At 39.4% G+C, this 242,085-nt stretch overlaps 19 protein-coding genes and 1 long non-coding RNA gene across 34 annotated transcripts in view; 11 read left to right on the top strand and 9 right to left on the bottom strand.

The window, feature by feature from the left end:
• Positions 1–8,593, top strand: part of LOC102077556 (polymeric immunoglobulin receptor) — a 29,971-nt gene extending 21,378 nt beyond the window's left edge. The window contains exons 1-9 of one of the 3 annotated variants that reach the window (XM_013267668.3): positions 1,801–2,109; positions 2,338–3,202; positions 3,609–3,935; positions 4,479–4,799; positions 4,923–5,219; positions 6,086–6,145; positions 6,490–6,579; positions 6,671–6,747; positions 7,330–8,593. In XM_013267668.3, coding sequence (XP_013123122.2) covers positions 3,040–3,202; positions 3,609–3,935; positions 4,479–4,799; positions 4,923–5,219; positions 6,086–6,145; positions 6,490–6,579; positions 6,671–6,747; positions 7,330–7,482 — 1,488 coding nt within the window. In that variant the 5' untranslated portion in view covers positions 1,801–2,109; positions 2,338–3,039 and the 3' untranslated portion in view covers positions 7,483–8,593. Of the gene's footprint in view, positions 1–1,800; positions 3,203–3,608; positions 3,936–4,478; positions 4,800–4,922; positions 5,220–6,085; positions 6,146–6,489; positions 6,580–6,670; positions 6,748–7,329 lie in introns of those variants that run through there. The other 2 variants (XM_025907960.1, XM_025907959.1) reach the window with 2 other exon arrangements.
• Positions 8,594–17,720: 9,127 nt separating this feature from the next.
• LOC100693932 (polymeric immunoglobulin receptor) lies at positions 17,721–20,964 on the top strand. Its single transcript, XM_005465989.4, has 6 exons — positions 17,721–17,890; positions 18,098–18,424; positions 19,470–19,790; positions 19,915–20,211; positions 20,443–20,474; positions 20,611–20,964. The coding sequence occupies exons 1-6, from the start codon at positions 17,728–17,730 to the stop codon at positions 20,623–20,625; spliced, it is 1,155 nt and encodes a 384-aa protein (XP_005466046.1). The 5' UTR covers positions 17,721–17,727; the 3' UTR covers positions 20,626–20,964.
• Positions 20,965–29,374: 8,410 nt separating this feature from the next.
• On the top strand, positions 29,375–47,086 carry LOC102077250 (polymeric immunoglobulin receptor). Of its 2 annotated transcripts, XM_025907965.1 has the most exons (8): positions 39,367–39,499; positions 39,696–40,022; positions 40,444–40,764; positions 40,889–41,185; positions 44,485–44,514; positions 45,342–45,437; positions 45,542–45,618; positions 46,823–47,086. In XM_025907965.1, exons 1-8 carry the CDS (start codon positions 39,463–39,465, stop codon positions 46,892–46,894), a joined length of 1,257 nt encoding a protein of 418 aa, XP_025763750.1. In that variant the 5' UTR covers positions 39,367–39,462; the 3' UTR covers positions 46,895–47,086. The 2 variants fall into 2 exon arrangements, with proteins under 2 accessions (XP_019215586.1, XP_025763750.1); XM_019360041.2 differs by lacking the exons at positions 39,367–39,499; positions 39,696–40,022; positions 40,444–40,764; ... (3 more) ...; positions 45,542–45,618; positions 46,823–47,086 and adding exons at positions 29,375–29,509; positions 29,706–30,032; positions 30,343–30,663; ... (2 more) ...; positions 32,501–32,613; positions 33,585–34,233.
• A 2,265-nt stretch (positions 47,087–49,351) lies between these two features.
• On the top strand, positions 49,352–57,223 carry LOC109202470 (polymeric immunoglobulin receptor). Its single transcript, XM_019360031.2, has 8 exons — positions 49,352–49,440; positions 49,638–49,964; positions 50,160–50,480; positions 50,605–50,901; positions 52,033–52,062; positions 52,411–52,506; positions 52,611–52,687; positions 56,335–57,223. The coding sequence occupies exons 1-8, from the start codon at positions 49,404–49,406 to the stop codon at positions 56,458–56,460; spliced, it is 1,311 nt and encodes a 436-aa protein (XP_019215576.1). The 5' UTR covers positions 49,352–49,403; the 3' UTR covers positions 56,461–57,223.
• An 8,233-nt stretch (positions 57,224–65,456) lies between these two features.
• LOC109202479 (uncharacterized) lies at positions 65,457–71,630 on the top strand. Its single transcript, XR_002062413.2, has 6 exons — positions 65,457–65,538; positions 65,663–65,956; positions 67,694–67,771; positions 67,882–67,986; positions 68,222–68,296; positions 70,673–71,630. It is a non-coding gene; the product is annotated as an uncharacterized LOC109202479 (long non-coding RNA).
• A 236-nt stretch (positions 71,631–71,866) lies between these two features.
• Positions 71,867–75,319, top strand: tekt4 (tektin 4). Of its 2 annotated transcripts, XM_005460518.3 has the most exons (8): positions 71,867–72,527; positions 72,978–73,048; positions 73,167–73,310; positions 73,391–73,477; positions 73,579–73,714; positions 73,786–73,940; positions 74,010–74,226; positions 75,231–75,319. In XM_005460518.3, the coding sequence occupies exons 1-7, from the start codon at positions 72,006–72,008 to the stop codon at positions 74,221–74,223; spliced, it is 1,329 nt and encodes a 442-aa protein (XP_005460575.1). In that variant the 5' UTR covers positions 71,867–72,005; the 3' UTR covers positions 74,224–74,226; positions 75,231–75,319. The 2 variants fall into 2 exon arrangements, with proteins under 2 accessions (XP_005460575.1, XP_003455835.1); XM_003455787.4 differs by having other exon boundaries at positions 74,010–75,319.
• Positions 74,364–78,849, bottom strand: LOC112847193 (polymeric immunoglobulin receptor). The gene is made up of 4 exons (XM_025908320.1): positions 78,821–78,849; positions 76,604–76,930; positions 75,840–76,160; positions 74,364–75,450 (listed from the first exon to the last, which is right to left on the bottom strand). The coding sequence occupies exons 2-4, from the start codon at positions 76,773–76,775 to the stop codon at positions 75,317–75,319; spliced, it is 627 nt and encodes a 208-aa protein (XP_025764105.1). The 5' UTR covers positions 76,776–76,930; positions 78,821–78,849; the 3' UTR covers positions 74,364–75,316.
• Positions 78,850–79,607: 758 nt separating this feature from the next.
• Positions 79,608–100,362, top strand: LOC100703749 (lysyl oxidase homolog 4). Of its 2 annotated transcripts, none has more exons than XM_005460519.3 (16): positions 79,608–79,731; positions 81,070–81,296; positions 82,097–82,365; positions 82,457–83,142; positions 83,746–83,957; positions 90,045–90,083; positions 90,180–90,387; positions 92,048–92,228; positions 93,632–93,786; positions 93,872–94,039; positions 94,535–94,697; positions 94,814–95,057; positions 95,916–96,031; positions 96,394–96,530; positions 99,112–99,223; positions 99,316–100,362. In XM_005460519.3, exons 3-16 carry the CDS (start codon positions 82,098–82,100, stop codon positions 99,384–99,386), a joined length of 2,760 nt encoding a protein of 919 aa, XP_005460576.1. In that variant the 5' UTR covers positions 79,608–79,731; positions 81,070–81,296; position 82,097; the 3' UTR covers positions 99,387–100,362. The 2 variants fall into 2 exon arrangements, with proteins under 2 accessions (XP_005460576.1, XP_003455871.1); XM_003455823.5 differs by having other exon boundaries at positions 79,635–79,731; positions 81,056–81,296.
• Positions 100,363–105,601: 5,239 nt separating this feature from the next.
• On the bottom strand, positions 105,602–110,010 carry r3hcc1l (R3H domain and coiled-coil containing 1-like). The gene is made up of 7 exons (XM_003455788.5): positions 109,783–110,010; positions 108,976–109,461; positions 108,556–108,752; positions 108,111–108,181; positions 107,727–107,822; positions 106,943–107,083; positions 105,602–106,341 (listed from the first exon to the last, which is right to left on the bottom strand). The coding sequence occupies exons 2-7, from the start codon at positions 109,438–109,440 to the stop codon at positions 106,289–106,291; spliced, it is 1,023 nt and encodes a 340-aa protein (XP_003455836.1). The 5' UTR covers positions 109,441–109,461; positions 109,783–110,010; the 3' UTR covers positions 105,602–106,288.
• Positions 110,011–110,137: 127 nt separating this feature from the next.
• On the top strand, positions 110,138–117,506 carry crtac1a (cartilage acidic protein 1a). Of its 2 annotated transcripts, none has more exons than XM_025907955.1 (14): positions 110,138–110,287; positions 110,802–111,007; positions 111,099–111,295; positions 111,385–111,521; positions 111,601–111,757; positions 111,852–111,986; positions 112,978–113,114; positions 113,197–113,333; positions 113,429–113,511; positions 115,017–115,117; positions 115,254–115,422; positions 115,859–116,004; positions 116,240–116,279; positions 116,995–117,506. In XM_025907955.1, the coding sequence occupies exons 2-14, from the start codon at positions 110,811–110,813 to the stop codon at positions 117,165–117,167; spliced, it is 1,809 nt and encodes a 602-aa protein (XP_025763740.1). In that variant the 5' UTR covers positions 110,138–110,287; positions 110,802–110,810; the 3' UTR covers positions 117,168–117,506. The 2 variants fall into 2 exon arrangements, with proteins under 2 accessions (XP_025763740.1, XP_005460578.1); XM_005460521.4 differs by lacking the exon at positions 116,995–117,506 and adding an exon at positions 116,361–116,578 and having other exon boundaries at positions 110,139–110,287.
• An 852-nt stretch (positions 117,507–118,358) lies between these two features.
• On the bottom strand, positions 118,359–124,043 carry golga7ba (golgin A7 family, member Ba). Its single transcript, XM_005460522.4, has 5 exons — positions 123,803–124,043; positions 122,666–122,791; positions 119,706–119,858; positions 119,508–119,609; positions 118,359–119,381 (listed from the first exon to the last, which is right to left on the bottom strand). The coding sequence occupies exons 1-5, from the start codon at positions 123,812–123,814 to the stop codon at positions 119,298–119,300; spliced, it is 477 nt and encodes a 158-aa protein (XP_005460579.1). The 5' UTR covers positions 123,815–124,043; the 3' UTR covers positions 118,359–119,297.
• A 2,791-nt stretch (positions 124,044–126,834) lies between these two features.
• Positions 126,835–138,248, bottom strand: zfyve27 (zinc finger, FYVE domain containing 27). Of its 5 annotated transcripts, none has more exons than XM_025907956.1 (14): positions 137,875–138,248; positions 136,228–136,465; positions 136,030–136,100; positions 135,748–135,934; positions 133,458–133,553; positions 133,002–133,114; positions 132,593–132,711; positions 132,123–132,194; positions 131,430–131,450; positions 131,241–131,261; positions 129,671–129,809; positions 129,512–129,558; positions 129,307–129,388; positions 126,835–129,192 (listed from the first exon to the last, which is right to left on the bottom strand). In XM_025907956.1, exons 2-14 carry the CDS (start codon positions 136,461–136,463, stop codon positions 129,122–129,124), a joined length of 1,275 nt encoding a protein of 424 aa, XP_025763741.1. In that variant the 5' UTR covers positions 136,464–136,465; positions 137,875–138,248; the 3' UTR covers positions 126,835–129,121. The 5 variants fall into 5 exon arrangements, with proteins under 5 accessions (XP_025763741.1, XP_005460580.1, XP_005460581.1 ...); XM_005460523.4 differs by having other exon boundaries at positions 129,671–129,812; positions 137,875–138,246; XM_005460524.4 differs by lacking the exon at positions 131,241–131,261 and having other exon boundaries at positions 129,671–129,812; positions 137,875–138,245.
• A 1,722-nt stretch (positions 138,249–139,970) lies between these two features.
• LOC100704290 (zinc finger protein 184) lies at positions 139,971–146,410 on the bottom strand. Of its 2 annotated transcripts, none has more exons than XM_013264445.3 (4): positions 146,269–146,410; positions 145,168–146,110; positions 143,586–143,927; positions 139,971–140,946 (listed from the first exon to the last, which is right to left on the bottom strand). In XM_013264445.3, exons 2-4 carry the CDS (start codon positions 145,730–145,732, stop codon positions 140,354–140,356), a joined length of 1,500 nt encoding a protein of 499 aa, XP_013119899.1. In that variant the 5' UTR covers positions 145,733–146,110; positions 146,269–146,410; the 3' UTR covers positions 139,971–140,353. The 2 variants fall into 2 exon arrangements, with proteins under 2 accessions (XP_013119899.1, XP_013119900.1); XM_013264446.3 differs by having other exon boundaries at positions 139,971–140,943.
• A 1,430-nt stretch (positions 146,411–147,840) lies between these two features.
• avpi1 (arginine vasopressin induced 1) lies at positions 147,841–150,920 on the top strand. Its single transcript, XM_003455826.5, has 3 exons — positions 147,841–148,081; positions 148,914–149,360; positions 150,323–150,920. Exons 2-3 carry the CDS (start codon positions 148,999–149,001, stop codon positions 150,522–150,524), a joined length of 564 nt encoding a protein of 187 aa, XP_003455874.1. The 5' UTR covers positions 147,841–148,081; positions 148,914–148,998; the 3' UTR covers positions 150,525–150,920.
• A 2,192-nt stretch (positions 150,921–153,112) lies between these two features.
• Positions 153,113–159,689, bottom strand: pi4k2a (phosphatidylinositol 4-kinase type 2 alpha). The gene is made up of 9 exons (XM_003455827.5): positions 159,176–159,689; positions 157,136–157,336; positions 156,916–157,047; positions 156,345–156,498; positions 156,138–156,199; positions 154,962–155,061; positions 154,663–154,796; positions 154,494–154,553; positions 153,113–154,373 (listed from the first exon to the last, which is right to left on the bottom strand). Exons 1-9 carry the CDS (start codon positions 159,512–159,514, stop codon positions 154,212–154,214), a joined length of 1,344 nt encoding a protein of 447 aa, XP_003455875.1. The 5' UTR covers positions 159,515–159,689; the 3' UTR covers positions 153,113–154,211.
• Positions 159,690–162,408: 2,719 nt separating this feature from the next.
• pgam1b (phosphoglycerate mutase 1b) lies at positions 162,409–165,614 on the top strand. Its single transcript, XM_003455828.5, has 4 exons — positions 162,409–162,847; positions 163,651–163,925; positions 164,041–164,221; positions 164,940–165,614. The coding sequence occupies exons 1-4, from the start codon at positions 162,709–162,711 to the stop codon at positions 165,107–165,109; spliced, it is 765 nt and encodes a 254-aa protein (XP_003455876.1). The 5' UTR covers positions 162,409–162,708; the 3' UTR covers positions 165,110–165,614.
• Positions 165,615–166,398: 784 nt separating this feature from the next.
• On the top strand, positions 166,399–172,171 carry exosc1 (exosome component 1). Of its 3 annotated transcripts, none has more exons than XM_003455830.4 (8): positions 166,399–166,549; positions 167,765–167,880; positions 168,065–168,139; positions 168,238–168,326; positions 170,027–170,060; positions 170,178–170,228; positions 170,678–170,762; positions 171,102–172,171. In XM_003455830.4, the coding sequence occupies exons 1-8, from the start codon at positions 166,522–166,524 to the stop codon at positions 171,206–171,208; spliced, it is 585 nt and encodes a 194-aa protein (XP_003455878.1). In that variant the 5' UTR covers positions 166,399–166,521; the 3' UTR covers positions 171,209–172,171. The 3 variants fall into 3 exon arrangements, with proteins under 3 accessions (XP_003455878.1, XP_025763738.1, XP_025763739.1); XM_025907953.1 differs by lacking the exon at positions 166,399–166,549 and adding an exon at positions 166,788–166,870; XM_025907954.1 differs by lacking the exon at positions 166,399–166,549 and adding an exon at positions 166,977–167,123.
• A 1,361-nt stretch (positions 172,172–173,532) lies between these two features.
• Positions 173,533–178,680, bottom strand: knop1 (lysine-rich nucleolar protein 1). Of its 2 annotated transcripts, XM_005460527.3 has the most exons (7): positions 178,653–178,680; positions 178,194–178,268; positions 177,551–177,619; positions 176,074–177,468; positions 175,903–175,980; positions 174,511–174,579; positions 173,533–174,028 (listed from the first exon to the last, which is right to left on the bottom strand). In XM_005460527.3, the coding sequence occupies exons 4-7, from the start codon at positions 177,424–177,426 to the stop codon at positions 173,723–173,725; spliced, it is 1,806 nt and encodes a 601-aa protein (XP_005460584.1). In that variant the 5' UTR covers positions 177,427–177,468; positions 177,551–177,619; positions 178,194–178,268; positions 178,653–178,680; the 3' UTR covers positions 173,533–173,722. The 2 variants fall into 2 exon arrangements, with proteins under 2 accessions (XP_005460584.1, XP_013119895.1); XM_013264441.2 differs by lacking the exon at positions 175,903–175,980.
• Positions 178,681–180,337: 1,657 nt separating this feature from the next.
• On the bottom strand, positions 180,338–194,981 carry gprc5bb (G protein-coupled receptor, class C, group 5, member Bb). Its single transcript, XM_013264442.3, has 4 exons — positions 194,387–194,981; positions 192,559–193,669; positions 183,714–183,826; positions 180,338–183,590 (listed from the first exon to the last, which is right to left on the bottom strand). The coding sequence occupies exons 2-4, from the start codon at positions 193,667–193,669 to the stop codon at positions 183,546–183,548; spliced, it is 1,269 nt and encodes a 422-aa protein (XP_013119896.1). The 5' UTR covers positions 194,387–194,981; the 3' UTR covers positions 180,338–183,545.
• A 4,743-nt stretch (positions 194,982–199,724) lies between these two features.
• LOC109202474 (lipopolysaccharide-induced tumor necrosis factor-alpha factor homolog) lies at positions 199,725–205,304 on the bottom strand. Its single transcript, XM_019360046.2, has 5 exons — positions 205,181–205,304; positions 203,132–203,371; positions 202,939–202,965; positions 202,669–202,816; positions 199,725–200,612 (listed from the first exon to the last, which is right to left on the bottom strand). Exons 2-5 carry the CDS (start codon positions 203,364–203,366, stop codon positions 200,507–200,509), a joined length of 516 nt encoding a protein of 171 aa, XP_019215591.1. The 5' UTR covers positions 203,367–203,371; positions 205,181–205,304; the 3' UTR covers positions 199,725–200,506.
• Positions 205,305–242,085: the final 36,781 nt, after the last annotated feature.

Here is a 242,085-nt window from a genome sequence, read left to right as displayed (position 1 = left end):
TTCTCAGGATAGCAAGCTGAGAAAAATGTATTATCTGTGTTTGTTATTAATAAAAAATGTACAAAAACAGATAGCTTACTGTAGAGAACTGTGTAACATAAAAATAAAAAAGCAGCAGTTTCCTCCGTCCTTCTTTGTCATCATCAGGGGAACAGATTTTGAGGTGGTTGAGTACTACAGACACCCAAGATAATAACGATGAAGGTGTTTTTAAAAAGGGCCAGAGCTGCCTTTGCCTATATCTAATGAGAATTATCATTGTTACGGCCTTTGCATGTTATCCTGTGAAACTGACCTCGTGTGGGTGTGTCCTGCCATCTCTCCTGCCTTAGTTGCCACCCTTTTGTACAGCTGACTCTCATCAGCAATTACGAGTACTTAAGGCCAGGGAACAGTGTGCTCTAGTGCCAGAGAGCCTTGTTGGTTTTTGTAGCTAGTGAGCTGTGACTGCATGTGTGGTGATGGTGACAGCTGATGGTAACAGCTGACAGTAAATATGGCCAAAAGCACAGCAGCCAAACAAGTAAGGCGGAGAAACAACTTACCTGGCAGAAAATATAGGTTCTGAGAATAACACAAACCTGTGTAACTATACTAAGCAATAAGTATAGAAAGAGAGCAGCGGCAGCCAAAGCACGCCAGTGTCCAGTCCCTCAAGAGACCTGCTCCCTCAACTCTGATCTTCAATCTATGGATGTTGGGAAATACTGGTGTCCAGTGACCAGAACGTTTGATGATATGTAGACTGAAGTCGAGCTGAAAGTAGTAAAAGTAAATGTTTTTAAGGTTTCATGAAATCTGAGCTGACAGCAATCGCTTCAGCGTGTCATGTCAGAACATCTATAAATGTTCAGATGAGAGTGGCAGACTCCAAGAATAAAGTTGTCATTCTTGTGTGTGTGTGTGTTGGGGGGGGGGTTCTGTAGACAAAGCAAACCAATATCAGAAACCAAATTATATTGTAAACATGAAGATAGAGCTGAGCAGTACTCAAATACAGTATATAACTAAATAAACAGGCATATTGCTTCACACTGGTTATGTAAACTTAAAGTCAGATATTATGAATTAATCCAGCATACAGCTATGCAATGAAGACAACTTTACACTGTTTATCATCCAGTACACAGAGGACAGAAAGAACAACACAATAACAACAAACCTCTCTGCTAGAAGCCAGTTAGGAATTAAATCTTTCACTAGCAAACTGCCACTTACGCATAACCTCATTTTAACAGAAGCAGAAAAAACTGCTGGTAAGTCATCAAATACACTCATGGCTAAACACAAACATAACTGAGTGAAGTACAACATCGAATTTATGGTCTTATAATCGCACACTGTCAGTTGTTCGGTGGCTGTTTGTCTCTGAGCTGAAGCTGCGGACATGCACACCTACGGTGCATTCAGTGGTGCATGGAAAATCCCATACACACCCTACCATTTTGGACATTAAATAAAGACTGGGCAAAATTCAATTTTATAATGAAAGTTAGTGGAATTCAAAAAAATATTTAGTTAAAGGCAAGGACTTCAGTTTGCATGTCTTCAGACAGTGGTATAAGATTATCTGCTTTTTCTGGTGCAGAATCAAATAACTGTTTAACTCTAATTTTGAGCTGATTAATAATGGAATAACTGGTTCGCCTTCAGTCTTTATTAGAAGAATCTGTGCAGGCCCCAAGTTGAAGACGATTTTTTTTCTACATGTCGTCATTAGAGTCTATAAATTCTCCGCATTGTGAATTAGATTCAAGCTTTGCGACTGGAACAAAATCAGACGATTAATGATGCTTTTATATTAAAGCATGCTTAATGTCAACAGGATAAAACACAAAACCTCTGAGTTGTTTTTCTGCAGTGAAAGCTTTATAATGTAGTGAAGTAGATCCTGGTGTAGGATTTTACATGATGTCCACAAATGCACCACTAACATCCACACCTTCCCAGTTGACAATTAGCAGGCTTATAAGAAACAGCTGAGCTTCACTACCAGAAGGAGTCATTTGGCAGTCTTGTCCATCCAAGGTGGTTGAGAGCATTAGGCAGTTAAGCGCTGCAGATCTCTCAAGGAAAGCTACTCAGTTTAGTATTGCCCTTTAGAGAGTGGTAAGTGGGACTCTTGTGTTCATCATAACGTGGCATATAGTAGGGTGGACTTTGACAACTGTTTCCCTCTTTTGTTGCAGGTTTGCACTATACTGCTGCTGTCTTCTCTTATGCTGTTTTGCTTGTTATGCGATGCTTTTATAACGAACAGTAATTTGGGGTGTATTTGTTTTATGTAGACCTTTTACTAATTTGTTTAACGTTTTATGCTTTGTTTTATTGCTTTAGTGAAGGTACGGCCGCTTGTTGAGGGGCTTGAGGTGGAATCCCCTCCCCGATGCATGCGAGTGTACACACCGGGCATAGGTAGATTGCACCGTTTAGTGTGAGTGAGGTCTGCAGTGAAATCACACGGGTGAGTAATTGGTGGCACCCTTGGGCACTCCTCCCTGTAGGTTGCCTCCTCAAGTGGCCGGTCTCCACTATTTTGTTTAGTTATTCTTACTGTCATTGTTTTTAGGGTAGCATTGTGGTAGGGAGTCTGGTCGTTTTAATCATCGGTTGTTAATAAAGTGTTTTAATTAACTATTTTGCCGTCTCAACCCTGCTACCTTAGGTGCCTTTTTGATTTTATAATTCTATGTTTTTAGTAGTTCTTAATAAACTTTGATTTGTAAAATTCATCTGTCTCACCTCTGCCGTTAATAACGAGTCTGTGGGCTTTGGTAGCCAGTGTAACACTTACTTTGGCCAGAGAAATCTTTCCTGGGGTGTAACTCCCTCCCCCAGGTGGCGTTGTCAACATCTTAGTTACCGTCCCCGGTTATTCCTCAATGGCGCCACCACAATGAGTACAATTTCCTAAATCTCCTAACTCTTTTATTGGCAGTGCTGTTCTTAACACTTCTTGATTCTGAATACTTCTTTCACCACTAGATGGCCTATGTCACCTATTTTACAAATTACTAAAATACATTTAGAGGAAGGGCCATGGAAGAAAGTGCCATCCCCTCTGTACTTATAGTTCAGCTCTGCACGTCCCTTCTCATTGCTCTACAAGACCACAGTGTCTGCATAATATTGTCAAATCTTACATTTCAATCGGCCAAAGCAAAGATGTGGAGCCTCCAAAACCTGCTTTTCATCCTCTGCAGTAAGTATTTTAAACGAATAAATAATTAAACATACGAAGTTCAAAGGCAGATGTAGATTTGTTTTACTGTTAAGGATCAGTATGCAGGACCGGTTATGACAACTTAGATGGCTGTCCCGTTCATCTGAGATAGAGAGAGAGAGAGAGAGAGAGAGAGAGATATATATAGATATAGATATAGATATATAGATATAGATATATATCTATATAGATATATATATATATATATATATATATATATATATATATATATATATATATATATATATATATATATAATATATATATATATATATATATAATATATATATATATATATATATATATATATATATATTTTTTTTTTGTTTTTACAGCTCTAACATTGCTTCAAATAAAACATAACATTTTCACATTGTCTTTACAGTTGCTCTGAGATGTGTGACCAGTGCAGTAGGGGTGATCCATGTGACTGGATATGTGGGGGGAGAGGTTAACGTTTCCTGCTCTTACAATGAGGGTTATGAATCTTATGAAAAGTACCTGTGTAAGAATGGCTGTGGTAGTGACGATGTTCTTATTACAACATCAAACTCCGTGAAAAACAAATACAGGATCCATGATGACAAAACGGCACGAATCTTCACAACGACCATCTCCGATCTTCAATCTGTGGATGCTGGGAAATATTGGTGTGGAGTGAGCAAAAATTGGAACGATATCTACACTGAAGTCGACCTGAAATTAGTATCAGGTAAATAAAGACATGGACAAGTTGAGTTGTACATTTAAAGTGATTAAAAATTATATAAAGAAAGTTAAATGTACTGCCATTACCAGCTATTTCTGCTGTAGAATCAACATACTGTTAAACAGTAGTTTGTACTGAACTGAACCAATGAGTATTGAGTTAATCAATCTTAAGATCCTATGCTGACATCTCAGTGCTTAAGCCCGATGGATAAACATGTACAGACCAGTAACAATAAGACATAAAACACACTCAAGTAGATAAAATAATAAATGCAAACAGTAAACCCTCATATAAGCACTGCATGATGGAAAAAAAGTCACAACTTTATAAATGTATGTGAAACAAGCAATAGACATTAAATCAGTGACTAATGAGGAGATACAATAATATGCAAACAGTAAATATATTTAAACCCTCATATAAGCTTGTATGTGAAGCAAGTGAAAGACTTTAAAACAATGAGTTGAATATGAAACTCTTGTGCTTCATATATAACCATTTTTGGGCTGTAATACTTCTGGTGTTGTTTTACCATCTTGACAGACAGCTGCTGTGACACTGTGACCAAAGTTCAAAGTTATGAGGGACACTCTGAGTCTGTCAGTTGTCAGTATGAGTCTCAGTACCAGAACAGTCTGAAGTACATCTGCAGAGGAAATCGGCCCTCCACATGTCTGCAGCAGGCACTGATCACCTCTGACACCAAACAAAATGGACGATTCAGACTTGATGATGACAAAGTGTTAGGAACATTCACAGTGAACATTAACAGTTTGACTCATAATGATTCAGGGTCATACCTCTGTGGTGTCCAAAGAAACTCTGAGCTGGATGTTTTCTCTGCTGTTGAGCTTAAAGTTGAAGGTGAGAGGTCATACTTATACTTAATTACATCAGCCTGAATATATCAATGGTTTTTCCCCAATAAGCTCCAACAAGCTGAATATCTGGTGATTCTAAAATACCTTTGCTCATTCAATCTGACAGAGTGGTGCTGTGTCAAATCAACTAAAATAAATGGTACTGCAGGACATCCACTAACTTTGCAGTGTCCTTATCCTCCACAATATCGGCATAACAGCAAGTTCCTCTGTAAGGGAGACCACCGCAACAATTGCACAAAGATGGCGGTGAGTCAAAGGAGGTTCACACTGCAAGATAATGCTACTTCCAGTTCTTTCATGATAAAGATCACAGCACTGGAAGCAGATGATGCTGGGACATACTGGTGTGGGACAGACTCACAGTGGAGAGTTGGAAACTACACCAAGATTGAGCTGTCAGGTATGTTGTGAACAATTTTGTATATATAATCCAAGTAATAGATGTGTGAGCTGTGTGCTTGTTTGGGCTCAGTTCAGCTGTCTGAGGTGTGAACAAATGGGAAAAAAAACTGTCTGTATGAAGCTCACAGTAAGCACAACAAATAGCACCACAGAAATAGAACTACTGAGAACTTCACCTACTTGTTACTTATCAGATGAACGATTATCTGAAATCTGTTTTTGGGTTTGTTTTGCTGTATGTAAATCTCAGAATTTGTTAAGTTATGCAAGCTTATCTGCTAAAATAAGAATTTATAGCCACACTAGCACCATTTGACTGAAAGCTTTTGAGTTTTATATGTATCGCATATATTAACTACAAATATAAAATAGGAATCAAGCAAACCTTGAAAGTGTAACTATCACCTGAGTATTAATATTGTGAAAACTGATACCATGGAATATATAATAATATAAACTTCATTTATGTAGCACTTTTAAAAACACAGAGTTAAAAAGTGTTTCACGATTTAAAAAAAAAAAAAAAAAGTGAAGATTGAGTCAGCCAAGCTGACTGACTGGGGAAGGCTGTTTCACAGTTTGGGCGCTACAACCTCAAAAGCATGATCACCTTTGGTTTTAAAAACAGAACGAGTGACAAACATGACCAATTTAATGTCTATGAAACTCCATGAAATACAGTAACAGAAATAAGCACGGGTTTCTTGGTTGATTTATCTGTTTCCTGGTAATTCAATGGAGAAAACTTGAAAACTGGTACAAACATTTGGTCAAATGACCCAGTGTTTGACTTTTTTGACTATAATCTGTCTTGAAATATAGTTGCTGAGAGCACTAAGAGTGTTTTTTTTTTTTCTCTTACAGTCTTTCTGCAGCACACCAGCACTGTAACTCCCGGCACCACTGTGGGAACAAGAATCCCAGGTAAAACTATTACAGATACAGAAAACCCGTGTGTGTCTGTTAGTGTGTACTTCAGCTGATTGGTGTTGTGACAAGAAATACATTTCATACCATGAATTATGGTTAACATTTGGTTTTGGTTATGGCTTCATGGTTACATGAAGTGAATGTAAGTCAAGCCAATATGTTAAAACATCTGTGGGTGTGGGCTCCAGTAACCACAGTTAAGTTATACACGTAACTTATAAACTGAAAATTATGAAACCATTGCGTAAGTCCACGGGTCTGCTGTTAGATCCATGAACGATTGTTATTGAAATTATTGTGCAATTTTACTGTGTTCTGTTTTGGTTTCTATTTTTCAGATGCAGCACTCTATGTGGTTTACACAGCACCCGTTGCGCTGCTGCTAATGTGTGTTCTAGTAATTGTTTATAAGTACAGATGTCTCAAAGGTACTGTTACATTCATATACACACAGAGACCCTTAAACTCAGATATGCATGAAAAACTAGCATAACCACATCTAATGCTGTGTATTTTCAGAAGCTGATGAAACCACAAGCAAACATAAACCCAAGGCAAAGAGCTCAAAGGAAGTGATGGGTGCAACAGGAAGCAGAGTAAGTCTTAGAGAAAGAGTCTAAATAGAGTTGTGCGTCTATAACACACTCCACTATAAATAATTACAATAAAAGAAATGACTGATTTTACTCATACTCCAAACAAACTTTAACATGTAAAATTTATTTGCTGATTTAATTAAATGGGAAGGTGTAGTCTAATTGTTTTGAACAGAAGAGCTAAAAGAGAAGTGCACCCTTGACCTGTTTTCACTTCTATATCATAGTGTGACATTAACTGTACACTTTTAGCAAGTGTATCATGGTGCATTGTTACATTGTAGCATGAAAGAGTGGCTATTGACCAACAGGCTGCACTTCCAGAACACTGACTATAGAATTTGTGTGCTGTTACATTTATTACTCTTAACGATAATTCCTTAAAAAAACGTTTACTACATTTTGGTTATTATAACCCTGGATGGACATAATACTGCAGCTTGACTTCCTGGAGGAAGCATAAGGCTACTTTCGTTGAAATGCCAGTGTATAGACATTTTTTTCAAAATGTTTCCAACAACCCAGGTCTCTGCAACGTGTGTTGTTCATTGTTCTGTTTACTGTGTGTTGATTCTTTTTTAGATTTATGGAAATCAAGAAAGTGTTTTGACCTACAAAAAGCAACGCGCCTGTAGCCACCATGAAGATCCAGGTAGAAATGAAGAGGTCTATGCAAACATGCCCACAACAGAAGAAATCTACTGTAATGAAAGTTTCCATAATAGAAAAACATGAATTGAGTTCACAACTGTGGTCTGTATATTCCATTTCATTAGTATTCCTTAGTGTTCATAAAACTTTCTACTCTTTTTAAAATAAAAATGTAGAATTCTCCAAACGTAAATTATCAACATGAGTGTGAACTAAATGAAAAAGAAAAGTAAAATAAAATACAGTTTGGTGAAACATAATAATACATTTAATAGTACACTGATTTATATCCATTTTCATTTATTTTACCTAATTAAACTTAAATCACCACAACTGCTTTTCCAATTAACAGAGTTTTGTACTAAAAAAAACAAAAAGACAGACATACTTCAGAAGAGCCAGGATAATCAACTTCTTTCCAACTGGATTGTAGTGGAAAGTATATCACAGGGGTTCAAACTGTAAAATATAAAAACCACACAGCACAGTTTTACACTACACCTTGGGAGTCGGTATGTTACGTAAAGGAAAAAGCATCAGAAGGTTCTCCAAGAACAAATACTTTCTTGTCTGTAGTCATGAAAATATTAAAACGCTGAATTTGCCAGGATCTACTAAAGAAAACATGAAGTTCTTTTGTAAATTATGGCCACGTGGTAACACGGTGGTGTGGTGGTTAGCACTATTGCCTCACAGCAAGAAGGTCCTGGGTTTGACTCCGCTGACCAGGGCCTTTCTGTGTGGCGTTCGCATGTTCTCCCCGTGTTTGCTTGGGTTCTCTCCAGGTACTCCAGCTTCTTCTCACAGTCCAAAGACATGCAGTTATGGGTGTTAGGTTAGGTTAACAGATGATTCTGGGGATGGAGACAATGGTTGTCTGTCTCTCTGTGTTAACCCTACGATAGACTGGCAACCTGTCCAGGGTCTATCCTGCCTCTCGCCCTATGACAGCTGGGATAGGCTCCAGCAGGCAAACCCTGACGAGGATAAGCAGAACACAATGGATGGATGACCATTATTAGAATAACAATAGAAGATTCACTACAATTTGTTTATTTTCTCATGACGTGTAAATCACTGGTTGTCTTCTGTGTAAGAAAACCATGTTAATGATGGCATGCACATGTATGTAGCTGTGTTTGTGTTACAGTTTGTGTAACTTTTGTTAATTAAAAAACTCTGCCGCTTTCATCAATGCTTTTACAGAACTGACTACTTTATTTTTTTGTTCTGTAGAACAAGTTTTTGTGACAAACTGGTTTCACTGTATGGGCTTGGTTTGGTTTTTTTATGGCTTGCTTTACAAGAGAAAAATTGTAAATACAAAACTGTTAAAGGAAGAGGTTGCAGTCTACTTGATAATAGCTAGTTTAATTAGCTACTTTACTAAAATTACACACACACACACACACACACACACACACTGTTAGTAATGCTCATGTACCCAGCTTCTTAAAGCAATGAATTCAGTACTTGCACTTTGTAATAAATCTGATAATTTTTTAGGGCTTACTTGTAATGGTGCCACTTAAAGCTTTAAGAGTGGATTCTGAATATTTACAATCCACAAAATTAATGAGTTGGGAACATAATCAGCGGATTAATGCTGAGTGATGCATGAATAATAATCAGAAGACTAGGGTTATATAGTGCTTTTTAATACAAGAAACCAGACAACATTTTACAGAGGTTTAAAAAAAAAAAAAAAGAAAGTTAATACAGGATCAAAATGAACACACATGAATCCAATAAAACAACACAGAACACAAAAACATTATCCAAATGTCCGTCTGATTACAGTTTTAAAGTGTTTTTTAAAGCATGCCACAAAGTCAAAGTTAGCAGGAGAACGTAATAAACTAGGTTTTGGTGCTAAGGTTTGGAAAGCAGAGTCCCCCTTAGTTTTTAGATGGATATGTAGGATCACTAGAAGATCTCTGTCTGTGGACCTAAGGGTCCAGCTTGGGAGTGACTCTTCTTACCCTTCCTCTCCCCCCTCCTCATCCTCCTCTTGCTCCTCCTTGTCCTTGTCGTCCTCTTCGTCCTACTTCTTCACCTCCGCGTCCTCTTCCTCGGCCTCCTCTACTTCTCACTCTTCCTGCTCCCTCCATTGTACTCCACACACAGAGCTTACCTGTATTATAGTGCTTAAGCTGATTGCAAAGTGAACTAATTATCTAAAAAAGTTTTCACATGTGACAGTGTGCCAGACAGTTGGCAAAATAGTGTAAATAATAGCCATAAATGTGTATAGTTTTGCTAGGAGTGTGTTGATCATTTGGAAATTGAGTGTAAAGCAGTGAGTTGTGTTTACAGTTCTGCAAAAAGAGTGCTGTGCAGTGGATTGTAGCTACAGGTTTGCAAAGTGTGTGTTACAAAATGGCAAACTGAGTGCAAAGCAGTGTTTGTGCTTTTAGTTTTGCAAACTCAGTGAGTAGTTTTGCTATAAGTAATAATATCTCCAAAAGTTGAATCTGTTCATCTGGACGTAGCGTTTTGTGGGAGAAACGTTTCGTCACTCATCCAAGTGACTTCTTCAGTCTCAGCTGACTGCAGGTTTCCCCAAACCTTATAAACAATAGTTTATAAACAATAGTTTTAGAAATTGTGCTATAAGAATCACAGTTTGGGTTTAATCATTCAGAAAAAACTGTAATACATGGGATCTGCCAGGCCCAGGAGCAGTCCCCTTCGAGGCCTTCCCCAAACCGCAGCTGAATTCATGTCCAAGCCATTCACCTTTATCTACTAAAACAGGCAGGCAAAGCGTGAAATGGTCATGGTGGAACAGCATGTTCACCCAAATGTTTTAAAACTAAAGTAATGAGCCTGTTTTGAAAATGTAATGAGTAGGGATGGGTACCGGTGTCCGGTGCCATGATGGTACCGGTTCTGACATAAACGGTAGTAACCAGACCGAAAAGCAGCGCACATTTCGGTGCTTTATTTCGGTGCTTTTTTTTTCCTGAGCCAATTCTAGCCAATCATTTTACGTTTCCGAGGATAGTAGGCGGGGCCAGGTACGTACGTTCTTTTAGAGCAGAGCTACAGATTAAAAATGCCCAAGGCGAAGCGATTAAAAGTCTGGCTGTACTTCACAGCAAAAAATACAAACTCAGCAGCCTGCAACAAGTGCTTTAAGCTGATACTGTGACACTGTCAAAGGAGGTAACACCTCAAATCTGATGAAACACCTGGCGACGCATAGCCTTTTTTTTTAAAGCCGAGAAATGCGTTTAATAGCTGTTTGATAGCTTGCTACGAGACCTCACACCGTGCACATCTACTGCGGGTGTGATGCCCTGCGGTGGCCCCTAGAGACAAAGCATGTACAAACTCCAAAACACTTACAAATTCCAAATAGCACGCACAAACTCCAAAACACATGCAAAATACAAAACACATGCAAAATACAAAACACATACAAAATCCAAAACACGTACAAAATCCAAAACACATGCAAAATACAAAACACATGCAAAAAAAAAACACGTACAAAATACAAAACACATGCAAAATACAAAACACATGCAAAATACAAAACACATGCAAAATACAAAACACGTACAAAATACAAAACACATGCAAAATACAAAACACGTACAAAATACAAAACACATGCAAAATACAAAACACATGCAAAATACAAAACACATGCAAACTCCAAAGCACAACGGAAGTGCTCCAGGACGCTAGGGACAGTGTTGAGCTCGATTTGCAAAGTAAACGGCAAGTTTGGGTTGTATGGGATGGTCTAGTCTCCGTTGCGTTGCCCAGGTTGCCTAGCAACCATTATACTAACCGCTGGAAACGTGTCATACAACTTAGTTTGACAGAAATGAAGGAGAACATATTTTGTTAATTTGTTTGTTTGTTTCTACAAGAGCTTTGTGTGATTTGATAAGTATCTGAGGCTGAGACCACAGGACTGTAAAACATGACTTTTGGGCTTCATTTCTGCACTGAACAGTCATTTTAAGATTAGCTAGTAAATAACAATTAATTAATGTTTTTCATGAGACTAAAGTAGTATCACTTTGGTAATGTAAATATAATATGGCCAATATTATAGTTATTATATTAATCATTATTAGCTATTACAGCAGTGAACATGAACTCTGTGTCAAATACTGAGCTTCAGTACAAATTCTAGTTGCAGTTATTTATGTCTTTTCACCTTTTCTTTCCAAGCTCCTTAGTCTATCACCTTAAATCTTCACTCAAAGACAAGTATCTTTGACAGTGCATATATAGGTGTATCATACATAAGAGACAAATGTTGTTCCTTCAGTATGTTGGCATTACTAAATTTGGCTCATTGCTTACATATATTTCTAAAAAGAAAATGTACAAGCTGTGATAACTGTTTCTGATAAAATGAAGAGTAGACTGATATATTAAATATTCCTTTATTGGGTGATAAAATAAGACCATGTCATAACTGCTTTAAGTCACACAGAATAGATATCAGAGCCTTAAACAGGCTGACTTCTGCTAAATGGGTCAAACTGGGCAGAAAGTATACAAACACATAACATCCTTATAGAATATGATGTAACACTATAGATCAACTTACCTAAGAATATATAAAGCATATAAACAATTACAGCAATATGATGCAACAAACACAGCAGTACTACTAATCCAAAATACTCAAAGCTTCATAGAACTGAAACAAACATTTATTTTTAGCCGCATTCTGCTGCTGATACATACTTTAGGTTTCTGAATATTAAACTTGTTGCTGCCTTTCATAGTGTGTAACTTGAAGGCCCTGAGTACTTTCTCCCACACTGAAAACACTGGGATGATAACATTATTTGAACATTACCTAATAAGACTGATTCAGGACAGACAATTAGTTATGTTAAACTTTCCTAGCAGTCCTTCACAAACAGGGAACAGTCTGTCTATTCTCTCCATCTGTCAGCTGCTGCTGGCTCTTCCTCCTCCTCTTCCTCACACACTGCTGAGTTTGTCCTGGTGGATCATCAGGGGTGCAAAGCCTCACAGATGATGTGCAGCAGTGGGTCCCTCAGTCTGTCCTCACTCTGGACACTTGCAGTCGTCACACATGGAAATCAAATGTGTGATAAGCTGCAGGATTCAAACACAAGTGTAACTTATAAATACATGTTCATACTTTTATTCCACAATCAGAGAGAAAGAAACAGAGAGAGAGTGCAGGACAGACAGACAGGTGACAGTCTCAGGTGTATACACTGCTACATAACAGCACAAGAGAAGGAGGATTTAGTGTTTGTGTTATTACGAGTGCTAAACAAGAAGAGTTCCCAGATGGTACAGTGGACACATGTGTGACTCCTGTGATTAAAGCATCTTTCTTTCAGCTTAACGAGTGAACCGTCAGCTCGTTCAAACACACGTTAAAGTCCGTTTGGCTCGACACCACCGAACAGAGGCAGCAATATAACATAGCTAACATTAACAGTGCAGTGAATCCTGCTTGTGCCGTGATATTCAGGACTGCAAACCGAGCAGCATCACTGACTTTCAGCTTGTTGTGTTTGTGGATATATGACTGACTTTAATTATCCATAAAATCATCACATTCTCTGTAAGATTAAAGTCAACTATTGAACGGCGTATATTTTGAAGTAAAGGCTTTAAAACCAAGTTAGTACAAACATCGCTAATGGCACATAACTTTCCCGACATGTGGCCAACAGTAATGTTTTAATGTTGTTCATTATTAAACATTTGCACATAAATAAGTGACATAATACTCAGTACTTACTTTTGAAAGTACTCTTCGGCCGCTTCGCTTCCACGGTTTTTTTCGGCAAAATTATCCACACCACCGCCGCGTTATGAAGTCTGGGATATGTTGGGCCATGAAGGCTACACTGACCCATCCTTAAAATTCAGGGAAATGAAGGACGCATTTGAGGGCCGCATTTCGAGCAGCCTTTGAATTGGGACAGCCTTTGGCCTTAAAATGCGGCCTTTAAGGCTGTAGACCCCTTGACTGTATGTCTAAAATTAGATAAATAAAGTGAGGGAAAAAAAGGCTGCAGACCCTGAATTGGGATACAGCCCAAATCTGGTCATTGGTACGTCCTGGCTTGTGTAGTTACTAGGTAACAAAAGCTCAACACTGCCCCTAGCATCCTGGAGCACTTCCGTTGTGCTTTGGAGTTTGCATGTGTTTTGTATTTTGCATGTGTTTTGGAGTTTGCATGTGTTTTGGAGTTTGCATGTGTTTTGGATTTTGCATGTGTTTTGGATTTTGTACGTGTTTTGGAGTTTGTACGTGTTTTGTATTTTGCATGTGTTTTGTATTTTGTACGTGTTTTGGATTTTGTACGTGTTTTGTATTTTGCATGTGTTTTGGAGTTTGCATGTGTTTTGGAGTTTGCATGTGTTTTGGAGTTTGTACATGTTTTGTATTTTGCATGTGTTTTGGATTTTGTACGTGTTTTGTATTTTGCATGTGTTTTGGATTTTGTACGTGTTATGTATTTTGCATGTGTTTTGGATTTTGTACGTGTTTTGTATTTTGCATGTGTTTTGGATTTTGTACGCGTTATGTATTTTGCATGTGTTTTGGATTTTGTACGTGTTTTGTATTTTGCATGTGTTTTGGATTTTGTACGTGTTTTGTATTTTGCATGTGTTTTGGAGTTTGCATGTGTTTTGGAGTTTGTGCGTGCTTTGTCTCTAGGGGCCACCGTACCGGAGTTAGCAACATCCCCCCAAAACCCGAAGAGTAGAGTCCTGGCCCCTAGCCCTGCCAGTGTAGCAGAAATGATGACGGATGATGATGGCAGCAGCAGCCGTTCTCCCCTGCGTGAGTAGCTTCATGTTGTTCGTGTGTAATTAACGTTGAGTAGGCTAACCACGTTATTAAATTAATGCATGTAAGGTGAACTAGCAAACACCGTCGTAGTTACATGCGGCTGTCTTCTTGTTTGATGGCAGATACTCCCTTCACCCTCGCCAAAAAGGCTAAAATGACCAAAGAAAAAGTGGAAAACAGTTAAACATGAGAGGTTTTTGGACAAAGTTTGTGTTTTTTCCATTGTTTAAGCACTGCTTCCAGCCAAGAGTGAGACCATATATGCCCTATAGCTGAAGAAAAGGCTAACATTGTTATCTTTTTACAAAAAAACCAGCTGAACATGAGAGGTTTTTGGACCAATTTTGTGTTCTCCATTCTTTAAGCACCGGTTTGAGCACCATTTAAGCACCGGCACCGTTTCAAAAGTACCGGTTTGGCACCGGTATCGGATAAAACCTAAACGATACCCATCCCTAGTAATGAGTAGAAAGCAGAGGTGGGACCAAGTCATTGTTTTGCAAGTCTCAAGTAAGTCCCAAGTCTTTATCCTCAAGTCACAAGTCAAGTCTCAAGTAAAGTCAAGCAAGTCAGAGTCAAGTCGCAAGTCAAGACAGACAACTTTCAAGTCAAGTCCCAAGTCCGAAACTTTGAATTTCAAGTCCTTTCAAGTCTTTTTTTTAACCCTCTGGGGTCCCGGGTATAATTGGCCGTTCTTGACTACTTTTGATTTTACTTCTATATTTCACTTTTAAAATATGTTTTTCTTGCCTTGTTTGGTATCATTATTTACAGCACAACCTCAAATATCTGAAATTTGAGTTATTTTTTTCATTTTGGTATACTATATTAGCACAGTTGATCTAAATTCAGACAAAAAATTCAGAATCCGAGTAGAAAAAAAGTTATATTTTTTTTACATGTTTAACGAATCGTTTTCATAACTTGAAATGCAAATAGAAATTGTACATTTCTAAAAATTATGCACAAGTTTTGCAAACAACAAAGTTATATGGTACTATTTACCTAAAAATGCAGCCAAGGCCTCAGGCGTTTTTTATATAACCATTTAAATCTATTTACAGAACAATCAGGTGTGCTGCATCAAATAAGAAGGCACACAAATTATTTGTGCCAGTCCAAAAAATGTAGTTTGTGTTCAGTATAAGACAGAGGAGAACACCACAGGCCTAAACCCTGCAGGTCTGACAACTGGACGTGCAACAGTCCAGTTTTCTATGTGGAGACAGCGTTTACACTGGAATCTGCCTTTGACAGCTTTTTTAGATCAAATATGAAATTCAGCAGTCTAACCGACACACAATACAAAACAATAACTACACAACAAACTAACTATAGCCTCCAAACACGCTAAATGTCACTAATGTCTCACATATGAAAACTCTCTCTCTCTCTTTCTTTCGCTCGCCCGCTTTCCGTCGCGGGTGTCACTCCTAAAAACTTCCCCTTCTCCCTAAACAACCAAATGTCACATGTTGCCTTATCATTTTTTTGATTGGCTGACATGGTAAACTCTAACACCAATAGGGAAGGGGTGTTTTTTCTTTTTCTTTTTTCACTCGCAAGTGGAGAGCGTATGCTAGGCTGTCTGTAGAAAACGCCGTTTTTGTCTAGCATCCCTGTTGAGAATAACCTTTGCAAATAAACAACAGCTAATAATATAAGATCAAAGTATTTTATTTGATGTATTGACATAAATGACAGAAGAAAAAGGCCATGTATAGCAGGACTACTCAATTACACACTAAGGTGGGCCAGATTTTCTAACCAAAAAAAAATTTTTTCCCTGGCTCAGACATGCAAAAGTTAAACACGACCATACACTAATTGCAAATTAAACACAGTGATTTTGAATTGTGATGTGATGGTAAAATAAATATTTGTCAGTCTAAACTGGGTTAAATCTACGGGGTTAATGATGGGGAGGAGACGGAGAGAGACTGAGTACAGCTACAGAACCCACTTTCTGAAACGGACCCTGCTCACCATTCACCGACAATTCTGAGCTAACAAGTTGCATGTTATTCTTGGATGCGCTTGCAGGACCGGATTTAAAATAGCATGACAAACATATCATACCTGTTAAAGCCAAACAGTATCATCAACGTAGCCCGAAGAACATTTGCTAATAAGATGAAGTTAGCTAAGTCAGCTATTTCATCGTAGCAAAAAAAAAAGAAAAAAAAAAGCACCACCTACCGTTCTTTATGCAACTTCAAATGTCGGACAAAGTTGGAAGTTGTTCCATCTCCGTCTGTGATTCTCTTCTTGCATGTTTTGCATATTGCATTTCGTTTTTTGTTGACTACTTCGTAGTTTATGTACCCGAAAGAAATTACTCTTGGAAGCATTTTTGGCTCGAGCGTTTTTGTTCTTGTTTTTTTCAAATCTGGTTAATTTGATTGGCTGTGCTACAGCCCACGCTCACATACATACGGAGTGTGGTAAGAATGAATGAATGAATAAAGTGAATTAATTGTCCGCACTTTTTATATAATATGTATGTTAAATTTTAGATTTGGGTAAAATATCAAGTCTTTTCAAGTAAACAGGTTCAAGTCCAATTCAAGTCCCAAGTCACTGGTGTAAAAGTCCAAGTCAAGTCACAAGTCTTACAACCTTTTTTCAAGTCAAGTCTAAAGTCATAAAATTAATGACTCGAGTCTGACTCGAGTGACTCGAGTCTGACTCGAGTGACTCGAGTCCACACCTCTGGTAGAAAGTATCTATATGTGTGTGTGTAAAAACTCATCAGAAAAGTGTACTCAAGTAAAGCACAGGTACCTGAAGATTTTACTCTAATTTTTAACTTTATTTTTGCTTAAGTACAATAGCTGGTTCTGCAATTAGTATTTATTATTTTTAAAGCTGTTTTCTGTTTTCATGTTAGCCATGGCTACTGTAAATAGCTTTTTAAAAATAACTAATCATCTGTTACTTTCATTTACTTATTTAAATAGACTTCTAACACTGATGAGGACTGGGATCTGTTAAGGTCTATCACTATGTGTTGGCAGTTTGCAAGAGCAGCAGGCAGCCAATGCCAAAGGTCTCAATGAACTGAACTTTAGACTCCAGTTGAGTTGTCTGAGAGGAGAATTTGGAAGAAGCTCCTCGATCTCACAGACAATCTATCCTATCCATGCATAGAAGAATCTGTGCAGGTCCCGAGGTGCAGAGGATTTTTTCCCTACATGTTGGCATTAGACTCTATAAATTCTCCCCATTTTAAATTCATGCTTTGGAAGTGAAACAAAATCAGGAGATTAATTATGCTTTTATATTAAAGCATGCTTAATGTCAACAGGATGAAACACAAAACCTCTGAGTTTTTTTCTGCAGTGAAAGCTTGGACTTTCAAATCTGTAAGTACAATTTCCTAGATGTACTAACTCTTTTATTTGGCAGTGCTGTTCTTTACACTTCTTGATTCTGAATACTTCTTTCACCACCAGATGGCCTATGTCACCTATTTTACAAATTACTAAAATACATTTAGAGGAAGGGCCATGGAAGAAAGCGCCATCCCCTCTGTACTTATAGTTCAGCTCTGCACGTCTCTTCACATTGCTGTAAAAGACCACAGTGTCTGCTTAACATTTTCAAATCTTAAATTTCAATCAGCCAAAGCAAAGATGTGGAGCCTCCAAAACCTGCTTTTCATCCTCTGCAGTAAGTATTTTAAATGAATAAATAATTAAACATACAAAGTTCAAAGGCAGATGTAGATTAAACAGTAGATTTATGTGTTTTACTGTTAAGGAGCAGTATGCAGGACCAGTTATGACAACTTAGATAGCTGTCCCGTTCATCTGATTTTTTTTTACAGCTCTAACGTTGCTTCAAATAAAACATAACATTTTCACATTGTCTTTACAGTTGTTCTGAGATGTGTGACCAGTGCAGTAGGGGTGATCCATGTGACTGGATATGTGGGGAGAGAGGTTAACGTTTCCTGCTCTTATAATGAGGGTTATGAATCTTATGAAAAGTACCTGTGTAAGAACGACTGTGGTAGTGACGATGTTCTTATTACAACATCAAACTCCGTGAAAAACAAATACAGGGTCCATGATGACAAAACAGCACGAATCTTCACAACGACCATCACTGATCTTCAATCCACGGATGCTGGGAAATATTGGTGTGGAGTGACCAGAACTGGGAATGATATCTACACTAAAGTCGAGCTGAAATTAGTACGAGGTAAATAAAGACATGGACAAGTTGAGTTGTACATTTAAAGTGATTAAAGATCATGAAAAGAAAGTTCTGCCATTACCAGCTAATTCTGCTGTAGCATCAACATACTGTTTAACTGTAGTTTAACTCAGCAGTGATTGGTTCGGTTTAGTTGAATCTTTCTTAAGATCCCATGCATTCATCCCACTGATTTAGCCTGATAGATAAACATCTACAGACCAGTAGCAACAACACTTTAAAAACTCATGAGGAGATAAAATAATAAATCTAAATAGTAAATATATTTAAACCGTCATATAAGCACTGCATGATGGAAAAAGTCACAACTTTATAAATGTATGTGAAGCAATTGTGAGTAGAATAAAACAATGATTAGAATAGAATGTGCTTAGGTTTACTTAGATAATACGGTGTGACTGTAGATTAGAAGAACAGGAAATGATTCATAACTGTGTTTTGTTAGGATGACTTTGTCAATCCCCGTTTAGAGGACTATAGTGGAGTTTTGTCCTCAACTAGTTGGTTGAAGCTAGTAGAATTAGTGGAAAACTACTGAAGAGGGTGTGTCAGCAAAACTTTTTTGACGTATGTTCCTTGAAGGGGATTGGAGTCGTTCTTTTCCACCGTAGCGAAGGGCTAAGAGTTGAAGAGGAGCTGCTGTATGTTTTTGTCAATGTTCTGATATCGAAATAAAGCATATGAAGTGAAAAAGCAACTCCCGTGGTCATCCCTGCCTTAAAGCTGCAACATCTATAAAGGTGTGTATGAGGAGTGCTCCTCAGATCCACTTGGTGCTTGCTGTGGCTGCATGTAGGGGGATCTCCCAGTGCGCATTGGTAATAAAGCTTTGATGAAAAATACTCCAGCCTCATCTGACGCTTCTTCTCCAGCTGGGATATCAAACAGATCGATGAGGTCAAGAAGAAGTAAACCTCAACAAAAGCAAAAAATATTAAAACAATGACTTGAAATATGAAAATTTTATTCCTTATATATTGCAATTTTATGGGTGTAACATATTTTTTGGTGTTGTTTACCTTCTTGACAGACAGCTGCTGTGACACTGTGACCAAAGTTCAAAGTTATGAGGGATATTCGGAGTCTGTCAGTTGTCGGTATGAGTCTCAGTACCAGAACAGCCTGAAGTACATCTGCAGAGGAAATCAGCCCTCCACATGTCTGCAGGATGCACTAATCACCTCTGACACCAAACTAAATGGACGATTTAGACTTGATGATGACAAAGTGTTAGGAACATTCACAGTGAACATTAACAGTTTGACTCAAAATGATTCAGGATCATACCTCTGTGGTGTCCAAAGAAACTCTGAGCTGGATGTTTTCTCTGCTATTGAGCTGGAAGTTGAAGGTGAGAGTTCATAGTAATAGCTCTTTACACCAGCGCCAAGAAGACATTGTTTGCTGTCAAATAGTTTTTGTGAAATTTGAATACTTCATGATTAAATAATAACATTTCTTTTTTGATCTGACAGAGTGGTGCTGTGTCAAAGCAAAACACATAAATGGTATTGCAGGACGTCCACTAACGTTGCAGTGTCCTTATCCTCCACAACACCAAAATAACAGGAAGTTCCTCTGTAAGGGAGACCACCGCAACAAATGCACAGACATCTTGATGGATCAAAGGTTCACACTGCAAGATGATGCTGCCTCCAGCTCCTTCTTTGTGATGATCAGATACTTAGATGTACATGATACTGGGACATACTGGTGTGGGTCAGACCCACAGTGGAGAGTTGGAAACTACACCAAGATTGAGCTTTCAGTGGGTAAGATGAACATATTTGGATGCAAATGAAATTAATTGAGTTCCTTCTTTTGGTCCCCACTGTAGAAACAAAGGCTGTGGCTTGTTGTTTAGTTGTGTGCAGTGAGATCAGAAAAAAAATTAGCAATACCATATTTTACACTAAGCACAGACTATACCAGTCATCTAATTTCTTTTTACAGCTCTAACATCGCTTCAAATAAAACATAATATTTTCACATTGTCTTTACAGTGACTGTGAGATGTGTGACCTGTGATATTGGGGTGAGTAGTAACATATATGCACTTTTTTCAGACATAAAATTATAAGACCGTCTGAGCACTAAATAAATAAATGGTAGGTTAACATGTGTGTGTGCGTGTGTGTTAATTAAGACCTTGTGGTTTTCATTTTTTACAGAGGACACGCAGTTGAGTTTTTCTACGCAGACCACTATGACAAGATAATGAAGAGACTATGAACGCCACGGCTCATCCCTGCCATCCAACTCTTCCTCTGGTCATACAACATCTGGAAGGCTAAGAATGATCCCACATGCATTGTGATGTCTGTTCTTCATGACCTTAAACCATCATTAAACATAGGACTAGCCATCGACGATGTGCTCGACCACATACTGGATTATGCTGATACTGTTAAACTGAGACTGGTCCGCATGGTCATGAATTACTCATAGGGAAGCGTAAGATTTAATGTATGCTGTTCAGTATTCATTGTGAATGTGAATTAAATAAAAAGATGTGTTAACATCAACATCTTAGTCATTTGTGCCTCACACAGATCATGAAAAACACCTTGTATAAAATATATCATGATCCAGCCCATTCTGCAGGGCTGGGTGGTGTAAATAAGCTACGTATAGCAGTGGGGGAGGCATCAGGTGTAACGCCACCACTATCGCGGGTGACACGTTATTTAGAAGGAGATGACACTTACACTCTCCATAAAACTGTGAGGATACACTGTCCCAGAAATAGAGTATTGGTGAATGAGATCGACAAACAATTTCAAGCCGAGCTGGTTGATATGTCTGAATATTCGGCAGATAATGATAATGTGAGATCCCTGCTAACATGTATAGATGTATTCTGAAAGTACGCATGGGTTAGATGTCTCGCAAACAAGACAGGGGCAGCTGTAGGATATAATTACTGAGGGAAGGATCCCTATGAAACTACAAACAGATGAAGGCAAAGAGTTTTATAATACAACCTTTAAACAGCTTATGAAGTGAAGTATTTCTCAATAGCTAGCAAGGTTAAATCTAGCGTTGTGGAGAGATTTAACCGAAGCTTCGAGGGTAGAATGTGGAAGTACTTAACATCTGCCAACTCCCGGAGATATGTAGATGTCATCCCTGATCTCACACAAGCATATAACAAGTCTTATCATAGGTCTATCCAAATGGCACCAGCAGAGGTGAATAACGACAATGAGAAATTGGTCTTTAACACACTGTACAAGACGAAGCCTCAGAAGAAAACATGTTTTAAATTTAATCTTCGTGACACTGCACGAATATCACAACTGAGAGTCGTGTTTTGAAAAGGGTATGAGCAGACCTACACCAATGAGATCTTTACCGTGAAGGAACGCATAGAGAGACAGCCACCAGTGTACAGACTAGCGGACCTTGCAGGAGAGGTATTCAAAGGGACATTTTATGAGCCCGAGATACAACGTGTGATTATTGATAAAAACAGACTGTGAAAAAAAAGTGGGGTGAAATGGTTAGGATGGCCCCCCTGCTTTAATTTGTGGATTCCAGAAAAAGACATCATCGGCGTGTGATTAACCAAGATGACCCGTCTCTGCATACTTTCATTCCGCGCTGGGCAGAGACCGAGGAAGAAGGGGTGAATAAAAAGAACAACATCACCAGCTTTTATGTGACCCTCTTCTCGAATGCTTCGGGACATGTTTATCCAGGCAACAAGATATCTAATTTTAGAACAAAGCTAGCAAAACCTATTGTTTTGAATGAGCCTTATGAGGTGGGTGTTATAGAGTTTCAGTACCCTATCACGACCACATTCACACTTGTTGTGGGTATAGTTTGTTGTATACAAATGTTTACCTTTCTTTAATAGTATCTCGTCATATGGCATGTGGGCCAGTCTTAAACGAGCACCGCCGCTACTGTTCTACGTGACTGACGATAAACTCTAATTCATCATCCCCGATAGATTCATCATTACTCTGCATCATTTGAACTATTTCATCAAGAAACAGATCTGTATTGTACTCATCTTTAGCATTTAAAACAGCCTGTACATCAGAAGCCAGGGATGGCCTTCTCAAAACGACGTTCAAAACACTGCCCGGCTGAGACCCAGACACAGCCGTCTATTACATTGGCTAAGCAATCTCTTACCCTGCCCTGTACCAGTTCTGGATTATTAACACTTATGTATCTAAAATCAATATGCTCGTGCAATTCTCAGGCATTAAAATCAGGTATCTCTCTAATCCTACATTCACTGTGTTTACTAAACCCGTGCTGTACAGCAGGTTTGACTACAGCGGATATTGTCTGTGAAGGATTAACAAATAACACATTTTCAGTGTTTGAGGGCTCTCAAGGAGGAATAGTGCACATGCGCTGTAATGTGTGCAGAAGCAGGAGCAACAGGAGCAGCCTTCGTGGCATCAGATAGTGTGGCACGGTTAGCGTTCTCACAGAAACGCACACTATTCAGTCTTCTGTGCAATATATCGCATTTGGTTATTATTTCTTCAGTCCATTGATTAAATGCCTCAAAGTCAAACCATCTAACAGTGTTTGAATAATTTATTAGGAAGGTACATGGCGAGGGCTTTAAAAGTCAGACATTCAAAATTCTGGTACAGATGTTATCTAAGAGACAGCACGTTTTGTTTATTACCTCGCTAACCTTACTTAGAGCTTCGGCTATCTCTTGGAAGTGTTCATCTGTTGCTTGTTGTTGCTTGTTAAGTTTAGCTTCTATCACACGTAATTTATCGACTATTGGATCGCTAGGGCTCTGGTCAGAAAGCAGAGCACCAGCAGCATTCATGCAGGTGTCGTAAGCCTCTGATAGTTGAGAATCTGTTATACAACCTTCTTCAAAATCTATGCGTGTATCTTCACTAATTGTATTGCACGCGGGTGTGGTAGGTAAGAGATCTAAATTTAAGTCTGATACACTGTACTCAAAGACATTAATAAAATCATCAGGGACGGATTCACCCTGAGGTGTAGATGAGCAGATGTTAAAAAACGGGTTTGGCTCTCCACTAACACCCACGGCCTGTATTGTGGTTGCTTGTTCTTGGTCTTCTTCTTCTTCCTGGCTGTACAGACATGTGTTTAGACATGTGTTAAAACATTATATATATATATATATATATATATATATGTATGTTTCTGTGTATACATATAGTAGCCTGTAATTACGTGTAATTTCGTGTAAGAAGTCAGTTTTGTCGAGAAACAATAAAATAATTAGACTGTAAGTAGAATTAAGTCCAGCGTAAGTAGTTTTAAGTACTGGGTTATTTGATGGAAAATCTTTAGAAAAACAAACAATATTTTCCCATCTTACATTTTAAGTACCCTGTATTTTCAGGGGCACGGGCCATATTATGGAGTGACTTAGCCTTGCCTAACATCCAGGTGTTTTATAGCAAAGGACACTAAGAAAGGATTGCCAGCATCCAAATTCAGCCAACACTGTCGCCAATTGCCTGCATTGCAGTTAGGCATGCAATGTAGGCAGTGGCTAAAAAGACAGCTATTGCTGGACATTGTGATCTGTAGTGAGAGTAGGGGCCAGGTGGATGGAAGAAAGCCTAGAGAGGTGTAGGTATACTATGAGGATAAAAATACATGTGCGTGAAGGAGCTGGAGATATATGTGACAGTGAAGATGCAAAGTGTAGGGGTAGTGATAGTAGATCAGTTTAAGAACATGGAGTGAACCATACAAAGCAAGAAAGTCCAAAAGAGAGGTGAAGTTACAGTATAGGCAGGCTGGAATGACTGCACACATGTGTCAAGTGTGATTTGTGACAGAAGAACAGCAGCTAAAATGAATATTAAGGTTCACAACATAGTGAGGCATGCTGTGATGTAAGATTTGGAGACGTGGCACTGACAAAAAGACGAAGTGACCACAATAGAAAGTATTGGAAATGAGTAGGTCAAAGGGACAATTCAGGCTGAGGAGTCTAATGGATAGAGATAGAGAGGCAAGGCTGATATTGCTTGAATAGAAGAGCAAAAAAGGTGCAGAAGTGCAGAAGAGGGATGGTGGATATATTGGATAAAGGATGTGGAAACTGGAGCTACCAAACATTAAGTGTTTTTATTGAAAATCTGAAAACACCCTGGGAAATCTGTGAAGCAATAATAATTGTTTTAATAGTCTTTCTATGGTCACCTGAATACATTATACAAAAATCAACATTACATGTGTTAACAGATTTTGTATTTATAAGAAAATTTTATTAAAACAACACCTCTCTCAACACGTCTATGTTGTTTTACCTTAAGTAATGCACCGTGAAGCAGAATTCTAAACATTTAGTATCACAAGTAGCAGCTGAACGTCGTAAAATATATTGTAAGCATATTGCTTACTTTATTTAAATAAATGTTATGTGTTTATTTTTACGTGTGTATATGTGACAACCATTTTTATTTTATTTTAGATATATTTTTGTCCCCCTAACCATTCTTTAAAAAAAAATAATGCATAGCAGTAATTTCCTTGTTTTGTTTTCAATACAAATTTTATCAGCGTGAAAAGCATTTTTTGTTATTGGTAGACGTTATGAAATCTACCAATAAAGAATTGCAGTTTAACCCTCCATCAAGTCTTTTATGCAAATATCGACATGTGTGGTATTCACAGAAACCTCAGAATCTTAGCTAAAAGCTCGTATAAACCAACACGACGAATGTACGCTGACAGTCTGAGGAAGTTTTTGGACATTTGCAAACTAAAAGACATTTTTCAAATTGAATTCTATGGTGGTTCTGAGTGTAAGCATTGTTTTGTATGGTAATGTATTGTTTCATGTTCTTTTTTAATTCAAGTTTAATGAAAATAACTCAGCTTGTCTCCATTTTATATGCTCAGATGATGCCTATGCTCTCCAAAGTTTGATTGTACCTATCAATGTATAATTTTCAATAAGAAATGGAGAAAAGTTATTATCACTGTATTAATTGTATAGGTAATATATAAAGTCAGTTGAATAGTTAAATGTCCATTATGCAGAAAATGACTCAAGCAGTACTTATTTAGCTACGATACTTAAATTATTTAAAGTACAATTTGCGTCTCTTGTTGAGGATTCTTTTCTTCTGAGATAAAAGGGGGACGTTGTCTGAATTCAATCTTTAAGTATTTATTTGCCTCAAGCAGTTTTCCCTCAGTCAAAAAACCATAGTTTGTAAGCAGTTAGCTGCACCCAGCTTCCTAAAAGAGAATGAGCCTAATTTATCATTACACAGGATTATAGATTGAATTGTGCTTCAATCTAATTAATCAAAACTGTTGGAGAGAGGCCTTGGTTTAGACTTGGCGTTCCCTCGTTCACGGACGGGCTGGTCACAACCTCTTCTCACTCTTCTTTCCACTGGTCAGACAAGGTCACATCTGGATTAGGAACTTGCCTCTCCTATTTCTTTATAATGACTTTTACCCTGGTTATATGTCCCCATCTCTCCACTCAATCCAACCTTCACCCTGATTTCACTTCTTCACATCTGTGGTCAATCCAACCTTCACCCTGGTTTCAGTTCCCCATCTCTGTGCTGGTCTTCGCTCTGGTCTGCACAAACAACATCTAAATATACTCTGGCATGGTGGTGGTCAGATGTATGTATGCTAGCCTATGTTCTCTAATACACCTTAGTCTTGCACCTTGTTGCCTGCAAACTGCATCCAAGTATAGGGTACTTCCGTCTTAATGGCTGGTCTTACATCATAAATGTTTCACTGTTTCCTGCAAAAACCTGACTTGTTGCCCGCAAAATGCACATAAGTACAGGGTACTTGAGCCTTATTCAGGGGTCGTGTTATGAGGTGTTACCGTTTCTACTAGAGCAATGGCAAAAAACAACATGTCCTCCACATTTAGACCATCTTGGCTGCTAGATCTAGTTGCTCTAAGAAAACAGCAATGTGCCCAGGCTGGAACTGTGTGCTGTGCTTGCCCAGTTCACAATAATACTGCAGAGAGTTGACTAAGAATATCTGTAATATCATCTTCTGCAAATACTCTGGTTGGGTATTTGTGAGAAAGACCCTGCTGTCTTGGCCCTACTTTCCTGCAAAAATCCCCTAAGTAACAAAAGTGTTGTGAGAACAAGTATATTTCCACAATAGGAGTTAGAATAAATGTTTGGCTTTGGTTATAGTAATGGCTTCATGGTTACTTTAAGTAAAAGTAAATTTAAGCCAATATGTCAAAACATGTTTTGCTGTTATGTCCTTGAAAGTTTGTTATGTTCATTTTTTTGAGGAAGTGTCCACTTCTTTCTGTTTTGGTTTCTATTTTTCAGATTCAGGACTTTGTGTGGTTTACACAATACCCCCTGTGCTGCTACTGATGAGTGTTAGTTATTTATTATTTAATCATATATACTCACAGACCTTTACACTACAATGTGTAAGAAAAAATAACCACATGTATTTTTTTATGTTTTCAGCAACTGAGGTCACCGTGAACAAAGTAACCCCAAGTCAAACACCTCAGAGTAGGTGATGGGTACAGCAAGAAGTGGAGTAAGAAAACTAAAGTCCTAAGTCTTAATAGGGTCGTGTGCCTACAACACATTTAATTATGAATATATGGGATGCAAGAAAACTTGCTGTTAGTTGTGTTTAATATGCAAAGTTTGTTCAGCATGTGGCACAGCTGGATGCTCATTATATCTCCTATTTTTATTAATTATCTGCACATTTTTCTTTTTGACACTGAGGAATGAAACTCCAACTTGACTCACTGGCAGAGGTTTGCAACTGTAAGTCAATAATCCTACTTTGCCTGCAGTGATAGGGGAGGGGAGGGAAATCCAAAATGTGTCCATCAGTAATCAAGGTCTCTGCAGCATGTACTGTTCATTGGTCTCTGTTGTCTTTTTTGAGCAGTTATATGCAGTTATTCAAACCCATCCAGACCTTTCCTCTAAAACAACTTCCTTCCTTTTTACTGGATATTGTGTCACAGTGAGCTCCCTCCTGGTGTTAGTGTAACACTGAATACAGTGTTTATAGTGCAATATTTGAAATAAATGTTGACTTCAGATTGCATCACCCAATAATTGGTATTGTGTTGGTTTCTTATATGTTAATTGTAAAGCTTGTTATTAAATTTACTAACTTTATGAAATGATGACTTAAATGACGGAGGATGGAGTATACCAAAGAAAGTTTAGGTGTATTAGTAATTTTCTGGGATGAACATTGATGGACTTTCCGGATGACAAAAAAAAGATGTGAATAAAAGACAAAGGATGTTCCTCTTTTTAATAAATAAATATAGACAAACATTATAGATATCTCCATTAAATTTGAAAAATGACTTTAGTTGAAAACATATACCTTAAAATATATAAAATTACCTAGCACAGTGTTTACACTAATTCTTAACTGTCAGCATGTTACTTTAATAGAAAGTCAATGAAAAAAACGTATAATGACAAAAACGATTGCAGATTTTCCTCAGTGCTGCAACATTTGAATAGAATTGACTGTTATTTTTTTGTTCACCAAAGGGTGTGAATATGTAATCCTTTTTTGTTTTTGTGTCTGCTTGTTTGTCTGTATGTCTTGTTTTTTAACATATCATATTCAAATTTTGCATGATGATAGATACCAATAAACACTCAACTTTTTTCATACAAATTTTTGCACAATTTTTCTGGACATCAGGTGATTAAATGTCAGTAATTGAATGTTGGATGGGTGTGAGGGCAGATGTCATGTCAGAAGATGTAACATCCAGAAAGAGTGGGGGACAACGGATGACGAGTTGTTAAATGTTTTATTGAGAAGAGAAAAGTTGTTCTCCCCTTTGTCTTCTGCAAGACGAGTAGAGTGGAAAATTTTTACTTCAACACTCTAGATACTGTAGTTGCTGTGAAAAAGAGCCTCAAATCAGAAGTACTTGACTCCCTGGTATAACTCTCAAATGTGCACCTTAAAACAGATAACTCACAAGCTGGAGAGGTGGATGAAAGAGTGAAAAAGTGTGTCACCCCACAATATGATATTATCACTTCACTCATGATATATTATTCCAATTTTTAACATTTTCTGATATGCTGAGCAGCCTCCCTGTTCTGTAGGACGATGACCAGAATACAACCAGCTGGCAGCCAATTTAGTCAAGCCTCCTCAAATTGTGCACACTGACAAAGACCAATTTTCACTGCTGGAAACACGTTGGCAATCTGTCTGAATTTATAGTATTTGTTGCATTTTTTTAGAGAGTGAAAATCTTTAGTTGTGTGTCTCTGTCAGAAGATCTGTCCAATCATCTTGTAATATAAAGTGGCCATGAGTGTGCAACACTCTTAAAAACTTAAAAATCTTATCTCATATTATCTTAAACTCTGGGCAACCATTTCATCACTACAACTTGCAATCAGTTGGAGAATAGGAAAAAATTTAGTACAGTCACAAGCCAGACACATTTTTTGTTGTTTTGTTTTTTTTGTCCTTCAGGTGAAAGGAGATTCTGGGCCTATTTTTACTTTAGTGTGACAGAGCAATAGCTTGCTTTGAATTAGGAGGTAAGTTTGGCAAGACAAGTGTGTTGGATGCCTTTTTGGTTGAGTTGATATAATCAATATAAGTTTGCTCGCCAAACATTATTTCAGGAGGTGCATGAGATGAGCCCTCCTGTTTTCGTTATTCCAAGAGAATTTAAAAAAAAAAAAATATGTCAGTATTTGGTGTCCCTGTATCAATATAATATCACCGCAGAAAATATCACAATATTGTACTGTATAAAATTTTCCCCTACCCCTACTAAATATAGTTAAATACTATTACTTAACTCTTTTGATGCAAGCACTTCTTAAACCACTAGATGTCATATGTCAGCTATTTTACAAACTATTAAAATACCGTTATATGAACTGCCATCTAAGAATGTTAATGTGCTGATACTCTACCTCCACCCCTCCCCTCATATTGCTATGACATGAAATGCTCCTAGTGTCTGCACAAGCTTTTCAGTACTGAAAATATTTCCTGTTACGTTTCTATTTCGATGAGCAAAGATGTGGAGCATTCAAAGTCTGCTGTTCATCTTCTGCAGTAAGTATTTGAATAAGTAAACAGATAAAGATTAAAGCCAGCTGTATACTAAAAAATAAATGTATGTTTTAGTATTAAGGAACAGTATGTGATGACGTGTATTCTAATTTCTTTAAACAGCACTAAATTTGCTAGTAAGAAAGCTGACCTGACAAAGTAAAACGTGATCTTTTCACATTATATTTTGTCTTCTTAGTTTCTCTGAGATGTGTGACCAGTGCAGTGGGGATGATCCATGTGACTGGATATGTGGGGAGAGAGGTTAATGTCTCCTGCTCTTATGATCAGAGTTATGTATCTCATGAGAAGTACCTATGTAAGAACGACTGTGGCAACAGTGATGTTCTCATCACAACATCACAAGCAAGCAAAACCAAATACTCAATTTATGATGACACCAGTGCACGAATCTTCACAACAACTATCTTTGATCTTCAATATACGGATGCTGGAAAATACTGGTGTGGAGTGACGAGAACTGGAACAGACATCTACACTGAAGTCAAGCTGAAATTAGTACAAGGTAAAAAAAAAGAAAGAAAAAAGAAAGAAAAGAAAAAAAAGGCATTGCAAAAGTCAAATGTAGATTGCTAATAAGAAAATATCATAACAGATAAAGTTAAAGGGAAGGACCTCAGTTTCAGGTTAATAGAAGTTTGCATTTCTTTAAACAGTGGTACGTGAGTACATGACTGGAATCTGGAATTTTTGCTGCAAAATTGACATTCCGTTAAACTGCACTTTAACTTGAAAAAAAAAACCCCACTTAAGTCTTATATGTAATAGTTTTGTGGCTGTAACATATTTTTTGGTGTTGTTTACCTTCTTGACAGACAGCTGCTGTGACACTGTGACCAAAGTTCAAAGTTATGAGGGACACTCTGAGTCTGTCAGTTGTCGGTATGAGTCTCAGTACCAGAACAGCCTGAAGTACATCTGCAGAGGAAATCGGCCCTCCACATGTCTGCAGCAGGCACTGATCACCTCTGACACCAAACAAAATGCACGATTCAGACTTGATGATGACAAAGTGTCAGGAACATTCACAGTGACCATTAACAGTTTGACTCGTAATGATTCAGGATCATACCTCTGTGGTGTCCAAAGAAACTCTGAGTTGGATGTTTTCTCTGCTGTTGAGCTGGAAGTTGAAGGTAAAAAATCATAGTAATAGCTCTTTACACCAGCGCCAAGAAGGGTCTAAAAAACTTAAATATTTGATTATTCTGAAATAACATTTCTCTTTCAATCTGACAGAGTGGTGCTGTGTCAAATCAACTAAAATAAATGGTACCGCAGGACATCCACTAACTTTGCAGTGTCCTTATCCTCCACAACACTGGGATAACAGGAAGTTCCTCTGTAAGGGAGACCACCGCAACAATTGCTCAGACATGGTGGCGAGTCAAAGCAGGTTCACACTGCAAGATGATGCTGCTTCCAGCTCTTTTATCGTGAGGATCACAAAACTGGAAGCAGCTGATGGTGGGACATACTGGTGTGGGTCAGACTCACAGTGGAGATTTGGAAACTACACCAAGATTGAGCTGTCAGGTATGCTGGAGACTTTTGCTTACGATAATACAGTCTATAGATTTTAAGCAATGTCTTTGTTTTATGTCAGTTCACTTGTCTGAAGAGTGAATTTTTAGTTTCACTATAACTGTTAGCATGATGTTCATCCTAAGCACAAAAACCAGCTGCACAAAAAATAGAACTACTGAGATCCTCATTTACCACAGGTGGACCACAAAACCATTTTTCCCCTCTAAGTAGTTATACTCTAACTTACACCATACAGTCAATGTTTGTATTTGTAATAAAACTTTGACTAAACAAACCCATAAATGGCCATAAGTTGTTGTGGCAAGTACGCACCCTGTACTTTCGCGTCTTAATTGTGGATGTTACATTGTAATTGTTTCCTGCAAAAACTTTACTTTTTGCCTGTTAATTGCATGTAAGTACAGCATACTTGTGCCTTAGTGGAAGGTCTTACAGTGTAATTGTTTCACAGTTTCCTGCAAAATTCCTGACTTGCTGCCTGCAAATTGCACGTAAGTCAAGGGTACTTGCTCCGTATTTGCAGATATTCCAAATATAGACCTCTATCTTGTCAACAGATTAAGCTCCATGCTATTTGCGTTAACATAGCAACTGTAACAAAATGGCCACAGATAGAGGCACCAGGAGCAAGCAAAACAACCTTGGCTGGACGGGCAAGTGAAGACTCAAGCATACACATGCACACACACTTCTCCTGAACCAAAATCCCATAAAATAACTACTACTGAAGTATCTAGAGCAACTAAATCTAGCAGCTCAAAGAAAACAGCAATGTGCCCAGGCTGGAACTGTGTGTTGTACATATACTTGCCCAACTGATAATAATACTGCAGAGAGTTTACTAAGAATATCTGTAATATCATCTTCTGCAAATACTCTGGTTGGGTTATTGCAAGAAAGACCGTGAAAGACCATCACCAGCTACAAATGAACTGAACAAGATATTTAATTGTTCCTCAAACTTAGTCACAGGTTTGTGCTATAACTCTTTCTTCTATATATGATTGGTAAGAGTAACAAATGTCACTTTGTCTCACAGTCTGTCTGCACTGCACAAGCAATGTAAGTCTTGGTACCACAGCAGAAACTCAGAGAACACAAATCCCAGGTAAAGCTGTTACAGATACAGTATATGTGTTGTTATAAGTGTTGTTAGAACAAGTATATTTCCACAATATGAGTTAGAATAAACATTTGGCCAATATGTCAAAACAGTTGTGGGTGTCTGCATCAGTGACCAACAGTTAAGTTGAAATGCAACAAAAAACAAGCAAACAAAAACAAATATTAATAAAAACAAAACTGGTCAAAAAACTATTATTTAAGCCCGCATGTTCTGCTGTTATGTCCATGAAAGTTTGTTATGTCCATTTTTTGAGGAAGTGTGCACTTTTATTGTGTTCTGTTTTGGTTTCTGTTTTTCAGATTCAGCACTCTGTGTGGTTCACGTTGCACCCTCAGTGCTGCTACTGATGAGTGTTTTAGTTATTTGTTGTTTATAAGTTCTACAAACAACTTATAATCTTCCTGGGTTTAAGGTAAAGTCATATATAGTGTAATATGTCTGTGAAGGTTCTCAGTCATCCAGGTCATCATAGTCTAAGGAGCTTGGAAAGAAAAAGCGTCTGGACTTCTTTAGGTTACTTGAAGACGTTTCACCTCTCATCTGAGAAGCTTCTTCAGTTCTAGGGTCAAATGGTGGAGAGTCCCAGATTTAAACCCCGTGGGAGTGTCCCCCGAAAGAGGGACAAAAGGACCCACTGATGATCCTCTACCTAATCACATGAGCCAAGGTGTGAAAATGGGTGTGGGTCACTGTCAGCCAGGGTTTCGGGTGAGCTCATTGTGAAACCTGGCCCCACCCTATCATGTGATTTCCTGAGGTCAGATGGCCCACTCACACCCTGGGCCATCTGACCACCATTTGAAGCTTCTCGGATGAGAGGTGAAACGTCTTCAAGCAACCTAAAGAAGTCCAGACGCTTTTTCTTTCCAAGCTCCTTAGAATATAGTGTAAAAGAAATGTTTTATTCATCTCATTTAAAGTGTTTAAGTTCTTATGCATATGCTTAGTTGTGACACTGTAATAGACTGTTCAGTGGACGTTTCTAAAACTAGAAGAACTTATTTCAGCCTCAATAGTTGGAGAAGAAAGCTCCCTTTGCAAGTGCTGATAACGCCAAGGGGGAAAAAACAGCCTATCCATTGCTCCATTAGGTCATAGCGAGCCTCGTGATGTGTGGTTTGATCAGTATGTGACCTCCTCCCTCTTCCTTGGAATGCATAAAGGAGTGGGAGCACCACTTCTGTTTCAGAGCTCTCATGAGTGTAAAACTGTGATGTTTGATGTGTGTTAGCTCTCGTGCATGCAGTAATTAAAATAGCTTGACCACAGCTGATCTTGTTGCAGACTTTATTAACTGAAATTCCACCAAAATAGAGACAGACCTTTACACTACAATGTGTATGAAAAAACTAAATAACCACATGTATTTTTGCATGTTTTCAGCAACTGAGGTCTCCGTGAGCACAGTAACCCCAAGTCAAACACTTCAGAGGACGTGATGGATGCAAAGTCTTAAGTCTTAATAGGGTAGTTTTGACTATATATATATCATGAATATATGTGATACAAGAAAACTTGATTTGCTGTTAGTTGTGTTTAATATGCAAAGTTTGTTCAGCATGTGGCACAGCTGGATGCTCATTATATCTCCTATTTTTATTAATTATCTGCACATTTTTCTTTTTGACACTGAGGAATGAAACTCCAACTTGACTCACTGGCAGAGGTTTGCAACTGTAAGTCAATAATCCTACTTTGCCTGCAGTGATAGGGGAGGGGAGGGAAATCCAAAATGTGTCCATCAGTAATCAAGGTCTCTGCAGCATGTACTGTTCATTGTTCTGTGTTTTCTTTGTTGAGCAGTTATATGCAGTTATTCAAACCAATCCAGCCCTTTCCCCTAAAAATACCGGATAAGCTGACAGCATCCTTCAGAGGAGCCAATATCCTTCCTTTTCAATGTCACTGGATGTTGTGTCACAGGGAGCCCCCTGCTGGTGTTAGTGTAACATTGAATACAGTGTTTATGGGGCAATATCTGAAATAAGTGTATTTAAAATAAATGCAGACTTCAGATTACATCACCCAATAATTGGTGTTGTGTTGGTTTCTTACATGTTAATTATAACGCTTGTTATTATGTTTACTAACTTTATGAAATAATGACTTAAATGAGAGGATGGAGTACAGTGGTCCCTCGTTTATCGTGGGAGTTACGTTCTAAAAATAACCTGCAATAGGTGAAATCCACGAAGTAGCCAACTTATTTACTGCACTGTAAATAAACACACTGCTTTTGTTATAGATGTTTTAAGGCTGTAAAACCCCTCACCACACTTTAGACAGTTTTCTCAGACAGGCATGAACATTTTCGTACTTTTCTCTTTTGTTTAAACACTCAAAGTTCAAACCTTCATAGAAAAATAAGTCCAGTATTATAGAATGAAAAAAGATCAAACCCTGTTTTCAAGTGCAGAACATGGGAATAGAGCAGCTGCAAGAGAATTCAACATTAATGAATCAATGGTACGGAAATAGAGGAAGCAAGAAGAATGCATTGAGTAAAGTTTGACTTATCTGACTGTTTTGTTTCGCTTAATGCACCTTATAATCCGGTGTTAATCCGAAGAATACTGTAACTTCTACCTTCCTTTAGCATGTCCAGAAGTCCAACTTTTTGTGCAATGCAGGGCTCACAAAATCGCTAGCCCAACGTCCCGGGGCTAGCAATTTTTCCAGTCGGGCTACCAAAATCCATCTCAGCCCTGCCCGTCAGGCTATCATAGGAAGGAACAATATGTGTCAATGCGTTTGCATTCTTTCGCAAATGTAGCTGGGTAATTATGTCATTGACATCGATGAACCACTGTCAGTATGTGACATATTGAAATCGCGTTTGAATTTGCGCTTCTTGCTTTCACTTTGCGATCACGTGAACTGTGTTTAGAGAGCGGCAGTTGTTAAAGTGAATTGTTGAATCTTGTCATTTTTTTGCTTACCACCTCTACATTGTTTCAAACTCTGTGATCAAGGCATTCCTTTGTCCCCCTCCCCAGCCTCTCGAGGTTCTGGGGGGAGGCTGTGGTGTTTTATCACAAGCACATCCCATGTGAAGGTTTGTTTGATGTTTGGTAACCTTCCTGCCCTTTTTATGGCTTCACTGTGTTGTGTATGGTGAACCAATACAGGAATTGAAACATATATTGGGTGTGGGGGAGATTACCCCCTTTATAACCAAGGATGTTGTTAGAAACAGTTGTGATCAGGAGGTCACACAAACGCACCCCCCCCCCCCCACACACACACACACACATTCTCACATACACACACACACACACAAGTTCTTGCACATGCTTACACACACACACACACACACGTTCTTGCACATGCATACACGTGCTTACACATACACACACACATAGTGCCTTGTCTTAGTAACCAAGGGGGGGTTTACGGTGGGAGGTGCTTTTGCTGTGATGTGTATTGTAACAGTTTGTCAATAAAAAGGCAACGAACGGAATCCTGAGACACCGACTGGGGCCTCCCTTGTGCAAGTAAAATCGATCGACCGCTGTTGCCTTGTGTTTTTCCTTCACGGGAATAAGTCCCTAGATCAGCGGGGTCTGAGTTTAGACCCAACAGCAGTATTGGTGAGTCACAGATTAATTGCGCACCAATTCCTCTGGCATCGTCTTATCAATCGTTATCTTACTATTCAAACGTGACAAGTGAAATCTCCTGCAGCAAGCTTAAACATGTCATAGAGGTTGATTGCGCAGAGAATCACTGACCGTTATGTAAGTACGTATGTAAAAGCAGATGGATTTACGCAGGTATTTTAGTTCTGCAGAGCCAAATAAGACAGGTCAGGGTGAAGAGGGGACAGCCAAAGAAAAGCCTACCACAAAACGGAAAAGTTATGACAAATCAGACTATGAGGCAAAAAGAAAGCGCAGCTTTTTTGGTTTCATGGACAAAAGAATTTCTGTGGTTGGAATATGGTAAGCTAAATAACATAATGTTCTGCCGGGTGTGTCGTGAGTTTCCCTCGATTTCTGAATCGACAAGCGCCTTTGTTACTGGGACCACTAATTTTAAGAAAGACCCCATCAGAACCCATGAGAAATGCAAGAAATGCATCATTGCTCAATCTGCAGTATCTTTCCCAGAACAAACACCAATTGCAAAAAACATACTAAAAATAAACCAAGCACAACAAGAAGTCCTGAAAAAGCTGTTTAGAACAGCGTACTATGTTGCAAAGAGTGAACTACCATTGGCAAAATTTAGCAGTCTTTGCAAACTTCAAAAAGGAAATGTCCTAGATCTTGGTTCCACTCACCTCTTACCCAGTGGAAATTTCAAATTCAGGATCTGACACAGACTGATTCATGTTCTACACAGTTCTTACAAGTTAATAGAAATTTCTGTTCAATTAGAAACAAATATTTGAGTTGATCATTGTAATTTTTATACAGTTGTTATAATTTGTGTTTTAACTATTTTTTGATTGGTGTTTTGTTTCCTTTACAATATTATACTTTAATGTATAATATTGTAAAGGAAACAAAACATCAATCAAAAAATTGTCCTCTTTTTTTAATTCGGGCTACTTAAATTTATTTTGGGCTACCAAAAACTGAAGAGTGCCTGCCCAAAGGGCTACCAGGGATTTTGAAATTTTGCGAGCCCTGCAATGGTTAGCATCTTCCTCTGCCTTTTGGGTGCTACCACAGGTGCCTTTAAAGGTGCAAAACATTTCGTCGACATTGATGTGTTTGTTGGGGAGAAAACTTACAAGCATACAGTGCAGCACTTCAGAGTCACACTGCTAGTGATTGAAGATTTATGTCAATTTGACAAGCTGAATACATTCTGTACTGTACAGGAGACACGGCACGGAGGAGATTGATTGATCTACAGCCAATCAGGATGCAGAACAAAATGCAGACTGTAAAAAAAAAAAAAAAAAAAAGCATGCAAAATTGCACAAAAAATCCGCAAAACAGCGAGGCTGCGAAAGGTGAACCGTGTTATAGCGAGGGACCACTGTCTACCAAAGAAGTTTTAGGTATATTAATACAAGTAATTTTCCTGGATAAAGATTTTTGGACTTTCCAGATGACAGAAAAAATGCTGTCAAAAGACAAAAGATGTTCCTCTTCTTAATAAATAAATATAGACAGATATTATATATAAATATTTCCATGAAAATTGAAAACTACTTAATAGAAATTCAATGAAAAAAACTCATATAATTATTACAAAAACTAGAAGGCTGAAGAGAACAGTTATTTTTGTAAATTATGGCCATGGCTAAAGTAAGAAAAGAGAATTATCCACAGTATGCTTATTTCCTAAGGAGCTGTTAATCATAGATTAATAAAGGTTAATAAATGAGTGCTCTCTGTAGTGGCTTTGCTTGTCTGGTTTCAAAACACCAAGAAAGTCCCTCATGATTGAGCCTTGTATGCTGTTGTACCAATGTGTCTGGTTTATAATTAGGCTATTGCTGACTAAGACATGCACGGTAATGACATATTGCACCTGTATATAACTGAGTTTGACGTGTTTGTTAATTAATGAATGCAGATTTTCCTCGGTGCTGCAACATTTGAATAGAACTGACTATTTTTTTGTTGTTGTAGGGAGTATGTAATCGGTAAAGTTTGTATGTTTGGTTTTTTTTGTCTGTATGTCTGGTTTTCAAGGTATCTTATTAAAATATTGCGTGATGCTAGATACCAATAACCAATCGAGTTCATTTAATTTTAGCGGAAATCGAGGAAAGGTCACACCAAATGTGAAAAAGAGTAAAAACTTTTTTTGTCATGGTGTGCTGTGTGGCAGGAGACTGGCCCCAAATACAGGACTCGCAGGACACAGAGGGGTGAAGTTAAAATAGCAGCTTCATTGCTGGAAAAACTTGTTATCAGAAATAAACGTCACAAAAACAACCCAAAATCTCGAACATGGAAAGCAGAAAACTAAACTGGGCTCACGAAACTAAAAACTAAGAAACATGAACTAGGGAAACAAACCAGGAACTGCGAGCTAGAATTTCGTTGGGAACACGAAGGGAGAAAACACAGCACAGAGAGGGTGTGAAGGTTAACGACACAACAACAAGCAGGGGAAGACTGAGGACTAAAATACACAGGAAGGATCGCGAGAGAATGGGGAACGGGAAGAAACAAAGGTGGGACAAATCAGACATAATGAGACGAGAGAAGGCAAAACTAGATACACTGACATAGGACACAGACTATCAAAATAAAATAGGAAATACTACACGTACACAACAGACATGGACTCGGAGACTCGAGTCCATGTCTGGGACCAGGCCAGGCACCGAGAAAACATGGGGACAGAGACTGAACACAGAACGGACCATCAAAATAAAACAGAAAGCACATGACAGGTACACAGACACAAACTTGATACTGAACAAAGGGAACACAGAGCACAGGGACAGGAGTGACATGCCTTAAAAAGAAAGAGTGAAAAAGTGTGTCACCCCACAATATGATATTATCACAATACTGGCAAAGCTGGCAGCCAATTTAGTCAAGTCTCCTCAAATTGTGCACATTGACAAAGACTAATTTTCACTGTTGGAAACACGTTGCCAATCTGAAAGGTTGTTCCTGTCATATTTTTACTTGTGCATGACAGAGCAATAGCTTGTGTGTTGGATGAGCTGATATAATCTAAGTTTGCTCGCCAAACATTATTTCAGAAGGTGCATGAGATGAGAAATTAGTACAAGGTAAAAAGAAAAGAAAAAGAGGCTTTGTAAAAGTCAAATGTAGATTGATAATGAGAAAATATCATAACAAATAAAATTAAAGGTAAGGACTTCAGTTTAACGTTAAGAGAAGTTTACATTTCTTTAAACAATTTCTGTAACAATTTCTTGTTTGCGTTATTCCAGGAGTATTTTATATTTTTTAGAAATATATCTGTATTTGGTGTCCCTGTATCAATACAATATCACTACAGAAAACAGCACAATATTATACTGTATAAAAATTTGCCCCCACCCCTACTAAATGCAGTTAAATAATATCACTTAACAATTTTGATACAAAACTTTTAATTTATACACTGCATAACACTTCTTTCACCACTAGATGTCATATGTCACCTATTTTACAAACTATTAAAATACCGTTATATGAGCTTCCATCTAAGAATATTGATGTGCTGATAGTCTAGCTCCACCCCTCCCCTCATATTGCTATGACATGAAATGACTCTAGTGTCTGCACAAGCTTTTCAGTACTGACAATATTTCCTGTTTCTATTTCGATGAGCAAAGATGTGGAGCATTCAAAATCTGCTGTTCGTCTTCTGCAGTAAGTATTTGAATAAGTAAACAGATAAAGATTAAAGTCAGCTGTATACTAAAAAATAAATGTATGTTTTAGTATTAAGGAACAGTATGTGATGACCTGTATTCTAATTTCTTTAAACAGCACTAAATTTGCTCGTAAGAAAGCTGACCTGACAAAGTAAAACGTGATCTTTTCACATTATATTTTGTCTTCTTAGTTTCTCTGAGATGTCTGACCAGTGCAGTGGGGATGATCCATGTGACTGGATATGTGGGGAGAGAGGTTAATGTCTCCTGCTCTTATGATCAGAGTTATGTATCTCATGAGAAGTACCTATGTAAGAACGACTGTGGCAACAGTGATGTTCTCATTACAACATCACAAGCGAGCAAAACCAAATACTCAATTTATGATGACATCAGTGCACGAATCTTCACAACAACTATCTTTGATCTTCAATATACGGATGCTGGAAAATACTGGTGTGGAGTGACGAAAACTGGAACAGACATCTACACTGAAGTCAAGCTGAAATTAGTACAAGGTAAAAAATAAAAAAAATTTTTTTAAAAAGTGGCTTCGTAAAAGTCAAATATAGATTGATAGTGAGAAGATACCATAACAAATAAGGTTAAAGGTAAGGACTTCAGTTTCAGGCTAATAGAAGTTCTTTAAATATACGGATATACGGACACTGTAGTGTAGTGTAGTTTAATGGTCGGACATTGTACAGCAATAAGTCTTTCACTACATGTCGTACTGTGTCGATTATGTGTGTGACAAATAAAATTTGAATTTTGAATTTCTTTAAACAGTGGTACGTGAGTGCAGGACTATCTGGAATTTTTGCTGCAAAATTGACTCTCCATTAAACTGTACTTTTACTTGGAAAAAACACTTAAGTCTTATATGTAATAGTTTCGTGGCTGTAACATATCTTTTGATGTTGTTTACCTTCTTGACAGACAGCTGCTGTGACACTGTGACCAAAGTTCAAAGTTATGAGGGATACTCTGAGTCTGTCAGTTGTCGGTATGAGTCTCAGTACCAGAACAGCCTGAAGTACATCTGCAGAGGAAATCGGCCCTCCACATGTCTGCAGCAGGCACTGATCACCTCTGACACCAAACAAAATTCACGATTCAGACTTGATGATGACAAAGTGTTGCGAAAATTCACAGTGACCATTAACAGTTTGACTCATAATGATTCAGGGTCATACCTCTGTGGTGTCCACAGAAACTCTGAGCTGGATGTTTTCTCTGCTGTTGAGCTGGAAGTTGAAGGTAAAAAATCATAGTAATAGCTCTTTACACCAGCGCCAAGAAGACATTATTTGCTGTCAAATAGTCTCTAAGAAACTTAAATATTTGATTATTCTGAAATAATATTTCTCTTTCAATCTGACAGAGTGGTGCTGTGTCAAATCAACTAAAATAAATGGTACTGCAGGACATCCACTAACTTTGCAGTGTCCTTATCCTCCGCAACATTGGGATAACAGGAAGTTCCTCTGTAAGGGAGACCACCGCAACAATTGCTCAGACATGGTGACGAGTCAAAGCAGGTTCACACTGCAAGATGCTGCTGCTTCCAGCTCTTTCACAGTGAGGATCACAGAACTGGAAGCAGCTGATGGTGGGACATACTGGTGTGGGTCAGACTCACAGTGGAGAGTTGAAAACTACACCAAGATTGAGCTGTCAGGTATGCTGGACAGTTTTGTATAAGATAATACAATTTAAGCCACGTGTTTGTTTTATGTCAGTTCATGTTTTAGGTCAGTTCAGCTATCTGAAGAGTGCAGTAAAACTAAAACTGTCAATATGATGTTTACACTCTGCACAAAAAAATAGCAGCACAAAAATTAGAACTACTGAGAGCCTCACTTACCACAGGTGGTCTGAGACCACAAAAACATTTTTGTCCCTCTAAGCAGTCATATTCTAACTTTCATTATACAATCATTCTTCACATTTGTAATAAAAATTTAGTTGTAACAAACCCATAAATGGCTTATTTCATGTAAATTTTGTTCAAATCTGAACACTTTGCATATTTAAGTGCTTCAAAATTTTCTACTAAGTAAGTAAAATTTATTTATATAGCACTTTTCACAGATAAAAATCACAAAGTGCTTCACAATAAAACCAGAAATAGAAATAAAATTATATAAAACAATGAAAAATTTAATTAAAAGCTCGTTTGTATAAAAATGTCTTCAGCTGCTTTTTAAAGGAGTCAATGTAGTGGAGACAGCGTAAAGACATCAGAAGAGAGTTTCACAGCCTTGGTGTCAGTGCCTGAAAAGCCCGATCCCCACGTGTTTTGAACGTAGTATGTGGGACCAACAGTAACTTCTGACCTAAAGACCTAAATACTCGGGATAAAGCATGAGGTTTCAACAGGTCAGAGATATACTGGGGAGCTTCATCATGAAGAGCTCTGAAAGTTACGACTAAAATTTTAAAATGAACCCTAAAATTTACTGGCAACCAATGAGGAGAAGCCATAACTTAAGTAATATGTGACCTCTTGTTTGTGCCAGGTAAAAGTCTTGCCGCAGCATTCTGTACATTCTGAAGGTGATGCAGAGCTGAGTAATCATCCCAAGTTCTGTCTTTGACACCAGTAGTCTGAGTTTAGAAATGTTTCTTAAATGATAAAAACAGTTCTGGACCAGTTGTTTGGAGTGTTTCTCAAGACACATTGAAACTGTCAAATATAACATCTAACTGTACTAACTGTACAGTTATCGTTTAAATGGGTGGTAATCAGAATACAGTTACTTTGCTGAAATAAATAGAATACACGGCGGACATTTCCTGTTTCATATGTTAGGCTAGCCCCTCTCTATGCCTTCTCCAATTTTGGTGACTAAATGCAGTCGGGTGTAGGTTTAACTCAGTTGGATAAGCATGTAGTCATACATTGCATGGCTGAGAACGGGCGGCCTGGGTTTGAGTACGACCCACGGCTCTTTTAAAAAAAAAAAATTAAACTCAATTTCCATCTGGGATTAATACAGTTTCTCTGATTCGGATTGCTGGAAACCCAAACAAAACACCCAATAAGAGGCTCTAAATTAAGCGTCCTGTTAATGTTGGTGGTGTAAGTTACACAATGGACCCAGAGCCAGCAGTGCATGGGCAGGAATGCATTTCCAACACCACTTCATAAGAAGAATGGGATGGGCGAAACTTCAGTACCGTCGATGTACGTCGATGTGTGATTTTTATTACTATTAATGAAGGGTACTCGCCACCAAGCTAACATTGTTAGCTGAGGTTAGTTCGTAGACTGCAGACTGTTAGGAAGCTTCTCAAAGTATCTCTTTGGCAAAATCTGCTGTTTCTGTCATGGTTTGTGGGGCAAGCTGTGTTGAGGTATGAATGAAGGACCCAAAGTGCAGGCAGTGGCTGAGATGTGAGTGAGCTTTATTTAAGGAGACTGACATACAACCAAAAGCGAGGGCGGCGAGAAAGAGAACTAAGAAATAATCTAAACTGGGAACACTAAGAACTGAACAACAAACCTCAATACGAGGGTATGGAGAGCAGAGGTAACACGAAGAACAACGAGCAGGGAGAACAGCATGGAGGGACACAGAGTGGCTCAGGGAGACAACACAGACAGACCAGTAACAAGCACAAGAGGACACACACTATAAATACACATGGGGAAACAAGGAAACTGCACAAAGGAGGGAGACACAGTTGAACCTAATTGACGTGACGAGACAGGAAGGACGCAAACTAACAACACTGACACCAAATACGGGCCTTCAAAGTAAAACAGGAAACATACACTGACAGAACTCAGAGACATGAAACTGACAGAGCAGAGGGAACACACAAGCAGGGATGACTGGACACTAAACCAAGGAAGAACAGAAAGTCTCAAACAGAATACATAAGAAGAAGAAGAAGAAACACAAAACGCTGCGTCAAAAGACCCAGGACCATGACAGTTTCATAATGTCTAATAGGTTGCCACTAGGTGTGAATGTGTGAGTGAATGTGAGTGCGAATGGTTGTCTGTCCCTGTGTGTTAGCCCTGTGACAGACTGGCGACCTGTCCAGGGTGTACCCCGCCTCTCGCCCTATGACAGCTGGGATAGGCTCCAGCGCCCCCCGCGACCCTGAAAAGGATAAGCGGAAGTGAATGGATGGATGGATGGAGGTTTCATACAGTTAAGCACAATCACTACATGACAGAAACACAATCTAATCTCTCTTAAATCAGGTTCGATCCTTGGTTGCATGCCAAATATCCTTGGGCAAGATACTGAACCCCAAATTGCTCTCCGATGCATACATTGGAGAGCGAATGTGTGCTGGTATTAAAAAGAAAGCATTTAATCATAGAAAACAGTGCTGGTGTGAATGGGTGAGTGCTCCGGGAGAGTAGAAAAGGCCAACGCCTCCTTACCCAGACAATATGGAACAGACTGCACACAGCCAGTATCTCGTCTCATAGTGTTGTTTGTGCTGGTGGCAGCAAAATGTGCACTTGAACCTTAACATGTGGAGGAACATCGTGTTCATCAATGAGTGCGGATTCCGCTTTCGGGACTCGGAGCATATGGTTAAGCTATGGAGAAGATACAGAGAACACTATAGTAATTCCTGCACCCTTAGGGTGAAAGGTTTTGGCGGAGGCAGTGTGATGGTGTCTGCAGACTTCTGTCGTCATTGGAGGAGAATATAATCCACATGCTATAACTTGTTTTGACTAGCCACATATTAAAGACACTAAAGAATTTTTGTTATATAAAAGAATGTATAACATTTGTTGTGTGTAAATTATTTTCTAATTTAAAATGAAAATTGTTGAGGCAAAAAAATTTTTTTAGGAGTTTATTTTTACTTTTTCACTTTTTAATCAGTAAGTCATATCTGATGAAATGTCATCTTTTACTAGCTATTCTGTTACAAAAATAGAAAAAACAAAGTCTGTCTTGAAATGAATGTGGTAACAACACTAAGAGTCTTTTTCTCTTACAGTCTTTTTGCAGCACACCAGAAAAATCCCAGGTAAAGCTATTAAAAAATTATATACTGCATATGTGTTTCTGTTAGTGTGCACGCCAGCTGAGAAATGTTGTGAGAACAAGTACCTTTTCACATTTAAGATTAACATTTGGTTTTGTTTATGGTTATGGTTTCATGGTTACTGTACATGAAGTAAGTCTATGTCACACCGATATGTTAAAACATCTGTGGGTCTGTGTTAAGTTAAAATACACATAACTATTAACAAAAAGAGAAGTGAACATGAAAGCATAATGAAGGGCCACATTTCTGCTCTTAAGTTATCGTATTTTTCGGACCATAAGGCGCACCAGATTATAAGGCGCATTAAGCGAAACAAAACAGTCAGATAAGTCAAATTTTACTAAACTCATTTTTCGTACTTTCTCGGTAAAGCAGCAACACTGCTTTACTTCTTCTTTATTAAAGAAGAAAGAATTTAGACAGATTTTGACTCTCAGTGATAGCGCAGTGTTCGTTTGACTTTGGGACCTGAAGCGGAGTTTAGTCCCGGATTACTCCGCGAAGCTCCTAACTACGGTGTCCATAATGCTCTGACAATCCAACAAGCGGTGCGGCTTCGTAACTTACCAAAGTCGTACTAAAACATTTTTTGACAGATTTTTGAGCACTGTGTACCACATGAAATTGGTTCAAGGTCAGTAAGCACAACCAGAATTCTTACATAAGGCGCACCAGATTATAAAGCGCACTGTTGATTTTTGAGAAAAGTAAAGGATTTTAAGTGCACCTTATAGCCTGAAAAATATGGTAAGTGTTTTGGAAAGTGTTTCTTTTTATTGTCTCCTCTTTTGGTTTCTGTTTTTCAGATGCAGCACTCTATGTAGTTTACACTGTACCTCCTGTCCTGCTACTGATGTGTCTCCTAGTTACTGTTTATAAGAACAGAAGCTCAAGAGTTAATGGTATCTTTTACAGTCATGTACACATGGACATGCTTACACTCAAATATACATGCAAATATAGATGCAAAAGAAGTACAACCACTATGTATACTATGTATTTCCAGAAGCCGATGACACCATGAGCAGAAATACACCCAAGGAAAAAAAAATAGAGGAAGTGATGGGGGCTGCAGAAAGTGGAGTAAGAAAACTAAAGTGTAAAGTATTAACAGAGTTGTATGTATAAAATATAAAAATATAAAAGAATGTGGCACAATTGGAATATGTAATTATGTGTACATTTTTATTTTTGATGATGAGACAATGGTAGCAATTTGATGTCGGAATGCAGATGAAGGCCCTGCTACAGCTATGAACAGCCTCACACAGGCTGTAGTGTGGCTACAATGGTGGAATAACTCAAGGGCAGTGAGAGCACTAAGATTGCAATTGGAAATTGAGTCATTTCCTTGAACGGAGTTTCCTTTTTTTTTCTCAATTTTTTTTTTATTGCTTTACATCTTTTATATTATGCGCATATTATGTCACCATCTAACACAAATGACTAACAGAAAAAAAAATATGTTATATGCTGTAACTCAGCAGCAGAACAAACTGTTGCAATTTGTCACAGCTTAGGTGATTGTATAAATCAAGGTTTCTCAGAGCTTTCATGGGTGCTAATTAACCAAGTGATTGAGAACTATGCAGCTAATTCACACAACAAAAGAGAAGTGCTCCATTGGCCTGTTGTTAATGTGACTTTGACTGGTGATAAATAAGTGTATTACACTGGGGCACTTAACAGTGGCTCTTGAAAAACATACTATATTATGTGCCGTTAGATTCATTATCCTCAATTGTAATTCCTTCAGAATGGTTTCTGAATGCATACTGAAATGAGTCTCACTGTCAGAGATACACAGCAGAAAGCAGCTACTCTGCCTATAGTGTTAGAGTAGAAAAAAACACTTTTCCAACGTATGTCCATCATAACCCAGATCTCTGCAGCTTGTAAGGTGACTAAACTCATCTATTGGCTGGACTTAGACAACCAAAGATATAGAATTCATGTGCTGCTGATAATGTACGCATTCATGTTTTAGAATCTGTAGCTTCTTAGCAACATCTCTATTTTTAATATTGTTGTTTTATTCTCCCAGTTTTCTAAACAAATGACATTTATCACATGTAGTTGTATTTTCTTCAGTTTTCATATGTATATTATGAGTCTGGACAGGCAGACATGTACAGTGCAACCTGTCTCACTGGTGGAAGCATGAGGCTATTTTGGCTACAGAGCCAGTGTAGACAACATTTTTTTCAAAAATGTTTCCATAACAACACAGATTTCTGCAACATGTGTCATTCATTGTTCTGTTTATTGTGTGTTGATTCATCTTTAGATTTATAAAAAATCAAGAAGTTGTGATGACATACGTACAGCAAAAAGTCTGCAAAGATGGAGGTGGAGATGAAGGCGTCTATGAAATCATGACCACAATCGCAACAGAAGACATCTACTGTAATGAAAATTTCCATAAAGCCAACAGAAGATAAAAGAGTTTGTATCTGTCATCCATATCTTTTCTTTCATTAGTATTGCTTAAAGTGTTCATAAAAATATTTGCTCTTTTTCTATAAACTGTGGAAACCCCTAAATTTAAATGATCAACATAAGTGTAAAGTGAAAAAAAATCTATTTTTGGTAAAAATATGTCAGTTTTTGGTTGGTTGGTTGGTTGGTTGGTTTGTTCGTATGGTAATGCTGTTTACTTAAGATGTGCAAAAAAATGTACTTTTACAAAGCAACTGATGAGATGTGTTTTTCATTAGAACATAAGTTTTTGCCGTAATCAACAAACTCATGGCAATATATTCTTGAGATATTCAAGGAGAAAATAAAAAATTTCAAAAGAAAATACACAGAAACATCCGCAAAACTGCTGACTCGGTCGGTTATTCAAACCAACCCAGTCTTTTCTATTGAAGCATCAGTTCTTGGAGTGTGGCACTGACCCCTGCAGGTGATGTGTTAGTGTAACTCTGAATACAGTAATTATGGTGCATAGATATACTGGACAAGACTTCAGATTGTATCACTCATTAATTTGAAATGGACTGGTCTTCATGTATGTTAATTGCAAAACCTGCTTTTTAATTCACTGTTTTAGACTGTTTTTTATACTGTCAATGTTTTGTATACCTATGATATGACAGAGGATGGAGTGTGGCAGAGAGGTTATAAATATTTTAATAAGAACATGTACAACATAAATTGTTTAAACTTTGTATTTTCCAGGATAACCTTTTTTGACTTTCCAGATGTATGCTTATTTTCTTAATGACCTGTCACAGGATGTTAAGAAAAAAGAAACGGTCGCTGTCCAAACTTAGTGCCTTTGTTTCTCTTTTCAAAAAAAGTAGCTTGTGAACGTTTCTTTGGGCTTTTTATACATTACTCAAAAAATTAAAGGAATGCTTTGAAAATTCAGCAGAAAATTCATAATTATTTTATATATTTATGTATTTATTAATTTGTGTGTGTGTGGGGGGGGGGGGGGGGGGGGTAAAAAGATTAGCAATTAGTGAAAAATACTCTCTAAGTGAAGATTGCATGAATTTTTTGACACTGTGCTGTAGCCAACCTAAAAGACAGAAGCAGATTCCACCTCCCCTCACTTTTTCAGAAACTTCTGGCTTCATCCAGCCAGGTGAAACACAGGGTTGCAGATCTGGAAAAATTCCTGTTTATTCTGCACAGAAGCACAGCAGTTCATCCCTCTTACTGACAAGAGATCAGGCATTTTCCAGGTGAACTGAAGGGAGATCCCGCTAATGGAGTTTAATGAGTGTTCCAACTTGCCGCCCTCATCAGTGTCTCCTCCTGATCCCACGAGAGCGAATGCTTCTTTATAAGAGTTCTGCAAAACTCTCCTGGTGGATGAAAGAGTGAAAAATTGTGTCACCCCACGTTATGATATTATCACAATACTTCACTCATGTTATATTATTCCAATTTTTAACATTTTGTGATATCCTGAGCACCCTCCCTGTGCTATGGGAATATGACCAGAATACAACCAGCTGGCAGCCAAGTTAGTCAAGTCTCCTCAAATTGTGCACACTGACAAAGACTCATTTTCACTGCTGGAAACACGCTGGCAATCTGTCTGAATTTATAGTATTTGTTTCATTTTTTAGAGAGTGAAATGTCTCTCAAAGTGATTGCAATGAGTCCAAGTTAGTTATGTGCCACTGTCAGAAGATCTGTCCAATCACCTTGTAATAAAAAGTGGACACTGAGTGTGCAACACTCTCAAACTCTGGCCAACCATTTCGTCACCACAACTTGCAATCGATTGCAAAATAGGAAAAGAATTAGTACAGTCATAAGACAGACACGTTTTTTGGGGGGGGGGGGGTTGTCCTTCAGGTGAAAGGAGATCCAGGCCCTATTTTTACTTCAGTGTGACAGAGCAATAGCTTGCTTTGAATTAGGAGGTAAGTTTGGCAAGACAAGTGTGTTGGATGCCTTTTTGGTTGAGTTGATATAATCTGTTTGCTCACCAAACATTATTTCAGGAGGCGCATGAGATGAGCCCTCTTGTTTGCATTATTCCAAGAGAATTTTTAATTTCTTTAAAAAAAAGAAAAAATATCAGAAAATATCACAATATTGTACTGTATAAATTTTCCCCTACCCCTACTAAATATAGTTAAATGCTATTGCTTAACTCTTTTGATGCAAGACTTTTAATTTATACACTGCATAACACTTCTTTCACCACTAGATGTCATATGTCAGCTATTTTATAAATTATTAAAATACCGTTATATGAGCTTCCATCTAAGAATGTTAATGTGCTGATACTCTAGCTCCACCCCTCCCCTCATATTGCTATGACATGAAATGACCCTAGTGTCTGCACAAGCTTTTCAGTACTGACAATATTTCCTGTTACGTTTCTATTTTGATGAGCAAAGATGTGGAGCATTCAAAATCTGCTGTTCATCTTCTGCAGTAAGTAATTTAAATGAGTAAACAGATAAAGATTAAAGTCAGCTGTATACTAAAAAATAAATGTATGTTTTAGTATTAAGGAACAGTATGTGATGACGTGTATTCTAATTTCTTTAAATAGCACTAAATTTGCTCGTAAGAAAGCTGACCTGACAAAGTAAAACGTGATCTTTTCACATTATATTTTGTCTTCTTAGTTTCTCTGAGATGTGTGACCAGTGCAGTGGGGATCATCCATGTGACTGGATATGTGGGGAGAGAGGTTAATGTCTCCTGCTCTTATGAACAGAGTTATGTATCTCATGAGAAGTACCTATGTAAGAACGACTGTGGCAACAGTGATGTTCTCATTACAACATCACAAGCAAGCAAAACAAAATACTCAATTTATGATGACACCAGTGCACGAATCTTCACAACAACTATCTTTGATCTTCAATATACGGATGCTGGAAAATACTGGTGTGGAGTGACGAAAACTGGAACAGACATCTACACTGAAGTCAAGCTGAAATTAGTACAAGGTAAAAAAAAAAAAAAAAAAGACATTGCAAAAGTCAGTTGTAGATATCACAAAAATAAAGTTAAAGGTAAGGACTTCAGTTTCAGGTTAATAGAAGTTCGCATTTCTTTAAACAGTGGTACGTGAGTAGATGACTATCTGGATTTTTTTGCTGCAAAATTGACCGTCCGTTTTTTGGTGTTTACTTTCTTGACAGACAGCTGCTGTGACACTGTGACCAAAGTTCAAAGTTATGAGGGACACTCTGAGTCTGTCAGTTGTCGGTATGAGTCTCAGTACCAGAACAGCCTGAAGTACATCTGCAGAGGAAATCGGCCCTCCACATGTCTGCAGCAGGCACTAATCACCTCTGACACCAAACAAAATGGGCGATTCAGACTTGATGATGACAAAGTGTTAGGAACATTCACAGTGACCATTAGCAATTTGACTCGTAATGATTCAGGGTCATACCTCTGTGGTGTCCACAGAAACTCTGAGCTGGATGTTTTCTCTGCTATTGAGCTGAAAATTGAAGGTAAGAGTTCATAGTAATAGCTCTTTACACCAGCGCCAAGAAGACATTATTTGCTGTCAAATAGTCTCTAAGAAACTTAAATATTTGATTATTCTGAAATAATATTTCTCTTTCAATCTGACAGAGTGGTGCTGTGTCAAATCAACTAAAATAAATGGTACTGCAGGACATCCACTAATTTTGCATTGTCCTTATCCTCCACAACACTGGGATAACAGGAAGTTCCTCTGTAAGGGAGACCACCGCAACAATTGCTCAGACATGGTGACGAGTCAAAGCAGGTTCACACTGCAAGATGCTGCTGCTTCCAGCTCTTTCACAGTGAGGATCACAGAACTGGAAGCAGCTGATGGTGGGACATACTGGTGTGGGTCAGACTCACAGTGGAGATTTGGAAACTACACCAAGATTGAGCTGTCAGGTATGCTGGACACTTTTGTATAAGACAATACAATGCATAGATTTTAAGCCATGTTTTTGTTTTACATCAGTTCAGTTGTCTGAAGAGTGAATAAGTAAAACTAAAACTGTCAATATGATGTTCACACTCTGCACAAAAAATAGCAGCACAAGAAATAGAACTACCAAGAGCCTCACTTACCACAGGTGGTCTGAGACCACAAAAACATTTTTGTCCCTCTAAGTAGTCATATTCTAACTTCCACTATACAGTCAATATTTGCATTTGTAATAAAACTTAGTCATAACAAACCCATAAATGGCTTATTCCTTGTAAATTTTGTTAAAATCTGAACACTTTGCATATTTAATTAAGTGCTTAAAATTTTTGTCTTCATACTATAAAAGTTTTCAGACTAAAAAGCTACTGATGTAAATAACAGGGTTGCATTTTTCATACTTTTTAATTTGTCTTTCTTCTTCATTAATTGTAAACTCTCATAATAGCCAAATGAATATTTTTTGAGTAGAAATTGATTTTTTTTAAACTCTCTGTGCCACAAACTCAAGCCAGAATTTATTTTTAGAACATGTTTTTTAATGACAAACTCAGCATTAATATCAGTGCTGTTTGCACTGATGGCAGCAAAATGTGCACTCATTCTTGAACATGTGGAGGAACACTATGTTCAGCAATGAGTGCGGATTCTGATTTCGGGAGTTGGATCATAGGATTAAGCTATGGAGAAGATATAGAGAACATTATAGTAATTCCTGCACCCTTAGGGTAAAAGGTTTTGGTGGAGGCAGTGTGATGGTGTCTGCAGACTTCTCTGTTACTGGAAAAACAAGGCTTGTCGTCATTGGAGGAGAATATGACTAACGACATATTAAAGACACTAAAGAATTTTTGTTATATAAAAGAATGTATAACATTTGTTGTGTGTAAATTATTTTCTAATTTAAAGTGAAAATTGTTGAGGCAAAAAAAAATTTTTAGGAGTTTATTTTTACTTTTTCACTTTTTAATCAGTAAGTCATATCTGATGAAATGTCATCTTTTACTAGCTATTCTGTTAAAAAAAAATAGAAAAAACAAAGTCTGTCTTGAAATGAATGTGGTAACAACACTAAGAGTCTTTTTCTCTTACAGTCTTTTTGCAGCACACCAGAAAAATCCCAGGTAAAGCTATTAAAAAATTATATACTGCATATGTGTTTCTGTTAGTGTGCACGCCAGCTGAGAAATGTTGTGAGAACAAGTACCTTTTCACATTTAAGGTTAACATTTGGTTTTGTTTATGGTTATGGTTTCATGGTTACAGTAAATAAAGAAAGTCTATGTCAAACCGATATGTTAAAACATCTGTGGGTTTGTGTCAAGTTAAAATAGACATAACTATTAACAAAAAGAGAAGTGAACATGAAAACATCATGGAAGGCCACATTTCTCCACTTATGTGCATGAAAATAAAAGTGTTTTGGAAAGTGTTTCTTTTTATTGTCTCCTCTTTTGGTTTCTGTTTTTCAGATGCAGCACTCTATGTAGTTTACACTGTACCTCCTGTCCTGCTACTGATGTGTCTCCTAGTTACTGTTTATAAGAACAGAAGCTCAAGAGTTAATGGTATCTTTTACAGTCATGTACGCATGGACATGCTTACACTCAAATATACATGCAAAAATAGATGCAAAAGAAGTACAACCACTATGTATACTATGTATTTTCAGAAGCCGATGACACCATGATCAGAAATACACCCAAGGAAAAAAAAATAGAGGAAGTGATGGGGGCTGCAGAAAGTGAAGTAAGAAAACTAAAGTGTAAAGCATTAACAGAGTTGTATGTATAAAATATAAAAATATAAAAGAATGTGGCACAATTGGAATATAAAATTATGTGTACATTTTTATTTTTGATGATGAGACAATGGTAGCAATTTGATGTCGGAATGCAGATGAAGGCCCTGCTACAGCTATGAACAGCCTCACACAGGCTGTAGTGTGGCTACAATGGTGGAATAACTCAAGGGCAGTGAGAGCACTAAGATTGCAATTGGAAATTGAGTCATTTCCTTGAACGGAGTTTGTTTTCTTCTCTTTTCAAAAAATTGTGAATGCAACCTTTTTTTAATCACTTTACCTCTTTATATACATATTCACTAGCTGGGACCACATCTTCAGTAACAATGAGCAATGAAGGATGAGGAACTGTGACTTGGTGCTGCGGTTTGGGGAAGACCTCGAAGGGGACTGGCAGTGGCTCAGAGGGCTGGGCAGATCCCCAAAGAAGGCATCCCCTAGCAGGAGCGAAGATTGGGCATTACGGAGATCTTGGAGTTTGTTGTGAATGTATAACTGGTAGGCTTGTGATGACCATCGGCCCAAGAGCTTGATTAAGAAGTCCGGAATTCCCTTGTGGGAGGCAGAAATGGTGGTGCAGAAGCAAAAGTAATGGCCAGAGAAGAGATTAGGAGGAATCCCGGATGACAAGAGAACTTGGCAAAAGTGTGAAAGAAACCATGATCTTGTTGGGATGTGGCCAGATTGAGCCGACGCATGAAGGGCATGATGGAAGGGGAATTGCTTCAGCCTTTGTTGATTATGTCAACTACGGCAAGGTTGTCTGAGTGAATGAGGATGGATCTTATTGACCATTCATGGCCCCACGGTAAGGCTGCGATGACCACCAGGTAGATTTTGAAAACGGCTGACGAAGGCAGGAACCGCTCCTGGATTTATTGGCGGAGCTCAGGAGGCCAAGCTGAAGAGAACCACCTTCTGCCGTAATAACCCCCAAAGCCGGTAGAACGGGCGGCATCTGTGTAGAGCTAAATGTCATTCCAGTTAGCAAGCAGAAGTTGCCAGAGTCGCAGTTCGGCTTTGGAAGAGCTATCCAGCGTGATGGAGTCAAGGAGTGATGGTTTAGATACTGCAAATGAAAGCAAGTGAGAGATAAAGAAGCATCCCAAAACAGAGAGTAGTTGTCGTTTGGAACGTGGAAACGAGGAGAAAGTTTTGGGGGAGAAGAGTGATGCGATTGAGCTTTTCGATAGCCAGGGAGGCCTGGAAACGCTTAGTGTCGAGGGTTATGCAGGGGAACTCCAGGGATGTTGAAGGTCCTTCTGTTTACTCTTCCTACAGTGGAACACCGAGTTCAGAGAAGACTGATCACAGAGTGGATAACCCCTGAGCTGGCGGTGACGTGGGAGGGGAAATGACTAGGAAATCATCGAGAAGATGGACCAAAAATGGCACTTTATGATTGTTGGAGAGGAACCAACATAGAGCTTCGGAGAGTGAGCCGAAGGTTAACCAAAGGTTAGCCTGACAGTGAAATAACAAGCATCCCTCCACTTGACTCCGAACAAGCACCAGAAATCGGGGTGAATTAGCAGGACCTTAAAGGCACTTGTGATGTTGGCTTTAGAAAGCCATGCACCTCTGCCAGTTATTTTAATGAGAGAAATGGCATGGTTCACTGTGGAGTATTTAAGAGAAAAGTCATCGCTGGGAATGAGGCTATTTATACTTGGAATCTGACCGCCGTGAGGAGCAGATAAATCGATGATGATGCGCTTTTTGGGGGCTGGTGGGTTGGGAGGAGGAATTGCTGAGATCAGCTAAAACTGATCAGTGTTAGTTTGAAGAAAAGAGGCCTGGGCTAAAAAGCCTGGCCATGGGCTGCTTGAAGCTTCACTGACAGAAGTAGGAAAAACTGCTGGGTTAGAGGGATGTATGGTTGGATGCCTGGTTGTAAGAATGTTAGCTGAAGTGTTGTAGAAAGGAGGTGAGGTGAGAGGAACTGGCAACCCGGTGCCGAGGTTTGCTGCAGAGTTTAGCAGAATAGGAATGAGTGGCTGAGAACCTGGCACCCCGGTGCCAAGAGGGTTTGCTGAGGCTAGTTGCGGAGGAGGGATCGGAGACCATAGAATTGGCAACCCAAGCCGAGTGCCATGCCGAGTAGGAGGAGCAGCTGAGGAGGGAGCGTGCAAAGTGGTGGCGAGATGCGGCAGATGGAGACAAGTCTCAGAGCGATCTGGAGTGGAGCAACACCGTGAACTTTTGATGGAGATAGATCTTCCTCTAGTAGTGGTTTGGAGGTTCTAGTTTCGCGGGGATGGGGAGTGACCAGAGCTGTTGTATTGTTGAATCGAGTGGAGAGAGGAGTTCTGAGGAATGGATATGGTGGATCTGATGGCCGAGTGGCAAGAATGGCTGCTAGAATGCTCCCCAGACTGGCCGACGGTAATCAAACTCTCTGTGGTAGCTCCACTAGGAGGTTTAGATTGCAATTCCTGGACTGCCTGGGGAATATCAGATGGAGAAGGACTGAGGTCTTGGTCTGAAGGGCTGAGCGACAGGAAATCCATGATGACCAGCAAAATGGGTTTATAGGATTCAAGCTCTTAGAATGTTCGTGATGTTCTCTGACGACGTAGGGTGTTCACATGAAAATGAGAACAGCAGGTATTGGTGAAGGGGGCATATATAGCCCGAGGCCGGAAAGGGCGTGAATGAGGTGTGGTCCCGCTCCTGAAATTCAGGTGATATCTCCACTTATGGGACAATCTAACACAAATGACTAGCAGAAAAAAATATGTTATATGCTGTAACTCAGCAGCAGAACAAACTGTTGCAATTTGTCACAGCTTAGGTGATTGTATAAATCAAGGTTTCTCAGAGCTTTCATGGCTGGGTGCTAATTAACCAAGTGATTGAGAACTATGCAGCTAATTCACACAACAAAAGAGAAGTGCTCCCTTGGCCTGTTGTTAATGTGACTTTGACTGGTGATAAATAAGTGTATTACACTGGGGCACTTAACAGTGGCTCTTGAAAAACATACTATATTATGTGCCGTTAGATTCATTATCCTCAATTGTAATTCCTTCAGAATGGTTTCTATATTATGGTTACTATAAATCTGGACATGAATGCATACTGCAATGAGTCTCACTGTCAGAGATACACAGCAGAAAGCAGCTACTCTGCCTATAGTGTTAGAGTAGAAAAAAACACTTTTCCAACGTATGTCCATCATAACCCAGATCTCTGCAGCTTGTAAGGTGACTAAACTCATCTATTGGCTGGACTTAGACAACCAAAGATATAGAATTCATGTGCTGCTGATAATGTACGCATTCATGTTTTAGAATCTGTAGCTTCTTAGCAACATCTCTATTTTTAATATTGTTGTTTTGTTCTTTAAGTCTTGTAAACAAATTACATTTATCACATGTAATTGTGTTTTCTTTAGTTTTTGTATGTATATTATGAGTCTGGACAGGCACACGTGTACAGTGCAACCTGTCTCACTGGTGGAAGCATGGGACTATTTTGGCTACAGAGCCAGTGTAGACAACATTTTTTTCAAAATGTTTCCATAACAACCCAAATTTCTGCAACATGTATCATTCATTGTTCTGTTTATTGTGTGTTGATTCATCTTTAGATTTATAAAAATCAAGAAGTTGTGATGACATACGTACAGCAAAAAGTCTGCAAAGATGGAGGTGGACATGAAGGCGTCTATGAAATCATGACCGCAGTTGCAAGAGAAGACATCTACTGTAATTAAAATTTTCATAAAGCCAACAGAAGATAAAAGTGATCCATATCTTTTCTTTCATTAGTATTGCTTAAAGTTTCATAAAATATTTGCTCTTTTTATATAAACTGTGGAAACCCCTAAATGTAAAAGATCAACATGAGTGTAAAGTGATTTAAAAAAAAATCTATTTCTGGGTCACAATATGTGAGTTTTTGTTTGGTTTGTTTGTTTTTCCCCCAAATCAGTGCTTTTTACTGACTGGAGTATACGTATGGTAATGTTGTTTACTTAAGAGTTCAAAATGTACTTTTACAAAGCAACTGATCAGATGTGTTTTTCATTAGTGATGCTGTGATGTTCTAGTGTAACTCTGAATACAGTAATAATGGTGCATAGATATACTGGACAAGACTTCAGATTGCATCACTCATTATTAATTTGAAATGGACTGGTCTTCATGTATGTTAATTGCAAAACCTGCTTTTTAATTTACTGTTTTACTGTTTTTTATACTGTCAATGTTTTGTATACCTAGAATATAACAGAGGGTGGAGTGTGGCAAATAAGTTATAAATATTTTAATAAGAACATGTACAACATAAATTGTTTAAAGTTTGTATTTTCCAGGATAACCGTTTTTGACTTTCCAGATGTATGCTTATTTTCTTAATGACCTGCCACAGGATGTTAACAAAAGAAAAAACAGTCACTGTCCACACTTGGTGCCTTTGTTTCTCTTATTAAATGAACAAAACTGTGAACGCTTCAAGTTTTGGGACGTTTAAAAAATTAAACGAACGCTTTGAAAATTCATCAGATTGATTTATTTTATTTTAAAATAAATCAATTTTAAAATAAAATACGGTATGGTCTGTAGCTCCGAAAGTAGATCAGGTCATTTTGTAATCGGATGTTTGGTGTGCTTCAATCCCCGGTTGCCCCAGTCTGCATGCCAAATATTCTTAGGCAAGATACTAACCCCAAGTTGCTCTCTGGTGCACTTACCTAAAAAAAAACATAGAAAAGAAATGCTTGTATGAATGGGTGAATGAGGCAAGTTATATAAAGCTCTTTGAGCGCTCGGGTAGAGTAGTAAAGCACTATATAAGAACCAGTTCATTTATCATATCATTGGGTAATGATTATGGACTGGGTTGGCACATCATTTTATAGAAATGAAAATTATCAACCTATAGGGGCTGAATCCAAAGACACAAAGTGAAAAAAATGATGCAGCAGGCTACAAAAAAAGTATACAAAAAACATTTGTTTTCTTTGTATACTTTTATATGCTGCTTTTGCTTTCACATTTGAGCGTAAGGGTTTGTGTCTGTATTTGACTGTAAAAGATACCTTTAACCCTGCAACATCTGTACTTATAAACAATAACTAGGACACATGTCAGTAGCAGCACAGGAAGTAGAATGTAGACAACATAGAGTGCCGCATCTGAAAAAAAACAGTACAATATGTAATTACTCTGTTAAGACTCAACTCTAGTTTTCTCATATATATATATACACATATATATATATATATCAGGGGTGGGACTCAATTAAAGAAATTAATTAATTAGAGGCTTTGTAAGTAATTCATCTTGATTAATCGCATTAATTCAATCGCACAAGAAAATTTGCCCCAAAGCGCAAATGTCTTTTTTTTAAAAATTATTTAAAAGGGTTTTAGTCGGTGACCGAATCAAATAATGGACATGAATATTGTAAACTCAAGCACTTTCGATTTATGGGGGAAAAGGTTTTAAACTGTATATCAACGCAAAACAGAGAAGAAAAAAATAATATCCCTGGCCAAAATTGGGCAGACTTAAAAATAAAGTGTTATTTTAAGTAGTTTAAGTACATTTTCAAAATGGTATTATCTTTAAATAATAATAATAAAAATTTCAAAGTAAAGTGCAGTTTTTCTTCTCAAAAAAATAAGGCAGAAACAGAAAAGGTTATTTGACCAGCTTCACCTTTAAACGCTGAGTAACTTTAATCAAAATTATTTTGTACAGTACATCGAAGATTTTAGTGCAAAAAGTAAGAAACCCATTGGACTGACAATACCTCCGTGCTTTTTGGTCCAAACCTCTTCTAGCTCTCCCCTTGCAAGACACTTTAAATCCTTAAAGTGTGGGTCAAGCACAGTAGCTAACTGGAGCCATTGATGGTTGAGTGTAGCTACACATAGGTCCTTTGTGAAGGCAGTCTTAAACTTCACCATGTAATTTGAGTCATCATCAGAGACCTCCATGGTCTGAAGCAGCTGGCAGAAAGCAGGTAAAACTCACCTCCAAGAAGCTCAGTCACAAACCTGTAGTAGACCGTTCAAGAAAGTAATTATTAATCTACACAATAACTGTCAACTATAGAGATTTTTGAAGAAACAGTAACAATAAGTTAAAAAATAGTTTTATTTACCTGCATGACTCAAGGACAGTCGCCAGCTTTTGGAGTTTTGCCAGCTCTGATGGAGTTAAAAGGCCTAGCTTGCTAGCTTGATTTTATTTGTCTAAAGCAGCAAAAACAGCCTCTTGATTCTTTAGTAGATGAGAAACCATATCCAGCGTTTAATTCCACCATGTGGAAACATCCTGTATGAGTGGCTCTTTCTGTTGCCCCAGTCTTGTTTGCTCCTGGTGTAGTTCCTCCATATTAGCAGGGCTGTCTGTAATGCATTTAATTTTGCTTGCTTTTCGGTGTCATAAATTGAAAATGAATTTTACTTGAAATAGGCTTTCGGCATGGCGGTTGGAAAGTTGGATCATCTGACGCTATCTGTAGCCCATTTTCTAACCCCCTATCGTCTACCACTGGTCCAGAGCAATCCATTTTGGTCCTGAAGCCAGTCATTTCATCAAGTTTGAAATGACTTGGTACTCGAACTGTTAGCACTAACAGCTCCCACAGTTTCTGTGCTCGCTGCAACATGTTTTGCATGATGTCTGTGAAGGTTCTCAGTCATCCAGGTCATTGTAGTCTAAGGAGACGTTTCACCTCTCATCCGAGGGGGGACACTCCCACTGGGTTTAAATCTGGGACTCTCCACCATTTGACCCTAGAACTGAAGAAGCTTCTCGAATGAGAGGTGAAACGTCTTCAAGAAACTTAAAGAAGTCCAGGCGCTTTTCTTTCCAAGCTCCTTAGACTACATTGCAAGATGACGCTCCCTCCAACTCTTTCTTGGTGAGGATCACAGAGCTGAAAGCAGCTGATGCTGGGATATACTGGTGTGGCTCAGACTCACAGTGGAGAGTTGGAAATTACATCAAGATTGAGCTGTCAGGTATGTTGAAAACTTCAGTATACAATACAAAGAGTAGATTTGTGTGATGTGGTGTGATTGTTCAAGCTCTGTTGTGTGAACAAATAATAACCAAACTATCAGCACAGTGTTCACACTGTTCATACATACAAAACCTTGTTGCCTCACACTTCAGGTTAAACTGTGTTGTCAGTGTTCACCTTTAGGGGAAAAAAGGGAAAACAAAGACAGTTAAAAATGACGGTTTTCAACTTTTTTGAACTAGCAAGCTAGAGATGATGGGCACCTGCAAATTTGTAAAAAAAATAATGTCATAAAATAAAGTTGCAAAGAGCACCAAGAGTTCTTTGCTCTTACAGTCTTTTTGCAGCACACCAGCACTGTAACTCGTGTTACCACAGAGGAAACTTTGGGAACAAGCATCCCTGTCAAAGCTATTATATACACATATATGTATGTATATATAAGTGTCTGTTAGTGTGTACTTCTTCTGAGTGTTGTGACAAGTACATTTCCATAATATAAGTTATGGTGTTTTCATGCTGTACACTTGGTTTTGGCTGTGATTCTTGTAATGGCTTCACGGTTGCAGTAAATGGATGTAAGTGTAGCCAGTATGTTGTTTCCAGCAATTAAGTTAAGGTACACATAACAAATAATAACACTGTCATGTAAGCCCATAGTTCGGTTATGTTAAATCCATGGCAGTTTGTTTTGTTTTTTTTTGAAAGTGTTTGCTTTGACTGTGTTATGTTGTGGTTTCTGTTTTTCAGATGCAGCACTCTATGTTGTCTACATTCAACTCCCTGTGCTGCTACTGACATGTGTCCTAGTTATGGTTTATAAGTACAGATGTTGCAGGGTTGAAGGTATCTTTTACAGTCAAATGCAAACACAAACCCTTACACTCAAATGTGAAAGCAAAAACAGCATAAACACATCTAATGCTGTGTGTTTTCAGAAGCTGTTGCCACCATGAGTAGAATTACATCCAATGCTCAGAGGATGTGATGGGTGCTGCAGAAAGTGCAACGTCTTAACAGAGTGACGTGTCTATAACACAAACTACCATGTAGATAGACAGATAGTTGTCACAGATAGTTTTTTAATTCAAGAATTTATACACTAATTATCGCACCAGTTAAATCAAATTTGTAACAGAAAACAAATCAACAACAGGGGAAACTGTTGGTCTAAAGAGTTCTCAAAGTTATTAGACGATTGGGTGCTTATTATTCAAATGATTGAGAACTATGCAGATATTTCACACATCAAACACTTAGTGATATAAATAGCTTGGAACGTGTGGTCTGATGACTTTGAGCAGAAGAGTGAAAAGAGAAGTGCTCGCTTGGCCTTTTTTCACTTCTATATCAAAGTGGACATGTTGAAGAATCAGTGTATCATACTGTATTCTTTCATTGTGAAAATTGTCCCACAGCGTGTATTTAGAAAACCTTGAATAAAGAATTTATATACTGTTACATTTATTACCCTTAATTGTGAGGTTAATCACTAAAAGTTTTTGTTATGAATTATTATTGTTCAATGATTCTGGACAGATATAAATATATATTGCAACTAAAAAAACTTAACAACCCAGGTCTCTGCAACACATATGTTTTATTGTTCTGTTTTCTGTGTTGATTCTTCTTCAGGCTTATGGAAAGCAAACCACTGTGTTGAACTACAAACAACAAAGTTCCTGTAACATCTATGAAGGTGACAACGAAAACATGACCACAACAGAAGAAATCTACTGTGATGAAAATTTACATGAAACCAATAGAAGATGAATAGAGTTTGCAACTGTGGTCCAAGCTTTAGCTTTCAAAATCTTCTCTGTTATTATAAAATTCTGGAAAATCATAAATGCAAATTATCAACAGTGTAAGTGAGTGAGTGTAAAGTGTATAAATTATATAAAGTGTATAAATAAGCATAGAAAAATTAAGCAAGATATGTGGGCAAATAATGATTAGTTTAACAGTTTTTATTTGTCTTTGTTTTGAATTCATTCAAACACAATTGAAAGTCTCTCACTTTCAGACAGACTTTCAATTTGGATTGAAAAACAGAGTCAAAGTATAACAGCCAGGGGCCTTTTGTTTGTTTGTTTGTTTGTTTGTTTGTTTGTTTGTTTGTTTGTTAGCAGACCAATATCATGAGCTTTAATATTCTTTAATCTTCTTCAAAAGAGCCAAAATAATCAACTTCCTTCAAAGTCACACTTTCAGTGTCACAGTGAGCCCCCTGCTGGTGAGTTAGTGCCACACGAAATACAGGTCGGAGTATACCAAAGTTATAGATGTATTAGGGAGAGAATATACCACATAATTTGTTATTTAGAAAGAAAATTTAATTATTTATTGTATTATTTTCCAGAATATACAGAATGTTTTCTAAAAAGCGGATTTATCAGTCAACTTAGACCAAAATTTTTGGTCGCAGATGTGCAAAAAAACTTTCATTTAATTAGAAATCCCAGTCTTCAATTAATTCAATACAAAATACTACATAGAGTACAGTATACAGTTCACCGTATGTTCAAGATGGGCTTTACGTCTTCCAACAACTGTTCACACTGTCAAGCCAATACACCGGGCAATTACATCCACGCTCTTTGGTTCTGTCCACCAGTTCAGAAGTTTTAGCGCGAGATATGTAAAGACTTAATAAAGTGTCTGAAATGTAACATTCCAACTTCCCCTTTAGTGTGCTTGTTGGGCAACTTAAATTATGTCACTACAGAAAAGAATATAGCCCATATGGTTTTCACTGCCCTATGCATTGCCAAGAAAACAGTCCTCATGAACTGGAAAAATAAAAATAATCTCAATTCTAACCAATATAGAATCTTATCTAATAGATTATATTAGTCTTGATACAGACTCTGCCACCACATCAGATCAATCGCTCTGGGCTCCTTTGATCAGCTCCATCACCTAGTGGGGGTGGGGGGTCGTAGTTTGGTCCCACCTTCGCTGTTGTGATTGGTGTGGGGATAGGGACATGCTTGGGGCGTCAGGGGATTCCCCAGGAGCGTCTTCCATGACCTGTCACGGGCTCTGGTGGCTCTTAGATGATGGTTTCCTTGTGGCTGTGTGCAGCGGGGCTGGGGGAGGGTCTGTGCTGACGGACGTGGGTTACTGACCTGGTAGCTTGGCTGCCCCTGGGTGGGTTCGGGGTGGACATGGGGTTCTGGGGGTGCTCCGTCTCCGGGCTGGGGCCCTGGCTGGGCCTTGGGGGCTTGGGGCCTGGTTGGTGTGTCGCCGAGATTGTGGGCAGGTGGGTGCATGGGGGCTGAGCCCTGGCGCGGGGGGCCTCTGGTGCATCGAGCCAACTGGGGGAGGCTCTTCAACTGGTGGGGAGGCTGTTACATCATTGCAGAAATTCTCTGGTCTCCAGGAGTTCATCGTGCAGGTGGGGGAGAGATTAGGAGAGGTGGAGAAAGAACTCAACCTGGGTGTCTATTGTCTTGTGTAGTCTGGGAGATGAGTGAATGTTGGGGTGGGTGCAGTTTTCTCTGTGGTAGGGTGGGCTCCCCCGGACTCTGTGGAGCCGGGCGGTGCTGCTGCTGTGGGCCCACCTCCCAGCCCTGTGCTTCAACGATTCTGAAAATTAGTGTGACTCATAGCTGTTCTTTCAATCTAATATAGCCCTCCTGCTTTAAACAGGCTTCTGTAAGGGAGAACAAACCACTATGGTGATCAATTATTAAAACATTTCCAAAGCACAATTAGCAGATTAATATTGCTTCCGTATTAATACATGAGTAATAATAAAAAGAAATTACTAAACTCAAATGGGTCATTTTTCTGCACTGAAGGTGTTGTATTTTCAATTCTTTAAGTACAGTTTCCAAAATATACTTAAAGAATTATAGTGAATTTTTAATTGCGCTGTTTATGTAATACTTCTAAATACTTTCACCACTAGATGGCACATGTCAGCTATTTTACAAATTATTGAAACGCCTTTAAAGGAAGGGCCATCTAAAATGTTCCATCCCCTATGTGCTGACAGTCTAGTTCTGCCTGAAATGACCACTGTGTGTGCATAATTATATTTAGATGAGCCAAAGGAAAGATGTGGAACCTTCATAACCTGCTGTTTACCCTCTGCAGTAAGTTGTTTAAATGACTAGATGATAATGAACATACAAAGATTAAAGGCAGGTGTAGATTAAATAGTACATTTAACTGTTTTAGAATTATGGAGCACACTCTGCCACACACTCTGTCGGGTTTGTTTATTTCTTATTTTTTTTAAAAAGCACTTACATTACTCGTATGCCAGCTGACAAAACATAATGTTTTCACATTATTTTTATAGTTGCTCTGAGATGTGTGACCACCGCAGTGGGGGTGATCCATGTGACTGGATATGTGGGGAGTATGGTTAAAGTTTCCTGTTCCTATTATGGGGGTTATGAATCATATCAAAAGTACCTGTGTCAGAATGACTGTGGCAGCAATGATGATGTTCTTATTACAACATCAAATCCAGTGAAAAACAGATACAGGATCCATGATGACAAAACAGCACGAATCTTCACAACGACCATCTTTGATCTTCGTTCTATGGATGCTGGGAAATACTGGTGTGGAGTGAGCAAATTTTTGTGGGATATCTACACTGAAGTCAGGCTGAAATTGTTACCAGGTAAATAAAGGCTTGACAAAATTTAATTGTACATTGAACGCGAATACAATTCATAATGAATGAAGTTAAAGGTAACGACAACAGTTTCAGGATAATAGTTTCAATTTTTCAGTTTCAGTTTTATTTGTCATATGCAAGTTAGCACAGTCAACATTGCAATGAAATGTATTTGACGAGCAGAAGACAAGTCACTCAGCAGTATAGTACAGTAAAAAACAGTAAAAGAAAAAAAACCAAATATTTATAAAATATAGCGAAAAAAATGTTAACAGACTAAATATATATATATAAATATATGGACACACTTGTATTAGTAGATAAAAAAGTCTTAAATAAAAATGTGACCGTTGACATGTATTTTGGGGGGGTCAAATGTCAATGTATACAGAACTGTAGCTGTACTTAAGTACAATAAGGTGTACTTAAATAAGTTCACTTTTAATGGAGTATTTTTCAACACTAGTATCTGTACTTCTACTTAAGTAAAAAATGTCTTTACTTTTGCCACCTCTGAAGAAGAGTAACAACACTTAAAAACTGTAAATATACCTACACGACATATACATACAAATACATTTACAAATACATTTAAACTGTCATAGAAGCAGTAGCTGTTGGAAAAAAATGGAACTTTAGAAAACATCTTACAAAGTTTTATAATGTGATCGCACTGAAAATGATTTTGGAATTTAAAGTTTGAAAACTGTAAATTCAGGATAGAAAGGGTGATGGCTGACAGCATACCTATATGTAAAAAGAGTCTGAATTATTAAATGACATGAAAATACAAACCTGTCTTTTCTAGCTATTCTGTAGCAGTAGCACATCTTCTGATACTGTTTACCTTCTTGACAGACAGCTGCTGTGACACTGTGACCAAAATCCAAAGTTATGAGGGATATTTGGAGTCCATCAGTTGTCGGTATGAGTCTGAGTACCAGAACAACCTGAAGTACATCTGCAGAGGAAATCAGCCCTCCACATGTCTGCAGCAGGCACTAATCACCTCTGACACCAAACAAAATGGGCGATTCAGACTTGATGACAAAGTGACAGGAACATTCACAGTGACCATTAATAATTTGACTCGTAATGATTCAGGCTCATACCTCTGTGGTGTCCACAGAAACTCTGAGCTGGACATTTTCACTTCTGTTGAGCTGGAGATCCAAGGTGAGAGGTCATAGTTATACCTCATTACATCAGCCCTAAGATAGCACTGGTTTCTGTCAAACATTCTCCAAGAAAGTTGAATATTTTTTGAGTATTGAATATCTTTTGTCTTTCAATCTGACAGAGTGGTGCTGTTTCAACTCAACTAAAATAAATGGCACAGTAGGACATCCATTAACTCTGCGGTGTCCTTATCCTGCACAAAACGGGGATTACAAGAAGCATTTCTGTAAGGGCGACCATCACAACAATTGCACAAACGTAACCAGTCAAAGGAGATTCACATTGCAAGATGTTGCTCCCTCCAACTCTTTCTTGGTGAGGATCACAGAGCTGGAAGCAGCCGATGCTGGGACATACTGGTGTGGGTCAGACTCACAGTTCAGAGTTGGAAACTACACAAAGATTCAACTGTCAGGTAAGATGAACATGTGTAGATGTGAATAAAGTGAATTGAGCTGTAAATTCCTCCTTTTGGTCCCCTCTGTACAAACATGGGCTATTGCTGGCAGTTCTGTTGTCATTAGAAAATAAGAAAACCAATTATAATGGGTTTCACGCTACGAATAGAATAGGTGCACAGAATAGTGACAAAACAGTACTACACAGAGCAAGAAATGTTGGGCCCTGTTGGTTTCCTGACTAGTTATTGCTTTCTTTCTTTGATTACTTAAACTAATCAAACTAATATAGAACTGTAATCTGTGGCTATTTTGCCTTTGTTAAAATATCTATTTGCTAGATAGGCAGGAATAACAGGCATAAGATGTAAAAAATGAATAAAACAACATATTTACAGCTATACTAGCACCATTTCTATGTTCTCTTATCTGACATGTGAAAATTAGTTGCATGGCATTCACACGAAACAAACTTCTGCTAAAATAGGAGTGCTGAGAACAAAATGTGTTGCTGTCTTTGACAAAGAGATAACATCTTCTGGCCACTTGCCCAAATAATAAACCAAACCCTTTTTTTTTTCATTCAAAGCTTATCAGATATTGAACTATACTGTAGCTTTTTTATCTGCTTGTTAAATTATCTAGGTTTATGTGCTAAAAAAGGTTCACAGACTTCTTAGCACCACATCTGCATATAGCCACCCCTCCCCCAAGGCTCATGGGTGTCATGGATTGTTGTCATAAACCCTGCAACTGTTTGTTCATCACATAGGCAGAAAACATAAGCTTGAAAACCATAAGCCAGCAGCTTGGAAAGTATAGTGTATGGTTTCGCACAGTTCTGAATATTTTACAAACTGTTTTCAACAGCCGATAACTTTCTTACTTACAGCTTCTTGCTGGTGAGCCGCTCCTGGCAGCATAGGGGGGGAGACAGTCTTACACCTTGTTTTAGCTCATCTTACCAAATCATTGTCCATACCACTACTGTACACTGTATGCAAAAACTAAATAGAGAAAATTTGTTTGTTTAAACAAAACATTTTTACAAATCATAAAACTATCATTTCACCACTTGCAGCACATTAAAGCCAAGTAACTGCAATAGATAGTCTAATCCTTAGTCTAATTGAAATGTCATGGTGGGATCTGAGAGCTGTGCATAAACAAATCCCTGCAAACCTGAATGAACTGAAGCAACAACATAAAGAAGAGTGGGCCAATATTGCTCCACAACAGTGTGAGACGCTGATAGAGTCATACAGAAAACAATTACTTCCAAGTTCTTGCTGCTCATGTTTGTTCTACGAGCTATAGAATCAAGGCATATACTTAGCTTTTCACAGCATTGCTTAGAGTCTTGTTTGCAACAGAGCATGAAGTCTTTGAACTGGTGCTGGTGACCATAAGGGCTGCTTATTCTGCCCTAGTCACTAATACCTGTCCTTCAACATCAGCCTTTACATCAGCAGTTCCTCTCCTCTATTCTATTCTCTTCTTCTCTTCTATTTAACTCCAGTCAAACTGGATACCTCAGTGACTTAATATACCATGTTATAGTACAGTGTTGTACAATATGTTGGATATTTTGTTATAAGAAGTAAGTAGCTATAGATCTGAAGTAAATTGAATGAATAGTTTCAGTGTGATTCAAAACTGTGAACTGGTCAACTGACATATGAGTGCTACCAAGCACAGAGGCCTGTTGCTATCTGGACTTAAACTAAATTTGCTAAGTATTTTTCCTCTGGCAGTCTTTCTGCAGCACACCACCACTGAAAATTTTACCACTATATTGGAAATCCTAGGACCAAATTCAACAGATGTCCCCGGTAAGTCTATTAAAGGTAAACTATGTTCCCACATTATGGTAAACATTTGGTATTGGTCCTGAAATTGATGTATTTTTTTACTCTGTTCTGTTTTGGCTTCTGTTTTTCAGATGCCACAGTCTATGTGGTTTTTGCTGCACGCTCTGTGCTGCTGCTACTGCTACTGCTGTGTGTCCTGGTTATAGCTCATAAGTACAAATATTACATATTGAAAGGTATTTTTTTAATCATAACATACCCATAGCATTCACAACAGACCAATGCACTGATATTGTCATGCAAAAAAAGCATAAAACTTTCTTATGACGTATAGAAGAGGAACTTAGTGCAGCAGATGTACAAAAGCTAAAGTCCATTGTCTATCACAAATCCTATTACAAATGCCCTCCTCTATTATTTGCTTAACAGCGTTTTCTTTCTTCTTTGTCTTTCCCCTCACTAACCAACTAGTCCCAGCAGATGACCACTCATCTCTGAGCTTGGCTCATCAGTGCTGAAGCCATGCCAGCCAACACTGGGCAAGAGGTAGTATCTGGTTAGACACCATGTTTCTAATATTTTTAGGTCTGAGTACAATAACCTCGGTTTTATCTCAGTTTAGAAGCAGGAAATAAGAGGTCATTAACTAACTGATGTGTATCATACAGCTTCAAGGACAGATTAAGCTGGGTATCAAATATATTTGTGCAATAAAAGCTTCCAAACAAGGGCTACAAATGCATTCCACAGAAAACAATTTACATTATACTTGAAATTAGTGCAGGTGTCTATCTAACTAGCGAAATAAGTACACTATACGAGGCAAATTATGTAAAGATTAGTAATACAATTCAAAAAGATTTGATTAAATGGGCTCCACTTGTCATGGACCTCAGTTCAAGAATAGAGGCAATAAAAATGAATGTGCTTCCTCGACTACTGTATCTGTTCACTTCATTGCCAGTCCATATACCAGATGCACAATTTGTTAGATGGGATAAATTAGTTAGTAGATTTATTTGGAAAGGGGCACAGCCAAGAATAAGATTTAAAATACTCCAATTAAGAAAAGAAAAAGGAGGACTTGCCCTCCCGAATTTCAAGGAATATTTCTATGCAGCCCAGCTGAGATATATTGTTTACTGGTGCTCACCGGATTATATCTCAAAATGGAAGCATATTGAGATAAATTACTGCTCATCATGTCATCCACAAGCAAGATTGGAAGAAGAAACTATACAGTCTACGAACGCAAATCTCATTACTGAATTCACTATTAAACTCTGGTGGATTATAGCGAAGAAATATAGAATTATAGAAGACTGTAAATTGCTGATTTGGCCTGCATATTCTCGAAAATTCCAAAGTGGACAATGGGACAGTACATTTTTAAGATGGGTCAGTAAAGGAACTACAGCAATGTGCACATTCATAGACAGGAAAACATTCAAATCCTTCGAGAATCTACAGAGACAATTTGGACTGGATAAATCAGATTTATTTAGGTACTTTCAATTAAGACATTTTTACAGTACAGAAATTAGGAAGAAGCTCTTGAGAGAAGGAAGCCATATAATGGAAATAATAACAGGTGCATATAAAAATCCTCCATCAAGAATTTTATCGAAATTATATAATGGTCTGCAAAATTTGAATAGGAATGAAACATTATATATCAAACAAAAGTGGGAATCTGAATTACATCTTGATTTGTCAGAGGATGACTGGCGATCCATATGTCTCACACAGCATAATTCCACCAGCTCTAGACGATGGAGAGAATATGGCTGGAAAAATGTGATTAGGTTCTTTATTACTCCTTATATTAAAAGCAAGCAGCTGAAAACACCCCAACGTTGCTGGAGATTATGTGGAGACTGGGACGCCAATCATTCTCATGTGTTTTGGAAGTGTAAACATATCAAACCTTACTGGGAAAGCATTGCAGTAACAATGAAGAGAGTGCTGGGGTACGAAGTGCCGTGTGAGGCACGAGTAATGTATTTTGGAATATGGGAAAATGTAAGAAAAGAGGACCATTACTTGTTTAAAATTATGTTGTTGTCAAGCAAAAAGGTAATAACAAAAAACTGGCTGAAAAGTGACCCTTTAAAATTGGAAGAATGGACTGATGTAATCGAGGAAATATATATAATGGAGAAAATGACCTACACTCTGAGACTGAAATCTGACAAACACCGAAAACAGTGGACAAAATGGATAGCCTACAAGACTCATTCAGTTCCATAAGGCAGGGACCTTTCCTCGTTGTTTTTTTGTTGGTTTTTTTTGGTTGTTGTTTTTTTTTCTCTTCCTCTCTCTTGTCTAATTCAAATTAATTTTAGTCTTTGGTTCTTTGAGGCATAGGCGGATGGCCGGGCCCTGAGAGAATGGGGTCCTTCTATTCCCCGCTTTGGGTTCAAATATGTTATGATTGTGGATGGATACCAGTGAGAGGACCGGAATTCGGGCTTTGCTTGGCAGTCCTCATATGGGAGTAAGGGGCTGGGTGGATGGTGTTTTTGGGACGGGATTGATAAGACAGTACTTTGGGTATTCCCTGGCCCCATCTCTATATATATGTGTATAATTATTCTTTGTTTTCCTTTCCCCACAGATTAGGTATGCTTTATAACTTTGAGTTTGTTTCTTTTGTGTTCCTTTTTCATATTTTTGTTTGCGTGTACTATAAATTTGGAAAAGTACAAAATAAAAAGTTTTTTAAAAAAAAAGAAAACCCAAATTGTAAATTATCTACAAAAGTCAATAATTTAATCTGTATTTGTGCTATTTTTGGTGTCCTGGGACTGTTTCATTAGGCCAATAGCTTTTGGATGAGAACTATATCCAAATACTGCCTTCACCAGAATTTCATCCTGATATGCCTCTTATTGTATTGCTGGGTCAACGTTTTCATCAAAGCCAGATGCAGCCAGAAGCTACTGCACAACCGCAGGTCGCTCTCATGCAGAAGTCAAGGGCAACAACAGATCCAGATACATGTGCAGTCCATGGGCAGATAGATGACACCTCCAGAGGAGGCCATACGTCATATTACACACCTTGTGTATACATATATATTAGTGAATGTCTGTACTGTTATAACAGGTCAACTGTTCGATGACAATCCTAAAGATTTCAGGGCTGGGCTAAGTCTTCAAAGTTCGAAAATCCTAACGTCCCCTGTTGCACAGCCACAAATGTATGTATACAAAGCAACTCATCAGTGTTTTCTACCTGATATTGTTGGATGCTCTATCATTGTTTGGCGCCTCATTTCTGCAGTGGTGTTGGAGATCTTGTCAAAATTGCCACTGAAAGTTTTTTGTTTGTTTGTTTGTTTTGTTTTTTTAATGCAACATTGGGGTCCAGACTTAGACTCAGATTTAGATTTTAAAAAAATTTAAAATTTGCTGCATGCTATAAAATGCCATAAAACTTTCAAGTTGTTGTTTTAAAATAAAGTGCCAAAAGTCTCCCTACCAAGAAAATGAAATAAATATCTACTTTGCCCCTTTGGTTTTTTTTTCCAAAACTATATATAAGTGATAAAGTATTCCCTTCTTTGCATTTTATTGTTTCTCCAAATTAACCATCTGTTTTCACATGATGATTTCACAAATAATCATCATCTGGAGAACAGGAAGAGCTAAGGATGCTCTTCGTGGACCACAGCTCAGGCTCAACACCATAACCCCAGACATCCTCAACACCAAACTGGACTCTATACTCAGACCAACTCCTTGCACTTCCAAGCACTCTTCTTGATTGCATATATTGCATATATTTCTCCTGTTTGTTATTTATTCTTGTTGTCTTACTGTTTATACTTTATTCCTGCACTCACCCATAATTTTGTTGTACATGTACAATGACAATAAAAGGCAATTCTATTCTATTCTATTCTATTCTATTCTATTCTCTCTATTTAGCAACTAAACAATAAATTCTGTATACTATACTACAGAGATTTAAAATGGTTCTCTTCTGTTATACACTGAATTGGTCCCAGAGCTTTATTATTAATTATCGTATTATAATATACTTAGGTTTGTTGTTTGACTGATACTAGCATGTGATGATTAGCCGTGTCATCTGAGCCAACATGTGTAACTAGGCAACACCAAACAAACAAACCTACAGCTTGGTCCGGACTGTTAATGTTGGTGCTGCTACTTTTGGGACTAAATCTGCTTAAATCAGCCCAAATAAATCAAGTCTTTTTTCTTGTAGGCCATTTGAATTGCTAAAAGAAATGTGCTCGGATGTTGTAGTATCACGGCCTCACTATGACAGCAGAGCTGTAGCTCAGGGGGTCCCGGAGAAAGATCACCTTGTGGAGGTCCCGCAGCCGTCCTCAGGCTTAGCCACAGCAGGGTACCGCTCGGCTAAATACACCCCGACTGAATGGTTCTCCAACTACCAAAACTTACTTCAGCAAGCCGGTACCAACTGCCACGAAGCTACGAGCCTCCAGCGAGCGTCCAGAACTTTGTACCAAGACACCGATGCATCCACTTTTAAGACACAGGCCGAGGGAACACGTTTTCTGGGAGAAAGACTACAAGAGATCCACTACTGGAAGTCTGAGCTGCAGCGGCACATCGAGCAGCTGCTGGCCGATACGGAGTCACTGGTGGCGGTGAAGACGCGGCTGGAGAAGGCGCTGGATGCCACCGAGATTCCCTATGCCATCGCCACAGACAATCTGAACTGCAGGGCGAGAAGGCTGGGAGCCGACCTGGTCAGAGACACTGTGGAAGAAGAGTTGTTCAAGGTGATAGACTATACTTCATGATCCAAAATTATATCGCCTAAATGTGGGCTTGCAAAAATCTGAACGTATAATTATAATTATAAGTGAAATTTGTATTTGGATACATTTTCTCAAAAATATATTTAATTTGATATTTGACCAGTTACTGCTAATGGGATATTTTAGACACATTGATATTTTAGTTTGGAATAATGCTTTTCAACTTAAAGGGAAAGAATCGCACCTAAGTTAATGACAAATGTGAACTAGTCTGATCTGATCAACTTGCAGTGGCAGATTTCACTTCATCAAACTAAGAATTTCTGCTTTTTCTTGTCTTCCGTGATATTTAAACATATGTGAACTGATCTTAGCTTTTACTGTAATATTTTCAGAATAAAAACATTTAATAATGAGATCCAGCAGATGGCAGTAACACATTAACCAGTAAGATGACTCTGTATTTTGCAGGAAGTGGACTTGATCAGGAGCGTCCAGGCTCTTCTGAAGAGAACTACAGCTCAGGTTGTCAGTCAAATCAAGTAAGTTTTAAACTCTGTTTACTGGGAGTAAAACTGCATAACACGTAGAATTTCATAACATGAAATATTTATATAACTATAAACAGAAACTTTTGTTTCATGTGTATCTGTGCATCAGGTTGAACAGAGAAGCCAAGCACACTTTAGAGATGGACTGGTCTGATAAGTACCAGGCCTACCATTTTGATGACCACAGCGGAAGACACAGTAACATGAGTTCAGATACGCAGCACCATCCCAGCTCAGCTTCCATGCAAGAACAGTGAGTTTGAGCAACTGGAGATATTACATAAACCTAACAATATGAGAAACAGTCCTGATAACTTTTTTCACTTGCTGCAGGGTGTCCAGCCACCCATCATGGACGAAGTTTACACAAGACAACCTGTCCAAGGCCGTGCAGGAGGAACAGGCTACCAACAGTCTCAGGTTAGAGCACATACTAGTTCATATACTGCAGCAGAATCTGAAACTGACCCTGGTTCATTATTTATTATTTGCTTTAAACAATTTAAATCCTTGTGTGTTAGAGCGCTGGTAGAGCAGGTACTGCAGGACACGGCTGAGGATCTGAGAGTCCAGTGCTCCAGTGTTGACCGAGCCTTCAGCGAACGCTGTGTGGAGCTGAATGAGGCCAAGACGCAGCTCAATATTCAGCTCAAACAGGTGGACAAACTGACAGACAGAGTAAATGACTGGTTATTAATTGATGATTGATTGTATTATCTCATGTGTAGCTCTTGGAGCAAATTGGTGCCCAGGAGAAAAACATTGTGGCTCTGCAGCAGGCCATTCACAACAAAGAAGCTCCACTGCGAGTAGCTCAGTCCAGACTTTACCTTCGCTCCCTCAGACCCAACATGGAGCTGTGCAGGGATGAACCCCAGCTCAGGTATGCATACACAAAACAATAAACTTCTTTGTCTTTCTCACTGCTCTGATTTTTTGCTTCTGTCTGTAGTTTGGAAGGGGAGGTGAAGCAGATTGATGCCATTCTGGCATCTCTACACCAGAAGCTGAGCAAAGCCAGAGAGTCCCTGTCTCGTCTGGAGGAGTCACGCATGGTGTTGGAGAAAGACATCAACTGCAAAACCCACTCACTGTTCATCGAGAGGGAAAAGTGCATGACTCACCGTAAACGATACCCGACCACTTCAGCACTGTCAGGATACTGAAAGGTTCAACACTTCTTTGTTTGGCTCTTTTTTGTGTTGCTGTAATTAGTAATAAATAAATAAATCATGTGTACAAGAAAGCCTGAAACCTAATACTGAAAAAAAATACATTTCAGTTCGTTTTCATAGCCACAATATTCTTTATTCATTCACGTATTCTAAAAAGATTGACAATATGGGGCTCGAACAGAACTACTATGAAGTACAAGTGTTAAAAACTGCTACATCAGAGGAAAACCCATAACTACAGGCAATGTACATAACAGGTGTACAGCTGGGAGAAGACAGGCTAAACTAAAAATATAAGATTATGTCATAGTTTAATATAGATGTGTACTTCTGAGAAATGGTTATGCCTGATATAAAGATGACTTTTTACAATTAGTACTGAAGGCATTAATATGACCACATATTTGATCACAGTTTTGTATACTGTTCAGTTTGTTTTGGTTCTGTCGTTTTAGCGTTCATGAGTAAAGCACATATCTTCTATCTCAGGGATATCTTCATACACATGATCACCATCATCATTATCATAGATGTGCCAGTTGTTCCGCTGCTCAGAAGAATCCAAATTGAAACACGCCTCAACAACTTGGTTTTCATAAGTCTAAAAAACAAATAGAAGGAAAGATTACAATGATGAAGGAAACTCACTGTGAAATTCAGAGGTCACAATAAGATGGACACATGGCATAATCATTTCTTGATGATAACATATTTTTTTGGCTCACTAGCACCAGGTGCGTCTATTTCTCTGATTTTTTAGCCTAAATTGAGTAAATAGGAGTCTACAGAAATGTAATATTGAAATAATGTACACATGTTAGAGGACATGGTGGGAAGATGTGCCTGAGAATAAACGTAACATTTGCAGGACCACTGTCAAAGCAAGCTAAATCGCCAGTACGGTGCAGCAAACATTGCACACTCTAAATGCTTCTAATACTGTCTCGTGTATTTTCCTCTCACATGATCCTTAAGCTTTGCTTCTCCTGCTTCTTCAGTGTTTATCATGATTCTGTTCATGCCGATGTCAGCTGCTGGAGCAACACAGAAAACAAAAAATTAAAGTGCTTGTGTGTGGACAAATCTATATATGTGTTTGTGTGCATATGTGTGTTTTACCTCTCACTTTGGTGCATTTATAAACCTTGATCCAAGCCACTGTCGGTATCAGCATCATAACCAGAGGTGCGGGCAGAAAGTAAACCAGAACGTGAATCGCTGCAGGAAAAGAAATATTTAAGAGAATGAAATCTCCACAGAAGTATCATAATATCCACATATCATATGTTGCAGTCTGTCTAAACAGCAGAAATAGCACCAAATCTATAGACTGATCAGCATTTGGTACCTTGTGTTCCTTATTTCATTAATAGTTAGATGAGCACTCCTATTTTATAATCACAAATCATTGAAATTTTGAATGCATGAGGATTTACATCACGTTAAAGTCCCTTTAACCCAAAAGAAAAAAGAGCTATCTAGGAGAACATAAATCTTACTGTACAGCAACATTTTTTTGCTTCTTGTTTCTGAAACAATAAAATACATTATATGTAATAAATACTTTCTATATTAGTTTTCATAAGAGACTAACTATAAACTCTTACCTTTGACTTGAAGCTCAACAGCAGAGAAAACATCTAGTCCACTGTTTCTTTGGACACCGCAAAGGTATAAACCAGAATCCCTTCGGGTCAGTCTGGTAATGTTCACTGTGAATGTTCCTAACACTTTGTCATCATCAAGTCTGAATCGTCCATTTTCTTTGTTGTCAGAGGTGATCAGTGCCTGCTGCAGACATATGGAGGGCCGTGTTCCTCTGCAGATGTACTTCAGGTTGTTCTGGTACTCAGACTCATAAGGACAACTAATGGTCACTGAATCTTTTTTATAGCTTTTTATTTTGGTCACACTGTTACAGCAGCTGTCTGTAAAAAAGATAAACAACAAAAATTGTCACAAGCTAAAATACAGACTAAGTAAATGCAAAGAAAAAGAACACATTTCACATTTAATTTTATACTCTCATCCAAAAATGTGTGCTGACTCTTATCTAAGCAAAACGCTTATATCTGTACTGTATTACTTTTTATTTTTGTGTGTATCCTTTGCTTCCTTCGATGTTCCACGATGAAAGAGAAACCTCTGTTTCATCGTGACACATGGAGTGCAGAAAGGTCAAATGTTGCTCAAATGTTGCTCAAGCTGACGAGTGTCACTGCTGTAAGTGCAAAAAAAAATGTCAATGCTTTGTTTTGAAAACCTTCTCCAGTGTGCTCTAGCTACTTTCGACAAATCCATCTGTTGTTAGAGAACCCCACCCCCCAAAACTACAACATAGTAAATAATTATATAAGGTAATTTTGTTTACCTTGCTTAACATCCACTATGACTTCAGTGTAGATGTCATTTCCAAATAAGGAGATGCCACACCAGTATTTCCCTGCATCCCTTTTCTGCAAATCGAAGATGGTCACAGTGAAGATTTGAGCCTTTTTGTCATCGTAGATGGAGTATTTGTTGTTTTTCGGTTGTGTGGTCATGATAAGAACATCATTCCTGCCACAGTTTGACTTGCACAGGTACTTCTCGGAAGATTGAAATCCCTTCTCATAGGAACAAGAAACATTAACATCTGCCCCCTCATATCCAGACACATGGATCACCCCTGCTGTGCTGCTGACACAGCTCAGAGAAACTGTAGACAGAAGAAAACAGAGTTAGGTACAGACAGGGACAGCTGATATGAATGGGCTGACAGGGCTAAGCCCTCCCTATGCTTTTCAAGAAAAAAATGGAAGAAATTATATCAAATTCCTCCTCCGCAGTATCTTAGATGTTCCTAGGACTGCGCTCTTCTGGACAGAGATCTCCGATGTTATTCCTGGAGCCTAGCTTGGGGGTCACCCTACCTAGTGCTCCGACTACAACTGGGACTACTGTTACCGTCACTCTCCGCATCTTCTCAAGCTCCTCTCTGAGCCCTTGGTACTTCTCCAGCTTCTTGTGTTCCTTCTTCCTGATGTTGCTGTCATTCAGTATCACTACATCTATCACTACGGCCATCTTCCTCTGCTTGTCTACCACCATGATGTCCAGTTGGTCTGTCTGTACCTGGAAGTACCACAGGATCTTAGCTCTGCCATTCTCCACCACCCTAAAGACTGTTTCCCATTTTGATCTCGGGACTTCCAGGCCATACTGGGCACAGATGTTTCTGTATACTATGCCGGACACTTGGTTATGGCGTTCCATGTATGCCCTGCCTGCTAGCATCTTGCACCCTGCTGTTATGTGCTGGATTGTCTCAGGGGCATCTTTACACAGCCTGCACCTGGGCCTTGCCTGGTGTGATAGACAGGCCGAGTGATTATCCCAGGTTACCTGATCATTGGATCCCATTTGCCTGTGGGATCCCCAGGTACTCGTAGCTGTCCTCTAGGTCTGCAATATTGCCTTCTGGCAGTTCATTCCCCTCGGCTCTGACTACCTTCCCTCTCCTTGTCATCATCCAACGACAATTCTCCAGTCTGAACGACATTCCAATGTCCTTGCTGTATATCCCACCAGGATATGCTGTATATCCTGGTGGGATATACAGCAAGGAAATTAATGGTTCCTTCAAATCTTAAAATGGGTTTTAAGGAAGCAGGGTAATTCCCATTGTTTTTTAAATAAACACAAAAAACTTTCTAAAATTCAGCAGCAGTGTTACACATCGCCAACAACTCCATTATATTTGATGAATTATTGTAATCTGTCCCAGATTGGCTTAGACATATTTGTAAGTGGTGACCAAAAACTGGAATCAAGTATTTGCAATAACTAGCAATGAATCTTTCACATCGCTGCAGATGAATTTTGGTTCTCTCTTCCCTGCAGAAGCATGCTATAATGACTGTACTGTATATATGTTCCCTATCTCCTCCTAGACAAGTGAACCAATCTTGATGAGATGTTATGAAACTTGATTAGGACAGTGTAATGCCAACATCTATAGAGTGTATACAAATCCCAAAATTGTATACATTTGCATGCCTGACAGTTCAATTGAGCACTGAATGGAATTTATGCATAGCATAGAATGACACACCATCACAGCATCATACCATAATGATCGCGGTGTATGTGTTTGTGTGTTTGTATGTTCCCTGTTTGCTAATGTCTATAATGTGATGTGATATCTAAAAAAATTCTCAGTGCAAAATAAAATATGAGGCACTCCTCATGCTTTATCTATAATGAGAAGTGAACAACAGTCATTCAGTGCCTAATTTTTAGTAGTGCTAAGGAGATACATTCTGAGTACACCCACGGCACTGAGTGAGCAAATATTTATGAAAATAAAACATAAGGTGTGTGAATGTGGTCATTTAAAGTGAGTTTAATCCAGTATCTCTCCATTCAAAACAGAAGAATTTTTTAGATTAGTTTGCACATAGCGACAGGCAAGCCTGTAGACAATTATATCCATAAAACCAGACAAATCTATTCTTAAGTGTTACATTTTTCAGCAATAGTCTCAATGTAAAAATAAGTTGTTTACCTAAATTAAATGGACTGCTGTTAATAAATAAATGTAACTTACTGCAGTGGATGAATAACAGGTACTGAGTGCACCACATCTTCATGTACTAATGTGGTTGTAAATCTAATCATAGGTGCCAGCAAATATTAAAATCTCTCAGTTCCCCATTCAAATCCCCTTTCTGGTGCCATTTCCTGCCTTGTGAACTTTCCAGTTAAAAGTTCAACCATTAAAGAAGAGAAGTCAGTATAAAAAAGCAGAGTTCATACACATTAAAGTTTCTATAACACCTTACATTTTATTACTTTGTCATTTAAAACAAAACAAAGCACATATCAACCCATGAGCAATCTGGATTGCCTAATGACTACAGTTTGCTCCTGTGACATAAGTGTTTCACTCTGTCTTTCACTCGTAAACATGGTACTTTCTTTCATTTCTTTTAACATTGTTTACCTTGGTTTATTTTTCTCACTAATTTCGGCTATTTGTCCTATGTGAGGGAGTTCTACCTATACCATCTGTTCATGATGGCCTTACAAATATGCCTTCAAATATGCCAATACCAAAATATTTTACATGACCTAGGTATATCGTGACCCAGGATTTTGACAATAACCAAATGAACACTAAAAAAATGAAAAATGTGCATAACCAGGACAAAAAAGAATGAAAATTGCTTCACACATTAGCTTGAAAGCATAATCACATTTTCATTGCGGTCTTACTTTATTTGAACACTTATTGTTGGAACTTTTTGCCATATTCATCAGTTTCCAGCCACAGAAATAGTCCGAGTTACAGCAAAATCTTCCTATCAATCATTGCCTCCACTAGAGAGAGCTCTTGAGCTTCATTGTCTCCCCTCTCGTCACATTGCTTTACAGCGACCTGGTTTCTGCCTCAAGGACAACATCAAGGCCTGGGGCGACTTCTAAAAATAAAAATGACTCACACTTTAAAATGTTTCGGTAAGTCTTATATTTGTGATTTATGGAGAAACAGAGCCAAATGGTGGTCAGGGAGGCCATGCTAACCACAGATTAAACTGTGGCCTCCCCGCACAAACCGATGGTGAATCGGCAGGAAAAGATGTTGGGGGGGGGGGCTATGTCTGCAGTCCCTGGACAGAGGCTTCACATATAGTCTTAGATGTGGAGTTACACAAACTTTAGTTTTTATTCTTTATTTTCAGGGACCACAAACATTGATCTCATAAGACCAGATTTAGCTACTAACTAAATTCCATCAACAGTTGTTGGGCAGGAACACAATGTTAAATAAACTACATGCTAAATACAGATACAAGTAGCTGCTGTGTTTTTTCTAGTCTTCCATTTAAATTTATCAACAATTAAAAGTAATGAACTTCAGCAAGCATTCCAGATTATATAGAAATGTCTGACTTTGCTACTGAATATATAATACTGTAGATATTTATATGAAATGTGTTATAAAGACTAGCCGTTCATTGTTATTTCAACAAAAAGGGGGATTAAAACACAGCCCTTCATAAACCAGAAAAGAAGTGATCCATACTTAATAACGTTTATCATTTCTATATATGGAAAAAGTTGCTATGGATTGTTACATAGTTAATGCAAAGATTTGAAGTTGCTGCTTCTTAAGTGTTTAAGCACTAAAGCCTCTGTGCGACTATCTGCTCTTTTTTTATAAAATCACAGGGCTGCCATTTGTCTCTATTCTTAGAGATAACTTTCTTCACGTAATGAGGTGCCACGACTGAGGATGTTATGAAACTTCAAGTTCATGCAAAGAGTTCAGACATGCAGTTTCACTCGCACTGCAGAGCACATAGTATTTATTTTATGACACCGCCAACTGTGGGCAGGGCAGGGTGCCAGGCTTGTGTGTGAGAGAGAGAACATGTGATTTTATCATCGCATGGAATAAAAGACTTCACAAAGCAAACAAGTAAGAGTAAAAGTAATGAGATTGAGACTTAGAATTGTGTAAGATTTGACACACAATAAAACAAGCATCCATTGACTGGAATATATGTTTGCCTGGGGGGAAAAAAAGATTAGAGATTCTTATAAAAATTACAGGCTTTTATAATTCAAGCTCACGTGTCAAGTGAGCCAAACATGTGACCAGACCAGGGAGTTCACCCACCTGCTGCAATATATAGCATATATTCAACTTGGAGCAACTGTGACCACATTATTTTCTCTGAGATTAATAAAGTATTCTGATTCATATGTTTGCACTGGGAGACTAGGAGAGAAAAAAAGTAATTGATCTGTTTATGTTTTCATTGATTTCCATGGTCAGTTTCCCTTTTCCAGATTTCCTTTGACGGGCAGTGTGTGTTGGAAAGGAGAAACGTGACCAGAGGAAGGAAAAAGACTCCTTAAATGAATAAAATGGGAGGGATGGAGAGCCAACCTGAGGGAGTGACAGAAGAAGAAAGAGGGAGGGAAAGAGGAGAATAGAGACAGCAGGACCAAGCTCACTGCCCCAGTCCTGTCTCCTTTCTTTCCTCCTGAAGCTCAAGGCTGAGATCAACAGATAGGTAAGTTTTCTCCAGCATTTTTATTTTGTTCTCCTCTCTTTCTGTTTATTCTCATTGTGTTTTTTCCCTCAATAACTGAAAATTTCATCCCTGTAACTATTTGAAGTCATCCTCATTCAACATTTGTATGAGGGCCCATGATCCATACACAAAGCAGAATTTGTCTGACTCCTAAATCCATAAAGTGTTTCTATCATCTTCTAGACCTTCTCCTCACAGCTTGCTGCTTACCACTAGTTTGCTACTCTGTTAGAAGACAAAAATTTTAGAGGCTGTAATTATTGCTCATTAACTACAGCATCTCGCACAGATGGTGACCTGCTGCTTTATTTATGTGTGAGAGCATTTTTATGACAATGTTTATTTGCTTATGTGTCTGTTGGCCTAATACGTGCAACTAAACTTGAGGGTTTGCGGAAAGCCAGAATTTCCGTTGGCTGGATGCAGAAGCTACTTTTAGCTCTGGTTATTACTCCCTGTGCCCTGACTGGTTCAGGCTGTTTCTCAAACCTCCCGCTGTACTTTAAATGACTCTGATTATTTTAGAGGATAAAAACATCTATCAATCTTTCATTTTACTGTGGAATGTCCCATTAGGGTTGAAGAAGAAGTTTCTAATTATATGTTCTGTTAGACTATGGAATGTGACTTCCATGGCTTTGTGTGATTTTGAAGATTTTTGTGGTAACATACACATTTATTTTGGGAGCTGCAAGCATCTTGTCTGTTTTACTCTTTTGAGCTGATGTCACACAGTTTCTATCAGCCTGTTTTTCACTCTTTATTTCTCCCCCTACCAGGATGCGGTGGCTCAGCTCCTTGTCTACGCTCCTTGTCCTGCTTCTCCTCTACCCCCCTCCGTTTTATGCACAGGAGGTCCATGTACGCCTTGCAGGCTTAAACCGGCGCAGTGCAAATGAAGGACGTGTGGAGGTGCTCTACAATGGCGCATGGGGCACTGTGTGTGATGATGAGGTAGATCTTAGCCTGGCCAATGTGATATGCCGGCAGTTGGGCTTCCAGCGCAGCTTGACCTGGGCACACAGTGCCAGGTTTGGCCAAGGACAAGGTAGGTCCAGCCAAGAATGTGAAGCTTTAAAATAGAAGTCTCTTGATTGATTTCCCTTTATTTGATGACTTGCCACTCTTTCTTGTGTTAGGTGTGATCTGGTTAGACAATGTGCGCTGCAGGGGCACAGAGGCCTCTATTGCAGAATGTCGTTCCAATGGTTGGGGGGTCAACGACTGTAGCCATGCTGAGGATCTAGGAGTTGTTTGCAGCCCAGAAAGGAGACCCGGTTACCCTGCTGTGTCTGTAGAAGAGAGTCCCTCATCTTCAAGTTACCAGCCAAACCAGCAGAGACAGAGAAACCAGTCACCAAGACAGTCTCTGTCGCCCCCAGCTCCCCCTCCAGACCCAGCACACATCTCATCTGCCTCTCAAAGAGGCCATGAGATTGCTCTCCATCGCAACCCAGTCTCTTCCCGCCGTAGCAACATCTCCCCGCAAGAAAATGGTCATGAGATCCAGATCTTGCGACGAAATCGAGGTGGTTCAAGGGACAACCTCCAAGTCAGCCCGGCTGCTCCACAAGGGCACGAGCTACTTTCACGTCTGGCAAATGGTGAAGCTTACAGGCAAAGACAGGAAACGGCGAGGAGAAGTTCACAGGCAGGGAGACAACAGGAAGAGCAGAGGGTGAACAGGCAGTCTCAATATCAGCCTGAATCCCAGATCCCCTCTGGGAGGAGGAGTGACAGGAATCAGCAGCTCAGTGGGAACCATGTTGAACCAGACACTCTTTATCCAGACATAGGAGAGGAGAATGGTGCATACTATACACAGGTAAACACATACACAATACACACAACCTCTAGTGCACACCAAAGAAGCAACCCAGTCTAGTTTTAGCCAGACTTCTGCAGAAATGTCATTTGTGGAACCACAGGCCAGTGGACATGTATAATTAGAGACAAACCTAAAACCCGACCTTCCCCAGAACCAGTTCCTATGAATTACCATGGCCTGAAGTTTAGTTTAACCACCAATAGCTCTTCCTCTGAAGGAAAAACTTTAGATCAGAGAAAACTCTGCTATTTCTCCCTGCTGTTTGACTTTATTTTTTCTTCTTTTCAACTTGCCGAGTTTACACTTCTTGACCATTTTGTAATCATGATGACACATATCCCAACACGTTAAACAAACTGTGCCGACCTCTGTTAGTTTCTTTCCTGCTGCCAACAGTATTTAATGTGGATGATTAGAGACAAAGCATAGGACTCTCCTCATGTTATTCTTGTCTTGATTGTGTGCTATCTGCTTATGCTTATTTAAACAGTATGACAATGTGTCAACCTTTAAATGAATTGTTGATGCAAAGCTAAAAAGACAACGATGATTATTTATTTGGGATAAATCAGTGCCCGTTCTGTTTTTTCCTATCAACAGGGATCTGAGAGGGTTCACTTAGAGGAGGCTCGTCTGCGGCCAGTGTTGTCCAGCAGCCACGGCGGTCTGGTGAGAGAGGGAGTGCTGGAAGTGAAGCATGCTGGGAAGTGGCGTCATGTATGTAATCGTGGATGGGACCTGAGCAGCAGCCGTGTCGTCTGTGGCATGTTAGGATTCCCTGCAGCAGAAGCGTTTGAGCAAAACGCCTACCGGTAAGTATGTGATTGTGGACCAGGCAGAGTACCAGAGGTGGAGAGACATAGAAATGGATGTGTGTATGTCTGTGTGTATGTATGTCTGAGTGAAAGGGATGGAAAAGTATAATGGACTAACATCCCTCCACAGATTAGGCAGCCCCATGCCTGGATTGCTGTTCCAACCCCCCTGTAGTAGAGGTTAACCACAACCGCTGTCATTAGTATAACCACACTTGGCATGACAGGTCCATAGTGGTATTAGCCAAGCCTGGCTGTCCACCAGGGCTGTCTTCCCCACTGGCTGAGTTGGTCTCAGCACAGGCTTTTAAAATAGTCCTAGAAAGTATGTTATTAATGTCAGATCCAGACAACAAGATTACCGTCATCCTCATCTTGTGTGTCTCTCTACTTAAAACCTTCCTTTACATGGTTTCTAATCTCATACAATTAAGAATCATCCAGTGAAAACTGTGTGCAGCAGCATCTGCGAATGCCAGGTGGCATGTTTACAAGAACTAAGAGCTCACACTTACTGAATTCATTAGTAATTATGCCTTTTTCCAGCCATACACTTACCCAACAGCTTCTGTAACTAGGAGAGCAGAGGTTTTAGAGGTTTTAGAGGATTTGGAGGCTCTCCCAGCTGGTTAATATACTTTGACCCGTCCTCCTTTTTTATTTGGTTCATTCTAGACAGGGCAAATATGCAGGTTCACATTCACACTTACAGCCAATTTAGAATTACCAGTTAACCTAACATGCATATTATTTGAATGTGGGAGGAAAACAGCACACCTGGTGGGCATCCCAGGCTCAGGGAACACATGTCACCTCTCCACAATTGCACATTTAAATAAACATACAGAGAAACACAACTAAAACATGTCTCGGGTTTTTGGAATAATGATCCAGTATGTATACAATAATGACTAAGAAAAGTAAAAGATCTCACTTTTTTCAAACTGCGTGTTTTCATAACTGTTTAATTGTTCCCTAAACATAAACCCTTTGCTCTACAAATAATACCAGGCTGAACTGTTGATTTTATACCCATAAATCCAAGTGGCTCGTCTAACTTTAGCTGTAAATACCCACTAAAACACCTACAGCAACCTTCAAAGCCATTGCACACACTTGCACATGCTTAAACATTCTGCTCCCCGCGCACACAGACCTTGCATAAACTTTGTCCAAAATCCACGTGCTCACACAAATAAACATGCAAACAGAGTACACATACACACACGCGCACATACACTTGCGCACATGCAAACACAGCTCTCCATATGTCCCTCTGTCTGCCCACAGAGGTCTTTTTACGTCTTGGCTAACAGGACGACTGTACTGACCGCTGGCCTGTTCTACACCATCTGTCTCTTCTCTCCATTTCGCCAATAATTACTCCATGTGTCTTGCTCCTCTCTGCTCAGCAGCAGCACACAGGCTTATTCACCTCATCTGCCCCATTCACTGCAGCTCCAGCAGCCTAACACTGACGTTCTGTCTTCTTTCTGATTTATCTCCAGTGCTTCAGAAGTTTGTCTTCACTTTTACGTAAGTAGATGCATTTGGGTTCCAAACGTGACCAAATGTCAAAATTGGACAAAGAAACTATGAAAAACATAAACAAGTCTGGTTGTCCAACTTTTGGAATCTAATGTTAATCTGGACAACACTGAAAAAAAAACACAAACCTCAAAGTTGTCTGGAGAAAAATCTTGTGTCTGTGCCAAGAACCTGACCAGCAGCTTGTGTGAAGATTGAACCAGGCCATGAATGTTGTTTGTTTTTGTCAACATCCACCCCGCTACGTGGGAGATGAATAGAGCAGACATTTTTGTCCAACAGTAAACAGTTGGAGATGGCATCAGGTTGAGCATTAGCGTCTGTTTTAATAGATATTTTGTAGATTAATGTTTTTCAAGTGAGGTAGAAGTAGATGTGTTATGTCTCTCCTTAATGGCAGGAGTGTTTTAGCCATGTTAGCAGAGAAGATCTATGGGGATGGCAGCGCTGCTCGGTCCCTTTGGTCCAGACTAAAACATTATTTTAGTGACTATAAATTGATTCCTGTCACTTTTTATAAAGACCCAAAGGGTTTGGGGGGACTTGACTTTAATTTTAAGTCATTATTTTATGTTTTAGTGATATGTCTTAACCACCACTGAGTGGATTATCATGAAATTTGCATTGAACAAATACAAATATAATGTGAATATAATTCCTTGAGTTTCTGTGTGCACCACCAAGCTTTTCTTATTGTTTATCCAGACATGACAGCAGTCACATCGCCTCTTTCTGGTGCTACACACTACACTGGCAGTTTTCCATGACTAGTCTTTTTTGGGGATTGGTGTCCACTTGAACAGCTGTAATTATGGTCTGCGCGATCCTCTAATCTAGAATATTCCCTCAGCAGAACCTGCTGCACACCCTTTGCTGTGTCAGCACATCCCCCTCTTACCATGCGGTTGTTTTTTTGGTGTGACTGCCTTTGTCTCTGCCTGTTAAGTTGCTCAGCACATTTTTACAGATGTTTAAAGACTCCCCCACTTTGCAGTGCTTACAAAAGGCAAGTGTTAAATCCATTTGCCAGCTCCCTTGTTTTCTAACATCCACACTCTCTTTGAGGCTGACACTAACTTCTTCAGTTCTTCTAATTTACTTTCACCCCCTGCTCCTTTTTCTCCCATCCTCAGCTTCAGTTTATTAAAACACCATGTTTAATGCCTTGGAGGCAATTATGCTAAACCCCGCTTTTCATGGAAAGTACATCATTATGACCCCTTTGAGGGTTTTTTTTTTCCATGGAGGTTGACTGGACTCATTAGGGGCTGTTGTGGAGTCAGTGTGGCAACCTGCTGTCTCTTCAGTGAGCCAATTGTTCCAGTCAGGCAGCTTTGCATTCATGGAGTATAATAACATGTTATCTCAGTTTTCCTGAGAGTCAGCTCCTCTCTCCGCTGTGGCTTATGGTATTGTGTGGTCAGAGTTTCATTAAAAAAAATAGCATCAAGCTGAGGATCCGGAGGAGAATATTTTCTCCTGAGTAAAAGACTTCAGCAGCAATCAGAATTGGTATGCTGCGTTGAGGCATGTTGCTGTGGTTCACTTATCTGCCATTAAAGCCTTCACTCAGTTCTAACCTGTTTTCAATCCGACAAAGAGCATCACACATCGTGTTTTTAGCTCTCAGTCGGACAGCTGAGACCTATCGAAGAGAACATGCATTTCCTCTTCCTGTTAAGTGAAGAGATGCTCCTAAAAGTTGCCCAGCTCATGGATACTTTACTCTTACATCACTCGTTCCATGTTTCCCATCATGCAGTCGTAACTGCAGTTTTACAGAATATTAAAGATCTTTGCTTTTACAGGCTGGGAAAGTCGATATGTACGTGCATATTTCCATGTCTGCTGTGTGTGAACCAACATGCTACTGCTCACCGCAAAGCAGACACTGCCAAGCAGAGCAGGCAATTATATGGGAAGTACTCTCACCCCCGCCTCCTCCAGACCATGAACCAACACCCCCATGCAGTCTGTCTCTCCCATTTTGATTTACCGCGGAGTTATGACACATTTTATACGGTGCAAACACAGACAGATAGGCTTACACAAGCACACAGGGAGATAAAGCCAAGGAAATAAAATACAAGCTTCTATAAAGTCACAAAATACACTTTCACACTGTATATAATAATATTTTCTCACAGTGACGAGCAGGTGGTTTTCTACCTGATCAGAGAAATTACAAGCGTGGTCAATTTTTGAAAGCATTCAGCAGCTACTGTTTATGTGGGGGGGACCTCTTGGTTGTGTGACTAAGTGCATGTAAAATGTTCAGGCTTGTCACAGAAGTGGTCACTACTTCTGTCATTAAAATCTGGGGCAACGAGTTTGCTTTCTAAGATGTGGTTATTTAATTGTTATTGTTTACTGGACCATTTAATTCTAGTTAACCCAACCGAGTAGTTTAGGGGCTTAAACTTAACCAAATAGTGCCTGCAAACAAATAAACGGTAAACACAGTGTTGGATCTCAGGTCCCCTGATTAAATGTCTTGTGTCTGAGTCAAACCACAGTCCTATCCTCCATCTCCAGATATAGATTTTATTGGTCTTTATACTTCCTCGCAGGTGCTGCTGCTGTGGGAAATGTGAAAGCACTCGTATATTTTATTTCTGCAGACACTTGACAATCGACCTATTCTGCTGTTTCAGTCTGAGGATGTGTTGGTTTTTGCCATTTTTACCTCCCACTATGCTTTCACTGCTTTTATTGTACCCGTTTTCAGCTACAGTCAGCAGCTATTTGAACAAAAACAACCCCTGATAAAGCTATGTACCTGCTCAGCGCAGAAAGGAAACAGACACAATTAGCAGCCAACCAAGTGAATACTGCACATTCTTCAGTTCGACAGAAACAGAGCTCTAAGTCGAAAACAGTTTTCTTAACTGCTGAATGACGCCAAAAATGCTACATCAATTTTTTATTTCCATCCATCCATCCATTCGCTTCCGCTTATCCTTTTCAGGGTCGCCCCAGCTTTCATAGGGCAAGAGGCAGGGTACGCCCTGGACAGGTCGCCAGTCCGTCGCAGGGCTAACACACAGGAACAGACAACCATTCGCACTCACATTCACACCTAGTGGCAATTTGTATTATCCAATTAACCTATCCCCACAAGCTGCATGTCTTTGGACGGTGGGAGGAAGCCAGAGTACCCGGAGAGAACATGCAAACTCCACACAGAAAGACCCTGACCTGATGGTGGAATTGAACTCAGGACCTTCTTGCTGTGAGGCAACAGTGCTAACCACCGTGCCACCGTGCTGCCCCGTTTTTTATTTCCATTGCAGCTAAAACTCATAACGACTTAGGATTTGTGTCTCATTTCTGTTGTTTGCAGGGATTTATTACCAGAGAAGGCCAGCATTAGTGACCAAACTTGCAGAATAAATCACATTTCATAACCACTGGACTGCAGCGGAAATCAGAAAAAAAAATATGCAACAGTTTATGCTTATCCAAGCATGGAAAATGTCTTTTATTGTAAAAGAGCTTAAATATACACCGTTTTCCCTCCACAGACTGCCTTTTGTTAGACTGTAAATGACTTGTGGTGCAAATGTTCCACACAGTAGTTTTCTGGCTCTCGATTCCTATTAGTTTTCATTATAAGTGCTTCCAGCATCAAAGACATTTCTCCTCTAATATTGGGACTGTGCATGAAAGCACTCGGAAAAGCAGGATACCGAGGTTCTCCCGGAGAGGAAACATCTCCCTTTTCCAGTATGCCAAATATTTAATTGCATCACAAATCTGGTTTTAGAGTAAACTCCTCCTGGTTATACTTTGTGTTGTGAGTCATTTAATTCAGGCACATTCATGAAGGGCGTCAGTCACGCTGCACCTGTCTGTGGTCACACTGTCTAATACAAGTGGTCAGCACTAATGTGTCTGTTTCCAGATTTACGGGAGCCCATTTTGTGCATAGACAATATTTCCTCTTTGGATTCTAGTTTAAGGTAATACCCATAAAACTAGACAGAGTTTGGAAAGACTGTTGAAGTTGGCAGACCTCAATGAGGATTCCCGCTGGGATTAATGTATAGTGGACTATTCATATATTTAGTTTCTTTTCCACGTGGACTCCTCAAACCAGACATCCTCAGTAGACATATAGGCAAACACTGAAACTGAAATACCCATGAACGTAGGAATAGAAGCACTAAAAAAGACACAAGAAGGAGGGGATGGTTTTAGAGGGGAAACGAAAGAAAATGGGAACTTTGTTATCCGTTATTCTAAATCTCCTCCTCTCTGTCTTTCTGACATATGTTTAACTAGGGAACAAATGCCCTGTCAAGGATGTTGTGTCTCCTATTTATGGTTTCAGCTGGTTTACTTAACCTTTGATGAACAGAATGGTAGAAGCAGGGATTTCAAGGAAGAAACAAGAGGGTGATTGAAAAGGAGAGTGTACAAGAGAAGCACAGGGGTAGACTGTGGGAGTATGTAGGACAGCAGATTGTTTAGTCTACTCGATGTAAAGATGCACATGACTGAACATTCATGACTATAATGTTCTCTGTGTTTTAGGAAACTGTGGGACTCCAAGCTGGCTGATCCTTCCTCCAGGTAAAATCAGCATCTGCTTATTAAAGGATACAACTCGAGTACAAAGTCTTACTTATAATGTGTCATCTCGTTCTATTTCTTCTTTGAATCATTCAGGCTGAGGACACAGATCAGTAAGAAGGGTTACTGGGTGGAGAAGGTGCAGTGTCAGGGTGTGGAAACATCTTTGTCACAGTGTCAGGCCCTGCTGTCCCTGCCCAGGAGCGATGTCCCATGCAGGGGGGGCATGCACGCCGTGGTCCGTTGTGTACCTGGATCCCAGTTCGCGCGTAACGGCAGAGCGCCTGCACCGCCTGCAGTGCCGGTTAGTGTCGCGGTGGAATATGACAAATACAGATTGGAAGTGTTCAAATTAAAACCTTAAGCTGTGTCTACGGTGGAGCCAGTTTTCAGTGACTTGATGACCAGAGACCACAGAAGGCGAATGACTGTAAAAACTACGGGTGATCTACTTTTTTCAGTGTCACAAGATGCTGCAGTCTGATATATGAAATACACTGGAGATTTACCCAGGCACCCAGCACTTCAAACATTAGCTTCAAAGTAATACGTCCCAAGTGAATCACTTCCAGTGTGGACGCGGCTTAAGTCTTTTGGGGAAAATGCTCAGTGGTTTTCTTTTTAAGTGGTAAATGAGAAGCATTTTATCACATTACATACAGTATGGTCTCCATGTAGTGGTCACAAGGAAGTTCTATATAAAGGGCCTATAGTATACTCTATGGTATACTCTGTGTGTATAAATCAGCTTTTGGCCTCAGAGGCTCCTCCACTGCCCTGTCTTCCTTGGTGGCAAGGGACACTTTTGTATACAATTACTGGGTTACTATGACTAATACTGTCCTGCTTAATTTTCCCTGCCAGTTGACCATGCACATTAGCATATTGTAAGTATTTTAATCTGTACAAAAGCAGGGAAGTCACAGTCTGAAATCGAGAAATACTCTGAGCACGTACCTATATGCAAAAGTCTTCTTACAGATACAAAGGTGTGAAAAGTATTTGCCCTCTTCCTGATTCTTAGTTATTTTTTTATATATTTGTCACACTTAACACTAAACGAATTTTAATATTAGACAAACATAACCTGAGTGGATACAAAATGCAGTATTTCAATGATGAAGGGGAAAAAGCTATCCAAACCCAGCTCACCCTATGTGAATAAGGGTGAGCCGAGTTCTTTTGTGACCTCCTGGATAAGTTTTTTGAGGCTGGGCAGTCCTGGGAAGGTTAGCCACTGTTTCACGTTTTCTCCTTTTGTGGATAATGACTCTCACTATGGTTGACTGGAGTCCCAAAACATTAGAAATCACTTTGTGACCCTTGCAGACTAAAAGACTGACTGAATATGTTTCTCTGCTGTTTTTAAGTTTCTTTAGCTCCTGGCACGATGCGTTGTCAGACAGGTTATATTTAAGACAATTCATGATTCAACTGGCAGCACGCAGGCCTGGGTGTGGCCAGTGAAATTGAACTCGGCTTAAAAAAAATATGGTTAATCACAGTTAGTTTATGATTTAATAAGAGGGAGCAGTCACTTTTTCATAGAGGTCTAGGTAGATTTAAAGAGCTTTTTTTCACTTAATAAACGAAAGCATCATTTTAAAAAAGCATTTTGTTTTTACTCGGGTTATCTTTGTCTAAAATTAACATGTCTGATGATTTTTTGACCAATTCTTTTAAAACTAAGAAAACAGGAAGGGAGCAAAGTTTTTTTTTTCAAAGCACTGTATGCCTTTGAGTCCAAAAGAACATATTTTGCTTTTTTTTTTTGTTTTTTTAGTTAGTTGTTTACTCCTGTTTCCCATTTTTATGCTAACTTTCCCTTTGCTTTTCAGCAAGAAACTGAGTTTAATGAGAAATGAGAAAATGTAGCATCCAAATGTAAACATGCTTTAAGTGTAAAATTTCCAAATTGATTGATTCAGAAACACCTCACTAAAACTTGCACTTTTTTCTTCCAGCCTGTTGTGCGTCTGAAGGCCGGGCCCCGTCTCGGGGAGGGCCGCGTTGAGGTGCTGAAAGAAGGCAAGTGGGGCACCATATGTGACCATCTGTGGGACTTACCTGCAGCCAGCGTGGTCTGCAGAGAGCTGGGTTTTGGGACTGCTAAAGAGGCACTGACCCAGGCTCAGCTGGGACAGGGTAAGATAGGACACATAAATATAGCTACACACATAGTTTGCACACAGTCAAGCAGTACTTTGATGTCTTTCTGGTGCAGTGAACTTTATTCACCATGACTTGGAAGGTCACTGTGGGAGACGTTTGTGTGTTTGAACAAAACCAATAGCAGGTTTTATTTGTCTTTAGTCCTAAGTAAAAAGATAACCTCATTTATGAAATCACAGAGAGGATCAAAAAGGCCACGAGCTGCTGATATGATAACTGGTTATGTGGTGACTTTGAATCAGGGCATCCTAAGTATGATTAGTTTATTTCGGCGATTCCTTTAGACTAAACACTTCTCTATCTAAATGTCTGTTGCTACACAAGAATCGTCGACCTGAGCAGACAAATAAACCCGGAGAAAATATTTACTGCCTCGCCTCCACTTCTATCAGAGAAGCTGATTGTTGAAGAATTTTACCCATGACCACTTAGAAAAGTGTAAACAATGCTATGAAGTTCCACCGACTGAAGCACTGCACGTGTTGTTGTCAAAATAAACATATTGTATGTGAAAAGTTAGCGCAGCTTTGAAACTGGGATGTCAGGCAATCAGTGCCGAGTAAGACCAAACATTCAGATGTAATTACTATAGTAATGCTTTTGTTGTGGGCGTAAAAATATAGCCACCAAAGTGTCTGGCAGTAATGCTTTTTTTCACCCAGGAAACAACACAGGCCCTTTCTCACACTTTGTTATTGACACTTTTTCTTGCCATACCTCTGCAGTAACTCTGTAATCACATTCATTTCCTCCCATTATCTTTCTGCCCAAATAAGCACATAGCATGTCCTATAATGGTGGGAGCATTTCCTTCTCTCTACTTTACTTAATTAAGTAATTCATGGAAAGCATGTGAGTGTTACTTTAAAGGCTCCATTAAACTAGGTGCTATGGTTACATTTCAGCATGGGCCATTGTGCCTTTTAACGTCTCATGCTAGTTTATGAGTTGTGTAAACATATAAGGCATGAGTCCATGTGAGGTCCCATGGTTCTCCAGTCAGAAAAGAACAGCAACTCAAAACTAGGTTTGATGACATCATTAGCTATTTAAGACTAAATTATAGGGCTTTAATGGGCTTTACCCTGGGCCCCATACACCTACGCAAACATACATGTGTTCAAAGATTTTGCTCCATTTTGCTATTTTGACATCTATTTTTGGTTTATAAAGAGCAGCCCTGGTGTGCAACGTGCATGACGGAGTGTACAGTAATTTGGCTTTTAGAGCCACATCACAGGTCCCATTCATGTCTGGGCTTTTAATCCTTCTCCATGCGCATCTGCTGCATTTGAGCCATCAGGTTTCAGGGACTTTTATGTCTGTGTCGCTCTTTTAATTTACAATCAGTCAACTGCTACTCCGTTATGCTGTAGGTACTGGTCCCATCCACATGAACAGCGTCCAGTGCACAGGCAGGGAGAAGTCAATTACCGAGTGCCACTCCAGACCAGTGCCTCTTTACACCTGCAAACACAGCCAGGATGTGGCAGTCCGCTGCAACGTCCCAAAAACTGGCATGGAGACCACGGTGAGAAACTCACACAAACAGAGTGCTCACATATCAACATTTAGGCATACAACAGGAAACACTTTCTTGCTCCTTTCACTTTTAGGTGCGCCTGGCAGGAGGCAGAGAGCCATCGCAGGGCCGTGTGGAGGTGCTGATGGAAATAGGAGGAGTGAAACGCTGGGGCTCTGTCTGCAGTGAAAACTGGGGCCTGAATGAGGCCATGGTGGTCTGTCGTCAGCTGGGCTTGGGCTTTGCCTCAAGTGCTCATCAGGTGGAAAAAAACAGAATTCCCTTTGTTGATGTTTTCCTCTGATTCCGTCCTTTTTGTCTCTAAGCTTTTGTTATGTGTGCTCCCATTTCCCCGCTTTCTCTCCATCCTACTGTTTGTGTGCCTGTGCTGTGTTATTACTGAGGCCTGAGGTAATTACAGGCTTCTCAGACGTCCACTTCCAGCGCACTGAAAATAAAAGAGGGAAAGTAAGCCGAAGAGAGATTGGGAGAAAGTCACAGAGCAAACAAACTGAAATAGACTTTTGCATGGAAAAGGCCACTGAGAACATTTAACAGGCAGTTTCAAAATTGTGAAAAAGAGTAGAAAGTGTGATAATATGTACTGATAGATCCTATAAAAAATGGTGCTTCTCTGTTTACAGCAGAAGCTCCTATTTGCCTTCTGCTGTGCCGTTTTTCACAATTCTTGTTATAATTTTTCAAAGGACAAATGACCTCTTGGGATTTTTCTTTGAATATTTTTTCTTCTGTGCAGGAGACTTGGTACTGGCCTGGATCCGCAGATGCTGGTGAGGTGTTGCTCAGTGGGACACATTGCATTGGCACTGAGATGTCTATTCAGCAGTGCCGCAGAAATGCACACGTCTACTGTCCAAGGGGGGGAGATGGCAGGGCAGCAGGAGTCACATGTGTAGAAAGTAAGTCAAGGACTGGCAAACACGTGGACACAACGGCACTTTTAGTGATGTTTCCAGTACAGTACAGTGCCAAATTGGAAGGGAAACTTAACAATAAAACTCTTTGATTCCTGCAGCTGCTCCTGACCTTGTACTGGATGCACAGCTCGTCCAAGAGACTGCTTACATCGAGGATCGGCCTCTTCACCTTCTGACTTGTGCTAACGAGGAAAACTGCCTGTCCTCCTCTGCCGCCAGAATGAACTGGCCCTACGGACACCGCCGCCTGCTACGTTTCTCCTCCCGCATCATGAATATGGGTCGTGCTGACTTCCGACCACGAGCCCCAAGAGAAAGTTGGGTATGGCACCAGTGCCACAGGTAAGAACTGAAGCAGGCATTTAGAAACCAATGTGCCATTTAACTGAGCTTCAAGGTTTTCATTTAAAACTGTAGCTGCTTATTTTATGCCTCCAACCAGGTAGGGAGTAACTATGTGCTGCAGTCTTTGGCTGGAAAAGTAAAGCAGCATAACCTCCTCTATGGTACAGCACAGGGCATTATGAGGTGATGCGAAACTTAAGCATTTTATAGAAAACATAGCTGCTAGTAGAGGTCAAAAAATTAAATGTCAGCAGGGAAAGATAAATGGGACATTAAGATTTAGTAAGTGAAACTGGATCACTGGGTTTTGCACTATAAATAGCGAAACATGTATAAAAGTCTGTTATTTAGCACAATGAACATAATGTTTTATCCTCCAAAATACTGTTTACAATAAACATCCTTTCACTGGTCACCCAATTGTTAGAGTCAGAGCCATGACTGCACTCAGAGCAGCCTGGCTTCTTATCTTCGCGGTTGTGGTTGTGTGTCCCAAAACGAGAGGCACAGCTCGTTGTGTCTCCCAGCCACAACCCAATCACTACCTCCCCGACCAGAAAACACATGGTTTGACTTTGAGTTTTGATAGGGTTTGCTCTGGGAATGGTTCTGTAATGAGAGAACACCAAACTGATATCTGTCTTTTGCTTTTTTACAACTGTTTCCTGTGTTTGTCTGACGCCTTAAGAACAACATAACAGGATTTATAGCTGCTGAATTTCAAGTTGACGTTAGGATTCTTGTCCATAGATCGGGTAGCTGGAAAAAAAAACAGCAGCACGTTCAACAGAAGTCTGTCTTAGTTTTGTTCTCTCTCTTTTTTAAGCATTTCATTGTTTATTTGCCCTCTTTCAGACACTACCACAGCATCGAGGTGTTTACCCACTATGATCTGCTCACACTCAATGGGACAAAGGTAGCTGAAGGTCACAAAGCCAGCTTCTGTCTGGAGGACACCTACTGTCCCGATGGTAAGATAGTAATAGAGATTACTAATACATTCATTTGTTTTTTGTGTGGAAATGTGAAAACAAAAAGAGCAGAATCGTGACAGACAAGAAAGAATCAAGAATACATAAAAATGCAAAGCTGAAATCCTATAATGAGTGCTCAAAGTCAGGCTGTAAGATCAGAAGCCAAGCCTAAATAGATCTTGGTTTCAGAGAGCCCAGACAGCTTTATGCAGATCCTTTCTATTCATTTAGAGGAAACACCAAAAAAGACTTGTTTTATAAATCATGTTATTTTAACTTCAGACCTCAAATCCACAGCGACTGACAGCAAAGAAAATTTAAGTTTAAAGTCTCTCCAACTTTTTTTTTTGTCCCTCTAGGTATTCATAAGCGATATTCCTGTTATAACATGGGACAACAGGGAATCTCAGTTGGCTGCTGGGACACCTACCGCCATGACATTGACTGTCAGTGGGTGGACATTACAGACATACGACCTGGTGAATACATCTTTCAGGTCAGTTTATTTTAAAACACAAAATTATATTAAATATATTTTCGCTCCACTAATTTATTTACTCTGTGCTGAGTTAATGGTGAAACTGTTAGTCCAGTGAAAGTGCAGAACAAAAAGTAATCCACACTTAATCTTCATGCTGAAATAGCATCAGTGATCTCAGTAGCTTACACAACTTCTCAGATCAGGCATGAAAGCAAAATAGAGAGCAGAGCAAACACAGACGTTTGTGTTTCAACATCTGAAGGCACACATGAGATAAAAGCAGAGATAAAACACTATAATTTTAGCTAAGTGGCTCTTGGCTGTGTTTCCAGCCATTCAGGTGTACAGTATATATGTAGTTTCAAGGGTGTGTGTGTATTTAGAGAAAGTGAATTTAGTCTGGATTTATATAGAAAGTAGACCTGCTATTAGTCCACCCTCTTAGAAAGTACGGACTTATTGGCGGTGGAAAAGCTCTGTCAGCACTTTACATCTGTACAAGTTTTAGTGCTCTATCACGTCTCAGCTGTTTCTAGACATCCCGTGTGCCGCTGTGTGGTGACCTTCTCATCTGTCCTCTTGCTCTCTCTGTCATTTGTTCTATTTTTTTCCGGACAGCTTAGCGGCAGAAAAGCAACGATGTTTACAGTTTCTAATCATTTTCGGAGTGTTTACATGAAATCAAGATGCCAGAGTTAGACTTGCATGTGCCGACGTGGACTTTATGTAAACTACATGCAGGAGTGGTCTTTCTGTGTCCACATGAGCCTGCGCACATGTGACGAGCCACTTCTTGAGAGATAAACCCACATAAAGCACAGATGCAGTGCTGCCACGATGCAGCACTTTGTGGTCGAGCTTGTGGTGTAACAGTAGTTGAGCTGCTCATAAATTTGTGTAAGAAGTGAGAGATTAGGGAAGGGCGTAGAGCCTTGTTTGTCCTTCATGCAGCCTTCACTATGAATCACAGCGTGGCAGCCATTTTTAAGACCATACATTAAGCTGATGAGTCACGTCCACCTCAGCTTGATTACTCCTTATTGAGTTGTTATTTAAAAATCAGCGACACAACCTCATAGTCTTTTACATGACTGTGACAGCCTTTCATTGTTCTGTAAAACAGGCTAAGGGCCCTTTGTTTCACATTATTACAAGAGCATTTAACGGGATATCAGCTGCCACTAAGTTAACGTGGTGTTTTACAAAATGTGTGCTGAAATCATTGGCTGGTCCCAGTGTGCAGTTGGGACCAGTTGTAATGTATATATATATATAATACTGCACATTATATATACATAATTATGGAAATTTTGCATCTTAAATCTTTGTCTGTGAATATAATTGTAACCACAAAATTTATACAGTATGTAAAAAATGAAAGTGGGTTGCTTTATTGAATATGTGGTCACGTTATCTGTTTGATGTGTGCAGCAGAAAAATTCATTTGTGTGCTTTCCTTATATATGGCAGACAGACAGGGTGGAAAACAAAAAACCATGGCAACCAACCATGGTTACAGTCTAATGTTAGGCTGCGACTTGAATCCAAACCCAACACTATCATCTGCCTTTCTGGGTCTTTTGTCCTTTACAGAGATAGCAGTGGAAAGTGATGTCATGCATCGCTTGAACCCAAAATATATAAGATCACTGGTCATATAGAAAAGATGAAAACAATAATCCTGTGGCTTCTCCGTCAGGCCCCATGAAAACCTGTTGTTTCAAAATTGTCTGAGGAGAACTGCTACTTTCACACTCACTCCCTTACTTTATTAAAAGACACCCTTTGCACTATTCAAGTCTAGACAGAATGTTGCTTTTACTATCAATCCCATGCAAACACCCACCCGTATTTCCAGTATAAACTGAGCTAACAGCTTCCCAACTCGAGCTTCATAATTAATATGCATTAAATAATAGCAATACAAAGAAGAAGAAAAAGAAGACACATGGCCTGAGTAAACTGTGCACATGGAGTATACGGTCTTACCAATACATAAAGTAGTTGTTAAAAATGTTAACATGCATGCATGAAATTCTTTGATTTAAATTGAATTGGTGCTACTTAAATAAGTTTAGTCAATGTTTCTGCAATAATATATATTAAATGGAAATGTGGTAATCATATGTGTAGCTAAACCCATCCTAACTGTATTTAATGCAGGTTTCTAGCTTTGATGGTGGATATATAATGTTCCATGTATCGCAGTGATAACCTGGGATACTCTAAATGCTTGCAGTGGTTCAAAAACTGTCGAGACACCATGTACAATGCAGCCACAAATTGCAGTACAATCTTTGAAAAAGACATGGGGAAGGTTGTAGTTATGTACAAGCCCTCATAGTATACAGAAGTGGGTTATTTGTTGTTGTTGTTTGTGGTGGTGGTGGTGGTGGTGGTAATCAAATCTAGAGCACCTAAAGCAAGAACAGGGGTTGCTAGTGAATTATAGCGATGCCGTTTTCTCCATCTAGCAAAAGGATTACATTGTGCTTGTTTATTTTTTTTAAATAATTCTTCTGTTTCAAAAGGAAACTGTATTTGTGATGAAGATGACTGACTTTCAGTCTAATCATCTGTCCTGTTTCTTACTCAGGTGGATGTGAACCCGTCTTTAGACATGGCTGAGTCTGATTTCCAGAACAATGTGATGCGCTGCCGCTGCAAGTACGATGGAGCTCGGGTTTACATGTTCGGATGCCATGCAGGTAACGTGTCTTGTAATGAATTCTCTCTGTTTCAATACTTTCTTAATTGATTCTGTGTAAGACACTTCTCTTCTTTGTTGTGTTTTTATCAGGCGACGCTTACAGCGCTGAGGCGGAGGACTTGTTTGACCACCAGCGTCAGATCTCCAACAACTTCCTGTGAATTATGGGAGACCCAAATTTGTTAACAGAACAACTGTAGAACTCCTCACCACACCTCAACATGTATGGGGAGGGAGGGTGAATGATAATTACTTGCCAGTAAACAAAGAGGTGGGGATCAGAGAGAGGAGGGTCTGTACACGGGAATGATTTGGGAGGGATGGAGTGACTTGATTAAAAAAATGAAAAACAGTATCCTGTGACTGATTATGATCAGCAATGAGTTTTGTTGTTAGAAAGTCAAAGAGATTAAAGGAAAAAATGTTTAAACAAGAAAAAAAAGACATTAAAGTCAGATATCATAAGCATCATGACACCATAATAGACATACAATAGTTTACAATTTTCAGAACTTGATGTTTTAACACTTACCTTGATTGAAAAGTAACCAACGTTAAGAAAGTCATGACATGAAGGCATATGAGAACAACTTTGCAGTACATCACCAGACTGTAGTCCATAAATCTCTGTACCTGCTTACTGTGCTTTCCATCATCACACTACAAAATGTAGCATCTACTGTTACATCTGTGTGGTTTTTGGTTTTAAATGAGATTTATTTTTCATGGTGCTATTTTGCCTGTTTTGAATAAATATTGTAATGTATTGCAAATGTATTGTCATGTACAGTTTTATATTACCTCTCTGGAATAATGTTTCTTAAGGTCTCTAATTTATGCAGAATTTTAATGTACTTTTGAGTTGAAAGCTGTTTGTATTGTTAATTTTATTATGATAACTATCTCCACTTTGTTTGTTCTTTACCTGTTTAACATTGGGAACAACAGACGAGATCTGGTTGTACCACAGTATTGCGTCAGTACTTGGTAATGGTAGTGAAAGAATAAATGTCAGATTGAAAACTGTCATTTGAGGCATTATTATTTGACCGCAGACATTTATAATGCAGAAAGCAGAGAATAATTAGGCCGTGTTTAAGGATATAATAATAATTAAGCAGAGTTAATGTTACAGTTTCTGTAGAAGGTTTGGAGACTTGCCTAATAGGCTAAAAGAGATTCTTGAAGTTCATGCAGTGCCTTATGTGAGCCTAATGACATCAAGTTGCTTCAGCTTCTTCAGCAGATTTTAAAAAGATCTAAGATGATTAAAGTTGCTGGGTTTCCTTTTCCTGGGAGCGTGAGCTAAGCGGAGTTTTATTGTTGTTTCCACCATATTTCCACTGAGGAATACATAGAAACACTGGAAACTCTCACAGTTGCCCTCTGTCACATTACATAGGCTATGCTTTAAATAAATGACTCACTTTGGCCTTTTTTTCTTCCCATTTTATGAGCTGGTGCCATATAAAACTATATAAATAAAGTGGCAAATTAAAATCAAATACAAAGTCGGTAAAGGTGACATAAACATGATGCAAATCTGCATTACAGATTGTGACTGCATCTGGGCTGGTAGTGCATCAGCAGACTGTAGACACTCCTTCCAGTCATTCATTTTCTTCAACTTATCCGATTCAGGGTCACGGGGGGCTGGAGTACATCCCAGCCATCATAGGGGGCCAAGCAGGGCAAACCCAATGTGTTGCAGGGATAACAGAGAGACAAACAACCATTTGCACCTATGTCTAATTTAGAATTTGTCATTATGAAATAAGGTTATTAGAAAATAACTTAACGTCTTTGAACTGTGGGAGGAAGCCAGAAGACCAAGACAGAACCCACACAGGCACGGGGAGAATATACAAACTCCACACATAAGGACCCCAGCCAGCCTGTGGATTCAAACCTAGAGCCTTAACACAGCGGTCCCCAACCTTTTTTGCGGCACAGACCGGTTTATGTCTGACAATTATTAGGTGTTGTGGATAAATACAACAAAATACAACCGATTTATTCATAACACATGGGGAAAGACCCAGGAAACCGAGTTAATGATAAAAACAATTTTAAAAAAATGATAAAAAACGATAAAAACCATGAAAACCATGAGTTTCACACCCAAGCCTCAACTCTCGCGGCCCGGTACTGGTACCTGTCCGTGGCCCGGGGGGTTAGGGACCGCTTCCTTAAAACACTGAAGCAATAGTGCTAACACGACTGTGCTGCCAGCATTTGTCATTTTCAATCAATTCAGTGAGTCAACTCAGTGGAGTGGAGGCATTTAAAGGTCTGAACCCAGGTAAATTAAAACTGTGAGTTTTAGAAAATTTGAAAACAAAAAATAAATCCCTGAACATGTCATTTCAGTGTCAGTGGGTGCAATGTCTGCACCTGTTATTAAGACCTTAACATGTTTATTATTATAGAACCCATTTGTTCCATGAAACAAAGATGCTACTTTGCCTTTTTAATGTATGTGGTTCTTGACATCAAAGCAAATTACTATTCTGTTATCACTGCATTATTTTATTTAATGCCTCCTTATTTCTACTGCCTTCATACGGCTATAGCTCATGAGGTAGAGCAGGTCATCTACTAATCGAAAGGTTGGTAGTTTGAGTCCTGTCTGCTCCAGTCTGTAACCAACTATCCTTGGGTAAGATACTTAGCCCAGGTTGCTCTCTGATGCATCCACATCAGTGTAGTTGTTCGATAGAAACAATGGTAGCACTTTCTATTACAGCTTGGTAATAAAGGGGTAATAGTAGGATAACAAGGGAGAAACAAGAGGGTAATAATGTGGTAATTATTACCACAGAATCTACCCGAGATATTTCCAGGTAATTATCACACTTCTTTAAGTTAGCTTTAATAGGTTATTAATATGTTATTAAAGAGAAGTAGCCATTTGTTTTTTCATTTTGCAATGCTATTTCCTGCTTATTACACAGAAACTATCACAGGTAATTGAGTGGTAATAACTTGGAATTTATTCTTCCTTGTTACCCTACTATTACCACTTTATTACCAAGCTGTATATCCACATTGTTACCGCACTTTTGAAGCTCTTATCCTATTACAAACATTTCAGGGTAATATTACTGTAACCACTGTTTCTACCATAATATTACTTTGATATAACATGGTTATTACTTTGGTAATTGCATTGTAATAACTTAGAAATTACCACATTAGTACCCTCTTGTTTCCCCTTGTTATTCTACTATTACCCCTTTATTACCGAGCTGTGATAGAAAGTGCTACCGAAACAACACTTATTTAGAAAAAAGTTCTTGTATGAATGAAGCAAGTTGTATAAAGAACTCTGAGTGCTCAGGTAGAGTAGAAAAGCACTATGTAAGAACCTGTCCATATGGTAAGGCTTCAAACTTAGAGTAAGGGCTGGGTCAGGGAATCCAGAACCATCACTTAGTTATACTATTATAGGCTCATATTGCTGGGGAACTTTCCATAATGGCTTTATTTACCACTACTGCATGTCATTCACTTTTGTCTTTTCTGTCTTTTTGGAGATTTTTGTCCTGTTTTTTATTTGTGATCTCGCTATTTTCGCCTTTTCTTTCTTTTTTTCTACTCACCCCCCAACCTATATCAGCAAGTGGCTGGAGGGCTTTTCCTGTTTAAAGGGAGTTCTTCTTCCCCACTGTCGCCAGGTGCTCATTCAAGGATTCCCTGATTGTTTGGATGTTCTTTCTCTAATATTGTACCATACCACATAAAAGCCCCTAAGCTGCCTGTTGTTTTGAAATGGCACCTTAAAAATATTACTGAAGTAAATAGAAAACATAATGATTTTTCAGGTGTTAATGAAAACGTGTCATTGCTAAGCCAAATTTTTACAAAGGGAAGAGAGTGATGTAAGGTATGTTTGCTGACAGTGTTTGGTGCTAGGAAACCCTTCACTAACAGGGTCCTTTGCTGTGGTCGGAGATTAGATTACTTCTTAATTTGGACCATGTCTCACACTTCACTTGCTCCATGACATAACATGTAGCATTTCTGTGTAGAGTTGGCACTTGAAACCACCACTTTCTCAGTTGTGGCTTGTGTTTGTGTAGTTAATCTAATGAATGTGTGTGAGGTATCCAATTGGCTGCTCTGTGGTACATCACCCCCTCGTGAAGCCACAGTAAAACATGAGATTATGGGCAGGGTTCAGATCTCACACGATGATGGTAAAGAGTAGCTACAGGCTCTATATGTAGTCCAGCTGCAAGAACAACAGCATACACGGAGGTCTGTCATGAGAATGTGTCCACATTTGCACTTGGCATCAAGAAGAGCCATCTCTGCACTAAGATCAAGAGACACCTGTCTATAACCAACAATCAGTGCATAAAGTCTAACAATCAATAGATGGCATATCAACATAAAATAATATTTATTATTTACTCTTTTTTTTTACATTTGACATCTTAATACCCAATAGTTATAGTGCCAAAAACTGCAGTCCCGTTGATGGCCACTTGAGGCCATTTGGTTAAGTCATAAAAATGACTTTTTCGAAGCCTAAACTAAAAAATGGTTTCATTCACTGTAGCTTATTGCTCTGCAAATTTTCTAAAACTTTTTTTTTGTTTTTATTAATTTTTACTGTATTTTTTTAAATTCGAGAAATGTCCGCTTTGACTGACCTCACCGCTCACTGTAGCCGATCTCTGTATGCTATGTATAGTCTTTACATCTTTACGCTGTTTGTGTTGTCGGTTGGTCTTGGAGCAATTTTACTACAATTATATGACAAATGATACGGTCTGCTGTGAAGTAGCACCCATCTATGTTCATCTTTTATATGCAGTCTATGGTTGTCTCACTAGCAGCAGCTCAAAAATCACCAGCCCACTACAAAAGAACAGCAAGTTCCTGCAGAAGAGATTCTTAGCTAGCAAAGAGAGTGACTGAAATAACTGATTTAATGAGCAGTTTCACCGTACCAGCTGCATATACTTAGACTGGCATGGCTCAAGCTTTTATTTGAACATTTCAGTACTTTAAAAGTTAAGCCAAGCCACTTATAACTCTTCAAATGAGCATTTCCATAATTTAGTGCTTGTATGTTCATATAATGGACAAATAGCTTTTAATACATTATATTTGCACACAGTGCTGGGCTTGGCAACATACCTCAAGCACATTTTACACAAAGTGGCAGCAGTTACACAGTCTATGGTTTGAACGCTGCTAGGGGTATTAATCGACTACTTAGAAAAGGGAACCCTTAAAGTATTTCTAAAGCTACTCGGTTATCAAATTGTGGTTATTATAGAGAATGGAACCTCTTATCATATAACCACTGTTACACTAATGAGTCACCCATTAAGTAAAAGCATTTTTTTAATCCTGTTAAAAGAAAATTCTTCCTAATATGAATCCTCAAACCTGCTGTACAAAAACGTCTTTCATATTACGTGCACGGATATAAGTGTGTCAATACACTTTCAGAAGGATTGATGTGAAAAGAAACAAATATGTAATGAGACTTTTTCTCAAGCTGCAGCGCTTTAATTAGCTCACTGTGAGCCACGTGGCAGTGCCTCATTCATCCACAGCCAGTAAACAGTTACAAAACTAACTCTCTTACAGCAATACAGGGCTGATTTGGATATTTAAAAGGAGGGGAACTATAAATCACGGTCATCTGCAGGACAACTAATTTACCGAATAATAATTATAAACATTTAAGTACACAGCAATTGGCTCTATTAGTGTGTGAGCATTTCCACTGGCTGAAAGGACTAAAAAAAAACAAACAACAACAACAACAAAAAAAAAACCCTAAGTTAGCAGCAAATTTAAGTTTTGATACAAATCTCTCAAAGAACAAATTTAAAACTCCTTCTCCACACTGGCTGAAAGTGGTGTAATTATTCACTGAGGAACTGAATGAACCGCAGTGCCACATGGTCTGTGGTCTGCTGGGTAAAGCCTCAGAAGAGGCGTCTGCCTGCAGCTGTCAAAAAAGGGCTCTCGAGCCTGAGAGATGTGTCTGAGGAAGCTGACTTATGAAAGCTGACTCTTGGGAAACCCTGTTTGATGACAGTTAGAATAAACACCGTCTCTCTTTAGTGATTACCTTTGTAAAGTTAAAAAAAAATAGCTTGTCAGGAATAAAGAGACACGTTTTTCTTCGTACTGTCATTATATTTTGTCAACAAACAGAACAAGAATGGATGGAGCTAAAAACAGGAGCTGAACTGAAAATCTTGGTAGATTTGTTTAAGTGATGCACAAAAATAGTGAGGTGCTTCGCTGTTAAGGAAAATCTTTGATGACAGTTTTGCCTGTCATTGTGAAATGTCTAGACTCGTGTCTTTAAGCACACGCTCAGATTTTAACAGACGGAGTCGAGCAGTTTTTTTTTTTTTGTTTTTTTACTGGACAAACATAACAGCAGCTGCATTGAGCAAAACATTATACATAATACCGGGTATCAGTTCAAACACCGGAAACCACCTGACACGATGGCTTAAAAGTAAGTTAATACTTTCATAAAACTTAAACTGCAAACAATGCAGCCTTAATTTTTAATGACACCACCTTCAATTTAATCACTCAAACTGGATCAAATCAACAATGTTGTGACACGTAAAAATTAATGAATCAACATGACTGAACTTCAGTGACATTTAACTGAAAGCATCACGTCATTTTTATATCTTAAAACATTTAAAAACCCAAACACAAGGACGTGTACAGATAAGTATTTCAATTAACGCGTTACATGTTAACTGAATCATTAGCTTCAGTGCTTGACTACAGACTGTGCTTACAATACACAGAGTCCAGGTGAGTCGGTAAGTTCACAGATAATTGAAGGTGATCTGATCATGTAGCATTTTATGATGTCAGACACTGAATGACAAAGGAAACGGTAAAGGACTCTCAGGAAACAGTTTGAAAAAAAATATCATTTCTCGGAAATATGCCTGTACAAAGGAGTGGCCAGCTGAGAAAACCAGAGCATTACATGAAACAGAAATGATTTAAGCCTCTGCTGAATCAAGGAATTTAAAAAAAACAAAAATAGAGGTTTGTCCAGTTACTTTCCCTCCCAAGCGTCTTCCCTCTGCTTGGCTGCCAGGCGCTTTTGTTCTGAAAGATAAATCACACGACAAACAAAAGTCTTAAATTTATATCACTGTCTTTGCCACATGAAGAGCAGTAAAGAGCTGAAGCCGGCTGCATATTAATCTTCACATAGAACCATACATGGCATCTGTTCCAACACAAAGTTTAGTATTTGTTCGCTGATGGTAGTGCAGCAGTGGGCCTAAACTGAGAACAAAGGAGCTTTTTTTAGTGTGCTTTACTTCCTGTCTTCCTGGACTGACTGTCATTGGATGGCCAGTGGTTGTTTTCTGGGCCTATATACTTATTTTCCATCTGTGAAAGGAAATGGTTGCTTTACTGATTATAGACCTACTGTGACCTACACAGCAATGGATGGACTTCTTTTGGCACTACATTTGAAACTTTCTTCAGTTAAGTATGAAAACAGCTCCCACTTGTGGTGGTAACTTTGTGATACAACTATTGGGAGAGTAATTATTTGTATTTATGTCTCAGTTTAACTGAGCACCCTGTATGACCCTCATGCATAAGCTACCAAATCCATAATTAGTTTAGCAACCGCCCACCCAAGATAAGACTTCAACCCAAAAAGTAAGTGGAGACTCAAAGAAGTACAACGTACCTCTTGCTTCCTGGAGTTTCTTCCTCTCTGCCTCACGTTGCTCCTTTGTGAGGTTGCTCTTTACACCGAGGGCACCGATCACAAGCTTCCGAGCCAGTGCTGCGCTCGTCTGAGGTCTCTCTTTAGCAGGCAGGAGGTAGTCTGGGGGCAAGAGGAAGGAGGATACATATAAATGTGGGATAGTTTTGAGAGAGCTGACAGCAGCATCAGAGTTATGTGGGATTTACACCTCTGCTCCAAATCTATTCCACCGATACATCAAAAACTCTTCTGAAAACATCATAATTGGGCATGCACATTCCTAGAAATGTAACTACATGTCACCTTAATTAAGCCTATAACATCTGTAACTGGCTCATTCTACATATTTCCATTTATTTCTTCTTCTGCTGTCATTTTCTTTAGCTGACTGAAAGAGTATGGATCATCTCAAAGAGAGAAACTGCACCACCAATCAGTATTTTGGTGGAGAAATTGAAGAGTAAAGCAGGCAAACCAGGCATAAGTATAAACGCTGGCAAAAACATCAGCTATTTGTGTAGGCTACACCATAGGTGAGATTCAATTCGAAGTAGAAATTCACTTTCAGTCTGAGGAAGCGACAGACACAAACCAAACCCACAGTCAAGAATCTACATGCCAAGTATCTTGAAAAACTAAATGGTAGTGTACTGGAGAATTGGATATAAAGGTAAAGGGTTTTCTCAACAAATATGGATTTGCTTTATTATTATATAAACACAAAATGATGAAAAATTACAAACACAGATCTGTGCAATCGCACCTGAGCAGCTACGGGCTTTGGCCTTTGTGGCAGAGGAAGATTTGGAAAGTGGTCGCAACTTCATCAGTGGATTCTTGGATCTCAGAGCTTCACGAGCTTAAAAGGGAAAATGGACGAAATGTAAGAGTCAGCGAGTTTAATATCTTCTTGCAACTGAAAAATGTGAATTTCTAATCTGAAGTCAGAAAAATGATGGCCCAAGTAACAGAAACACAATCTCAAAAGCTCAGGAGCAAACAGCATTAAGATTGTTGGCCAGGATTTTCTTTACTAAAACACTTCTACTTACAACATCATAGCAAGATGATGAGTCATAGCAACGACACTTAATGCAAAGCATAATGAACTGTAATTGCCTTAAATGTGAGGCAGAGCTTTACTTACCTGCTATGGGGCTTGAGAAAAGGCCGAGGGCGTGCGTGTCATCAATCCATTTAATGTCAAATCCTCTCTTTCTGAAAAGACAGTCAGAAATCACACAAGGCAGTAAGAATATTTCACAACATGCCCTCAGTAGCATTAGCTCTAAAAGAGAGACCGTGCTCCCTAAAAATATAAAAATCATATACTTGTGCTCTTTCATTAATTAAAGGATTTATAGATTTCACAACTTTTTTTGTCTTAAAGTAAACCTATTATACTTTCCTTATTTTCTAACATATACTATTACAATGGTAGATACTCATCTAAATGCTCCATTAAAAAAAAATTTCTTCTACTTCGTCTGCATGATGTCAAGAACAGCCTGGTGGAACAGTGATCTTGGTGTGAGCACAGAAGCCCCTCTCACCTGAGAGTCTGTACAATTCTAACGCGGTTAGAGACTTACTGGTAGCACTGAAACAGCTTGAGAAGGTCTTCTGTTTTGAACTCTGTAGGGAAATCGTAGATCTCCACAATATGAGAAAGTTCATCCTCTGTGAGGTCAATGTCGTCATCATCATCATAATCGCCTCTGTCCATGTTGTAGTAATCAAACCTAGGCTCTTGGATTGACTCCTTCTTTTTTCCTTCCTTCACAGCCAGCTGTGCATGCAAGGCAGGCAGAAGAGAAGACAATGATGAGAAAAGAAAAAGATCGGAGTCAATAAAGTTGAATTATGACACTATTTTTAGCAGTTGTCTGTTTTGCATCGTATTAAATATGATTTTTTTTTGGTTAATTATCAGCAGAGAGTGTGTGAATCTGGGTGGACATTATTCTGCTTGTCTTAGGTTTTGATTATCAAAACCTCCATCAAGCTCTCACCTCTTCAAGCAGATGTGGATCCAAACAGTCTCCATCATCATTGAACAAGGTGTCCCAGCTCTCTTCTTCCCCCTTTTCTTCCTGCTGTGCAGGATCGCCTGCCTCCACTTTGGCTGAAGACTCCCCATTAACCTCAGCCTCTAAACCCTGTAATCGGTCCTCCTTCACATCTGGCTTAACGTCGTTGTTTTGTGCTTCACCTCCATCTTCTTCTCCCCCAGCGGACGATGGTTTATCCGCTCCTCCAGCTTTGTCCTTCTTGTTCTTGGCGTTCTTTCGTGCTTTGTCTGTGTAGCGAGGCCTGGTTTTTGGTTTAACTTCTCCCTGAGTCTGAGCTTTCTCTTTCGAGGCATGAAGTCGTTGTTTGGGGACGTACAGAGGCTGACTTGGCCTCTTTGATTGAGAGGGAGGTGTAGGTCTTGGTTGAGTTGGACCGCAGTCTTCTTTAAGCTGCACATCCTCCATGGTTAAATGATATTAAAGCATCTAGATCATGGAGGAACGAGAACATGAACATTGTAAGACCTTCACAGATTTTCAAAACACTCTAAATTTACTTTAAAGACTTTATTAATGAATGAAGCAGACAGGTACGGGGGAAACAGCCTGCTAAATAAACTGGATTTGAACAACTAGCTTCAGTTAGCTAACTAAACTTCCTGACGTGTAGCTTGTAACGATATTTTTAAATGAAGAGATAAATATAAAATAATTAGCGACTAATATTAAATTTATTCATGTTCATTTACTGTCACTCAGAATATTTAATCTAGAATTAAATTAAATAAATTTACTCTGTCGGCTTACCCGTTTATGATTTGTTTAACAACAGATTTTCGTCGCACAGCTGACGCAAGCAAATCCCAGCGCAAAGCATATTGGGAAATCGTGTTCTTCTACGGCGCCGCCGCTCCGAAATCCGGAATAACTACCAGGTTATTAGTTCGTTTTTCCAACGAATTTTCTTTTCCTTTGTAGATCAACGAGTTTCCCCAACAGAAATGGTTAATATACTTTCTACCGAATCCATCTTTTTCTGTGCCATCGTTTAGCATCAACTACAAACAAACCAAACCCTCGGGTGCAAGGGACACGTGCACAGAAATACAGCTCAGCCATTGGTCACCAACTTCATCGGTCAGACAGTTCTTCGCTGATTGGACAGTATTCTCCGCGTTACACAAGGTGTTTCGTAAATGTTTAATTTACGAAACTTATTTGTGTAATAGAGGCGTTGACAAGCTCGCTTCACCACCACGAACACATCATCTTTACTGCAGGAGACACATTTTCTCCTCCACACCTTGATACGGTAAGACGGTATTACGATAATGAAGGGAATGAATTCTTGCACACGCTCACAAAATGGGGAAAAGGCTTCATGTATGTTTTTATTAAAATCAGTGAATTGCATGTCATTACGCTGGAGGAAAAGCAAGTCAGAAATACAGAAAATGTATTTGCTGGAGAGCATTAATAACATATTAATAACATCTTTAGCTGCACATGACAGTTTTTGCGTCTTGTTTTTTTTTTAACTTCTTGAAATTTTATAGCTTTCTTAACAGAATTTAAGACTTTTCGTTGGTAGATTTAGACAGAAACACTCCACGTTTACAACCATATCTGGTGATTATGTTTTTGTTCTTCTTCTTTCTTTTAACGTTCTTATTTGATTCCTTTGGATCCATTCGGATAATTTTATTTTCATATATATTTTCAATTGTTAAGAAATATTGCATTATGCATTATAATTCTCAGTTTCAGATCTTTCTTGCAAGTTTTGTTCAAAACAAGATATTTTCCTGACTTCCGTGTCTCGCCAGGTTGGAATAATGTGGGGCTCGGGCCTGCTGCTCCTACTGGTGACACTCTGGCATCACTCCCATGCCCAAAATCTGAATCCTATGCTTCAGGTTGTTACACAGACCATGCTTCCCCCTGACAATCTGCACAATCCCACACAACTCAACTATGGGATGGCTGTGACTGATGTGGATGGTGATGGTGACCTGGAAGTGGTGGTGGCAGGGTAAGTGTGAGTGCTAGTGTATTACCATGTGTGAGGATTTTTATGCAGAAATTTGTGATGAAAAATAAATCAAAATCATGTTTTCTCTCAGGTACAATGGGCCCAACTTGGTGCTGAAGTATGACAGGACTCAAAAAAAGCTGCTAAACATTGCTATTGATGACAGTAACTCTCCATACTATGCTCTGAGAGACCAGGCAGGAAATGCTATTGGAGTTGCTGCCTGTGATGTGGATGGAGATGGACGAGAAGAAATCTATTTTCTTAATACAAACAATGCCTACTCTGGTAAATATGATATTGCATAAGTCATCCTGAAATTAAAGTGTCATCAAAGTAATTTGAGGTAACCAAATAATTTTTCTTTCTCTGTGAAGGACAAGCAACATACACAGACAAGCTCTTCAAGTTTCGTAATGGTCGCTTTGAAGATCTGCTCAGCGATGAGCTGAATGTACGTCGTGGTGTTGCTAATCGGATGGCAGGACGTTCAGTCGCATGTGTTGATAGAAAGGTGAGTAAACCCACCTATTTCTTCTGTCTCATTGCATTTGAGTACATTATACTTTAATCTAAGTTACGTTTCTGTGCAGGGAACAGGCCGTTACTCAGTCTACGTTGCAAACTACGCCAGTGGGAATGTTGGCCCCCACGCTCTCATAGAAATGGACGAGGCTGCCAGTGATGTGAGCAAGGGCATCATTGCACTGTCTGACGTAGCTGCTGAGGCGGGAGTCAACAGGTACACAGGTGAGGTGTCACAGTGTTTACCTGAAACATGGGATTTTTTTTTTTTGAAGTTGTCAAAAACAACTGAAAGATTCGCTGTTGGCTCGTTGGTCAGGTGGTCGCGGTGTGGTCGTTGGACCGATCCTGAGCGAGTCGAGGTCTGATGTGTTCTGTGACAATGAAAATGGACCTAACTTCCTATTCAAGAATAATGGAGATGGGACTTTTGTTGACATGGCAAGACAGGCAGGTGAGAATGAAGTGGGAAGGGAACATGAAGCCTAACTCAGTAGTACTTTCTGTAATCTGTCTTTCAACTCTTGGTTTCACATCAGACATTATTTGTCTCATCTCACTCTTCCATTATTTGGTTTCTAATTTTAGCTCTTTACCCTGTGAATGCCAGCTAGGAGGAACCTTTGTCTCACTTTTCTGAACTGAATGGCTTGTGTCATATTTCAGGCCAGCTTTTAGAACAAAATACTGAGTGTGCATCAGAAGTTAGTGGGGGTGGTCTTTGCCTATGCAGCAACCTTTGGAAAAAACCCATAAATTATTCTAATAGTCATCAAACTACATCTTTATTGATATGATGTGATATATATATGATTTATAGAGTTACCAAGAGTTAGAAATATTTTGAGGCTTTTATGTTTGACTGTTTATTTATCCATCAATCCATCCATCCTCTACTGCTTATCTGGGTTTGGGTCACAGGGGTAGCAGTCTAAGTAGAGTAGCCCAGATTTCCACCTGGACACCTATACCAGGTATGTAGAAATGTAGATTGACTGGTAAATTGACAGCTTCGCTTTTACACTCAGCTTTCCCGTTACCACAACAGGTCACAGCAGGTGCCGCCCTGTTTGACTTTAATCAGCCTATTTCCTTAGCTTACTATAACATTTGCTGGCTGTCTGGTAGGCTCATAAGGATAACACCTCATGAAGTAACACAGCCTGTCATGTGAATATTAATCAAACACAAGTGAAAATGCTAACTGGTGAGTTTAAGACATTCAAGTATGTGGAGCGTCTTACTGTTATTGAGCCAGGCTGACTTATCCCCCCAGAATCCAGTCCTTATGCTAAACTAATCTAGCAATCTCCTGGATGTAGCACTAAATTTACGAGACATATGAAGGTCCTCTGATCACTTTTACTTAATTTTTTTTATTGTAAAAAATTGTATTCCAGAAGCACTGTAATTAGTTGCTTCTAACACTGTGTCCATGCAAACAGATGTGGAGGACCAATACCAGCATGGCAGAGGAGTGGCACTGGCTGACTTCAACGGTGATGGAAAGACAGACATCGTTTATGGAAACTGGAACGGCCCACACAGACTTTTCCTGCAGCGCAGCGATTCCAGATTCCAGGTAAGAGAGAAGTGACAAAATTGGCAAAAACAAAAGTTTTTTAATAAAGTGTATCTTGAGAGAAGTACATTGTCCTTTGCAGAATATTGCTACTGGAAGATTTGCTGAAGCCTCACCTATTCGCACAGTCATCGCTGCTGACTTTGATAATGACAAGGAGTTGGAGGTGTTCTTTAACAATATTGCCTACAGAGGAAATGCTCCCAATAGGCTGTTCAGGTTAGATTCCATGTGTTTGTTAATATTTCCAATGAAATGTATTTGTAATTTAAAAAATAACCAGATTTTTGGGGGGGTTGTTTCCTTTTTTGCAGAGTGTCAAGGAGGACTAATGCAGACCCTTTGATCCAAGAACTAAATGTGGGAGACGCTGAAGAGCCAGAAGGGAGAGGAACAGGTCTGTAAACTCTTAATATCAGAGCACATTTTTATACACCTTTTTCAGTATGTTCTGTTTTTCCTATGCGTTTAACAGGCACGGTACATCTTAATGGACAGTTTAAAAGTCTAACATATATTAACTTGCCAATTCTTTTAGATGTGTAGTCGCAGGAAATACAGACACAAAACAGTGATATACAGATGTTTTTTTCTAAAATATTACAATAAATTGAGAATGATTTTTATGGCTTTCTTGAAAAGTGACTCTATTGAAGTGTTGTTCCACCTGGTAACAAAACAATAATCAATATGTGAAAATATCAGAGAACATCCTAGCCTGTTAAAATATATTGATGTTGCCTGAACTGCCTCTGTGTTTGGATGAGCCTCAGAAATATAACTGTCAGGGAGACTCCCCATTAGGGATGGGTATCGTTTAGGTTTTATCCGATACCGGTGCCAAACCGGTATTTTTGAAACGGTGCCGGTGCTTAAACGGTGCTCAAACCGGTGCTTAAAGAATGGAGAACACAAAATTGGTCCAAAAACCTCTCATGTTCAGCGGTTTTTTGTAAAAAGATAACAATGTTAGCCTTTTCTTCAGCTATAGGGCATATATGGTCTCACTCTTGGCTGGAAGCAGTGCTTAAACAATGGAAAAAACACAAACTTTGTCCAAAAACCTCTCATGTTTAACTGTTTTCCACTTTTTCTTTGGTCATTTTAGCCTTTTTGGCCAGGGTGAAGGGAGTATCTGCCATCAAACAAGAAGACAGCCGCATGTAACTACAACGGTGTTTGCTAGTTCACCTTACATGCATTAATGTAATAATGTGGTTAGCCTACTCAACGTTAATTACACACGAACAACATGAAGCTACTCACGCAGAGGAGAACGGCTGCTGCTGCCATCATCATCCGTCATCATTTCTGCTACACTGGCAGGGCTAGGGGCCAGGACTCTACTCTTCGGGTTTTTGGGGGGATGTTGCTAACTCCAGGTCCGATAACAGGCACCACACCCGCAGTAGATGTGCACGGTGTGAGGTCTCGCAGCAAGCTACCAAACACGGTGCATTTCTCGGCTTTAAAAAAAGCGCTATGCACCGCCAGGTGTTTCATCAGATTTGAGGTGTGTTACCTCCTTTGCACAGTATCACAGTATCAGCTTAAAGCACTTGTTGCAGGCTGCTGAGTTTGCATCTTTTGCTGTGAAGTACAGCCAGACTTTTGATCGCTTCGCCTTGGGTGTTTTTAATCTGTAGCTCTGCTCTAAAAGAACGTACGTACCTGGCCCCGCCTACTATCCTCGGAAACATAAAATTATTGGCTAGAATTGGCTCAGGAAAAAAAAAGCACCGAAATAAAGCACCGAAATGTGCGCTGCTTTTCGGTCTGGTTACTACCGTTTATGTCAGAACCGGTGCCATCATGGCACCGGACACCGGTACCCATCCCTACTCCCCATTGACATTGATGTGTAGGTCAGTTCAGTGAAAGCACTCTGTGTGTTCTGGACAGGTGGTACTGTGACTGACTTGGATGGGGATGGACAGCTGGACCTGCTGTTGGCACACGGGGAGAGCGCCCAGCAGCCAATCTCTGTCTTTAAGGTCACGCAGGTGGGTGTGCATGTGTGTATTTGTGGGGTGGAGTTTGTTTGTTTTTCTTTTAATTAACAGCCTAATGATATACCTACTAACTGGTGTTCTTATTATTAGTTAGCGAATAATAATCCATGAACATCCTTGTTGCTAGGGATCATCCAATAACTGGCTGCGGGTCATTCCTCGCACCCAGTTTGGTTCTTTCGCCCGAGGTGCCAAGGTGACAGTCTTCACCAGTCAGAGTGGAGGTCTCACACGCATCATTGATGGAGGCTCTGGATATCTGTGTGAGATGGAGCCAGTCGCCCACTTTGGTTTAGGTGATTTCCTTTTAAATGTTGTAGACACTGAAAAAACATCAGACACCTCACAAGTAAACACGAGAACAGATTGTTGGCCAAACAGCTTTTTTTTGTGATCGTGCACCTATCCTGTCGAACACCAGAACTCAGTATGTTTGCCTTTGTCATTGGTGTTTTTAGACATCTCAGCTAAACAATAGTATACCCTGATATTTTTTACTTTAGGTCTGGTGTTATAACTAATGGCTGGTAAAAGTTTTAAAATTTGGGATATAAGCTAATGACCTTTCTTGCTAAAAGTAAGATGAGATACTCTCACATCAGTCTGTAAAACATAGTTTGATAGTCAGGAGGCAGGTAGCATCCCAGCAGATATTTTTAAGTCCTTCCCAAAATACAAATTTGTACTTGTAAAATGTAACGTAGTATTGTGTCTTGTACCCATGACTCCCAGGAAATGATGAGGTGAAGGTGCTCGAGGTCTCCTGGCCAGACGGCACTAGTTTTACTCGAACTCTTCAGGCTGGTGAAATGAACTCGGTGTTGGAAGTCACCTATCCCAAAGAAGGGGAAACCACTGTGCTTGCCAATGACACGCAGGTACACAGCCCGAATTCCCAGCATGAATTATGAACACACCTTTTTTTTCTGTTAGTGGAGCAGTGAATTGAACCACACCAAAGCCTTAATCTCTCTCTCTCTGGTTAGTTTAATTATGAGATATTTTACTCCCACCTTTCAAAAAATAAAAGTAAATTGTTTTTAAAATGTCACAGAATCAGCCTGTTTGGTTTAAGTAAAATTCTTTTCCTCTATTTTTTTCTTTTCTTTTTAGTGTGGTAATGGCTTTACTGTCAGGAATGGGCGCTGTGCAGGTGAGCAAGTCTTAAAGATTCATAAAATAATCCAAAACCAGATATTATTTTATTTTTAATTTAATGTTTATTTTTCTACAGGTCTTTAAAGAGAATCACATGAAATGCAATAAAGGATTTTTGTGGTTTACAGTAATGTTACCGAAAAAAAAAGTCTTTTGCTTTGTTCTTTAAAAGGGAGAGCTGGTTGTTTTTCTTTACTCTGTGAGTAGATTTATTTCATCTTCCTTTTTATTTTTTAGATTTCTTTTCTCTTTTATGGCTTTAAATGAACTGAATAAACTTGTTCCTATCAATACTCCGGCTCTTTCAAGTTATTTTATAACTCAAAAGTCAGTCTTAACTGTTCTAGTACTCACATTTTAATCCTCCAGTCTCAGCATTAACTTTCCAAATGCTACCCCGAGAGTAACAAATGCAATGAAATGTTTCCTGCGTGACTTAGGAGTTGCTGAATTTGCACTAAAAACCTGCTGAAACAGAACAAGACACACGAACTGTGACTGACACAGAGTAACTGAAAGTATTTAGTGCAAACCACAAAGGTTACCTTGAGTTCCCCAATTTTCCCCACTTGTACCTGTCCTCGTCTTTACACATGGATGACCAAGTCTTCATTTTTAGTCATTCTGTTTGTTTAGTATTAATCTGATGTCTGCTTGTCTGTCTTGTCCTCCCCCACTGTTACTCTCCTCTTTTCTCTCCACCCATGCAGCATTGGCTCCATTTTATGATGGCGTTCGGTCTTCGGTCTCCATGTTTGAAGCCTCCTGGTTTAAGACAGTTTTATTACAGTGTGTTTTATTCCTGTCTGCAGTAGCAGAAATAAGTGAGAGCAGTCTTCAGGGAAAAGACAACCTCTATCCAGCACTGGTCACCTGGATCTAACACCTGCTAGAACAAATTACTGTGACATGCATGGGGCATGTCAGTCCTGAACTTTGCTTGTTTGTTTTGATGAGCTGGCTGCATGTGGAAGCTGTAGTGCCAAATAACCAGTTAGTGCATGCATGCAGGCATGAGGAATTTGTAACAAAATAAGCAATAAGCCTAAATCGTTAAGTAATTCTTTAAGGCAGGTTTTTTATTACCTCTGTTCTACTTAGGTATCAGTGACTGTGAGCAGTGTGCACAATACCACGGCCCTGAGTGGACATTATCAATTGTTAATTTCTTCACGACTTTGCAAGCTGTGAAGATAAAATGCCTTTAGAAAAAAAGGGCTGCAAAAATTATACATTTTTGGTTTGTTTGGAAATGGTGTCCGTGTCCAGTAAATTTAAGACTTAATGATGTTTAATATTGTTGTCTTTTACACTGATTTACGGATCATGTTACTGTCAAGCTAAAGAATTAAACCAAATATTTTGATAATAAACTCCAAGCATACTGACATGTCAAACAAGCTGTACACAACATTACCTTTGAGTTAAAGTTACACATCCAGCAGCTACATTATCACTGATTTGGGCTTTGTTTGTTTACTGTCTCTTTAATGCATTATTGATAACTCAGTGAGAGCTTTGACACTGAAACAAAGCACTTGGAATTTCAGACTAAAGATTTGATCAAGTACTGAAAACTGTGGAGCTCAGAGGAACTACACGGCCAGTATGTCATCCGTAGGCGTTGCTATGAGCAATCCTCTTCACCTTCCATGCTGAGAGTATTAATGCAGAAATGTTAACCAGTGCTGCTTTTGATATTTGCTAACTTCCATTTAGCAGCTGCTCTTCTGTGTTCCTGTTTGGATAATCGGTGTCCTTCCATCACATCTGAATGGGGCAGGTTCAACTAGAAAGATTTTTATACCCAATCTAAATGATGACACTCTTAAGGCAGAGAGAAAAATTGGCAACCACAGATAAAGGGAGGAAAATATGGATCCCTGGGAGGTATTTATAACGTTGCACTTGCTTGTTTACATGAAAATTTCTTTTTCTGTTGATGGCCAACAGGCAGCTCAGATTAAGTACTGAGCCTTTTCTTATATGTTTGTAATCATTTAAATGCTTAATATGAGTAACACTGATTTCATATATTTGTATAATACAGATAATACAAGAACAATGAGCTCGATGGAGCTGTGATGAAACTGTTTATTTGACGCCAGTCATTTCTACCATGTGTATTAAAACAATAAGCAGTATGAAAACTTGTTCTTCACAAAATGTCACCAAAATAAAAGAAACATTCACATTTGTGAGCCAGTTTGTTTGTTTTTTGGCAGTTATTTTTCTTTGGAAGTCTGTTCATAAAGCAAGGAAGGGTTGGTGTATTTTCATAAACACTTACAGGTATAATTTAGGAAGACATTTTTGACCCATCCCTTCTTTACTTACTGCTGCGCTTCACGCACAACGAGTCTTTGCATAATCTAAATTTAGGAAGAGTTGCTCTCGCTCAGTGAAACCAAGAGGTTAGTACTTGGATTTGTGGCTGTGACTTTAAGAAGGAAATACAAGCTTCATCAGAAATATGGAGGATCTGCTACAATATGGATGACTTATATGACATTCATCTGCTGCCAGACAGCATGATTTAGAGCCGATTTGGAAGCGGTGCTGAATTTGGAGTCCAGTCTTGTGTTTGGTCCAGTGTTTTGGGGGTGCAGCCCAGGTTGATCTGGCCTACGTGGTGTAATGACAGCAGATGAGGTATGAGGTTTGGTCTCAGCACTTTGTCCCTTTTATCTTGAAATCAGACAGGAAGGAGAGAAATGGTGGGATCACACAAAGCATTACTAGTTGCATCTTTTCTTCCTTTTCATTGAGACATTACATCTTAGCAAAAGTGCATCAGCACCTGCACATTTCTTTCGTAATAAAGCACTAAAGTGCGTGTTTCAAGTGTCTACTGTGAACAGGTTAAGGACATGATGGGAAAAAAAACTAGTGAATACTTTGTGTGAGCGTAGCTGAGGGGGTGTTTGGTGTTGGAAGAGGAGTCGTATTATATCCTAGGTTTTCCTTCACGGTTGTGAGTGATCAGGTGGACACAGGTTTAGGAAGTATCCAGTCATCGAGCAGTGCTGCCGGACACAGAGCTGCTTCCTGAGCTGGAGCCACTGGAGCCCCGATCTTCATAGATGGAGATCTCTATCTGTTAAAAGTTGTTAAGGAACAAAAATGATCTGTCGTTTAGGATAAATTACACAAATACAAAATACAGAAATGTTGTTTTGTTTTGCTTTTTTTGCAATACACCCAAAATTCAGAATAAGGATACAACACGCATTCCCCTTTCTATAGGATCTGTGATAAGGAGACCTCTGGGAGCATAAATCTTCTCATTCTGCTCCTGAATGTACTTGGCAATCTTCTTCAGCACCTGACACACAGACAGAAGAGGAAAAATGAGAAGCAATATAGAATCCAAACTACATGTTAATTTGTCCCAGACCATCAAAATGTATTAGATTTTGACCTTCTCATAACGTGTCTCCATGCAGAGGAAAATGAGATATGCTGTAGCGCAGGCCAGACACCCTTCCAAGTAGGACTGTCCTCCGATCTTTTCTGCCTCTGCATAATAGTTATTCAGCGTTTTCACGGTGTCCTCAAACAGCGTTCGCTCGATCTGGAGACAGAGAAAAGAGCAGAAATGGGGACAGTGAGTAGCAGCAGAAAATACTATGTTTAATAAAGTAACTTAATGAGCTGGAGAAGGGAAAAAATATTGCATGATTTTAATTTCCCCTTTGAAGTCACGTCCATGGAAGACGCTGTGAGTGTTATTGCCCATGCACTTGTGAGATTTCAGCACAAACCTCAAGCATCAGCTAACGTGTGAAACTGACCTTCATTTCAAGAATCATCAGTGTTGATGAGACCTGGGACTCCAGCTATGACCCAGTGACCAGCTGTGTTTATTCCTCCTCAATCACAACAATACCTATGAAGGTTTAAGACGAGACCCCACAAGCAACTCGGAAAAGAGAGTCATCAGTCATCAGTTGCCTACAACAACTTGAAATGGGTGAAGCCACTGACTGCCCTACATACCAATGTCTGTACCCAGGAAATGCCATACTCCGTATATATGGACTTCCAAAGATCCACAAAGAAGTAGATCAGATTTGCACACCGTTAGACCTCTGCCTTACCACCACATATTTTAAATACAGCAAAGGTTTCTACAAACAAAAACAAGGGCATGGCATGGGCTCCTCAGAGTCACCCAATGTAGCCAACCTTTACACGGAGCAAGTGGAAAGTAAAGCTCTTGACTCTTTCAAAGGGACAGCACCTAGTCACTGGTACAGATATGTGGATGACACCGAGCCAAAAATCAAAACCCAAGAAGTAGAAGCCTTCACTGTTCACATCGACTCAGTGGGTAGAATCATAAGGTTTACCAGGAAAGATACAAAGGATAACAGTTTGTCATTTCTGGAAGCCCACACACGCATACCAGTACCTGCTCTTTGACTCCCACCACCCTCTGGAACACAAACTTGGAGTAATCAGGACCCTACAACACAGAAACTGTTCCCTTTAAGCCAGAAGGAAAAGAAAAGGAACACACACATGTAAATAAAGCTCTTAAAACATGTGGGTTTCCCAATTGGGCAAAGATGCACAGAAAAGATGCATAGAAAAGAAGGTCAGACACCATCTAGGGAGAATCAGAAGGACAAATGAAACAATATTGTCATCCCTTATGTAGCCGGTTTATCAGAGAAACTCGGGAGAGTCTTCTCCAAGCAGGACATCCCAGTGTAGTTCAGACCCAGCAACACACATTTAGACAAAAACTGGCTCATCCCAAGGAAAAAACCTCCAAACACAAACTAAACAATGTAGTGTACGCTGTACAGTGCAGCGAGGAGTGCTCAGACCTCTCCATTGGAGAAACCAAACAGCCACTCCATAAACTCATGGCACAACATAAAAGAGCCACCTCGACAGGACAAGACTCAGCTGTACATCTGCATCTAAAGGACAAAGGTCACTCGTCTAGAAAGACGAGTGAAAGAGGCCATCTATGTCCACTCTGAACAGAGGGTGTGGCTTAGAACACCAACTGTCTGCCACCTGAAATGCAGTTTTGAAATCCCTTCCCAGATGCCTTAACGTCCACTCACACCTTGTGTCAGTTGATCTCAATAGGTCATATAATAGAGTGAGGCAAGGTCTCACAATGGTTTCACCCAAAACCTCTGGTTATAATGACCCACACCCTTTTTCACACCTTGGCTCATGTGATGAGGCACATAATCAATAGTGGGTCAGCAACCCTCTTAAGGGACAATTAACACCTCATACTTTTTACTCCACAGTGATAAAAGCTAGCGAGGTAATGACTGACCAAATCACAGAACTTTGTGCGTATATCATTCTACACAGCATAAAAATTTTAGCTAACAATCAGGAATTTTGTTTGCTTTATCTACATGTGAGCCAATAGTACTTACCTAAAGAACCAATCTGAGTCATGAAACCCTTATATTGCTACATTAAAAATCCATACAATGAAGGAAATTAAGTGTCTGATGCTGAAAGATTCACTTTTTTGTCCACCCCAAATGAATTCTACACACATATGATATGATGACATAAGGCTTTATTCTATACATGTTAAAATGATACCAAAATATAGGGAACATAATCCTCAATAAATAATATGTTTAAAAAGAAGTAGGAAGAAGCATTTAAATACGGTGAAACCAGTGAACAACAGAGACAGTGGAGTGATTTGTGATCCAGCATGTGTTTTGCTTTACTCAGTACTCAAATGAAACTTTGTTACTGTATATGCTTTTATAAAATAGATTTCCAGCTTATTTTACATCGATTATCAAGCATATCAATTTCATGATAATGCCTTTTAACAGACTTTTTCTTTTCAGACCATGATGGCTAACAAAGATCTATATGGTTGTTCCCACCCTGGTTTCAACATGTTCAGCCTGCTTCCCTCAGGGAAGCGCTACATGTGCATCAGCACAAAAACCCACATACTCAAAAACAGCTTCTTCCCTAAGGCCATAACCACCCTGAACTCACACATGCACCAATAACACAGCCCCCCCCCACCAATTTTTCCCATTTCCTCTATGAACCACCACTGTGCAATACCAAATTCTATGTGCAATATTTATTACATGTTACTTTTTAAAACTGGCTTGTATATTTGTACATTTTATATATTTTTTCTCTGTTAATACTGTCCATATGTATATAGTGCTGCAGAATTGTGCTCCCCCACCCCAGCATGTTTGCACTGAGTAGGAGATGCTCTGTATCTCATTGTACAACTGTATAGTGACAATAAAGGCATTCTATTCTATTCCATTCTATTCTATTCTGATCCGCACCTATTAAAACACAATATAAAACCTAGAATTAAAGCACATTACACTGTAACTCCTCCAGTTTCCTTACCCTGCTCTCCAACTCAGATGGGAACTTGGTCTGAAACTTGCAGGTGGTTCCTTCACTGTAGTCTCTCTGAATGAATACTTTGTTGGCCAGAGATGCACTGTGCCTCAACTCCTGCAGGTTATGAAACTGTGGGAATCAAATAACAGAGAGAGAGAGAGTAATACAGTAAGGGTTAATATAGTATCTCTTTAATGAGTCCCAAAAGAGAGCTATGTATCCCTCTATGTGCATCCCTGAGCACCTGTTCACCTGTAATGTGTACAAACAGCAGCTGATTTAGAGGAACAGGGTGATGGAGTAGATGTGATCGATCACTTGTTGGCTCAGTGTCTGCACGCTTTTCTGCCTTGTTGACTGCTGGAGCAAAGCCCAGCTTCAGACATACGATCCCTTGGTCTTTCAGGAAAGCAGGGAGACGGGACAACATTTCACTACGGCTCAACACAGATCGATGACACGAAACAAGCTAGAGCATACTTATAGAGGCCATACAAGTATTACATACGAGCTTGTTTATATTCGATATAATCACTTTCGTGCGTCACCATTATTTTTGGTTACATGAAAGCACAGATGGAGGAAAAGGGAGTCAGGCAAAGCACGGAGGAAGGTCAGGGCGGAGTGGCTTCTGTCCATGGTGCTGAACGGCTGTTCTCCGTGTGTGTGTGTGTGTGTGTGTGTGGGGGGGGGATGTGTGTGTAGTCAAATACAGTTGCTTGTCGCCGGATTAACGTGGCTTCTCAATACACAAAAACAGATCTGCTTTCACCAAAACAGCTTAACATGTCAGGGACGGAGGGGGCTGCACTGATCCTTTTTTTCTTCTTATAGCTCAGCTGACTTTCAAAGATGCCTCCCTCCCTTTTCTCTTTAAAAAAATACCAGAGCGCGTTTATAGAGTAAAAAAGACAGAAATGAAAACGACCAAACCCTCGGACGAAACTGGCGTGATAATATAGGACATAGTGGTCAGTCCAGATTCACGTGATCCGCACAGTTTAACCGTGTGCAGCCTCCATGCCCTCACCGTCCGTGTTAACTGAAGCCGCGCCTGTTTCCTTTTAAACCTCCATGTCACTGTTCGTGCCGGTAACCGGACCCGAGCTGGAAATTAAACGGACCGAGCGAGTGTCTTACCTCTGTCGCCATGTTGCACTGTGCATCCGTGGCTGTAGGGACGAGTCCCTTCACGCTCTGAAACCGCTTAGTGGGACACGGAAGGGGGGAGGGTGGGGAGAGGCTTGTAATCCAGAGGGGGCGGGGCTTAGTGTAGTAGAGAGTTGGCTTTTTCTTCAGCCTCAACTTGACTTTGAATTCTGTGGGACGTCGGGGGGATGACGACCTCCAAACCTGAAAAATGCAGCAGGAGCGGAGAATGTGGAAGCGTCAAAAACTGCAGTTCCTCTGGTGACCACTTGAGGCGGTGATCTGACATACTGCACATTTTGGTATCGATCAGATATGAACTAAATTTTGCCGATACCATTGCCGATACTGATATGTTTAACCTATAAAGGCAACTTGTAAAGGGTTTATGGGTTAGGTTTCTTTTTTTGGAGACCTGGAAAGTAAATGTGCCTGTCTTTAATGCACTTTGGGTCAGCTTGTCTTGTTTAAATGTGCTACAGGCTATAAAATAGATGTGACATTTAACACAAAAAGGTTCAGACATTTTTCATAGTGTATGTTTGAGATATATAACATATAGTTAACACAGTTCAGAGGTCTAAATACTGAACTTGGAGGATAGAATTAGAAGTATCGATCCCATTGCGCTAGTATTGATCCAATAACAATCCCCTCCCTCCTCACAGCAGTTCATAGTGAAGTGAAAGTTAACTCATTCACATGATAATTGAGTCAGGGGTGTGGCTGCATTGATTAACAGGTGTTCTGACATAGGCAGCTGGAGCTGAACAGCATCTGTTCAGCTGGAGCATCCACTACTTGGAGCACAATTGAGGTTTTGAAGCCATGAGACTGTTAACCAAGTGACATTATCTTGTCTGCCATTTTGGACATATGACAATATAGAGCCAAATGAATGATACAGCAATCACAAAAGCTTAGAGGCCATCTGGCAACCATCTCCACATCCAGAAGCATTAGAGTTAGAATTGTGGCCAGCACCATATTTTTGGAAGGTCAAAACAATGTTAAATGTTAACATAATCCAAAAAGGTGAGTTAGAAAAACTCAACAAAGCTGTAAACATGTCATTTTGATTGCTGGGTTTGGTCATTTTAAGCCTGTTTTTGCCTTTGGAGACAACCTCAAGAAGCTATTAGAGGAACTGCAGTTATTGATAAATAAGTGTTTGCTTTTAATTTTTTACAAAATCTCCATGTAAATTTCTTAATATGTGCTAAAAAGGCTTTATGAAATAAGTTTTTCCTTCCAAAACCATATCTAAAACATAGATTTCTGTGACAGTAGCTTTTTATATTCAGGACTTTGAGAAGTCGTTTAAAACAGATTGCAGTCTTTATTATTAGTAGTAGCCTATACTATATGCTATATGTTAAAGAAAGCAGCATCATTCATCCTAAATTTTCAAATAAAATTTATTACAGCTACATTTTGTGATTTAACATCTAATTTTTCTCTTATTTAAAAACTTTAGACATGAGTCTAAATGGCAATGAGTTTTTTAAAACTGTAAATATCACTTTAAGGTCTTACTTGAAGTGCCGTTATTTGCATTTTCTTTCTGATATCTGCACCCTTTACAGTAGAGCTTTCTTGTTTAACCTCTGGCATAAAGATTATGGGTTTATCAGTGGGAGTGACCCATTTCACTTTACACATCATAATTTAATCCACTGTGGTCAGACAAATATTTGTAAAACCAACTTTGAGGATCTATCACCGGCATATAACTGAAAATGTTGATACTTGAATAAATTAGTTAGAAGTTAAACACCAAATTTTAAATGAAGGAATTCAAACTTTTACTTCTAAATGGAATAAATCAATCAAATTAAGCTGTTTTGAAAAAAGGCAAAATAATTTCTGATGTTTTTTAAAGTGTAGTACAACTGTGCTATGAAATGACAATGCCTTTTAGTTGCTAATAAAATGATTCCCATGCCAAAAGGAACATATTTACCACCTGTCACTTTAATTGCAGTTGTGGTTAGATACACTCATCATGGCCGTGATTGCCATGCTCATTTTCAGCTTTTAATGATTTCAATGATTGAACTATTCTTTTTCCAGAGTGGAATGATCATATGGCATACATCTTTAACAACTTTGAAAAACAAGTCCTAATTTATTTTTGATTTTCTCTCATCTGCACAGGGTCAAAGTGATACATGTATGCAAAAATATACACATAGACCCACACTTTTATTTGGTTAAATGTCTCTTAGCAAGTTGCACCTCGAGAAGGTGCTTTTAATAGCCATCAGTATTCTTCTGGCATAATCCTGGTTCTTGGCAGAATTGGTAGAGATTATTTAAATTGGTTGATTTTCTTGCACCAACTCGGCTTTTAAGCATAGTCTACAAATTTTCAGTAGGGTTGAGGTCAGGGCTTCGATTGGGATCATTGTCCTGTTGGAACATTTGACTGTGTACAAGTTTCAACCCTCTAGCTGTTGATGTGAAATCAAGTTGAAGAATTTGGAGGTAGTCCTCCTCCTTCATTACTCTATCAATCTTGTGCAATGCATCAATTCCACTGGCAGCAAAATAGACAATGATGCTACCACAAGCACGCTTGAGAGGTGGCATGGTGGCTTAAAAGTTAGAATTTTAGAGCAGGACTTTTGGTACATTCTCAGTCCATCGTAAAAGTCGCTTCACTGTGGACAGTGGCTCTAGTATTCCAGCAGTTTCCAGTTAACAGCAATTCTAACCAATTTTCTCTCACCTGAGGGTGACTATTTTGGTCTTCTTGTAGATCTTGGAAAAGTAGTGATACATCCAATTGTTAAGTTTATTTGAACTGATGATCTTTGAATACAGCTGTTCAGAAACGGCTCCAAGAGGCCTTTCCAGTTTGTGTAAATCTACAATTCTTCTTAAGGCTTCACTGAGTGTCTTGCACTTTCCAATTACAGTATTGGTCACTCCACCATGGCGGCAAAGAGAAGCTAGCAGTTCTAGTCAATCACAATCACTCTTGAGAAATTAATAGACCTTGGCCTCGCCACAACACTGTAGAACCTTCAGCACCATTTATTGAAACATTTAACGGAGCGTATGCATATATTTGAGCCCTTTCATAAAATTTTGACCCTGTGTGGATTAGAGAAAATTCAAAATAAAATTAAACATGTATACGAAAAGGGAACAGTTCAAAGAAATTATGAAAAGTCAAAAGTTACTATGACATGCAAGCTCACAATGAGTGTATGTAAACCAACCACAGCTGTAAATCTTTACATTGTTTATTTTAATAACGGCATAATTTAATCTTTAAAATCCTGGGCAGTATATACATAATCATTCGATCAAATAATAACTCGCACTTTCAGGAGTTTTAAATTAAATATATTATATATAGAACAATTAGAACTATTTACAGTAAGCTTATATATGATTACAGTAAAAGCAAAGCAAACAGTTACAATCATCTGTGTCTGAAACATGATTAAAACAATGTTGCCACCAGGATCCACATATTGGGTTTCAGTGCCTCACATGAGTTCTTCAAGTCAAGTCCTGCTTGCAAGAGTGTGAAGTTCTGGTAACAGTTTTAGTGGGTTCTTCGGTCCACTCAAATTATTTTTATCCAGTTGGGTCGACTCGATCCAGTCAGACGAAAAACATGGACTCAAAGGACCTTTGGACGTGCTGCTGTAATACAATAAAGCTTGTTTGACACGCCCACGTAGGAAACCATGACAACTGAAATGCAGCAGCAATTAGATTATTACAAGAGTGAACTGGTCTGCTCAACTTCGAAAACGGCTCAGACCCTGCCTTCAACAAAACCACACTGTGTGAGACTTTGCTTTGCATTTTCAGTTTTTTATGCTTTTCAGCATCTGCTTCCTCTGGTAGGAAAATCAACTGAAAAAGACAAATCTAATCACAGTGAGTTTTCCAGACCAGGATTACCCGGACAGCATTTGCTCAAAATGATCTTATGTGAGCAAATAACAGTCTGGTCAACTTCAGTCACACAGGCCTAGAGACCTGTTGGGAACTATCTGTCGTGCACGTTGTGCATTTGCGAATCAGTTGGTAAGAGCCTGCTGGCAGACACTCTGATATTGACTGCTAAAGACCCATTTACTCTGATATAATGACCAGTCAGGTCCAGAAAAGCTCTGTGAGATGATTTTGGTTGATAGGAGGCTGGAGTGAAAACAATCGCAAACTACTCGCCAACAGTAGCAAAGCTGTAAAAGGTGTGACAGAAACCAGAGATGGAGAACATTCGGCCTCAAAGTGAAAGGTGACCCTTTTAAAATGTGTTTGTTCCAGTAAGGCACAACTTGTACTATGAAGGCAAATGTTCTCTTTTTCCAGCTTGCACTGTTCTTTTTCAACTTTTACTACAGCTCAGAGACTAAAATGATAAATGTCTCCAAACAAGTTGGCATCTTCCTCACAAACTACTAGTGCCCGCAGCAATCTGCCAGCAACAGAAGCGATCACAACAACTTTTTTTTGCAATGCTCTCTTTGCAACTTTAACTAACAAGAGCTAACAACCTCCAGCAACTGTTCACAAACAGTCGGGGAATGTGCATTCTCTTGCGGCCAGAGGTGGCTGACTGGACTGTGGCCCTGTGTGACTCAGGACTCAAACTTTCCTTCAGAATCTCAGACAAACCCACAAGTCATCACATCATACTGGTGACAGATGGCAAGGTGTAGTAGCATTATCTTGTACTTTTGAACAAGCTTAAGTACAATTTAAGCATTGTCCCACATCATATTCATCAGTCTGAATGGCAGATTTGATGCCTTATGTTGTTAGAGAAAGGTCCTTCAGCATTACATTGTCATTAATCTGCCAAACAGTCCTTAAGATATCAAAATTCACGAGCCATCACCGTTATTGTGAGGCAAAGATTGTAAAGCAAAACCACTGAAACCCTGTTCGCTTATTTCAACCACCAATCACTACTAGCTGAGTCGTGGTTATCACTGTGCATATATTGGTCCTTCTAGGAAAGACTGTAAATAGGTCCTTTGATTTTAGAGCCACTGTGTACTGTGCTGAGTCTCATTGAGTAATAAGATCCAGTCCTTTACTGATAGCACAAAAAAAGAAAAATCCAACAACAGGAATAGTAGAAATCCCATAAGCAACAAGAGAAGCTAACGAGGAACTGATAAAGGCAAAGGGGTGTAGGAGTTCCACATGGGATGTTTCTTGACAGAAGAGCCTTAACATGAACACAAAGGCATGTACGTCAGGGTCCAATATAGGGCTCAGGGCCAAGCAGTGAGAGAACACCTGCTGACCGTTGGGAGACATAACCAACATGCCATCTCACTGTGGTTTGATGAGAGTGGAATTACAGGCAGCACAAACAAACACGGTCTCTCTCTGTGCTTCTGGAGCTGAGGATGAAATAATAAAAGAGAGCAGCTATAACTCAAAGAACAGATGAATAAAATGAACAGAAACAGAATTGTGTGATATGATGCAAATATTTTAACGATATCGCTTCTCACCTGTTGCCCCCATAACAGATTTCAGCACCTTAAAGGAACAGCATCGAGAGCAGAAGCTGTTGCCACAGTTACTGCAGTTTCTCTGCAATAAAAACAGACAGTGGGTTAGAGCTCATCCCAATTGAAAAACAGGATAAAATTAACCATGATGACGACGTGATGCCTAAATATATCCCAAATTCTTGCCACAAGGTTTCAGTCTCACCCTTTTCTTCAGAACTGAGAAGACGGCATTGCAGCTCGAACAGTTGCCTTTGGAGACAGAAAGAAACAGCCAAGAATAGAGCTGTAAGTCTTAGAAAATCTACCGTGTCATCACCGAGCTATAAATAAGAGGGTTGAAATCAGTGGAGGATTCGCTGACCTGTGACAGTTGTGGGATAGCGTTTACGCAGTTTCTCTGTCAGTTTAGACACTTTGCTGCGTATTGGTTCATTTCGGCTTAGAAGACCATTTTCAGAGATAGTGTCATACTCAGGAGCTCCAAGAGGTCCATCATCATCCTCCTTAGGGAGACGAAGAGGAGTGAGATACATAGAAAAAAACAAATATTTTTTTTAATATAACTTATAAGCTTTTGAAATGTAAAGAAGCCAGGAAACAGATTAAACATTAACAGAGGAGAAACTAGAATTAAAAAATAAATCAGGTAGTCTGACTAATAGCTGTTTGATGAATAAGCTAAGCATGATGATCACAACAACTACAACTACTAGGATGATTATGAAAGTGGAGAATACATGCTTTCAAAGAACATGCATTCACGCACTTGCTGTACTTAATTTATCTGCCAAACATGAGGACCGCAACCTCCGTAAGAGCAAAAGCAGAAATATTAAAGAAATTAAATGTTGTTAATCTCTCTTAAATCTTAATATTCAATATAACTAGGATGTGATAAAGGTACCAATTGTCTGTGAACCAAGGGCTACCAAGTACGGTTGGTACAACCTACTCCACTACAAATGTCATCTACTACACTGAGTGACAGCAATGACACAGAACCAAATGAACAGAGTGCAAGAGGACAAACAGAATGAAGACATTAGCTGTCATGTGTTAAAAGCTTTTCTTGTTAAAGAATATAAAACTATTCTTTATTAAGAATAACACACATCCAACTTCAACAAAAAAATAAAGACTTGGAGAGAGGAGGATAACTTCTTTCTTCCCTGCAGTTAATGGAACAGTTAAAGATTTTAGCAAATAAGTGTGTCCATTTATTTGATGAAAAAATTCATGTACAGATAAATCAGGTGTAATGGACCTTGTTGACTAATATTGGCCACCAAATTTGACAACATTTATATATATATATATATATATATTTTTTAAAGGAGTTCAAATAGTTTGAAATGCCACAAGAGCTAATAGATTTTAAAGGCACTTTTGGTATTTAACTAAATCCCTCACCACAAGGGGGCAGCATTTTACCAGTCCTGAAATGTTTTTGGATCTCTGCTTGTGTTCTTTAAACGTTTTAAAAGACATTTCTTTTTAGCTCTAACCCCATTTCCCCTGTTATAAATAACAATATGCGTTTTTTAAAATAAAGGTTCATCGCTACTCAGTCTTGACTGAGTCTTGTCGTGCAGACTGCTGTTACACAAAAGAACACCCTGGCACTAGTGTTCAGCTGATTTCTCTTAAAATATTTTGGACAGAAAGTCACAGACATTTAGTCACATTCTGTTGATAGAATTAGTTCAGTCTGGGGATTTGATATAGTAAAGATTTGTTTGTTGCCTAAAGCATGATGCTGATCATGCTGAATAATAATGATAAAAATATCCTGTGCAATGGAACCATTAAAGGCAACAATTATGGGCATGTTATTTATAGCATTATTGCTGCCACACAACTCCTGCCAAGGTGAATGAATGACTGGATGGATGGATGGATTGGCAGGAGGGATGCACAGTGAAATCACTTACCACCAAAACCAATGGGGTCTCCTTGTCAGGCAACAAAAGAAGAGATGAGAAAAACGTTACCTAAAAGTACTGATATTCAGTGTGACTATCCATGGCCACACCTAAAAGTGTGCTTCAAAAAGCAAAGCAAGAACTAAAGAAAAAGTCATGATGAACTAGCCTCCTCTCAACAAAGGAGAGAACACTTACCTGTGTTGAAACTGAATTTTCCTGAGTTAGGAGGATAGCAGAGGAAAAAAAACACAGGAGGTATGTCAGCAACAAAGGCTTCCTCCTCCCAAACAGTTACTGGAAAGCTCAAAAGGTGAACTTCTTAAATTTTTTTATTATTATGCAAGAAAAAAATTTATAGAATTTGCCATCCAAATTTGTTTCCCCCAACGTCTATATATTACATGAAAAGTTAAGATAATGAATGACTCCAGCTTACTGAAGATTTCAGTAGAAATTACTTATCTCAGCAAAAGAAGAAAGGAGTGAAAGACAAAACTTCTCCCATTCTTTACACCATTTCTGTTGCTGTCAGGCTGAACCAAGTGGAACACACTTGGTCTTTTTGCTCCACCTATGAGTGTAAATCTGTGCCAAATCAGGTAAATTCACTGCTTCCAACTTGGCCAGACAATAAATGGTAGTAACCACTTTTTTGGCAATAAAACAAATTAAAATACTACAGAAATATATTTTATGATTAATTAAACTAGAAAGATTTATGAAATTGGACAATCACATTAGACATTATAGGAAGGAAGTTATAATAGCACAGACATCTGAGAATCACAACTGCACAGCACGGGATTACAGATTTAAGGGTGTGTGTTTGAGGAGTAACATACAAATGTAATCTAAAAGCACATCCTAAAATGTAAGTGTTCTGTTTACCTCAATGGCATCTTTAAATTCATCATCAGGCTCAGCTTCCTCAGCTTCTTCTACACTGCCAGGGGACAGATCCTGTTGTGACAAAACAAAACAACATCTGAGCACTTGTTTACTTAACTCCTGAAACACAGCTGATCCCAGAGTGAGCACCCAGGACAGCTGCTAAACTGTGGTATGATCAAGAGATCTGAAATCAGGATCACACGTGAATGTTACAGGGGAAGTTTTCACTCTGGAATTCCACAGATTAATCTGATTCCCAGTCTGTGACTTTGCTGGAGTAAAAATCCTAACACAGAAAGACACCAAGAGGATCAAAGGAAAATGATAGATGGACTGTTTATCCCATGCTCTCAGTGTAAGAAGCTTTCAGCTGTATTTGGTTTTAATATAAATCACAGCAAATAATCCTTCAGTATAAGTCGTATCAGACCATATAAACTTTTGTCCTCCGTGCTTCTGTCTCTCACCTCTAGACTAGTCGGTGTGGGGGTCCTCTCCAATAAATTGCCTTGTTCTTGTTCTTCACACGCCCCTTCTGAGGTCTGTGTCTTGCCCATGTGGAACAGTTTCTTCAGATCCAATAAAACTGGAACAGATTAACAGATTATTAACCATCGACTGCATTTACAAAGATGGATGTAGCAACCTAAAGCTCGTTCACTGGATTGTGGATTACCGTTTTAAAGTCTCAAATTCAGTCACCATCTTACTTTTTAACCATAATTAAACGAGAATGTAATGTATGGAGTGACCATGTACTACTACTGTATTGTATTACTGCTTTTAGAGCCAAGCTCTAGTGGCCATTTGAAGATCTCCAGTTGTTAACGTTTCACTGTTAGCTTTATTTTTCAGCCTTTTTCAAAATGAACTAACCTCTGCAGAAGTCTCTGTTCCACAGAAAGATGACACTGTTGAATCCAGCTAGCACCCAGGCCACCGGAGCAACATAGAGTAGACACACCACGATTAATATCCCTCCATAGAACCTGGAGATGGAACATTTTGAGACGTCACATTAAAACTATGTGAGCGAGTGATTAACAACAGAATTCTTTGTTAAGTTCACATTTGACATTTTAAACCGTGACTACTGACACACATCTGAATATCTTGTTACTATTGGGAACAACAGAAGAGATCAGTACAGTAGAGCTTGTTAAAACATATACATTTCATTCACATGCATGACCTGTCGCTCATGATGTTATCATGAGCGACGGCTGTTGAGCAATAATGATTCAGCTATAAGCAATGAGTGAGTGTGTGTGTGTGTGTGTGTGTGTGTGTGTGTGTGCGTGTGTATAAAAGCGAGAGACCACAGATGCAGACCTTGATGACTTGGTGTGATTATCCCAGTACAAGACTTTATAAGCAGCTTCTGCTGACTGACAGGCAGAGGACAGCATGTCATCCAGCTGCTTCAACCTGGTGAAGGCAAATGAGACCCACAAAGGGTGATCAAATATATATCAACTGATTTGCAAATACATACCATGAACAAATACTCAGAAATGCACCGATAGCTACAGTTTGTAAACTGCTTAGAAAAAAAGAGGAAGTAACTGACTTCCTCCAGCTTCTTTATCAGTGTTTGCCTGAAACTTAATCTTTAAATTGGATATTTTAAAATTGTATGAAACAATAAATATGCCAATTTAAAATCAATTTGTGGAAACTGTGACACATATGGTGTGATGAGAGACATATTCAAGTTTATAATAATTTAGAAATAATGACAGTTTCACTCCAGCTAACAATTGTTGGTTGCATTACATTTCATAAATCTAAAGTTAACAACTCTACAGCACAAACAAGCATTTCCTCAAAGTGTTTTCTTCCAAACACGAGGAGCAGCCAGCAAGTGTTTGCTGACATCTTCCATGTGAACTACAGGCAACCATGGCAACCTGCTAATAACCAAAGCAATTGAAAAGAGGTTTTTGATGCATCCCTGTAAACCTCTTTGCAACCAATTTCACCTAGTGACTGCGGGCAACCTCAAGCAATTGCTCACAAATCAGCAAGGGAATACACATTTTTCCCTAGCGACCAGTGGTTGCCAGGGGGTCACCTACAGGTCTCTAAACCTGTCCAATCAGGACCTTAGCTTTTTGAAACCAGTTTATAAGTATAGGGTGCATCAAACATCGAAAGCATACTCTGCTTAACTTCTTTTTGCACATTAAGGGGTCCATAATTTACAAAATGAACATAATGTTGGATTCAGTAAAGCCTGAAAGAAGTGTCTAAGACAGGGGTCGGCAACCCGCGGCTCCGGAGCCGCAGTCCTTAAAGTGCGGCTCCGGGTGGTTTGGGAAAATAAATTAGAAGTATTTCGCTGAAGTGTATTTTATTTATGTTAGTTCTTTTAAACTTGTAGTTCTAAATTGGAAGATTATTGTGATATTGAAATATAAATATAAAATTATATTCTATTATTTTTTCCTCGCTCAATATAAGCGTCACACTCGCGGAAGCCGGTATTCCCGCCGAAACACCGTGCATTTACTTTCAACCCCAGGTAGGCCAATTATGGATCTTCGGATCCACATTATGTCAGCAGCTCCACCGTGAACTATGTTAAAGACAAACACCGCTCACGCCTCACAGACGACAGATGACAGCTTACAGTCCTGCGTAAACTGACTTCGCACAGCACCGATTAGCGGACGCTGTGCGCAGAGGTTCAGGAGCAGAAGTCCCATTGTAAACATACCACGGCAGACCCGACGATGTTTGCATGAACGCGCTTTTCAGCATCTCTTTATTGACCACTTTTCACACACGGTTGCTGTACACATACAGCCGGCTGTAGCTTTGCAGCTCACAGCCCGACACACACCACCAACAACAACAGCAGAGAGAGCACAGACTTTAAGGCGGCGAGGCGTGATTGCGGGTGCCGCTGAGGTGCGTCCGCCTCCCCTGCAGCGGCGCTGCAGACCACGCCCCCTTCGCACGCATTAACCAGGTAAAATACATATTTAGGCAGAATTTTGCAAATATCTATTTTCAATTTTTCAGCAGCATAGAGCTTTTTTACCAATTATTTTTTAAAAGTCAGGTCAAGGCTCCAACAGCCCAAAGGAGATATAAGGGTGGCGGCTGACAACAGTTTTTGTTTGCTACATGGATCATTTTAGTTCAGCTGGGTGTCTTTGCTTTTGTTATATTTCTTTAAGAGTTCAAAATGTGTTGATTACATAAATAAAATGTAATTTTCTCTGTAGCACTTCATGGATTTCATAAGCAGCACACCTTAGTTGTTCACACAAAGGTAAAAAACAATATATACAGTGTTATCTTCATTTTAGATGTCAAAAAGTATTTGCGGCTCCCAGTGTTTTCTTTTGCGTGGAAACCGGGTCCAAGTGGCTCTTTGGGTGTAAAAGGTTGCAGACCCCTGGTCTAAGACTCTAAACATACTAGTAACAAGTATACTATGGGCATGGATCAAGTGAGCTGAAGGCTCTGGACTTTGTTTTTGACAACCACAGGTTGTCTCTGCTGGCCTTTTAAAAGAATGCAGGTTTAAAGCAGCTCCACACTGACTTCATTTTTTTAGATCTGGAAGCTACATCCTAATAGTTTAAGTCATTAAATGCATAATTTGCCTTACAGGTCTTTGACTTCCAACATGGCCTCCTGTTTGGTGAGATGAACTATCTGTAAGTCTCTGCGATACACGGCGTGAAACCGACGCTTCTGAAGCTCATCTTCTGAGGCTCTGCCCCTACACCTGTCCTGCAGGTAACCCAAGGCAGCCGGCAAAGATACTGCTGCTAAACTCACAGTGAACCAACCGACTGATAAGAGAAGAGGGAGACAGAAAAAACAACATGGTAAATTATTCAAAAGGCAACAATAAGGCTCAATAAGGCTGTGTAATGGTTCCTCCTACCTTCATTAACTGTGCAGAAGAAGACATTGAGGAAAATACAAACAAGCAGAGAACACAGCGGCATCTTCCACCTGAGAGATTAAAAAAAAAAAGATCATAATGAATACAGCAATATAAATATGTAGCTCTGTGATTACTATGAAAAAGCAGTTATGTCATGTGAAGTTCATACAGGGTACAGAAAGCACAAATACACACCCGAGCAGGAAGCGAATGAGCTCCACTGCATCTGTAACCGGTTCTAGATATAGAGCCATCCTCTTATAGGACAAAACCATGTTGAGGAGGTCAAAGTTTGGTGTACTGCGAGGGCTTCCCAACTCAGAGGCATCTGGAGACCCAGGGGTCTCTTTAGACAATGTGTGCACCAGCTCCCCCCGATCCCCTGTGCCCTGTGAGGGGTCTTGGAATGATCCGGTACTGTGCAAAGCCATCCCTGGACAGAATGAGGGACAGACCACAAGCAGGATTCAGGAGTTGAGTAACTTCGAAAGCAAAAATGAATCTGCTGTGATAATATTACCAACTATCTAGAGCTTCAGCAAGAGAAAGTTTGTAAACCGTTTTAAATTACTGAAATTTCTTCTTCTTACAAATAAAGACGAACATAAACTGATAACACACAAAAACATCTTACAAAAAGTCCAAGCTGACAAATGTAACAGGCCTTGAGTTTCCTAAATCTTACAATCTCTTTTAGCAGACACGTACATCAGATCTTTTTAGCTTTTTATACAGAAACTTTTCAACACTTTCCATCATACATCAGCCTTAACCAGTTGTGTTAAGGTTAGGACTCTGACATGACTATTCCAAAAACATGAATTTTCTTCTTTTTAAACTATCATGTTGTTGATTTACTTGTGCACTTTGGTCACTGTGTAGTTGTGACACTCTACTTCTGAGAGAGCAAAGCAGCCCCAAACCACAATCCTTCCACCACTGTCTTTCAGTTTTGGAGCTGGTAGACAGTACCGTCATAAAATTCACAAATACAGAGTTGTGCGTTTTAAATTTTAAAATGGACTTCTTTGTCATCTGTCCACAAAACATACTCTCAGAAGTCATTGCAAACCTGAGACACACTAAATGCTCCTTCTATTAACTACTCTTATTTAGTGTTTTGAATGAACAAAAGTTCTGAGACTTGGAGAGATTTTTACTCTTTAGCTTTTAGGTTCTTTGTTGAGTTCATCAAGCTGAACTCAGTTTTGCTCAATATTAATTTTATCTCTCAATAAGCTTATTAGTATAATCCTCCACAGCAGTCCCTGTTTCTTCTGTGACCCCCTTGAGAAAATTAACTGCTTTAGTGTGATTAACACCAATGCTTGATTTGTTCAATTTGTAGACAGTCTGACTCATTATGACCAACCAAGTTTTTAGAGATGCTTTTGTAGGCTTTTCCGGGGTTTATGCCTGAGGTCCTGTGAGAGAAACCCATCATCCAAGCTTTATTAGAAAGAGCGGATTTCTCCACTAACCTGTCTTTGTGCGCTTTAGTTAGTCCATAACCCACGCTTACAGTCTCATCTCCTTTGTACGAGTTCATGAATGAATAAACCTAGCCTAGCGTTCAGGTGGATTCCTTCCAAGTGTTACGATATGTTGGTAGCTTTCATGAGGACTACTTATTTCTGATTAATCTATTAAAATCTATTTCTTTGTCGTGACCATAAGGAGCAAAATCCGGGCTAACTGCTGTGGCCTGCGAGATGCGGTCAAACCGGAAAGTTAACTCCAGTCCTGTGCCGGTGGGAGAGCGCTGTGCTGTACAATAGCAGCACGACACCAGCATGTCAGCCTTGCTAACACTAGCTACTAAATACGAAGGAGACCATTTACCTCGAGCTGGGTTTCCAACAACAACCAACTTATGAGGCGGCGGCGGTGCTGAAAGGAGCTCAGGCGAAACTAGCGCGTCCCACCGATACCATCATCTTCAGCCCGGAGGAAGAAAGAGCCTCCAAATTCAAGCAGCTCAGTCAACATGGCTCCGGCTGTCCTCCTGCATGAGCACAAACCTGGAACAACGAGGCGATTTCTGAAACTGTCAGCGTGTCGGCAGAGAGAGTAAACCCGCTGTTTTGCTTTTTTTGGACCTGCTATCTTTGCTTTGCTAGCTCCGTTCAGCTGCGAGAGCGTCTGCTTCCTCGTTTAACCCAGGCCTGATAATTGATAACAGAAACTGGTCAATGGCAGGTGTCCAATCCAGTCGATCGCAGAGAGACTGATCAGTCAAGTTTTCCCCCCTTTTTTAAATTAAGAATACTCCTTTGTAAAACAAGAACATAATAAACATATTTTTTTTATTAGGGTTTTTGTAAAATATATTTGGAAATTTTACCACCATCTGCGCTCTTGGACAATCTTTCCATACATTTCAATTTTATATTGAAAGTATTTTTGTGAGAAATAATAATAATAATAATAATAACAATAATAATAATAATAATAATAATGTGTCTTTGTGACCTTTAAAGCAGAAATTATTCAGACTATGTCAGAGTTCAGAGTATCAGAATACCAAAACATTTAATTAAAGGATGGTTTGTTATTGTTTTTGTTTTTGTAAGCAAAGGTGGTGGTGGTGGTGGGGTTACTAGAGTAGATGTGAAGATATGTTTTTGTTGATTATTAGTGAAAGTAAAGCATTAAACAAAATACACTGATGAATACTGGGAGCTTTAATAATCAGTAAATATTGTTGAAAGCTGCAGATAGGAGCACAGGGAAGGAGAGTTATGTGTTCCTATTAAGCAATAATTCAGTCATACTGACTGGATCCTTGTACTGAGAAGTGAGAGCCCTCCACTTACTAACAGGGCCTCATTCTGAGTGAAAATGAGAAATGAAAGATGGGTTGACCAGTGAAGGACGAAACTTGCAGCTTCCAAGTAGCATAAGGCTACTGCTGATTTTGTCACACACAAGTTGAGGTCATGACAAAGTAAAACTCACCTGGTTTAAAGAGCTTCAGTCAGTCCTTGACCACAGATTTACTGTACAGCAGCTGATGAAGATTAAATAGCAGCTGTGGAATTTAGACTGTTGCTTTAAATCCAAACACACAGGCAGAATGTAAAAGAAATAACAGAGACAAGATTTAAACTACGGCTTAGGCTAAGGTTTTGCAATTTTGCAAAGCCATTCAGCAAAAATGAAGAAGGAGTATCCTTCTGCAAATGAACAAAGAAAGAAGAAAAAAGAGGAAGAGGATATAAAAGTGTCAGCAAGACTGTGGCAAGTAGAGCAGTTAATAACAGTTAAATGAAACACTAAATAACTGAATGCTGCTAGTCTAGTCTGGGAGAGAGACACTTGAATGACACATTATTTATTTTGTTAACATTAAACATTAGTTACCTTAGCTTAAAAAAAGATAAATAAATAATAAGTTTCAACTTTAATTCATTTATTGTTTAGGAAATTGTTTTTGTACAGTTCCTCGCTGTTAACTGAAAAACTCCTCTGTTGGGTTAAGATCAGATGAGTGATTAAACAAAACAAAACAAATAAATAAATAAATAAAAAAGATCCACTTTGCGACTTTCTACTTTAAATACTACTTTTATTAGTCCAAATACATTATTTTACATAGTGTAGTAAAATTAAGAGACAGTAATACATACGTGAGTCACAGACAATTATAAAAACAGGATTGGCATAAACACATACTGGCTCAACCAGTGGTTTCTTTAATAAATACCACAAACATAAGAAAAATGGCACTTGGAATTACACTGAAAGGCTCCACACACATTTATTTTTCAGCACTTACTACTGACCTGACGTATACTGTATGCATCTAAATGTTGACTTCAGTGATCACAAAGCTACAGTTCCTGGAGCTTGGATTTTTTTTCCCACCATGTAACCATAAAGGTATTTAAATTTGTTTGAGAGTTAGATAGTTTTAGTTTTTGACACGTGACCTAAGATGCTCGTTGCAGTATCTATAACTTGAGATACTGCTTTGTAAGATTTCTTTTGAAACAACACAGTCTCAAAGGGAAGACCTGGTCTAAAAAAAAGTGCATGGGACAGATAAGAGACCTCATACTGGTGAGTCATTTCAGGTTATATCAATATACAGTAAGGAGGTTATAAATGACTGATTATGGCCACTGAGCATGACGCACCTCAGAAACGTAAATATTTGCATCCTGTATTAGTGAATGTTGCTTGTTTTTACACTTGACTCCTCTGAGGCAGGACTGATAGGTGGCTGCTAACACAAAAATAAAATTTAAACATATTGAGCCTTGCATATAATCAACTTTTATGCATATTGCATAACAAAATTTCAATCTCAACAACCACACTACTGTAGCTGCTTGCTATGAGAGCGCTGGTGGAATTTGAGCCCACCACAGTTTCTAAAAGACTTTCCACACTGTCCACAGATGTAAGGCTTCTCTCCAGTGTGGATACGGAAGTGCCTGGTTAAAGCACCAGAATGACGGAAACACTTTGAGCAGACTGAGCAGGTATATGGCCTCTCTCCTGTATGGATGCGAAGGTGGGTCTTGAGATTCTCCATGCGATTGAACTCTCGGTTGCACACTGTGCAGCGGAAGGGGCTGCAACCCGGTGGGTAAAGCTGCAATCTGGTCCTCTTGCTTCCTGCTACAGGTTGCTGACAGCGTTGCTGGAACCTTAGCTGGCACTGGCCAGTGTGCCGGCGCAACAAGCTTGGCAGATGGAAAGTCTGACCACAGGACTTACAGGCATAGAGGGTAGCTATGGGGTGGTTGAGTTTATGACTGGTTCGAACATGGACTGGGTAAACCTGTGGAGCGGCCTCTGACACAGGAGCTGATTCGGGGAGCTGGAAGATACTGGAGAACTCTGCAGGGAGGGATGGAAGATCTGTGGATGGTTGAAGGGTGGAGGCTGGGTTTGGAGGATGAGCTGCTGAAAGACATAACACAGAGAGTTACATACACTGTAGAAAATGGGAACATTTTTCACCTTAATAAAAACATGAACCCAAAAATTTCAATTACACAAACTCTATTTGCTTTAAAGATCAGAATTTATGTAGTATCACGTACATAAATAAAAACACAGTAATTACACATATTAAGTCAGTAGACTGATCGTTGTTTTTATATAGAGATTTTTTTAATCCTTTATTCTGGGAATAATCTGATGTTTAGCAGCCTGATTAGAAGTCCAGATGTTAAAATTTTGCATCACTAGATAGCATGAAAGCATAAATGTCATGCTGTTTGACTGGCACATGGGTATGAGGCAAATTGTCTATTGTACTGGTTGTACAATCAATCGGTATTATTGATAATGAACAATTGTCTTTTACTTATATAGAACTTTTATTGTGCTTCTAGCATCATTTTACATTGCAAGCCAATAAACATGCACAATAAACATGAAGTCAATTCAGAATCGCTAGTTAACCAAACATGGATGTATTTGAACCGCGTGAAGAAACTGCTGTATTGGTACCAGAACACTAAAAACATCCAGAAAATTTCAATACCAGAATCTTTGTGATGTAAAGAAACGATGCCAACCAAAAAGAAAAGAAAAACTACGCTGAGTCATGACTGAATGTATTTCTATCTACCTGAACACAAACAGGAAACTGCTGTTGTTTTTGTATGACTATGATGTCCAATTTAATTATACAGACCTAGGAGATAAAATTATGAAAATTCTTTTGCTAAGCCTGTGGGAAACCTTTTTCCTCATTTTCCCTGAACACTGTTCTCATTACTGATTCAGACAGAGGGCAATATTCTGCCATTGTGTTGGCTGTGCTCAGTCCCAAACATTTGTTGTGACTTTCACAATTCCCCTATACAGCTTCCTTGGAGTTTGTCCAGCTATGGTGGCAGTCAGAATGGACTGTGGGCTGGTGAAGTGAACTGCTGGCACAGAAAGTACTGCTTGTCCTGCTGGTGTGATGATCTGAGGTGTCAGAAAGAATGCTGGTAGGTCTGTCTCTTCACTGATTGCTTTGCCATGATGGGATGTGGGAGCTGACTAGAAGTCATCTCCCTCTGTTGCGTCGGATCTGCTGTCATCTCTAGCAGCTGGCACTGATGCTCCTGTTGTGCTGGCATGGCTTGAGCATTGAGCACTGCTGCCTCCTGTAGATGCTCATCAGACTCAGGGAAAGCTGCAGGCAGCACTGGCCTCTGAAGCAGCACTAAGAGTTCCTGCCTCTTCTACATGTTATAGCATTAGACGAGCATGTTCTGGTTTACTTCCATCAGCTAAATGTCTGCTCCCCTCATCACCTGAGAGTTACCAGGTACAAAATGCTAAATCTCACAATAATCCCTCAGAATTTAGGACCAACTTGGTTCAGTCCCCTTAGCATTCCTTATTGTGGCTGGGTGAAGAATGAAGAGTCTTTTATGTTTTCCACTAGCTGAAAGCAGCCAGGACACGACAGGTCCCAAACTCACACTACAAGTCATGCTCCCTGCACCTGGCATTTGGTTAGGGCTTAAACCAGCTTTTCCTTGTCACCTTGATCCAGTCTCTTGCACAGAGCTATAGTTGTTTTTGTCTGCTGGATACTGAGATAGAGGTGTGATCACACAGCTCTACCAAATACTCAGCAAGTCTGTCTGTATTTTAAAATATTTACTGTCAAAGACCTTTAACAACATTTTTCTGTGCTGTGGATTTAACAAAATATGTGTACACAAGTACTGAGAAATACTATAGATTGGCTCAGGTCTGCCTATGGTTGGACGCTGTATCTGTATCTTCAGTTTGAATATCAATCTCAGCCTCAGAAGACAAAAGAGAGGAGAGAGTTTAAGCACCAGATGTCACTGGCCGTGTTAATGTAACCATGGTGGATGTGCATGGAAATATAAGTGCTGTCAAGTGAAAGTCTGACTGCTGGCCTTTTAAAATCTTACTAAAAACCACGATGGCATAATTGCATCTATGACTCAAAGATACATTCAAGATCATTAAAAATTAACCTAATCTGCATTATAATTGCTTCATATGAGAGTAAACTATTTTAATTACATTATAAGTGGAGTTATACATATAATTTAAGCACAACTTTAATGCTTGTTAATGCTAAGTAAAATGAACAGCTAATAATTTTGCACCCAGTGAAATAGCACATGGTGAGTTGGCAAATAGTCCATGTAACAGTTATATTAATCGGTGAGACAACAGACAATAATTTCCCATAATGATAAAATCTAGCTACAAATGTGATTGGCCTGAAGATCCAAAAACGACAAAATTTCCCTGGCTGATCTTTCAGCAACTTCATCGCAAGGAAAAATGTCTATTTATTCTTCTGGATTCCACATTTCTAAATCTGAATATTGGTAATTTCAGTACAGTACATTTGTAAAACTGAACACAATTAATGAGGGTTTTTTTTAAAGCCCTCTTGAATCTCAAACATTTTACCCTCCCATGAGGTAAATGGAGTTTCAAAGACTTTTCCACTTTAGCTGAGTATGTCAGTGTTAGATATTCTAAATCTGATCTTAATTTCAACCTTATTTGTTGTAACAGAGGGAATACTTTGTGGCAGTTTTCGCTCTTACCCTGATCGAGCCCAGCACTGGACAGCTGAGAGTTTGAATCTTGGCTCTGAATATTCGGCACTTCTGGTTTCCACTCCTCCAACATTTTGGACTGGACTCCAGATATACACTCCAGGCTAAAATCCTCCACTTTAAAGGAATCCAAACAGCAAGAGGAACCATGTGTTTCCTCTTCTGGCTTCTCCTGCTTTACAGTAACCTGAGTAACCGGCTCTTGAATGGATTTGCCTAGAATGCTGGAAAGTGGTGGTGAGATGCCATCTTGAGCTCCTTGGTTTGGACATACTGGGTTCATACGTTCAATCTTCACCATACAAACATGAGAAATCTCTTCAGTTACCTCTGCAAATAAAGAGATGCAAGCATTTAATGATTTTTTTAAAATTAGAAAACTAAGACCATTTTTCCATCCATTATAAAATAATTTTAAAGTCAGCATTCTATGGAGTGCATTTGCAACTCTGTTTCCAAAAATAGTTACTTTAAAAACAGAATTCAAAACAGATGTGAGGATCCAGAACTTTATGTTTGGAAATCATTGCAGTGTTAGTCTCTTTTCTCTCTAGTATGGAGCCACCAGGCATGTTATCAGGGCCAGTTTAAAAGCCAGCATCAGAATCAGAATACTTTATTAATCCCAGAGGAAATGATGTAGTCACAGTTGCTCCAAGACAGTAAGAACAGTAACAAAATAAACTAAACAAAATAATAAAATATGTTAGAAAGTTACAAAATATAATTATAATTATCTCAGTATATAACACAAAATTAAATATATATGGTTCACACTGAGGTGCCCTTCTTATCATAATCATGCAAGCACCTGGTGTGGCAACACATTAGTGCACAAAGCATGGGTAACCTGCAAATCTGTGAAGGCACCATTAATGCTGAGTATACACATTTTTGGAACAAGATATTGCAATCCCGTCAATGCATAACCTGGGTGGCATGGTGGCATAAATCAGCTGCCCCCCCCCCCACAAAAATTTTTTTTTACACGAACAAACAAAAAACAAAATTACTAAATACTGTCAATATGAGCCAATCCACTCACTAAGGGATGGGAAAAAAGGTTCAGTTACCTATAACATGGAAGTAATAAATACAAAATTTGCTTTTAGTTCTCACTCATTCGATTTTATTTTTAAAACACTTGTAAGTTATATGAGCGCATCAAGACAAGCTAAAGACCTTTTAATGATTCGTGGTTGATGTGTTGTGTATTTTTGATCTTTGGGTTAGGGTGGATTGGATTCACACACAAACCAACAGGTATCTTGTTTAAGTTTTTGCATCGGCTGCAATCTTAACTGTGTTAAAAAATAAATTTTAAAAAAAGGTGACTGTTTGCACTTCAGCAGTCCTGCTAGTAACACATTCGCTCGTCACCTGCCTTTCAAACTGGCAACTGTGCATCACTAGTTTCACACTTCTCTACAAAACGTGTGAAAAATGTTCAGCCCCATGCGTTAACAGTTTAGCTGTTAGTTTCTGTGCACACATCGTGGTCTAACTATAAATATAACTAGGATGCTGAGGCAATGGGGCAGTAATAAAAGAGAACAAGTCTGCCAAGTACCTCTGGTGCATCCATCGTTCGGCTCATTTTCTGGATCTGAAGCTGCGTCATTTGTTCTCTCTTCCTCGCGTAATCTGCGCTCGTCGGGTCTTCTCAAATGTTGATCCTGGCTGTCACGAGCCTGATGCGCTCCGCTGTGACCCGCAGGGGTCGTGTCACCTCTGACCTCTGTGCAGCTGAGCACGCTGCCCACAGCACTTGTCCTTATTTGACTGCAGTTGGGGTGTGGCGGTTGATCGGTGTACTTTATGGCATCGAAGCGCTGATTTGTAGTAAGAGGGCTTCCACAGTTCTCCTCCTCTCTGCGCGCAGAGTCCATCTTAGCTTCGGCTCTCTGCAGCCTTTGTTTGAGGGACTCGTTTTCTCGTCGCATCTCTTCATAGATGTCGCTCGTCACCTGCCCTGCCACAAGCTTTTTCACCTCGCGAACCGCGATCTCCACGGCCACTTCAAATGCTCCGTGTATGGCAGCAACAAGCTCCTCTTGAAAGGACAGCGCAGCGTCCGCGCTGGTTTTGTGTGTTACGCACGGTCGCTCTTTGGTCCCAAACAGCTGCGGCTTCATGGTGCGTTTAAAGACGCACTAACGCTGTGTAGTGACCTAATATTTAAACCCCTGATGAGCACGGGATTTCTCAATAATGGATCCCTTGTACTGATGGAGCTCGTTTATAAGCAAAGTGAGAGGTTTTACTTCCGCCAACAGTTGCTTATGTGCCAACTAGTGGTCCAAATGGCGAAGTGCATCACTTTGTTAGTTTAATATATTTAAAAAAAAAAAAAGGAGAGAGAGAGAGAGAGAGAGACAAACTACAACTGTGAAACTTCAAATTTATTATGTCAGCAACATTGAAACATCTGAAATTATGCTCTTTTAACGGCAAGCACAGGTGTAACGGCTGCTCCCGGGACGTCGTCCATCAGTCACGGGTTTTGTAATGGTCTAGGCGGGAAAGAATCCAACCAGAAGGCCCGAGGATGGCCAGAGACATCACCATCAAGACAAAAGCAGATTGCTGCGGATCAACAACATGTTGCTTCAGTTACCGCCATTTAAAATTTGTAACATAGTCAACAGACATGGAATTAGCGTCTACTTACGACAGCGCCTATTTTATCTTTGGGCGGTTTGCCATGGATGTAAGTTGCTCTTTGTTGAATACCTGACCCGGGAACAAAAACCCGGCCAGCCTTTAGTCCAGCAAAAAGCCCACGCATGTTTGGTCTTGAAGGGGAACGCTGGTCACACACAAGAGAAATAACCACCAGGCGTTTGAGGAGTTTTTAAAAGAGATTTCCTCACACGCCTGCTAATTGGTCTTAATTAAGTGCTCTACACCTGCTGTAGAAAACGAGTTTTGCTTTGTTTTGTTTTTTAACGTCAGCTACATCCTGAAAGTGAATAGTTACAGTATTTCGAGCAAGTTAAACTAGAATCTTGGATCTACTAAATGCTCGTTATCTTAAGTAATGGGGTTTTCCCAATTAAAATAATTTCTAACAGAAATGATTTACTTTTAAAATCTCCCCTTTTCCTGTTGACGATCACATTAAACTCTAAATTCAGGGTTTGGGTCTTCCACAGTCCCAGTGCTTCCTTTTATTAGTGTTTATAAGTGTATCCAGTTTGATGTTGGGTTGGATTTTATTTAAATTACAATCAACCTCCTACAAAAAAACCCCAAAGCGTTATGAGTTTATATAAGTCAGGGCCGTATGAGAGTATATGAATAAAAAATCTTACATTACCTCTAAACCAGCCATTGCTAATTGCTACCTTTCCACCAGGCTTCTTGCCAAATGGTAGGAACAATGGGTCACGTGGTATGTGCTATTAAATTATATTCAACGTCTGAACAGAGACTGGATAACGGCAGTAATTTCAGTGGCTTTTAATCGTAGGGGGTATTAGCTTTTGTTCAGCTTGTCTAAAATGGGATAATAATGGCACACTCACTATTTTTATAAAGGTAAAATTGCTTTGCGTGGGCTTTATTAACTTCATTAATAACCAGGAATGGTAAATGGCCTGTATTTATATAGCGCTTTACTAGTCCCTAAGGACCCCAAAGCGCTTTACATATCCAGTCATCCACCCATCCACACACTGGTGATGGCAAGCTACATTGTGGCCACAGCCACCCTGGGGCGCACTGACAGAGGGGAGGCTGCCGGACACTGGCGCCACCGGGCCCTCTGACCACCACCAGTAGGCAACGGGTGAAGTGTCTTGCCCAAGGACACAACGACCGAGACTGTCCAAGCCGGGGCTCGAACCGGCAACCTTCCGATTACAAGGCGAACTCCCAACTCTTGAGCCACAATCGCCCCCATAGGGAGGTACAGATAGAAGTACCACTGAAATTGCGTTGACGGAAGAAATGGGAGAAATGCATAAAAAAGTCATGAAATTAACACTAATCAAATCAGACAGTTATGATGCCTCAGACCATTTTGATCTATTCAATATTCTTCAGGAGATCCTGAAGCTCATGCTCAAGCAATGCACTCATGTTCAGCTCTCATGCATAGATACCTGTAAGGTTAATTAGGCGGCTGTTTAGATTTTTAAGACAAAATGACCCCGTTTTTAATCTCGCCACATGGATTTGTGCGAGATTAAAACACAAATCCATGTGGCGGGGCTTGTGTTGGTTATTGTTTTTCTTTTTGAATGCTACAGGCTGACTCTTGCTGTGAGGTGAGCGCACAAACACTAACGTCATTAATGGATTAGCCTACTCTTTGATTATTCCTTTACGTCCCTCGCGGCTCCGCGTGCCACTGACGCGCCCCTGTGAAGTGGGTCGGCTGGGCATTAGCCGGTGTGAAGGTTACACTTTGGATGCTGGTTCATTAATCAGGTTGTCTGTCTACTGGCCTAGTGCATGCAGTTGTCTCATTCAGACTGAAGGTAAGCACCCTTATTATTGCATTTGTAGTTTACTGTTATATTCGGGATACACTGTCAAGATGATAATGGCGAATTATTTGATGTAGATTTGGGGCTTTTGATGCTTTAGATTTGACATGGAGACTTGCTGTCACACAACAATGTGATGAATAGAACTATTAGGCTGCTAATAGCCTATGAAACTTCCCATTTCCTTATCAGTTCTCATCAGCAAAAAAATAAATAAAGTAAATAAAAGCTAGCCTACTCTTAAAAATACCAGTTTCTCCTGAAACAGCAAAAAGACCTGAAGTCCACCACTTCAAACATGTTTTATAATGAGGTGGTGTTTTGTTTTTGTTTTTTTAAAGATACACGTGCATGTTTTATTGAAAGCCTACAGGGGGTTTGAACACATCTTGTCATGATTTAGCAAAAAAATACAAAATTCTTTTGTTTTCATCTTCTCAGATTTATTCTTTTTCCAGTTTTACTTAATGGCTGTAGAAAATTTGACTTTTTATGGCCCAATTAAGTCATTGAAAAAAAAATAGAAAGTTGCTGTTTGCAGTCCTGCATAAGTGTTTTTACATGGGTTTGTACAATGTCTAAGTTGTAATGTGCCCAACAAACTCCCTACATACTGTACTTAACCCAATACTCATGAGTAATGAGATAAGAGTTTGTCAGACAGGAAAGGATGGTGTTGGTAAATAGGTTTTTGGCTCCAGTCATGGAAATTGTCTGCTGGATAAAAGCTTTGCTTGTGGTTGTGATCTCTTTATCATTATCCTTAGTTTGACCAGGTTAGTCTCTCTCGTTTTAATTCTCTCTCTTTAACCTAACCCTCCAGACTCTCAGCAGTGCCCCTACATTGGGTTCACATCATCATCCTTGTGCCCTTATATAACAACCCAGAAATTCTCCAACCGTGTGACATGGCAGATGCCCTGGAATCCAGCTCCAGTGAGGAAAGCCTCCTTATGCAGTGGAACATTTCCAGTCGACGCAGCAGAAAGTCTGGATGCTCTAACATTTTTACAGGCTTGAACATGCATCAGCTGCACAGGCTGTTCAGAACGGCGGGGGAGAGAAATGCTGAGCATCGGGCGAAGCTGGTGTGGCAGGGGATAGATGACGATATGCCAGGAGCAAATGAAGAAAAGGATGAGGAAGAAGGGGAAGATACAAGGCTGGCTGAGGCCTTGGTAGGACTGAAAGTCCGAGCAAGGAATAAAGCAGGAATCAGAGTAGAGGGATGGAAAGATCACAAGTGGAACAGAGCACTGGGATATCTCAGGTTTGTGTCTGTTTTCTCTATTCCTACACAAAATAAGAAAAGACATGATGTGTGAAGATGATGATTGTAGATTTTATTCGTAGAAAATTGTTTCCCCTTCGTATCAGTAATACTGTCACCAGTTAAACTGTGGGTTACACAAGCTCCTGCCTAACTTTGTTCCAGTGCCTGTCTTTAAATGCAGCAAACAATTGTCATGTGTCTAACAAACTAATTTTGACCTCACAAGACTGTGTTCCCCTGCATTTCGTCACACACACACACACACACACACACACACACACACACACACACACACACACACACACACACACACACACACACAGAGTCATACATCTGTTTCTACATTCCTCACTGAGATGAAATGAGGGTTCTTAGAGTAATAATAAAGTCTCACAGCATGGTGAAGGGAGGCGACAGAGTGGTGCAGTATTAACAGAATTACTCAGTGTTACTTCTTTGACAATGCTGTGAGCTAAAGTGGTGAAACTCTGTTTGAGTGTATAGTTCAGCTTGTTTTCTCATGCTAAATGTCTAATGTGACAATTTATTTTTGACACTTTTTTGTATGCTACAAATGGCAAATTCATTTCACTTGGTGAAAGGCTTTTTTTTTTAAATTTCTGGAGAAATAAAGAAACGTAACTTTATTCTGTTCTACAATCATAAAGTAGAAGTAATCGTCATTAAAGTTTTTACTTGTTACATTGTAATTTAACTTCTTCTGCATGTGGCAACCTACAAATTTTCTTTATGGCTGTTCTCTAGTAATAGCTCGTCTGTGGCTATATTTCTGCTTTAGAGTACCATACACATTAGTATCAAACCATCAGGCCAACTTCAGAAGAATTAGAATTTTAGAATATAAACAGGAAATGAAATGTTCAGATCCTCAAATTATAATGTGTCTTTGTGACAGTTTATTTAACTGCCTAACCAAGAGTTATTTATCTTTGTTGCAGGATTAAGGAGCCATTATCTGACTTTAGCCCTGATGATGAAGAAACCACTAAAGCTCCAAGTGCAGGAGAATTTCTGTTGCCAACTGAGGAAGACATCTCAGATAGACAAAATCCCTTCAAACCTTCATCATGGAGGTTGGGGGTGACAAGGCTTGAGGGTGCCAGAGACTCTGAACGTTACCTTCACCGCATCCTCTGTTAAAAACTGGATTTTGGTTGAAGATACAACAAAACAGAAGTCTGATTTTGTTTAGAAGTACACGCTTCTGCTATCATGCACTATACGTGTTAGACACTAGCACAACTTTATGAACTGTGGTAAACCTGCATGCAAATTAAAGGACAATCTATTATAGGAAATTCAAATGTGTGTCTACTCACAGAGAGACTTGTTGGAAAGAGGCTAGAATGAACTGTTTTGTTGTTGTTGTTGTTTTTAATGGGCCGTTCTGTGCAGTACAAGTACAGTTCTTATACACAGTAAAATATTTTGAATAAACAGAGGGAAATACTTTTATATGGATAGGATATTTCAATGTGTCACAGAATATCAAAACATTCATAGATTTAAAAAAAAAAAAGTTAGCGGTGAAATGTACATCCATCCATCCATCCATTCGCTTCCGCATATCCTTTTCAGGGTCGTGGGGGGCGCCGGGGCCTATCCCAGCTGTCGTAGGGCGAGAGGCGGGGTACACCGTGGACAGGTCTCCAGTCTTTCACAGGGCTAACACACAGAGACAGACAACCATTCGTGCTCACATTCACTCCCACATTCACACCTATGGGCAATTTAGATTAATCAATTAACCTATCCCCACAAACTGCATGTCTGAAATGTACATTTAAATAATAAATAAAATGATTCACTCACATTCTTTTCAAACCCTGGATTAGCTTTTCAGCAGCAGAAAACTGGTGCCATATTGTAAAGTTGCTTATTTACAACACACCAGCATGAATTTACAGTTAGTTTTAGCCATTTGGTAAATTTAAATACAACATTCTCTGTCTTTTTGCTGTGATTTTGGTATCCACCACTAGCTATGGTAAGTATCTGGTTGCTAAATTCCCCACTATATTTACCAGCTAGGTGCTAATTGTATCTGTCGATGGGTGGTGGACAGAGTGTACTGTGCGTTTATCAGTGCTCTTTTTTGCAAACAGGTGCAATGCTAACCCAGGGAATGAGGAGTCAAAGGAAAATTAACCAAATCATTCAAACTGGCAGTGAAAACAATGAATAAATCAACAAGCTGAAAAAAGTTGGGTGATTACTATAGGTTTGTCGCTACGTGGGATACGTGTCACATCATACACTCTCTGACCACTTTACTAGGCACACCAGGGTTGGAAACAGATTACAGAACTGCTTTAATTCTTCATGGAATAGATTCAACAAGGTGCTGAAAACATTCCTCAGAGATTTTGGTCAGTATTGACATGATAGCATCACACAGTTGCTGTGGATTTGCATGCACATTCATAATGTTAATTTTCCATTCTATTACAATGCAGAGGTTGTCTGTTGGAGAACTGGTGACCACGGAGGATATTAGGGTACAGTGAATTCATTGGCATGCTCAATAAACCTGTTTGAGATGATCTGAGCTTCATTACATGGGATGTTGTCTTGCTGGAAGCAGCCAACAGAAGATGGGTACACTACTCAGGTAGCCTGCTGTGTTTACAACATACTCAATTGCTTCTAGGGGCCCAAAAACTACAAAGAAAAGATCCCCCATTCCATTACACCACCATGGTTCAAGTTTGGGTCACCAAATTCTGACCCCACTATTCAAATGTTGCACCAAAAAAAGAGACTCATCAAACGGGGCAATACTTTTCCAATCTTCTCTTGTCCAACTTTGATGAGCCCATGTGAATTTCAGCCTGTTTCCTCTTCTTTAAGGCAGTGGCATGTGGTTCGGTCTTCTGCTGCTCTAGCCCATCGGCTTCAAGATTCAGCAGTCAGCAGTCTGGCCATGCTCCTCTGACCTATGGCACCAGAAAGCATTTTCGCCAAGAGAACTGCTGCTCACTGCTGCTCACTGCCATGGACTATGCTCTGTAAACCCAGATGATTATGTGGGAAAAAAATCTGGCACCAACAACCATGCCACATTCAAAATTACTTAAAATAACCTTTATCCCCCATTCTGATGCTCAGTTTGGACTTCAGCAGGTCATCTGTTCCATGTTTACATGCACAATTGGACTGAGTTGCTTGCATGCGATTGGCTAATTAGTTATTTGCATTAACAAGCAGTTCAGCAGTGAAGTGGTCCTGATTTTATATCAACTGTCAACAGAAAAGGATACCGAGTACAGCACTGAGTTTAAATTAAGGGTGGAACAATTCTAGAGCCAAGGCCAAAATGCAAAATAGACTTCAAAAGTGCTGCCTGTGGTTCCCTCTCCACACAACTCGATACTCATGAGTAACTGTTGTCAGATTAAAGTGTGCTAGACTGGTGTTAAAGGTTGTTCAAAATTCAGTGCAAATCTAACAGAATAATAAAGTTCATTATTTGTTCACGACTCAGTCATGATTTAAAAAAAAAAATGCTATCCATTAAAAAAAAAAAGCAAAAAAAAAAAAAGCCATAAACTGAAAGTATAGTTTTGAAAAACTAACAAACTTTAGTTCTGGTTGAACATGAGCAAATTATTCTTGCAGTTCTTCTTATTTTTTTATTGTACATGTACAATGACAATAAAGGGCTGTTCTTTTCTTTTCTATTATAATAAGATCAATTATAATCAACAGTCACAAACACACAAATCGTCTGTATTAATGGAATATGTTTTAATTATAATCTATCATTAAATATTACATACAAATTATACAGTGCATTGCCACATTACATTTCATGTCAGTTCAGTACAGCAGAAAGTTATTTCTTTGTTTACTTAGGTCCAACTTGGAGACAGAAAATCAACTCAAACCAAGAATCCAAAACAAAAGGAGCTGATGGACGAGCAACCACGACTCGCCTTTGTTTAGTTGCAGATGCAGTAATTTTGTTTTCTTCTCCAAAGACTCAACTCCTCAGAGGGAGTAGGCATATTAGACGAGCCACTCAAACTCACACTTACCTTAACTTAACAAACAGTTAAGTTCTTAAACCAAAAGTACCTCAGCTTTTCTACATCAACCAAGATGACTTGCAGATCCTGATCTTAGGAGGAACCATGTGAAACCAGTTCACATGGTTGATGTTCATTGTGTAAAGGCATGCACACCACTGAGTGCCTGTTTCCTGAATCTGTAATACTTAGTCACAATGAAGAACTTCTCTTATTTGTTAAAAAATAAAAGTAAAATAAAATGTCCATTTAGTGGCACAACTGCTTTCACCAACCCAGGGTTTTGAACTTTGTGGGAGGGAATATGCATGTGGATATTGAAGGATGGGAGATATGGAAAAAAGCAAACAAAACAAAACATGGAATGCAACACTTTCCATACAAAAACAACAGCATGAGAGGCTTCTGATGAGTGTGCATGTGTGTGAACAAACATTACGTGCACCCAGGAGTCCAACAGAAAAGTCACCTCACTGAAATCTTTCACAGGAAGGTACAAAATCTTCATCACATCATCAGTTTTTAAGCTGACCTCCACAAAAGGCACAGAAGTAAAACAGGGAAGATATGTTATGAAATTCTTCCTCTTTTGGCCTCTTCTTAACATTCACCAACTCACACTCTGCTACTGAATTACCCATAAGGAAAGGGTGGGAGATGTGAGGACCAATTCCATTTCAAGGAAAAAAAAAATAAAACCTGTGCCCTCAGGTTCTGCAGTGTCCTTCATCCAAACACAAATGTTCTTCATCCTTTTCTCGCTCCAGCTCCTTGTTGTTTCTCTTCTTCTGCTTCTTTTCTACCACCAGGTGAAGAAGGGTCTCCTGCTCTGGAAACTCTGAGTGTAAGACTCACTGTTTGCTCTCTGAGGAGCTCTGGCTGTTTCAACAATTACTGGAGGCATCTGGACCAACTGGAGGGGTGTTTTACCATCTTTCAGGGCTTGGCACAGGTTCAAGATCTTAGGATGCAAATTGAGAGATCTTAAACTCATACATATATTAAGAATCATTTCCCCTTTTTTTGTCTTCACCATTAGGTTTTGCTGTCTAGATAGACAATTTCAGAAAAGACAACTCACCTGTCCCCTCATAACAGCTACTTGTCTGTGAAACTGTCCTCTGTCGAAACCAGGATCTTTCTGTGAGACACAGTAGATAACACATGTATATACCATCCTCTCCATCCTTGTTTTCACTTCAAACTTCTCTCACATCATTCTAAGGCACAAAAAATTAATGATGACTTGCCTTAAAGAGTTCATAGAGGTCCTCTTCTAGGTCTTTGATGAAATTTGGGTCACTGAGTTTGGGAAGGACTAGTTCTCTGATTTCCTGGGTGAAAGGAACTTTGGCCTGGGGAAGCCATGCCCAGTAGAAGGGGTCTGTGATTGGACAAGGAAACATTCTCATTTAATATATTGCTTGTAAAGAGCTCAGCAGTTATTCGTGAAATCAAAATGAATGGAAAATTTACAAAATCTCTTTCTTTTCTCAAGGAAAGAATAATGTTCTTAAGTTGAATAATGAGTGGTTTAAACGGTGCTTACAAGCTCTCCAGGAGTCAGGGTGTTTCAGGGGGAATGCAAGGCCGTTGTCTATGGCTGCCAACTTGATGATAGGATCCTTTACTACCACCCAGTCTGTGTCCTGAACAGATAAAAACATAAATATAACAAAGACATATTTAACTACTGACCTTTTCAGGGGAAAGCATTTGGACTTCACAATGCAGAATGAGCAAAAACAATAACAACAACAACAAAAAAAGATAAACGATATTAAAATTGCAATGTTTAGCATTTTTTATGTTTTCATCCACTTATCTAAGTCACTGTTGAGACTTGGGTTGTAACCTATTCCAGCTGTCACTGGGCACAAGCTGAAGTACAACCCGAATACATCGCCAGTCTATTGCAGGGCTAAAAGAGAGAGACAACCACTGACTGTTGCATTCACACCTATGCCCGATTTAGGATAACCACTTAACCTGACATAAACATCTTTGGACCGTAGCCGGACCAACAGCATGCCACCCTCATTCTTCATATGTTAATGGTTTATTTATTTATTGCAAGTATATGATTCTCATTTAATTCTAACAGGCTTGATTCACTGAGGGACCTTCACTTGATTTTGTTGCTCAAAAGCGAGGCATCTTTTTTCTTGCTAATGTAAGCTAATGCTAGCTCATCTGCTAATACCGATACTGATTTTTGGCGATTTAAAATTCAGATATATCGGCTGATAATTTTTATCTCCTTTCAGATACATGAAATATAAACAGATTTCCATAACATCTGTTATGTGTAGTTATTTATGAGTCCTTACTAAGACAATGAAACTGCAGTTAAAAAATAATCTTGTTTTAAGTTCGCAACAAGTCTGCCCAACTACAACTGCAATAATCAAACAGCACTTTAAGAGATATGTGCCTTTCTCTTAAAGTGCTACTACATGCAACAATACTAAGACCACAGCCTCACTGTAGTTTAGACTGAGGAGTAGTTTACTGTCTTTTATTTAAAAAAAAAAAAAAGAATAAAAAGATGCTCAGATCAGCTGGTTGGTTGGTGTTTGTGTGGGCAACACATTTTGCCTACACGAAAAATGTAAATCGCTACCTGTGCTTTTCCTGACAGTTATAATTTAATTAGCATTTCTAAAAATTTATATTACAACCCTAAATGTATTTGCACGTAGGCTTTCGTGTGTGTTTCTCTCACCCGGTTTCCAACAGGGTCCATGGGACAGTCGTACTTCAGCAACCAGTTGTCATTTCCCCGGTCTGGGATGCAAAAAATATTCAAATTCACATAAACCCAATCCTAACCAAAACAGCACTACACGCTCTGAAATAAGCACAATAAATTTTTTCAACAGAGATAAATGAGTTCACTCAGCTTCGTTTACTTATGGTTGTGAGTACGTACCTGTATTCCTGATAATATAATCGAGGACTACGAGCCGCTCAAACTGCAGTTGGAGCTGCCGGTTGGTGTTTTCGGGCAAAGGCTCTGCTTCAAACCTTCGCAGCCAGAAATCTGCATCCTTGTATCCGTCAACAAAGAGCTGAAAAGAACCAACCTGTTGAAGCAGAAAAGTACCGCAAATTATAGACTTTCTGATAGATTTTGAAATCATTTTGCCAAGAAAGTTAAAAAGCCTACAACTCTTTATCTGAAATTACCTAAAATGGTATTTTATCCTTGGTAGTTTTTAAAAAATATATATATTCATGTGGGTTTATGACCATGTATAGATAATGTGACAGAACATCAGTGTATTTCCACTGCAGCTAAAACAGCATTTGACTTTCTAAGCTAGTCAGTAACAAACAACACGACGAACATGATTATTCACGTAAAACAAGCTTAAATCTCTTGACGAGAGTAACTGAACATTTCATAGAAATTTAAGAATATATTTAAGAGGATTTGTAGAATAATAAACAAATTAATAACTGAATAAAATGACTTGCATAAAACCAATGTATCAGATTACCTTGGGTGGCAGTCCAATCCTGTGAAAGCGCTGGCCCACTTTAGGCACCTTCTCCAAAGCTAGCCTTTTTCCTCGAGACTTGACCCTGTCTATGGCACTATAGTTGAATGTTTCACTTGCCAAATACACCACCTAAAAGTAGAAATTCGGAGTAAAAAGAGGGAATTTTCTTTCTAAACTGACCTTCTTAATGTGAAGACAGTGCCCTGGGAGTTTATACCTTGGTCCTGGGAACAATATTGAGCTCCAGTTTCTGATCAACCAGACTGGCCCCAGCCTCTGAGAGGTAGCCCTGGTTCAGGACCAAACAGTCACGGCCAAAACAGCAGGGACAACACAGTTTCTGGAGCCACTTGGTCCACTTGGGATTCAGCTGCCCATAGGGCTCTTCATTTTTAGGTTTGAACACACCAATTATCTTCTGCAAAGGGAGACAGAATGGAAGAAAAATAAAATAAATTGCAGATAAAGTGTCCCATGCAGAGAAGATAGAGTAAAAAGGGCATGTTTAAAAATATGTATGAGACAAACAGTAAAATTCAAAGACAATGTATTTCTTTTAATCTGACAGCAACACAGAATACAGAACAATAGAAAGCAGAATTATCCTGCAGAGTAGTTTAAATGACAAAAGTCATTAACAACATGAACTGAAATTGTATACTGCAACCATATTATGGCTGAAATGAAACTATAACCTTTAAACTTCTTTTAAAAGCTACACAGGATGACAGTTTCACAGGATAGGCAAAGGCAGATTTTTGGTATGGTGGATATAATTCTTTATAGAAGTCACATGTTACATTACATGGTGCGTATAGTGCATCTCATGCGCCAATTACAACATAAACCTTGGTCACTGAAGAGTTATATCCTCACAGGGAGCAAGCACATGACTACTAATCACGGTAGTGACTAAGGAAACTGGAGAGGTGGGGGTGAATGGGAGCAGCAGGTCACTGGATAAAAACCTCACACATTCAGCCTTAACAGGCCAAAGAAAGCAGCACAATAAAGCTGGTGTGATTAGACGGACAATGCATTTGTGTGGATCCATTTCAAATGCCTTGAGGCACACTTCTCTTTTCTTAAACAACTTAACACACTGACAATAGGGAGAAACTGGGAGGAAGGTGTCAGTGAGCTGCTGAAGCTGGCTCTAATGATCAAACTTTAGAGTAACATCCGGAAAAAAGAAGCCTAAAAATCTTGTATGTTATTTGAATATGTCTTGCTGTCATCGGGACAGCTGGTCAGATACAGAGTCACAGATTACACATATTACTTACACTAGCTGGGATGTAGATAATGAACATGTGTCAACACACTTACAGTAACAATGGCGATAAAAACATTTGAGAAATAAGCAAGTAATTTGTTATAGGAGTTTTGCAATTGGTATATAACATTCATAGTTTTGGTTGAAGACAGATATATTTGTTGGAGGCGGCCTGCAGTGTGTATCTTATTTAGGGTGCTCTGATGTGCACTGCATAAGCTAAAAAGCACCATCAGTGTGGCCAGTAAAATAAAAAAAGAATACCCCAGACTCATTTGGGTTGTGTCTGTGTGATTTTTAATTAACCTCTTTTTCACTGATTTGGTGCATAAAAGAGTCCTGGCATTACTGGACCGAGTGTTGGAACCACTGACATCTGTGATTATGAGTAATTAAGTCAGAACTGAGTCCACATTGGCTCGTTCAGTGGTGCACTGGTTAGCAATTCAAAGTTCCTTGTTCCAACTCCAGCCGGGGCCATTCTGTGTGAAGTTTACATGTTGTCACTGTGCCGCCGTGGGTTTCCTGTGGACACCTCACCCTTCTCTCATTGCACGTTAGGTGATTGCAAATTGGTAGTGGAGGTGAAATAGAGGTAAAGTGCTTAGAGAAAATAAATGTCTGAGAAGAAAACATGAGATGAGAAGGAAGGAAAAAAAAACCTAAAGCCCCTCTTATGGAATCTCAGGGTATGTTTTATTTAAACTTTCTCTGTTGCATTGTATTATTCATACCAACCTCCCTTGCACATTCTCTTCAGTGTTTGGCTATTCGATTGGATGATAATTAGTTTCTCTAGACTTACAGTGTATCTGCAAAGTCATCACGGGCTACTTGGACAAGGCCTTTCCTGGGACCAAGTGACAGTTCTCAAAACACTCTTAGGTGTTTTCAGACAATACCAACAACTCTTCGGGTTAAACAAATCCCTCAAATGACTGATCAGTTAAGAGGCAGATTTAAGTTAGCAGCTCTTCTTACCCCCTGTGAATCTTTGACAAAATAGCTCCCACTGGAACCCTGATAGATCCTCTCGGGGTAGATCCCCTCCTCTATAGCTCGTTCGGCCTTTCGGATGATCTCCCTGAACTCGGGATCTTCTGGGAATTCATTCCTGTGCGCCTCCCGTGGCGTGTTTCCACGGTCTCGATCCAGAAGCGGCTGTCTCTCTCGATTGCGCCCCGGACTGCCGGCCGTGATGCGCACCACGGAGCCCGGCGTACTTCCAAACGCGCCCCGGGGACTGGTGGGCTCCGTGGGGCAGTAGGTGAAATCGCCCGAGTCCCGGAGCGGAGAGACAAGCGGACTCGTCTCGTCCATGACTTGGGAGGTAGACGAGAAGTTCCTTTAACTCCTAATGATGGATGCAGAGAGGAAACAGAAGACAGAAAAGAAAGTGGAACCGATGTTTTGTTAGCTAGCACTGAGGATTGCTAACAAGGGACAAGAAAAAAAGGGAAAAAAATCAGATGATCGTCAGCTTCCGGGAAGAGGCGGGACCCGTGAAGTGTTTTGATCTGTAACCAATCAGCGTGCAAATAGCCACTTCACCAAGCTAATCTGTTGCAGTGATTGGACAGAATAGTTCCGCCCACGGAAAGCACGTGAGAGAAAAGTTAACCCAATCAATTAACCCCACAAAAAAGCCTTTGATAAACATGTTTTTTTTTTTTTTTTTTTTTTTGTTTTTTTTTTTATCACGGGGCCTTTTTAGGATGTTATCAGACTGCGTAATAACAGTTTTACTTGTAGATGTCGGTAAATTCTGCCAGACTGATAAAAAAGGGACATATTTAGATTCAAGTACTGCATGAAAACGCTTTCAATTTAATTAAGGGAACATGACGTGTTATTTCTAATGATTTCTGGTGATATGTTTCTAATGTAAAAAAAAACATTTAACAATCAGGCAATGGGTCACAGTTCAACATATACTGAAATATAACCAACAATTCATTCTTCTTTTTATTTTATACTATCATGCACATCTATGATTTACTCTTTTGTCTTGTCTTGTTTGCCTAGTGTGGGTTAACATATTCACCTAACACCCAGAAGACCTGGTGGCAGGGCATCTGGAGGAAAAAACCTGTTTCAAATGAGAATATACACTTCCATATGTTGTGGTAACCTCTTGCAAATAAGGATTCAGCTATAAAAAGCATCACCATCATTATTTTGTATTTTTTGTCTGGTTTAGACTTAGAGACATACCTTATTTACCACTTTCCACATGTTCTTAAGGTCCTCTCTCAGCCCTTGATATCATTTGGTATAGCTACATTTATCACTGTGCCACCGCTACTCCCAAGTTATAGCCAGTGCAAAGGTGCCCCGGAGACTATCCAACAGGATATAGAAGGATGTAATGTGCCAGCTGAGCTGGTATACACTGAGATGGAAAACCAAGTGGGTGGGATAGTGTACAGGAAAATCTTTGAAACATATGAATTAGAAGTCTTCAACTCCTGATGGGAGATGACGCTGAAGGTGATTGGGGACACCAGCACTAAGGTACTGTAGGACTTCATGTTGCAGACAGACAAGCAGTTGCTGGTGCTCCCAACCACACATCGTGATGGTTGACAAGGAACAGAAGACTGCAGCTGTGACAGATGTGGCAATCTCGGTTGAAAGTAACATCAAGAAAAAGGAGCACAATAAAAAAGAGAAGCACCAAGGGCTAAAGGAAAACTGGAACAGATGTGGAAGTCCAAAGTGGTTCCAGTGATAGAATAGAATAAAAGCATTTGGAACTAACTCCAAGCTGGAAGAGCGGTTCTAACAGATTCAATCAGAGGTCTCTGTCTTGTCTCAGAACTGCTGAGATACAACACAGAACCTTCAAACTCTCAGGCCTAGAGGATTGAGAAACAGACACATAGCACCCCCTACAGGGGTGACAGGGAGATGCCTTCTCCGTGCTTTATTGGAAAAGACAAATGTATATGCTCTAAATTTTCGGTGGGGGATGTCCACTGTGTGTCCTTTTACCTATAGATGGTATTATAGGTTTCATCAAAAGTGACGTCTATCTGCTGGTATATGTGCACTCATTTGCCACATCTCACCCTTTGCTCCTGTTGTTAGAATGGATGCTATCCATTATAAGAAGAAGGCTTAATATCTTGATTAGGGGGTGTTAAAATCTGAACCTTTCTAAATTTAGTGTCACACTGAACATTTGAAGACAACAAAGTGTGGTTTAAATGTGGGTACACTAAGTGCACACTCATCACACAACTACCACATCTCAGTGTGATGAATGTCTGAAAATCCCAGTGAGTAACAGGAAAACCCAACTCACATCTCAGGGTTTCTATCCGTGAATGATTCCTTATTTAAATATATTCAGTTTAAAACGATTTTATATTAAGCTTAAAATATTAATGATAAATAATAAATCATGTAATCACATATAAATAATATATTGTCATTTGAGAGAGCTCTCAAATGGGAGTCTGGGAGTTAAAAGAGAAAATAAGGTGACAATACTGACTCACCTTTTGTATCAGTGACTGATTTTTATAACCCAACAGGTGTTTTAGATTTCACACAATAGTTCTGCTGTCATTTTGTTTACTTTTACTGGTAATCTATATTTTTCTAAATATGTGATGAGGCTATAGTGTTTATCATTAATATCATACTAGTGGTGTTTTAGTGGTGTTTCTAAAATTTTCTTTTTCATCTTAATAAAGTGCACAAATATCTATAACATCTTTGATGCATTTAAGTAAATTGTCTACAGTGACCTAAAGAATTATGAAAGTAACCGATTATCGCGTTTTTGACAGTGGCAAGAGAAACTATGTAGACTAGGAGCTTTGAGATTATGGCACAGTCTTATGTTTCGATTATGTTTCACAAATGCTAATTAACTAATGGTTCTATCTTAAATATGATCAATCTTTCGCTCTCCGTGTATTTATACACCACTACAGAGTAGTGTATAAATTTAATAACCAGTAACTAGATTTAATCAACAGTAACAAATTTGAAACTTGTGTGCATGTGTGTCTCCCTCTGCTCTCTTCTCTTTCCACTCATTAAACTGAATTGAATAGATGTTTCTAATTTAGTGAGAATATGCGATAAATGACTTTTTTCAATGATTAAAGTGATCATTCATGATTTTTTTTTTACAGGCACGTGTTAACTTGATGCACAAAAGTCGGTGTGGACGTGCCGCTGTGCGCATCTTCCTGCCTCCCTCCTCCTCCGTTGAACGCAGCACGCCTTGTGATTGGTGGAAACTAGCAGGAAGAGAGGAAGAGGACTCAAATCGTGAGGGCTGTCAAACTGGGCTAGTCGCTAACCTTCCGCAGTAGCAGACCTGCCATCACTCGAGCTCACGTAAAGCAATCACCGACCTGTTGCTGTGTAGGAACTTTCAGGGTTTCGGTGAAGTCCGGCGAAATCTGAGAGCGTTGCTGCTGCTGCTGCCGCCTTTTAGGAGGAGTCACTTTCCCCGAAGTTCCCGGAAATACAGCGTAGAGGGCATTGGTGTGAGGATGGCTGCGTACAAGCTTGTGCTGATCCGCCATGGAGAGAGCTGCTGGAACCAGGAGAACCGCTTCTGCGGCTGGTTCGACGCGGACCTGAGCGAGGCCGGGGAGCAGGAGGCAAAGAGGGGAGGACAGGCCTTGAAAGGTACGGTATCAGAAAATGTCATCGGGCCTAATAGGGCTTTATCTCGGTCACTGGATTAAGCCAAGGCAAGCCGGTGCTTACGCAACTTTGTCGAATGGGCAAACCGGTAGTAGGCCCAGTGGGGCAGAAGGGATGGAGTCATTCCACGGTTTGTTCCGCAGTCTGCTGGGCCACACGGTCACTGCTTCAAATTAAATGCTACTGGAGTTTTTTTCCATTAGCTTCCCTCCCACCAGGGCAGACAGTTTGGCGCCTCCTGGTGCAGCAGTACAGCCTCTAATTTTAATTCAAAGGAAGCAATTCTTATTTGTGGTGGTCTTTAACCACAGAGGTATTTAGGAGAGTCCTAATGCGATTAATTTAGCGTCTTTGACGATTTTAAGAGTGTTTGTATTTATTGAAATGTTTTTTTTCCCAAGGAATAAGCTTATTAATTAAAACTGGAGCATAAAAACCAGGCCAAAGATGCTTTTATTTCCAGAGGAGGGCAGAATATTACTGTTTCATGAGTCATCATGCTGGATTTTGTGGGGTTAGGTGGACGGAACAACACAATTTTTTTTTTTTTTTTTTATATGACCTGAAAATCCCAAACAGGCACATCTTGCAGTGTTAAGTTTGCCAGTGCCTTGCGGCCCCTGACCAAGCAAAATCAGAAGCAACTGATAAAAGAGGGGCAATAAAACATTAAGGTATCTATTATTTGAGCCATGAACGGCAGCTGCAGTAGTATTCCTTCATGAAAAATATGACAAGCTGTTTTGAAATGCACATTTCTAAATGTCATCTCTTTTTCCCTTCAGATGCTGGCTATGAGTTTGACATTTGCTACACATCTGTCCTAAAGAGGGCCATCCGCACTCTGTGGTTTGTCCTGGATAGCATCGACCAGATGTGGCTGCCTGTCCACCGGACCTGGCGCCTCAATGAGCGTCACTATGGTGGTCTGACTGGGCTGAACAAGGCTGAAACAGCAGCCAAACACGGGGAAGCCCAGGTCAAGATCTGGAGGCGTTCTTTTGACATTCCTCCCCCACCTATGGATGAGGGACATGACTACTATCAGACCATAAGCAAGGTATTAAGCAGCTCGGGGAAATTGTGACAAGTTGACTCTTTTCGTTATTGCATCAATGTAACCCTGCGTTGCTGAAACTATTTTGACAACACCGACTTCTTCTTTTTCCCTGTAGGACCGACGTTATGCTGACCTGACAGAGGACCAGCTCCCTAGCTGTGAGAGTCTTAAGGACACCATTGCTCGGGCACTTCCTTTCTGGAATGAAGAGATTGTTCCACAGATCAAGGAAGGAAAGAGGGTGTTGATTGCTGCCCATGGCAACAGTCTCCGCGGCATTGTCAAGCACCTGGAGGGTAAGGAAAAGAGAAACTTGTGAAACATTTCTCAGCACTAAAAACACCTTTCAGTGTTATTTCACTTACTATGAGTCAACAATGAATTGGGGTACCTGCTAAACCTTCATAAAGGCCTATGAACTTGATATCATCCATTTGGGTTTTAGGGAAGTCAGAAATTATCTTATAGACAAGAGCGTAGAGTGCTAAGTTATTAGCTGTTGCAGTGGCTTAACTAGCAGATAGTTATTGGTCTAGGTGGCCACCGCATGTGAATTAATGTGACTACATTCCTAGTAGTGCAAACTAGTGCAAACTTATGACTGTGATAACTTTAGAGTTACACAATGTTGGTTTTTGAAATTATACCATAGAGGCATCTACTAAAAATCTCAGGCAAGTTTGAGTCCTGGTAACCTTGACCTCAAGGTCAAGGTCACCAGGACCTTGACCTTGAGTTTGAATCTGTGACCTTGAACTCAAAGTCAAGGTCATAGGTCACATTTTATACTATTTCTGTATCTACTAGCAGGCTGAGGGATAGGCAGTATTATCTGTTCCAAGCAGGTTTATTTTAGTTCTTAAGTTGTGAATTTTAACATAAGAGTTTAACAATCATGCGTTTGTCATACAAAGCTACCATCTGCTGTCAAACATTTTAACGCGGTCTAAAGCAGCAGCAGCAGCTACATGCAAATGAATTACAGCTCTGTGTCTGTCATTTTTTTTTTCATAGGTATGTCAGAGGAGGCCATCATGGAGCTGAACCTGCCCACAGGCATCCCCATCGTGTATGAGCTGGACAAGAACCTGAAGCCTATTGGGCCCATGCAGTTCCTGGGAGATGAGGAGACTGTAAAGAAAGCCATGGAAGCTGTGGCTGCTCAGGGCAAAGCCAAGAAATAGACTTGTCCTTCCTTTGGGAGTAAAGAATCATCATCTGCTTTTTTTTTTTTTTTTTTTTTTTTCTTTCCCCATCAAGTTGTGAAAGGGTCATTTACTGTTTGTGTCATCACAGACTTGAGGACAGGTAGACACAGAATGTGCACTTTATCTTAATACCACCCATTTTTCACAAAAATGTACAATCTGATGTTTAATTTGACTGCTCTTTACTTTGTTACATACTGAAACATGCATTTCATTATTAGACTGTGGATATCAGTTGTAATGTGGTTTAAGCACTGACCAAATATAAATTAGGGACCAGCAAACAGACTACCCCAGCAGAGTTCCAAGTATTCTTTCCAATTTACAATCCATGTAGATGAAGCGCAGCGGAAGCAGGAAAAACCAAAAGTTACACTGGCTTTGTTAAAGAGAGAGCAGATTTGCTCTAGACTGCTGAATATTGTTTGCTGTGGCATTGTGCTTAAAAATGAATAAATGTTGTGAGTCATTATGCAGTGTACTGTGTGTGATGTCTTTTTTTTTTTTTTCCAGGACAACTGCACTTTTTTTTTATATGGTAATTGAGAAATTTGTCTCAGTAAAAGGCAAATATTGAAATGCACTTTATCCAGTTCCCTCACTAAGTAAATGCGATTGGCAGAAATTAAAAGTTTGTTGTAATTAATTATGTGACAGTCCCTGTTTCTCCCTTTTCTGTCACAGTAACTGCTACTTCAGCAGCTGTTCTGTTGGTTAAACATATTTGTATTTCTTATATGCATCCATAGATTAGCACATTTCACAGGAGGCTCAGATACTTAGTTTTGTAAACTGCAACCAATCCAAAATATGAGAGAGTGTTTTAGTTTGTGGGATGGGGGCAAGTCTTTTTTTTTATTTTCTCGAAGGTTTGAGATGCACCGTAACAGGACTATGATAAACATGATTATTTTGAAAAAATGGCTGCTCGGTGGCAATTTTCCGATTATATGATTCTTTTAAAACCATGCTCAGAGAAACAGATTTTGAATAAAAGCATCGACAATTTAATTTACATTGTAGGGAAGTAATAAACCTAGGAAATCCCAATACTGGAAGTAGCTAACTTTCATAGCAGAGGTGGGTAGATTGATACCAATATCAATAGTATCAATAAGAATGCTGGTACTGGTGTCCGATACTTTAGCATCAGATTGCTACCAAATTTTGCAGTATCTCGCAGCAGTATTTCATAATTATCTGACCATATATGACTTATTCAATCATATAGTAATGCACACATGGCACGTACCCGCCCATGTGTGGCTCAGCAATCATGGCGGATCAACGCATTTTGTTCCGCTGACGCTGAATGACACTGACCAATCAGAATCTTTCTGTGCCCTTAGTCCTAACCAATAGGCTGCCTACGTACGCCTCTCGAAAACATGTCGCCGATGAAGCTGTGCGTTCCCGGTGAGTCCAGTAAATTCGTCTCTAAAAGCGCTTAAAAACTAAATATACCAGTGTGTAGATTGTATGTTGGGATATGTAGACAGCTTTAACAGCTTTAGAGTCATTTTCTATTAGAAAAGGAAGTTAAACTGCATTCTGAGCGTGTGAAACCCTGGTGATTATTTCCAGCTGCCATGCGTGGAGTGGGCTTTGGCTTCCCGTACTTGTAAGGCTGTAGTAACTTATTTTACAATCAATCACATGTTGGATCAGCTGACTGTCAGATGGAGTCGGGGTTTTCAGGCCTACCGTATCATGGTCTTTTACTGTATTTGCAGGGCTGTGAGTTACTGACTTTGGCTTTCCACGGCTGATGAGATCCGATCCTCAGCCCTGCCCATCTCCTCGGGCAAGATAACGCATTCCTGAGCTTTGTTTTGTCACACCCGTGGGAAAGCCGCAGGTCTATCCGGCGCATGGCAGTAGTGAACCTTAAATGAGTTGTCTGCAGGAGTAACATTTAACTTCATTCTAATTACGGGTGAAAGAGCACAAAGTAGCAAGATAATTAATTGTAGTGCAAGAAAAATGAAGGGTAGTATTGTGTCACATGACATAAATTATGTTTTGTGTTTTAATCTTCTTGTCCATGATGTGTTTTGTGCTTAAGGTTTGCAGATACACTGTTAGTCCCACAATGCTGTTACATCAAAGTATCCTCAGTTAGTCTCTCAGTTTCAGTTAGCAGATGATAACCAAAATAAGGGAAACTATTATTATTATTATTTTTATTATTCTTTAGTTATATATTATATAGTCTACGTTCACCATTGTAACAAAATATTCTGTTACAATGGTGGATGCTTATATTAAACATGGGCAACGTTTTAAATAATGATATGTACAGATCATCCCTGTAAGCCAGTAGCTCAGGCTTCAGACTCTACTGAATGCTAAGTTTCGTTTTTTTTTTCTACTTTTGGATCTTTGTTATGTCCTCAAGAGAGGGAGGATGTTCAATTTGTCTGTTTGTGAAGGGAAGTCAGTCAGATAAAGATGGTTGATGGAGATGTGAAACGGCTGGGTTCAGACATGGAGCAAAGCCCAGTATAAGATAAAGATTATTTTTGGTGATGACTCATGCAAAGATGTTTTTATTTTAATTCTTTTTTTAGAAGGAACAGTGCATCTCCAGAACCCAAACACTAACACATCTGTGTCTTTTTTTATACTTAGGTGACAAACTATGCAGCTCAGAAGACTGTATTCCTGGCACAGGAGTATACCTGCGACATGGCTACATATACTCGTCACTAGCAGGCTATGTGCTCAGGAAGAATGAGGGAGAGGAGGTGAGGGGTGTGGGTAAGACAGGGGAGGGGAAAGTTTGTTCAGCAGTGAGACAAGTACAAATGCCAGACTAAAGGTATTTTTGCAATGTCTTTTGATGTGAGTAAGCGAACTAGTTTTGTAATTGTCTAAGGTGATATTCACATCATATGGATAACTTCTACTGGGATTATTTTGTCTCCTTAGTTACCAGTGATTTCAGTTGTGAGGGAAACAGAAACACAACTGCTGCCAGATGTAGGAGCAATAGTCACCTGTAAGGTATGCAATAGAATAAGAAACTGTTACTATCGCTGCATGTTCTGAGTAAATAATCTTGCACAGTTTACAATCTGTTTTATTTATTTTTCATTTAACAGGTAACCAGCATCAATCCCAGATTTGCCAAAGTCCACATCCTTTATGTAGGATCCACCCCACTGAAGGACCGCTTTAGAGGCACGATCAGGTAACCACAAAATTTGAGCCAGTTTTTGTCTAATATTTTATTGTAGACTGTTCAGTTTTATTTATACAGCATCAAATCACAATAACAATTGCTTCAAGGCACTTTATATTGTAAGGTAAAGACCCTACAATAACACAAAGAAAACAGAGAAAACCCCAACAATCATATGATCCCCTATGAGCAAGCACTTTGGCGATAGTGGGAAAGAAAAACTCCCCTTTAACAGGAAGAAACCTACAGCAAAAACAGGCTCAGGAAGGGTGGCCAATAAGATAAGATGAGGACTGATTATTCAAGACCTTGTATGTGAGGAGCAGGATTTTCAATTCAATTCTGGATTTAACAGGGAGCCAATAAAGAGAAGCCAATATACGAGAAATATGCTCTCTTTCTAGTCCCTGTCAGTACTCTCGCTGCAGCATTTTGGATTAGCTGAAGGCTTTTCAGGGAGGTTTTAGGACATCCTGATAATAACGAATTATAGTAGTCCAGCCTAGAAGTAATAAATACATGAACTAGTTTTTCAGCGTTAGTCTGAGACAGGATCTTTCTCATTTTGGAAATGGAAGAAAGGCGTCTTACATTTTTGTTTAATATGTGCATTAAAGGACATCCTGGTCAAAAATCAATCCAAGACTCCTCACAGTGTTACTGGAGGCCACGGTAATGCTATCCGGAGTAAGCATCTGTTAGACACTGCATTTCAAAGATTGTTAGGACCGAGTACATTAATCCCAGTTTTATCTGAATTTAGAAACAGAAAATTAGAGGTCATCCAGGTTTGTATGTCTTTAAGACATTCTTGTAGTTTAACAAATTGTTGTGTGTTATCTGGCTTCATAGATAAATGAATGAATAGATAAAGTTTAGTGTTATCTGCATAACGTGAAAATAAGTGAAAATGTATGCTATGTCTTCTAATGGTACTGCCTATGGGAAGCAAGTATAATGTAAACAGAATTCTAGAATGGAACCCTGTGGAACTCCATAGTTAACCTTCCTATCTGAAGAGGACTCATAAGAAGCTCATTTGTAACCTTCACTGAAGCTGATTCTGTAAAGAAACTGTTAGAAATAGCAGGTGAAGTAAGAATGAAGAAGCCTTTTTAAAGTTGCTGCTATCCTATGATTGGAACTAAACATAAAAATAGTAATTACTGCATCCAGATTTTAAGATGAATTCAAAAACATATTTTTTTATTGTTTTTTTTTTCAAAATAAAAATTAATCTAATTGTAATTCTCAGCAGTACTTCCCCAGCTAGTCTTTTTCCAACTCAAACTGATAAGTTGATTTAAAAACAACGAAATAAACTCATTAAAGTCTCTACTTAAACTCCATATATGCATGCCAAACCTTCAGACTGCTAATCGTGTGAGATGGGCCTGAGGCAGCCAAAAGCAAGACCTGTTTTGAGGAGGTGGTTGTAGAAAATGAAGGTGGAGCAGCAGCATTGACAGCATTGCTAGACTCAGAATCAGCGCTAGGGTTGCTACGGGTTTCAAAATATTATACTGTCGAGCAAGTTTTAAAAGTAATTTTAACAGAAGTATTTTCTTTCATTTTGCTTTGCTGAGCGAGATGCTCATAGCCACCACCATACAGATCTAACTCCAGTGTGAGGCGGTGTTTTGTGGACATAATATGGATATGCACAAAATTCTGGCCTAAACACAAACTCACTCTCTGTTTCTCTACAGAAAAGAAGATGTGCGTGCAACAGAGAAAGACAAGGTCTGTTTGATTTCCTGTTTTCCACTCACACCTTTCATTAGTTTCTTCTGCATATAATAATTTTTATTAAAATAAGGTGACATGTTTATTGGTAACCATTTTTCTTCCTGGTTACAGGTAGAGACATACAAAAGCTTCAGACCCGGTGACATCGTCTTGGCAAAAGTTGTATCCTTCACATTCTTATGCCGACACTGGTGGTTTTCAACCAGCGCATGCTTGTCATTTCTTTCTTCAACATTTACATAATTGTGGATTCATAACTCTGAATTCATTTCCAAGGCTGAGACTGTCAACACCAAGTTCCTCTTTTTTTATTTCCAAATGTGCTTGAGGGAGAATATTTCTCATAGTCAAAATAACTCCTGTGCCAAAAATGTTAATAAGAGTGAATGATGAATGTCTGTGGAAAGTATGCAGGTCATATGTAACTTTTATTTCTTCCTGGAAACGCATCAGGTCACCAAGACACAGCTTAAAAAACAAAAACAAAATGTGATGTGTGACATGTAAACGTTTCATCAACTGCCTTTACAAATTCACTCGTCCACTTCTGGAATAAGAATGATTAAATCCTGATTTGTATGCATTGATAAACCTTGACCTGACTGTGTCAGATTTCTCTCGGTGATGTTCAGTCTAACTACCTGTTGACAACAGCAGAAAATGAACTGGGAGTGGTCGTTGCACACAGTGAAGCAGGTAAATATCAAATGCATAAAATGGCCTTTAAATCTTGAAGCGCTGGAGAATTCCAGCACCGTGCTGCACAGAATACTAGCACCCTATTGGACCACAAGGTGGCGCTATCTGCTGGATTATCTTTCCACGGAAAAGCATTTCTGTTAGGTTTGTTAGTGCCACTTGAAGACTGACAACACAATTGAATTGCTAGACTAAACTACTACTGCTTTTTGCAGAATTATAACTGTGTTTAAGTATCAAAATGCCTGATGTGCTAATCTGTTAGCAGTGAAGAAATTCATTGTTGGTTAATAATGTAATGTTGATGTATTTTTCCACTGTTTTTCTGTAACCCAGGTGCTCAGATGGTTCCCATCAGCTGGTGTGAGATGCAGTGCCCACTTACGCACTCCAAAGAGTTCCGTAAAGTAGCGCGAGTGCAGCCCGAGTACCTACAAGCATGAGAGTCTGGAAATTCCTTCCTCACAACAAACGCACAACCCCGCCCGCCTGCCCTTCAGTCACTCCTGTCAAGTAGTTTCCCAGCTCTGTTTTTCAATGGTATCTGAGTAATGATTCACAGATTACTTCTGGTTTCGCATGTCTTAAGTGTTTTGCAAAAAGCTGTCTTTCATCTGTCCATGCTGTTCATTTAGTTATCTTTTTATTGTGTTGGATTAAAACCAACTTAGGAAAAAAGTGGATAAATTCCAAACAATCGCAGGTGTTGTTAAATCCACATGCCAGTAATGTGGGTGTGAAAAATTGCCTTTAAATTTTCTGACGGCAATCATATTAGAACTGTATCAGTTCACTCAACATGTTGCATCGCAGCTGCCAAACTGTCACAAACCTAAAAACCAAATTTAGCAACTAACCAGATGCAGGAGTCACTTAGTTTTACTGTTAAGTATTACAGTTAGAAATGTGGCAGGTCATCGGGTTGGTTAATCGATAAATGGATGGATCTTTGACGTAAAGACAAAACTGGACTCTTTTATATCCATTTTATATCTGAAGAGATGAGAAAAGGGACCCTGATCCAACCAGAAATACTACATAGGTAGCAATATAGTTTTTCTGTTGAGATATCCATGCAACTAACCTGATTGGCCACCCCTCCAGGCTGTGTTCATGAAACTGAAAGACTTTGAGCTGAAAAGACTCTGAGCTCTTTTTTTTTTTTTTGTTCCTTTACAACTTTTCAGTTTCTAGTAAAATAAATGTGATTAAAAGAACGGAATACTGAAGTACTGCATACGATAGTCAGATATTTTTGATTTCCAGCATATTAACTCAAAGATTATAAGCAAAATACAAGAAAGCAGTAATACTTACATTTTCTTTGATTTAAACTGGACTTCTCTTATTCTTTCTTTACTGTACAGAAGATGTGCAAGAATGAAATAAAACGACTATCCAAACCATCTGTGCAAGGTTTCCTCTTTACGCACATTCATAAGATCACAATGAGAATTTTGATTACTTTCACATTGCTTTGCAAATTAAAATCATTTGACAATTATTATATTCTGTCTTTTACAATTTAGTGGCCCATCCTTTTGCAAACAGACCGTTAATACATTTAACTGTCAATATATTCTAACTGAACACTTTCTCAGGTACACCATGCTGGCACTGGGTTCATCACCCCTTCTGTCTTCTCAACTGCCTTAATTCCTTTTAACATAGAATCTACCAGGTGTTCAAGCTGTTCCTCAGATTTTGGTTAATGTTAACATGACATCATCATGAAGTTTCTTCAGATTTCTCTGCTGCACATCCATGACAGTGAGTTCTGTATTCTGTGACATCCCAAAGGTGCTCTTTTGGATTGTGTTCTTGGAAATTGCATGTTCATATTCAAGAATCCAGCTGAGATTGTTTTAATTTTGTGACATGGTGTGTTAGCCTGCTCTTATCCTGGTACACTCTGATCATAAAGGGTTGGACATGGTCAGGAACAATACTCAGTTGGTACCAAGAGGCCCAAAATGTGCCAAGAAAATATTTCCCCACAGTGTTACACCATCACATTCAACCTGAGCCACTGATACAAGAGAGGATGGATCTCCGGTATGTGGTTCACTCCAGATTCTGACCCTACTGTCTGGGTAGGGTTCAACATCTTGTGGATTTAAATGCTCTTATATCATAAGATTGTCATATGATTGTTGGGTTTTTCTCTGTATTTATTATTGTGCTATCTACTGTACAATATAAAGCGCCTTGAGGCGACTTTTGTTGTGATTTGGCGCTATATAAATAAAATTGAATTGAATTGAATTGAATTGAATATATACCTCAGTTGTAATAATTGGTTATTTGAGTTACTGCTGCCTGCAGCAAGAACCAACAAAACATTTTCACCTAGATCTGCCACTCACTGAACTTGGGTTTTTTTTTTGCACCATTCTCTGTAAATCTGAAGAGATGGTTATGCAGGAAAATTCCATGTCGTTCACATAAATGATCATGTCACTCAACATCACTTGAATCACCTTCCTTCCTCATTCTGATGCGCGGTTTGAACTTTAGCAGGTGCCTTGACCATGTTTGCATGCATAAATGCATTGAGTTGTTTCCATGTGATCTGCTGATTAGATATAGTTGCATTAACAACCAGTCAAGTGTATCTAACAAAGTAGTCAGTAAGTGTAGATGTCTCATTGTGATCTTTCCCCAAGCTTATATGTTTCACTATCTTACAAAGTAAACAGTAATCCTTAATCTATATAAAATCCCACAAACTGTTATAAAATAATGAGCTGCTCACACATTAAAGCGGTCTGCTTGTTTTCCAGCTGTTGGAGAAATGTTTAATATACAGTATATACAACTAGCAGTGTTTTTCTTTTTTTTCACCAGTATACACTTTACTTTCTGTAGGATCAATTCTCCAGTAAAGCTGATTAAACGAAAAGGCGTGCCAATTTAAACACTATGTACAAAACTTTGTAAAACCAAATCTTCACTCGTCAATCATCAAAGCGAACTGATCGACATGTATTGATATCAATTGAAAATTTCTTATTGGACGGTGCAGTAAACCCAAGTCCTGCCCCCCTATTATTAAAGTCCATTCTGCGCGAGTGGGCTCGTTCAAACTCCCCCAGAAGGCCTTGCTGCAACTGCTGCTGTGCGTCCTTCCCTAGTGCCATATTTGCTCCACCAGTGCTCCTCGCCGCTGGCTGGAAACCCTTTTTAAAGCCACCCATCAACCGGAGGAACTTCTGTTGTTGTTCAGAGCTGTTGAACTGCGCCGTGCTCCACTGGCCCAAACCCTGCAGAACAGAAACAAAGGTTCATAAACATTACAAATGCTTTCAGGAGTAAAGTTTCCACATTTAAGAACCTTATTCTGCTTGAAGAGTATAATTCTGTCTCAGAAACTTGGGATTATTTGTTTTAAAAGATGGTGGCATTTGGCAGGTAGGACTGATCTTAAAGAAGTATGTGAGCATTGTGAGATATTTTTTTTTTATTTCTATCTTCACCCACAACACAGTCTTCCTTAGAAAACCCCCTATGTCTCATCTCTGTTTACCATTCCCTTTTTGAGTCTATCTGCCATGTTGATTCATTAAAATGCATTGGAGTTGCATAAAGAAGGGCATCTGACATAAAAACTCTGCCAGATCAAACATGCTGAGCTACATGCTGTGACGAACAAGTGCTCCTTCATTTAAAGGCTTTTAAGACACAGGGAGATTGCATAGTGGTATTCTTTGTAAAAAACAAACAAACAAACAACACTAATACCGACCGCAGGTTTGACTTTTTTGTCAGGTTGAGAGGCCTTGTCGATCTCCATTTGTAAAGCCTGTCTTCTTTCCTTTAAGACAAAAACAAACAAACAAAACCAAACAATCATTAAACTGCACTGCATGAAACACACAAAGCATTCTGATTTGCTTAGCTCTGGTAAACTTAATTTACATCGTGGGCCACATACAACCCACTTTGAGCTTAAGTTAAAATATCCTTTCTGACAGTGTAAAGATATTTAACTGCACATTTGATCTCTGAGATATCTCAGTATATGAGGAAGAAGAGTAATTTAAAAATTTTGTCAGTTTTTCAAGATGATAAGAAAATGCTGCCGTAATAAATACTAAAAACCTGTCATCACAAATCCATGGGCTTAAATGACAAGAAATAAATGTGTCAAATTACAGAAAATTTGGGTGGCTCATTTCCCAGACTGTCCTGTAATAATAAAGTGGAAATGTTTTGTTAGTTCACAGAAGTTTTCCTTTTTTTTTATCATTTGTTTTTACTGTCGACACATTTAAAAACCAGACGTTTCTATCGTAGATAGTGAAAAAAAACAAAACAGTAACGTTTCTGTCATTTAATTGTTATCTATGACTTTATTACTGTAGTATGAATCTATTTATCCTCTTTATTTATAAAGCACTTTAAAACAACCACAGCTGACACAAAGTGCTGTACATTGGAACTAAATAATAAGAATACATGAGATTTAAATAAAAAACACATTTAAAAAAGCTCAAATAACTAAAAGAAAAAAGCTAAGTGAAGCTAAGTGAAGACAGTGAAGGGGCCTCTCCACCTTCCAAGGGCAAGTTATTCCATAACGTAGGAGGCACGATAGAAAAAGCCCAGTCTCCTCTGAGCTTCCAACTGGATATGGTCAGCTGACCTGAGACCGACAGGGTGTGCAGGGATCAAGAAGTGCAGAGAGGGAAGGCGGGGCAAGATTGAAAGGGTTGTGAAAGAGGATGAACTCTAAAAGACACAGGCAGCCAGTGCCGGGAGGCCAGGACAGGGGTCGTGAAGTCATGCAGCTGCATTGTGAACCAGCTGCAGACACGAAAGTAATGACGTCACTGACTCAGTGGTCAGTGGCGTCAGACAGGTGAGCTGCTGTTTAGAAATTACAGTTTAACAACTTGAATGGATGTGTTTCCTTTGACCTTACGCGATATATGTCACATCTTGCCCATAGTAGATAATTATGTCCCTCAGGGAATGTTTGATGCGACAAGGACTGTTAATATGAAAGTGGATTGTACAAGAACAGTGTTTCCTGAATTTCTGAAGGACAAAGTGTAATTTGAAACATGCCAATTACTGATTATGGCAATACGTTTCACACATCAATCTATGGAGAGATAACGAGAGCTCTGTTGACCTGATTGATGGTGACCTCATCAGTGTTTCCACTCCTCTCTGACAGGAAAACCACGTCCACTTGGGGTGACTCCTGAAACTACAGTTCATAAAAAGCTCATACACCATTCATACCATTCAAATTTAAAAGCATCCAGGCACACTGTTAACAACCTGAGAGAAGCGCACTCACCTCTGGGTCTTCCCGTTCTTGTTTGATGTTTTTCTTCTTTTTAGCAACAGGTTCAACTCTGGAGTCGCTCACGCGCTCCACCTTAGCAGTGCTCTTTTTCTGTTTGCTTTTCTTCTTTGGTGTGTCACCAGCTTCGCCACTCTGCTCATCCTTCTGAACCTCCTCATGTTTGTCTTCTTCCTCCTCACGTTGTACCTTTTTTCTTTTCTTCTTCTTTGGCTCTTCCTTCTCTGCAATGGTAGCCTCCACAGTAGCTATTTTACATTTACCCTTTTTTACCTTTTTCTTAAATTCTGTCGTTACTTCATCATCAGTAGTAACAATAACACTGTTTGTTGATTTTTCTTGCTTTTCACTTTTTCTAACTTTGTCTGATGCTTCTTTGCTCTTTTTGTTCTTGCCTTTAATCTCTGTTTCTACTCCATTTTCTTCTTTAGTCTCGGTTTCTTTCTTTTTCTTCTTTTTTATTTTTACGTCCTCGTGTTCGATTTTTTCTAACTTTATGCCATTTTCAGCTGTTTTAGCTTTCTTTATTGTTGCTTCTTCCACAGTTAAAGGGCATTTTTGTTTTTTCTTCTTTTCTTTTCTTTGCCCTTCGGTCACCTCTGTGCTCATATCTAAAGCATGTTTCTCTTTCGCTTTCTTGGGCAGATTGTCTTTTTCCACTTGCTTTTCTTCCTCCTCTTCTTTTACCATGTTTTCTCGTTTTATTTGTGTAGACTTATTTTTTACATTCTTCTTCTGTTTCTTTTCCACTTCCTGCTCTTTTACTAAAGCATCTGCAGTTTCTACATGAGCCTCACCATCAGCCAACACCTTATTTTTCTTCTTCTTTTCTTTGATTTTCTCCTCAGTCTCCTCTGTGTTCATATCTAAAACCTGTTTTTTCCCTTTCTTGACTTTTTTGGGCAGATTATCTTTTCCCACTTGCTCCTCTTCCTCTTTCACCATGTTTTCTTGTTTAATTTGTGTAGACTTATTTTTTCCTTTTGTCTTCTTCTCTTTCTTATCTACTTCCTCCTCTTTTACTAAACTCTGTGTAATTTCTCCTTGACTCTCACCATCTGCCAGCAGCCTCTTCTTCTTCTTTTTGGTGACATCTTTTCCATCAGTGACCTCAGAATCATTGACATCATCCAGAGAATCAGTTTTCCTCTTCTTCTTCTTTTCTTCCTTCTCACCATTTCCGTCACAAGACCCCTCTTCGATCACCACAGCATCAGCCATTTTGCGTTTCTTCTGTTCTTTTCTCACATCTGCTAGGCTCAAATCATCAGCTTTTCCCTTCTTGTGTTTCTTCTCTTTCTTTATATTATTTTCCTCACTCTTCTCCTCCTCCATCTTCATTTTCATGATTTCTGCGTGCCTCTCCTCAGCTACAGGTCTCTTGCTTGACTGGTGAGAGAAAGTTTACAGTTACTTCAAGTTTCTATTCTGTGTATGTGGAACAGTGAATGACAGAGCAGTAAACACTAACCAAAGGTTTGGCTGGCTCTTTGGGTCGGGACTGCTGATCAATTTCTCTTTGGAGGGCCAGTCGCTTTGCCTGAAGAGAACCAATCAGAACTGGACATAAATATTTGTCATAAAAATGGATAACCCCACTGCAACACTGTTTTGTGTATTGGTTAGCATGACACTTATTCCAATCTACCAGTTTCATTTCAGATTTAAAATTCTGATCCAAATGTTTTTATTGTTCTGCTGCTACCTGACTGTACATCTGATAAGAATATAATAGATTAAGTAGTAAATAAGTGCAACAAATGTGGCATTATAAGCGTTGAAACAGACTGTTTAAGCTCAAAGTACAAATTTATCAATGTTGGAATGGTATAAGTCAAGCTGAGAGACAAACTCAGAAATGTCCTTCACATGGACAAGGTGTCTTCTAATCCAAAATTTCAAATGGAATACAGGACACAGCGAACAGTTCACTAAACACTGCGTTGGATTACTAATTCTAACGCTATAATTGTCAGATATGTGGCAGCTTATCGTCTCACAGCCTGACATGTGAAGTCTGCCATACGACCAATATTCAAGTCTGGATTACTTTGTTGCCTTGTAGTGTTAGGAAGTCAGAATAAGATATTCCGATTAGGTTGGATAATCAGTACCTGATCAATTGTGATTTCAATGGGCTTGTGACAGGACCTTTCAGAAACAAAAACTACGTCCTCATCGGAATCCGTCTGAAACATAAAAGGGAAATATCAGCATCCATTCAGACACATCTCTAAGCTAACCAGTCCATGGTCTCAAATATTTAGGAAAAAATGAAGTTAAAGCTTTACTAAAACACCAGGTGTTGTGTTTGAATATGCACGTTAAGGGCAAACTAATATATATAATATATAACAAAACTAAGCGATTTGATTCAAGAGAAGCTGACCAGGTTTATGCACAAAACGCTACAGGTAACTGGTCACGCTAGCTTATTAGCCAACGGGAGCTTACAGTAAAAAAAAGTTAATCCGATCCAGAACTGAACAGTTTAATTAGTCAGACAATTAGAATATTTTGGCACAAGCGCATCAGATATTATAAAATACAAACTTCAAAAGCGATTTACTTACTTTGCACACTTCTACAATTCACGTGGGTAGCGCTTTACGTTCGCGACCCGGAAGTAGATTTTCCTCTTCCTGCTAGCGACGAGAAAGGAGTCCGTAGCAACGGAGACGAGCGTACACGTAAGTGAGCTGCCAAACAGTTTGATAGTTGTTTAATTTTTAATTTTCACTGTTTTTGTTTGTGTTGACCATCAACATAAAAAAAATAACTAAATTATGCACAATTTTCAATTGTAACTCAAGTAGGACCAAATTCAGAACTTTGTCTTTATTGAAACAGAAGTATGTAGTTAGATATGATTTGCTTATGATAATGTTAAATACCCTCAAGTTATTATTGTCAGTGTCATTGAGGAAAACTGACGAACCTATGCAAGTCAGACCATGAACAGTCAGCAACGCCTAAAAGACCTCTCTTTGAAACATGTCTTGTGATTTGAGGCTGACGTTAAAGCATGATCTCACTTGAAACTTGCAAAATAAATAACAATGCTGTGTGTTTAAGGTTATTAAGCATACTTTTCATAATGGGATTTCAGATAGGTTGTCTGTGCTTGAATGTCTTGTGCAGATGGCAGAATTTTTTGGCAAAGTTGTACTTTCCCCTTTTTGGGTTACATTCCAGTATTGAAAATACACTTGTGACAGCAGATAATATCATTGAGTTTCAAATTCACTTTGTTCATTACACAAATAACAGCTCAATTATTCCAAGCCACTTACTTACCACAGGGGAAGGATGCATTTTACACTGAATGTCCTTCCTAATGTAACCCTCCCATTTATTCAGGCTTGTGATCCCTGAGGCTGGGTTTGTGTTGCATCTCGGTCTTGAACCAGGTATCTTTCAAAGCAGGATCCACAACTTAAACACATAGTTTGTGGAGAAATTTTGGGAGTTTGGCAGCGAAATCCCTGTTATTTTAACAGTGAATTCACCCTGCTGACTTCTGTTGCAACCAGGGATTAAAATGGGCTGAAATGATGTGGCACCTTAAGTTAATGAGTAATTTACATCTCATTAACGACATCCCCTTTAGTCTAAACAAAGCTAGAAGCCAGCGACAGGTCTCTGATGACCTTATTAACATGTAACCCTCCCCGTGCAACCTCTTGTAGACAGCTATTGCAGATTCAGCCATTAGCTTTATGCTCTTCCATGTGCATGACAGTCATTTTGACCAAGCATACAGTTTTCTGTCACCCAGCCTTCATTCTACAAATGGACGTTTAAGAAGCCACATCTGAACCCAGCTCTGCTCCTAGTAGCTAGCGGCAATCCCAATCTCCATCTCCATCATCCAGCAGGCCATGCTTTTGCAGGTCCCTGACGTTCTTACTACTGAAAGCTTACTTATTTTTAGAAGACTCCCACATGCAGTGAGGATTTTTGGCTATTTATGTGATATGACTTGGCTCGTGATTCAACATAACACAGAGAAGGGGGATGTGTGCGCCTTCATATCAGTTTCAGTCCTACTAAATAACACTCAAAGTCAGTCATACAGCTTAAGTATAATAAGGAGATTTGCATATATATTAAGTTTTAAAATACACTCTAGATCAGGATTGTTAAGGAGAATGTGTGGACTAATATATGGACCAATTTTAAGGATCATCTTTTCAGAAAACATACATTTACATGCTTGAAGTGTTGCTTGGAAACCAGTTTGGTGTTAAAACAGTTGTACCATTTCTTTCTTTATTTGTGATTCAGTTACAGTGCACTGAACACTTGACATCTGAACTAGATGTAGTAGTACCTGACTTTATAGTTATCCCAACAATAAAAACAACAACACCAGGGAATATATAACAGAAAAAGTGCACTGATGTATTAGTCACTTTGTGCAAATCACATTACAGACATTCATGTTACGCTGCCATAAAACAGTGACAGTGCTATCATTATAAGAGCATCTCAAAAGAGAAATACCAGTGCTTTTTCACATTTGGAACAACTACAGTACATGTTTAAAAATCAGTTATATAGGCTTAATACATTTAAAAAAATCCTACAATGATCATATTTTCATTGTACTATATCAGAACACACGGCTTTACACAAAAGTAAAATCACTCACAGTTTAGTTGTTTAGTGTTATAGTAAGAAGAAATGGTCTCAAGATTAGAGAAGAACATTATGAGAACTACTTTTCAACCTCATTTTACTAACTTCTTCAGGATTAGATTCAAAATTCAGTCTCAAAGTTAACTGAGTCTTAACACAAACTTTTCAGCATTGTAATTAAATGGGCCAGATTTACTAAACAGGACAAAATAGTGTGTGAGCACGATCCCCAAATAGCACTTACAGGTGTGGTTAGTTATCTAAACACACCCACATTCAGTTCATTATAATATCAATTGCAAAAAATATGATATGCTGTTTTTCAGTGTAAAATATCATGACTGGGTCGGTCACAAAAATCTCTGAAATCCCACCTCTTACATGCAATCTTGTTACTGCAATGTCTTTGTTAATACTGATGTTACTTTTTTTTCACACCAAAACCCAATTTCTGCTTGTGCAATACGTCAGCAAATCAGGCCCAAAATATCAAAGGTTTCCAGTTAAATTTACAGTTATGCCAGATCTTTTCATTCTGTTTCATGGAATTTAAGGTTTAACTGTAAAGTGGGAAGAAAATGCAAGAAAACCCTTTGGAATTATCAAAATAACCCTACATGTAAACTCACATTTGATATCAAACATAGTGTTATCATTTTGGACCCCTTTTGTTTCTGTTGCGCCTGGGACTCCTTGCTATCAAGTCAAAAAATAATCACCACTATTAAGTTTCAGTGTAGTGTAAGGATGGGTGGTATTAAGCTGAAGTCTAGTAGAGCGTAGGTAAGAAGGTAATAATAAGGACAATAAGCCTAACCTGAAGTAAAATCACCATCTCGGTCTTGTCAACATACCATAAAGCCTGCTTTGTTGTCATTTTGACTGAAGTGGGACCATAATTTACAAAATGAATGTCATGTTGTAGTCAACAAAATGTGAAACAACCGATTGAGACCTTAAACTCATAGGGAAAGTCCTTACAAAGGTGGGAATCAAGGGAGCCCAGACTTATATAAATTTTGACTTCTTTTTGCAACATCAAGGGCCCCTGCTGACCGTTAGAAAGAACCCATGTTTAAGGCACTTTGGCACTAGCTTTACTTATCAGACTTGGAAGCTACAGCCGTCTTTTATATACATTTTATGGCTTTCTGGAGTGAATTTAGGAACCAGTGTACTACAGAATGATTTCAGTGAAATATAATCCTAAAATGAACCCAGGAGCATCGTTATATGACAGTTTAGGGATGTATAAGATCCAAGGTTCATTATTTTTTTTCCTTTGTGAATATATATTCACTATGTTTAATGAAGACTAATGACAGCTGTTTATTTCTCACCACCAGTTAATGGATAAAAACCCAATAAAAAAATTAGATGTTTAATTCCAAAGGGTTCACTTTTTCTGCCATTTTTAAGATTTTATCATACATCTAAAAAAAATGTTTATAGTGCACAATAAACTCTGCAAGACAAAACAGTCTGACCACAGAGACTATTTGTTACCTGTTTCTTTTAGGTTTACACATACCTGGCCTTCCTCAGCAACTGGATTTGCTTGATTGTCCTGAAAATTTTTGATTCTTAAATGTACATTTTCTGACATCCATATTGGCTTAAAGGGGTGAGACTGTTTTGTCAATGATTTCTCCAATGTCAACTTATTAGAAACTCAAAACAACTGGTCATTTTCTTCAGTATACAGTTATTAAAATTCTAGAAAACAAAACACTTATGTTTTGACAAAATACATTACCTTTAATCTGTGCTTTTACATGCATGTCCAGTAATGTCAAATATCACAATTCCCAGATGTAATCAGTGCTGATAAAGTGCAAAATCACAGCCTCAAACAGTAAACCCTATTTACTAATACTGCAGGATTAGTGCTGCAGTATTAAATGGCTTTTTATCATAGGCTTATTAAAAATTAACCTTGTTTAAAAAAACAATCCACAAGCTGTAGAGTTTTTATTCACCTTTTAAAATCTATTTGATAGTCCTCCATAGCCCTGCACGAGATCTGCTGACTACAAAGCCTTTATGAGTAAACACTGTGAATGTGGCAAACTGCCCAACAGTACTTATATTGGAAAGGCGAGAGATAGAGAGAAAATCACTATGCGAATCCTTTGGGACTTTCCAGTATGAAAAACAGAGGCTGTGCAAGCATTGTGGGTGTAAGCAGGTATTTTACATACCTATTCTAAAGGCTTATTTGTAGTTGAAGCTTGAAGCCAAACAAAAAAATTAAAAATAAAATGACATACAAACTGCATTTTTATGAAGTAAGCATGGTTGATAAACAAAGGTTAGAATGTTGCAGCACTGGTTTGGTGCTGCTCAGGCAAAAGAGTTTACCTCAACACATTCAAATCTTCCTCTAAGCTCAACTCTGTCATGGTTTAACAACAGGTCATTTAATATCTCTCTTTTAATACAATATAATTTTTTAAAAACACTTTAAATATAACATTTAGTTGTGCTAAAAGACTTCTTGTTCTTGTGTGTATGTATTATAATTCAGATTACATGTGTTCATCGAAAAATGCATCATCGAAAAATATCACTTTACTGAGAGATGTTGCTTTCTCTTCCCTCTCTTGTTCCTTTACATCCATCAAAAAAGCCTTCAGGAAAATGTAGGCAAAAATACCACTAGTTTCTTTTTAAAATGCCAAATCTGCACGTGTGGCGAAAAACACAAACACAGTAAACATAGCTATCTCATATGAAGTCGCTTCTTTGTGATATGTACTGTCTTTAATACTTCTTCTCTCAAAAATGTGACTGAAGTGTGTCCTCTTCAACATTTGCCCCATATATTACCATAACCGTCGTCCAGTGTAGTTAACTGGGGCTGTGGGCATCTGTAAGACACGAACAAGTAGTGAGAAAGTACAGCATTCTACTGTATCTAATCTACTGTACAGTCATTTTATTCCAGAGTGATTTAGAGGCAAAAACACAGTTTGTGTTTATGGCATACTTACTGTACCACCGTTCATCACTAGAGCCATCTCGGTAGGTTGGTAGACATGCCCTCTGAAGGCGATACCAGGACGCATACTTCCATGGCTGCCGTGGTATGTTCCGCTTCGGAGAGCTGGCACGCACACACGCAAAAGATGCATTTGGTACTAAGAATAACCAATGTGTCATCTGATTATAATTTTTCCATAACCTTGAAAGTCCAAGCAGCTGACTTTAAGTATAACTTTCATACTGATCATATACCTTTGTAAGGGATGTTGTGCAACTCTCCTGTGATCTTTATTTGGATGAATAAACTACAGCCATGTGAAAGAGAAACTTGTCAAAGGGCTCTGCATTGTGTCAACCACTAAGTACACCCTTACTGCTTCCATAAGAATTAAGAGGGTAAGTAGCATCCGGTTGCTGCTAATCAAATGCACTTGATTTATTGATCACTGGTTCGTGTGGCACCAACCACATGGGTTGGTGGTTTGTTGATCTGAAGCATTCAGGTGCCACAATCTTCCCAGCAAACAACCCAGTAAATTCACCCCAAGGTAAGGCCGTGTAGTGCTTAGAGGAAAAAATAACAAACAGCTGCGTCTCAGACTCTACAGCACTCAGTTAACTTGCTAAATATTTAAATTCTTGACAGCATGGTTAAAAAAGACAAGGAGTATGGCTTGTTTAGAAGGGCTGCCAGAATAAAGCCTCTTCTCTTAAAGAGAGCATGTTACCATGGCTTACATTTGCAAAGTTGCATCTCAGCAAACTACAGGATTTGTGGAACAACATCGTTAGGACAGACAAAATTAAAGTGAAGATGTTTGGCCAAAATGCCTTTCGCCCAGTTGAAATGGTTTGGTGTGACCTTGTGAGAGGTGTGTGAGTTATTGTTGCCAAAAGTGGTTCAACCAGTAATTGAATCATGGGCTGTACTTAGTTTGTCACAGGACTGGATAGAGTCCCTTGAAGATTTTCTTTTTTCCCCCCACATGACTGTAGTTTAAGTTATTCTTAATGCAGTGAGATGTAGTTGGGTGCCTTCCCATAACAAAACTGTGAGGTCACTGTTTTGGGTACTAAATGCATTTTTTGTTCATTTTCCCACACCCTATATTACTGGGCTAATAGCTGAAGAATGCCTGCTGCGTGGAAAACAAATGTGAATATGTAAATTTCTGTAAATATACCAAGTTAAAGTTTATTTAACTGTCAAACTGCATCATCTAGCCTCCAATGTTAAAGCTGGAGTCTCATATATTACAGGGAGTGCAGAATTATTAGGCAAGTTGTATTTTTGAGGAATAATTTTATTATTGAACAACAACCATGTTCTCAATGAACCCAAAAAACTCATTAATATCAAAGCTGAATGTTTTTGGAAGTAGTTTTTAGTTTGAGCTATTTTAGGGGGATATCTGTGTGTGCAGGTGACTATTACTGTGCATAATTATTAGGCAACTTAACAAAAAACAAATATATACCCATTTCAATTATTTATTTTTACCAGTGAAACCAATATAACATCTCCACATTCACAAATATACATTTCTGACATTCAAAAACAAAACAAAAACAAATCAGCGACCAATATAGCCACCTTTCTTTGCAAGGACACTCAAAAGCCTGCCATCCATGGATTCTGTCAGTGTTTTGATCTGTTCACCATCAACATTGCGTGCAGCAGCAACCACAGCCTCCCAGACACTGTTCAGAGAGGTGTACTGTTTTCCCTCCTTGTAAATCTCACATTTGATGATGGACCACAGGTTCTCAATGGGGTTCAGATCAGGTGAACAAGGAGGCCATGTCATTAGTTTTTCTTCTTTTATACCCTTTCTTGCCAGCCACGCTGTGGAGTACTTGGACGCGTGTGATGGAGCATTGTCCTGCATGAAAATCATGTTTTTCTTGAAGGATGCAGACTTCTTCCTGTACCACTGCTTGAAGAAGGTGTCTTCCAGAAACTGGCAGTAGGACTGGGAGTTGAGCTTGACTCCATCCTCAACCCGAAAAGGCCCCACAAGCTCATCTTTGATGATACCAGCCCAAACCAGTACTCCACCTCCACCTTGCTGGCGTCTGAGTCGGACTGGAGCTCTCTGCCCTTTACCAATCCAGCCACGGGCCCATCCATCTGGCCCATCAAGACTCACTCTCATTTCATCAGTCCATAAAACCTTAGAAAAATCAGTCTTGAGATATTTCTTGGCCCAGTCTTGACGTTTCAGCTTGTGTGTCTTGTTCAGTGGTGGTCGTCTTTCAGCCTTTCTTACCTTGGCCATGTCTCTGAGTATTGCACACCTTGTGCTTTTGGGCACTCCAGTGATGTTGCAGCTCTGAAATATGCCCAAACTGGTGGCAAGTGGCATCTTGGCAGCTGCACGCTTGACTTTTCTCAGTTCATGGGCAGTTATTTTGCGCCTTGGTTTTTCCACACGCTTCTTGCGACCCTGTTGACTATTTTGAATGAAACGCTTGATTGTTCGATGATCACGCTTCAGAAGCTTTGAAATTTTAAGACTGCTGCATCCCTCTGCAAGATATCTCACTATTTTTGACTTTTCTGAGCCTGTCAAGTCCTTCTTTTGACCCATTTTGCCAAAGGAAAGGAAGTTGCCTAATAATTATGCACACCTGATATAGGGTGTTGATGTCATTAGACCACACCCCTTCTCATTACAGAGATGCACATCACCTAATATGCTTAATTGGTAGTAGGCTTTCGAGCCTATACAGCTTGGAGTAAGACAACATGCATGAAGAGGATGATGTGGACAAAATACTTATTTGCCTAATAATTCTGCACTCCCTGTACAATCCTTGTTGATTTGGCACCATTTGTAGTGGCTGATAGTAGAAGCAAGAGCAGTTTTTACAGGTCAGAATCTGGCACTCAGATTATAATTTATATATTGTCATACCTTCATCAGTGAGTCATAGGCTCAGTCACAACTGAAAGCGATAAATATGAATTAAGAGTAAAAAAATTTCAAGACTGTCAGTTTAAAACTGCTAATAGCAGTAAGCAATTTAAATGAATTCAGTTCTACATTTTGACTCATTTGAATTAATCGAACACTTGTTTTGTTCCCTTCTTTGTTCTGTTCTCTTTTCATGTCATGCATTTATTTCTCACACTTGTTTCTCAATTACTTCATGCCTGCTGATTCTGTGTTTTTTTTCCCCTCTTTGTCCTTTCCGCCTCTGTTCTTTTCTATCTCTGTTTCCTGCATGTTTCTGATTTGCAGTCACTTACAAACCTGCTCAGTATATACTGTTGCTGTTGCTCAATGCCCTTTGTCTCACTCTCCTTTTACCCAGATAGGTTGAGGCAGATGACTGCCCATACTCTAGTGACATCCAAGGTTTCTTCTTGTTAGTGTTCATATTGAGTCTCCTGCAAAGACTGAACACTTTAAATTTGCTGTTGTTCTGATTTGTATAAGTTAATTTCACGCCGCACTATGTGACATGGATTGAATATATTTGGGCTGGAAATCAACTTTGGTTGATGTAGACTTTGTGCTTAAAGAAAACTGCTCTGTCATGAGCTATGACGCACGGGTGCATTGCTATTTGTTTCCACTACATTCCCTTAGTTGCTTTCACAGTGACAGCTGGTGACATGCCATATTTTTTAAAAAAGAACTGCCGGTGTTGAGTTGATTAGTGCGTCATTTGAGCTGCATTCCTGGTTGGCTGTTTTTAAAATTGAAGTAGGTCGCAGCTACCGTGACATTGTGAGATAGTTATCCTTGATTCCTAACACTGTCAGAATTTTGTCCCAGGCTTTCTTAACACTCTGGTATTCATCTCCTTTTTTATGTTGCGGCTTTTGAGCCGGGTCGTAACATAAGTGGGGGCTCGTCCGGGATATTTGGACATTTTAGTGGAGACTGAATATCAGTTTTTTTGTATTGCTTTTAAGTGGGTGAGTGATGGTGTTCACTGTGATTGAGCAACGTCCCTTTATTAAGTGTGTTTCGGCTGGGTGGCTGTGCTGCCCTTCCATCGAAGCACTTGTTTGTTGTTTTGCTTTGTTGTTTTAATTTGTTGTATTTGGTGGTTATCCTGGGTGGGGGTACGCTTCAGAGTTTGGTAGGAGACTATATCTCTGGTCTGCTGCCTGCTCTCGAGTTCGCGTTTAAAGTTGCCTCGAGCCCGGTACACCACTGAAGACTAGATAGGGTAAAGTTTTATTGTTTTTAGCACTTTAGGTTGGGAGTTGCTCATAGTAAATCAGTGGCACCAAACTTGGCAGGAGGTTTGAGACCATTCATTAATTATGGTCTGTAGTTGAGGCAGGTAGGCTGTTTTTAAGTTGGCATTGTGTGTACATCATGTGTGTGCATATGTCAGTGTTGATGGATGCTGATGAGATCGTTGTGAGGTGAGTGTTTTGTGCTGTGGCCTTTAGTGTTGTGGGGAATATGGCTACTTTTGTTGGATCACTCGTGAGTGTTGCTGGCCAGGTGATGGCAATAACACTGAGGGGTGCTGAGTCACTCTTGATGTGATCATTGTGTGGCCATAGCTCTCCATTTTGTGGTTGGTCACTAGTGTGCTTGCTTTACTGAACTTTTTGGATTAAAGTAACTTGTTGTGGTATAGGGCCACTTGTATGTGACTGTTTGTGTGGTGGAGACAACAGATCACTTAGTTGTGATTATTTGTTGCTACTTTTGGTTTTGTGTTGTAGCAGGTCAGGTAATCATTTTGGGTTTGTGACTGTTGTGCTCCTTTCTGTTGGTCACATGTTACTTTTTGTGTGTGTTCAGTGTGGCAACTTCAAATCCTCATGCAGGGGCATCCATGCTTACAGATGCCAACTATAATGTGAACACTGTGCTTCTGTTAGCTTTTACTTTTATTTCAGGTTTGTGGGTCAAGGACCTGAAGGCTTCAGAGGGGCTTTGAATAAATTTAGGGGTCCTAGAGGAACCCTTTTGAGGGAGGAGGTGTTACGTCCCTCTGCAGCCCCTAAACATCTTAATGTGTTCAGCTGGTGCTAATTGGCCACACCTAGTCAGGTGTGGATAAAACCATACCTGAGGCAAGCTTCCAGGGAGCTCACGGCCGTTTCTCAATTCTCAAGTACGCGAGTACGTACTCGCCGAGAACGCACGGGAGTACATACCCGCCGAGAACGCGAGCACGGACTCGCGATATGTACAATTGGAACACCTGCGTACGTGATGATGTCACAGGTCCGGAGTTTTTACTGCCGTCCCCTCTTAATTTAACTGTGAGTAACATGTTATGAAGCTTAACTTTAATCACAGCCAAACCGGTTTACTCAGGAACAAATAAAACACTGAAATAAACCAAACATTAACATTTAGAAGTGATCTAAGTGACTTATATATCATTTTTAACCTCAGTAGTGAAACCTCTATTAATAAAAATAGTGTACATGTACATACGTGTACATACCTTAATAAAAACAAGCAGGTGAGATGTTAGAACGCTTTTATTTCTATTTTAGTGGACACTCAATACTATAGACAGCTGCTGGAGTTTCTTTAACCTGAGTAGTGAGAAGACCGCGAGCGTGTGGGGGGGGGTTGAAAACGATGTGCCGGGAGTCCGCTGTTGAGTTTTGGACGAAATGCATTCTGGGATATTTAGCTGTACCAAGTCCACACCGATGCATGCTCGATAAAACAGGCGGAGCGAGAACACATCCGGGACTTTTTCGCGTTCTCGGCTTGATGCGTACTTCGAATTGGAACAGTACTTGGTCTCCGACTGATGACATATCACGAGTACACGAGAACGCAAGTACGCACAAGTACGCACATTGAGAAACGCCCCACTTGTTTTTGCCAACCTGCTATGCCATTTTAAGATAAAACCTCTTCTCACTAACACTCGGGTATTCATCTCCTTTTTTATGTTGCGGCTTTTGAGCCGGGTCGTAACAGGTTGCAAGACCATTACAACAGCCAACTTTAACATCTCTCACTGTGCAAAGCAGGAGCTCATGTTTTTAATTTTTTAGATAAGTTAGACAAATTAGCAGCCCAAACTCAGTCTCTTAGCAACTTTCTGAAGTCACCACAAGTACAGTGTTGTGTCTGCACTGTCTTGTGTCTCTATTGTTTTGTATTGTCTGATGTTGCACTGTTTTGTTGCAGTTTTTCCATGTTTGCACTTTATGTAGTCCTGTGTTGATTGTCTGTTACATGTAGCATCATGGTCTTGGAGGAACGCTGTCTTGTTTCACTGTGTACTGTACCACTGCATATGGTTGAAATGACAATAAAGCCACTAAAAGACATGTGCTTGATAAAGAAGGGTTTGATAAACAAGCCCCTTTACATTGTTTTTGAAAGGTGTTGCTAATATCAAAATAAAAAATAAGCATGTACATTTTTTTTAAATTCTCAGTTTCAGCACGTTTTGCAAATCATTGCATTCTTTTTTTATTTCCATTGTTCAGACTGTCTGCACTCATTTTTACATGTGCTCTTCACCTGAGCAGTGGTCTGATTGGAGTATATTAAAACACCCATATGATTATGACTGAATTAGTGCCTATTTAGCTTTTCCTAATGTTATGTATTATTTATATGCCATAAAACGTGCAGATCTGCACTTTGGGTGGGTTTGTAAAGAGTAAGTGGAATCCCATGTTTTTCTCTGTTCATGAATAAATTCCACACTACAGACACTGAAACAAAAAGATGACAAAACATTTCCCATTTCCCAGCAATGTAAGATCTATGTTATCAGTTTTATGCCACAATAAGATAATACACAACTTGTTTGTGTTAAATATCTGTGCTATGTTGTATCTACTGTTTATTTAAGTGCAACAATTCAAGAAGAATCTAAGTTTTTCTTAGTCTACAGTATGTTCAATTTTTACACGTTTGAATTGTCTTTTGTTTTTTATTTGTTTCATTTATGTTAGGGGAAATAAATTAAACTCAAAACAAATAGTTTAACCTAGAGATTTAGTAATACTACCTTGAAAAGTCATTTGGTTACATGTGTAGGTGCACAGAGTTTGTCTATGGAGACCTGGATGCAGAGTAAAAACCTGCTAAACTGTGTCAGAAATTCCAGAATGATTCACTACATATACTAACCTCAATAGTGAATGATAAAACATGTAACTGTAGAATGAGACTCACACTTCTCATTTGACTGAGATTTCTTAGCAAAATTCTCCTTTAGGAACTATATTGCCCATGTGCCCCAGTGCAAAGGTACAAGTAATCCCCAGTGCCTCACAAAAAATACTCTAAAACAGAAGGTCACCATCCAGCCCTTGCATACTATCATGCACTACATCAAAATAAAAATGAGACCACTGCACTGTAACTGAAACTGTCTTGAAAGGATTTGTTAGTATTAATTTGTCACAACACTCAGTATATTATGTCTTAATCACAAAAAATGCTTATCAGTATTTATTTATTTTGCTGATTTTGATCTTTCATTTAAATGATGCATTAGCAATTATGCAATAAATTGGCGCTTAGAAAGTCACACCATTAGTGTCCAAGAGTGTTTGCTGTTGGTGGTGTTTTTTTTTTTTTTTCCATTTTGCAACTGAGCTCAGTTCACACTCCTCTACATAACATGACTTAATATGGAGCAGCGAATGGGAATGAGACACAAGCAGTATTTTTATTGTTGTTTGTTTTTTTGTTTGTATGTTTTGTTTTGTTTTTTCATAAACTGAGGAGTTGATCATTTTTAGGTATTAGACACATTCACCAGCTGCCCTTACAAACCCAGAGTTTTTATTCTACATTATTAATGATATAACTGAGAGAAACATTTACCTTGTGCTTTCAGCCACAAATTAAATTCCCTTTTAAATTTCTCTTTCTTCTAGATCTGACTGCCTATTAAGAAGTGTAAAGTGACCACCAAATATCATCATCATGCTGGAGACTGCATGTGCCTTTCTGTTCCCTTCACTCTTTGTTTATCCTGGCTTATCGAGGCTTAGCTCTTCATCTGTGCATCTCGCTTCAAATAAATATAGCGAGCAATCAAAGTGAGATGACTCATAACTGTACTGCAGTGAAAGCCTGTTGAAAAATCAGACATTTTCTGAGGTTTAATTGGATTCTTCCCATACAGTAGCTAGAATTGAGCTTCTCTGTCTGTAAAGAAGACTACTTGCCATTTGTGGTTGGATGGTGATGTAGTCATTTTCATGTATGATGAATGGAAAACTGGCCTGCAATTCAATGTAGGATTAGTTAAGTTATTACTATAAAAAAGAAAAAGAGAAGCTGATTAAAAGCAGAGGATTGACAATCGGCAAAGGCCTGGGCAGTAGTGAGTCATGCACCATAACCATGTACCCATCAGATTTTTCATACATAAATTTCCCTATTTTCAGTCTCTGCTTGACTTAAAATATTTCAACGAATTTTAACAGGAAAAATGTAAATGTGGTTGTAAGATACCAATTTTTATATCTAATTGATATTCAGATTGATCTAACATGATTTTATGTCAATTAATATTCTTGTTAAAAAATTATTATTAAAACTAATTTGCAATTGTAACATTAAATATATTCAATCAATTAAAATTATTTCTTTGAATTTTATGTAACATATCTGTGATTTTAAAAAGACAAACCACATGAATTACTTTTGTTGTTTTCTCCTTTTTCATTTCTCTTCATAAGGTTGTCACAGTCCCCATTTTTGTTGCCAGTTGCCTAGCAACAGTGGTCTCATAATTTACTGTAAAACACTCAAATGCCAAATGTATTTTGCTCTCAACCTAACATATTGAAACTTTGATCTAATAAGTTCCCTTTTTGTTAGATTAGTTATCTCTGTCACTCAGGTATAGACATGCACACACGTCACATAGGCTTACTTGCACTGTGTTCCTCCATTGAAAAGGCCTGGTTCTCTTGAAAGGATCGGTGCGAATGCGCAGGGAGCTCCTCTCCGTAATGTGAAGGAGGAGACGTGTGACTGGTGTCAAAGAAGTCTTGCGTGTCGGATTGTGAAGTTTTCAGGAGACACAGGTGAGTCTCTGGGATTGCGTGGAACAGGAGCAGAAGCCATCCCTGAATAACCAGGGCGACAGCCAGTGCGGGCTCATCAAACACTTTTGCATCCTTATTCCCCCCTCCCCTCTCTCTGTTCCCCCTTCCCCTTAACGTCTGGCTGCCGTAAAGATAAAACCCCAGCCAGGCCACCCATAGCAATGCTGATGCGAGACTGGACAGGACGAGCCAGATTGCGTTACACTTCCATTTCCGTTTTTCACTATCTCCTTCTCTGTCTTCTTCATTGCCACTTCCTCCATCTACTGCCAGCTCTCCACCACACAGCACCACACCAAGAGAGAGACCCATGGCTATGAGAAGAAGCCCCAAAGTGTAGCTGCAGGTAAGGGCAAAGTCCAAAGGTGGATATTCACAGGCTGGGTGACCCTCCCTAACTACAGTCAGCAGCACCCATTCGGCAGAGATTATCCCCTGAACCAAGGCCAAGGCCAGACCGAGTGCTGCAAGGGAGCTGCCAGATGGACTTGCCTTTCCAGCTACCAGCCTCCTGAGCCTCACACCCTGCACTAGTAAGCTGGAAAAGCAGAGGGCAAAAAGGGGTCCCCAGAAGGCCCTTCGAACCACACAGAGCGCCTGGTTCTTCCCCACCAGGAAAGCCAGAGAGATGGTAAAAAGCCCAAGGAGTGTGCCCAGAAGCAGAAGTAGAGGCCCCAGGCTGGAGCGCTTGGCAGGATCAGAAATGGAGCGCATCTTGACTAGCAGGAGCACAGCGAGTACCACTGATGTGAGACCACCGCTGCAGGCCACAGCCTCCAGAACAACACCCCAGACTGACTCCAGGTCACAGAGCACCCTGTAAGGAGGATCCACATCCACACTGCATCCCCGGGGAGGAGGCGGAGGAGGAGAGGGGTGGGATGACCCATAGCAAATCAGTGGCAGGAGGCAGATGATAATGTGGCTGACAGCCATCTTAGAGACAGAGGCAGAAAAAAGTGTACTGGTGAGAAAGGGTTAAGAGAAAGAGACAAAGATACAAGTACAGGAAGGTTACACTGGGGTGAAAGCTCCAGAGAAGAGGGAGGCAGGGATGTGAGTGTGAAGGTACATTTCTGTATATTAGTTTCTACTGCATCCTCACAACACCATAGAAACAGCAGTCAATATGTGTTAACATCCAATATACCTGTTGTGTGAGATGTTTCAAACACACACAGACACATACTCACACACTCACTCCACACAACAGAACTGCTTTTAGCACTGGGCAATAGTTTCCATGGAAACGGGAAACAGCGTGGGCTGGCTACATTGCATACTGGGCTTTTGAGAAGTCGAGTTCAGTACCCCAAATCACAGAAAAACATAGGAGTATGCATACAAACACACACAGATTCAGTGTTTGTACTGATTAGTGAGAATCACATTGGTTGAAAGGTTCCTTAAAATTACTCCAATCACAATATAAACCTAATTAATTCATCATTAATTCAAATGCAAAAAAAACAAAAGTTTTAACCCTCAAACCGTAAACAAGCAAAGGCAAAATGTCCTTTTAAGGTCTGAAACTCAAATAGAAGGATAAGTTATCACACATAATGAACACAAGCACAAAACAAATAAATAAAATAAATACAAAATCATCAAAATTTCAACACAGTTTGATTTTTATAAGAATCTCAAACTTACCTCAGATAAAATCTTCACTTGATTTCCTATTATTGAGGGTGCAGAGGTATCATAATTTTCCACAAATCATTTTTGGCATCACTTCAGTTAGTTGAAGTAATTTTGTATTCCCTGTTAATGAAATCCTTGAGGCAGCAGAAACAAGTCGGTTTCCATTTTGTCTTTCAAAATGTCGCTGTCTGTGCTCACAGCTTCTACTGTTTTAAAGTACAAAATAACACAATTTGAAAGACCAGTAAATCTCCTGCTGATGCACTGACTTGTCCAGCTGCTCCAAGAAGAATCCACAATTATGATGCATGCCTTGATACTTCACACACCCACACAGTCAAATATATCTTCTGTCTCTTTCACTCGTCTCTCTCACTCTCTGCCTCACTCTCTCGCTCCCTCTGTCGTCTTTCTATCCATTCTGTCTGCATGTCTGTGCCGCTCGCTCTCCCCGCTTCGCGCTGAATCTGTGGAGGTGTCAACAGAGATGCAATCCCAGCTTACTTTTGTTCACCCACATACTGGGAGTATGTTGAGTATGATTTGCAGATGCACCTGTATAACTAGGAAGAAGATAGGAAATAAGTACAGTACACAAACATTTCACAGTCAGCCCAGGATTAGTCACTAATTTGCACATTCAAGCTCCCACGTCTTCCTCTTACCACTTGTAAAAGTCTTCCACACACCCATAGTTGTGGGAGGTATAGATTCATCTTTCATCAATAAATTATAACAAAGTTATTTTTTCAGGTGGCAAGATGTCTGTTGATGGTTTGCATGTGACAACATGATGTAAAATAAAGGGGGTCATGTAGTGAGTCCACACAGGTGAGCCTTGTGGCCGTGTAGCTATTCTAGTAGAGTGTTGCATAATCCTCTGGAAGACATGATTCAGCCAAGTCTGCTTAGACAGGAGTAATCTCTTACCCTGCATGTGATGTTAGAAAGGGACACGGCATTAGGAAAGTCATAATGAGCAGCTACCATTGTCACTGAGCCAGTTTGGATTAGTGTGTGAGAAACTGGTTCTGACAGACATATGAGCTCAGTGATAGTGGGCAGGCAGGAAAAAGCAAAGCTGGTTTGTGGTACACAAATAAATAAAGCATATACTGTATAAAAAAGGACATAGCCATGATTTGTAAAGTTGTGAAGTCTTAATTCAAGGATTTCTGTCGCGACCTTATTGATTACATGGAAGTGAGCATAATGTGGAGTGCTAGGTCGTCTGCTAATGCTAGCAAGCTGCATCCATAGACTCAATAAACAGACCCACATACCTCCTAATTACTATTAACAAAATACTGCTCACCAGAAATGATGCACAGACCTCCTGAGCAGACTGTTAATATAGAAAGCCATTGTCTTTGGTCAGCAGGGTGCATTGAAAATGTTCCAAGAGGCACCAAGACAACCCCAGCACAATTCTGTGCTTGAATGAGCTGAGGGGAAGCGTCAGTTAAAGCTAATATTTCCATAACTATAATAACTTTATGCTAAAAACTAATAACTTTATTAAGATTTGGTAAGATTTGCAGAGATCAAAACTTTTTTTTTTTTTGATAAATGTCTTTATTGTGCTCTAAAGTTGGATACTTTAATATGGCAGTCTACAAGATTCAACTCTTTTTTTGGAGACAGCTTCAAGTGGCCATTAGACGAGCTTAATTTTCAGTGCTGGACAACAAGTATGCACACTAGTGTCATGTTGAGTCGATCATGTTAGTGTAATCCAGATAATGAGCTCTCACATGCAGGCAAGCAACAGCTTAAGTTTAATTATAGATGAATAGAGTGATGATGAAATGTTTTTTCTGTGCAGCTCATTGTCATTTAATCCTGCTACTAAAATTCTATTTTAGTCATAAGTGGAGCTGAAGCTTTTATTCTAGTAACTCTCAAAATAGTATTAATACCTGATTACCTAGGTTGGCATTACCCTAAACATTATAAATAAATGAGTTGTCCGTGAGGTACCATTGTCATGTCTGTGCAATAAACACGAAGTAACAACTTGCAGTCATTTAGTGTAGTTTAGAATGGCATTTAGATTGATGTGAAAATGCAAACAAACAGCTCAATTTCAGACACATTACAGCATAACATATGCAAAGCCTTTAAAGCTCAATAATTACCACAATATGCTGTATACAGCTTGTTTAATTTTCATTTTCTACATTTCACAGAGAGTCAAATATGAATCCAATTTTCAGGCAGTTGCTTCTTTGTATGTGCAGTCTTTGTTCATGCTGTTAGTGCATGATGCCACTGGGGAGGTAGATGCTAGCTACAGAGCCCCGCAAGGGACACTGGAGGAAAAAAAAAATAAAGATGATCTTTTGCGAGATCTCACAAAATAGGCTGCATCCTTCCCAGGTCGCAGTTGAAGGCCGAGACGGTGTATCCTTCGTGGCCCAACCTATTCCAGAATTCATAGCGAGGCCCAGCCAACTCCAGTATCCAACAATGGAGGCAGCTACTTAGTTTTAATATTAGTCTTTATGGGTCACAAAATCAACTTTTAAGATATTTTCAGGTGTGAATGTAGCTGTGTAAACTTCAAATATCTGCTCGGTTTATCAAGACATCACATATTTGCAGAAGTGCTCAGACGGGGCTCTGTAGCTATTGATTTCCAAGAAAAGATTGTGAACAGACAGTAGTAACTAAATTGCTATGTTTGATACTTAATCTTCGATATATGCTTGCCATGTTGATCTTTCTGAGATATCACTGATGTCTAAAATGATCAGCTGTTATACACAACGCCCGTTTTGTTCCCAACCCCACTCAACAATCTACAATGTACTAACCAGAGATGGGCAGTAACGCGTTACTGTAATCTGATTACTTTTTTAGAGTAATGAGTAATGTAAGGGATTACTATTTCAAAAAAGTAATTAGATTACTGTTACCTTCCCGTAAGCATGCTGCGTTACCGTGTTACTAAACCGTTGTGATTTTGTTTTTGAGAGTGTGTCATGACAATGACATAAGCGCGTGCGACGTCCGTGGCAGCAACAGCCGTATGTAGATCAACAATACACGTCTTTTGTATTGTCTGTTGTATTGTATTGTTTTACTCCATATTTTGCACTCCGCACAAAATATCGAGTGCGGGAGAGAGTACGACCATGCAGCATTTAAAGCGTGGACATACTTACATTACTTTAAGTTTGATTCCGTAAAAAATGGCAAAAGCATTAGCGTACACTGTACACTCTGTGTGGGAAGAAAACTTTCTACAGCGAAAAATTAAACTTCAAATCCCACTCCTGCTAAACAGGTGAAAATAGCTTGAATAGCAACAGGACCTAGTTCTGCTGAATCTTTGATTTTATTTCTTTTTTGCTGTGTTTTAATTGCATCTATTTGAAAGAGCGAGTGTAAACACAAAACATTATTTTATTTTATATACTGGAATATGCAGAAAATAGGTTTTAATGTTAAACAAATTTCTTCAAGCCAAAGACTGTTGCATATAATTTAATTTTTGCTTAATGCAATGTGCATAAAATTGAAAGATTAAAACTAATAAAACAATTTTTAAAAAGAGCTTTCCATTTGATTCAATTTTATATGATGGATTATGCATAAAAAATAGAACTGTGCTGAAAGGTCTATTGCTCTATTACGTATTCAGGTTGTTTATCATGTTTTTGAAAGTAACTAAGTACTTTTGAAAATAAGTAATGATTAAAGTAATGGGATTACTTTTTTGGAGAATTAATCAGTAATTAGTAACTAATTACCTTTTTCAAGTAACTTGACCAACACTGGTCCTGACCTCATCATAATTAAGATGACATCATGCAGTTGAATGCAGTTTAATACATGGATCTTTTGCCAGACTTAAAATGTTTGACAAACCTTCACAGGCTGATATTTAGTGTTTGCATGTGTTTCCCGATTTGTCCCTTTAAGACAGAATTCATCAGTCCTAATCTCATTAATCTAGGAGTGACTATTGTCACATTCCAGAAAAGTGGCATATCCCAGCTTTATACCATCTCAGGTCTCTTCTCAGTCCAGAGCCACACTGAACCATAGTTATTATGTTTCATGTAGGGGCTCCTGTGGGAATGACATAATGTTTTATCTTCAGCATCCTTATAATATACACTGTAAAATGCACATTGATTAGGCAAAATATGTTTGTCTTTAAAAATATAGTCATCTAAGAAAGCATGGGTGGACACATGGCTGGAAACCCAGATTTACATTGTAATTATTAATGATAAAACCATGGCCATCAATAGTGTTATTTAGTATCAAAACATACATGAAAACACAGCATTGAACCTGCAAGGACTCTGTTTTTATTATACTATAAAAAGGACAGAGAACTATAATATACTAATATACTATACTATATTATCACTGATGCTGTTATTATTTAGGAAAGATAGAAATGATCTGTAAAATGCACTAATATTACACAACAGCAGCTCTGCACTGGCAGCTATAATCAAATCATCCTGCTTATCAAATGTTAACTACCTGCTTGTGTTCTGTGGTTGATTAAAGAATTTTAAATATGTGAAGTGGAGTTAAAGTCAGGAGACTAGGAGTGTACCTGACATGGGTGGATGGTGTGTATGTAGGAGTTTAAATGGTGATACTAAAAGCTCCTCCTGAAAATACTCTTTTGTCAACACCCACTGTGTCAAAAACTGGCATTGCGTCAGATGTCACTGGCACTGGAGACGTACCCAACAGGTCTCTGTTGTTGTCAGTACACAGGCTCTTTGGAGGACAGAGGTAAAAGTAAGGAGTGGAAAAGTGTAGGTGGAGTTCACAAGTTTGTCAGTGAAGAGAATTTGGTTTGACCTTGAACTTCGATTAAGTTGCCATGTTTGACACTGACATGTAAGTCATTAATTCCCTTAAACTCACAGGTATAATTTATATAGATTAATAAATAATCTCTAAAAAATAATAATCTATTTATATTCAGAATTGATTATTTTTACATTTTTATTAAATCACACCACACAGAAGGATTAAAACTTAAGAATATAGCAGAAGGGAAGCACTATAGTCCATACCATGCATTTATTTTTAAACTAGGTCTTTACAAATAGACCTATCACATATAAAATAGACCTATGAATTTAATTTTAATGAAAAATGTATGCCTCACTTGAATGACTATACTCTTCTAAATATTTTCCTCTATTTTGCTCATTTCACAAACAATATTTTGCATTGTTTTCATATTCAAAAACATACATTTTGATCTAAACTTATACTTGCTTGTTTACTTCAGTAACAATTTTATTGACTAAAAACCCATTGCAAATGTCAGTTGTAGAGTCAAGAAATTTTGTGCTTCAGTTGATAATTGCCTTTTTATTTATTTTATATTAACATTTAAATTTGTTTCTAGATCATCATTACATCTAACAAGCAGGAAGTTAGTTATTTCAGTAAATGCTTTTAATATAAACAGATAAATCAAGACATATGACATTGATTGTTGATTGTTGTAGGTAAAAACAATTTAAAAAGTATTTAATTATTTATGTTAATTTTTCATGAAAATATGGTTCCAGTGTTTGTAAAAGACTGGAGCAATCCAGCAAACATTGACTAATGGTCACTGGTCAGTATTGACATTTTAATCTTGTCATCAGTTTTATATTAATATTTAAAATATCAGAAATTTAAATGAAAACATTCAATATGTCATCTAAATGAAAATCAAAGAATAACTTTAAACGTTAAAACATCTAAATTTGATTTTACTTGTGGGTATGTTATTTTAAAAAACCCACACGCCTTCATTTAAGGCTTATTTTCCTTCACTTTAACGCAGAGGTATTTGATACAGAGACAACACCACTGTCATCAAAATAAACATAAAAGAAAAATCCTGATAACTCACTCATATTTTCACAGTAAATTTATACAAAGTGATTTCTTAATCATCCGGTAAAAGTAAAGGAAGTTCTTTTGTTGCTCTTCTATATAGCTACACATTCAGTATCTTCAGTATATTTACAGTTAAAACATGCAAACATGCAAACATGCATACAGGATGAGCACAGGGTTACAGAGGATTTCTGTTTGCACAGAGATGCCCTGCTGCTGTTGCTTCAGTAGAACATACACTGCAGTTCTCCTTCACATGCGCCTGTGGACGTGAATAATGCCGTTACAGGAGGGGCAGGAATGCTCCACATCCTTGCAATCATTGACGCAGAAAGGGATAAAACAGAAAGGCCAGCACCTGTTGTGAACAAGAATAGCATCAAAACAATTATCATATGCCTATCAACTCATTCATTCTACAGACTGAATATTAATTATAATTTGGGGAATGAAGAGAGTAGAGTGAAATGCTCAGTGCCTCACAAACTCAATGCAACATGCAATCTGAGCATGTTAGAGCATAAATAAGGGATGTTTAGAATCACCCATTTCAGTTCTAACAATACACTTCATCAAAAAAAAAAAAGAGTTTTGAGTCTAATCTTAAAAGCAAAGAGTGTGTCGGTCTTCCAAATTGACTCTGGGACTGGTTTCGTAGAAACAGCCTGATAGCTGCCAATTCAGTCTTTAAAAACTCTAATGTACTATGTGTTCTCCAAGACAAGATGGAGCCTGATTATTCAAAAATTTGTATATGAGGAGAAGGATTTGAATTTCAGTTTAACAGGGATTCATCAAAGAGAAGATAATATGAGAGAAATATGCTCTCTCTTTCTGGTCCCTGTCTCGCAGCAGCATTCTGGATTAACTGTAGATTATATGGGATATGTCACAACACGATCCAGTTTGAGTTTGAGGTTTTGGTGTTGTTGACTTATGGTTTTATCGTATGGATTTAAGAGATGATTTAAGTTCATTCTCTGCATTATTTTGTTCTGAGTTCCTAGTGCTTTAGAGTTTTGTTTTCCATAGTTTTGGTTATTGGTTTCTGGCTTATAATACTTCCCTTTAATGTCCTAGTCTTGTCTTTGTGCTCTTTCCTGTGTTTATGCTGTCTATTTTGTCTCTATGTTTTGCCTTTTGTCTGTCGAATTAATGAGTCTTAGTCCAGGTCAGTGTTAGTTAATTCCTGTTTCATTTGGCAACATCTTCTCCCATGTTTTAATGTGTCTATTTATTTGTGAGTGGTTTCAGCTCCTCCCACGTTTTGCCTGTTCCCTTGTTATCCTCTGTTTATATACTGTGTGTATATATAGTTTTCCCCTTGCCCTTTGTTGTGTTCTCCCTTACATTTTGTTTTACTTTAAGATTAGTTGGTTTCCTAGTGTTTATGACCTGGATTACTTTAAGTTCTGTTTAAGTCTTTCTGAGCCTTATATTTGGGTCTAACTCATGTCTGCTAGCCTGCCTTGACACGTTCATCGACATTAATGTCAACATCACCTGCTATAATTATTCTTTAAGTACTCTGAGTATTAAATCAGATATGAAAATCTGAGAATTCTGATAGAAACTCAGAATACGGTCCAGGTTGGTGATAGAAAACTACAAATCAAACTGTTTAAATGTGTTTTCCAGTTAGGGTTTACCAGGCAAAGAGTAAGGCTTTCAAATGATTTAAAATTCTGTCTCAGTCTTTGATTGACTAATGAGGTACAGTAAAAGACTGTGGCCATTCCTCCTCCTCAACTTGTGCTTTGAGGATTCTGACAGTTACGACTCGAGGGTGTTGATTAATTTAAACTACCATTAAACTACTATAAATTAATATTTTTATCAGTTATAAGATAATTTACTAACAGGGATGTAGAAGAGACAGGCCTGAAGTTTAGTAGTGTATATAAATGTTTCGGTTTTTGGTATGGTTGAAAGAGTTATATTTTCATTCTTTGTGAATTTCTTTAATTAAAACCTTTTTTCTGGTATTTTGTTTTTTTTTTTAAGATGGCCTGGGAGGAGACTAAAAGTATAATATAGGATCACTTTGCTTTAAAAATATATAGTAAGCCACTTGTATTTATATAGTACATTTAAAAAGCACATGAATTAACTAATTTAAGTAATTTAGGTTGAATTACCTTTAAAAATGTAATACATCTGAATGAATAGCAGGTGCAGTTGAGTGTAACTGTCTTGCTCATTGCTGAAATGTTTGGTAATCTACAGAATTTCTGTCCTACCTTCATCAGGCCATCAGGTAAAATGATGACTTGATGAAACAGGTCACACACAAATACCAAAAAATAGTGATATTTACTGAGAAAATCCCCGCTAAGAAAATAATCTTTTATGATATTTTGCAGTGTGTTTGAATTTATTCATGTGTACTTGAGTATATTGGAGTTTTGACTCACATGAAGACTGCTAATAGGCCACAAACCATCCAGGTGTATGGTCCGATTTTGTACTCAATTTTAGTCACAACATTGGTGTGGCAGTAAGGGCACGCCATCTGTCCAGGAATGCATTTTGGCAGATTCTGCACCACCACCACTTGGTTAACTGTGAAAAACAACAAAACACAACCTCAGATGACTGTAATATTTATACCTCTGTACTAAAACTCCACTAAAACTGGAATTTTGTGACACCAAATTCCGATTTAACTGGAGATAGAGACTCACCGGGCTGTATGATGTGATGTTGTTGAACTGGACATAAAGAAGCAGATATTGAACTTGAAAAATTAGAACAAAAGCTGAACAAAAGCTTCAACCACATAGACTAAAATGGAATTAATGAATTATAAATTAAGAGCACTATATTAAAGTATTTAATATATTTAAGTAAAATGACTAGTAACCTCTAATTTCTCACCTGTCTGAATAACAGGCTGCACAACAGGCTGGATAACAGGCTGGACAATGGGCTGGACAACAGGCTGGATAACAGGCTGGACAATGGGCTGGACAACAGGCTGGACAATGGGCTGGACAATGGGCTGGACAACAGGCTGGACACTTTGCTGGTAACCTTGTTGGGAGACTCCTGCATTGTAGTCCAGAGGGGGGCCAGGGTAAGGTGGGGCTGGGATTTGGATTCCCTTTTCCATGGTGTCTGTTTATAGAAACAGAAATAAAGAAAATAGAAATTACAGTAAAGCTCTGAAATCCAAAAATGTCTCAGTCATGTTTTTCTTCTCTCTCTGAATTTAGCAAAGTAAAAAAAGTTAAACCACCAAGCAGGACAAGAGGAATGGGCTTAAGTCGAGACTGAAACCTGGAATCCCTTCGCTCAAATGTTTGAAAACTTGCTTATCAGGTTGAAGCAATGAATCACATCACACTCTTTCCACATATGCAAGTGAACAGGTTTGTTTGCATTGTAAGTTTTTTACAGGAAATCGTACAAACTGCTCTCGCATGACTAAAGGCCTGTTTCTCAGATTTGAAACACATGTCCCAGTTTTGTCAGAGATAAACTGTGATAATAGTGTAATAATGTAAGTTTTATCATGTTCTAGGAGAATATGTGTTGCGTTGAATTTATTTGCATGAGCAATTTTGGCTGAGTAGATTATGGTAGCCTATACTAAGTGATCCATAATAACTATAGTAGGAAACGTCATGTGATGTGTAACCTTTATTTAACTTCTGAGCAAGAAACCATAGAAGCAAAATGCATCGCATTATGGCATACGTGCCATCATGCATCCCAGTAAACAGCACACAAGTCAGAATGCTGTCTTGATGATGATCATGAAATAATTTTTATGCTGAATTTCAATTACAACTAAAAAGGAAAAGCTTTTAACTTCCTCAATTATTAATTACTTTTTTATAAGTGTATATTTAAGTTTACAACGTGCATCAAAACACTAAATGCCTTGGAGTTTTATTTATAGGTACTATATGTTTGGTTTAATATGTCATGGTGCTGACTTCATTTGCATGTGTTTTCTAAAACACGGTGTTCAAAATGCAAATCTTGTTCGACCTGTCCGCGAGTTCTATCAATGTGAGTGTTCTTTTCGAACTATGTTGCATTCACATAGAGTCAGACTGAAGCCATTGTGTCAGATAGATTATAATAATGTTCAGTGAGCCTAGTAAAAAATTACACTTATCAGTTTCACATGTAATGAGCCAATGTCTCTTTAAAAGTGGTACAAATCCAATGTCAGGTGTAGTTTACTGGAGTTTTTACAAAAATACGATCATAAAAGCATTTCACTTTTCCTAATTTACTTACTTTTTATTGAGTAATTGATATTTTCCATTTAATTAATTTATTTGCTTTTTGAATATCTGCTGCAAAGGTTCTGCCTTAATAATTTGACTCGCTCATTACCTGGTAGATGACTCTTTTTGAATCCAGAAAGACAAAGTAAACAACTTTCAATGGACTGTGGATCGATTTTTTTTCATAGTCTACTGAAAATCCCCAATTGACCTAACCCCACACATATCTTTGGACTGTGGGAAATAGCTGAAGTACCCAGAAACAACCGATGCAAACACAAAGAGAACATGCAAACTCCACACAGGAAACACCACAAAGACCTCAGTGGTAACTACTGCATCACCGTGCCGCCTGCCTTTTGATTTTATTTAAAGAAACAAACAAAAAAAAAACCTCACCTTTTGTTGAGTTTCATAAACCCGGCTTAAAGGTATACCACTAACTAAAATTAAAAAAAGAGTGATTTATAACTAACCTGAATGAAATGTTATACCTTGCTTCATAAAATAGGGAAGAAAAAATGGTTTGTTAGGGACATTTTACCAACAAAAATTTCTGCTTATAGCTTTAATGTTACAGCTTTTTAATTTTTTCTTACTCTTACTTACTTTTCTTACTTTTTCCCCCTCCACTTGTATAATTGAATGTTTTTCTTAACCTGAGAAGAGATCAAATGCCTCTTACCTTGATAAGTAGGTCAGAAGTATGTGGGTGGCAGTGTGGTCCTGCTTCTTTCTCAGTGTGACAGTAACTGTATTAAATACACAAATGCAACTGCATTGTGTCAAAAAGAAGGTGGAGCTGCAACACTATGAATAGGCAGGTGATTAGGTAGGTGTGTCAGTATTTTTGTAAAATTTCCAAATGTCATTGTCTTGGTTTAGTGGGCGCATACACATACTTAGATGTACTTCAACACTGTAATCATAGAATCCTGAGAAATGAAGGCAAAAGGAATTCTTTAACCCTTGTATGGTGTTCGGGTCTGTGAGACCCATGCCATTTAGAGGCCGTTGCCCCTTTAGGCAGTATATACCATCAAAACCTGCAAAATATGGTATAAGGATATGTACACTTGATTAGAACTGATTTTATTTTTTTTTTATAACATTTTATTGACAAAAAACGAGAAGCACATTAATTCATAAATGTGATTGAACAAAGGTAAAAGGAAAAAATTAACCATGTTTGCTGTTCACATGGCTCGTAATTGGGATAAAGTAAACATCTGTTGAGTAATTTAACATAAAATTGTTTGATAGTGTTAATTGGAAAGCCAAAACTCTAGCGGGTCCACCAGACCCATGAACACTGGCTGAGTAACAAAAATACGAACACCATACAAGGGTTAAGTTTGCGAAAACTTTCATCTGTCAGTCATGGAGAGAGGTGAAACTTTTAAAGGTACCATTTATTAATCATGAGCGCATCACATGAGCAAAGGGGTGTGGGTCATTATCATCAGTGGAAGATAAGGATGAAACCACTGTGAGACTGCCCCATTCTATTATGTGACCTATTGAGGTCATCTAATGCAAGGTGTGAGTGGAGGTTCAAGCACCTGGGATGGTATGTCAGGACTGCATTAGAGGTGGTTGATAGCTGATGTTATAAGTCACTACCTCTGTTCAACAACGGTCATTCACAGTGGACATTATTGGACTCGTCTTTCAAACCATCTGCCTTCTCGGTCCAAAATGTGAACATTGGCATCCTCAAAAGAGTGTCTTGTCCTGTGTCTCAGTCTTATCCTGTTGATGTGGCTCTTCTGTGTTTTGCCATGTGTTTGTGGATCTAACTGCATCCCATTTTTTTAATAAACATATTCAACAAAGCACCTATATGCTTGTTATGCTGACAAATTTAACTAAATGTTCAAATACCAAAACTAAAACCACCACATGTATAGTTTTAATTTTATGAGTTAAAATTTCATATTAGTTACTGAAAAGAAATTTAAACAAAATTTAGTGAACTACAATAACCAAGAAACTTCTACTGAAAGTAATCTAAAATCTGTGTTTATTAATGAGCAGGAATTAGGCATTTGCTGTAGATCATTCAGTCAGTACTTTTACTCCTTTAATTTATGGCAATCATACAGAAGCCCAAAATCAGTAAGACTGTAAGAATTTTTTTTATCATGCCTTTTTTACTAAAGTAACTTAGTAAGTAACACTGAATGTTTACTTAACCAAAGTAAAGAAGAAAGAAATTAAAAGTAACATAAATCCTGAATGGGAATGGAATGCTATGAAAAGATTTTGTTTATTATTCAAATATGCTGATATGCTGATATGCTTTGCTTGTGATTGTGTAAACTCTGAATGACGATTCACTCTGATAAACATGAAGCCTTGCCTATGCTTATCAAATGCCTGTGAAGACAAGTTCCTGTGTAAAGAGGAACGGAAAGTGCCACTTAAGCAGACGTTTAGTATAGTACGGACAGAATGTTTAGTAAGATATGCATTTGTCAGTTAAGCAATCTATATTCTGAGAACAGGCGGAGACTGCCTCCATCTGCTGTGTAACCTACATGCCTATATAACCTGCAATAAAGAAGAGTACTGTGTGACTCTCTCTCGAGACGATTCACCCATGTACATGTGATTGATTATATTGTCTCACTGTGTCTCTGTTTTACTTTGGCAGCCTTCTATTTGGGAGATTTCCCCCGACATTTCTTGGTCCTTCGAAGCCGGATGAGACAGCCTATTTAAAGCAGCTCTCACAGAAGGTGCCTCACCAGGTCCCGTCGGTGCGAGAAGCCCATGTTGAAGTCTGCCGGCAGCTCACGCACTAGGTGTGTGATAAAACCCAAGAGCGTGAATTCGGGTCTTGGTCAACGTTTTACAAGCGGTCCGCACCGTCGGGGGCTGATCAGGTGCATCTGAAGAAACCAGCGCCAAGGTAGGACAGACTACTTTGAGATAATAAAGGTTTGCGCAAAAACGAAAACGAAACTTAAAAGAAAATAGACTCGTCCAAGAGAGACTGGAAGCATTAAAGCTCGTCTTGAGGACTGGTAGTCAGCTCGCCCTAAGAGGGTTGGAAGCAGTAAAATAAATATTGAGCTCGTCTAGAATGATTGGTAGCTCCCCGAAAGGGTAAAAATAGGCCTATAAGCTCGCCCAGAGAGGCTGGAAGCACTACGCTCGCTTTAAGGAAGCTGGTAGCGTGAACGCGCGTTGAAACTGTCTGTCTTTTATTGTCTATTTTTTTGGTGGAATAAGTTGATTTTTACAGCACAGTAAGGAGGCTGAACTATTCCACTAATTTGTTTACTGTTGGTCGCTGAAGTACTGGTGAACTGAGAGGAAGGTCGTGTTTTATCACATAAAGTCGACACCGCTTTTGAGAATAGCTCAAAAGTAGAAGGGCGTGTCAGCCACCTCTCTCTGTTCTCGTGCCAGTGAAAGCGCCGCAGGTGTGTGTGTGTATTACTAAGCGCTAAATACATAAAGAAATAAATAAAATAAGCAGAAATAAACATATAAAACAAATAAGAAAATGGGAAATAAAGCAACAAAACTCACTGCTGACGAGCAGTGGCTAGAAAAGAAATGGAGAAATCCAAAGAAAACTAAATGTCCCACGTGGGAGGGAAAATGCATTAACTAAATTATAAGAAACCCTCCAAGCAGAAATAAATACTGAAAAGGAAGCTAAAAAGAAATCAAAAGCATACACAAGAGTTGTAATATTTTAAAGCATGGAAAGAGGAATGAAGTGGAATAAACAAAAGGTTAAATTAAGGTTAACATAAATTAAAGCAATGAAACAAAATTGGGAAGACAACCAAGCTGAATGAATAGAATGCGTGAAACCAGATAATTCACACAAAATATATCAAATAAAAAAGAGAGATGCCTAAGGCATATTAAGGCTGTGTCATTGTTCAGCCAAGGAAAATGTCTCCAGCTTGGGAAGGTGTGAAGCTGCAGGTTCACACAGACCCGTGATGGATACATAATAAAATATAAACTAATATACTATTGTATATCAGTAGTAAAGTAGTGTATTGTAATATACTGTTGCTGTTATAAAAAAGGAAAAACAATACAATGATAACATTAATAATGACATACTATTAATAGGAAGAGGCACCTCAGTCAGTTATGATGCGAGGTGGAAGATTGTTAAAAGTAGTCTGATTCAAGCTTAAGGAAGTGGGGGATACTCCCACTGGGTTTAAATCTGGGACTCTCGGCCATTTGACCTTAGAACTGAAGAAGCTTCTCGGATGAGAGGTGAAACGTCTTCAAGGAACTTAAAGAAGTCCAGACGCTTTTTTCTTTGCAAACTCCTTTGACTACGATGACCTGGATGACTGAGAATCTTCACAGACATTCAAGCTTAAGGTTTGCTCAAACTCAGTACAATGATATAGGAGATGAAGAAAATAAGGAAATAACTAAACTAATCAAGTGCATAGAGACACTTGACCTGCTTGTAAACCTGTCATCTTAGATGAGACTTTGTTAAGATGAAGAGCAAACCTGTACTAACAACTAATAAGCCAAACCCTGTATACAACAGCTAAAGCTACAGGTTTGAGAAGCTGAATAAAATGAATTAAATATGTGGACACTACCAAGCTGATGAGCAAGTTACACATTTTTATTTGTTTTTTAGAGCAGAAGCTGCATATTAAAGGTCACACACGCAGCTGTCTGTGAGCTCAGTTTTTTCCTCACACTTCTGCTCTGTTTCTGGCAGCAGCTTTTTCTTTTCTTTTTGTGTCCTGACTCATGTGTGTAAAGCCTTCATGCCATCGGCAATTTGTTTTTTGTCTTTGTTTTTTGTTTTGTTGGTTTGAAAAATGAATAAATCTGTGATCATACTTGTGGATCACAGTGGCACATAATGATTAGGCATATGATTTACTAATGCAGATGTAATAACTTTATTCTAAAATTCAAGGAGAACAAACAAGAACAACATCTTCAGTTATGTCTTGTTGTTGTTCTCTGTGCAGTGTGCTGAGTTTTGTTTTTTGTTCTTTTGTTTTTTGAAATGTTGCTTGAGTGATGAGTACTGTAACTTCTGAAGTAGCTCTCACCATGTGTCCTTGATGATGATAAGTCCAGAGCCAGCTGAGAGCTGGGTTGTCTGTTTTGTTTTATGTGACAAGGCTGAGAAATTAAAACTTAGTTTCTTGTTTTGAAAAAAAAAAGAAAGAAAAAAAAGAGAGGTTTTGTGTTTCTCAGCCAAGAACAACTACAATTTCATTTTCTGTTTTGAGACAGGATAATAATAATAATAATAATAAAACAAAGAGTGATGTTTTGTTTAAGTGTTGAAGCAGGCTAATACTGCAACATATCGTCTAGTGCATGATCTGCGAGCAATATATGAAATCATCTTATTTATCTTTAAATAAACTCCAATTATGGAGACCTGAAGTCACATGCTTAGGGCACACCCTCAGGTGAAGGCAGAAAGCTACTAAACAAAGAAAAGAAGCTATACAGAATGCGCCACAGCCACAAAACTAAGTATTCACATTCTTTCTGACTCTTTGTGAGCCTGAGTTATGACCTTGGCTCCCTGTTTTTCTGCTTCCACCAAGGGTGGGGGTGACGCTCCCGTGGCATGTGCTCTGTTCTCTTTACTATCACAAAGAAAAAAAAAAGAGAGAGGCCCCTACTCTCTGAATACAATATTCTCTTCATAACTCGGCAGTATGAAATGTCATGAAACGGTGTAACTCACTCACAGTAAATCAGCAGTATAGGATAATACAAACCTATCTAATAAATCTAATGATTTTCAAATTCTTTTAACTAAGAAGTGTGATGCAAACTAAAACTACATACTGATTACACAAGAAGTATGATGTGGCCTACAGCAGTATCATGATTCACTCATTTTGATTACAGGTATAATGTAATATATGACAGCATAATAATCTCACAACTGCTACAAGCACATTTGCCTTTCTTAACACACGCGAGTGAAAGGCAACTGTTAAGAAAATGCCCTTTTGGGTGAGACAGGCCCAGAGGCCCTGCATGCAAGCGTACTAACACACATACATGCAATGAAGAGCAGCTTACACTAGAGCACACACTATATGTGCGCCTCTATATCTCACATTGGTGTTAAAACAGGAAAAACTTAATAGTTTTGTTATCAACTGCTGAATTTACCCACTACTGACATTTAACTCTCCAGCTTGCAGGACAATAGGTGAAACGTTTGTGAAAACAGAGAAGGAAAAATAAAGACACAGAGAGAGTCTGGTATGACCAAGCAGTGACCAGACAATAAATTTAGTTGGTAATACAATAAATTGTGAGATGCTTTCTGCTTGATTGATGCAACACAAGTAATTTACATGGGAGGAAACTCCTCATGTGATGCGACATTTAGCAATTTGCAAGTGTGCAGCACATCAGAAGAATGACTATGAAATTACAAAGGGAAACAATTTTACTGACAAAGGATGAACAAAAAGCAGCTCCCACAGCTGAGCAAAAGAAATGGCTGAAATGCGGAGCGCAACTAAGAGATGACTTGATGGCTTGTGAAGGAAAACCAATACTTCCAAAAATCTCTACACAAAACAGCAGCCTTAGTGACACATGGAGTTACTCTCCATGCGTCAACAGGAGGGATAGGAGATATAATCTCCAAAACACTTTTACACTCTAAATTTCGAAACTTCAGCAAAAGAATTTGTCAGAACATGCATGATTTGCCAAAAAAACACAATGTACAAGGGAATCTTAGACCAAAAAGAGGTCATTTTCCCACACCACCTCATCCTTTTCACACAATCCACATGGATTTTATTAAACTAAATGAATGCCAAGGCTCAGAATACGCTCTAGTGATCATAGACGTGATCTCAAAATGGCCAGAAATCTATCCAGTAAAAAAAGCAGATGCCAGTAGCAAAATGTTTGTGCAACCATTTTATTTCAATATATGGCATCCCCACTCTGATAAGATCAGACAATGGGACACATTTTGTTAATGAAGTAATCAGTAAGGTCTCTGAAGCACTAGGAAATAAAACAGAGACTGAGAAAATGCATGGAAGAAACAGGGAGACCATGGCCTGAGTGTATAGGCCTGGTAAAAATGTGGATGAGACTGACACAAAGTTCTCAGAAACTCACAACTTGAAATTGCTTGAAAATAAAGAGATTGTTCTAAACAACTCTCCAGTATCTTGCAGGTTGAAACCAGGTGATTGGATCCTGATCAAAGTACTCCAAAGGAAAAATTGGAGCTCACCAAGGTGGGAAGGTCCTTATCAAGTGCTACTCACCACACCTACTGCCTGCAAGATAGCAGAAAGACCATCTTGGATTCACCAAAGCCACTGCAAAAAAGTGAGTGACAGCCCAGACTCGGAGACGCCGGCACCCCTACCCTCAGGTGATCTGACTGGTGAAGGGAGGGCTGATTGGGTATATCCCACCCTCTTCTTCTTGCCAGTAGTCTACTCACCTGAGGACCTAGGTGTGTTTGGTCGCCATGAAGATGCTTGTTGTCCTCGTGGCTGTCCTCCTACTCTCAGCAGGACTCCTCATGTTTCTAGAGGATGGTACAAAAGACGAACAGCACCACCTACGGACGAGATGGACGCATGACAACTCACACCTCCGTGACATGACACAAGACCACATTCACCCATGGATGAATAACGCATGGGACCACCTCAATACGAGGTAATCACCGTCAAAAACGCTGGACTTGACAACGGAACGTGTGACCAGCTCTTCTGGATCAACTTCAACGTGACGAATCGGAACACGTCTATACACTTCCCAGTGTTCTTGGACCAAACCCCAGGGAAGAACCACTCCATGTGCTACCGACAAGACAACGGTAACAGACCCCTAGGCAACACCACCAACTGTAACCAAACCGCTGCCAACGGAGAGGGCGCACCTGTAAACACGTCCGCGCCCAGCAACGGCACCTACTGGGTGCAGGGAATGGCCTGGCTGTGTGGACAACGTGCCTACTTCATACTGCCACCCGGATGGACGGGCACCTGTGCCCCAATCTTCATTTCAGACCACACCTTCAGGATGTCAGCTGTAAATAGCTCTCAGACTACAAGACGACGACGAGATGTCTCCGCAGTGCAACCACATGACCCCATCTATGGCAGTGATGTGCCAGAGGAATTTAAGCTTTGGACCACCGGACAAAAGGTCCTCCACTCACTGTTTCCATGGGTGGGCACCGGAAAGAACATGTTAAGAATTGAAACTTTAGATTACCGCTTTGGACTGTTCCTGAATGCCTCGTGCAAAATCAACAATCAACAAAATGAAGAGATTGATGCCCTGCGCATAACTGTGATGCAACACCGAGTCGCACTGGACATGATTCTGGCTGAAAAAGGAGGACTCTGTATACTCTTTAACAACACATGCTGTACGTACATTCCAGATAATGTTCACTCTTCCAACATGACCGACGCCTTACGCACGCTGAAACAACTCAGGGACGCTCAGCAACAGGACTATGTCACGAACACTGAAGATTGGCTTACCTGGCTGTTGAGTGGTTCCTGGAAATCTCTTTTAATAAAAGGACTGGTTTTTGTAGGAGTTCTTCTACTCCTACTCTGTTGTTTTACTTCTTGTATCTTGCCATGTGTACAATCAATGATTAATAAAGTTGTTGCAGTTCATGTGCAGGCATACCTGACACTGCCCATGGACGAAGATGATGATGATCCCCCTGACACTGAAATACTGTGATACACCAATGTATGACGTGCTGATTAAAAATGCGCTGCAAAAAATCATGCACAGATAATAAACCAATGGTGTTTTAACTAGTGTGAAAGTTAAACAACAGGAGGGAAATGTGAAAAGATTTTGTTTATTATTCAAATATGCTTTGCTTGTGATTGTGTAAACTCTGAATGACGATTCACCCTGATATGCTTTGCTTGTGATTGTGTAAACTCTGAATGACGATTCACTCTGATAAACATGAAGCCTTGCCTATGCTTATCAAATGCCTGTGAAGACAAGTTCCTGTGTAAAGAGGAACGGAAAGTGCCACTTAAGCAGACGTTTAGTATAGTACGGACAGAATGTTTAGTAAGATATGCATTTGTCAGTTAAGCAATCTATATTCTGAGAACAGGCGGAGACTGCCTCCGTCTGCTGTGTAACCTACATGCCTATATAACCTGCAATAAAGAAGAGTACTGTGTGACTCTCTCTCGAGACGATTCACCCATGTACATGTGATTGATTATATTGTCTCACTGTGTCTCTGTTTTACTTGGGAGCCTTCTATTTGGAAATTTTCTCCCAACAAATGCAAAGGTTAAAAATGTAATTAAAAGACAGTGAAGTCCTTAAATAAGGATAAATCAGTGAAATCAGGAAAAAAACAGATATCCATCCATTTTCTTTCACTTATCTGTGTCTGGGTCGTGGGGGCAGCAGCCTAAGCAGAGAGCCCAGGCCTCCCTTTCCCTTTCCAGTTCCACAGACTGTTCCACAGACCATTCCAGGGCCAGTCTCCTTGGGATTGTGTCTGGCTTATCCATCATGTTGCTCTGATGAATTGCTAGGGTCTTCATACTTGTGGCACTTCTGTACATGCTTTGTGACTCCTCTGACTGCCCTCACCTCCCATTTTTTTATGCAGTGTAAGCAGTGTGTTGCTTTGATTAACGTGTAGGTAGGAAGTAAAAAAAACTTAAAATAAATGTATGCTAATTATATACAAACATTCATATAATAAAACCAAACCTATAAAAGACAGAATAAAGCATTAACTTTATTAACTACTTCTACCCCATAACACCCGAACCACCTCAACTGGCTGCTTTCTATGTGGAAGAGTAGCGGTACTCTGAGCCCCTCCCAGGTGGTTGAAGTCCCCATCTTTACCAGCTGAGGACCATGGACCATCTCATTCCCGCCGCTTCACACTCAGCTGCGAACCATTCCAGTGCGAGCTAGAGTCCACCGCCTGATGAAAGCAAAAGAACCAGATCATCTGTGAAAAGCAGAGACAAGAGTCTGAGACTGCCCAAGTGGAAGCCTTGCGCCACTTGGCTACGCCTAGAAATTCTGTCCATAAAAATTATGAACAGAATCAGTGACAAAGGGCAGCCCAAGCAGAGTCCAACGCCCACCGGGAATGAGTTTGACTTACTGTCAGCTATGTGGACCAAGCTTTTGCAATGGTTATATAAGGATCAAATGGCTTGTAGCAATGAGACAGACTCCCGAAGCACATCCCACAGAACACTCTGGGAGACATGGATCTTGCGGACCAGGGTCTCTGCCAGGCTTTCCAAGTGTATCCTGACCTTACTTTTATGCGAGCCTGGTCTGTCCAGCATCCTCCCCCGCCACCTGATCCAACTCACCACCAGGTGGGGATCAGTTGACAGCTCAGCATCTCTGTTCACCTGAGTGTCAAAATCAATCATGAACTTATGACCTCGTATGTTATGGACACCCTCATGTTCGAACATAGTGTTCGTTATGGACAAACTGTGGTTTACACAGAAGTCCAGTAACACCCCTCTGATTCAGATCTGGCAGGCTGTTACTCCCGGTCATTCCCCTCCACGTCTCACTGTCATTGCCCACATGAGCATCGAAGTCTCCAAGTAGGATGATAGAGTCCCCACCCGGTGATTCCAAGAAGGCCAGGTACTCTAAATTGTAAGCACAGACAACAGTGAGGACCTGTTTTCTGCAGGGAACAAACCCTCTTGTCCACCGGAAAACCCCCAACGTACAGGCAGCAAGTCGAGGGATACCAAGATACCCACTCCAACCTGCTGCTTCTCACCAAAGGCCAGTGAGTGGGGCACAGGTTTGATGTGTTTGGCCTGGCAGCAGGTTGGCAGATAAGTGATCTAGTATGCATAAGTATAAAGGGTCTGCTGGCACTAATTAAATGTCAGAGGGATACCTTCTCTCAAGTGAAATTATCTTGTTATTATCAGTGGTATAAACATTATCCACTCTTATCATATTTATTTGCTGACAGTTTCTGCTGCTTGGGTCCAGATTGCATTTAACTATGATGTGGCTAGCAACACTTCAGTGACCTGTGTTTCATTGTTGCCATTGCCTTATTTAAATCTTGTATGTGTTTAAATGCTCTTTGGTATAGTGACCTCCTGGGTGTTAACTGTCACAGTCTGTTAGGCAGAGGACTCACTCGCAGGACTCTGAAGTTTAGAGAGATGGAGAAGGATTTATTTACAATGTGTCACCAAGTGAAGATATATACATATATACAGTGGAACTGGTAAACAGGCAACACGGGGCTCTAGGGGGGGAGGTGTCCGAAGGTGAGGGAAGGTCCAGGGCAGGCACACACACGCTCCTCTTTTACACAGTCCGCGACTCACTCAGGCAGTCCGATCCAGAATGCTCATGCTCACTCACACACGTCCACAGGAATCCATGCAGCAGGAGAGACGGACAGGGAATCCAGAAGGCCTGTGGGAAAACAACATTAGGAGGAAACTCTGGGAAATCACAAAAGATACTCAAGAGGCTAGGCTACACCAACACTAAGTAGTGCGACGATCCAGCGAGGAAGCAACATCTCCTGCCATCTTAAGTAGTCTGCCAGGAATAATACTCGTGATGAGAAGCCAGAGCAGAATCAGCATGAGTGAGCCACAGGTGTGTGTTGAGGGTGGGTTCAGAGGCGGGGAAGCAAAGTCCAGTTACGCCCTGGTGGGAGAGGCGAAGGCACACCACACCCTCTCCAGAGGGAGATTTTTGCCTTGAAATTTGAGGGGGCTCTGACTATGAGGGAAAGTCTTCTTCACGTTGTTCTTCTTTTACATTGTCTTTCCTCCTTCCATTTCAAGTACAACACTGATTATTATATTGATTATTCAATGATTAATCAAGTAATTAGATGAAAAAAAATACTTTTAAGTTATTAATGAGCACTAATACATCTTCAAAAGAGAAAAAAAAAATTTAGTCTTTTAAAATAAAATGCTCATTGGTTTCTCTTTTAGATATTGCAATGTTTTTAATGGTTCAACTGATTACAGCTACATGTATCGAAAAAAATGTCATAATGTCACAAGTCATAATAAAATAACATTTTTTTGAAGAAAATATTTCCTTAAATGTTGTATCATTGTGTCTCCCGGATAAGATACATTTGGTGTGCGTTCATGTGTATGTGTGTGTGTGTGTCTACATGGTCCTGGTGAATGAGTAAGTATGTGTGTTTAAAAGGGAATGTGGTGGCTGCAATGAAGAAAAGCAAGAATATCAACATTCTCAGAAGTGAGGTTTGGCCTGTGCATTAATGCAACTTGCAGATAACAAACGTTCTGATTAGGTTCATGTTAATCAATCATGTTTATAATTAATGTTAATAATAATTAAATGTCCAGCCTAACAGTAATGGCTCAGTGGCCAAAGTTTTACTGACTGATGTATATTTTTAGTTGCTTGCAAAAATATATATATATTAATACATTTTAACTATTAAAATGTTTTATCTATATTATATATAAATCTCAATTTGAAAAATAAGGTTACTAAAGCTTTGAATTACATATGGTCTTGTAAATCTCCTGGCTCCTTTAGACTAAGGTGATCAGCCGTTCTCTTTTCCTCGGACGTCTCCACTTTTCACGTTCTGTCCGGGGCGTCCGGGGGGGATTTTCGAGATTGATGAAAATGTCCGGGTTTTTCTATAGGCCTATGGAGGACCCATATGTTCTGTGCTGACAGACAGGACAGACAGCGCGCAGCAGTGTGCATGGTGATTTTTCAAAGATGTCGAAGAGCAAGTGCATCTTTTCAGACGAACTGCAAAAGAAATTTCCCTTGTACCGCCCCGGTCGAAATAAATTAGAGGCGGAATGCACCGTGTGCAGAGCTGGCACATACATTTGTGAGTCTAACAAAGGTGCCGGAGATCTTGTTGCTCAAGTGGACACAGAAAAACAAAAATGCTGTATGAAAATTAATCTAGTAAGTTGACTGAGTTCTTTGTTACACCTGGGAAAAACGAGGATGCTGCGGTATCTGCAGCAGATTGCACTGGCAATTCATACTGTGAAGCATCACAATAGCTACAGATCCATGTATTGCACTAGTGTGTTGCTTAAAAAAGCATTTCCAGACTCTAACACAGCTAAAAAGTTCAGCAGTGCCCGCACCAAGACTGAAGCTCTTGTCAATGGTGTGATAACGCCACATTCAGTGAAGTCACTTGTAATGAAATCCAGTACTGTCGCGTTTGTACAGACGGAAGTAACCATGGAGCAGAGAAAATATTCCCAATCATAATTCAGTACTTTGACTGGAAGAATAGTGGCGTGCAAACAATAGCGGTTTTTGATATCGTGGTGGGGGCGGCATCATGGCATCGGCAAAAAAAAAAAAAAAAAAAAGTCGCTCGCACCCACGCTGCCCAGACATCACGCCAGCGCATTTTGGGGATTACATGGGCACCGATTTTCTATTGCCCATTTGCGGGGAGCAAAGGCACCCTCCGTTTGCGAGGTGCACCTTCTCCTTGCCACACAGGGAGGACAGGGGCTGGACGGCGGGGGATTCTCTGGCTGGCTGGAGCGGCATCTAATAACCAGTTCGCAAAATAAAACAAAATAAAAACAAGCCAACAAACTAGGACAACGTTAACGCCGTCATTACGATTAACGTGATTAAAATTTTTAAGCCAACGTGTGCGCGAGGGTCCTCGGCGACGTCGGCGTGCCTGCTTGCTGCTGCTGCTGTGCTGAAGTCTCACAAACAGTCGAAAAGGGAGGGGCTGCTTCCAAATAGTGCACATTTCATTCATAATACTGTCAATCCAAGCCCATTATGTATTAATTATTTTTCCTGTGTTGTGTGAAAGCCCAGAAAAAAACAATGTGTGGGTCTATTAGTCTGTTAGTTTATGTTGTGGTGATTCTCTGGTTGGGGGATGGGTGTTGATACTGGAGTGCAAAATTACTGATGGAAGATGGACAAGAAAAGGTCAAAGCCATCAGGTCCTCGGTTCAGAAAAAAAAAATGAAGAGGAGAAACAAGCAAAAGATAGAGGTAATCAGATGTGTCCTGAAACAAGATAACATTCATTAGTAGGGATTGGGAAAACTTCTGTTTACCTTTGCTAGCCACTTGGCCATGATAGTAAACAGTAGGTAGACAGTAGACAGTGATGTTGTCAGGGTCCTGGGTCTTTAGACCCAGTGTTTTGAGTTTCTTGTGCCTCAGTGTTTTAGTATTACAAATTTATGTTCTAAGTTTTCTTTGTTACCTAGTTTATTCAGAGCCTAGTGTTCTAGTTTGAGTTTCTTGTATTCTGTTTGGTTCCCTGTATTTGGTTCCCTCTTGTAGTTGCCCTCTGTGTCTCCCTTTGTGTAACTGTGTTTATATTGTGATGTTACTTCTGGTGCCTTGTGTTCCGTGTTTTCCTCACCCCCATCATGTGCTGCTCCTTGTTCTCTCTCTCTCCCTCCAGGTTGCCTCTGTGTACCTCCTGTGTTGCGTTTAAGGTTCGTGTCTGGTGCCAGCATTTTCAGTTTCCGTGTCTTTGCCGTCCTGTCACGTGTAATTATCCTCAGCTGTGTTCTCCGTGTGCTTCCACTTTCCTCGTTACCTTCTGGGTATTTATGTCCAAGTCTCCCTCTGTTCCGTGTCGCGTCGTCCCTCATAGCTGTGTGTGATTCTCCCTGTGTTTCCTTTTACATATTATAATGAGGTTTTTCCCAGTTTAGTTTCCTATTGTTGTATCGCCTGTTTCCCAGCAATAAAGCTGTGCTTTTAAGTTTAAGTTCCGTTCCGTAAGTTTGCGTTTGAATCCAATTCCCGCTTGCCACACAGCTGAAACATGACAGATGTGGCTTATTGAATCTTTTGGACTGTGTTCAGCACAATATTAATTAGCCATTAATTGGAAGAGGTGTATTGCTGATTTGTCTGCTATTCTAAATGTATGATGAAATATAATGGCTGTTTGTTAGCCATTTGCATCATTTGTATACTCTCTCTTTCACTATGTAAAATATTTATCTGGTTAAATTCAGTATGGTTCCAACAACAGTCGGAATATGTTTTGTGTGTGTGTGTGTGTGTGTGTGTGTGTGTGTGTCGGGGGGGGGAGTTCCCCAGGGTATCAAACAGACTAGGACCGCCCTAGGTTTTTTTTTTTTTTTTTGCACTTGTTGGCTTGTAAAAGTCTATATGACATTTTAAATTTTCCCATTCATTAACCACACAGAGATGGCATCATTTAACTATGTTAAAAATGTCTTTAGACAAACAGTATTATTGAAGTTTTTCATGACTGGACCAAGTGTCCTCTTTTTTGGAAATCAAAATATGGTCACCCTACTTTAGACACTCCCTCTTGCTGCAGGCATCACTGAGATAAGTAGGACAGTTGCCATACAAAAAAAATTTCCCAGTTCGTTTTACTCTAAATAAGTCACTAGAGGACAGCAAAGGACAATAAAAAAAAACTCTATAGCTCTACTATAAATGCACGTGAATCTAAATGTAAAGTTTTAACTTCATACCTACATTATACTCTGTTATTTAACAGAACATTTACATGTAAACTGTATGTATAGAGTATGAACATATTTACATATCTCTTGGTGTATACAATGGATGCACAAACCATGTGGTGGTTAGCTTACTAATGTGACTAGCCACTCTGCACATTAGCAATTTAGGAGACAATAACTATAACAAGTATAAATCTTAACACAAAAAATATTCACTAATATCCATTATAAGTAACAAATGAAAAAAGTGAGGTGAGCGCAGTTAACATACACTCAGTACAGACTACAGCAAGTATGGATGCATGACAGGGTTACACTACCAGTGTGTATGTATTGATGTAGAAGAAGAGCTATTGGTCAATAAATCCAATAAGGGCCTATCAGAGAGCTCGAAAATGAGCAAATCAAACCGTAATGAAGCCATTTTCCACATCTCTGTTGACTTAGATGAGAATATGAATTTAACTTTGTGGCTGACAGGCTAAATTGTCTCACTTTGGAAGTTAATTCGTTTATTACCTCTTGCTATTTGAAAGCTTACATGCTAGCTTGTTTGATGCAACACTTTCCTTCAAATCCCTTCATGGTTCAACATAAACCCTTTCCTCTTATTATTATTATTATTATTATTAATATAATTTGGACTGCTGTCTTTAGCGATCAGTAGAGCAGATCATCTGCATCTACCTTGTCCGTTGCATCTTCTTCTGTCACACCAACATTCTGCATCTCCCTCTCACTACATCCACAAATATTCTCTAAGGTCTTATTCTTTGCTTCTGCATTGCAACACCATCTTCATTATTGTTTGCCCAATTTAGCCACTATTCCTCCTCTGCACACATCTAAACCTTGCTTTTCTTTGTCTCCAGGCTGCTTGTCCCTCCGATACATACATTTCTAATCCTGTTCCACCAGGAAATCTCAGCATCTTAAATTCTGCCATCTCCACCTCCTGTCTTTTTGTTAATGCCACCATTTCCAAACGTTCATATCACGTCTTGATACCATCTTTTAAACCTTCCCTCTCATGCTTGTTGTCACAAATCCCCCTTGCCATAATAGCGCCAATATCACATAGTTAGAATTTAACTTAATAGAGAACATAAATTATTTGCCACTGACCTAAAAATGTTTGACAAACCAGCACTTAACCATGTTATCTTTTGTATGTGTGCGTCCTATTCTGTCCCAGTGAATATTTACAATGCTTAACAAATTTAAGCATTATTATATAATGCTTATAATCAAGCATTATATGTCACTGAAAAGAGGGATCCAGGCGCGGTTCTCTTCAACAGCAAAACAGTGCGTTTATTTACAGTGAAACAAAACAGGTAAGTCCAACAATTCACTCAAAAGTGCAATTTTCAAGCAGTGCTCGTCCTTTGCTCCCCGTGTGCTCTGTGCTGACGCTCCGTGAGTGTGCGTGCTCCCCAACTCGCTTCTCCACCCGACTCTCCTGGAGGAAGAAGGAAATCCACAACTAGCAATTCGCTAGCCGAATACCAAAAGCACACTACTCGCACAAACTCTACCAGTTAGGAGTAATAATCCCACGTCGACTGTCGCCGCGAGCCCAGGTTAAATACCTCCGACTGGCAAAGGAGGATAATTACCAACAGCTGGGCAGGTAATCAGATGCAGGTGGGCCGGCGACAGCGAGGAGGGACTCCCGATGACGAAAGTCGCCAGGTCACGCCTTCCCTACGGCGCGCACTTCCATAAACACAGCTCAGAGGACCGGGGAGAGAGAGAGAAGTGAACAGACACACACCAAAATAAAAACAAGCAAGGTCGTCTGGGGAGGACCGTCCGACCGTGACAGTACCCCCCCTCTAACGTGAGCCTCCGGGAGACTGGATGCCGGCGGCAGAATTCTCTCACCATGCGATGATCGAGAATTGTGGACCGCGGCAGCCAAGAACGTTATTCCGGACCGTACCCTTCCCAATCCACTAAAAACTTAAAGCCCCTACCGCGACGCCTGGCATCCATTACGCGAGTAACGGAGTATGCCGGGGCGCTGTCGATAACCCGGGCGGGGATTGGGGGCCTAGAGGGCGGGCACAAAGGGCTGGTCCGGATGGGCCTAATCTGAGAAACATGGAAGATGTTATGTACCTTCATAGCAGGCAGCAGGTCCAGCCGGACCGTCACAGGGTTCAGGGCCTCCTGGATGGAAAAGGGGCCAAGAGACCGAGGGGCCAGTTTCTTCGACTCAGTCCGAAGGGGGATGTGTTTGCTGGAGAGCCACACCTGCTGGCCGACCTGGTAGTCCGGGGCGGGGGTGCGACGGCGATCCACCAGTGCCTTGTTCCGTTCTGCCGTTCTCAGGAGCGCTGCTCGGATGGGCGACCACGGACGTTTAGGAGTGGGCAATGGTCACAGGAGACCAGAAGCAGGTGAGTTGGAGGTCTTGTTCCGTGCGCACACTGGGCAGGCCGCAACTGGACATCGAGAATGAGAGAGGGCCACCAAAACAAACGCTGAAGGAAGGAAATGGTACAATTTTTACCTGGGTGGCATGAAAACTTGGCGGTGTGCGCCCTGTGAATGACCTGACTGCGTGCTGCGGCCGGAACATACAGTTTTCCCCTTGGGCCAGTGCCAGGGTCAGGTTCCTGTCGCTGGGCGTCCCTGACCACCTTTTCGATTTCCCGCGTTAGCGCACCCACAATGCAGGTGGGGGGCAGGACAGGTTTCTCATTTTCGTCCTCGTCGGTCTCCGGTGCGAATTGGCGTGACAACACGTTGGGCTTAGTATTCCTTGACCCGGGCCTGTAGGTAATGGAAAAGTGAAAACGTGTGAAAAACAAGGCCCACCTGGCTTGTCGGGCGTTGAGGCGCCAGATTTTTATGGTCCGTCCACACCACGAAAGGCTGCTCACTGCCCTCCAGCCAATGCCGCCATTCCTCGAATGCCAACTTGATGGTGAGCACTTCCCGATCGCCCACATCATAATTTCTTCAGCCTGAGACAGCCTACGGGAGAAAAAAAGCACAGGGATGTAGCTTGCCTTTGATCTGTTGGGAGAGAACCGCCCCCACACCCGAGTCGGACGTGTCCACCTCCATGATGAAGGGCCGGCTGAGGTCCGCCTGGACAAGGACCGGAGCCGAGGAGAACAGGTGCTTGAGCCGATCGAACGCTTGCTGGGCTGCGGGAGACCACTGGAAAGACAACTTAGGAGAAGTGAGGTTGGTTAGAGGAAGGGCTACCTTGCTGAAATCCCTGATGAAGTGTCGGTAGAAATTGGCAAAGCCTAAGAATCTGTGCAGCTCCCTGCGGGTTTTGGGAATCGGCCATTCCATTACGGCTTTGACCTTGGCCGGGTCTGCTCACAAATGCCCCTGTTCCACAATGAATCCCAGAAAAGAAACCGTTTGCACATGGAACTCACACTTTTCTGCCTTGACAAAAAGGCGATTCTCCAACAAGCGACGCAAAACCAGACGTACATGGTTGATGTGCTCAGTCCGGGTCCTGGAAAAGATCAAAATGTCATCCAGATACACAAAAACAAAATGGTTAATAAAGTCTCTGAGCACATCATTGATCAGGGCCTGGAAGACAGCAGGGGTGTTAGTGAGACCGAAAGGCATTACTAAGTATTCGAAGTGCCCGAGGTGGGTGTTGAAAGCCGTCTTCCACTCGTCACCCTTGCAGATGCGTACCAGGTGATAGGCGTTCCGAAGACCCAGTTTCGTGAAGATGACTGCCCCCTGTAACAGTTCGAATGCCGGGGCAAGCAGAGGAAGAGGATATTTATTTTTAACCGTTATCTTGTTCAACCCTCGAAAGTCAATACAGGGGCGCAGGGTCTTGTCCTTTTTTTCCACAAAGAAGAATCCTGCTGCTAAGGGTGAGGTTGATGGACGAATAATACCTGCGGCCAGAGACTCCGTTATGTAGCGCTCCATGGTTTCGCGTTCAGGTTTTGAAAGGCGCCTGGGAGCAGGTCGATCCCACAGTCGTAGGGCCAATGAGAGGGCAAAGACAAAGCCTTATCTTTGCTGAATACCTGGCCGAGGTCGTGGTATTCGGAAGGCACCAGGGTTAGGTCGGGAGTTGATGAACTTTTAACAGAGCTGGCCCCCGGACTGTCCCGGACAGCGGCGTGTAAACACTGTTCATGACACCGAGTACTCCATTCCTGTCACACACCCCTTAGCCCAGTCGATTTGGGGGTTGTGACGTTGGAGCCAAAGAAACCCAGAGGCGTGTGGGGGGCTTTGAATAGCAGTAAACTGATTGTCTCTGAGTGATTTCCTGAAAGAATGAGAGTAATCTCCTGAGTGCGGTGGGTGACGGAGGCTAGATGGCCGCCATTTAAGGCTGAGACCTTAAGAACCTCCGGGAGAGGAATTAGAGGCAGGCCTAATTTTGGGCTAGCTCTTCATCTAGGAAATTTTGTTCAGAACCGGAGTCAATGAGAGTGCAGCAGGAGTGAGTGAGTGAGTGAAACATTAGTTTAGCAGGGCAGCTGAGGTGAGGGAACACACCAGTTGTGGCACCCGCCAGTATCCCCACAATTACTGACGGGCCAACTCTTTTACTCGGTCTGGGCAGGAGTCAACAAAATGTCCTCTTTTTCCACACAAAAAGCACTCACCGGTCCGTTGTTTGCGCCCTTGTTTAGAGGAGGAAAGCTTGGCTTGCATAGGTTGCAGGGGCCAGCCGGACTGTCACAGGGTTCAGGACCTCCTGGATGGAAAAGGGGCCAAGAGACCGAGGGGCCAGTTTCTTCGACTCAGTCCGAAGGGGGATGTGTTTGCTGGAGAGCCACACCTGCTGGCCGAGGAGGGACTCCCGATGACGAAAGTCGCCAGGTCACGCCTTCCCTACGGTGCGCACTTCCATAAACACAGCTCAGAGGACCAGGGAGAGAGAGAGAAGAGAACAGACACACACACCAAAATAAAAACAAGCAAGGTCGTCCGGGGAGGACCGTCCGACCGTGACATTATATTAAACCACTAAAACTGTTGGGGGGGTCTTTCAGTAAATAACTAACTTGACATCTTACAGTGGGCCGCTGTAGCATGACCCTTACACTGGGTGGTAGTCTAATAATTTTGTTAAGCACGGCAAGTGTTCTGACAAAAGCCAAAAGAAGACAGAGATGGAAGATAACAGGGTAGAGACATGCTGAAGGAACTCACTGATCTTAATCTGCGTCAATAGTGACTACGGGTACATTCAAAAAGGATTGGGGAATCTCGTAAAACTAGCTTTATACCTCTTCCGATCTCTACCAACAACTGTTTGCTTACAGTGAAGAGTTTAGAGTGAGTGAAAACATTGAAGGATTTTAAAGCAGTGAAGCTCAGCACGGTTCTGCGATGGTTAGCGCTGTTGCCTCATAGCATGAAGGTCCTGGGTTTGAATTAGGGGAGGGAATTTAATGCGTTAATTGTGATTAATTAAAGGGGGAGCTTCTGTCAATGCACGATTTACTGGTATACCAATTAAACTGATGCACACATCAGAGCTACAAAGAAGCCTTGTTAGGACTGCTCAGAGGCAAATTTCATTTCAAAAGAATACCTGACAGAAGCCTTGATAAAAGCATGATTTTGTGCAAACTGTACAAAAGGGAGTATGCATACCACCGAAGCACTTCAACCTTATGGTACCATTTAAATGCAAAACATGTTAGATGCATTACAGATAGCCCTGCTAATATGGAGGAACTACACTAGGAGCAAACAAGACTTGTGCAACAGAAAGAGCCACTCATACAGGATGTTTTCACACGGTGGAACTGAACACTGGATATGGTTTCTCGTCTACGAAAGAATCAAGAGACTGTTTTAGCTGCTTAAGACAAACAAAATCACAAGCTAGTCATTTTAAGTCCATCAGAGCTGATAAAACTCCAAAAACTGGCGACTGTCCTTGATCCATGCAGGTAAATAACATTATTTTATAACTTATTGTTACCGTTTCTTCAAAAAGCTCTATAGTTGACAGTTTTGTGTAGATTAATAATTACTTTCTTGAACTGTTTACTACAGGTTTGTGACTGAGCTTCTTGGAGGTGAGCCATATGCCACATGTTCAGTGATTTTACCTGCTTTCAGCCACCTGCATCACACCATGGAGGTGTCAGATGATGACTCAAACTACATGATAAAATTTAAGACTGCCTTCACAAAGGACCTTTCCCAACATGTAGCTACACTTAATCATCAGTGGCTCCAGATAGCTACTCTGCTTGACCCACACTTTAAGGATTTAAAGTATCTTGCAAGGGGAGAGCTAGAAGAGGTTTAGACCAGCCTTGTGGCCCGGCTGCAGGAACAATGTAAAGATGCCACCACAAAGGAGCCAGCAAAGACAAAGAGCCTCCTCCTCTTTTCATTGTTTTCAGACTCTGATTCGGATGAGGAAGTCCAGTGTAACAGGGCCCTGAGTTTGTACAAAGCAGAATCCACCATCAGCAATGTGATTTCCTGAGGTCAGATGGCCCTGGATGTGGCTTACTGACATCCAGGGCCATCTGACCTCAGGAACTCACATGATAGGGTGGGGCTAGGTTTCACAATGAGCTCACCCGAAACCTTGGCTGATTGTGACCTACACCCATTTTCACACCTTGGCTCATGTGATTAGGTAGAGGATCATTAGAGGGTCCATTGTCCCTCTCAGGGGGATACTCCCACAGAGCTTAAATCTGGGACTCTCCACCATTTGTCCCAAGAACTGAAGAAACTTCTCGGATGAGAGGTGAAACGTCTTCAAGCAACTTAAAGTCCAGACGCTTAGACTACGATGACCTCGGATGAGAGGTGAAACGTCTTCAAGCAACTTAAAGTCCAGACGCTTAGACTACGATGACCTGGATGACTGAGAACCTTCGCAGATAACAATAATAATAATAATAATAATAATGATAACAATAATAAAACGCAAAACGCTGCTAGTTTGTCTAAGTAACTAAAACAGACGGACAGTAAATAAGCATGGAGGTATTGTGAGTCTAGTGGGTTTGTTATTTTTTGCACTAAAATGTTTGATGATCAAACTGTTTTAGCCTAATGTACAAAATAATTTTGGCTAAGGTTACTAAGAGTTTAAAGGTGAAGCTGCTCAAATAACCTTTTATTATCAAGTCCCACCTGTCCTCACATGAGGCTTGAATTTTAGTATTACTAAAAGTAGTAGTAAAAGTATTACTACTAGTAAATTTTGGTCAAACTCATCTATAACGACTGTTACAGGAAACTAAGCATGTTGTCTCCTGTACTGTGTTCAGACCCAAAACTATGAGCGAGAAAAGTCAAAAGAGCAACTGGTTGTAAGCAAGATCGATAAGGTGAAACATGAATCACCTGTCTTGCAAAAATCCTTTTCATTCAAATGCATGTGCATAACAAAATACTAATACCTGCATCACCTGCATGGAATGAAGTAGTTTTTCATCACTGGAAAAACAAAAGTCAGCCATGCTTAACCAGGCAAGATGTCAGGAACAATGTCCTTACAGTATTATATGGCTCTAATACCTGTCATCAGTTCAATTCAATTCAATTTTATTCATATAGCGCCAAATCACAACAACAGTCGCCTCAAGGCGCTTTATATTGTACAGTAGATCCTATACAGAGAAAAACCCAACAATCATATGACCCCCTATGATCAAGCAGTTTGGCGACAGTGGGAAGGAAAAACTCCCTTTTAACAGGAAGAAACCTCCGGCAGAACCAGGCTCAGGGAGGGGCGGCCATCTGCTGCGACCGGTTGGGGTGAGAGAAGAAAAACAGGATAAAGACATGCTGTGGAAGAAAAACAGAGATTAATAGCAGATATGATTCAATACAGAGAGGTCTATTAACACACAGAGAGTGAGAAAGGTGACTGGAAAGGAAAAACTCAATGCATCATGGGAATCCCCCAGCAGCCTACGTCTATTGCAGCATAACTAAGGGAGGATTCAGGGTCACCTGGTCCAGCCCTAACTATATGCTTTACCAAAAAGGAAAGTTTTAAGCCTAATCTTAAAAGTAGAGATAGTTCACCACTATGTTATCCATACATGGTAGAAAAATTTAATTTTAAATGGGTACCTAGAGGGATGAAGTATTTTGGGATTAGGCCAAGCCAGGATATGGAGAACCTACCCCAACTTAATTTTGACCCAGTCCTTCTAAAAATAAAAACAAATATAGAAAAATGGGGCAAATTAAAAATCTCATTGTGGGGCAAAATAAATATTGTAAAAATGATCATAGCTCCCCAATTTAACTATGTAGTAATGATGTTACCAATTGCGATACCGTCCGGTCTTTTTAAACAGTATGAAGACTTAATTAAGCAGTTTCTGTGGGATGGGAAAAGGGCAAGAATCAAGCTAAGTAAATTATATGCTCCTAGAGAGAAGGGTGGGTTAAGTTTACCCGATCCAAGATTATATTCAGTCTCATTCGAGATGGCAAAATTGGTTAATTACTGGGGAAAAAATCAAGCAGGACAGGAATGGCTAAGTATAGAGTCTGAGATTTATACTCCTTTTGATCCAAAAGGTATGTTGTCTCAAAGCTGCACTTCAACGAACCCAATTTTGTTTTATTCTAGACAGGTTTGGCTCAATATACATAGAATTCTTAAAATATCACCTCATGTGCAGTTTTACTCATCTCTTTGGAACAATCCAGCTATTCGTATAGGGGAAAAAATTGTGTTTGGAAACTGTGGCAGTCTCATGGCATAAATGTTATTAGTGGCTTATTTAAAGATGGCGAAATTATATCCTATAAAGACCTTGTTCAAACATACAAATTGGAAGGGAAGGAAAATTTCTGGAGATATTTGCAAATTAGACATTGTGTGATGTCGAAGTTCAGAAGGGGACATGAAAATCTTGTTCTAAATTTTATAAATATGCCTCAGGAGCACCACACAGCATCATGTTTTTATAGGTTGGTAAACAATAATAGAAGTGGGGAATGTTCGAACATTAAAACCTTGTGGCAGAAAGATTTAAATGCACCAATTTCAAATGAAAAATGGATGGGCATTTTGGCGGAAAATGGGAGTCATGTTAAGGAGGCGAGGAGCAAATGAATACAATATAAAATTCTGCATAGATATTATCATACTCCAACAAGATTACATTGTATGAAGCTTATGCCTGACTATCTTTGTTGGAAATGTAAAACTGAGGCGGGGACTTTCCTACATTGTTTTTGGGAATGTTCCCTTATAGCTCCTTTTTGGAAGGAAGTCGTCACACTCTTAAAAGGTTGGTCAGGATTAGAAGTGCCCCTAACTCCTGAATTGTGCTTGTTAGGAGACCGTTCTCATATTCCAAGAATTCATAATAATATTTTTACGGTTGTTATGGTCGGACTGGTAACTGCATCGAGGATTATCCTTAGACACTGGAAGACTACAGTACGTCCTGAACTGAAAGACTGGATCAGAGCAATGGTAGAGACTGCTTCCTATGAGTCCATGCTGAATAAACTTAAAAATGATACAGAAGTCAAAGATGAACAGTGGGACTACTTCTGGAGCTATTTGAAGCAAACAGGAAATCACGACCATATTATCGTAATTTGAAGGACTTTTAACTGTGACCAATTTTATTTGCTTATTTCTGCATTTCTTTTGTTGGAACCCATTGTTACTTACCCTTTTCTTTCTTTTAGACTTGTAAGGGCAGGGGTGAACACCAGCAGTTTTTTTTTTGTTGTTGTTGTTGTTGTTGTTTGTTTTTTGTTTTGTTTTGTTTTGTTGTTGTTTTTCCTCTCCTTCCTCTTATATATAGGTTTAAGTATGTGTTGCAAAATCAATAAAAAACTTAAATGTCAAAAAAAGTAGAGATAGTGTCTGTCTCCCGAATCCAAACTGGGAGCTGGTTCCACAGAAGAGGGGCCTGAAAACTGAAGGCTCTCCCTCCCATTCTACTTTTAAATACTCTAGGAACAACAAGTAGGCCTGCAGTGCGAGAGCGAAGTGCTCTAATGGGGTGATATAGTACTACAAGGTCATTAAGATAAGATGGGGCCTGATTATTTAAGACCTTGTATGTGAGCAGCAGGATTTTGAATTCAATTCTGGATTTAACAGGAAGCCAATGAAGGGAAGCCAAAACAGGAGAAATATGCTCTCTCTTTCTCTTGTTAGACGGTACTCTTTGTGAACAAAGAGTACCGTCTGTGTGTGTGTGTGTGTGTGTGTGTGTGTGTGTGTGTGTGCGTGTGTGTGCGTGGGGTCAGAATGTGACCCCATAAACGACTTCCCTAAACCTGCTGGTCTGGAAGTCCAGCAGTCCATCTAAACAAAAGGCACTTATACTAAAACAGATATAGATGTGTTTGCTATACCATATATCAGTAAGAGAAGATATAGCCTCTCTCATGACCTTAAGCTGTGAGTGTGCATTCCAGAACACTCTGGAATGCACACAAAGTCTTTGCAGACTACTAAGGATCACACATCCTATCACTACACAATCGATTATACACCTCTAAGCATATATGGTTAAATATTTCTAAGCACAAATGACAATCAACAATATAACCCTGACAATTACCAACACCTGGGCAGGTAATCAGATGCAGGTGGGCCGGCGACAGCGAGGAGGGTCTCCAGATGACGAAAGTCGCCAGGTCACGCCTTCCCTACGGCGCGCACTTCCATAAACACAGCTCAGAGGACCGGGGAGAGAGAGAGAAGAGAACAGACACAGACACCAAAATAAAAACAAGCAAGGTTGTCTGGGGAGGACCGTCCGACCGTGACATAATATTAAACCACTAAAACTGTTGGTTTTTTTTATCAGTAAATAACTAACTTGGCATCTTACAGTGGGCCGGTGGTAGTCTAATAATTTTGTTAAGCACGGCAAGTGTTCTGACAAAAGACAAAAGAAGACAGAGATGGAAGATAACAGGGTAGAGACATGCTGAAGGAACTCACTGATCTTAATCTGCGTCAATAGTGACTACGGGTACATTCAAAAAGGATTGGGGAATCTCGTAAAACTAGCTTTATACCTCTTCCGATCTCTACCAACAACTGTTTGCTTACAGTGAAGAGTTTAGAGTGAGTGAAAACATTGAAGGATTTTAAAGCAGTGAAGCTCAGCACGGTTCTGCGATGGTTAGCGCTGTTGCCTCATAGCATGAAGGTCCTGGGTTTGAATTAGGGGAGGGAATTTAATGCGTTAATTGTGATTAATTAAAGGGGGAGCTTCTGTCAATGCACGATTTACTGGTATACCAATTAAACTGATGCACACATCAGAGCTACAAAGAAGCCTTGTTAGGACTGCTCAGAGGCAAATTTCATTTCAAAAGAATACCTGACAGAAGCCTTGATAAAAGCATGATTTTGTGCAAACTGTACAAAAGGGAGTATGCATACCACCGAAGCACTTCAACCTTATGGTACCATTTAAATGCAAAACATGTTAGATGCATTACAGATAGCCCTGCTAATATGGAGGAACTACACTAGGAGCAAACAAGACTTGTGCAACAGAAAGAGCCACTCATACAGGATGTTTTCACACGGTGGAACTGAACACTGGATATGGTTTCTCGTCTACGAAAGAATCAAGAGACTGTTTTAGCTGCTTAAGACAAACAAAATCACAAGCTAGTCATTTTAAGTCCATCAGAGCTGATAAAACTCCAAAAACTGGCGACTGTCCTTGATCCATGCAGGTAAATAACATTATTTTATAACTTATTGTTACCGTTTCTTCAAAAAGCTCTATAGTTGACAGTTTTGTGTAGATTAATAATTACTTTCTTGAACTGTTTACTACAGGTTTGTGACTGAGCTTCTTGGATGTGAGACATATGTCACATGTTCAGTGATTTTACCTGCTTTCTGCCACCTGCATCACACTGTGGAGTTCTCAGATGATGACTCAAACTACATGATAAAATTTAAGACTGCCTTCACAAAGGACCTTTCCCAACATGTAGCTACACTTAATCATCAGTGGCTCCAGATAGCTACTCTGCTTGACCCACACTTTAAGGATTTAAAGTATCTTGCAAGGGGAGAGCTAGAAGAGGTTTGGACCAGCCTTGAGGCCCGACTGCAGGAACAATGTAAAGATGCCACCACAAAGGAGCCAGCAAAGACGAAGAGCCTCCTCCTCTTTTCATTGTTTTCAGACTCTGATTCAGATGAGGAAGTCCAGTGTAACAGGGCCCTGAGTTTGTACAAAGCAGAATCCACCATCAGCAATGTGATCTTGTTTTAACATATGGCATAGAAACTGGACATTTAACAGTGTTTCCTGAAAACCCTCTGCTGTCTGATCATTTCCTGATAACATTTACATTTACAATAGTTGATTACACAGCAGTGGAGAGTAGACTTTATCAAAGTAGATGTCTTTCTGAAAGTGCTGTAACTAAGTTTAAGAATATAATCCACCCACTGTTATCATCTTCAATGCCCTGTACCAACATAGAGCAGAGCAGCTATCTGAACGCTACTCCAACAGAGGTCGATTATCTTGTTAATAATTTTACCTCCTCACTACATACGACTCTGGATACTGTAGCTCCTGTGAAAACTAAGGTCTCAAATCAGAAGTACCTGACTCCGTGGTATAATTCTCAAACACGTAGCCTAAAGCAGATAACTCGTAAGCTGGAGAGGAAATGGCGTGTCACAAATTTAGAGGATCATCATTTAGCCTGGAGAAATAGTTTGCTGCTTTATAAGAAAGCCCTCCGCAAACCCAGAACATCTTACTATTCGTCACTGATTGAAGAAAATAAGAACAACCCCAGGTTTCTCTTCAGCACTGTAGCCAGGCTGACAAAAAGTCAGAGCTCTACTGAGCCAACAATCCCTTTAACGTTAACTAGTAATGACTTCATGAACTTCTTCACAAATAAAATTTTTATCATTAGAGAAAAAATTACCAATAATCATCCCACAGATGTAATATTATCTACAGCTACTTTTAGTACCATTGATGTTAAGTTAGACTCTTTTTCTCCAATTGATCTTTCTGAGTTAACTTCAATAATTAATTCCTCCAAACCATCAACATGTCTTTTAGAACCCATTCCTACAAAACTGCTCAAAGAAGTCCTGCCATTAATTAATTCTTCAATCTTAAATATGATCAACCTATCTCTAATAATCGGCTATGTACCACAGGCCTTCAAGGTGGCTGTAGTTAAACCTTTACTCAAAAAGCCATTTCTAGACCCAGCTGTCTTAGCTAATTATAGGCCAATCTCCAACCTTCCTTTCATATCAAAAATCCTTGAAAGAGTAGTTGTCAAACAGCTAACAGATCATCTGCAGAGGAATGGCTTATTTGAAGAGTTTCAGTCAGGTTTCAGAGCTCATCACAGCACAGAAACAGCTTTAGTGAAGGTTACAAATGATCTTCTTATGGCCTCTGACAGTGGACTCATCTCTGTGCTTGTCCTGCTAGACCTTAGTGCTGCGTTTGATACTGTTGATCATAATATCCTATTAGAGCGATTAGAACATGCTGTAGGTATTACAGGTACTGCGCTGCAGTGGTTTGTATCATATCTATCTAATAGACTCCAATTTGTTCAAGTAAATGGAGAGTCCTCTTCACACACTAAGGTCAATTATGGTGTTCCACAGGGTTCAGTGCTAGGACCAATTCTATTTACATTATACATGCTTCCCTTAGGCAGTATCATTAGAAGACATAGTATACATTTTCACTGCTATGCAGATGACACCTAATTCTATCTGTCCATGAAGCCAGATAACACACACCAATTAGTTAAACTGCAGGAATGTCTTAAAGACATAAAGACCTGGATGGCCGCTAACTTTCTGCTTCTTAATTCAGATAAAACTGAGGTTATTGTACTCGGCCCTGAAAATCTTAGAAATATGGTATCTAAGCAGATTCTTACTCTGGATGGCATTACCTTGGCCTCCAGTAATGCTGTGAGGAACCTTGGAGTCATTTTTGATCAAGACATGTCCTTCAACGCACATATTAAACGAATATGTAAGACTGCTTTCTTCCATTTGCGCAACATCTCTAAAATTAGAAATATCCTGTCTCAGAGTGATGCTGAAAAACTAGTTCATGCATTTATTACTTCCAGGCTTGACTACTGTAATTCATTATTATCAGGATGTAATAAAAACTCACTGAAAAGTTCATCCAAAATGCTGCAGCAAGAGTACTGACAGGGACTAGAAAGAGAGAGCATATTTCTCCTGTTTTGGCTTCCCTTCATTGGCTTCCTGTTAAATCCAGAATTGAATTCAAAATCCTGCTCCTCACATACAAGGTCTTGAATAATCAGGCCCCATCTTATCTTAATGACCTTGTAGTACCATATCACCCCATTAGAGCACTTCGCTCTCGCTTTGGGCCCTCTCTCCTTTAACGCCTAACAAATATGCTTTTTTAAAACAATACTTTTGTCTTTTCCCATTTTTAAGTAAGATCATTGAAAAAGCAGTTTCTCAACAGCCCAATTACTTCTTAAAACAGAATAACTGCTATGATGCCTTCCAATCAGGTTTTAGACAGAACCACAGCAGTGAAACCGCTCTGACCAAAGTGTTTAATGACATATGTCTGAATACAGACAGTGGTAAAATGTCAGTCTTAGTTTTACTGGATCTCATTGCAGCATTTGATACAGTTGACCACAACATATTACTCAAACGACTGGAGAACTGGGCAGGTCTTTCAGGAACTGTACTAAACTGGTTCAAAACATACTTAGAAAACAGGAAATACTTTGTATCAATAGGTAACTTCACATCTGAGCAGACCAGTATCACATGTGGAGTTCCCCAAGGTTCCATCTTGGGACCCCTTCTGTTTAACATTTACATGCTCCCACTGGCACAGATTATAAAGAACAACAAAATGAACTATCATAGCTACGCAGATGACACACAAATATATATCACAATGTCACCAGGAGACCGAGGCCCTGTACAGGCTCTTGGTAAATGCATTGAAGAAATTAATGACTGGTTGCGCCACAATTTTCTCCAGCTAAACAAAAACAAAACTGAAGTAATAGTCTTTGGTGCCAAAGAAAAACGATTAAAGGTCACCAGAGAACTTCAATCTATACACCTAAAAACCACAAACCAGGCGAGAAATTTGGGTGTAGTGATGGATGCAGACCTAAACTTAGAAAAACACATTAAGACATTAACAAAATCAGCTTACTATCACCTCAAGAATATTTCAAGGATAAAAGATCTGATGTCTCAACAGGACCTGGAAAAACTAGTCCATGCATTCATCTTTAGTAGGCTTGATTACTGTAACAGCATCTTTACTGGTCTACCTAAAAAATCAGTCAGACAACTGCAGCTCATTCAGAACTCTGCTGCTCGAGTCCTCACTAAGACCAAAAAAGTGGACCACATCAGTCCAGCTCTGAGGTCTTTACACTGGCTGCCTGTCCGTCAGAGGATAGACTTTAAAGTTCTGATGCTGGTCTATAAAGCTCTGAATGGTTTAGGACCAAAATACATCAGTGACCTCCTGACCCAGTATGAACCTTCCAGATCCCTCAGGTCATCTGGATCCGGTCTTTTATCAGTTCCCAGAGTCAGAACCAGACACGGAGAAGCTGCATTCAGCTTTTATGCTCCATATATCTGGAACCAACTCCCAGAAAGCCTCAGATCAGCTGAAACACTCAGTTTATTTAAATCCAGGTTGAAGACTCACCTGTTCTCAGCTGCATTTGAATAAAACACCAAATCCACACTTTTAAGCTTAAATTTCAAAACTTATATTTTAACTAAAACTGATTTTATCTACTGTTCTGATTTTATATACTGTTTTGTTTGTTTGTTTGTTTTAATCAAATTTAAATCATGCTTTTTATTTGTTTTTAATGTCTTTGTAAAGCACTTTGAATCACCTTGTTGTTGAATTGTGCTATATAAATAAACTTGCCTTGCCTTGCCTTGCCTTACCATTCAGCTGACTCCTGAGGACATGCCTGATCCTCTGCAGGTACTTGGTGCGTGCAATTTTCCTAGCAGCTTCCCATTTGCCTGTGGGATCCCCAGGTATTCGTAGCTGTCCTTTATCTCCCTACCAGAAGTCAATGTTGCCTATATCACAGTCAGCAATTGTGTTGCTGACTGTGATATGAACAATATCTGATAAGTGTGAGAAAAATAACTATGCATGTGAATGTGTGAACAAAAAAAAGAAGGCAAAAAATGGAATATTTTGGATCTCATGATTATAAATTTTATGAGTTGGACAATAGTATTGATCCAGATATCCACCTCTATTAGAATGTTGATATGACATGTGAATATTATAATGGGGAAGAGTTGGATCCCAAGATAAAAGGTTTTTCATTAATCCACTTTAACAGTCGGAGTCTTTACAGAAATTTTTCTAAAATCAAAGCATATCTTAATCAATTCCAAAATAAGTTTGCAGTGGTAGCAATTTCAGAAACATGGTTGAATGATGACAGAGAACTGCAGGATGGACTAGAGGGCTATGAAATGTTTTGGCAAAATAAGAGGAGGAGGTGTTGCTATGTTTGTTATTTCGTATCTTAATTGTAAAGTTGTTAACAATATGACTGCTGTGATTGATAACTTGATGGAATGTTTAACCATTGAAATTCAGGTTGAAAGATCTAAAAACATATTAGTTAGATGCATTTATCGTACACCTGCATCCTGTATAGATCAGTTTACCAAAGAAATTTCTGTAATATTAGAAAAACACAAGGAGAAGGTGACTTTTTTTTGTGGTGATTTTAACATTGATCTATTGAAGGCAAACGACCATAATAAGACTTCAGAATTTATTGATACAATGTTTAGTTTTGGATTCCATCCGTTGATTCTAAAGCCAAGCAGAATAATGATGGATAGTGCCACTTTGATAGACAATATTTTTGTCAATAAGATAGACGGCAAGATACATAGTGGACTGTTTGTCACAGATGTAAGTGATTACTTGCCTGTCTTTTCAGTGTTTGAAATGAACAATCAATTTCATTTTCAAGAGGAAAAGCAAATTGATTACAGTGGTAGAATAAAAACACCAGAACAAATTGCGGCTTTTAAAACAGATTTAGAAAATTATGACTGGCGAAAAGTTTATGTGGAAGACACTAATGATGCATATAATGCATTTTTGGATATATTTTTGTCAATCTATGACAGCCATTGTCCAATTAAAAAGTTTTCTGAAAATTATAAAAAGAAAAAACCATGGTTTACACAGGGTCTGGAAAGAGCCTGTAAAAGGAAAAATAGGTTATACAGGATTTTTTTTGACACATAGAACAAAGGAAAATGAAGACAAATATAAGAAATATCGAAATAAATTAACATCTATTATGCGATATGAAAAGAAAAGATATTATGAACAGCTGCTTCAAAAACATAAAAATAATATTAAGGCTACCTGGAGTGTATTAAATAGGATAATAAAAAATCAACATAATATATGTTCTCCAACACGTATTGTAAAAAGAGGTAATGTAGTGATTGAGAATATTGAGAGCATAGTTAATGATTTTAATGATTATTTTGTTAATGTAGGTCCCAACTTGGCAAAAGAGATTTCTGTACCAGGAGGAAATGATGATAAAGTAGATTCTACTTCTTGTAAATGTAACTCAATGTTTCTTGGTGGAGTCTGTGAGAGTGACATTGTAGAAGTGGTGAGTAAATTCAAGAGTAATAAATCCATGGATTGTGACAACCTTGACATGTCGCTAATTAAAGAAGTTCTTCATAGTGTCCTTCAACCGTTAACATATATTTGTAACAAATCATTTCAAACTGGAATTTTTCCAGATAAAATGAAAATTGCCAAAGTGATCCCACTATATAAAACTGGTGATAAACAGATTGTGTCAAACTATAGACCGGTATCTTTACTGCCTCAGTTTTCAAAGATTCTTGAAAAACTATTTGCAAACAAACTAGATTCTTTTATTGATAAATATGATTTATTGAATGATCATCAGTATGGGTTCAGAAGAAATCGTTCAACATCTCTAGCTGTGATGGAATTTATTGAAAATATTGCAACGGCTGTGGATGAAAAACAGTTTGGAATAGGTGTGTTCATTGATTTACGTAAAGCCTTTGATACGATAGATCATTCTTTACTTTTACAGAAGTGTGAAAGGTATGGTTTAAGAAGTGTTGTACAATTTTGGTTAAATAGTTACTTGAATAATAGGTTCCAATATGTGAGTATTAATAACATGAAATCTAAACTTAGAAAAGTAACTTGTGAAGTTCCGCAAGGATCTGTTTTGGGACCTAAGTTATTTTTACTTTATATAAATGATATTTGTACAGCCAGTGATACTTTAAAATATGTGATGTTTGCTGATGATACAAACTTATTTTGCTCTGGAAAGGACATAAAGAAATTACTGAAAACAGTGGAAACAGAACTCATGAAGTTAAATAGATGGTTTGTATTTAATAAACTATCATTGAATGAAAGTAAAACAAAATTTATGTTATTTGGAGGTAGTAAAAGTAATATTAAAGTAAAATTGAATTTAAATAATGTTGAAATTGAAAGAGTATATGAGACAAAATTTTTAGGAGTAATTATTGATGATAAACTTTGTTGGAAGCCCCACATAGAACATCCATCCATCCATCCATCTTCATCCGCTTTATCCGGGGCCGGGTCGCGGGGGCAGCAGCCTAAGTAGAGAAGCCCAGACCTCCCTCTCCCCAGCCACCTCCTCCAGCTTATCCGGGGGAACACCAAGGCGTTCCCAGGCCAGCCGAGAGATATAATCTCTCCAGCGTGTCCTGGGTCTGCCCCGGGGCCTCCTCCCGGTGGGACATGCCCGGAACACCTCACCCAGGAGGCGCCCAGGAGGCATCCTTGTCAGATGCCCGAACCACCTCAACTGGCTCCTTTCGATGTGGAGGAACAGCGGCTCTACTCTGAGCCCCTCCCGGATGGCCGAACTTCTCACCCTATCTCTAAGGGAGAGGCCAGCCACCCTTCGGAGGAAGCTCATTTCTGCCGCTTGTATCCGCGATCTCGTTCTTTCGGTCACTACCACAGCTCGTGGCCATAGGTGAGGGTAGGGACGTAGATCGACCGGTAAATTGAGAGCTTCGCTTTTACACTCAGCTCCCTCTTCACCACGACGGACCGGTGTTGTCTGTTATGTTGTAGGGGGGCTTTTGCCCCCTGGTAGGGTCTCCCATGGCAAATTGGTCCTGGGTGAGGGACCAGACAAAGAGCGATTCAGAAGACCCTTATGAAGAAAACATCGAGGGAACAGTTTACCCTGCCCGGGATAGGGTTACCGGGGCCCCACCCTGGAGCCAGGCCCGGGGAGGGTGCCCGAGGGCGAGCGTCTGGTGGCCGGGCCTTAGTCCATGGGGCCCGGCCGGGCACAGCCCGAAGAGGAGACATGGGCCCATCCTCCCGCAGGCCCACCACCCGCAGGAGGCGCCATAGGGGTCGGGTGCATTGTGTGCTGGGCGGCGGCCAGGAGCGGAGGCCCTGGCGGACTGATCCCCCGCTGCCAAGACTGGCAATAGGGACACATAGAACATGTGAAACGGAAATGATCTAAGTCTATTTCTATTCTTTATAAAACAAGAGATTTTGTGAATAAGAATTGCCTTTATTTATTGTATACTTCCCTTTGTTTGCCTTATATGACTTATTGTGCAGAAATTTGGGGGAACACATACAAAACATATTTGGATTCAATATTTAAATTGCAAAAAAGAGCTATTAGAATAATAAATAAAGTTGGATATAGGGAATCCACCAACCAGTTTTTTGTAGGATCATCTATGTTAAAATTCATGGACATTACATATTCTAAAACTTTAGAAATGATATATCGAGTTATGGAAAAGAATGTTCCAAATTGTATTTTAAGTATGTTTCAACTAAGAGATGGAAAATATGATTTGAGGGGGTCTTATAAGTTTGAAATACCTAAAGTGAGAACCAATGTTAAGTATAGATGTGTGTCAGTTTTGGGAGTGAAATTATGGAATGGACTTAATGATGAACTGAAGATGTGTTTTTCTTTGACATTTTTCAGGAAGATTTTAAACATTTGTATTATACAAGGTTATAGAAATTTGGTTTGATAAAAAAAAAAATTGTGTTGATTTAATTTACTGATTTATCATTGATTTCTTTCAAACTGTTATGTAACTTATTTATCAGTGCTATTTATTTTCTTGGTTAAGGATTTGATTATTTTTGGGAGGATAAGGGATAGGATAATTATAAGCCACAAGGCTTCAGCCTATTCCTTTTTCAGTTACTGTTTGAGTACTTTTATGTAAAATTACAATCTGTTGTTATTGTTGTTGTTGACTGAAATAAATTTCAATTCAGAATATTTTGACCCAGCGTTTTAAGTTCTAATGTATTTTGGTTTAGGTTTAAGTGTATTAGGTTCTCTAAGTTCTTTTCAGTTATGTCGAGGTGGCCACTATAGTGTTTTGTGTATTAGATTCTCTTGCATCTTCAGCCCTGTATTTAAGTCTCCCTCACACTTCACGTATTCCATGTCTTGTGTTGTCAAACTCATGGTGTCATGTCTGCATCTTATGTTTCCTGTTTTATTTTGAAAGTCTGGTGTTTCTGTGTTCAATGGGCTTTGTTCTGCTCTTCCCCTGTGATGTCATTGTTTGTGTCAGCTGTTTCCTTATGTGTTTCCACGCCCTGATCACCTCCCGTGTGTATTTAGTCTGTGTGTGTGATTCAGTCTTGGTCAGATCGTCTGTGTTCCTTTGTCCATGTCATGTCAGATTCAGTTATTCCATGGTCCAGCTCAGGTTTTGCTCATGTTTTCATGTCCATGTCCTATCATAGTATCATAGTCTAGTTTTTCCCAGTTTAGGTTTTAGCTTAGTGTTCACCTTGCCTTAATTTTGTACGTCTGTTACCAGCCATAATAAACAGCTCATTTTTGTTAATTCAAGTCACTTTTCACTTTCTGTTTTTGGGCTGCATTTGAGTCCCATTCTTCACTCTACACATAGTTAGCCCCGCAGACTGTGACACACACAAGACTCAATGCTGTAATGCTAGGAATTAGCTCCCTGCAATCTATTGCTGAGTTCATTTAAAGTGTTCTTTGGAAATTATATTTCAGCTTTCCTGTTTATTCATATTATTTAGTACAAGGTTTTGTTTCTTTAAATAATTTCATACAGCTAATACTTCAATATTAAAACCTTTTTCCAAGTAAGGTTGTCCCTTCAAAACTGCTGTGACACACGGAGACATTAAGTCTACTGATCCGATTAATCGTGGCATCAAGATATCAGCAGCAGATACCTTGTGTATGTTTTTAAGTGAACAACACCAGAGTACATTATTTCACTGAAAGAGTGTCATTAACATTGATACTTTTGCCAGAAAGGAATGCACAAGGGTTCCAGTGTGTACGTGCTAACTGTAACATTAATAACTATAAGAGCCACATGAATCTTGGAATCTACATTTTTCCAGTAGATTATTGCTCATAGTACCACACTATAAACATCCAGCTTGTCTTTGACTCCAAATGCATTTGTCTTTGTGTTGATGAGTGCTGACTGCAATGAGTTTGCAATCTGTCTGTATTCATAAATTGGTATAAATTAATCAGTGTGAGCCACCCCTCAATTGTTTATATATTTCTTCCCATCCGATGATCTACTCGGGTTCAGTTTATTTTGAATATCCAACCTCACTGCAACTACTTGCAATTGGTCACCAAATTTAAACAAAGCAAACAAAAACAATCAATGCAATTACCCGGCTACCACTGTTTATTCCTAGTCAAGAGGAGGTTGCTGTCTAATCTAGTGTGACTGAGTCCAGAAACATGAATTGTTTTGGATATAATCTGACCCACCAACTTTATAAACTGACTTTTTTATTTGCAGATTATGTGGCACTCCGGGACCGATGTCAATGTAACCAGGCACCCATATAAATTAGATTTTAATATTGCACCAATCAGTTCACACACAAAAACACACACATCCCTCTATTGAATAAAAAACTTTTACATACCAGTGTGTGAATGTGTGTGTGAATGGGTGGATGACTGGATATGTAAAGCGCTT

The sequence above is a fragment of the Oreochromis niloticus genome, linkage group LG6, assembly GCF_001858045.2.
Source record: "Oreochromis niloticus isolate F11D_XX linkage group LG6, O_niloticus_UMD_NMBU, whole genome shotgun sequence".
NCBI classification, from domain to species: Eukaryota; Metazoa; Chordata; class Actinopteri; order Cichliformes; family Cichlidae; genus Oreochromis; species Oreochromis niloticus.
This window is presented reverse-complemented; position numbering and strand designations above follow the sequence as displayed.

What these genes read in the sequence shown, in the direction of transcription:
- LOC100693932 (XM_005465989.4), top strand. Translation starts at nt 17,728, where the DNA reads ATGGAAGAAAGCGCCATCCCCTCTGTACTTATAGTTCAGCTCTGCACG. An exon ending in CGAGCTGAAATTAGTACGAG is followed by an intron (nt 18,425 to 19,469) that starts GTAAATAAAGAC and finishes CCTTCTTGACAG; the next exon opens with ACAGCTGCTGTGACACTGTG. An exon ending in TATTGAGCTGGAAGTTGAAG is followed by an intron (nt 19,791 to 19,914) that starts GTGAGAGTTCAT and finishes TTGATCTGACAG; the next exon opens with AGTGGTGCTGTGTCAAAGCA.
- LOC102077250 (XM_025907965.1), top strand. Translation starts at nt 39,463, where the DNA reads ATGTGGAGCATTCAAAATCTGCTGTTCGTCTTCTGCA. An exon ending in TCTGCTGTTCGTCTTCTGCA is followed by an intron (nt 39,500 to 39,695) that starts GTAAGTATTTGA and finishes TTGTCTTCTTAG; the next exon opens with TTTCTCTGAGATGTCTGACC. An exon ending in TGGGGGCTGCAGAAAGTGGA is followed by an intron (nt 45,619 to 46,822) that starts GTAAGAAAACTA and finishes ATTCATCTTTAG; the next exon opens with ATTTATAAAAAATCAAGAAG.
- LOC109202470 (XM_019360031.2), top strand. Translation starts at nt 49,404, where the DNA reads ATGTGGAGCATTCAAAATCTGCTGTTCATCTTCTGCA. An exon ending in CAAGCTGAAATTAGTACAAG is followed by an intron (nt 49,965 to 50,159) that starts GTAAAAAAAAAA and finishes CTTTCTTGACAG; the next exon opens with ACAGCTGCTGTGACACTGTG. An exon ending in TATTGAGCTGAAAATTGAAG is followed by an intron (nt 50,481 to 50,604) that starts GTAAGAGTTCAT and finishes TCAATCTGACAG; the next exon opens with AGTGGTGCTGTGTCAAATCA.
- tekt4 (XM_005460518.3), top strand. Translation starts at nt 72,006, where the DNA reads ATGTGCTCGGATGTTGTAGTATCACGGCCTCACTATGACAGCAGAGCT. An exon ending in TGGAAGAAGAGTTGTTCAAG is followed by an intron (nt 72,528 to 72,977) that starts GTGATAGACTAT and finishes TGTATTTTGCAG; the next exon opens with GAAGTGGACTTGATCAGGAG. An exon ending in TCAGCTTCCATGCAAGAACA is followed by an intron (nt 73,311 to 73,390) that starts GTGAGTTTGAGC and finishes CACTTGCTGCAG; the next exon opens with GGTGTCCAGCCACCCATCAT.
- LOC112847193 (XM_025908320.1), bottom strand. Translation starts at nt 76,775, where the DNA reads ATGACCACACAACCGAAAAACAACAAATACTCCATCTACGATGACAAA. An exon ending in CATAGTGGATGTTAAGCAAG is followed by an intron (nt 76,161 to 76,603) that starts GTAAACAAAATT and finishes TCTTTTTTACAG; the next exon opens with ACAGCTGCTGTAACAGTGTG. An exon ending in TGTTGAGCTTCAAGTCAAAG is followed by an intron (nt 75,451 to 75,839) that starts GTAAGAGTTTAT and finishes CTTTTCCTGCAG; the next exon opens with CGATTCACGTTCTGGTTTAC.
- LOC100703749 (XM_005460519.3), top strand. Translation starts at nt 82,098, where the DNA reads ATGCGGTGGCTCAGCTCCTTGTCTACGCTCCTTGTCCTGCTTCTCCTC. An exon ending in TTTGAGCAAAACGCCTACCG is followed by an intron (nt 83,958 to 90,044) that starts GTAAGTATGTGA and finishes TCTGTGTTTTAG; the next exon opens with GAAACTGTGGGACTCCAAGC. An exon ending in GGACACCTACTGTCCCGATG is followed by an intron (nt 96,032 to 96,393) that starts GTAAGATAGTAA and finishes TTGTCCCTCTAG; the next exon opens with GTATTCATAAGCGATATTCC.
- r3hcc1l (XM_003455788.5), bottom strand. Translation starts at nt 109,440, where the DNA reads ATGGAGGATGTGCAGCTTAAAGAAGACTGCGGTCCAACTCAACCAAGA. An exon ending in AAGCTGTTTCAGTGCTACCA is followed by an intron (nt 108,182 to 108,555) that starts GTAAGTCTCTAA and finishes CTGTCTTTTCAG; the next exon opens with AAAGAGAGGATTTGACATTA. An exon ending in TTTCTCAAGCCCCATAGCAG is followed by an intron (nt 107,823 to 108,110) that starts GTAAGTAAAGCT and finishes TTCCCTTTTAAG; the next exon opens with CTCGTGAAGCTCTGAGATCC.
- crtac1a (XM_025907955.1), top strand. Translation starts at nt 110,811, where the DNA reads ATGTGGGGCTCGGGCCTGCTGCTCCTACTGGTGACACTCTGGCATCAC. An exon ending in CTGGAAGTGGTGGTGGCAGG is followed by an intron (nt 111,008 to 111,098) that starts GTAAGTGTGAGT and finishes GTTTTCTCTCAG; the next exon opens with GTACAATGGGCCCAACTTGG. An exon ending in TACAAACAATGCCTACTCTG is followed by an intron (nt 111,296 to 111,384) that starts GTAAATATGATA and finishes TTCTCTGTGAAG; the next exon opens with GACAAGCAACATACACAGAC.
- golga7ba (XM_005460522.4), bottom strand. An exon ending in TGGAGACACGTTATGAGAAG is followed by an intron (nt 119,610 to 119,705) that starts GTCAAAATCTAA and finishes TCTGTGTGTCAG; the next exon opens with GTGCTGAAGAAGATTGCCAA. An exon ending in TAGAAAGGGGAATGCGTGTT is followed by an intron (nt 119,382 to 119,507) that starts GTATCCTTATTC and finishes AACTTTTAACAG; the next exon opens with ATAGAGATCTCCATCTATGA.
- zfyve27 (XM_005460523.4), bottom strand. Translation starts at nt 136,463, where the DNA reads ATGGCTTTGCACAGTACCGGATCATTCCAAGACCCCTCACAGGGCACA. An exon ending in ATGTTGGAAGTCAAAGACCT is followed by an intron (nt 133,554 to 135,747) that starts GTAAGGCAAATT and finishes TGCCTTCACCAG; the next exon opens with GTTGAAGCAGCTGGATGACA. An exon ending in ATCTGTTATGGGGGCAACAG is followed by an intron (nt 129,193 to 129,306) that starts GTGAGAAGCGAT and finishes TTTCATCCTCAG; the next exon opens with CTCCAGAAGCACAGAGAGAG.
- LOC100704290 (XM_013264445.3), bottom strand. Translation starts at nt 145,732, where the DNA reads ATGAAGCCGCAGCTGTTTGGGACCAAAGAGCGACCGTGCGTAACACAC. An exon ending in GAACGATGGATGCACCAGAG is followed by an intron (nt 143,928 to 145,167) that starts GTACTTGGCAGA and finishes CTTTATTTGCAG; the next exon opens with AGGTAACTGAAGAGATTTCT. An exon ending in CAGTGCTGGGCTCGATCAGG is followed by an intron (nt 140,947 to 143,585) that starts GTAAGAGCGAAA and finishes TATGTCTTTCAG; the next exon opens with CAGCTCATCCTCCAAACCCA.
- avpi1 (XM_003455826.5), top strand. Translation starts at nt 148,999, where the DNA reads ATGGCAGATGCCCTGGAATCCAGCTCCAGTGAGGAAAGCCTCCTTATG. An exon ending in AGAGCACTGGGATATCTCAG is followed by an intron (nt 149,361 to 150,322) that starts GTTTGTGTCTGT and finishes TCTTTGTTGCAG; the next exon opens with GATTAAGGAGCCATTATCTG.
- pi4k2a (XM_003455827.5), bottom strand. Translation starts at nt 159,514, where the DNA reads ATGGACGAGACGAGTCCGCTTGTCTCTCCGCTCCGGGACTCGGGCGAT. An exon ending in TGGACCCTGTTGGAAACCGG is followed by an intron (nt 155,062 to 156,137) that starts GTGAGAGAAACA and finishes TTATCTGTTCAG; the next exon opens with GACACAGACTGGGTGGTAGT. An exon ending in TAGCTGTTATGAGGGGACAG is followed by an intron (nt 154,374 to 154,493) that starts GTGAGTTGTCTT and finishes TTGCATCCTAAG; the next exon opens with ATCTTGAACCTGTGCCAAGC.
- pgam1b (XM_003455828.5), top strand. Translation starts at nt 162,709, where the DNA reads ATGGCTGCGTACAAGCTTGTGCTGATCCGCCATGGAGAGAGCTGCTGG. An exon ending in ACTATCAGACCATAAGCAAG is followed by an intron (nt 163,926 to 164,040) that starts GTATTAAGCAGC and finishes TTTTCCCTGTAG; the next exon opens with GACCGACGTTATGCTGACCT. An exon ending in CATTGTCAAGCACCTGGAGG is followed by an intron (nt 164,222 to 164,939) that starts GTAAGGAAAAGA and finishes TTTTTTTCATAG; the next exon opens with GTATGTCAGAGGAGGCCATC.
- exosc1 (XM_025907953.1), top strand. Translation starts at nt 166,813, where the DNA reads ATGGAGTCGGGGTTTTCAGGCCTACCGTATCATGGTCTTTTACTGTAT. An exon ending in GAGCAATAGTCACCTGTAAG is followed by an intron (nt 168,140 to 168,237) that starts GTATGCAATAGA and finishes TTCATTTAACAG; the next exon opens with GTAACCAGCATCAATCCCAG. An exon ending in CGTTGCACACAGTGAAGCAG is followed by an intron (nt 170,763 to 171,101) that starts GTAAATATCAAA and finishes TCTGTAACCCAG; the next exon opens with GTGCTCAGATGGTTCCCATC.
- knop1 (XM_005460527.3), bottom strand. Translation starts at nt 177,426, where the DNA reads ATGAAAATGAAGATGGAGGAGGAGAAGAGTGAGGAAAATAATATAAAG. An exon ending in AAGAACGGGAAGACCCAGAG is followed by an intron (nt 175,981 to 176,073) that starts GTGAGTGCGCTT and finishes TATGAACTGTAG; the next exon opens with TTTCAGGAGTCACCCCAAGT. An exon ending in ACAAAAAAGTCAAACCTGCG is followed by an intron (nt 174,029 to 174,510) that starts GTCGGTATTAGT and finishes TCTGTTCTGCAG; the next exon opens with GGTTTGGGCCAGTGGAGCAC.
- gprc5bb (XM_013264442.3), bottom strand. Translation starts at nt 193,669, where the DNA reads ATGGCTGTCAGCCACATTATCATCTGCCTCCTGCCACTGATTTGCTAT. An exon ending in AATGGAGGAACACAGTGCAA is followed by an intron (nt 183,827 to 192,558) that starts GTAAGCCTATGT and finishes TGTGCGTGCCAG; the next exon opens with CTCTCCGAAGCGGAACATAC. An exon ending in TAGTGATGAACGGTGGTACA is followed by an intron (nt 183,591 to 183,713) that starts GTAAGTATGCCA and finishes CGTGTCTTACAG; the next exon opens with ATGCCCACAGCCCCAGTTAA.
- LOC109202474 (XM_019360046.2), bottom strand. Translation starts at nt 203,366, where the DNA reads ATGGAAAAGGGAATCCAAATCCCAGCCCCACCTTACCCTGGCCCCCCT. An exon ending in GCAGCCTGTTATTCAGACAG is followed by an intron (nt 202,966 to 203,131) that starts GTGAGAAATTAG and finishes CTTTATGTCCAG; the next exon opens with TTCAACAACATCACATCATA. An exon ending in GGCCTATTAGCAGTCTTCAT is followed by an intron (nt 200,613 to 202,668) that starts GTGAGTCAAAAC and finishes TGTTCACAACAG; the next exon opens with GTGCTGGCCTTTCTGTTTTA.